Source organism: Eretmochelys imbricata, chromosome 8 (assembly GCF_965152235.1).
Source record: "Eretmochelys imbricata isolate rEreImb1 chromosome 8, rEreImb1.hap1, whole genome shotgun sequence".
NCBI lineage: Eukaryota > Metazoa > Chordata > Testudines > Cheloniidae > Eretmochelys > Eretmochelys imbricata.
The window spans coordinates 38,744,220-39,008,096 of NC_135579.1; the positions used below are offsets into that span (position 1 = coordinate 38,744,220).

General features: G+C 47.2%; 2 protein-coding genes and 1 long non-coding RNA gene across 7 annotated transcripts; all 3 read right to left on the minus strand.

The window, feature by feature from the left end:
• Positions 1-2,761: 2,761 nt before the first annotated feature.
• DIAPH1 (diaphanous related formin 1) lies at positions 2,762-173,591 on the minus strand. 2 transcript variants are annotated; one of them, XM_077825214.1, is made up of 27 exons: positions 173,424-173,591; positions 128,099-128,125; positions 127,080-127,238; positions 125,785-125,886; positions 114,402-114,532; positions 114,117-114,203; positions 112,621-112,684; positions 111,507-111,646; positions 111,213-111,321; positions 110,823-110,933; positions 107,909-108,027; positions 105,383-105,499; positions 102,111-102,226; positions 98,790-98,854; positions 97,949-98,128; positions 72,802-73,455; positions 70,265-70,379; positions 37,671-37,766; positions 37,404-37,498; positions 37,038-37,139; positions 31,658-31,897; positions 31,367-31,496; positions 29,789-29,915; positions 27,429-27,591; positions 27,109-27,244; positions 15,770-15,856; positions 2,762-5,732 (listed from the first exon to the last, which is right to left on the minus strand). In XM_077825214.1, the coding sequence occupies exons 1-27, from the start codon at positions 173,526-173,528 to the stop codon at positions 5,569-5,571; spliced, it is 3,741 nt and encodes a 1,246-aa protein (XP_077681340.1). In that variant the 5' UTR covers positions 173,529-173,591; the 3' UTR covers positions 2,762-5,568. The 2 variants fall into 2 exon arrangements, with proteins under 2 accessions (XP_077681340.1, XP_077681341.1); XM_077825215.1 differs by lacking the exon at positions 128,099-128,125.
• Positions 173,592-186,873: 13,282 nt separating this feature from the next.
• Positions 186,874-192,300, minus strand: LOC144269300 (uncharacterized). Its single transcript, XR_013346902.1, has 2 exons — positions 188,039-192,300; positions 186,874-187,386 (listed from the first exon to the last, which is right to left on the minus strand). It is a non-coding gene; the product is annotated as an uncharacterized LOC144269300 (long non-coding RNA).
• Positions 192,301-193,276: 976 nt separating this feature from the next.
• Positions 193,277-214,496, minus strand: HDAC3 (histone deacetylase 3). Of its 4 annotated transcripts, XM_077825480.1 has the most exons (16): positions 214,110-214,496; positions 213,714-214,078; positions 208,874-208,956; positions 204,958-205,100; positions 203,150-203,231; positions 202,691-202,747; positions 202,540-202,595; positions 200,445-200,578; positions 200,053-200,133; positions 199,896-199,969; positions 199,590-199,654; positions 199,066-199,155; positions 198,812-198,870; positions 196,724-196,803; positions 194,916-195,073; positions 193,277-194,587 (listed from the first exon to the last, which is right to left on the minus strand). In XM_077825480.1, exons 2-16 carry the CDS (start codon positions 213,766-213,768, stop codon positions 194,518-194,520), a joined length of 1,287 nt encoding a protein of 428 aa, XP_077681606.1. In that variant the 5' UTR covers positions 213,769-214,078; positions 214,110-214,496; the 3' UTR covers positions 193,277-194,517. The 4 variants fall into 4 exon arrangements, with proteins under 4 accessions (XP_077681606.1, XP_077681605.1, XP_077681607.1 ...); XM_077825479.1 differs by having other exon boundaries at positions 213,714-214,496; XM_077825481.1 differs by lacking the exons at positions 208,874-208,956; positions 213,714-214,078; positions 214,110-214,496 and adding an exon at positions 207,506-208,094.
• Between the last annotated feature and the right edge of the window lie 49,381 nt (positions 214,497-263,877).

Genomic DNA, 263,877 nt, shown 5'->3' on the forward strand with positions numbered 1-263,877 from the left:
GTGCCAATCTTTAAAAAGGGGAAGAAGGTGGATCCTGGGAACTACAGGCCAGTCAGCCTCACCTCAGTCCCTGGAAAAATCATGGAGCAGGTCCTCAAAGAATCAATCCTGATGCACTTGCATGAGAGGAAAGTGATCAGGAACAGCCAGCATGGATTCACCAAGGGAAGGTCATGCCTGACTAATCTAATCGCCTTTTATGATGAGATTACTGGTTCTGTGGATGAAGGGAAAGCAGTGGATGTATTGTTTCTTGACTTTAGCAAAGCTTTTGACATGGTCTCCCACAGTATTCTTGTCAGCAAGTTAAGGAAGTATGGGCTGGATGAATGCACTATAAGGTGGGTAGAAAGCTGGCTAGATTGTCGGGCTCAACGGGTAGTGATCAATGGCTCCATGTCTAGTTGGCAGCTGGTATCAAGTGGAGTGCCCCAAGGGTCGGTCCTGGGGCCGGTTTTGTTCAATATCTTCATAAATGATCTGGAGGATGGTGTGGATTGCACTCTCAGCAAATTTGCGGACGATACTAAACTGGGAGGAGTGGTAGATACGCTGAAGGGGAGGGATAGGATACAGAAGGACCTAGACAAATTGGAGGATTGGGCCAAAAGAAATCTGATGAGGTTCAATAAGGATAAGTGCAGGGTCCTGCACTTAGGACGGAAGAATCCAATGCACCGCTACAGACTAGGGACCGAATGGCTAGGCAGCAGTTCTGCGGAAAAGGACCTAGGGGTGACAGTGGACGAGAAGCTGGATATGAGTCAGCAGTGTGCCCTTGTTGCCAAGAAGGCCAATGGCATTTTGGGATGTATAAGTAGGGGCATAGTGAGCAGATCGAGGGACGTGATCGTTCCCCTCTATTCGACATTGGTGAGGCCTCATCTGGAGTACTGTGTCCAGTTTTGGGCCCCACACTACAAGAAGGATGTGGATAAATTGGAGAGAGTCCAGCGAAGGGCAACAAAAATGATTAGGGGTCTAGAACACATGACTTATGAGGAGAGGCTGAGGGAGCTGGGATTGTTTAGCCTGCAGAAGAGAAGAATGAGGGGGGATTTGATAGCTGCTTTCAACTACCTGAAAGGGGGTTCCAAAGAGGATGGCTCTAGACTGTTCTCAATGGTAGCAGATGACAGAACGAGGAGTAATGGTCTCAAGTTGCAGTGGGGGAGGTTTAGATTGGATATTAGGAAAAACTTTTTCACTAAGAGGGTGGTGAAACACTGGAATGCATTACCTAGGGAGGTGGTAGAATCTCCTTCCTTAGAGGTTTTTAAGGTCAGGCTTGACAAAGCCCTGGCTGGGATGATTTAACTGGGAATTGGTCCTGCTTCGAGCAGGGGGTTGGACTAGATGACCTTCAGGGGTCCCTTCCAACCCTGATATTCTGTGATTCAAGAGCCAGAGGTCTGTACTTCAGGTATGTCCTATATCCAAATCTACACTACGGACAAAGAAGGCATAGAAGAGAGAACAAATCACAAGATGCAAAAAAAAGTCAAGGTCACAAGCATCTTTTTGTACTCAAAATAACTTTTATTTTTTCCATTTTTCATACAAATAAAGAAGCCCTCATGTGCGGAGAGATCATGGAGCTGCCAGACCAGCATCCACTCACAGATTCAAAACCAAGGAAGACAACTCTCATGATTCTAGTGGAGAATAAAAGCTCTTGGGCAAGTCTCCACTGGTCTGGCCCTGGGGGTTTGTTGAGCCCTTCCCTATTTGTCTATCATCTCTCTGGGTTCAATCATTAGCATTGTATCCAACTGCCAGGCATTTGCCCATGGAAAGGCAACATGGCCCCTCCTGGTGTCATTTTGCATTGCCCATGCTATCTTGGAGCCTGCTGCACCCAACATCTCTGACCATACCAGCTGCAGCAGGTAATACACAGCCCCACAACCATTATTAGCTCTAAGATGAACTCCAGGCCCAGGACAATTGATGGAGTAAAATGCTCAGTTTTCTGCCACTACCGTGAAGCTGCTGCTCCTCTCCCTCTGTCAGGCTTGTGGACGTGGTGGCTGGCAGAGGTAGAGCCGTCAGTCGATGGGGTCGGTCCTTGTCTCCAGCAAACTCTTGGGGAGGTGTGAGGTTAATTTACCTCCCTCACTGTCTCCAGGGTGGGGGTAAATCCCACTGTCTCTGGCGACAGCTAGATTGCTTCAGTCCCACACTTCCTCCTCTCAACCCAGGAACTCCAGAAGCTCCTCTCTCCTCCAGTGAATTTTCAATCACTTCTTTTCTCTCTTACAAGACTGAATTTCCAGAACATAAGGAGGCAGCTGCCTCCTCCCAAGGTCCTGCTCCATGGTACAAGCACCTCACTAACTCAAATTTCCAGCTTCTCTCCAAAGTGCTCACAAATCACATACCTGTGGGGACCAGGCAGGAGCCCTAGCATGTGAGACTAGAATAAAATGAGACAATCAACTGGGAGCATGACAGAGGTGGGTATTAGAGAGCATCCTCTAACAGAGCTCAGGCTTACTGCACACTGTCACAAGTGAGAGCTGCTGAGTCATGTGACAGCAATGGGAGTGGGTGTATCTGGGGATCAGGGTTCCTCACAAACTGACTGGGTATGGGGAGGAGAGAGCTGTCCTGAAAATGTCCCTCTACCTCTGCTCCAATCACATACAATGCAGCTGGAAAGGGCTGTGGAGGACAGCCCACGATACCCTTGGCCATTGCATCACTGACAAAGGGCCCAGCAGTGTCATGCTGTTAATAAAAGGAAGTGGGAGGCTGAAAATCCTGCACAGTTCCAATTTTTTATTAACATTTCAAACCAAAATAATCAGCTATGATCACAAGTCCCAGGAAATACCTCAACACTATGAAAATGGAATGTTGTTGTTATCAAACATAACCAAAGTAGATTTAAAAATAAAAGTTGCGAAGACTCCAGTGTGACACTTTGGTTTGGGGAGGAGGTTGCAGAGGAGCACAGCCCCATACTGCTGCTCGGAGTACCACAGGTAACTCCACAGAAGGGCCTCCACTCCTCTCTTGCAGCAGTCTTCAATTCCTGCTCCTCCAACCTGCACAAAACTTCAGGGGAATACTGGATACCAGAATGAGCTAAAATCAGAGCCTGTTTGGGCTGGTTCTCCTTGTTAACGTCCCTTCTGCTTTCTCTCCCCAGAGCTAAAGGCCCCAACCTGTTTCCTTCCCTGAATGCTGCAGACTCAACTACCTTTCAGGCCCCATGCTGCTACTTCTCTTCCCCAGCACAGCCGAGAGGCTCCAGGCCCAACACCCTTCCTTTGTGAAAGAGGAAGGCGAAGAGTGCCACAGGCAGAGCATGAATGGGGCAGAGGTCCTATAAGCTGAGGACAGTAGATGCCTGTAATTCACTGTCTTTCAAATGCAGAAATGGGAGCCTATCGCTGTGACCCCAGCTTGTGAAGAGCAATCCCTAGGAAGAGAACCTCCTGCAAGGACTTGGGCTGGCTGTGCCTGCAGCTGGGAGGGGCACTCTGCTCTCAGGGTCAGACACAACAGGCAGGGTAGTTACACAGCAGAGAGTGTACAGGGCTTGGGGCACTAATGTTGGACAGGTGCATGCAAAGCCCACCTGCCCACCCAGTCCATGTGTGCAGAGAGCTCACAGGTGCAATAGCTGCAGAGGTGTGCGCCTGGCCCAGTCAGCACTGGGCCTTTACAGATCACTCCGGCCACATCACAAACGTGACTCCTTAAATATATTAAATTACAAGAATAGCAGCACCTCAGTACACAGGGGCCCGAAGCTGGGCCGAGCCATGGGCATTCCCAGCTATTGCGCCCACTGACAACATCGTGAGGCATGGGACAGGATTGCTCCCCGCACCCTCTGCCTTGGGATGTCAGGCACATCTCTGCCCTTCACAATCCCAACACCACTGGGCCAGGTTGGAGCAGGAATGCTGTGAGCTGCCAAAACCATAGGTGCTTAACTACACAGTATCACACATCATCTCACACCAGGGAGAAGGGGAGACACTAAAGCCAGTGTTTTCACTCCCCTAATTTCATGCCCATAACAGACAGGCTCAGCCAGTGCACGAGTGAAGCAGCTCTCTGCCCATGGGGATGGGACCCAGAGGCAGAGCAGCAAGTAGGCAGCCCAATCCCCCGGGGAGGACAGAGAGGGAGAGTGCTGTGCTGCAGGCGGGCAGGCAATTCCTCCATCCTATAGCGGACAATGAGGGGCATACGGTGCAGGGAGGCAATTGCACAAACATGCAAATGTTTCTGATATTTTTATCTTACATTCAAATTTCCTTTTAAAACAAAATCTGATACAAAAATAGATACATTTGCAAAGTGATTTCTTAGCCAAAGGGAGGCTCCACCTGTCTGTTGCCATGGCAAGGAGGGAGGGGAGTTCCTCTGCATGGCACAACACAACAGCTGAAGCAAGCAGCCTCGAGGAAGTTGGGGCCCTTGCTGCAGCAACACGAGGGATTTGCCACAAAAGATTGGAAAATCGTGTACAATGGAGAGAGTCCTGTGCAGATAGAAGTGCAGCCTGGATTCATTCTGAGCAGATGCTGCCGGCGGGCTGCTGTGAATGCTTTCACTCAGGCATGTGACACTGGGTGGGAGGATGTCTCAACCTCAGGCCACTTAGTGATACACAACAATACACTTAACCTTTATTCCTAGGCTCCAAAGCATGCAGAGGCAGCTACTACACCAGAAGCAGCTTCTTGGCCCCAAGCAAACACTCACCTCTTCCTGTTGGGTTATCACTGCTATGACATAATTTCCACAGTGGCAGGAAGGGCTCTCCTAAGGGAATGCTAGCAATAAATAGAGCAAGCACAGGGAGGGCATGTGAAGAGCAGGAAAGCAGCAGGTCCTGAGGAAGGCAAGGGCACAGCTTCCCACCTCAGGTGTCTAGAGAGCCCCTTTCTCTCCTAGCACACAGTAGAGTTAGGGCGCAGGATAAGGTGCTCGGTCCAAGAACACAGCACAGCAGTTGGAGAAGTAGAAGTCCAGCTAAATTTACCTATAAGGTTTCCTCCCACATACACGTGATAAGGGAGTGGGCTGGGAACCTTGAGACCCGCTGGAGGAAAGTCACCCGTGGAACTGGTGCCTTGGCTGTCCTGGCCCAGCAGCGTCCACCAAAGTAACAAACTAAAGAAGTCTGGGTTAAGGCAGCTTGTAATGTTCCTGCTTTGGCAACACCCAATGCAGGGATATGTTTGGGTGGGGCTGTGGCCTCTAACCTCTCCATCAATGCCCCTTTTTTCCCAGTACACTCTACCATCCCCTGCAGGGAAGGGAGAGCTTGACCCAGTGTCTCTCACCTTGCTCCGAGCATGGCTTACATTCAGGTAAAGCTTTTTGCTTTGTAATTTGAGAGGCAGAAAGATTGAAGCCTGGAGACAAGATATGGAACAAAAACCATAAGGCTAAAGCTGGCACAAGCAGCCCTAAGAGCAAGAAGGAAATCAGACTGCCCCTCAGATCCATGCAAAAAAGATTGCAAAGTGACCCAGTGTATTTTGCTTCCTCTGTAAAACTCTTTCAGTCCTGCAGGCTTCAGCCCTAATCTGGGGCCCAGGCCTAGCTTGAACGGCTGATCATCTCCATGCTATCATCATGGGCCCCTCCATCCATTGATGCTTCGCTGCTCTTTAATGCCTTGCTTGATACTGCACTCAACGCATCGTCTTTCATCAGCTCCGAGGCTAGCAGTGAGGTGACAGCACAGCCGGCTTTTCTCTTTGCTGCAAGAGAAGAGACTGTGAGAAGTAGCCCAGAGAAACCCTTATGCAAGCTCACTCTGGCACAGCTCACAACCCTCCAGTGCTGGCTGCTCAGAGAGAACAGGCTCAGAGGCATGGTGGGTGATGCACTGACAACCCCCAAAAATGCTTGTTTAATGCTCCTGAAGCATTCAGTGTTCCTAAGGCATCAGGGGACCCTTCTCAAAGGGCTACGGTCCACACAGCATCCAGAGTTTGAAGGCTGTGAACACCAAGAAGTGAAGGGAACTGATTAAGAGGTGGGAATGGGGAAGTGCAATATGGGATACCCAGGAGTACAGGGATGGAATTAAGCAAAGGGAAATCTAAGCTAAATCTCAGAGAACACTTCCTGACAGTGACATCTATGAGGCTAAAGATGAGCCACAGGAAAGTGGGAGCCCCATCACTTGGGACATTTATAAATAGACTGCAGAATATCCTGTAGAACATGGTGTAGAAAACCATGCTACAGGCAGAGATATCATGGTTATAGGCCCTTTAGAAATTAATAGAAGACTTCTACACTGGCTTGGCAAAGTAGAGGAGAGTAGATGTCACAGATGGGAAAGACATGCTGAGTCCACAAAATCAGCTTAGCACAGTATAGGTCATTGGGCTGCTTAGTGTATGAGCTAGACCATTCAGTGCACATGTTCTTGGACTTCTCTGCTTCTGCGGTGGTAGTCCAAGAAAGCCAGTTCCCAGTTTCTGTCCCAGAAGGCTAAGCTGTGGAAAGGGGCATCTACCCTGAGTTAAAAATCACAGGTTAAGAACTTCAGAGAGTTGAAGGTCCTCTCCACACATTAGCATGGAAACTTCCGAGAACAGAACCAAACTACAGGAATATGATCATCACAGAACAGGCAGCTCCCCATCCCTTGGGCTTGTGAAGAGAACCTAAGGGCTTCCTATGGGGGCACTGTGCTCCCAGCAGAGAAGGGAGGCAGGAAAGGCACAAGGCTGAATGGAGAAGGCTGTCCCCACTAGACTTTGCATCCCTCAAAATAACTCCATGGACATAACAGCCAATAGTGCCTTGCAGCTGCAGATGAGCTGTGGTGTCCAGTTGCACAACACCCAGACAGCTCTTATACTTTAAGATGTTTCTTTACAGCTTAAGGCCTGAGCTCAGTCAGAACATGATGCTCTAGATTTCATTAGGATCACGCTTGAGGTTCAGCCAAACAAACAGCTCTGAATTAGGACAGCAACTATGCCCCGCTGGGGGCTCCAGCACAATGAATGGCTGAGGCTGGGGCACAGTACTAACGCAGGGAGGACAATGCACCAACACCACTGATATGCAAGTTCAGACAGCTCCATACGCTGAATATCCACACAAAGACCGTCTCTCACACTCACTCATTAGAACAGGTGCACACAGGCGAACTCACGCAATCAGACACCCTCATGCACTACATGCTGTTGCACGCAGTCAGACAGACACTCAGACAAATGCACACACAAATTCATCTTATGGCCCACATGCAGGCACTTTCTCAGGCCTCTCTGTCCAGGAGGAAATCTGTTGGGAGGAGAATGCAGAAGGTGATGCACACAGAAATACAGAGCAGCAGCTGAGATGCTGCCCTGAGACACTGCAGTCACAGAGTTAACTCTTTACAAGACAGAAAAAATAAATCCATTTCTAATGTGAAGCTTCCCATGCAGCCTCTAGAACAGGGGTGGGCAAAATTTTTGGCCCAAGGGCCACATCTGAATGGGGAAATTGTATGCAGGACCATGAATGTAGGGCTGGGGCAGGGGGTTGGGGTGTGGGAGGGAGTGCGGGGTGTGGGCTCAGGGCAGGGAGTTGGGGTGCAGGAGGGGTGCGTGGTGCGGCAGGGGGCTTGGGTGGGTGCAGGAGGGGGTGCGGAGTATGGCTCAGGGCAAGGGGCTGGGGTGCAGGAGGGATTTGGGGTGCAGGCTCCGGCCTGGTGCCACTTACCTCGAGCAGCTCTGGGGTGGCAGTGGCGTGCAGCAGGGCTAATGCAGGCTCCTGCCTGCCCTGGTCCCATGCTGCTCCTGGAAATGGCCAGCATGTCTGGCAGTGGCGCCTGGGGGTGGAGTGGGGCGGGGCAGGCGGCTCTGCCACACGCCGCCCTCGTCTGTGGATACCACCCCCGAAGCTCCCATTGGCCGTGGTTCCCTGTCCCCGGCCAATGGGAGCTGCGGGGGGCGGTGCCTGCAGGCGAGGGCAGCGCACGGAGCCCTCTGCCGCCCCCTCCCCGAGGGGCCACAGGGACGTGGTGCTGCCCGCTTTCAGGAGTGGCGCAGGCCAGGGCAGGCAGGGAGCTTGCCTTAGCTCCACTGCACCACTGGGCTGGCAATCCCGTGGGCCAGATTGAAAACTCTGATGGGCTGGATCTGGCCCACAGGCCGTAGTTTGCCCTCCCCTGCTCTAGAAATTGGGCTTCAAACACCAAGAACAAATACGCAACAGTATGCAAAGGAGACATGCAACCAGCAAGCACAATATGTAACTACAATTCCCAAGTGGAGGCTCCCCACATGTGGCTTAATCCTTTTTTAGGGCCTCCTATAGGACCCTGCTAAATACCTATCCTCAATACAACACCCACTCAAGGCTTTTCCCTGTGACAGCCACACCAGGCCCCTGCTTGCACCCTGGTTACAGATCCTTCTCCTCTGCAGCCCCTGCGCTTCCCCTGATACTGCTTCCCTGGAACTCTTCTGGCCCTAGGTGTTTATCCCTGTCCCAGGATCCCACTTCCCTGCCTGCACCCACTCCCTCTCTGTTGGAGATTTCACCCGCCCAAGCCCACACCCTGCAGCCATAAACTACCAAGCCTTTGCCTACACCCCAATCCTAATCACTAAACCGTGTCACAAACCTCCACTCTGCTTCCAGTACCACCTCTTTGAGCTTTTCTCCTGTATGCTCCCTGCACCACCTCCTCCATCCTTACCCCTACTGTAGCCCTCCAAGCCTATGCCTGTATTCCATTCCTAAGGCTTATTTCCATCACATCTCTCTCCACCCAAGTCCACATTCCCATCAGTTTCCCATCAGCTGCCTCTACCAGAACCACCCCCAACCTGTCTCTTGTCTCAACTCAGATCAAATGGGAGGCACAGACCCCCATTCCCTGCCTAAATCCTTTTGCTCAATGGCTTATCCTTGCTACAGACTTCCCAGGTTTCTTCCTGCATTCCCTTCCTAAGGGCACATTTATACTACAGCCTGAGCCCTGGTCTACACTAGGAGTTTACATCTGCATAGCTACATCTCTCGGGGTATCAAAAATCCACACACCTGTTAGACGCTGCTATACCAACCTAACACCTGGTGTAGACAGCACAAGGTCAACAGAAGAATTCTTCCATCAACCTAGGTACCACCTCTCAGGGAGGCAGATTACTTAAACCGATGACAGAATCCCTCCTGGTGTGCTGCTAAGTGTAGATAAGCCCTGAACTATCTGCACTTATGGTCATGGGCTTATCTCCATCAGTCCCTTAGTCCACTGCCTGCATCACCATCTTACAGGCCCAACCCCATCACAATCTGCACACCCAATCCGCTGTCTACACCCAAATTTACAGGAATATACAGGCAAAGCTCCCTAGTCCACTACCCAAACTTCTTGAGAAGCAATGATTATGGCTGTGCTTGGAGAGCTCCTGTGGGGGGTGGAGAAGAGAAGGAGGAGGAAAATGAGAATAACTGAAGCAGTAAAAGGGTAGACAGAGGTGTCAGCTGGCTGCATTCTCGTATGATGGGTCACTGCAGTACTAGAGTCAGGATCACTGGACATGCTGGCAGGAAAGGAGAAGAACGAGGAGAGAGACAGCAAGAAAAAAAGCCTGCTGTGGCCAAATCCGGAGAGCAAGGTGACCTGGCAAGCCCAGCTCTGTGGGCCAGCCCTAGGTCTAAAAAAGGCAACCAGGCTGGGCCATGCTTCACATAGGAAAGTAAAAGGAAGAACCAGTGCAAGATTCAAACACTTCCCTAGTTACCATTAAAGAAGGCCCATTTCAATTCACTACTGGGATACTGCAGGACCCGCAGCCTCAGGCTGCATGCGTGTCTCAGTCTCCTCTTCTAACCCTCCCTGCCTGCGGCACATGAAGGGTTACACACACACAACGAGAGTTGGGGAGGGGAGAACAACATGCCCATGTGTTACCCGCTCAGGTGTATCCTCCTCCACCTCACAGAGTGACAGAAGAGAGTCTGGCAAGAGGAAATAAGAGAGGCACCAGTCAGATCCCACTAAGAACACTCCTTCAGCCCCAAGCCAGAGAACAGACAGCAACTGGGGGCCTCCCCACCACTACCAGGAGCTCCTCTCTGAACCAGGTTTTGTACCTCCAACCATTCCAGATGGCCTACGTTGTATATGGCCAGTTCACACCTCAGAGCAAGAGAGAGAGAGAGAGAGAGAGAGAGAGAGAGGTTCTGCTGGGATGCCAGACACAGGCCTGCTGATGGGGACAGCCATGATACAGAACCCCAAAATGCTCATCGGAGTCTCCTGGCCAGGTGGGAGCCCTCCAGCCGCCTAACTGGGTTCTCACAGCTAACACAATGGCGGAGTCAATCTTTGTTTCAAACCTATCAACATCTCCCTTCTCTCCCCTCCTTCCTGGGTCTGCAGCCCAAACACTAGAAAGACTCTTCCAGAGAACGAGACAAGAAAGCTGAAGCCTGCATCTAGTACACCCACTGCGACCACCAGTAGGTGAGCCCCCTGCCCATCACACATACTCTTCCTCCCAAAGGAGACCTTGACAGGTTACCCCTCTCTCATGCTCCCTCCTATCCCTTGAGCAGGTTCTCTCTATCATGCAGACCCACTCCCTTCCTCTCACACAGACCTATCCCCATCCTCCTCCTTCTGGCAGGTGTTCTCTCTCTCACACGCAGACCCATCCTCACATTCAGCAGGTTCTCGTTCACACACACACACACAGTTCTCTCTCCCCCCTCTCAAGTTTCTCAAGAACTCCAAGGACCCGCCTGACCTACACTCTGGATTTTAACAGTAATTCTCATCAGTCCTGCCACCAGTATAGCTATGGTACCGATGGCAGTGCTTGGAGCTCCAGTGTAGGCAATATTCCAGGAGCTTCCAGTGTTTTCCCTAGTGTCAGTTAACTCTGCTTTGAGCTGCAAAGGCTTGCAGCATGCTACAGGGTCAGCCCAACAGAGCAGACCCTGACTGTAGATGAGAAGCTCTTTGGGTTTCTCCCACAGTTGTACCATAAGTTTCCAGCAGCTCTGCAAAGGATCAGTAAAGCATTCAGAGCCACTTGGCTATTAGTGTCTCCAACCAGAGAAATTAGGTTCTTGCCATGGATTAAGATGCAACCCCCAGAAACAAAATGTATTGTGGAATGGAGTGAGGGATGGCAGAGGAAGGACTCATTGCCCATTACTAGTAAGTTCCCACCTTTATCAAGGAGGGCATTCTTTCTCTCTGCCAGAAGCGGGACAGCATAGACACTGGCTAACAAGGAGATGGGGCCACTTCTCCGTCCCACATGCGGAGGCCTTGTCTTGCCTGAGGAAGGGAAGGCCAAGCCCCAATCCGAGGCCAGCACTGGTGCACCACTGCCCCCTTGTGTTGGGACATGGCCTTGGACACGTGGGCCAGACAGCAAGCCTCACTGGTGGAAGCAGGATTCCTGACCGATTTCTTTATTCTCTTAATTCTATCCCAAGCAGCAGATGGCCTGAGCAACATCATGCGTACAGAAAAGGAGACCAGCTGAGTCACTCAAGTCACAATCCAACCCTGAATCAATGAGTTAAAACCATGACTACAGGACAATTGCACAGTCTCATTGCAGGAGGACACTGGGCTATTATGTGCACACATCCTGCCAACTACAGTGGCCTACACTCCTTTCTTAACAAAGTAGTTGGAAGAAAATCCCCCTTGCTGACCCTCACCCTCCCCACAATGAGCCCTTTAAGCTACTAAGCAGAGTCCCCAGAGGCCTGTCGGCTTTTCCATTCCTTTACATTCTAGCAAGGAGCTGCTAGCGCCTCTGAATAGAGACAGCTGCCTCCAAGGGAAGAGAGTCAAAGATCAGAGCTGACAAGATTTACACACAGTTCCTCTGCTCTTCAGCTGCTGCAGTGAGCTAGGGTGAGGAGCGATATGGGGCCAGGAAATGCCCTAACAGCTCACATAGTGGTGGGGCGGGAAGCACATGTCCCAGTGAGAATGCACTGGTAGTGCTGGTGGAATACACTAAGTTAGGGTAGGAGATTTATGGGAACATATGGAAATGCAGCACCTGGAGAGTTATAAATATGCCCCTGGAAATGAAGACCAGTAAGTTCCCCCACAGATACAAGCTACTAATGAGACTGGCAGAGATGCAAATGAGGTTCCAGCCCTGAGTACCTCTGCATACTACAGCATCATACACCCTGATAAAGAGAGCAGAAGAGGGATCCAGCCACAAGCCAAAGGAATACCCAGGGCAACATGCAGTCTCTAAGCAGATAAAACTGAGCAATACTTCTCATAGCCAAGCCTACATTGCCCATTCCAGATGGCTTACCCCACACTGCTCCCTGGAACACCACTCTCTCCTGGGTACCTCCTGAGCCCCTTATTGCAAGGTTGAAAAACAATCAAAGGAGTTGGATGACAGCACTTACAATGGGCCTACGTTACCCTGATGCAGCTGCAACATCGTCTCTGCAGAGCCCCAGCCTATCCACTAAAGCTGACCCAGGTCTGCTCCTCTTATTCCTCAGTCTTGCTTGGAAATGTGAGGCCAGCTGCATCACTACATTCTGTCTAAGCCCCAAACCCTTCTATGGCATAAGGCGCAATCCCTAACATCCCACAGACATGGAGTAATATTCCCTTCCTGTTCTTACAAGTACTGAAGGGGAAATGCTCCTCCTCCTCAAAAAGAATCCAAAGCCTCCTGTACAGGAAGCAGCTGATGCTCCATAGAAAGCTGACTGCCAGATGGCAATTCCCTGCCTGAATCCAGTGAGCATGCTCAGAAAGACCAAAGTGTGTGGCGTGTGCAGGCACACTGCATCATGGAATGGAACATGGGAAGGTAAGAGTGGGCACTACTGCATTGTGGGACACTATTCCCATTCGCCCTGTCACTAACCCATGCCCATGGTTAAGGATACAATGTGGTCACCGAGGGCACGGATTCCAGGACTAACAGATCTCCGTGACTTCTTCAGCTTCAGTCCCAAGTGGCAGGGCTCCCACTGTCAGCCCCACTGTGACCATAGCCTGATTTTGTATATTTTCCCCATGATTGTTCCATGAATTTTTACTTAATTTTTCCACGACAAAATTGTATCCGTGCCCATAGTTATCCCCTCAGTTTCTTCAGCAGCCACAGCCTTCTCTGCTTTCCTCACTTACCCATGATCACTGAGGACTCCCTTATCACATCTGAACTCTTTTCTCCATTGGCTTGTCCCTCAGAAAGTTACCACAAAGCCCCTTAAATTGATATCTATAACCCTCTCCTGTCCCCTCTGATATTAAGACAGCTGGCTCCATGGGAACTTGCTCTCTCTTCTGCACCTGGAGCGCCCCCAGGTAAAAAGATAAACTGCAGACTCTGAAATTCACAAGTCCCACATATATGCCCTTTCTACCCAGCTCAAGAGCTGGAAATCTCAATATATACTTCTCATTTGCCCTCAGCATGGCAGACTAATTTCTCTTCCTCCCTTATTTTCAAAGCTGCTGGAGATCTGCCAGCTCTCCAATATCTTTAACCGTTTTCTCCACTCACCTGCCCCTTCTTTACCTTCCCATTTTTCAGGGGTGGAAATGGCTTCTTCTTTTCTATCCCCTCCCCTCTTCCTCATACCAGAACCTTAGGGGTTGATCATTCCTCCCTCCTGAGATTAATTCACAGCTATACATGTGTCTCCGGTTCCCTCCAGTCATAATTCTGCTCCTACCTAAGAAACCTCTATCTGTGGAGGCAGCTCCACCTCTGCCTCCAGACCCTCCTCTACGGCAGTGGTTTTCAAAATTTTTTTTCTGGAGACCCAGCTGAAGAATATTATTGATGCCCATGACCCAACAGAGGTGGGTATGAGGGGTTTGGGAGGGGCTCAGGGCTGGGGCAGAGGGTTGGGGTGTGGAGGTGAGGGCTGCAGGGTGGGGCCGGGAATGAGGGGTTCAGGGTATGGGAGGGAGCTCTGGGCTGGGGCAGGGAGTTGGGGTGTGGAAGGGCATCAGGGCTCTGGGGTGGGGCCGGGGATGAAGGGTTTGGGGTGCAGGAGGGGGGCTCAGGGCTGAGGCAGCGGATTGGGGCACAGGCTTTACCTTCGGCAGCTCCCTGTCAGTGGCACAGCAGTGGTGTTAAGGCAGGCTTCCTGCCTGTCCTAGCACCGTGCTGCGCCCCGGAAGTGGCCAGCAGCAGGTCCGGCTCCTAGGTGGAGGCACGCAAGCTCTTGCCTACAGTCACCGTCCGTCCCCCCCGAGCTCCTAGCAAATGGGAGTGTGGAGCCAGTGCTTCGGGCAGGGGCAGTGCGTGGAGCCCCGTGGCCCCCCACCTAGGAGCTGGACCTGCTGTTGGTCACTTCCGTGGTGCAGCACGGCGTCAGAACAGGTAGGGACTAGCCTGCCTTAGCCAGGCAGCATTGCCAGTTGTATTTTTAACGGCCTGGTTGGCAATGCTGACAGGCGCCACCGCGACCCAGTGCCTTACATTCCGCGACCCGGTACTGGGTCACGACCCCCAGTTTTAAAAGCACTGCTCTATGGCATCTCACAGGGTTAAATTCTTGGCCTTCTGCTTTTATCACTAATGAGAAACCTTCACTATCATTTCAGGCTGACAGAACCGAGTTGTAAGTTTCTCTCAACACTTCTAGTGCACCCTCCTTACTGTACAGCTGCTTGTCTGACCCAGTGAAGTTGTGGCTTCATCTCAGCTTCCTTTCCCTTATGTCCACTCAGAAGTGACTCTGCTGGATAATGGAGTTTTCTCAAACCCAACAGCATCTCCTCTCTTCCCAGTCAACTCAGAGGTCCATTCTCAGTAACTATGGTGTCATTCTTAACTCAGCTTTCCTTCACCTCCCATACCTATCTGCCACCATCTTCACAACAATGACCCAGTACACTTGTCCTTGCTCCCACTTCATCCAGGTCTTCAGGTTCTCTGCTTGGATAACTGTAGCTAGCTCTCTTCTTTACAGCTTCCACAGATCCTATGTGCCCAGACTCCAGAACACCCAGAACACACTGCTCCTGGCACACTCTCAGAAAAAGCAGTTCAGCTACAATTCTCAAACAATTCTCTTGTAGCCCAGTTGTTTCTGAATCTGCTTCAGATTGCCTCCATTTTTTAAAACTGCCCAAGATAACCTCATTGTCTCAGTCTCTCCTCCTGCTTCTAGTATTAGATTCCTCTTCTCCACCCTCTGGCCACTCTTGGTACTCTGCAGTGCCTGCCATCTGGATTCATTCTCCTTGTACCTCGCCACTTCATCAACTCTCCAGATCATCTCAAATCGCCACCTGCGAGCATGCCTACAATCCTGTCCTGTCTCTACTAGCCATTTTCATTTAACAGTGCAGTTGCGCTTCACCACTTCTGCAAGAAAGTAGAGCCACCATTGTGCAGTCAGGAGAAGTCCCACAGCTTAACCCATGCCATTCTGGTGAAGTGCTGCAAAAAGCATTTGGGGAACCAAAGACAGAATGAAAGACACTGTGTACAAACAACATTTGTTATCGATTAGTCAGAAAAATAATTTAGGAGAAGCTGAAAAGGCCTTGGCACGCAAAGGAATAGCATCTACAGTGACACTAGTTAGCAGTGCTGAGAAATTTTTGGCTTCAGGGTATTAGTTGATCATTAGCTGGGGTCAGGAAGGAACAACATTGCACAATGACGTGCCTTATGGGAGTTTTTACACTTGCCTCTGGCCACTGTTGGAGGCAGGATACTTAGCCACAAGGATTGCTTGTCATACAGAACAGACCAATTCCCATCACTCTCTGCACCAGGGGACTGTCTCAAGCAATGCTTACCCTGGCGAGGTCCTCTCTTCCTCCGGAACGCTGCTCCTGACTGCAGGGCCTCCATCAGGCTGTCCATCACCCCTGTCTCATCACCCTCTGCAAGGAAAACAGTAAGTCAAATGGGGACATGTACTGTGCTCGATTCATTTCTGCCACCTCCAGTCCTCCCTCACCATGTGTTGGATCATATTAAAGAAGTTCTGTATTAAAATCACAAATGAGTTTGATTCCCCATAGTTTAAATTCCAGGGTATTACTAATTAAGAGGTCTCTGGGTTTTTGGTACTGTTTCACTCCCTCTATGTGTGAAACTTGCAAGCTGCTAATTGTGTTAGTACATTCTAAGGCAGAGTCTGTTCTCAAAGCAATTCTCTGTAACAACAACTACTCACACAGAGAGAGACTCAAAGCAATACCCTGTAACAACAGAAACAGCACCCAGAGACTCCGTGCCCTTTTGTTATATTCATCTCGCTTTGTTAACAATTATGATTAAAATAGAGATAGAGGATGTACGTGGATGGATGCTTGGTGTGGATAATAACTGAATGATTAAGGAGGTGCCAGGCTAAGAATCCAGTGTCCATCGACTGAGGAAGGCGTCAAGTGGAAATAACCAGAGGACCCCCGGAGGGCAGACTGGAATCCACCCAACAGCCTCAAGAATGGGAGAACCAAACAACAAGATAACATCTGGCAGCACGGAGCAGTCAGGAATGTGCCATCTGCTGATTGATTCAGCAACAGCATGATGAACCAATTCCCACAGACTGGCATAGGAAGAAATTCCTATAAAACTGGACTCTAGAAAGTGACAACTTTGGAGTCTGATTCTGCAAACCAACTTCCAGGAGCATCAAATGAGCATCTGACAAGGTCCTGCTCCCTCCTCATGTCCAGGCCACCTGGCCAGTGGCTTGGCATGAGCAACTCTGAGGCTGGTAACTATGATAACAACCTTGCAGAACCTGTGTGTGTGTGTGTATGAATGAATGTGTGAATAAATATGAAATTGAATGGAATGTTATAGCTATAACTAACTGCTTACTATGATTCTTTCTGTATTCACAATAAATGTGGCATTTTGCCTTTTCCCCTTTAATAAGATCCTGCTGGTTTTTATTTTATTGGTATAACACATGTGCTTCTGATCACAGAGAACGACACACATGCGGGAACAGTGGGAGTGTGGGGACAACAATCTCTCCCTTTCCCCTCCCCTGCCAGGAGAGCAAACAAAGAACTTCTCATACCTTTCCCCGCCCCCCTACAGGTGTGGGGAGCAGTGAAAGAACCATTCCTTCTCTGGGGGAGGGGGGGGGAGGAGAAAATAACTGATTTTTCCCCTCCCTCCACATGCACAGGGGAGAGGAAGCTGGAAGAACACCCCTGTGCTTCAATACACACAGAGGAGGAAGAGTACCACACCCCAGCACAGACAAGGAAGGTGCTGGCCTCTCTGGAATTTTGCACAGAAGCTGGGGAGATTGATCAGGGCACAGAACTGAATGGGAATACACTCCTCCCCGCACAGAGAAGCTGACTGCCAAAGCTGCAGGGGAATGGCTTGCAGGGAAAGCCTCTGAAGCCACAGTCAGCAGCAAAATAACCCAGCAACTGGGGCCTTTGAGAGAATGGAAAACTTCAGAGAACGTGCCAGAAAGGCTGTCAAAGAATCAGCCCCCCCTCCTCCCCTGTCTCAGGCATTCTCCTTGTGCCTGCCTGGCTCTCTTGTTTTCTGGTCCTCTCTTTTTAGAGTCTCTGATTATTAGTGCCATCCACGCCCCTCTAAATCCCTTCTCACTCTCTGTACAGTGCTCTGACCCCTCGGGAGATTAATCTGGCCTCAGCTGCTCTCAATCCCTAGCAACAAGCGTGTCACTGCGTTCACAGAGCATGTTCCAGCAGAGCCATATGTGGCACCTGTGTAACAGAGGCCAGGCAACACCATTGCCCCCTCCTGCCCAACAGGTAGCCCTGGCCCAGGATCCAAACAGCAGACGAGCAGCTCAGTCTTCCCTTCTCCAGCTGAGCACAAAGCTCCTGCAAAGGACCCTATTCCAACTGGAGGAAGCCCTGGGAGAGCCCCACATTCTGCTCCCATGAAGAAGCAGTGTTCAGAGAGTGCAGAAAACAGTCCCAGGACTACTATGCAGAGTGCAGACACACCCCTAATCTCCTCCATTGAGATTACACTCCACGGGCAGCATAGCAGTAGCTGTAGTTTTTAAAGGGTTCTAGAAATGGAGTCCTGCGTGAAGTCAAATGCTCCTCCCTGAATCAGCTGGCTGTTCCCCATGCACCCAGCAACTGGGGATTTAGCTGGCACCAGTATTCCCTTTCACTCCAGGACTGAGACCCTGTAGGTATGCATTTAAGAAGGAAAGCCCAGCAGATGCCCTCACATTCCCTGCCTCACACTATGTATAACAAGAGGGGAAAGTGAGCTTGGGAAAGTCCCTTGCATTCTCCCTCTGCCCTCTCTTGAAGTCAGTGTGGCACTGAAGGAGTTAACCATGAATGCATGAGCACTCTGAAAATCTGTTTCCATGACAACAGCTCTGGATGAAACCTAAATCTATAAAATCACATTGGAACATCTGTCAGTGCTTCTGTGTGCTCCAGACATACTGCCCACAGCGCCACCTGCTGGTAGAAACAACCCACTGTGCCTGACCTACATTCTCAGCACCAAAGTAGCTGGTAACAGTACGTTTCCAGAAAAACGGCCAACTCCAAACTAAGCTGCAAATGAAAGGAGAGGCACTGCTATACTGGGGTGCGACCCCTGGGGCTTTTGTGGCTACCAGACCTCTAACACTAGTGTGAGGTGTCCAAGCAGCAGGAGGGTTGGGAGCACAGTGATACTAGAACACTCAGCACTAGTCACTGGGGCTGTCACTAGCATGAGCATGGCACTTATCACTGTGACTCAGCCCCAGGGATGGCTGAGGCTCTTTCTCAACGGATCACTTCATTAGGGCTAGCTGCTGAGCACACTGCTCTCACACAAGAAGCCATCCCCTGACATGAATCTTGCTAAATTTTGCTGCCTTGAACAGCATTTTCTGGGGAGGAGATAGTGATGGCAGTAGGAAGTCATTGCCAATTGCATCTGGATTCTTCTGGTTTCCCAGTTCCTTATCAGCCTGCCTCTAGGCTTGGGTATCACACAGAGACTTCATTGCTTTCAATGCCCACATGAAGGGGAGACTGCATGGCAGTCCAGTAAGTACGCTGACTACACCCAGCACTACTATTCGCTGAGCCTAGATGAGCTGAGATAGGGTCCTGGATAACAGCTGCCTGGTTTAAGTTCACCCCAGACTAGACAACAAGAAAACTGGAAGGTAGGGAAAGCATCCTGAGGAACTGACCGTCCCTCCTCTAGCTTAGTGTTTCACAGTCTTCCTTCCATTCTTGCTCCTAGGCTTCCAGTTGTCCATGGAAACCTAAGTGCCCTTTACCATATTCAGCTGGCCCACAAATTGCACCCTTTCCTTACTGATACAACCCTGCCACATCCAGGCTTTTGTTACCTCCAGGATGGACGTGTGTAACAGGTGGAAGCTTCAGCTGGCATAAAACAGTGCTCTCTGGCCCCAGGGCCAATTCCGTGGGGTGGACTGCAGGGTACTCTTAGCAATGGGCCAATGGCTTTGGAATTTGCTCCCTCTTAAAAGCTAACACCAATCAGGGTTTAGTAGACATGGGGATTCTATACAACTCATTTGTTTAAGTTGACATCCTCTGATCCAGAAGCTGGGAAGGGATCTATTCCTGCAGAGGGTGAAGGCAGTAGTGAAGGCAGTAGTGAGATGTGCAATATACAATTAAATATGTGTCAGGAGGCCAGAGTACTGGAAAAGGCACGGCACTATCAGTTGAGGGGAGGTGGAAAGAACTCCTGGAACAGGCATTGTACTAACTGGTGAGGAGGGGTTTACAGAGATGCACACAGACAGCACTAACAATTTGGGGGCGGGGTGGGGAGAGAAGCTCCTGGGACATACACAGCACTAACTGTCTGGGGACTCCAGACCCCTCAGGGGGTGCACTAATCACTGGGGCCCTCTGTGCCTTGAAATGATGGCAAATGCCACAGATGTTTATAGAATCTTTTACAGCAAAATATTGACAGCATAACCTTCTATTAACATGCTCCTCTCCTAAAATCAGAGGCTCTTGTGTTATGACTATAGCCCTTCTTGTGAGTTTTGCTGAGCCACTTGGACCTTGAGAGAGAGTTGCACATCCAGTCACCAGGAGGGAAGAAAGCAGCAATTTGAGCCCTCAAAAATGTCTTATTCACTTCCCACCACCTCCTCCACTGCTGGGGGGAAGGGGAAGAAGGGGTGGGGTGACACCAGCAGCAGCCCTAGAAACCTCTGGCAACTACAAGAGCCAGGGGAATCCAAAGGGGACATGATTAAAGACAGATGTGAAAGGAACACGCTCTTGTTGAGCAGGGATTGCTTAGTACAGGCCTCTGGCCAGGCCTCCCCCTTCTGCAAACTGAAACATGCCAGGGTAGGAGATGGAACTCATTAACTTGTACATTTGCTTATTTTAACAATTTTCTCCTCCTGCAGCTCTCAGATGAGTTCAAACTTTATACTAGAGTTCAAGCATTCAGCTGCTGCAATGCTACATTCCTGGGCCTCCCCCGGGACAGTGCACAGACAGCGGCCCAACTCCAGAGCAAAGGCATCAGACAAGAGCTAAGGGACTAACCAACAGAAACACTCCATAAACCTAGAGGGAAACACTGGCACACAGCTTCTCTGGGAAGCCCAGGGGACTTCATGAGAAAACAGCCAGGAAAGAAACCTAGCAGCAACCCAGAAAAACAAAGAGCAGCCTGCTGCCCATCACTGTCCTGCCTTGAATGCAGGGGCTCAAACATCCCAGCTTCTTTGGAGGGTGAGAGGGAGAGAAAGGAGGAGGAGAGAGCATGACAGTGTTACAGATGAAACAGTTGGCAAAAAGTAAACAAAAGACTGAGCTGGGAAGATGCTGAGGTGGGGTGGGGATCCCTCTCTGATGAGAGCTGCAGCACAATTAACCCTAGAAGACACTGAACATGCGCTTAGAGGGCTGGAAAATTTGTCTGGGGAAAGCCACCCTGAGATCTCATGGTCCACGAATTCATGTCTTCAGTAGAGCAGCAGTGAGAGTTCACAGTGATCAACACGAGCTCTGCGACAGGTCTTGTTTGCTTGAAGAGCCCAAGAAGCTGGGAAGGAATGCAAGTGAGCCTGTGGGGCATTTTACTGCACGCAAATTCCCACAGGCAGAAGGAGGGGATAAGTTTCAGGAAATCATGTGAGAGGCAGGAAATCAATGGAAAAGAGCAGTAACTGAGTCCATATGCTGTAACAAAGGAATGTGTCTAGTAGAATAGAGCAGACTATGCCTGTTAATGAGGAAGCCCCTGCTGTGGGACAGCTCCTAGAGAGGGCAGTTATTTGTTGGGCTAGAGCACTTAACAGAAAACCTGCATGAGCCTCTTGGTTCACAGACTGGCCACCCTGGTATAGAGTAAAGGTTTGTAGATGGGGTGACAAATGGGTTAAGAATGAGAAGGTCACTGTAAACAGCATATGGCCACTGCATAGAGTGTCACTCGACTGCATCTCAGGGGCTGGTCTTTCCAGGGCTGTGTCTGGCCTAGCAACATATGCCAACAACCGTGTAATCAGACATCTCATTAATATCCTCATGTAAGAGATCATCTAGCAGAGGGTCAAGGAGATAGCTGGTGAAATACCTACTGTATTACACAGTGGGATAAGAAACTGGATGAAGCACCAATGAAACGGACTTGAGGATTCAATTTTAGCATATTAATACAAAGGTGGGGACTCTTTTTTCACTGGTAACAAAGGCAGCTGACAGGTTCGGGTGCAGCAGATGGCTATGGTTCTGGGACAGCAGGTAACTGCAGCGGGCTGTATGAACACTCAGCAGTATGCTGAACCAGTGTTGGTGAGGCCTCACTGAGGCAATGAGAATAACCCACACTCTGTCTTGTTTCACCTTTAGAAGGACTCTGTGGATAAGCGGTACAGGTGGAAAGGTGTACATTAGCACTCCCGACCATGGGATCAGGAAGGTGTCTGACAGGGAACCCTCGTCCCCGCTGCATAGGGAGCAGAACACTTGGCACTCCCTGTTCTGCCTGGATGCAAACAGGTCCAACTGGGGAGTCCCCGACCGTCGGAAGATCAGGTCAATCACCTCTGGATGGAAGGACCACTTGTGGCGAGAGAAGAAGGTCCTGCTAAGGCGATCTGCTAGGACATTCCTGGTTCCAGGTAAGTGAGCGGCCACCAGGTGAATGGCATTCTGCACACAAAGGTCTCAGAGGCTGAGTGCCTCTTGACACAGGACCAAGGACCTGGCGCCGCCCTGCCTGTTGATGTAGTACATAGCGGCTGTATTGCCCATGAGGACCTGCACCACCTTGCCTGTTAGGTGGGGCAAAAAAACCTGGCAGGTCAGGCGCACCGCCTTGAGCTCCCTGATGTTGATATGAAGAGCTAAGTCGTGCTGCATCCAGCGACCTTGGGTGCAGAGCTCACCCAGGTAGGCTCCCCAACATAGATCTGACACCTCCGAGACATGGGTGGGAGATGGTGACAGGGGCACAAAGGAAACTCCCTACAGCACTGCCTTGGGATGGATCCACCAGTTCAAGGACAAGAGGATGCGGTCCGGCACTGTGACCACTCGGTCTAGGGGGTGCCTGCTGGGAACGTAGACCGTTGTCAGTCACGTTTGCAGGGGTCACAGATGAAGCCGGGCGCGCTTGACCACATACATGCACGCTGTCATGTGGCCCATCAGCCGCAGGCAAGTGTGGGCCGTGGTGATCGGATGTCTCCTCACGTGGGCAATGAGATCCACATTGGCCTGAAAGCGTGCTTCCAGAAGGAAGGTACTGGCTCGTGTGGAATCGAGAACCGCTCCGATAAACTCTATGCACTGGACTGGCCTCAACATGCACTTTTCTGTGTTTATTAACAGGCTCAGATCATTGTAGGTGGAGTGTACCAGATCAAGGCTTCTTCAAACCTGTCCCGGAGACCTGCCCTTGATGAGCCAGTGTTGGCGAGGCCTCACTGGCGCAATGAGTGACCCACGCTCTGTCTTGCTTCACCTTTGGCAGGACTCTGTGGATAAGCGGTACAGGTGGAAAGGTGTACATTAACACTCCTGACCATGGGATCAGGAAGGTGTCTGACAGGGAACCCTCATCCCCGCTGTATAGGGAGCAGAACACGTGGCACTTCCTGTTCTGCCTGGACGCAAACAGGTCCAACGGGGGGTCTGGGAAGATCTGGACCCCCTGATGTTTGAGACAAGCCGCTACTGGCCATGCATTTTGTGAACACCCTAGGAGCTAAGGACAGGCCAAAGGATAGCGCTGTGAACTGAAAGTGGTGCCCCACCACTATAAAATGCAGGAACCATCTGTGTCCTGGGAATATGGAGACATGGATGTAAGCATCCTTTAAGTCACGAGCGGCGTACCAGTCCCCCGATTCAGGGAGGGGATAATGGAGGCCAGAGAGACCATGCGGGACTTCAACTTCTTGAGAGACTTGTTGAGGCCATGTGGGTCCATGATGGGTCTGAAGCCCCCTTGGCCTTGGGGATTAGGAAGTAACAGGAGTAGAATCCTCTTCCTTTCATGTCCCGAGAAACCACCTCCACAGCCCCCAACTGCAGGAGCTTTTCAACCTCCTGAACCAGGAGTTGCTCATGAAAGGGGTCCCTGAAGAGGGATGGGGAAGCAGGGGTATCCACAAACTGCAGGGTGTAGTCCCGAGCTACTATGTCCAGGACCCAGCGGTCCGAGGTAATCTGCAATCAGGCTGAGTGGTAGGGAGAAAGGCGACTGAGGAAAGAACGGGCAAGATCCAGCCGGCAGACTGGGGCGTCGCTCTCGAGTGCACCCTCAAAATGATCGCTTTTGGCCCCCCAGGTGCTTAGCGGGTCCGGGTTGGGCCGGCGATAGAGAGGAGGAAGGACCACGGCGGCTAAACCCAGTGTCCCTTCTCCTTGTAAACCCCTGCTGAGCTTCCAAGGCCTCAGTGGTGGCAGAGACCAGAATGGCTTTCTGGCCAACTGTGGGGTGTGCATGCCCAACGAGCGAAGGGTAGCCTTAGCGTCCTTCAACCTGTGAAGCCTGGCGTCTGTTTGATTGGAGAAGAGCCCAACTCCGTTAAAGGGGAGGTCCTAAATCGAGGCCTGCATCTCCTGGGAGAGGTCCACCGTATGGAGCCAGGAGCTGCGTCGCACAACCACCGCCGATGCGACCACCGTTGCTGCTGAGTCCGCCACGTCCCATGCCATTTGCAGGGAGCATCTGGCTGCTGTAGTCCCTTCCTCCACCCGTCGCCCGGAATTGTAGGCTAGCAGTTGAATACATTTTTCTGCCAAATAAATCAAGTTTTTTGGCTTCTTTATTCTTGGGAGTAGAGGTGGTGGGGACCTGCTTGTCCTCTTCATTGGCCGCAGACACAACCAGCGAGTCCAGGGGTGGGTGACTATAAAGGTACTCAAAATCCTTTGCTGGCACAAAATATTTTTTCTTGGCCTATTTTGAGGTGGGTGGGATGGGGGTCTGCCACAGTGATCCGGCAAGGACTCCATCGTGTAAGGGCAAGGTGACCAGGGCGGGCATGGAGGCCGAGAGGACATTGAACAGGGTGTCCTCCTGCTCAGTCATCTCCTGCACTTCCAGCCCCAAGTTCTCAGCCACCCGCCTGAGAAGACCTTGGTGCTCTTTAAAGTCATCCGGGGGGCTGGCCCTGGAAGGCTCCGCGACTGCTCATCCAGGGAAGAGGAGGCAGCCCTGGCCACCGGTGGTGTTGCTGGGGGCTTGGCCGCTGCTGGAGAGGGAGGTTTGGGGGTGGGCACTGAGTCCTCTACCCCAACCTCAGACAGCTTCTGGTACCGGGCCTGGTGCCGTCGATCTCCGCTCTGACATGGCCACTGACGCGTGCTGAGAAGGGGGCATTGTCATCACCAGAACGTCCCATGCTCCCCAGTATGGTCACTGTGGTGCCGGGGATGGCAGGGCAGTTTCTGGTGTCCAATCCCATTGCAAAGACTGTGGTGATGGGCTGAACTGGACCTCTGTGCCAGGGGAACCACTCTCTGGCGACCAGGGAGGAGCTGTCAACGCCTGGGTTTGCTTGCTAGTCATAGCTACCGGTGAGTGCTGACCAGGCGTAAGCAACCGGTAGCTATACTGGGGGGAGCAGTCCTGGAGCTGGGGAGATCACCATTGGGGAGAACCGCGTTGCGGAGACCGGTAACACGAGTGGGAGCAGTCCCACGGCGCTGGTGACTGGGACTGACATATAGACGTGGATCAGTGATAGGGCGAACGATGTCAGTCATAACATGGGAAACATCAACCCTATACTGGGGAATAACGTCCGGGGGAGGGTTTGGGTGACCGACGGTGCGGTTGCAACCTGCCACGGGATTGCTTATCTGGCGATCTGCAGTGCTCCCCCGCCCCCGGAGGGGTCTTAACAGCTGGCTTGCTCTCTCGGGGAGCCTTAGTCTGGAACTGCGACACTGGAGACATCACAAGAGCAGGTGGAGACCTGTGCTCTCTCTGCTCCTGGGTCTGGGATGACGACAGTGCAGGTAGGGTGGTGGGTCCCATACCACTCACCAGAGTCCGTGATGGACCTTTAATGGGACTAAGAGCCCCAGCCACGGAGGCATGCTCACACTGCTCTGGAGAAGGCTGGCGGATAGGCCCAGTGCCTCTACTGGATGACCCTTGGGCCTTCTTGCTCGGTGTTGGTGTTGCTCGCTTCTTCGCCTTCTTCTTTGGCACCGGCGACAGTGAACGGTGCTGAGAGGACCCGGGTGCCGGCGGCGCACTGTGCAGAGAGGCTGAAGTACTCGGTATGGCCTGCACACAGGGCTTGAAAGCCGGACGGAGAGTGGACTCCGTCAGGAGGCCTCTGAGGTGAATGTCCCTCTCCTTCTGGGTGTGAGATGGAAAGTTCTTACCGATTCAGCAACACTCCTTTATGTGATTCCCCCAAGCATCTAAGGCAGCTGTTGTGGGGGTCACTCACAGACACAGGTCTACCACAGACCAAACAGGATTTAAACCCTGGAAGTCCCAGCTGGGACCCTAGCTAACAGCTAACTATGCTACTTAACTACTTAACACTAACTACAATTAAACAAAGGACCGAAGTCCAATGGAAAAACACCGCTAGCTCTTGATAAGCAAGAGAGAGGCGCTCCAACTGACCACCATGGGTGGTAAGAAGGAACTGAGAGGGCGTAGGCTGGCAGTGCCTAATATACCGTGGCACGGGCGCGGCACACTAGAGGGCGCTACAGTTGGCCCTACGGGTACTGCTAAGGCAAAAATCTCCAACAGCCGCACATGTGGGCATGAGCACACCTAGAATGCAATGGACATAAGCAAGCACTCAAAGAAGAAATTAAATGACACTCCCAGGAAGTGGCTCTCAAAGCTGTGGCCCACAGAGCCCTTCCTGCTGCTTTGCAGCTCGAAGCTGCAGATTGAGGTGGGGGTGGCGCCATGGCCTTGGAAGTTATTGCTGTTTTACAAAGTGATCAGCAGAATCATTCCACGTGCCGTTCTGCGTCCAGTCTGAGGTACTTTATTAAATGGGCATGTAACAGTTCTGAAGAAGGCCCAGCAAATAGCTACCAATAGATCAGCGGTCTGGAGGTCCACAGCTAGGAGGACAGACTGGCGATCTTAGTTTTCAATTTAGAGAATAGGTGTCTAGGGGAAGGGGGAGAATCTTACTGCTGCTGTGTAAAGTACAGTGGACGCCAATCTGGAAATGAAAGGGAGGAGATGAGAGAGAGCAGAGCTCTTCTTCCTTTATCTACTAACTGTCCCAAGAGACCGAGGGGAGAGACAGCACAGGATAGGAATACAGGAATTCCCTCCCCTTTTGTTCAGTGCCTCTCCCTGTGCCACGTAATTTGCCGCATTTGACATAGGTGGTAAGCTCCTCAGCTCACTCTTTTTGGTCTGTGAAGAACTCTGCAATGCTATGGGGATGTATAAATCAGCATAAACCCAAACCAAAGTCTAATGCTCTGTGCTGCTGCTGGAAGCCAAGGCGTTCACACAGAAACATTCACTATGCTTAGTCAGAGGACCTCTCCATGTGCTGAGCTGTCTCCATCACTGAAACCCCAACCAGGGGCCCAAAGCCATTTCCCTTTTCTCTTGCACCTTACAACCCACAATATAGCTACAGCTTCACATTCAGACCAGAACCTCTACTGCCCCTCACTTATCACCATACTGCCTCTAGTACCTGCATTCATGTCTATCAGCTGCTCTCTCTTCTGCTGCTTCTCCAGTCTTTCCTTCTCAGCTTTCTCCTTGGCCAGTTTTGCTCGGCGCATCTTCTCCTCTGTCTCACGCCGCTTCTGATTCTCCTTGGCAGATTGCTGCAAATGAGAAAAACAGCTATTTGGGCGACTGATGATGCAAAGGTCTGAGAGGGGCGTAACTGTACAGACAGCGTTACTTTCCCAGTAGGAAAGGATGAGAAAAGATCACACCAGGGCTAGGTGCACAGGATGGAATGATCTGAGATAAGTGGTAGGATGAGGAAAGGGTCCCTTGGCTCACCAGAAACATGTTCCTGAAGTTGTGCAGATCCATGAAGAACTCCTCAATGGATATTTTCTTGGGATCAAACAGGAAGTACTGGCCCATCTCCTTAAAAAGGTTCTCCATATTTGAGTGCATCATTCGCAGCTTTTCATACTGCTCCTGAGCATCCTTCACAAAGATGTGAAATCTGAGAGTCAAGGATTAAAATCAGCTGCTCTGTGGAAACACAGGGGTGAGGGATAGTGTGTGCATGTACCAGAATTATCTGGTTAACCAGTTGGCTCTTCTCTAGCTTGCAAGATTCCTCTGACAGCATAGAGAACTTCCCCTCCAACTGCAGTGATCCCCAGCATACTCATCTGGGTGCACCCCAGTATTCCCTGCTCAAGAGGTCAAGGGTTCAGTGTCTTATGTTAAAGGGGGAGGAGGAAGGGCTTGGTGTGAATATGCATGGCATGCACTGGACTTCCCACAGCACACTCCTGCCAGGGATTCCCTTACAAAGGGAGACCTTACAGTGCACCAGTGCTGCTCCTTCTGTACGGCCCCTACTACCTGTGATGTTCCCCTCTGGTGTTATCTGGACCGGTGATCTGCTAGGTCACTTCAATCCTTGACTCTGGGAGCCAGGCTTACCCTGCTCTGATGTGAGAACCCTCACTCCTGAGCTGTTCACACACAGCCTCTGGCATGTAAGACGCTCCTTCAATTCTGCAACCGAATGACACTAGCCAATATCTCCGGTCCCAGACACAACCCTAGGAACCTCTGTCTTGCAGCGTCCAGTTACGCCCACTGGACGCTGCAAGCTTATATGAGTTAGTTAATTTAACAAAGAAATTGATATGCACCAGGCTTGTTATCCCAAGGGGAGATTCTGACATGCTTCAAACCAAACGCACTGCTTCAGGTAGAATAAACAAACAGATTTATTAACTATGAAAGATAGATTTTAAGTGATTATAAGTCAAAGCATAACAAGTCAGATTTAGTCAAATGAAACAAAAGCAAAATGCATTCTAAGCTGATCTTAACACTTTTAATGCCCTTACAAACGTAGATGCTTCTCTGGCTGACTGGTTGCTCTTCAGCCAGGCTCTCCCCTTTGATCAGCGCTTCAGTCGCTTGGTGTGGTGTCTGTGGAAGAGAGAGGAAGAGCATGGCACGCTGCAAACGTCTCTCCCTTTTATCATGTTCTTTCTTTCCTCTTGGCTTTGCCCTTGCCCCCCTTCAGAGTCAGGTAAGCATTACTTCATTGCAGTCCCAAACTGACGAAAGGAAGTGGGGTGACTCACTCAAGAGTCCAACAGATCCTTTTGTTGCTGCCTAGGCCAGTGTCCTTTGTTCCTGTTTGCCCCATACATGCCCTGATAATGTGTGAACTGCCTCTCTGCTCTTGGAGAGTTTTTGCCTGGGCTTGCTTTAAGCCATGAGGATATATTTTCAGCCTCATAACTATATACATGAAATTATAACCTATAACTTTACTGTAACAACTACTATAACATCACTATAACAACAATGCTCAGTGCAATATGAGCCTTCCGAAGACACCTGACATGACAAACTTTGCATTGGATATCATAAAATCATTTTACAAGGATCAACATGGGGGTGCTGGGTGTTCCCCCGAGGTACAGAGTGTCACACCACCACAGTACAGTGGGAGTCAACACAACTGCATCCCAAATCCATGCAACTCACCAGAATCCCCTCAGCCAGAGCAGACTACCTGTCAGCTTGACCATCACTCTGCAATGTGCCTGCATCTGAGCGCTTTTGTCCCCAAAACACATGCAAATACAGAGTATCTACATCCCAGTTTTGTCCCCCAACAGTAGCACAGGAATACTCTCACTCATGGTAGATGCCAAGTACCAACTCTCATCTCACAGAACATGGAATTCCCTTGCCTGTGGTAGCAACTCCCCAAGACAATGTAGCATACCAAATATTGCCCTCAGTAGAGGTACACCCTGAGTTCCAGCCGTCACCATATGGTGCACAGAGAATCCTCCTGTCTGTGGCACATAGCTGCAGACCAACTTCCAGCAAACTCACAAAGTACCAAGCATTTTTGGCACCCAGACGAGTAACAGAGCCCACAAGGCACTGGGGATCCCCTTGCACACAGCATCCAAGGACCTGGAAGTAAGTGGAGATTCCTCTGCTGATGGCATAGCGCATCTAAACAATGAACCAGGGATCCCTTCAGTCATGCATGAACATGCCTTTTCCCAACACCATGTCAGAGATGTCTTCTTCCACAGGACATACCCATGTGCTAGCTCCCCACAACCTTGCAGTGCACTGGAGATCTCTTCTGCCCTAGCATGTGCCTATGTACAGGCCCCTCTTTCTTAGGGGTAAAGGATATGGTCATTTTTTCCACAAATTTGTCCTTCTCATCTGTGGCAGTGGGGAATTTCTCAACATCATGCTGCAGGTCTGAAATCTGTTTCCTCATCTGATCCAAATTCTTCTGTAAATTCTCAGCAGAGACTGAAAGAGATAGACAAAGATGGAGTACGATATTCCCAACATACACATCAAAATCAAGGCCTTGTCCACAGTGGGATTTTAAATACAACTGTAACTGCACCCATGCAGAGAAAAGGCACTATTTATAGAACCCTGCAAATCTGCGGATATCTGCTTTATATCCATGGATATCCACATCCACGGGGCCATGTTTGTGAATCGGATGTAGATACAAATTTTGCATCAGGGCTCTAACCATTTACACTGGTGTAGCTTAACCCAGTTCAATGCAAGGCTAGTTCCACCAGTACAATGGCGTTGTGCCAGTGCAGACAAGACCAAAGCTCCCTGGGGTCCTTGGCAGCAGTTCATACCATAGACAGGGCCCTATATACTCATGGATGGTATCAGCTCAGGTGGAGGGCAAAGCGGACTTGTTTTCTACACCCAGCAGACGGACGATGTCTCTAGCATTCCACTCATTCCTCTTCCCCTTTCCAAATGGGCACAAGCAAGGGATGATGGGCCAGATTCCTGGCCCCACTATGCTGCCTTTGTGCCATTCTTGTAAGGGGCCATACACAGGCTGCCTGTGACTTCCCCCCAGCCTAGTGGTTCTACACCATCTTCCTTTGCAACCCCCGGCCTAGGAGATCCTCTATGGTTCAGTGATTTCTGGCTGCCAGAACAGTTTCTTTGGATCACAGATCGCTTGGTGGCACTTGTAGCAGCCCTCAGGCTAAACGAGGATTGGTGATCTACAAAGATAGCGTAAAACCACCTTTGCCCCCTTCAGCACGAAGCACAGTGCACTTGAGAAACAGGGTGTTTGTTTATATTAGAATTTCTATTGTGTGTGTGGTCAGAAGAGAGCTTGAGGGCTAAAAAGGAATATGTGATCAGTACTAATGGAAGAGAAACATGAGGCTGGTTAGTGAATGCAGAATTGAAAGGGGAGCCAGGACCCCAGGCACTCTGCTGACAGCTTCCATTCCTGCTCTCTGAAGGAAGGATACATCTGCACTCTGCATCCTGCTGCTCTCCTCTTTCCTTCCTCCTTGGACACAGACTAAACACAGCCAGCTTTCCACACAGGACAAACAACAGATATAACAAATGGAAGGACGGACACCTGGGAGTACAGGGAGCGTCCCTCACAACCCTACACAGCACAGCGCAGCCCTACTACTCAGTCCAGAGAGGCCTTCCTTTTACCATACTCACAAAACCACATACCACTGGGAACTAGCTTCAACAGCAAACTTTTGGCCTAATGTCCATTTACACAGAAACAAAAATGGTCTTTGTTCCACATGCTCAAGATCCACTCTCCCACTCCTACCCATACACAGAGACAAACCTCCACTCTCCCAAAAAAATATCAACACCCCACATGTAACCCTGCACCACCTTTCACCTATTCTGACACCACCTTCTGTAACACTCTCCACCCACACTACAATAACAAATACCTCGACTGGCTTTCTCCACGTGGATGAGCTCATCAGGGAACTTCATTACATCAGGGTACTGCTGCTCACACAGCTCAGTCAGGAAGTGCAGCAATGTTAACTTCTGATCAGTGGATTTTGTGTCTCGGAGCTGGTAATGAGAAAACTGGCTGTGAGAATGGGACAGCACACAGATTACTCGAAACTAGCCAAGAGTGGTTTGCTGCCCCAAGCACAGATGCCTGAAGGTTTCCCTGTGTGAAAAACACAGAGGAAGCAATGCCCTGACCTGCCCATGGAAAAAACACTCACCTTGCAGAGGAAGCTAATGTTGAAGCCAAAGGCACCAGCATTCCTAGAGCCTGCATTCATGAAGTTGCCCACCAGTAGGATTATCTCCAGCAGGTTGGAAAAGCTCTTACTTTTGCGTACTTCCTCACAGGCTGCTGTTACTGAGACAATCTCAGGTTTGATATTCTCTACCTGCTCATTAAATTGCAGCTTGAAGAGGATGGCATTGAGGCGGGGCCGCAGGCAGGAAACCGAGCTAATCTGAGAAGGGAAGGGGACAGGAATAGTGTCACACACAGGGGGAACGGAAAACAAGATGTTCTGAGAAGGGAAGGGGACAGGAAAGGAAGCCTACTTACCAGTGACGGTAGCTCTTTGCAGATCCACTCTCTAGGAGTTGTGTGCTATACCTTGCGAGTCCCAGAATCATTTAAGAGCAACTAACCATAGAAGATACACACACTGACACTCAGTCAAACATAAGGTACATTAGATTTTTTTAATTTAGGCTGTAATGCCCACATGCCTAACCATACTCAGTTCCACTCCATGTATGCAAAATCTAATTCTAGACCACAAAGATGAGGGGAAAATGGGCAAGGAAGCATAGCTCTGCAGAGTAAATACACATGGAGAACTTCAATTACTGGTAGGTAAACTGCCCTTCCCTTGCATACAATCGTCATTGCAGATTCCCACTCTAAGGCCACAATTCCAGAAAGCATGGAAATAGGCTCTGAAGTCCTGTTGGGTTCAAGCACATGAAGGCTGTGCTTTAGTGCTTTCCTGAATAGGGATGCTTTCCCAAATCAGAGTCTAACATCTGATTTGGGATGTAATAGCAATGAACCTGCGGCAGGGTTACTCAGAAGCATATATTTAAACAGAGACAGAAGCACTGGCCTCCCAAGGTGAACATCAAATCCAGATCCAATCTCAAGAGAGTACACCCGAACGTAGCCATGACACAGGATCTTCATGGTAGTCTTAGTCTCAAAGAAGCAGGCCATTGAAGCAGCCATAGCTCCTTGACACTTGAACCCCTATCTAAGATAACATAGCTGAATGTACACTGTTACTGATAGAAGATTGCTTGTTGCTTGGTCTTCTTCCTTTCTTATGACAACCAGGCAATTTATTAAACTGTTTAGTTCTAGCTCAATAGTAGCTTCAAGGCCAGCTTGTGGGCTTAGAAAGAAGTTCAGAAAGGAAATGGCCTGGGATGAAACTTACATTATCTTGGTCAGGAATTGACTCAAGCAGATCATCCATGAGTCTAGGGAGGGTCAAGTTCAAATCCCAAACACTAGGTGATTTACAGATTGGTGGGTATACAGGCAAAAGACCCTTTGGAAATAGTTTCACCAAAGGATGAGCAATGACAATTACCATCCATGTGGAACAACTCATTCTAGGGACTAAATGTACCTTAACTATAGAAAAAGATAATCCAGATTTCATCAAGAACAATAAACGCTCCAAAATGACAAGAACAGGCCATACCTGAGATGCCACATCCTTACTATAAGAACACACAGAAATGCTTCTATTTGAATAAATGACTCAAAGCGTCTAAGATTGTCTAAGGTTCCAACATCCGTGCCACTAGGTGAAGCGACTGGCTCAGAATTTCCTTCTGGAAACTCTGGTTAAGAGCACAGGTAGTTCTTTCATAAGCACAAGAATGCCCAGACACCACAGCTAATGGGTCCCAACCAAGATTATTAGGATTCTGTAATCCAATTCTTGTCTTGCTTTCTACAATAGAAAACAGGGGTGGGGAAGGACTAGAACCACGTGTCTAAGAAATTAGATATCCTACTCCTTGGGTTTGGCTGTGGTCCAGTCAGTGAACTAGACTGGAAGGAAGGAAATAAATTATTATTGGTCTGGGCTTTCCATTGGCATTTCATGACCAGGTTTCACCCTGGGAATAAGATGTGGCTGAAGAAACTGGCTGATGCTGGTAACTGGTAGACACTGTGATGATCCCCTGAGTCTACTTACTGAATTACTGGAATGAAGGTAGTGCCAAGACTGAACACTAGACTGCAGTTGCTGATGCTGGTGGGATATTGAAGAGTGGGACCTTCAGAGGCAGCACAGTGGGACCAGATGCTGCAAGGAAAACCCCTAAATTCCAAGACAACAATAATAATTCTACTGTCATGAAATATCCATATCCTTTGTTCTCGTCCTCCCAGCCCCCACAAAAACCACCCAGCTATGACTAAATTGAAAATTCTTACTGATGTAAAATGTAAATGACTATTTTCCAGGATGAGTTTTGTTACTGTTCTCTGGGCACCCTGACTCTACTCTTTGGGCGTTGGCTCCTGTGATGCTGGCCAAGGCAACCCAGCTCAGAACCTCCTCTTCCCCCTATGTGCCAGGAAAGGGAAGGTTTTGGTAGCTGGCTTCAGCAGCTTTTCTCCCCAGCTTCTCAGGTCTCAGCTGCTGCACTGTTCTCCAGCCTACAATTGCGTCTCCTCCACTCCCTGGACCCTTGTTTCTTGCTTTCCTACCTGCTGCTGGTTGGCTCCATAAAGGAGCATGTACTGTGATCCAATTAACTTCCCTTTGTGGGGAAAGCTGCAGAGCAAGAGGAAGCTGCAGGCTGGTCCAAGCAGGGCAGGGTGACAGTCGGAAAACAAAATGTCAGGTGTAATAGATGAGAGACTTGGGAAGTGTAAGTGTTCAGTGACTATACTGAAACATGCCAGACAGGCTTGGACTTTTGCAACATTAAGTGTTAAGTGGGTTTCCTGGGGAATCCCTGAGGGTGCTTAAAGCAAATTCAACAATAGTACTTATACAAAAACCCAGGCTTTTGAAGCTTTGTCCTTAGAAGAGCACATTGACTGGAGATACAGGAGATCAGAGATCAAAGGCCCAAATGCTAGAAAGAAACAGCTGGACTGTCCCAAGCTTGTTCTAGTTCTTGATCTGAAGCCTGACATGAACTTGCAACCAGAAGAACTAACCCTTTTTACTAAAAAGAAAAGGAGTACTTGTGGCACCTTAGAGACTAACCAATTTATTTGAGCATAAGCTTTCGTGAGCTACAGCTCACTTCATCGGATGCATACTGTGGAAAATACAGAAGATGTTTTTATACACACAGACCATGAAAAAATGGGTGTTTATCACTACAAAAGGTTTTCTCTCCCCCCACCCCAGTCTCCTGCTGGTAATAGCTTATCTAAAGTGATCACTCTCCTTACAATGTGTATGATAATCAAGGTGGGCCATTTCCAGCACAAATCCAGGGTTTAACAAGAACGTCTGAGGAACAGTGGGGGGTGGGGTGGGGGTGGGGGGGGAAAGGAATAAACAAGGGGAAATAGGTTACTTTTTATAATGAATCAACCATTCCCAGTCTCTATTCAAGCCTAAGTTAATTGTATCCAATTTGCAAATTAATTCCAATTCAGCAGTCTCTCGTTGGAGTCTGTTTTCGAAGTTTTTTTTGTTGAAGGATAGTCACTTTGAGATCAGAAATCGAGTGACCAGAGAGATTGAAGTGTTCTCCGACTAGTTTATGAATGTTATAATTCTTGACATCTGATTTGTGTCCATTTATTCTTTTACGTAGAGACTGTCCAGTTTGACCAATGTACATGGCAGAGGGGCATTACTGGCACATGATGGCATATATCACAGTGGTAGATGTGCAGGTGAACGAGCCTCTGATAGTGTGGCTGATGTTATTAGGCCCTGTGATGGTGTCCCCTGAATAGATATGTGGGCACAGTTGGCAACGGGCTTTGTTGCAAGGATAGGTTCCTGGGTTCCTGTTGTGTGATATGTGGTTGCTGGGAGTATTCGCTTCAGGTTGGGGGGTTGTCTGTAGGCAAGGACTGGCCTGTCTCCCAAGATTTGTGAGAGTGTTGGGTCGTCCTTCAGCATAGGTTGTAGATCCTTGATAATGCGTTGGAGGGGTTTTAGTTGGGGGCTGAAGGTGACGGCTAGTGGCGTTCTGTTATTTTCTTTGTTAGGCCTGTCCTGTAGTAGGTGAATTCTGGGTGACTTTCCACAGTATGTATCTGATGAAGTGAGCTGTAGCTCACGAAAGCTTATGCTCAAATAAATTGGTTAGTCTCTAAGGTGCCACAAGTTCTCCTTTTCTTTTTGTGAATACAGACTAACACGGCTGTTACTCTGGAACCCTTTTTACTGTTTTTTATGTTCTCTGTAATGCTAGGATTTGCCCGATGGGACAGTGCCCTAAGAATAAATGTATTTTGTTTTGTGAAAGCTGGCTTGTAACTGGAATTTAAAAAAAAAAACAACACACAGATACCTCTAACCATAGTTGAAGTGCGAAGCTGGGGAAAGGGAAATTATCACCAGAAAAACACTGCCGAGTAGCAGCATCATGAAGTGATCCCACCTGGAGTGCCCTCTTCGACAAGCCACACCACACCAGGTGCAGCTGCCTAAGTTTCCCCTTCACTGCTTCTGAGTACAAACAACCCTTGCAAGGTTAATTTATTACAAAAGAAAGGCCATTGCACATAAACCATAATGCAAGCTCCACAGCCATAGTTCAGATAGTACATCAAGTAGAGCCCAGCATCTCTCTCTATACTGAGGCTCTCCAGTGCAGCTCCAGCATCTCTCACCTTGCGGGGGGAGGGATAGCTCAGTGGTTTGAGCATTGGCCTGCTAAACCCAGGATTGTGAATTCAATCCCTGAGAAGGCCATTTAGGGATCTGGGGCAAAAACTGGGGATTGGTCCTGCTTTGAGATGACCTCCTGAGGTCCCTTCCAACCCTGATATTCTATGATTCCTTGTCCCTAGCTTTCTGGCCCTCTGGCTTCAGCTAGCCAGCACACAGCCTCCAGCCCTCTCTTGGGCTCAGGAAGCTCAGCAGGCTAATCCCTCCGTTGGCTTTCTGACTAGTTCTCCCTCCTCTTCCTCCAGTCTCCTCACTCACAGATAGCTCTCATTTTCCCTTTTCTTAGTGCTCTCAAGCAGCTCTGAGTCTCCCTCCTACCTCCAGGTCCCAGGTGCCCTCGTTTAAGCCTAACTGGGAAGCAGCTGACAATTCCCAGGTGCTCTGGCCCCACTCCCTCTTGAAGGCCAGTGACACAGAAACTATCATTTGTAACCCACTGCGAGGGCAGAGAGGCGTCTGAGGATCAATGTGTGCAACCCTCCAAAGCTGTTTCAGGACTCAAGATAAAATGCACAACTCCCAGATAGTGGACATGCCAAGGCAATGCCACGAACACACTAAGTGGGAGGTAGGGGGGATCAGATCTGGGAAGGGAAGGGGACAACAGCATCACACACACTGCAGGCCTGGTGGGGAGACTCCACATGCTGTGCACATGAGCAGCTGCACAATGGTATCCTATCAAACCTGTCTCTGACTCCAAGGGCAGGGCACTCACCACAACACCAAACTGCTCAGACTCAGCCAGTTCACTGTACTCGTCTCTCAGCTCTGACAGCATTTTCAGCTGTTCTGGCTCTGGCATCTGCTTAATCAGGTTCTGAGGGAGAAACACGTGAGTCAGTGAAGCACAGTCAGATGAATCAGGCCCCCTGGCAAGAGCAAGAGAAGGTGGGTGACTCCTACATGATGTGGAATGAAGGCAGCTCTGGAAGCCATGGAGCCTCCTACCCAAGAAAGGAGGCAATGCTCTTAGGAAAGACTGATATCCCATCAGCTCATTTCTCCAAACAGACCTCAGTCCAGCAAATACAAGGAGTCTCCACTGCAGGGAAAGATATTTGCCTCCCTGATCCTCACTCACCTGCACCATGGACTCAGTCAGCACAGCCTCATTCACCTCCATGATTACATTCTTGATCTCCTCGTAAGGCATACGGAAGGAGCCCAGGAAAATCGCTGCCAGAGTAACAAAAAGAAGCACAAATAAATCTGTGGGGACAGTGTTCAGCCAAGAAATACATAGAGACAAAGTCACTTTATGCCTCAGTCGGCTCTCTATTGAGCCCCATCAGGAAGCTTATGCACACCCCTGGACTCATGGGCAATTCCCTAATTCCAACATACTCACAGAGATTCTGTGCACTCTTTGAATCCAACACTTTCAGCTCTTTGACCTTTTTCTTTTGTGTACTCTTCTCCTGTCCGCCTTCCTGGTCTTGCTTTGCTGCGTGCACAGGAAATTAAGGTCAGTAGAGACAAAAGGAGCTGTCACCCACATCTTGGAAGCACAGTGCTTCTCCACACACCTGCCAAATAAAGCTGCCTGCTGCTCAGAGCTCAGTCCAGTCCATGTTCCACAAACCACTACACAGGCCACAGACATTTACAGAGGAGACGGAGAGAGGAGGGCGGCTACTCTCACTAGCCTTACCTTCCTGCTCAGGGACAGAGAAGCAGCCTTGACTCTCCCAGACAGAAGAGAAATATCCTAGCAATAGGACATTTGCTGCAATATGTACTGGGCAAGCAGACAGACCTCAGAGATGGGTGAAAAAGCCCATATTGACAGGGCCCTAACAGATTCACGGTCCATTTTGGTCAATTTCATGGTCATAGGATTTTAAAAAATTGTAAATTTCATTATTTCAGGTATTTAAATCTGAAATTTCATGGTGTTGTAATTGTAGGGGACTTGACCCAAAAAGGAGTTGGGGGGTGGAGGGGTATTGCAAAGTTATTGTGTGTGGGGAGGGTTGCGGTACTGCTACCCTTACTTCTGCACTGCTGCTGGTGGCCATAGGTGCTGACTTTTGGTTTTGCCGTGGGTGCCCTCCCAAGGCCCCACCCCCGCTCCGCCCCCTCCCAAGGCCCCACTCCCGCTCCGTCCCTTCCCCAGTCTGCCCACCGCTCGCTCCTCTCCGCCCCCTCCTCCGAGCACCTCTGACAGTTTTGGAAGGAGGCTATTCACATTAGAGAAGAAAGGTGGATGAGGTAATATCTTTTATTGGACCAGCTTCTGTTGGTGAGAGAGAGAAGTTTTGGAGCTTTCACAGAACTCTTCTTCAGGAAGAAGAACTCTGTGAAAACTCCAAAGCTTCTCTCTCTCTCACCAACAAAAGTTGCTCCAATAAAAGATATTACCTCATCCACCTTGTCTCTCTAATTTCCTGGGAACAACAGGGCTACAACAACACAGCATACAAAAATGCAGGATTCACATGAACAGCACAGAGTGACCATCACACCAGGGCACTATTTTCAGGATTCATCTTAGCATAATGTCATCATTACACCAAGAAAGTAGCACTACCAGCACAATGAGATAAATATAGCCACGTGTGCATGCCAAAAATTCACTGTACAAGCACACTTGGATCCACACAGCAGGATAGTAGTGTCAGTTTAGCTCTCAGTTTAGTGGGGCTATACACAGGGACTGAATCCCAGGGTTCAGCTAAATACAAGGGCACCTGCAAATAGCTGTACTAACAGCAGGATCAACACTGGCCCAATAGGAGGAGTTGCACGTGAGGGCACTAATTCCCAATTCCAGTGCAAGGCAATATGGGATCCCGGCACTAGGTCTTTAGTACTAGAATTTATACTCCCAGGAGAGTGGGATGGAATAATAGAAGTTCCAGGGGGAAAAGCCCTCTGTGATTGTCATAAATATAAAGGGAAGGGTAAACCCCTTTGAAATCCCTCCTGGCCAGGGGAAAGCTCCTCTCACCTGTAAAGGGTTAAGAAGCTAAAGGTAACCCCACTGACAGACCTAACCAAAAAGAAACAGCCAAATGCTGTTCAGTGGACCGAAAAGTGTCAGAAGGCCTTTAACAAGCTTAAAGCGACACTCATGTCTGACCCTGTACGAAGGGCCCCAGACTTTGACAAACCATTCCTAGTAACCACAGATGCGTCCGAGCGTGGTGTGGGAGCAGTTTTAATGCAGAAAGGACCTGATCAAGAATTCCACCCTGTAGCGTTTCTCAGCAAAAAACTGTCTGAGGGAAAGCAACTGGTCAGTCACTGAAAAAAAATGTTACGCCATTGTCTATGCTCTGGAAAAGCTACACCCATATGTTTGGGGACGGCGTTTCCACCTGCAAACTGACCATGCTGCACTGAAGTGGCTTCACACCGTCAAGGAAACTAACAAAAATCTTCTTCGGTGGAGTTTAGCTCTCCAAGATTTTGATTTCGACATCCAACACATCTCAGGAGCTTCTAACAAAGTGGCTGATGCACTCTCCCGTGAAAGTTTCCCAGAATCAACTGGTTAAAATCGTCCTTGAGATGTGGAAAATATTGTTAGCCTTTATGTACTTGGTAGTATATTTAGAGATGCATGTGTCTTATTAACTCTGTTTTTCCTAGAGCTCCAGGAAGAAATCCCAGCCAGTGTTTCACCCTAGCTGAGATTTGGGGGGCGTGTCATAAATATAAAGGGAAGGTTAAACCCCTTTGAAATCCCTCCTGGCCAGGGGAAAGCTCCTCTCACCTGTAAAGGGTTAAGAAGCTAAAGATAACCTCGCTGGCACCTGACCAAAATGACCAATGAGGAGACAAGATACTTTCAAAAGCTGGGAGAAGGGAGAGAAACAAAGGGTCTGTGTGTCTGTCTATATGCCGGTTTCTGCCGGGGAAAGACCAGGAATGGAGTCTTAGAACTTTTAGTAAGTAATCTAGCTAGGTATGTGTTAGATTATGATTTCTTTAAATGGCTGAGAAAAGAATTGTGCTGAATAGAATAACTATTTCTGTGTATCTTTTTTGTAACTTAAGGTTTTGCCTAGAGGGGTTCTCTATGTTTTTGAATCTAATTACCCTGTAAGATATCTACCATCCTGATTTTTCAGGGGGGATTTCTTTATTTCTATTTACTTCTATTTTTATTGAAAGTCTTCTTGTAAGAAAACTGAATGCTTTTTCATTGTTCTCAGATCCAAGGGTTTGGGTCTGTGGTCACCTACGCAAATTGGTGAGGCTTTTTATCCAACATTTCCCAGGAAAGGGGGGGTGCAAGTGTTGGGAGGATTGTTCATTGTTCTTAAGATCCAAGGGTCTGGGTCTGTAGTCACCTAGGCAAATTGGTGAGGCTTTTTACCAAACCTTGTCCAGGAAGTGGGGTGCAAGGTTTTGGGAAGTATTCTGGGGGGAAAGACGCGTCCAAACAGCTCTTCCCCAGTAACCAGTATTAGTTTGGTGGTAGTAGCGGCCAATCCAAGGACAAAGGGTGGAATATTTTGTACCTTGGGGAAGTTTTGACCTAAGTTGGTAAAGATAAGCTTAGGAAGTTTTTCATGCAGGTCCCCACATCTGTACCCTAGAGTTCAGAGTGGGGGAGGAACCTTGACAGTGATCATCCTGGCTCAGTCCATCTCCCTGCCAATGCAGGGCTGATCCTTACTGCATGTTTTGTCCAGTCTCCTTTTAAAAGTCCCAAGCCTTGGGGTTTCTAGCTGTGACACTCTATACCAGGGGTTCTCAAACTGGGTGTCGGGACTCCTCAGGGGGTCATGAGGTTATTACATGGGGGGTCGCAAGCTGTCAACCTCCACCCCAAACCTCGCTTTGCCTCCAGCATTTATAATGGTGTTAAATATATAAAAAGTGTTTTTAATTTAAAGGGGGGGGTCGCACTCAAGATGCTTGCTACGTGAAAGGGGTCATGTAAAAAAGTTTGAGAGCCACTGCTCTATCCCTTGGGGTAGTGGCATACTGTGCTCTTTAAGCCCCATATTTATCATTTGTATATATTCTTTATATTTCATATAAAGCATGCCATGTAAGGTATCATGGGAAAGGTTATGATGTGCTGAAACCCACTGTTCTGTCGAAATATGTACATCATTAAAGTGTATGAAATTATGAGATTGTGCTGTATGGTATTAATGAAATATGCTGCAAATTTGGGAGTAGCCCAGAAGGCAACTCCCCAGAAACAACAAGGCACTTGCCCAAATGACTGGGTGGATGTTACACAACCATCACCAGCCATTGTGCAGCACGTGAATTACAATTAGCAATTCAATGACCATCACCAGAGAATTACTCAACCCTGGGATTCAGCAATGCCCCCCCTCCCCTCAACATGATGCTTGGACTTGTGTTTGCCAGAGCACATGGACTAAACAGGAGATAGTTCCAGCCCAGGTTGTACCCCAAGGGTCACAAACTAGCCCTTCCCTTGGGAGAAAGAAAAGGAAGACTTGTGGCACACCCCAAGGCAGAGATTGCACTGCTAGGAAGGTTTCCCCTGGTAGCTTGGAGTTTCTCTCTCCCCCACCCCATCCCTTCCCCACTGCCTCTTCCCTTCCACCCCGCCACTCCCATAAGAGGCAGTCACCCAGATGCCAGGGAGGGGGACCAAGCGCACTGCATAGACATGGCCACTGTCCCTGAGAGGCAGGCGTCTCTGACTGGGCAGGGAGGGCAAGCAGGGGGGCACCGCATGCTACAGCAGCCCAGGAGACCCCCCCCCCATGCCCGTCCCGGTCCAGCTGCCCGGTGGGGGCTGGTACTCTCAGTCTCTCTGTGCTGCGGGGGTCCAGGGGATGTTTTTGGAGACGCCTCTGACTGAGCCCCCTGCCAGAGGCAGACAGCTGGGCAGCAGCCGGTGCCCCCCCATGCAAACGGCCACCCGCCAGCAGCCAGGTGCCGGCTCTCAGCACAGCCACCTGGGAAGAGGTTTCAGTCCCCCCCCAGCCACCCTCACCCCAAGACCAGCTTTGAAATACACTTATCAGCTGCTGCCACTGCCTTTAGCTGGCTGAGAGGTTGAAGCGAGGCTGGGAGCTGCTCAGCTGCTGAGCCACAGAAAGCAGCCTGCTGCCCATGAGAAGCAAGTAGGAGGAGGAGGCGGGGCGGTGGGGTCACTCAGCCCCTGCCCCAGGAGCACAATCCATGTCATGGATTGCCTGGTGGCCAAAAAACAGCTAAACAGCCCTGCTGGGAAGAGCTGTTTTGGCTGCACTGATCAGTGAAGCAGCTCAGAGCCAGAAACAGCTGATTGGTGGTGGCTCCCGGCTTTGCAAAAAACTGCTGATTGCCCCCCTCGACAGCCCCGCTGAACAGCTGATGGGGCCCACAGGCCTCATAAACAGTTGACTGGTGCCGGTGGGTGCTGAGCACCCACTAATTTTCCCCCGTGGGTGCTCCAGCCCCAGAGCACCCATGGAGTCGGCGCCTATGCTGGTGGCAGCACTGCCTTCAGAGCTGGGCAGCTGGAGAGTGGCGGCTGCTGCCCGGGAGCCCAGCTCTGAAGGCAGCACCAGCAGCAGTGCAGAAATAAGGATGGCATGATGTGGTACTGTCTCCCTTACTTCTGCGCTGCTGCCTGCAGAGCTGGGGCCTCAGTCAGCAGCCGCCACTCTCGGCTGCCCAGCTCTGAAGGCAGCAGTGCAGAAGTAAGGGTGGCAATACTGCGACCCCCCTGCAACTCCCTTTTGGGTCAGGACCCCCAATTTGTGAAACGCTGGTCTCCCCAGTGAAATCTGTATAGTATAGGGTAAAAGCACGCAAAAGACCAAATTTCATAATCTGTGATGTGTTTTTCTCGTCCGTGAATTTGGTAGGGCCCTACATATTGAATCTTCCCCCTGGTGCACTGGCAAAATGTCTCACACCTTGACAGAGGCTCGTTTCTTATCTTTGACAGGCATTGTGTCACAGGCTCTTTTCTTTCTGGATTGGGGGATCTTCCAGTCATCACTCCAGGAATTTGCATTTTAGGGGTCTAAAAACACCCTAAAAGAGCCTGGCCCTGGCCCCAGGATCCCATCCCCCTCTGCCATCCTCACCTTCTCAGATATGCAGTAGCTTCCCCAAGAAGAGAGAAGACTGAGATGGCATGCTTTCCAGACATCTAAAAGCTCACTCCTTCATTGGCTGCGTGTGACATCATGGGTTGAAGTAATCCCATATTGAAAAGACTGCACCCCCTCATTGATCCCATGATCTCCCAAGGGATGGGAGCAGAGGATATACTAATTCCAGAAGACTAACACGGCTGTTACTCTGAAAGCAGCAATAGAGGCAAGCTGAAGGAACGAAGGAAAGGGTTATTAACGCCCTCAAACTGCAGCATGGCTATGAAGTCCTCTTGCATATATTCACAGATTCCAAAGCCAGAAGGGACCATCATGATCATCTAGTCTGACCTCCAGTATAAAACAGACCAGAGAGCTGCCCCAAAATAATTCCTAGAGTGGAACTTTGAGAAAAACATCCAATCTTGATTTAAAAATGGTTAGTGATGGAGAATCCACTACACCCTTCGGTAAATTGTTAGGTTTCAGAGTAGAGAGCCGTGTTAGTCTGTATTCACAAAAAGAAAAGGAGTACTTGTGGCACCTTAGAGACTAACAAATTTATTTGCGCATAAGCTTTCGTGAGCTACAGCTCACTTCATCGGATGCACTGTTAGTTACTCTCACAGTCAAAGACTTACGCCTTATTTCCAGGCTGAATTTGTCTAGTTTCTATTTACACCCACTGGATTATGTTATCCTTTCTCTGCTAGACTGCAGTGCCTGCTATTAAATATTTGTTCCCCACGCAGATACTTCTAATCAAGTCATCCCTTAACATTTTCTTTGTTAAGCTAAATAGATTGAGCTCTTTGAATCTATCACTACAAGGCAGGTTTTCTAATCCTTTAACCATTCTTGTGGCTCTTTAAACCTTTTCCAATGTATCAAAATCCTTCTTGAATTGTGGGTACTAAAACTAGATACAGTATTTCAGCAGCAGTTGCAGTGCTAAATATAGAGGTAAAATAACTTTTCTATTCCCATTCAAGATTCCAATTTATGCATACCAGGATCACATTAGCTCTTTTGGCCACAGTGTCTAGGGGGAGCATGTGTTCAGTTGATTATCCACCCCACCCCCTCCAAATGTTTTCAGAGTCACTGCTTCCCAGGATACAGCCCCCTGTCCTGTAAGTATGGACAACATGTTTTGTTCCTAAATGTATACATTTAGCCATATTAAAATGCATATTGTTTGCTTGTGTCCAGTTCACTAAGCGATCCAGATCACTCAGTATCAGTGAACTGTCCTCTTCATTATTTACCACGTCCCCCATTTTTGTGTCAACTGCAAACTTCATCAGTTATGATTTTAGGTTAAATAAACTGATAAAAATGTTAAATAGTGTCAGGCTGACAGGCTTTTAATCACTTAGGTCATCCCACCTACCCTTTTAAAAACTGGCACATTAGCTTTCTTTTGCTATTCTAGAACTTCCCCAGCGCTCCAAGACTTATTGAAAATCAACATTAATAGTTCAACCATCTCCTCAGCCGGCTCTTTTACAACACTTGGATGGAAATCATGTGGACCTGCTGATTTTAAAAAGTCTGACTTTAAAAGCTTCCATTTAACATCCCCAAGAGAGTGTAGTGGAATAGAAAGTGTGTTATCACCATATGATGAGACTATATAATCTGTTTTCCCCCCCAATTACAGAACAGAAATATTTATTGAAAACTTCTGCTTTTTCTGCATTACTATTGATAATTCTACCATTTCCATCTAATAATGGACCTATACCACTGTTAGGATTCTTTTTGTTCCTGATATATTTGAAAAACTCCTTATTGTCCTTAATTCTGCTGGCCATAGATTGCTCCTTGTGACCCTTTGCTTCCCTTATTAATTTTCTACAAATTATTAACTTCTGATTTATATTCAATACTATCAACTTCCCCTTTCTTTCATTTGTTTTTTATTTATATATTAAAAAAATATATAAATAGCTGCCTTCACTTCCCCTTTGAACCAGGTCATTTATTTAACCGACACAGCCTTCTTTCTCAATTGTGGCTTTTGGGGTGGCTAGTGCAGTGTTCTTACATGATTCCTAATTATCATTCACATTTTTCTGATTAAATTCTTCCTCCCAGCTGGTTTGGCTCATAGGTGACTACAAAGGGCAGAACCAACCCCTCCACCTACTGAGGAATGCATGGGACAGTATTAAGCTGCAACATTGATCTAAATAACAGATAGATTTCCTGAAAATATATTTGGCAGAAGGAACATTAACTGCCAATCACATTCTCTCAGGACTGCCCCCACTAGCCCCAATGCCCTGCTCTTCTTTCACATTGAGACTATATTGCCCATAGTAACATGGAAGGGAAGAGCAGCATATCTCTCTCCTCAGAAGCTAACCCATGATGGTGCTTCCCCTTGGATTCCCTCCCCCTGTCATGTGCTCATATCCTAGGCTAAAAGCAGACAGAGCAGCAACTGAAAACACAGTCACTGACCTAATTTTCTGTGTGCACACATAAATGAAGGACACTGCAACTCAGAGAAGCTTAAAGGAAAAGCAGCTGCTATAACAATTCCCAGATATCAGAGAGGCTCTTAGGATGAAGGAAGCACCCATACTATGCTCCTGGGGAGCTCTCTCATGAAGGATTTAGGGTGTGGGCAAAGATAACATGATTAAAGAAAGGGGAAAAACATAAAATCTATTAAACTGTGCAATCATGTCCCTAGGAAAGGGATAGAAGTCCCATTGCTTGGGACTTTAGGATTAAACTGTACAAAATACCCTGGAGAATAAATTGAGTCTTGGAATTGAGGAAGCAGACAGGAGAGGTGGAAGAGACCTATTAGGTCATTTTTGACTTACCATTCAACAGCACAGTTCAACAAGGAGGCACAAGTGTGAACTAAAAGTGGGGCTGAGCAGCCTAGACAGACAGACAGATGTGGAGAGTGGGGAACAGTGCTTAGGCCCTCAGACACTACAGAAATGGATGCTGTATAGACAGAGGATCATCAAGCCACTTTCTTGAACATGGCCCGTACAGGAAGCACATGAATCCATTTCTTACCAAATAGCTAAACCTACTATTCAAAAATAGCCTATGTGGCTGAGGACATAGCGACCTCCCTAGAGCCAAACCCATCTGAAACCCTGAGCAAAACCACTGGGGAGATAGAGTAGCTGCACTAAACTTCTCTGCCCTTCACACCTTCCACACGAGTCATTGTGGTTCTCCAATGGGCTATGGCAAGTGAGGTAAAATGGCAGATGACTGGAGCATCTATGGTACAAACCCAGATCAGCTACAACCAATTAATAACTTCAAAGCCACATACAGACACACACAGCACTTAAGCAACCTCTCTCTCTCACACATACACAGTCACATTAACCCAATCACAACCAGCAGAACTGTTCCACATGGGAAGTGGTTAATTGGCCCACAATGCCCGCATACACACAGATCAAAGCCTGACAATCACTAAGAGCTTCCCTCCAACTGTGTAGATAAAAATCACTCAAATCAGAGAGAGAGAGAGAAAAAGACAAGGGAAACCTTCTCTGAACCTGGAATGCTCCCACCTCACCTGCCCTGATCCAGTTCAAACCCATCACCCAGTCAGAAGCCCTGGAAACTCTGACCCCCATCCTCTTCATGACTGACATAGGCTAGTGATGGTTATCAGTGATAAATCAGAAAGAATATCAATGCCCCCTTCAAAGGTGGGTAGGCTTCACCCACTCCTCTTAGAAGATGACCTAGCCAGAGATCAATGCTTTCATCACCTGCAGTTGGGACTAGTGTAACTCACTAGGCTAAGGTGCAACTGCTACAAAGAGGCTGAAGCAACATACCTCATTAGCAACAAAAGTGTATGCAAAATATCATGAATCTCATGGGTCACCATTAACTCCACAGCAGAATTCAAAGTTCTGGTCCCCTAATGTACAAGGCACCTGCCAGATCAAGACTTGGCTACCTCAAAGACTGTCTCATCTTTACAATCCCCAAAACAACTAAATTTCATAGGAACAATGTAGCTGGAGACACCCAGGTCTTGGGAACAGGACCCCCCGCTGTAGGACTACTTGCCTGAAAAAAACTCAAAACAAACAGACCGACCCCAAGGGTGACTGTGCTCAGACATAAATAAAGTCTCCCCTACAAACCAACACTCAAAATAATTCCTCCAGGTACAGCATCACACTTCAGGCCAAAACACTTTTTGAGGCTCCTAGGCAGAGCTCAGCAATCATGCAGAGAGGGGCTATACAGAAAACCAAGGCCTGGGCTGCACTGAGGGGGTGAGGGGGGGTTGGAACTAACATACGCTATTCGCGTAGCTGAAGTCGAAGTATCTTAGTTCGAGTTACCTGGCCGTCCTCACGGTGGCGAGTCAACCGCGGTGGCGCCCCTGTCGACTCCGCTTACTCCTCCTGCCAAGGTGGAGTACAGGCGTCGATTCGGGGATCGATTTATCGCGTCTACACTAGACGCGATAAATCGATCCCCGATAGATCGATCACTACTTGCTGAGCCAGCGGGTAGTTAAGACGTACCCTAAGACAAATGGAGCACATCCCCTTTCGCAGAGACACCCTTTCCCCTGGGTCCTACAGGGACAGAATACAGTCCCCTCCCCAAACACCTCTTCCCCCTGCATTCCTGGGTCCTACAGGGACAGAACACCGCCCCCTCCCCAGAGAGACACCTCTTCCCCACATGCCTGGATCCCACATGGACAGAACACAGCCCCCTCCCCAGAGATCTCTCTTTGCCAGATTAGGACAGAACACATTGCTCTGCTATGAGCCACAGACCCCAGAAGCCCCCACTTCTCTCTGGCATTCGGGTACAGAATTCAGCTGTTGACTTCACTACAAGCACAAGGCTGCTAGCATTACACACAGCACACAACTCCCCTGTGCTGCCCCCTCCCCCTGACTTGTACAGGATCTTGGCGAGAAGGGCGGGGAGGGGGGGGGCAGATATCAGAGAGGAACTCCTGCAGCACAGCAGGCAGAATAAAGCTTCCCAAAGCTTGGTGCGCCACCTGGTGTCTGCTCCTAGGCTGAGCAAGCCCCGCCTCCTCAATCCCACTGTACAGCACTTGGGACACCAAGAGGGAGGAGCAGGACACCTGAGATATACACCACAAATTATAAAGAAAGCTATATCAACAGGAAATCATTGGTCACACATACTGTTACTTCTGCATGGGCTCCCACTGTAGCTGGGGAAGACAACCCCCACCCCCACGCCCGGAGCACCTGGTACAATAATCCAGCTCTTTCCCCCTCCACACACACACAGAAAAGGCAATAAAACCTTGCACTCCAAAACAGCTGGAACAGGGCAACTCTGCTCCCCAGGCAAAGCTGGGATAACACAGCAGCTGGAGGGGTAAGGCTTATCCCGACTGTGACTGCTTTGTACTCTGCACCACTTGTGGGGGGATAACCCCCAATCCCAGTCTCACAGAGAGGAATTCCTCTCCTCTCCAAAGGTGGGAAGACAGCCCCATATTGCAGATGTGTAAGCTCCTTCCCCTGGCACAGCTGTGGCATCCCCCTCCAGTAGCTGTACTGAGCAGGGTGCAGGAGAGGGCAATCTCTGGCTGTCGGGGGAATCTAGGGGATGGGTAATTCAGGCTGTTAACTCCCCAGACTCTAGGTAGCAGGGGGGTTTTCCACTCTGAGCTCCCTTCACATACAGCTCCCACTTTCCTGTCTTCCTCAGCACAGGCAAGGAGGAGCCTCTTGCTCTGGTCCCCACGCTATGCAAGTGAAGCCTTCCTGACTTTGCTTGCAGTCAACTTAGTGTGACTGTTAGGAATGCAGCACAGTGACAGCTCCAGCAGCAGCATTGCCTCAGCTAGACTCCTCCCTTGCTCAGTCTTTTTATTTTCTGCGTCATAAAGACAAAATGGAGACCACGGGGAACGAAAACACCCTGCCTAAAATGGCTGAATGCAGCAGGGAAAGCAAGCAAGCTGCATGACAGTGCAAGAGCACCCTCTGCTGCTGGAAAAGAGGAAATGAAGGAACTGCTTGGCCAGCTTGCCAGCTCTGAAACAATGGGCTCACTTCCCCGGGAAATCCTTTCTGGAGATGCTTCCTGCCTGCACTCTGCAGAAAGGAGACTGGGGAGAGCAAGCTCTGATAATCCCTGGGACAGAGCCCTCTGAAACTAGCCAGATGCTGCAATTATACACACAGGCTGTGCCTAGGAAAAGTTACAACATAGCCTGGCCTACTCTGAATCACTGAACCTGATCAACATAGCCCTAAGGTTGGGAGGAACAAGGGCATCACACACCCATGTTACACAAACTCAGCTACTCCAGGCCTCTATGCCCAAAATACAGCATGCCCTCGACACAGAGCGTGATGACTACTACACTCATGGTACAAGGCCATTACATTAACCTCAAACTCCCTCCTCCCTTTGAGAGCCTCTTAAAGATCACAAAGACTAATCCATGGCAGTCACCCCAACATAACAGAGAGAAGGGAAGAGAAGCTGTTTTAGAAAGGAAAAATATCAGAGGTAAGAAAAGCAGATTCTAAACAATAAGTACACATCTATTTAAAATGCAGATACAGCCACGCTGCACACACCACTAATCTCAGTAACTGCATCACCTCACTAGCACCACCCTCATCTTACCTTTGCTCTGTGGCCTCCCACACTACACCTTTTGACCTCACTCATTGTATCATGTCTAAAATAGAAATAAGATCCTCAGGCCAATGAGTGTGTTCCATTTGTTCTGTAAAGGTCCCAGAACTTTCAGGTACTGCACAAATCGTAGCCATCCTTCACCTGAGTGCACCACCATAACTCCAGAGGTTCCACTTGCAAGGAGTACCACACTTCCATAGAAAGCACAAACTCAGAGTATCAGCACACAAATATTGTACCCTAACGTGAGAGAGGACCACACAGGTTATTTACAGTGTTGAGCCCAGGAAGTGAACTCTGCACCCTGGAAACACACTGTATAGCTCATTTCTTGATAGTAGCCTCTTTCCAATATACAGACCAGCTCAAATGAAGCCAGAGCTCTGCAGTCATGCCCGCATACCCACCCAACTGCACACACAAAATATATGGGCAGGCGGGGGAGGGAGGGTGGTACTCGACTCTACAGCCATTCAACTGACTGCACCAGTTGCAGGAATCATAGCAATATATTAGACACACAAAGAGAATCTAAGGATTAGTGATTCTATGCCTGGAGTAGCAGGGGTGCTGGAGGTCAGAACTGAAGTACCTGGGCAGATCTGGGCAGAGGGAATAGAACAGGAACAGTCAAGGATGTTGTAAATTAGGTGCTTTTACAGAATTACTGCATGGAATAGTGAGGGATGCAACAAAGCAGAATATTGGAGTTTCTGATTATATCAGCAATATAGGACTGTGTCTGAATGACTAAACACATCTTAGGGACTTGTAACTACTGGCCCAGCATATTCCCAGCACACCCTAGGTGACTCAACAAGGGAGTGCTGGGAAAGTGTAAGTAAGAGATTTGGGTGGGTCCAGAGAGTGCTGCAGGGCAGGAGTGAGGCATGCTGACAGAGCCATGTGGGGAGCCCAGGACTGAACAGCTGAGTGTAGTACAAAGCAAGAGGGAGGTGCACTGAGAGTGCTGTGTGGGCATGGAAGACTGGAATATAGAGGGGGGTGCAGGGAGGGTGTCAGAACAAGAATGAGGTACACTGGCAGAGCTGTGGAGATCTTTAGGACTGATACAGCCAGAGAGCTGCAGGGCAGTAGTGAAGTGCAACAGCAAAAGTATCTCGGACTCGGGGTCAAGGACAGGGTGTGCACAGTGCCTTCCTGTACCCACTGTGCCTCTAGACAACTCTGTTTCAGTCACTAGCACAAAACCTACCAATTTCTCCTCTCAAACTGCGTAACAAGAAAGTGTCAAAAAGCCTGGAGGAGCAAAAGCTGCCTGTGTGAGTGCAAGTGATGTCCCCCCCTCACCAAGCCAGCCCCGCAGCAGATTGAAAAACTTCCCTGATTGTCATCTCAGATCACACACAGAAAAGGAAGGAGACAAATCTCCTGTGTCAGGCTCAGAAGACAAAGGGCCTCTAAAATGTGAACCAGGCTGCTCCTTCCCCATCCTGGCCAGGGGCTTAGCATAAAAGAGAGGACCAGACGGGGAAGGTGAGAAGCCTGCCAACACCGCAAAGCCTTTGTCTGCATAAATCCTGCCTTTCCTCTCTTTGTCTCTGAGAAGGAGGCCAGCTGAAGGGGAGAAGAAGGGGGGTGTGGGTGGAGAAGGGGGCTGCACCATTGCCTGGGTTACAGATTATCAGGTGACTTCCTCCTCCAATCCAATTCCTCTGACATCATTGCTAGTAACCAGAGCCAAAGTGGCTCAACTGCGCACATCTGGTGGCTGCGAGGAGCAATGCAGGAGCTCTCAGGAAAGCATTAAAACTAAGGGAAACACATTTTCCAAAGAAAATAACATGGATTTCCCAAGCTAATGGGTCCTAGGAGGTGCCCCCAAAACGCACAGGGCTAAGGAATCTCAGGGCAGAGTAAATTCCAGCAAGAAGTTCACTCAGGGTTCCTCTGAAGCCCCAAACTAATCGTTCTCAGTGCAAATCTTACAAACAATGGCCCTGATACCACAACACTGATGCCAATATTGGGCTCATCATTCTGGGATGATACTAAACTGGGAGGAGTGGTAGATACGCTGGAGGGGAGGGATAGGATACAGAAGGACCTAGACAAATTGGAGGATTGGGCCAAAAGAAATCTGATGAGGTTCAATAAGGATAAGTGCAGGGTCCTGCACTTAGGATGGAAGAATCCCATGCACCGCTACAGACTAGGGACCGAATGGCTAGGCAGCAGTTCTGCGGAAAAGGACCTAGGGGTGACAGTGGACGAGAAGCTGGATATGAGTCAGCAGTGTGCCCTTGTTGCCAAGAAGGCCAATGGCATTTTGGGATGTATAAGTAGGGGCATAGCGAGCAGATCGAGGGACGTGATCGTTCCCCTCTATTCGACATTGGTGAGGCCTCATCTGGAGTACTGTGTCCAGTTTTGGGCCCCACACTACAAGAAGGATGTGGATAAATTGGAGAGAGTCCAGCGAAGGGCAACAAAAATGATTAGGGGTCTAGAACACATGACTTATGAGGAGAGGCTGAGGGAGCTGGGATTGTTTAGCCTGCAGAAGAGAAGAATGAGTGGGGATTTGATAGCTCCTTTCAACTACCTGAAAGGGGGTTCCAAAGAGGATGGCTCTAGACTGTTCTCAATGGTAGCAGATGACAGAACGAGGAGTAATGGTCTCAAGTTGCAGTGCGGGAGGTTTAGATTGGATATTAGGAAAAACTTTTTCACTAAGAGGGTGGTGAAACACTGGAATGCATTACCTAGGGAGGTAGTAGAATCTCCTTCCTTAGAGGTTTTTAAGGTCAGGCTTGACAAAGCCCTGGCTGGGATGATTTAACTGGGAATTGGTCCTGCTTCGAGCAGGGGGTTGGACTAGATGACCTTCAGGGGTCCCTTCCAACCCTGATATTCTGTGATTCTGTGGGTCATAGGTACCAAATTTCTATAGGCTGTCATGTATCTGCAGATGGAATTAGAATAATGCAGGGAGCTTTGCTCATTGCAGTAGGGGACTATTATTGGTGGTGTGAGTGGGACCTATGGATGACATTAAGGATGAATAGGGAGGAGTGCCCATTGAGCTGGATATGTTTACTATCCCTGGTGCCCATAAATCTAGAGTGTGTGCTGGTGACAGCTGCTGCTATTACCAGCTTCTGTAGAGAAGGGAAAGAGGCTGATGCTTCAGTATTTTTTGGGAACCAGGTGGACCTGAGTCATGGACCTATCCCAGTCCCAGCTTCCCCCCTCTATTCTGTGCTCTGTACCCAAGAAGGCCCACCTCCACATGTAGCAAAATATTAGCATAAGGAGTATTGCCGCAACTGGGTTCTGTGTCTGGATTTGTGGCTACGTAAGATGACACAGTGTATTATAAGGAGCGCTCCATGCTGTGCTGACTCTGGGTGCCATGCCTAGATTCGGTGTGAGTGCTGTGTTTTAACAGCACTACAAGGGACTGGGTGCTATCCAGACATGAACATATTACACAATGGCAATGTCAGGGGCATGTAGATAGCATTGTAACTGGGCATGAGATGCAAGTGCTAGGTGTTAGAGTTGTGTGTGACAAGGGTGGCACTATGGGAAGAGATAGCCTCTGAGCTACCTTCTCTCTCATCTATGGTATACCTGGCCAGGGGACTGAGAGGGGTACCATAGGAAGCACTGCCTGCTGGACCCTAAAGGTGCTAGTACTGGTGCTGAATCACTGGATTGTGCGCTTTAATGTGGACTCTCCTACGTCCCCAGCAACAGCAGACTGTAGAGTGTAGGGCTTGAAAAACAGACAGGGAATGTTTCCCTGGAACACTGTCCTAAGCCATCAATTCTGCAGAAATTAAGCCGTCATTTTAAAAACAGTTCCTAGCACCTGTGGTTTAAAAGAAAGCCTTCCAAATAGGACAGCCTGTGCTGGACTGTCTCCCTGTGAAAACACACCTGTAATTCTTTGCTGGCGGTAACAATGGTGAGGTCATATTGTACATAGGGCTCAGGCGTTTTTACCACAGTATTGCTTAACCCCACTCAAAGCAGGACTAGACATCATGATGGTAAAAACCCCCGAGACCACCTGCACTACTCATGCTGTTGCCCTCGCCATCAGAGAATGATGAATCAGTTTTCCCAGCATATGATCCCCATCTTTGCAGACTGACATCTTTGCAAGCAAGCACCAAAGTGAAACTGACAAAATTCTGCCCATTTTACTGCTGCTACTCAGAATCCCCTGTACAGCAGTGAAAGTGACAAGAAATCATATTTGTATCACCATGTAGGTGCTTGGGGAAGCCATAGGCAACAAAGGCAGGAACTAGAGGACTCTCTAAAAAATAACAGCCAGAAGGGTGGTTGAGTACTGGACCGTGTAACTAACAGTTGTGAAGTTCTGGGCTGAGTTTCAGTTTGATCAGACACCTTCCATGCAGAAGCAGATATAAAAGGCAGTTCCCGTCCTAGTAAGGATACAAACATTTATCTCTGCACAGCAGAGATAGGCTTCTCACTGAGTTATTCTCTGAACCTCAGTGGAGGTCTCTGCCCAAATTTTTTTATCAGTCTCCGGTTAGTTAGCAGGTGTCCAGGACAAGTTCAGTTGCTGGCAGGGACTTCTATCCACTGGGTTCACTGGGCCAGTACTATCTTCTAACATTTTCTGAGCCAGAGTTGCCCAAATGAAAAGACTTGTGAGCAGGAGGGACTGGAACTAATGCCACCTATGCACTGTGTATCTGAGGATGGCACTGTTCCGGCATGTGGGAGCAAGTGCTGTGCTCTAGGTTTAACATGTTCACGATCCCTGTACCCAGAGGACCAAGAGCGACCAGCTGAATAGTAAAAGCAGTGCTGCCATCTGGATCCAGATATTGGGCAAAATTTTCAGAAGCAGCTAAGTGACTTAGAAGCCTAAAATCCATTTTCAAAAGTGACTTAGGCACCACTGAGTTTCAGTGAGACTTGGCTCCTTTGGATATTTTCCCTTCTCTGTCGCAAGGTTACATCTGCCTGGGAATGGCAGTGTAAGGCTATGCATGGATTGCTGCCCACCTGGCAGATATTATCTTAGCCCAGCAGGGCAGCATAAGGATGTTGGTGTGATTAGTATGATCTGGGTCAATGTGCTTAGGACCACAGCATCCAGCTTGTGCTGGGTTAGCAGTGTCCCTGTGGCAGGTATTATCTGGGAGTGTAACCAAGCAGGGGGGTGTAACCTATGCCCATGTGATTGAAGCTCCAAGTGTCAGTGGAGGATGTAGTGAGGTGTGAGGATCACTGCCCACTAGACAGGTATGATTTGGGGTATAAAGCAGTGCTGCCCATGCTGCCAGAGCTATGAGTCGATGTAGCCCAGGAGGGCACAGAAAGGGTGTGCAGGGAACATCCATTGTGTGGTTGGCACAATGTGGGTGGCAGTAGCTGCTAGCTGAGGGACAGTGTAACTGCTGTGCCTATGTTGAGACCCACACAAAGATACTGTGATGGCATAAGGATTCAGTTAACAGTGTTTCTAAAGGCTGCCCTGGCAGGCTGAGTGGGTGCATCACAGTGCTGCCACCTCATCGTTTCATCTTCCTCCCTCTCCCCAGGATTCCGTTGTGGGGAGCATAGAAAGGAGTTCAAAACCTGGGGAAAATTAGCTCACTTCTCTGAATTGCAAAAAGAAAAGGAGTACCAGTATGCATCCGATGAAGTGAGCTGTAGCTCACGAAAGCTTATGCTCAAATATATTGGTTAGTCTCTAAGGTGCCACAAGCACTCCTTTTCTTTCTGCGAATACAGACTAGCACAGCTGTTACTCTGAAACTTCTCTGAATTGTTGCATCAACCTCAGTCTCCAACAGTGAAACAAAGGGTCAGGCAAAAAAACAAACGGATCCATGTGCCACCTGGTGTTCAAAGGGAGAACTACACTTTGCTCCTGAAAAGTTCTAAAGAGATTGTAAGATTCAAAAAGTCTCACTCAACTAAGTTTCAGAGTAGCAGCCGTGTTAGTCTGTATTCGCAAAAAGAAAAGGAGGACTTGTGGCACCTTAGAGACTAACAAATTTATTTGAGCATAACCTTTCGTGAGCTACAGCTCACTTCATTGGATGCTGACATGACCTACAGTCAGTAATGAGCTGCCAAAAACTTAACAACCGGTTCCCTATAAAAAGCTCTGATTTAAGGGATGTGCCCCAGTATGTATTTTTTGTACCAACAGGGTTACCATACATCTGTATTTTCCTGGGAGGAATTTTTAACATTTAAAAATTCCTCCTGGACGGCGATTTAAGAACCAAAAAGCCTGACCTGTCCGGGAAAATATGGATGTATGTTAACCCTGCCTAAAGTTCTTTTTTAAAAAGATGGGCCTGAACTAGAAATGAGCTCCGTTTCATATGTGTGGGTCCCTGCCACTCCCTGGGGGTGTGCTAGGGTGACCAGATGTCCCGATTTTATAGGGACAGTCCCGATTTTGGGGTCTTTTTCTTATATAGGCTCCTATTACCCCCCCACCCCCGTCCTGATTTTTCACACTTGCTGTCTGGTCACCCTAGGGTGTGCACATGTGTGGGTCCCAGCTGCTCCATGCCCCCCTCATTGAAGCAGGTGTGCAGGGTTACTGCCCTGGGGACTGCAGGGCACCAGTGGACATGGGGCCAGCTGCAGACAGAGGCGTGGGGCAGGGCTAGCTGGAAGCAGGGGGTGCGGGGCTGGCTGCAGGCAGGGCAGGGGGTGCGGAGCTGGCTGGATGCAGGAGGGTGTGGGGTTGGCTGGAGGCAAGCGGGTATGGGGCTGGCTGGAGACAGGGCAGGAACTGACTGGAGGTAGGGGCTGGATGCAGGCAGAGCAGGGGGTGCGGAGCTGGCTGGATGCAGGAGGGTGCGGGGCTGGCTGGAGGCAAGCGGGTATGGGGCTGGCTGGAGACAGGGCAGGAACTGACTGGAGGTAGGGGCTGGATGCAGGCAGAGCAGGGGGTGCAGAGCTGGCTGGATGCAGGAGGGTGCGGGGTTGGCTGGAGGCAAGGGGGTGTGGGGCTGGCTGGAGACAGGGCAGGAACTGACTGGAGGTAGGGACTGGATGCAGGCAGAGCAGGGGGGTGTAGGGCTGGCTGGAGACAGGGGCTGGCTGCGGACAGGGCAGGGGGTGCGGCAGGGGCTGGTGCGGGCAGGGGGTGCAGGGGTGGCTGGAGACAGGGGCTGGTGCGGGCAGGGGTGGCTGGAGACGGGAGCTGGTGCAGGCAGGGAGAGGTGCGGGGGCGGCTGGAGACGGGCTGGCTGCGGGCAGGGGGTGCGGCTGGAGACGGGCTGGCTGCGGGCAGGGGGTGCGGCTGGAGACGGGCTGGCTGCGGGCACTGGGTGCGGGGGCGGCTGGAGACAGGGGCTGGCTGCGGGCAGGGGGTGTGGAAGTGGCTGGAGACGGGCTGGTGTGGACAGGGCAGGGGGTGCGGCGGGGTTGGCTGCGGGCAGGGGTGGCTGGAGGCAGGGGCTGGCTGCGGGCAGGGAATGCAGGGGTGGCTGGAGACAGGGGCTGGCTGCTGGCAGGGGGTGGCTGGAGACAGGGGGTGCACGGGTGGCTGGTACTCACGGAGAGAGCAGTAGGACGCAGCCCAAGCCCAGCAGAGCAGCCGGGGGACCCACCAGGCAGCAGCGGGAGCCCCAGGGCCAAGGGTCGGGGGAGCAGCAGCAGCAACAGGGCTTGTGCCCAGGGCCAGGCGGCAGCCCACATGGCTCCCGCAGCGCAGCGCCCCCGGAGGCCGGAGGAGGAATTACATCACTTCCCAGCCGGACCCCATCAAAGCCTCAGCGCCCCCTGCAGGGAAGCAGGTTAACAACCGGTTCTAAAACTGCTTCAAAATTTAACAACTGGTTCGCGTGAACTAGCTCCAGCTCACCACTGCCTACAGTACAAGAAAGCAATTCTAGGGGCTGCTTTAAGTACAGCAGCCTGGCATTGCTACTCTACAGCCCAGAATAGCCAGAGTGAAAACTGCTCTGGTCACTGCCCCTTCTGCCCTTAATCTGTCCCAGAATGCCTACTACTGCCTGCACTGGCCTCTCACTGCTTCAGTGTGGGGAAATTTCCATTCTGCTTTGCTTTACAGCTCTTTTATACTGCCAGGCCATAGCAAGGGACAGAATCTGTCCCATAGATTTGACTACAAATATGTGAAAGATGCAAGCTAAAAGGAAGGAGAGGAACTGATTGTGGTGAATCATAGGGGTGTAAACTAGGAGTAACAGCAGACAACAGGAAAGCAAACACAGGCTGAATAATAGAACCTTTTCAAAGTGGGGAGAACTGTTAAGAAGCAGAACTCTCATCCCAATGGAAAAATGGCAGGCCCTGGCAAAAGAACTGTAAGGAATGATCCTGTGCTGGCCACTGAGGAGAGAGGAGAGAGGTAGTGAGATTACACCCAGTGGGTTTGTTAACTGTTACTTGGTTCATACACTCAGCACAAGAATGGAGGAGACAAAAATGGCTTTAAGACACCTTTTCACTCTCCATATTCTCAGCCCTGCCCAGTACTCGAAGTAAAAGAGAATGCAGTAACAGTCTGGCTATGCCGCACATCTGTCCCTTGGCCTGCCTTCAACACACTCCCTATACCAGGGGCTACGATGCAGGGCACACAAAGTAAATATACCACAGGAGTCAATTCTACGCCTGTATTCTGCAAGAGCAATGTAAAGGAGCTGGGTACAATGGAGAATCTCAGAGATCTCCCCTCTACCTGAATTCTGCAAGTAAAGAGACAGCACCAGCATAGGTGACTGAGGAGTTGTACATGGGCTAGTGATTAAAATACAAGCTCAGTCTTTCCTACCTCTGTCACTGTATTGCAAGCTACACTCCCCACTCCTCATGCCAATGGCAAGGGAAGCGTGGGGTCTCCTTAGATGCAGCTTAAATGAGTTCACTCTGCATAACCTGGTTAGAGAGCTACTAAAGGCCCAGGAACATCAGAAGGGTGTTAACTCTGAAAAGGGAGGGGAACTGCTTCGGATGATATGCAGAACGTGGTGGGGGGGCTAACCCAGCGAGGGAGGAGGGATTATTTAGGGTGGCATACAGGGTGTAACTAGCAGAGATGGGATGAAATTAAGGCTGGCCATCAGCCAGCCACTCCTGCAACGGTCTGCGAAACCATCTCCAAAGGAAAGGCTGGAGACCTTGTCCTATGACACATTTCAGCATAGATCAAAGAAAGCCCCAGAAAATGTGCTGTAGCAACCACTCATGGAATATCAGGGTTGGAAGGGACCTCAGGAGGTCATCTATTCCAACCCCCTGCTCAAAGCAGGACCAAGCCCCAATTTTTGCCCCAGATCCCTACATGGCCCCCTCAAGGATTGCACTCACAACCCTGGGTTTAGCAGGCCAATGCTCAAACCACTGAGCTATCCGTCCCTGCCCCGTCCCCGTTCCTCCACTAGTGCCCATGAGACTGAGTAGGTGACCTAATGGGGCCTGTCCAGCTCTGTCACCCTTCAGAGAACATCATTTTGCTGAGCATTTACCAAATTAAGCAACTCATCTGGACAGTTTGCATCAGGAACAGCTAAAACCAAATCAAAGCTGTACAGGGCTGCTTTAGTGTTCCCTGATTATTTCTGAGGTATGATATGCTCTGGGCGCCATCTGCTGGTTGAAATGAGGAAGGTGAGGAGAGCTGAAATAGGTTCCACTAGCCATGCTGGGAATGAATTGTTAGCACTGGTTCCAGGCTCAATTTCTCTGCATGTGAGTGTGCATTCTGGGCAAGGAGAAGGGGTGTCACTTTCCTCTGAAACATTAGGTATCAGCCACTCCCAAAGGCAAAACCCTAGATTAGATGGATAGCTGGTCTGAGCCATACAACTATGTGCTATAGGTCTCTCTCCCACGCCCTGATCAGGGCCCCAATAATAAGAGTGCATTGAAGTCATATCAGTATGGAATTAATAGAATCATAGAATATCAAGGTTGGAAGGGACCTAGTCCAACCCCCTGCTCAAAGCAGGGCCAATCTCCAACTAAATCATCCCAGCCAGGGCTTTGTCAAGCCTGACCTTAAAAATCTCTAAGGAAGGAGATTCCACCACCTCTCTAGGTAACGCATTCCCGTGCTTCACCACCCTCCTAGTGAAAAAGTTTTTCCTAAAATCCAACCTAAACCTCCTGCACTGCAACTTGAGACCACTGCTCCTTGTTCTGTCATCTGCCACCACTGCAAACAGTCTAGATCCATCCTCTTTGGAAACCTCTTTCAGGTAGTTGAAAGCAGCTATCAAATCCCCCCTCATTCTTCTCCTCTGCAGACTAAACAAGCCCAGTTCCCTCAGCCTCTTCTCATAAATCATGTGCTCCAGCCCCTTAATCATTTTTGTTGCCCTCTGTCGCACTCTTTCCAATTTTTCCACATCCTTTTTGTAGTGTGGGGCCCAAAACTGGACACAGTACTGCAGATGAGGCCTCATCAATGCTCAATAGAGGGGAATGATCACGTTCCTCAATCTGCAGGCAATGCTCCTACTTATACCGCCCAAAATGCTGTTAGCCTTCTTGGCAACAAGGGCACACTGTTGACTCATATCCAGCTTCTCGTTCACTGTAACCCCTAGGTTCTTTTCTGCAGAACTGCTGCCTAGCCACTTGGTCCCTAGATTGTAGCAGGACATGGGATTCTTCCGTCCTAAGCGCAGGACTCTGCACTTGCCCTTGATGAACCTCATCAGATTTCTTTTGGCCCAATCCTCCAATTTGTCTAGGTAGATAGCATGAGTGACTCTGGCACTGGCATTTCCTTACACCTGAATGCTTAATAGGGCAACTCGAACATTTTCTCAAGGTAGTTTCTGTGGATTTTCTTTGGCAGCTGAAGAAATGCCTAACCCTGTACAGAACAAGGTCCTTACCCTGAGGAGCTGCCAGTCTTGTCGTTTGGCATCTTCATTTTACAGTTCATTTTTAGCAGAAGGACTTGTTTCTAGAAACAGTTCTGGGGTGGAGGCAATTTTATGTAACACTCCTTCCACTGAGAGAAGGAGTTCCTGGGCTAAGAGAACAGTAGATAACAGGTTACAAAGCTCTTTCCCTTTTAGCCAGTCTAGACTGACTAGAAAATAAGTTTTTTCTATTTTTTAGTTGAAGTTTTCCTAGACTATTTGGACCTATCTCCACATCATCTCCCCCATGGGACCCAGAGGTTCTTCTGGCAACAGCTATGGTTCAGTGCCCACTTTCTGTTAGAAAAACTATATCAGGTACATTGAATAGCTTGTACTTTCAGCCTTACAGAAAAGTGGGATTTGGAGTGAAGAGAGAACCAGAGTACTACTAAAACATCCCTTTTTCGTTGGGGCCCTCTGCCCCCACACATACAGAAATTGGTTAGTGGGGGTCTGGGCTGAGAGACAAACCCCCCGTCTCAACAAGCTCTGATTTTAATATGGGGAGCAGGGATGGGGGGAGTTTAGGGGGACCATGTCTTTCTCCCTTCCAGGCTGGGTAGTGGGTGAGAGGAACATGGGGTGCTAAATACTCTCCCCTGCACACACAGCCCTTGGTGAGAGGGAAATTCAGCAGTGACTTGGGGGTTTATCTCTGGTTTTGGTCAAGCTTAGCAGTCTCCCTTTCAGTGCAGTAACACTGATAATGAGCACAGATGATAAGGAAAATTAGTAAATCTCAATACTCTAAGCATGGTCTAACTTTTTTTCTGGTTGAAGTGTTCCCAGTGAGAGCACTGGGTTGAGGTGGCTTTTGTGGAGCTCTAAAGAGCTGCAGCTCCTCAGAGGGTAATTAGGGCAGAAGAGGAAGAAAGGCTGGGAGTTCTCCTTCCCCTGTGACCTTTGCAGCAGCATGAACCTGTCTGAATCAGAGCTGAGTCTGGTGATGGAATAATGAAGCTCCCAGAAGTAAATGTCTGTTCAGAGACAAGCATTTGACCCTCTTGAAGAAGAGGAAAAGGGTAGAAAAACTAGGGAGACCAAGGCCATAACTGTCTGGCTCGAAGACAGACAAAGCAGCAGGCAATACACAGGCCGCACAAGAGCAGGGCAGGCACAAAGATTCAGGTAGATTTTTATTATCTGAGGTACCATGATGTAGTGCTGTTCAGACAAGCAAGTGTAATGGTGTGTGTGCTGTCTAGCGTGGGGGCAGGAGTTGTGTTTGACAGGCAATGAAGCAAATAATGGAAGCTGAGGAAACCCTGGTGATCCGAAAAACTTCCCCACACACAGAAACACAGTCTTCCACAGTACTGACAATGTCTGTGCATATTCAAGCTGTGCAAAACAAGCATGCTGCTCGTAGTTCCCACGGAGCTCTGCAGCAGCTGTTCACAGCCAGTTGCTCCAGCCCTGCAGAGCCAACAGGATCCACCACAGGGCCCGCAGAATACCGACCCCCTCCCAGTCAATACCTTCAGGGCCCATCTATACACAAAATTTGGGAGAGCAGAGCAAGGGTTCAATGACTGCTTCAGAGACAGAAGTGCTTGAATGAAGGGCAGACAGATACAGAGCTTGTCTTCTCAAGCCCCCATCCTTACGGCATGGAGATGGCCCTGGAAATGGAATCCAGACCACATGTCTCCAGTGTTTGGGGTCTGTTAAACAGTTGGAAATAAACTCCTTTAACTCAAGTCTCACTCCTCCTGGCAGACGAACCCACATCTGCAGGGTGACACCCACAAATTTTCCCTCTAAAACACTTGTCACCCACATGTGGGAAATGACCAAGGCATGCATGATAGCCTCCCAACCCAAGAGGGCAAAGGAAGAGCAGGGAGGAGAAATCATGGTGAGGAGACAGGCAGAAAAGCCACATGAGAAAGAAAGAGCAAGAGGTTTCAGAGTAACAGCCGTGTTAGTCTGTATTCGCAAAAAGAAAAGGAGTACTTGTGGCACCTTAGAGACTAACCAATTTATTTGAGCATGAGCTTTCGTGAGCTACAGCTCACTTCATCGGATGCATATCGTGGAAACTGCAGCAGACTTTATATACACACAGAGAATATGAAACAATACCTCCTCCCACCCCACTGTCCTGCTGGTAATAGCTTATCTAAAGTGATCATCAAGTTGGGCCATTTCCAGCACAAATCCAGGTTTTCTCACCCTCCACCCCCCCACACACAAACTCACTCTCCTGCTGGTAATAGCCCATCCAAAGTGACAACTCTCTACACAATGTGCATGATAATCAAGAGCAAGAGAGCATTGGAGAGAGACATTTACAAAGAATGAAGTACTGGAGAAGCAGAAATGAAGGAAAGGGACACTGATGAAGCCAGTGAAGGCCAGTAGAGTGGAAGGGATGGGCTCACAGGGGCTGCCTCAAACAAATCTTTCTTTACTTATGATTGCATGCTGGTTTCACTATTTAAAAAAATGACCTGAAACTGCCCTGGCTATGGATAGAGAAGGGGCATTCTTCAAGCCTCTCTAGACCAGTTTTGTTTTCCTTTAAAAGAACCAGTAGGATTATTATTGAATCCTCATGCCAGAGCTACAATTGGAGCAGTACAGTGTCATTCACACTCAGCCTGAAGAGGATCACAAAGGGTCCACTCAAAACTACACTTAATCAGAAGTGGTTTGCTCATAGGTGTCTGACCCCACTTGACACCTGCGCTAATGGGTGAGCTACTTCACCCCCCCCATACGTGCACACACAGAGATTAAAGGCCTTCCTCTGCTGGGCTGGTGGGCACGGTATGTCAGATCAGACAAGGTAAACAATGCGATCCAAACAGAAGGACAAGGGCTCTCCCTTTCCCCCACCTGCCAAGAAGAGCTGAGTTGCACGGCAGGTACTGAAGCGTGAGCCACAGCTTTTGCGTTCAGCAACAGCAAGCACCAGCACTCCCCAAACACATTAATTTTTCGGCAGGTTTTCACAAAGGTGGATTGTGCTTACATGTGTTTGCAATTACCAGCTTTGGTGATGGGGCTGGCAGGGCTTTTACCACAGCGGTGTGACCAATGAGATGGGAGTGACCTGAAATATTAATGCTCAGGGATTGAGTTTGTCTCACTTTGGGAAAGTGGCATCAGCATCCCATCCACAACCCCTACTTTACCTTGAGGAGGGGAGAGTACACAGCACCCTACAATCCAAAGGGCCTTCCCTCTCCGCTTCCCCGGTATTCCATTGCTCAGACAGAGAGCAAAACGGACTAATTAGAACACAAAACATCCCAGGAAAATTTGAATCCAAAGTTGAAGAGATTTGTGAGCAGCATGGTTCAGGATACACGGGCAGCAGCCCATAGTTCACATTTTGAACCGCTGCCCATAGTTGTAGTATATAGAAGAGATGAGCAACAGCAAAGTCTCTAGTGGACTTCTTGGAGTCTCTGGCTTCTCTCACCTTTCAGGTAAAAGGAAAGACTCTGCTTAGGGTAGGTTTTTTTTTTATTTAAGGGTGGAGATTGCATGGTTGATATTGCAAGTGTCACTGTTACGGTGAAAAAAAAAACAGTTCAGTTTCTGCATTTAACAACACCCCAAATAGCTTCTGTTTACAGGGGCTTAGAGCTATGAATGCTGTGCCACACTGGAAGCAGATTCCATGGTACCAGGTTCCTGTATGGCGCAGACCATTGTTGGTAATGGACTTCAGGAACAGCTCCAGAGTGGCAGTGAAACCTGCACAGCACATAGACCCTGATCTGTAGGAGAACAGACATTCAGAAGGCTGTATTCTGCAGTTACCTGCAGTAAAGAGAGCTCTCCTACAACTACTGACATGGAAGTATGCCCAGGACTGAGAAGCACAATCCTAATGTAAGCTCCTGAACACCTCTCAGATTCAGTAATTTCACCCCAGCCAGGATACATTAACCTCCTCCTGTCAGAACCTCTCACTGAATTTTGTATCCGTTTTATTTGCAAAGAAAAAACCCATTCTCTTTTTTGGGAGAGGGGCAAAGGAGTACGCTGGGATCAGCGTTAACAGTCCTGCCAAGGCATCTAGCAAGTGCTTCCTGTTTGCATATCGCCTATGTTCACATGCTGTTGCAACAATAACTGTTAGGACGGAGCACAGCTACAAACCCTCTACTCAAAACAGAGGCAAATTCCCTGTAATAGATGGGAATTGGAGCTCCGGGAAGAGGGAGGGCAAGGAAACATCACTCAACACTCTTAGACAGGAGCTGTCTCCCACACACATCGGCTTCCTGGCTCTACACCACCTCTTCTATCACACTGTGCAGCTCCAAGGAATTCTGACGTCCCAACACAAAATTATGAGAGCCCAAAGGGAGGAGTGAGGCTGACCCCAGGACACTGCTGCCCTCAGCATTCCATTTGTGTTTCAGTTCATTCTGGAGTCAGCTGAGAAAGCAACTGATTTATCATGAGCAACCTCACAGTTCAAGCTTGTGAAATTTTCACAGGCTGGGAGTCTCTGAGGAGAAGAACCTGCCTTGGTACAGACAGAGGAGAGTGCTTTGCCTTCCATTTGCTTTTAGCTCCATAAATATTAAACAGTTATCAGAAAGATATTCTGCATTGAGCACTCAGTGAGATGGGGAAGAGAGCTTCAGCATCCACCTGTGAGAGTAGGAGAAAGGAAAGGAGGGATGCCAGCCACTGGGATGAGTGCCAGTTAATGCACACTAAACACTGTACAAACCTCTGCAAACTTTCTGAGGGGGAGCCCCTTCCATTCACCCTATTCTGCGTGCGCCATATTTCAATTAGTATGGGCTGCCAACCAGAGTGGGGAAGTTGCAAAAATGAAGCATGGGATTAGAAAAGTTGATAGAAGGTCCACTGGGGCCCAGATCCCAAGCTCTGATAAGGTAGCCTATGCATGTTCAGCACACTGTCACCTCTCTGATTAACAGTGACAGGCACACCAGGAATGGATGGCAAGTGTCAGTGGGTACAAGCATGCTGGTTGGCCAGCTCAGCCATCACTCTTCCTGCCAAACCACTCACCTCCCTGAGAGAGATATTAAAAACAAGACCCCCAGTATTTAAATAATTGAACTGTCATCAGCTGTCTGACTGACTAACTGAAATACAAATCAGGGAAAGCCGGAGTCACTGAAGCATGGAAAGAAGAGAGAAAAGGGGAAAGAGGAAAGGAAAAGCCATTCTGCTGACATCTCATTCCAAGTCTCATTTCACATACAGAGGAGAAATTCTTCTTTACCCTCTGGGTGAAAATGATTAAACTTTGAAAGAAAAGTGTGGCCGCTCAAAGGAAGAGCAGAGTTAAATATTTCACAGGCAAGTGCGGTGGCAGAGGGAGATTGCCAAGTGCAGTTTGTACCTTTCAGAGGGCAGGGCACAGCCTACTGCCAAACCCATTAAACAGAACTAAGTGCAGCTGTGTAGTTTTAATTGAAAGCCAGTTAAAAATTAAAGAGTGCCCTGCTCATATTAAAGTGGAGTCTACCTGTCGAGTAGTGTGTGAGGTGCCTCTTTGGGGAGCTTTAATGTCTAATAGAGATGTTGCAGCCTTCACAGCATTCATTCAGCACAGTTAGAAAAGTGGGGAGTAGTAACTCTTTCACGCATAGTTTACTCAAGCTACCCACCTCAGCCATTTAGTTTCCGCTCCCCAGAGGACAAATCCCCAACTTCGCAAGTAGGAACTGGAAGATGCAGAGTACAGGCTGTCACTCAGAGTGAGCATTTCCACAAGACAGCAGAAGTCCTTGAGACAGGGACACTAGACCACCAAACCCCTTTTCATCACTACAGTCCCCTGCTAAGTAACCCAATGTTTCAGCTTGAACTATCTTCAGACAGTGCCCACCCTAGTGAGAAAGGCAGCTACCCTTCCCCAGTCACTACCCTGGGGCCTCATTCAGGCTTTCCATCAGCACTGTACAACCTGCCTTTTACTGTTACCACTGCACGATACAGCACCAGCTGTGCTAACACTGCCCAGATTCAACAGTTGATCACCCTTCACTCTTCCCGAAATCACAGATATCTGGGGTTGGCCTGATTCTAGCTGTTCAGCATGAAGAGCATACTGAGGCTCTCATGGGCACCATCCACTGGTACTTAAAAACAGCACTTCAAACCTCTGATTTACAGTGGGTCCCTTGTGCAGAGAGTCACCAAATTTGCCCAAACATGGGAAAACTGAATAGAAGCTAGAGAGCTGCACTGAATTGTCACTAGAAAGCATACTGCACATGGCCTCATCTTTCATAGAGAAGGAGAGTCAGGCACCAATGGCCACACCGCTGAATCAAGAGAGTATGGTGGAATTGTGATCTGAGCAGACTGTGGCTCTGTATGGTGGCAGGAGCTGGGTACAGCAAAGAGCTCCACGAGCTGCACTTTAGCCCTGCACTTGGGTTTCCCTGCATGCTGAACCATCTGATTGCATAGCAGAGCCTAGGTTATGACCTCAGCACAGGTCATAGGTATTTGCTTGTCAAGACTGACCTACGCACTGCTTTTGAGGCAGTGGGCTCCCAACCTTTCCTAAACGTCAGACTCTGACTTAAAAGACTAGAGATACAATTGTTTCCTGACATGACAAGCCCTGAATGCTAGAAACAGAGGAACTGAGAAGTCTCATTACAACAACTACTTAAGGAGGGGAGGGAGTGTCCCTGCTGATTTCAGATCATTTCTAAAAGAGCTCTGAGGCCACTGGTGAAAGAGGGTCAGACCCTTTCAACAGAAGAGTCTAGGAATCCTTCCTAAAAGGCAGGGGGGTTTCTGTACAAGAGAGCGGCTCAGTCAGGGAAAGAGTGCTTAGGAGATAGAAAGGGAAGGAGTGATTGCCACTGGGAGTACAGAATCTGTGAGCCTGCCACCTAAATGCCTGCAATTACCAGACAAAACCCATGTGAAAATGAGGCTGGAACCCACAGGGGTGGCAGTGAGAGTTTGGGAAAATGGGCTAATAGAGATCCACAAGCACAACTGGGGAAGATTCATACAACAACCAAACCCTCCTCCCTCTGCCCAGAATGCACTCCGTGGTAATCATAACGATGAGAGAGCAGTCTGTCGGCCAGCACAAGGCTAACACTAATCCATTCAACTGCAGAGAAAGCATAAAGAGCCAGTATCACCCAGGGCAACGCAAGGCTTTGAGAGACAATCATCTGGGGGAGAGAGAAGATCAAGGAAAGCATGACACAACACCGATGGACTCCAGCAGTCCACTGCCACCCTCCCCCACCAAGTGTTGCTGTTCCTTCCTCTGACAGAAACAATAAGCAATCCTGGGAGGATTATCTGCCCTTTCCCTAGGTGGGACATAATCCTGGCCATGTGGCATTAGAAGAGCATCAATGACAGGAAAGAGTGGCCCTTTCTCTACCCTATCAACTGGTGAGGGTACCTCTTAGGGAAGGGAGGGGAGCTTCCTCATCGCCTCCTTCAAGGCAGTTACTCCAAACCTGTGCAAGGTTTTCACCCATTTGGGACCATGACTGCCCAGATGCTTTCGCAAGAGTAGCTGTGAAAGTTGTGCTCAGCTCAGGCAGCTGCTTAGGGGGGAACGAAGGGAGAACATTTGAGAGTGGCATGCCAGCAGTAGGCAGCATCCTGAGTCTGCCCAAGTCTCCTGTGAGCAGCCAACGAGGTTGGATAGGGTCTGATTGCAGCACTGCGGGAACTTTTCTGTTATGCAAATGTGTGAGTCACTTCCTGAAAGCTGCCAGAGGCGCCTAGCAGCCTGTCAAGCTTCATATTGAAACAAATTAAAAGTGCAGCCTGGCATCATCAGATCAGCTAAAGAGGAAAAATTATACTGTCTATAAATATGCTAATTCTGCTGGGGAAGGGGAGAGGGACAGAGGGTTTTAAGCTGTGCTTATTAGCTTCACTCATCAGGGGTCGAGATGAACATCTAAATAAAACAAAAAAGCAGAGAGGAGATGAGGCAGCCAATTTATCAGCCAAGCTGCAATCTCGATCCGCAACATGACAAACCCTTCCACACACTGCACCCCATCCAGGCAGGGACCCTGCACTACAGACAAAGGTAGGTGAAAAGCTTCATCCCACACTTCAGAAGGGGATCTGGCACCCCAACTACAGACAAGAAGCCCAAAGAGGAGGAGGAAGAAGAGCAAAATTTCACTCTTACAAACAAGGAACCCATGTCACTGGTAGGGGTGTGGGTGGGTGTGGCTTCACCCCTCAATACAGAGAAGGTGTTGCAGGGAGGGGAGAGCAAAGGCCCAGAACAAACAAGGAGACTAAGTTCAGGGTAAAGCTTCAGAGAGGACATAGTCGGAAAACACCTGGAGTTAGGTGAGTGCTGCATCAGTTAGACAAGGAACTCATGGTGGGGGAACCCTCTAACTACATAAAACGGTACCATCACTGTTGTACTAGACAGAAAATGGAGGTGGGGGCAAAATTTATGCATCCTGTTCTCAACTCCTTTAAAAGGATGAGAGCGGAGGGAAAGGGAGCCTGGGGCTCATGGAGGACCCCGACACATACTTGGGGGAGAGTATGAGAATTTCAGCTGTATTCAATAAGTAAATCAAACGCTCAGGAACCATCACTAATACTATTGCAGTAAGAGGGGAAAGGCCTGCTAGTGGGAGGAAACCACTTCCAGCATCCTCTTTTTCAGGTTCCCTCCTCCAGGCTAGTCACCCCATCCTAAGGATCCTTTTCATTGAGCAGGTTTCAGAGTAACAGCCGTGTTAGTCTGTATTCGCAAAAAGAAAAGGAGTACTTGTGGCACCTTAGAGACTAACCAATTTATTTGAGCATAAGCTTTCGTGAGCTAAAGTGAGCTGTAGCTCACGAAAGCTTATGCTCAAATAAATTGGTTAGTCTCTAGGGTGCCACAAGTACTCCTTTTCTTTTTTCATTGAACAGTAATCACTTCCTCCCCTCAGCAAAATTGCTTTTCAGATGGTAAAGTCTCCCAAAGCAGTCTCAGACAGGTTGATGCTACTCACCCTTGGAGGCTGCAGGTAATGGCCCGATGAATCCACAGAACAGGAAGCAGGGCGGGGAGAGGAGAGGGGAAAAGAAAGTTAGACCAAGTGGACAATACCACATACTAGAATGGACTTCTCCTACCTCACATGTTCCCATTCCAGCACAGTACTCAGATGCCAAAGAAAAAGATCACAAAATCACCACGAAAAGACTGGCCTATGAAGGCATTCAAATGTCAACTGAGAAGTCCTCCTTGCCTAACTTCCCTCCCACTACACGGCAGATGGCCTCTTGGCAGCTAGCTCCAGTGTACTCCTTCTGAAGGCAGTTCAGTGTTCCCCTTATGCATTCCCAGATCCCTCTCACTCTTCAGTGCTGATTGAAGAAGCTGGAGTGACACCGCGCTCAGCACTTACACTTAGTCTGGGCAGAGAAGGTGAGTGTTAGCTTGGCAAAGAGCTCATCATTCTCAAATCGATCTTCTTTCACCTTGGTCCAGAAACAGTCCTGGGAGAGCTCCTCAGCCACAATCTGTAGGGGAGGCAAAGCATGATGCACAGTCAAAATTTGTGTGTACACATACACAGCTTACAGGAGATCTCATCCCACCTCTCTGTTTGTTCCTTTAACATCTTTCAGTTGGTCCAGATCCTCCCCTCTTACTCTTTGCAGGTGACCCACAGGCCTCTGTCCTTGGCTCCCTCCTCTTCTCCCTTTACACATTCTCTCAGGGTGATCTTTCTGCTCAGTTTCAACTACCATCTTGGAACAAATGACTCACAAATCAACTTGTCCACCCTACCTGCTTCCCTCCATCCAGCCCCTTAACTCAGTCTGTGTCCATCTCTCCCCGGATGTCTTACCATCAAACTTAAATGAAACATGGCTAAATATGAACCCCTCAGTTTTCCTCCAAAACCCTCACTAGGCTTTCTAGTCTTACTGTTGACAGTACAGTCATCCTGTTACTGAGACCCATATTCTACGGGTCATCTTTGACAGCTCCCCTGCCTTAACTCACACATCCAGGTTATGTCCAGATCTTGCCAGGTCTTTCTCCATAACCCCCATAACCTTTCCTTTCTAGCCACACAGCTAAAATGCTCATCCTGGTCACCACCATCTTCTGCCCTGGCGATTGCAATCTCCTTCTCTCCGGTCCCTCTGAAACCCACATTTCACCTCTCCAGCCCACACCAAATGTAGCTCCTGAGATCATCTTCCTTGCCAGTCATTCTTCCCATGTCTCTCCCCTACACATACTGAATCCTTCTACTAGCCCTCTCTTTTCCACCAAACAAAATTCAGTCTTCTTAATCTCAACCTCAAAGACCTCCCCGTCCCTCTTGCTGGAGGGCTCTTTTCTCTTTATTACACTGCTTCCCACAACAATGCCAGCCTTGTGACCCCTTTTACAACAGCACCACCTTCCATGTCACTCTTCTCCTGAACTGACCCCTCAGAGCCTCTACATTCTCATTCAAATCACTTCTCAAGAGCTACTTCTACCGTGTCCTCTCTACAAGAAGTTAAATAACTAACATTACACTGAGAGGCCCGTGGGGATAGTTTAAAGCACATATTTGGACTGTATGTTTTATCCCTCTCCACCACTCATCTTAAGCTGCTTGACTTCTTACATTGTAAGCTCTTAAGGTCAGAGACTGTGTCCTTATGGAAGTGAGACAGCATCTGAAACTGTAAGGGCACTATCAAAATACAAGCAGTTGATACAATTACTACTACACCACCATCATCACCGGAAAACCTGTTTCTACTAGTAATTCTGCCTGTTTTATCAGCACCAGCACATTAGGCCGTAAAGCTGAAAAAGGACAACCCCAGCAACACTTCCACATTGTGGACGAGGAGCAAACAGGTTCAACATTTTTTACTGTTTTACCTACACACAGCTCTGCTAATGCTCCACCAACCCTGGCCTGTAGCACACCAGGATATCCCAGACCTTGGATTGCACACAGCTCTGCCAATTCACCTATATCCTGATCTGCAGCAGACTTGTTTCTACTCCAGTCCTGGATCCTCATACTGCTTTGCCAATTCCAATCTTGGGCCTCTCCTGAGCAGATAAGGCCAATTGGGCTCAATTGCACATCAATTTTGTGATACATACACATGACCACTGAAACCACCAAACTTGGCTACAGTTCTGGCTGAAAAGGATTTGAATGCAGATCCTCCAAAGTGGAAGGCTAGTATATTAACCCACTGAGCTATTACATGCAACCTCTCCGTGCTAATAAAAGAAATAACCATGCAGCAGGAAAGAGGAGGTCAGCCTCCTTGCTATGCCCACAGGCTCTCTGGTGCCAGCTTGACCGGGCTGTGCACACTTGCTGCCTGCTTGTGGTAGACGTCTGCAGGGCAACAATTCTGCTCACATACACATTCATTGTCTTTGTCCTGGTTAAAAAAAATAAAAACTACAAACAGCTAGGAGAAAAAAATTAATTTAAAATGATAAAGCAGCCTAGTGCTTTCTAGAGCAGGGTAATTATCTACTGCTTGCATATGTTAGAAAGGTTGTGATTATTAAATTGGTTGTTACTATGGTGCTGCCTTCAAAACACTTCCTCCAAGGCAGAGGGCAGAAAACATTCAATAAATAATACAAGTGAAATTAAATGAAATTAAACACCACAGAGTCCATTCATCAGCAGCTGCAGGCTAAAGAGGAAACAGTGTGTTCCTTGGCATCACAACTCCTGTGATGACACTGCTACATTGCAGGGGAGGCCTGACCCACAAAGACGCTCTTGCCCTCCATTAGCCACCAGGCACCACTGTTCCTCAGGTGGTTTCCTCTCCCCTCCCCACATGCACCACAGAGGACCCCTGATAAAGTCACACATTTCTAAAGGATGGAGAGAATATGGAGTGGGCAACAGCACCTGACATAGGAAGGTGCTGGAAGACAGTTAGCAGGTCTTACCTTAGACCAGTTAGGTCTCCGCAGTTGCACTTCTGGCTTATACGGTTTCTTTGGAGCCAATCCAAAGGGGAGAGCTGGAGCTGCAGGGGCTCCCCAGCCCCCAAACCCAGGGGGTGGAGGAGGAGGGGCACCCATTCCTGGAGGAGGAGGTGGGATCCCAGGACCTCCAGGGAGCGGCGGGGGAGGGGGCGGGATCCCAGGACCTCCAGGGAGCGGCGGGGGAGGGGGCGGGATCCCAGGACCTCCAGGGAGCGGCGGGGGAGGGGGCGGGATCCCAGCCGCCCCAGGGAGCGGCGGGGGAGGGGGCGGGATCCCAGCCGCCCCAGGGAGCGGCGGGGGAGGGGGCGGGATCCCAGCCGCCCCAGGGAGCGGCGGGGGAGGGGGCGGGATCGCAGCCGCCCCAGGGAGCGGCGGGGGAGGGGGCGGGATCGCAGCCGCCCCAGGGAGCGGCGGGGGAGGGGGCGGGATCGCAGCCGCCCCAGGGAGCGGCGGGGGAGGGGGCGGGATCGCAGCCGCCCCAGGGAGCGGCGGGGGAGGGGGCGGAATCGCAGCCGCCCCAGGGAGCAGTGGAGGGGGCGAGGCAGATGCAGCTTTAGAAGAGATAGCAGCCATTTCCTTCTTAGTATCTTCAAGCTCCTTCAACAACTTAGCGATCTAAAGAAAGAAGAGCAAAACAAGCAAAATTAGCAGAGTATCCAATTCCTAGCCCTGTAGGGCAGACAGGAGACCATATCTAAAACAATATCATACCTGTAGACTAGTAATTTTTTAAGGTACTACTCACTTCATCACAGGTCATTAGCTTGAGAATTATTGGTACCTTGCTGAATGCTGTTACCTATGTGTTTTCTCCATATACTGGACCTTTGAGAGAGTGGATGTAAGTCCTCCTACAACCAGATGGATGCAGGAAAATGTAAATCTGATGTGATACTACTGTCCTCTAAGCAGGTTGCACTGTAGTAGCAAGCAGAATTGGGTCACCTAACAGTGCAAGTTACAGTAAATAACAAATAAAAACTAATAGTAGAAACAAGCCTCAGAGACACTACTGAGTGCTGTTATAATAATCGGGGTGGAGCAGGCCTACTCCAGTTGTGAGCTCAATTTCTGGAAAGTAGGTGAAAGTTCATAAAACATCACAATAACCTGTAACAATTAACGTTGGTAGAGCAACGTACAAAAAGGAGATAAAGTCTGGATTAGTTTTTAACATAGTGATAGGATGCAAGGACTGTGTTGATGTCATGAATTATAAACAAAAATGGAATCCTAAATTAACAGACCAAAATCGGTGTGTTGGAAATTAAGTCTAACTGGTGCTGAAGAGTCCTGAGAACCTCAATAAAAAAAGCCATATTTTCCCAATCTTTTCTAACCTCCTGTAGCCAGACAGCCAGCCCCCCCCCCCCCCCCAGACCAGCATTGCTGGAAACACAGGAGGAAGCCGGAACAGGGCACTTAACATATATTCCAGCACAGCCTTTGAAGCTGTGAAAGCACAGGTGTGCCTCTGGGGGCAGATACAACGATTAAGCTCACAGCAGGCAGAGGCCCTGTGACAGACATGGCTTTTAGCCCCTACTAAATAGCGTGATGCACACACACCAACATCCTAGTTGGGAAAATATTTACCCTGATAAAAGAAATGTCCAGTAGTCAACACTTATTGTTTCTCTCCCTTGCAAGTGTAAACTACTCTTGCGAAAGCTGGCGTCACCCAGACAGACCAGCCTCAATTTGGCATAAGAAAGGAGAAAGAGAATAAAGGAGTACAGAGGTATAAGTAGGGGACCTACAGCACCATGATTTTTGAGTGCTTTTCACTATCTATCTGCTGGTCAGATAAGTGACAGCCTCCCAAGGCTTCTGCAGCTAAGAGGGTCCCTATGCCTTGTCCCTTATTCGTCTTTCCGCGGAATTGAGTGACCGATCCTGGCTTGGCACCGCTGGAATCGAGAGATGCAAGGAGGGTAAGAAGCACCCACACCTGATCTCCTATCTTTAGTGTACACATATTTTGAAATAGAGCTCTATACTTTGTTTTCTTTCTTTGGGATTGTGGCTTCAGTTTTGTAACTTGTTTGTGTGTGTAACATCTCTACATTTAAATAACTAGGCACTAGCAATTTTGTAACCACATGATTAGAATCTAGCTTAATAAATTTTGGTAACCATTTATGCATAAGCCTGACTTGTTTTCTCTGGTTTACTGTAAAGCAGCCAACACAATTAAAGAACCTCAGCCGTTTTGGCTCTAAAGCCTGGCCATTAGGTGAGAGTACTAAGAGCCTAGCGTTGAGTTGTGCCGCCTCCACGGGGCAAACTCTTGGGGCACCTGTCAGTCAATCCTGGCTGCCCGCTGCGAAGGAGCTGTGAGCTCTAGCAGTTAAAGTCACGGGTGTGGAGAGGCTCTTAGTGCTGCCATTGGGGCACCTGTCAGTCAGTATTGACTGCCCGCTGCGAAGGAGCTCTGAGCTCTAGCAGTTAAAGTCACGGGTGGTTAGGACCTTGGGGCATCCGTCAGTCTAGCCCGGGCTGCCCGCCGCGAAGGGACAGTGCGTCCTAGCGGTTAAAGTCACGGATGGTATAAACGGGCATAGCTGGCACCTCACCAAACATCCTTGGCCGTCGGCTAACAGAAATTGGCGTCACGAACAGGATTGTGATATAGGCTGCACTACAGTAACACAATGAAACCAGTCATGATAAACACCACAGAATTCCCTGAGCTAGAGGAAAGTTTGACCCAAGAGGGATGGGGAAATCCTCTGTGGAGCAAAGAACTGCTGGAGAAATATTGGGGAAAACCAGCAGAGATCTGGCAGCATTTCTGTAACTGGAGAACTGCCTGCAAGATGAAGAAAGGGAAAGGAAAAGGTGCTTGTATATGGCTGCTTACTAACATTTGGCAAGCTGCCTGTAAGGATTATCATAGTCTGGCAATAGAATTTAATAGGCTACAACAGGAAAGGGACACACTGCACAAGGAATGCCAGAATTTAGATACCAGAGTAAGAACACTGAATAGGGATATGGAACATCTTCAGAAAAGATTACTTCCCTTAATTGAGAAAGAAGGGATAGAACGAAGGGAAAAGCTGGAGACTAAAACACGCAGTATCAACCGGGCTAAAGTTGAGACTGCTCTCTGGCTAGACCCTGAGGAATGGGATGGAGACATTTGGGATTCAGCAGATGAGTCCCCCTCCTCTGAGGAGGAAGGTCCCTCTGTAAAATTAAGACCAGCTATCACACATCACAAATCAGAAGAACATGAGGAAAATTTGAGTGGGGCAGAGCTGGATGAAGAAGGGGATGACAATTATCCATCCACCTCTTCAAAAACAAAGAAGGGAGGTAAAAAGGGAAAAGGGAGTAAAGCTCCAACACACTTTACCAAAATTACCACCCGCCAATATACTCCCATGGAGTTAAAAACAATCCAGGGAGATTTTGCTAAAAAGCCTGAGGAAGGTATAATAGAGTGGCTGGTCCGCCTCTGGGACACTGGGGGTGGATATATACGCCTGACAGCCCAAGAAACTGAGCGCCTTAACTTAGGTGCAGGAATATTCCTGGAACATTCAGAGGGGAACACCCCTAAAACACTTTGGTCTCTGGCTTGTCGATGGGCAAGAGGAATTTACCCAGCAGACCGAGATGAACCCACAGTAATGCACTGGACCAACATAGATGAGGTAAAAACAGCTCTATTAACTGTGGCTGTTATTAGCATGCTTGGCCAAAACCCTCAAGAGTTAGCCTATGAAAGCCCATGGGAGGGTCAGGTAGATGTAGATGATCTCAGACCCCTGCTTAAGGGAGTTCCGAGTAACCACAGGGCTATGGCACTGTCCCTTAAATCAGAAGCTGCAGCACATAACAGTACCTTTCGGGCACTGCTAAACCTTCTGGTGTCATACTTTAGAGAATTCGGAGACATCAGAGCACTGACAGGCAAAGCTAAGATACGTTCCCTTCAGGGAAACAAGGGGGCACCATCTAAAGGACATAAAAACAAGCGAGAGCCAACCCAAGAGGAAAAGGAGCTTAGAGCCAAGTTGTGGAGACAATGTCTGGCTTTAGGTTATCCCAGAGATGTGATAAATGGACTGCCCACAGAGCGGCTAAAATTATTCACCACCTTTAGAAGAGCTGACTGGGAGACAACTAATGCTACTCCCAGTGCACCTCTGCAGCTCTCTCCTCTTTCCCCACCTGCAGACACCCGGTATACTCCATTGCTGCGGCAACTGCAAGAGTTACCAGAGCAGGGAAACTAGCTTGCGGGGGTCAGTCTCCTCTCCTAATAAACCAGCTTAAATCCAAAGAGGAGAAAACAACAGCAAAAGACCCCCGGATACATGTAACTGTAAATGACAAACACATTATTCCTTTCTTAATGGACACAGGGGCTCAAATGTCCATGATTAAGCAAGAAAGTTTTCAGGGCTCGCCACCTACTGGCGGAAAGCAGGTACTTGTTACAGGAGTAAATGGCAGTACCATAACTTACCCATTAGTTAAGATAAAACTGGATATCCCATTGCAACCCCACCATCAGCCCCGAAAATATGAGGTGATTTTGGGCAATGCCAACATACTGGGCATGGACGTTTTAAGAGGAAAGAAGGGAAGGATTAATGGGGAAAGATGGGCTTTTGGAGTCAGTTCTTTTCCTCATGCCACCCACCTGGAAGAGGAAAGCCCTCCCCACTGTTCTGTAAACTTACTTAGCAGCGCGCCTGCTCTCCCGCCCTCAACAGTAACAAACATAAAGCAGTATAATGTCCCAGCTGAGGCCATAAGCCCTGTTACTGACCTGATCAAAGATTTGGAAGAGCGAGGAATTTTAATTCGTACCCACTCTCGCTTTAATTCTCCTGTGTGGCCCATTAAGAAACCAAATGGCAAATGGAGACTCACTATAGATTATAGAAAGCTAAACAGTAACACTGGACCATTAACTGAAGCAGTCCCTAGCATAACAGATATTGTAAACACCATACAAACCTGGGATAAACCCTGGCTAGCAGTATTAGATGTAAAGGACATGTTCTTCATGGTCCCTTTGCAACCAGCTGACCAGGAAAGATTTGCTTTTACTTGGAAAGGTGTACAATACACTTTTACCCGAATGCCACAAAGGTTTAAACACTCACCCACTATTTGCCATGGGGCACTGGCAAAGGTCCTAGATGACCTTATATTGCCACCCAATGTACAAACTGTGCAATACATTGATGACATCTTAATAGGTGGGAAAACCTCAGAAGAGGTACAGGAGACTATGAATCAAATCAAAGGAGCACTAGAAGCCCTTAATTTAGAGTTACCAGCTGAGAAATGCCAAGGTCCCTCCCAAAAGATAAAATTCTTAGGTACTGTATGGATGGGAGGTAGGAGGTCTGTGCCTAATGACACTGTACAAGAGCTAAATCAGGCACCCTCCCCTGAAAGTAAAGATCAATTGAGACAGATTTTGGGAACCCTGGGGTTTTGGAGAAAACATGTACCTGGCTTTGCCATTATAGCCAGACCATTGTACAATTTGTTAAAGAAAAGTGCTGCCTGGGAATGGGCTCCTGCCCATGAGGAAGCCCTCAGGCAACTGATAGGGGAGATACACACCTATCAGGCTCTGGGTCCCATACATCCTGAAGCCCCATTCCATTTGTACCTAACTGTGGGAGCCACTGGAATGTCTTATGCTCTCTGGCAAGAAAGTGACACTGCTCCCAGACGACCAATTCAGTTTGGTTCCAAGTCATGGCAAGGGTCACAGGCTAACTACGCGCCTTATGAGAAGGTGCTTCTGGCAGCTTACACAGCCTTGAGAGAAACTGAGGAATTAACTCAGGATAAGGACATCACAATTCACACTCCTCTTCCAATCATTAAACCTATATTGGAAGGGAAAGAGTTACCACCTGGTGTAGCACAAAAGATGACTATCCAAAGATGGGCACTTTACATACACCACAGGGTAGGGAGTGCAGACACTGCACAAAACCCCATTATGATTCAGGAATCCCTATGGAAAGTAGGAATGCCTGATGAATACCGCCTACCTCCACAGCAGTCTCCCATTAAGGATGCTGACCCATTTGATCCTTCTAAGCCTGAGGGAGTATGGTTCACTGATGGCAGTGCCAGGCTGGTAAAAGGAAAATGGAAGGGAAAAGCTGCAGCAGTGCCTGCAGACACCTCTGCAGCACCCCTAACTGCTGAAATTGATGGGTCAGCACAACTTGCAGAATTGGCTGCAATTAAACTGGCCTGTGAAGCAGGAACCACCGCAGTATATACGGACTCCTATGCGGTATGGGCAGGTGCCACTCAGTGGATCACTAACTGGAAAAATAACCACTGGGAAATAGGAGGTAAACCAGTCTGGGGACTGGAATACTGGAAGTGGTTATATCAGCATGCCCTGCAACAACCCCTGTCTATAGGACATGTCTCAGCTCATCAGAGGAATAATACCCCAGCTGCACAGTTAAACAATTTAACCGATGCAGCTGCCCAGCTCTTTACCGCACAAGTAGAATGGGAACGCTTATATTCATGGTTACATGATAATTTAGGACACACAGGAAGTGATGAGTTAGTGCGGCAAGCACATATCAGGGGGTGGCCTATCACCCACAGACAGGCTAGAGACCTGGTGCAAGCCTGCGCTATTTGTGCTGAGACTAGAAAACATATAGCAGAAGGACAAAGGTTTGCCAGGCTAAGAGATGGAAAAACACTATGGGCAACCTGGCAGGTCGACTATGTCGGACCACTGCCCACTACAAGGCAGAGGTGGAAATACATCTTGACTGGGGTAGAAATTGTTTCAGGGATTGGTTTTGCATATCCAACCCGATTGGCAACAGGGTTGTCCACAGTTATGGGACTAAACCGCTTAACAGCAATTGTCCCAATGCCTCAAGAAATCCAATCAGATAATGGTTCGCATTTTAAGAATAAACTTGTAAGGGAATGGACCCTTAAACATGGAGTCCAATGGACCTTCCACCTTCCATATCGACCTCAATCTAATGGCATGGTCGAGCGCTGGAATGGGTTGCTAAAGAATCACTTGAAGCCTACTGATGGCACATGGGGAGACAGACTGGACGAAGTGGTGCAGAGATTAAACAACAGACAGACTCCTACAGGAAGTCCAATCAGCAGGGGATTCTTCCCTACAGGGAAAGCTATCTCCCCTGCCAGAACACCACTGCACAGTTCCAAGTATGCTCCCGGAGACACTGTTGTGATTAAACACCCAGCCCTGGGAACCTTTACCTGCGTTTTGCATGCCTATAAAGAGAAAGGTGTATGGAGTGCTTTAAATGCTGATAAAAGGCTAATAACCATTACAGAGGCTTGGATCGCATCCAAGACCGGCTGACCATGTGATTTATTGCAGGAATGGTCCCACGGTTCCGAGCAACCTGCCAGCTAACCTGTCAGCAAAATGGACCATGCAGCAGACCTGTTTGATTACTAGAGACTACTATGGACTGTTGATATATTTGCCATTACTTATAATAGCGGGTGTAATTTTTGCTTTTAGTGTTAAAATAAGTTTTTTTAGTTAGAACACGACCCACCAGAGATATGTTCCTGCAAGCCCTCATGATCCTTCTGTTGGCTCCAGTCACCTTGGCAATACCAGAACATCCTCTTCGGGGAGCAATCCAAACCATCGCCTCAGCTGCTGGTGCTACAAATTGCTGGATGTGCACCTTGCTAGATTCAACCAATGGACTGGGAATTGAATTTGTACCACTACATGCAGTGGCTGAGAATGGACAAACCTCATGGATGCAATGGTTAGCTCAACACTTGGGATTTTCCCTCTCCCCGTTTTTACATTCGGTTGTGAATACTGTTTTAACCTTTTTAATTATTGTAATTGTTTTTTGTGTAACTTTATGTATTATAAAGCGTTTGATTCAAACTGCTCTTTCCTCCACGCAAATCAGATACCTAGAGCTAAAAAGGGATCCTAACCAATTCCGCGAACCCTCATCCTCTAATTTGGTTGTTGGGTATTTCTAGATTTCCCCAAGGAGGGCAAGAGGTGCTGGCATCACCGCCACCTTGCAATCTGGGATGTAGTGTGGTGCATCGGGGGTGGAATGTAGCCAGACAGCCAGCCCCCCGCCCTCAGACCAGCATTGCTGGAAACACAGGAGGAAGCCGGAACAGGGCACTTAACATATATTCCAGCACAGCCTTTGAAGCTGTGAAAGCACAGGTGTGCCTCTGGGGGCAGATACAACGATTAAGCTCACAGCAGGCAGAGGCCCTGTGACAGACATGGCTTTTAGCCCCTACTAAATAGCGTGATGCACACACACCAACATCCTAGTTGGGAAAATATTTACCCTGATAAAAGAAATGTCCAGTAGTCAACACTTATTGTTTCTCTCCCTTGCAAGTGTAAACTACTCTTGCGAAAGCTGGCGTCACCCAGACAGACCAGCCTCAATTTGGCATAAGAAAGGAGAAAGAGAATAAAGGAGTACAGAGGTATAAGTAGGGGACCTACAGCACCATGATTTTTGAGTGCTTTTCACTATCTATCTGCTGGTCAGATAAGTGACAGCCTCCCAAGGCTTCTGCAGCTAAGAGGGTCCCTATGCCTTGTCCCTTATTCGTCTTTCCGCGGAATTGAGTGACCGATCCTGGCTTGGCACCGCTGGAATCGAGAGATGCAAGGAGGGTAAGAAGCACCCACACCTGATCTCCTATCTTTAGTGTACACATATTTTGAAATAGAGCTCTATACTTTGTTTTCTTTCTTTGGGATTGTGGCTTCAGTTTTGTAACTTGTTTGTGTGTGTAACATCTCTACATTTAAATAAGTAGGCACTAGCAATTTTGTAACCACATGATTAGAATCTAGCTTAATAAATTTTGGTAACCATTTATGCATAAGCCTGACTTGTTTTCTCTGGTTTACTGTAAAGCAGCCAACACAATTAAAGAACCTCAGCCGTTTTGGCTCTAAAGCCTGGCCATTAGGTGAGAGTACTAAGAGCCTAGCGTTGAGTTGTGCCGCCTCCACGGGGCAAACTCTTGGGGCACCTGTCAGTCAATCCTGGCTGCCCGCTGCGAAGGAGCTGTGAGCTCTAGCAGTTAAAGTCACGGGTGTGGAGAGGCTCTTAGTGCTGCCATTGGGGCACCTGTCAGTCAGTATTGACTGCCCGCTGCGAAGGAGCTCTGAGCTCTAGCAGTTAAAGTCACGGGTGGTTAGGACCTTGGGGCATCCGTCAGTCTAGCCCGGGCTGCCCGCCGCGAAGGGACAGTGCGTCCTAGCGGTTAAAGTCAAGGATGGTATAAACGGGCATAGCTGGCACCTCACCAAACATCCTTGGCCGTCGGCTAACACCTCCTCTCTCCTTTTTATGTCTGTCTGCTGAGAAACACTGTTGACGACAACAACGAACTCAAAATTCAGTGACAGAACTAACCCCTTCTTCTCCACTAAGGAGGATTATTAGCCTCTCTCTGAAAAAGGGACTTTTGCTAAGTTTGGATTAAGTTTGGGTTGTAGAACTACTCTAGTTAAGTTTAAATGCTTTACGTTTTGTTTCTGATTCTTTTTCCCTTGTGTATCCCAATCAAAAAAATATTCCAAACCTTGGCATGAAGTTTCGAACATGTTTGTGATGGGACTAGGCAAGCTGAGGTCTCTGCACTCAAAACCCCAAACCAAACCATGTATAACTGTTCAGTATTTTACAGTGACAGAGTTCTGTTAAAACCTTTGACTCTTTGGGCCTCCTTATTCCATTGAAATTAACACAGCAGTTAATTTCCAACCCAAGGGGAAAGAGGGCATGAGCTCCAGGTTAGTGGAAGGAGATCTAGCATGGCAGAGAGGGATCTGAAGAAAACTAATTAACACATAAAAATAACCTTTGCTAATGCTCAAGTGTGTCAGGCCAGAGGGGAAGACAAGAATGCTCTGGGGTCTCAGGATTAGGACACTGGATTGGAACTCAGGAAATGAATGCTCTAGTCTAAGTTCTGTCACCAAAAATGGGCAATTTAATGGTATGATACTAAGCATCCCTATATTCACACCCTACACAATATTGTAATAATCTTTGTACAAAATAGGTCTTGGAAGATATCCTCTGAAAACTAATAGCTCATTTATCATTAATATTGTTGCGTGATGTATGTATGCAATGGGCATTAAGAGTTCTGAATATGTGCTGGAATTTTCAATAATGTGTGTGTAAATCAGGTGTATTTGGAGAGTTGTTAATCAGTTCTATTCTAAATGAAGAAATGTGTGTTTACCTCAATTTACATATAAGCAATAAACAGACCCAGCAAGCTAACAGGGGATGGAGGCAAACCTCACACTAACAAGAAGATAGCATGGAGTCTACATACACCAGGAGAGAAGCAACTTGGTCTACGTTTTACTTTTCAGAAGGATTCATTTCAAAGGTTTACTTGTATATAAAGATGGGGGGCTGAACAACAAGTGATAAGCAACTGAATCAACTAATTGTACACAATATTACTGTATTATAAAATTGTATAGAGTGAGGTTTTTTTCTCAAAGCTAATGACACACTGATTAATACTGTGAAATGTATGTATTAACACCATATAAAGAATTATGGATACTCCTTAATATTAGGCGGTACAGTCTGCCCAGACACGAGGGAATGTCACAGCTATCTCTCTCTCTCCTATGTAAATTCAGCATAGTGGAATCAGAAACAATGAAAGCCCCACTTCACAGAATCATAGGACTGGAAAGGGCTTTAAGAGACCACCTAGCCCAGTCCCCTGTACTCATGGCAGGACTAAAGTACTATCTAGACCATCCCTGACAAGTGTTTGTTTAACCTCCTCTTAAAAATCTCCAATGATGGAGATTCCACAACCTCCCTAAACAATTTATTCCAGGGGTGCTGAACCACCTGACAGTTAAGAAGTTTTTCCTAATGTCCAAACTAAACCTCCCTTTCTGCAATTTAAGCCCATTGCTTCTTGTCCTATCTTCAGCAGTTAAGAACAATAATTTTTCCCCTCCTCCTTGTAACCACCTTTTATGTATTTGAAAATTGTGACCATGTCCCCTCTCAGTCTTCTCTTTTCCAGACTAAACAAACCCAATTTTTTCAATCTTCCCTTATAAGTCATGCTTTCTAGATCTTTAATCATTTTTGTTGTTGTTCTCTGGATTTTCTCCAATTTGTCCACATCCTTCCTGAAATGTGGTGCCCAGAACTGGACACAATACTCCAGTTGAGGCCTAATCAGCACGGAGTAGAGCGGAAGAATTACTTCTCGTGTCTTGCTTACAACACTCCTACTAATGCATCCCAGAATAATGTTCGCTTTTTTTGCAACAGTGTTACACTGTTGACTTATATTTAGTTTGTGGTCCACTATGATACCAGATCCCTTTCCTCAGTACTCCTTCCTAGGCAGTCATTTTCCATTTACATAGCAATCATGCAGTGAGATGGGAAGCGCACAGGAAGGGAAGAACAGCATGAGGTCATCCTGCCTGTGATGCTGTATGGAATATGTGGAACACTTTATGATATTGTTGATACCAATATTACAAAATTGCAAGGAATCTGACCAGATAGGCCATGTAAGGCCTTTGTGAGAATGTTAAGATTTGCCAAGTATGATAATCTTGTTTATATGTTTGTGTCACTTTTGTATTGTGAGTTATAGATATGTAGGGTATAGCTATATTTCAAAACTTGTGCTGTGTGTCTGGGTAACACCCCCAGACGTACTCGCATCAGCACTGCCTAGCCTGTTTGATGGCCCAACAAGGGTCATCAACTGTACAATGAACCTATTGAAAAGCCAGGGACTACACCTTATGATTCCGCAAGGCAGGTAGGGGCATACCTATGGACAAAACTCTAAGGCTTTTCCATGCCCATGTGCTGTGAAGCTTGTATTTGGGACAAAGAAAGTACCAGCCATGTGGAAAAGGAAAATAAAAGGCAGTTGCATCATCTCCATTTTGTCTTCATTCCTGCTTCGTACCTCTGGAGTAACTTTTCTACAAACAAAGCTCTGAACAAAGGACTGAATGATCTATCCAAGCTGTGGATGTGTTCCCGAGGGACTTTCAAGCCCGCAAACTCACTAATACTCCTAGGGTTGCCAATCCTCGAGGATTGTCCTGGAGGCTACAGAAATTTAAAGATTATGTCATGTGATAAACCCCCAGGAATATGTCCATCCACAACTGGCAACCCTACATACTTCTAAGAACCTGATATATGGACTTTGAAGTCTCTATATGTATGTGAGTGCTTTATCATTTAACAACTCTCTTCTTGTCCTTTTTTCCTTATAATAAACCTTTAGTTGTAGACACTAAAGGATTGCTGGCAGTGTGGTATTTTGGGTAAGATCCAAACTAATATTGACCTGGTAACGTGACTGCCCCTTTGGGGTCAGAAGAACATTTTGTATATGTGAGCAGAGTTTTTTAAATAACTTCTCACTATACTGGACCTAGGTGCTGATTGGGAGCCAGAGAACTGGAATGCAATAAATGGGGCTACGTGATTTCTTTTTTAGTTTCTTGATAACCGGTGTGGGGGAAATCAGAAGCACAGTTTGTGACTGGTTGGTGAATTTAACTTCAGTGGTAAACATCAGTTTGGGGAGGATCTGTTCTCCCTTTTGCAGCCTGCGCTGACCTTGGCATTTTCAGTGAGGCCTGCCTCAGGCACCCTCTGGGCCACACTGCCTCTTGAAACAAGTTAACTGGACTTTAAGCAAGGACAGAAGCCATCTCTGGCATTCACCACTAGACATACACAAGAGGCCAGAGCTCTTGCAAGCTGATAAAGATGGGTCCTTCAACTAAAGCATGGAGGGGTGGGGGGTTAAGTCAAGTCTCTGGAGCTGAATATAGGTGATAAACATGCTTAGGTAAAGATCTTTCACCTAAGACAGGGGAAGCCAGCACTTTGTACTTTTGTAAAAAGTCCTGACTGAAGAAAAATCAGCCTTGGCTGGGAAGAAGAATGACTGGTGAGAAACCATCTTGAACCAAGCCTGTATCTTGCTAGATTAAGTTTTAGGCTTTTAGATGCATGTTTTCACTTTTATTTGTCTTTAACGCAGGTGGTGTTGGAGAGAAGGCTTTGGATTCTTTGACCATGGGATGGTGTTCTAAGAAGGAGGAGTGCTAGGCAGAGACGGGCTCCACCTAACGAAGAGAGGGAAGAGCATCTTCACAAGCAGGCTGGCTAACTTAGTGAGGAGGGCTTTAAACTAGGTTCACCTGGGGAAGGACACCAAAACCCTGAGAAAGAGGGACGATCAGCGAGTTATCTCAAGTGCCTATACACAAATGCAAGAAGCCTGGGAAACAAGCAGGGAGAACTGGAAGGCCTGGCACAATCAAGGAATTATGATGTGATTGGAACAACAGATACTTGGTGGTATAGCTCACATGACTGGAGTACTGTCACGGATGGATATAAACTGTTCAGGTAGGACAGGTAGGGCAGAAAAGGTGGGGGAATTGCATTGTATGTAAGAGAGTAGTATGACTGCTCAGAGCTCTGGTATGAAACTGCAGAAAAACCTGAGAGTCTCTGGATTAAGTTTAGAAGTGTGAGCAACAAGGGTGATGTTGTGGTGGGAGTCTGTGGTAGACCACCTGACCAGGGGGATGAGGTGGACGAGGCTTTCTTCCGGCAACTAACGGAAATTACTAGATCGCAGGCCCTGGTTCTTATGGAAGACTTCAATCATCCTGATATCTACTGGGAGAACAATACAGCAGTGCACAGACAATCCAGGAAGTTTTTGGAAAGCATAGGGGACAATTTCCTGGTGCAAGTGCTGGAGGAACCCCCTAGCGGCAGTGCTCTTCTTGACCTGCCGCTCACAAACAGGGAAGAATTAGTAGGGGAAGCAAAAGTGGATGGGAACCTGGGAGGCAGTGACCATGAGATGGTCGAGTTCAGGATCCTGACAAAAGCAAGAAAGGAGAGCAGCAGAATATGGACCCTGGACTTCAGAAAAGCAGACTGACTCCCCCAGGGAACTGATGGGCAGGATCCCCTGGGAGAACAACATGAGGGGGAAAGGAGTCCAGGAAAGCTAGCTGTATTTTAAAGAATCCTTATTGAGGTTACAGGAACAAACAATCCCGATGTGTAGAAAGAATAGTAAATATGGCAGGCGACCAGCTTGGCTTAACAGTGAAATCCTTGCTGACCTTAAACACAAAAAAAGAAGCTTACAAGAAGTGGAAGATTGGACAAATGACAAGGGAGGAGTATACAAATATTGCTCTGCCATGCAGGAGTGAAATCAGGAAGGCTAAATCACACTTGGAGTTGCAGCTAGCAACAGATGTTAAGAGTAACAAGAAGGGTTTCTTCAGGTATGTTAGTAACAAGAAGAAAGTCAAGGAAAGCGTGGGCCCCTTACTGAATGGGGGAGGCAACCTAGTGACAGAGGACGTGGAAAAAGCTAATGTACTCAGTGCTTTTTTTGCCTCTGTCTTCACGAACAAGGTAGGCTCCCAGACTACTGCACTGGGCAGCACAGCATGGGGAGGAGGTGACAACCCTCTGTGGAGAAAGAAGTGGTTCGGGACTATTTAGAAAAGCTGGACGAGCACAAGTCCATGGAACCGGATGCGCTGCATCCGAGAGTGCTAAAGGAGTTGGTGGATGTGATTGCAGAGCCATTGGCCATTCTCTTTGAAAAGTCATAGCGATCGGGGGAGGTTCCGGATGACTGGAAAAACGGCTAATGTAGTGCCCATCTTTAAAAAAGGGAAGGAGGAGGATCTGGGGAACTACAAGCCAGTCAGCCTCACCTCAGTCCCTGGAAAAATCATGGAGCAGGTCCTCAAGGAATCAATTCTGAAGCACTTAGAGGAGAGGAAAGTGATCAGGAACACTCAGCATGGATTCACCAAGGACAAGTCATGCCTGACTAATCTAATTGCCTTCTATGACGAGATAACTGGCTCTGTGGATGAGGGGAAAGCAGTGGACGTGTTATTTCTTGACTTTAATAAAGCTTTTGACATGGTCTCCCACAGTATTCTTGCCAGCAAGTTAAAGTAGTATGGGCTGGATGAATGGACTATACGGTGGATAGAAAGCTGGCTAGATTGTCGGGCTCAACGGGTAGTGATCAATGGCTCCGTGTCTAGTCGGCAGCCGGTATCAAGTGGAGTGCCCCAAGGGTCGGTCCTGGGGCCGGTTTTGTTCAAAGTCTTCATAAATGATCTGGAGGACGGCATGGATTGCACCCTCAGCAAGTTTGCAGAGGACACTAAACTGGGAGGAGTGGTAGATAAGCTGGAGGGTAGGGATAGGATACAGAGGGCCCGAGACAAATTAGAGGATTGGGCCAAAAGAAATCTGATGAGGTTCAACAAGGACAAGTGCAGAGTCCTGCACTTAGGATGGAAGAATGCCGTGCACCGCTACAGACTAGGGACCGTATGGCTAGGCAGCAGTTCTGCAGAAAAGGACCTAGGGGTTACAATGGACAAGAAGCTGGATATGAGTCAACAGTGTGCCCTTGTTGCCAAGAAGACCAATGGCATTTTGGGCAGTATAAGTAGGGGCATTGCCAGCAGATCGAGGGACTTGATCGTTCCCCTCTATTCGACATTGGTGAGGCCTCATCTGGAGTACTGTGTCCAGTTTTGGGCCCCACACTACAAGAAGGATGTGAAAAAATTGGAAAACGTCCAGCAGAGGGCAACAAAAATTATTAGGGGACTGGAACACATGAATTATGAGGAGAGGCTGAGGGAACTGGGATTGTTTAGTCTGCGGAAGAGAAGAATGAGGGGGGAATTGATAGCTGCTTTTAACTACCTGAAAGGTGGATCCAAAAAGGATGGATTTAGACTGTTGTCAGTGGTAGCAGATGACAGAACGAGGAGTAATGGTCTCAAGTTGCAGTGGGGGAGGTTTAGGTTGGATATTAGGAAAAACTTTTTCATGAGGAGGGTGGTGAAGCACTGGAATGCGTTACCTAGGGAGGTGGTGGAATCTCCTTCCTTAGAGATTTTTAAGGTCAGGCTTGACAAAGCCCTGGCTGGCATGATTTAGTTGGGGATTGGTCCTGCTTTGAGCAGGGGATTGGACTAGATGACCTCCTGAGGTCCCTTCCAACCCTGATATTCTATGATTCTATGATTAACCCTTTCTAACTTTATTCCTTTTACTTAGCATCTCTTAACCTATGTCCTATTCTTAATAAAGTTGTTTTATTTTACTATAAAACAGCTCACTGCAGTGCTTAAAGAGAAGGGTGCTGTGGCCCCAGTTAAGCTAATAAGATGTGATGTGTTTTTGTATCTTTAAGAGGAATTAACAAATCATATTGTTTCTCTGAACTTTCCAGGAGAGGGCTGGACATTGTAAGGTACACGCTTTTGGGGGAAATCACCACTGTCATATGATTATGATACATTCTGTACAATGCATGCATCGTGAGGTATCATTTTAAAAGTCTTGATCTGTTGAAGCATAGTATCCTGTTGAATTGTATGTACTATTATTGTATGTGAAATTACGAAGTATTGTTATATCTGTCACTGAAATATGTTGTGAGGTTGGGAGACAACCACAGCTGGCCTTTCAGTAATGACAAAGGGGTTACCATCACGGACCAGACAGGCATTAATCGCCCATCAAGAAGAATCCACTCTACCAGAAGCTCTTTTGAGGGCACATACACAAGGAGGATTGCCTGACCCCACAGTCACAGCAAAGATCTTTCTAGCAGCTGAAAGAAAGTATAGAAGTGACATAATCACTTGGCCTCTCCCCTCCCACATCTCAACACCTGGAAGACAAAGACTTTGAACTGGGAAAATTGATCCCAGGCTGGGAAAGGAATCCAGCCTGTGCATTGAGAATGCTGAGCTGCCTGCAACATCTAGTAGGGTGAGAGACTGCGTGATTCAAATCTTGCTTAGTCTGTAGAATTTAGACTGCAAGTTCATTCTTATTTCTCATGTAATCAACTCTGATCACTATGCCTACTACTTATAATCACTTAAAATCTGTCTGTACTTAACAAATCTGTTTTTATATTTTACTTAAAACAGTGTATTTTTGGTCGATGTGCTTGGGGAATCTTAGCTGAGATTACAAAGGCTGGTGCATGTCCACTTTTCTTTGTTGAAGTGATTAATTAATGAGCTTGCACTGACCAAGGGAGTCTTGAGCAGTGTAAAATGGTATATTTCTGAGGTGCAAGGCTGGGAACTGGGGTGACTGGCTGGTGCCTCTATCAGTATGATTCATGAGTGGCTCAGGGAGCATTCATGTAATTTAGCTGGGTGTGGGGCTCCACATGCTGATGGCTGAGTGATCACAGCACCTGGAGGGGTTTGCTCATTGTCACTGGCATAGCTTTGTGAAAGACAGCCCAGGCTGGAGAGTTAAGGGGGCACAGCGGTCCCACAGTCCCAGGTTGTACCCCGGGGATCTCATTACAGAGGATAATACTTTCCTCCTTCCCAGGTAGCATATGTGGGATGCTCAGGTACTCTGGTGACAGAGAAATATAAAAAAGCCTTCAAAAATAGACAATGGAAACTTCAGCTCCAGAGCAGACATATGAGAGGTAAAGAATAATACACTAACGCCTGGCAGGGTGGAGCTGGTGCTCACAGAATGAACCTTAACAGAAGGTGGCTGCTGCCTCCATACACCATAATTATCTTAGGCACAAACCGTAGGAGATTGTTTATCTTTTTGCAGCCTTTTGAAGAAAAGGATTGAACTGTTGAGGGACTTCTGGAGCTATATGGAAAGAGGAAGCCACCTTGGGGAAGAAATAGGAAACTGCTCGATGGGCTGATGTTAACACAAGAAAAGACTCCAGAAAACCAGCTAACGAAGCTTCCCCACTATTTATGAAGGAGATGGTGAGTAGCAAGACAGTTTTCAAAGTAAAACACCTCTCTAGAGACCTACTTTGTTGATTCAAAAGAAGCCCTTCAGCTAAGTGTGCGTTTAGCATCTGTTCCAAGTCCCACACCTATACTGGAAAGAAGGGGGAACAGTGATGGTGCAGTGGAGAAAGGGGGAAGATGAATGGCTCCATTCACACAAAGACTAGGCTGTAACTCTATGTTTGTTAGAGCATATGAAAGCTCCAGAGCATACTGCAAGCAAAGAAAAATAAACTCCTCCCTAGGAGACACCTGGCCAAGAACAAAAGATTTTTTGGAGGTGGGGAGAATCACCAGAGAAACAAAGGTGAAAACCCGAAGTCTAGTTCAGCCAGCCACTGTCTGGAAGAGTGTAACCAGTGACCAGCTGTTCTATTTTTCACAATTTAGTGTTTTTCCTGCCTACAAGTAGTGATGTGAGGGGTTATACCCACTGTGGGCCAATCCAGAGGGATGTTTTGGAAAGACCAGATGCTATTTGCTCTCCAAGTAATCTCTATTTGTTGAGACCTGCTATGCTCTAGTCTATATTCCTGTCAGATAAGAAAATATGAATGGATACACTGGGTCAGACCAATGGTCCATCTAGCCCAGTATCCAGTCTTCTGACAGTGGGCCGGGCCAAGTGCATCAGAGGAAATGAACAGAATAGGGCAATTATCAGGTGATTCATCCCATTGTCCACTCCCAGCATCTGGCTCTCAAAGGTTATGGGACACCCAGAGCATGTGGTTGCATTCCTGACCATCTTGGCTAATAGCCATTGATAGACCTCTCCTCCATGAATTCACCTAATTCTTCGTTGAACGCAGTTATAGTTTTGGCCTTCACAACATCCCCTGGCAATGAGTTCTGCAGGTTGACTGCATTGTGTGAAGAAATACTTCCTTATGTTTGTTTTAAACCTGCTGCCTATTAATTTCAGTGGATGATCCCGGGTTCTCATGTTATGTGAAGGTGACAGTAACACTTCCTTATTCACTTTCCCCACACCATTCATAATTTTATAGACCTCTATCATATCCCCCCCCTTAGTCATCTCTTTTCCAAGCTGAACAGTCCAGTCTTTTTAATCTTTTTTCACATTGAAGCTGCTCTAACACCCCTAATAATTTTTGTGGCCCTTCTTTGTACCTTTTCCATTTCTAATATATCTTTTCTGAGATGAGGACACCAGAATTGCATGCAGTATTCAAGGTGTGGGCATGCCATAGATTTATATACTGGCATTATGATTTTACTGTCTTCTTATCTATCCATTTCCTAATGGCACCCGGCATTCTGTTAGCTTTTTTGACACTGCACATTGAGCAGATGTTTTCAGAGAACTATCGACAAAGACTCTAAGATTTCTTTCTTGACTGGTAACTGCTAATTTAGACATCATCATTTTGTATGCATGATTGGGATTATGTTTTCCAATGCACATTAGTTTGCATTTATCAACACTGAATTTCATTTTTGTGAGCTCTCTCTGTAATGTTTCCTAGTCTGCTTTGGACTTGACTATCTTGAATAATTTTGTATCATCTGAAACTTTGCCACCTCACTGTTTACCCCTTTTTCCAAACCATTTCTGAATATGTTGAACAGCACTTGTCCCATTACAGATCCCTGGGGGACACTGCTATTTACTTCTCTCCATTCTGAAAACTGACCATTTATTCCTACCCTTTGTTTCCTGTCTTTTAACCAATTACTGATCAATGAAACGACATTCCCTCTTATCTCATGACTGCTTACTTTGCTTAAGAGCCTTTGGTGAGGGATCTTGTCAAAGGCTTTCTGACAGTCCAAGTACACTATATCCAGTGAATGACCCTGGTCTATATATTTGTTGACCTCCCCCCCGGCCCAGAATTCTAATAGATTCGTGAGGTATGATTACCCCTTACAGAAGTCATGTTGATTCTGCCCCAAAAAATCATATTCATCTATGTGTCTGATCATTCTGTTCTTTACTATAGTTTCAACCAACTTGTCTGGTACTGAAGTTTACTGGCCTGTAATTGCCAGGATCGCCTCTGGAGCTTTTTTAAAAAATTGATTTCACATTAGCTATCCTCCAGTCATCTGGTACAGAGGCTTTTTTAAGTGACAAGTTATATACTACACTTAGTAGTTCTGCAATTTCATATTTGGGTTCCTTCAGAACTCTTGGGTGAATACATAGAATCACAGAATCATAGAATATCAGAGTTGGAAGGGACCTCAGGAGGTCATCTAGTCCAACCCCCTGCTCAAAAGCAGGACCAATCCCCAATTAAATCATCCCAGCCAGGGCTTTGTCAAGCCTGACCTTAAAAACTTCTAAGGAAGGAGATTCTACCACCTCCCTAGGTAACGCATTCCAGTGTTTCACCACCCTCCTAGTGGAAAAGTTTTTCCTAATATCCAACCTAAACCTCCCCCACTGCAACTTGAGACCATTACTCCTTGTCCTGTCCTCATCTACCACTGAATAGTCTAGAACCATCCTCTCTGGAACCACCTCTCAGGTAGTTGAAAGCAGCTATCAAATCCCCCCTCATTCTTCTCTTCTGCACACTAAACAATCCCAGTTCCCTCAGCCTCTCCTCATAACTCATGTGTTCCAGACCCCTAATCATTTTTGTTGCCCTTCGCTGGACTCTTTCCAATTTATCCACATCCTTCTTGTAGTGTGGGGCCCAAAACTGGACACAGTACTCCAGATGAGGCCTCACCAATGTCGAATAGAGGGGGACGATCACGTCCCTCGATCTGCTCGCTATGCCCCTACTTATACATCCCAAAATGCCATTGGCCTTCTTGGCAACAAGGGCACACTGCTGACTCATATCCAGCTTCTCGTCCACTGTCACCCCTAGGTCCATTTCCGCGGAACTGCTGCCTAGCCAATCGGTCCCTAGTCTGTAGCTGTGTATTGGGTTCTTCCATCCTAACTGCAGGACCCTGCACTTATCCTTATTGAACCTCATCAGATTTCTTTTGGCCCAATCCTCCAATTTGTCTAGGTCCCTCTGTATCCTATCCCTGCCCTCCAGCGTATCTACCACTCCTCCCAGTTTAGTATCATCCGCAAATTTGCTGAGAGTGCAATCCACACCATCCTCCAGATCATTTATGAAGATATTGAACAAAACCGGCCTCAGGACCGACCCCTGGGGCACTCCACTTGACACCGGTTGCCAACTAGACATGGAGCCATTGATCACTACCCGTTGAGCTCGACAATCTAGCCAACTTTCTACCCACCTTATAGTGCATTCATCCAGCCCATACTTCTTTAACTTGCTGACAAGAATATTGTGGGAGACCGTGTCAAAAGCTTTGCTAAAGTCAAGAAACAATACATCCACTGCTTTCCCTTCATCCACAGAACCAGTAATCTCATCATAGAAGGCGATTAGATTAGTCAGGCATGACCTTCCCTTGGTGAAACCATGCTGACTGTTCCTGATCACTTTCCTCTCATGTAAGTGCTTCAGGATTGATTCTTTGAGGACCTGCTCCATGAATACCATCTAGTCCTGGTGACTTATTACGGTTTAATTTATCAATGCATTTCAAAACCTCTTTTATTGACACCACCACCTGGGACAGTTCCCCAGATTTGTCACCTAAAAAGAATCCTCATGTATGGGAATACCCTCACATCCTCTGCAGTGAAGAATGATGCAAAGAATTAGTTTAGCTTCTCCACAATGGCCTTATATTCCTTAAGTGTTCTTTTTGCATCTTGATCATCCAGGGGTCCAAATGATGGTTTGGCAGGCTTCCTGCTTCTGATGTACTTAAAACGTTTTTTTGCTGTAACTTTTTGAGTCTTGCTAATTACTCTTCAAATTCTTTTTTGGCCTGCCTAATTATACTTTTACACTTGACTTGCCAGAGTTTATAGTCCTTTCTATTTTCCTCAGTAGGATTTGACTTCCAGTTTTTCAAGGATGCCTTTTTGCCTCTAATAGCCTCTTTTGCTCTGTCATTTAGCCATAGTGGCTTTTTTTTTTTTTTTGTTCTCTATGTTTTTTAATTTGGGGTATACATTTAATTTGAGCTTCTATCACACTGTTTTTAGAAAGTTTCCATGCAGCTTGCAGGCATTTCACTCGTGACTGTTCATTTTAATTTCTGTTTAGCTAGCTTCCTCGTTTTTGTGTAGTTCCCCCCTTTTTGACGTTAAATGCTAGTGCAATGGGCTTCTTTGGTATCCCACCCAAAGGATGTTATATTTAATTACATTATGGTTGTTATTGCCAAGTGGTTCAGCTACATTCATCTCTTGGACCAGATCCTGTGCTCCACTTAGGACTAAATCAAGAATTGCCTCTCCCTTTTTGGGTTCCAGGACTATTCCAAAAAGCAGTCACTAAGTGTGTCTAGAAATTTTATCTCTGTATCCCATCCTGAGGTGACACATACACAGTTAATATGGGGATAGCAGAAATCTCCCATTATTACTGAGTTTTCTATTTTTGGAGCCTCTCTAATCTCCCAGAGTATTCCACAATCACCATCAGGGACAGGTGGCTGGTAGTATATTCCTACTGCTATACTCTTATTATTCAAGCATGGCATTTCTGTCCATAGAGATTCTATAGTACCATTTGTTTCATTTAAATTTTTACTATATTTGATTTAGCTTTTTTTCCCCACTTATAGTGTTACTCCCCTCAAGCGTGACCTGCTCTGTCATTCCTCTATTTTGTACCCTGGTATTACTGTGTCCCATTGATTATCATCATTCCACCAAGTTTCTGTAATGCCTATTATACCAATATCCTCATTTAATAGCAATTCACCCATCTTAGTATTTAAACTTTAGCCTTTGTACACAAGCACTTACAAAATTTGTTACTATTTAGTTGTCTGCCTTAGAATCATAGAATATCAGGGTTGGAAGGGACCTCAGGAAGTCATCTAGTCCAATCCCCTGCTCAAAGCAGGACCAATCCCCAACTAAATCATCCCAACCAGGGCTTTGTCAAGCCTGACCTTAAAAACCTCTAAGGAAGGAGATTCCACCACCTCCCTAGGTAACACATTCCAGTGCTTCACCACCCTCTTCATGACAAAGTTTTTCCTAATATCCAACCTAAACCTCCCCCACTGCAACTTGAGACCATTACTCCTTGTTCTGTCATCTACCACCACTGCGAACAGTCCAGATTCATCCTCTTTGGAACCCCCTTTCAGATAGCTGAAAGCAGCTTCAAATCCCCCCTCATGCTTCTCTTCTGCGGACTAAACAATCCCAGTGCCCTCAGCCTCTCCTCATAAGTCACGTGTTCCAGTCCCCTAATTATTTTTGATGCCCTCCGCTGGAGGCTTTCCAGTTTTTCCACATCCTTCTTGTAGTGTGGGGCCCAAAACTGGACACAGTACTCCAGATGAGGCCTCACCAATGTCGAATAGAGGGGAACGATCACATCCCTCGATCTGCTGGCAATGCCCCTACTTATACAGCCCAAAATGCCATTAGACTTCTTGGCATCAAGGGCAGAGAATGCAACCATGGAGGTCCTGGACTTTAATCTCTTACTTAGCAGCCTAAATTGGGTCACCAGGACCTCTCTCCTACTTTTCCCTATGTCACTGTCACCTGACCACCAGCTCCTCCCCAGCACTGGCATATAAACTGTCTAGATGTCTCAAGAAATCCGCAACCTTCGCACCAGGCAGGCAATTCACCATGTGGTTCTCCCAGTCATTACAAACCCAACTATCTATATTTGTAATGATTGAATCACCCATTGCTATGAGCTGTCTCTTCCTAATAGTTGGGGTTCCCTCTCCCAGAGGGGTATCCTCAATGCGAGAGGCTACCACATCATCATCTGAAAGGAGGGTCCCAACTATGGGATTGTTTCCCTCTGCTCCAGTTTGCTGTTCTCCTTCCCCATCATCCTCAACAGCGCAGAGGTTGTCAGACTGGGGGTGCAACCACTCTACTGTGTCCTGGAAAGTCTCATCTGCGTACACCTCTGTCTCCCTTAGCTCCTTCAGTTCACACACTCTGGTCTCAAGAGCTGGTACTTGGTCTCTGAGGACGATGGGCTGCTTGCATCAAGTGCACACATATGCCACCTGCCCAGAAGGCAGGTAATCATACATCCTGCATTCGGTGCAATAAGCTGGATAGCCCCACCCTGCTGCTAAACTTCTGCTGCATTATTTTTACTCCTGCCGCTTCTTTTTTTTTTTTTTTTTTTTTAACAAGGAGTGGAATTTTCTGTAATATTTTAGGAAGACTATATGTGCCTCACTTTCCCTCTGTACTTTGCATTGTTATGCTGTGGGGCAAAAGGGTAAATTAAGTTTGCTCTTGGAGCAGTGCAAGACACATGAGGTGTGTATGCCACCTAGCTGTCTGGGTGGAATGAATGGGTCATTAAAGAACGAGTTAAAACCAAACCAAATCAGAGAGACAATGGAAGAATGGAAGTGCCAAATCTGAACACTTAACAGATACAAGCTTTGTCAGGAGGGGAATATGAACACAGCTTGGCTCTGCCTGAACAAAGGACTGAGAGCTGACAGGAAGGGGAGAAGAGTCGGCTTTTTGGAGCAGCTCAGCTGCTCTCACCTGGGATGGACAGAAAAAAAGAGATTGACTGGAATGGAGTCCATAGCAGCTTGGCTAGCTGATTGCTCTGGGTTGGCCCGATGGACTACGTCTTAACATTTATTTCTCTATGCTAACCTAAGAACTTCCAGTGCTGTGTCCCAGTTGACTAATAAAACCTATTCTGTTTTGAAAAGGCTGCCAAGTGTCCCTGCAAATACTTGCTGAGGTGAATTGGTCCCTGAAAAGTGTACAAGTCTCTGACTAGGAGACTCTCTCAGCTGGACTCGCTGAGCAGAGCTCACTATGTAAAGCAGGAGTGCTAGAGCCCAGAGGTTGAATCTTGGGGATGTTAGGGCCATGTGGCCTACTCTGAAGGAAGAATGAAACCCCTTGGGGGTATGCTACACAGAAGAGATTTGTCCTAGGGACTGTTCAAAAGCTGGGAAGAAGCTCACATCCTGTGGATCCATGATAATTCCCCACTTTCCCGCCCCGCACATGACAGCCTGAATGTTTCCTCTGCCCAGTTGAAAGACAGAAATCTCCAGAGTGCTGTAGGCTGTTTAGCGAGATGGCAATGCTCTCCAAGGTACTATAGTCCATACCCCCAGTCCAGATCCCAGCTTGACCATTACCTCATTGTTCTTCTTGGAGACTTCGCTTTCCAGACTCTGATTTTCTAGGGTAATTTGTTGTTTCTCCTTGTCCAGGAACTGCTTCTCTGCATCTAAATCCAGGAGTTTCTGTTCAAAGTCACTTTCCATCTTCTTCATTTCAACCTGAAGCTCATGCCGTGCAGTGAGTTCTGAGTCCAGCTGAGGGACAACGTGCATTATGGGTTAGGAGATGATGTGCATAAGACAATTACTTCCCCTTGCTTTCCCTTCAGTCTTCTCAAAGTCCAGAACCACCCCCAACACACAGACATTCCTCACATTACAAGAGGATAGGATTTATTCTATTGCACAATCCAAAAGGCCAAGGAGAACAGGGAAGAAGTCACTGGCCCTGAGTCTCCAAGTGAAGGAGTCCATATTTACACTGAAATGCACACAAATAACTCTTCACATAGAGAAAATGCATTACAAATTCTTGGCACTGTCTGAAGGCAGCTGTTTTCATGGCCGTGACAAGAGGTGAACCTTTTAATTACATCCAGTCACAGCTTCAGTTGACAGTCATCTGCAGGTCCTGATTGAGAGTGAGAAGTGTGTGGGCGCACACACCCAGCAGCACAGCCCTGAACACTGTCTCCCCTCAATGTGAAAACTACATCCTTTTTTAAAATTAAGAAGTAAACATGTGGCTCTTCCCCAGAGATAAAGGTCAAATGCAGAGCTGAGTGGCTATTAACCACAGTTCTGCTGCATGAACTAATGGAAGGCACTATCTGATGGCACCTGCAGCCCAGTCTCTAATCACAGTGCTCAGAGGCCTATACCACACACCATTCACCTCCCATCCCCAGCCAAACACCTTTTTCTCCAGCTCCACTGCTTTGGCCTCACTTTTCTCCACCTTCGTTTGATCAATCAAGTTATCTAAAAAAGGGGGAAAGGGAAAACAAAATTAGGCACACAATAGTGTCCAAAATTATTCCTTCTCCCCTTCCCCCACAAGGCACATAACCCTTACATGCCCTGCTAGAGACAGTCCTCCAACCCCCAATACCACTTTCCCCAGTGCAATACTTAGTCCTGGATGGAGCTTACCACTCACACCCTTGCAACACGATCTGTACAGTACCCTTTGCTGAAAACAGACCTTTCTTTTTACTCAGTCAGGCACATAAAACAAAAACCAGTTATTTACCTGTCCTGTAACTGTTGTTCTTCAAGATATGGGTGCAGACATGTATTCCACTCAAGTGTGTGTGCACCCAAATAGTTTTCTTTAACAGTACCTAACAGGGTGGCACTTGCATCCTCTGGCCCTCGGAGCCTCTCCCATGGCTATTTAAAGGTGGTCCCAGCATGACCTCCCTCAATTCCTTTGCACCAGACTCTCAGATGGAGAGACTGACACAGAAGGGTCGGAGGGTGGGAATACATGTCTGTACCGATACCTCAAACAACAGTTACAGTTCAGGCAGTAACTATTTTTTCCCCCTCTTCGAGTGGTTGCAGACATGTATTCCATTCAGGTGATTCTTAAGCAGTAAACAATGGAGATGGGGCTCAGTGTCACTTAAATAACAACTGCAGAACAGCCCTTCCAAAGTCTAAGTCAATCTAGACCAGGGTTCTCAAACTCGCGGCACATGAACCTCCCCAATGTGGCCCGCAGGGCTCCAGCAGTTTTGGGGCTGGATGAAGCCCTAAGCTTCTAAGAGGATGAAGAATCTCCCTGAATCTTAGAGTGACTACAGTCAGTTTTATGAGACTTCTCTCTTGGGAGAGGAGAGGAAGAACAACAGTCTGTTCTTCTCCTTGGAGAAAAGTTAAAGCCTCATGGTGGCACCGAAGGCCTCTGAGGGGCCAGACGATCAGATCCTCCCAGGCACAACAAGAACTGAGTATTGGAATCACTACTGAGGATAGCTATCCCACATGAGGGACAGTATTTGAAACCTGGTGAAGGCATTGCACCAGGCAACAACAAACTACTAAAATACTCAATTAACTAATCTAACACTAAGGTGGTACTACTACTACTCCTCAGAGTTTCTCTTGGCTTTTTTGTATATAGTTAGTACTGCTAACTATAAACTAACTACTGTGACAAAGTTCCTCCTCTGCCTTAGTGGGTCCTGCGCTTATTGGCAGATTTGCTCACCTCAGAGGTTCAAGGCAGCCCTCAGTTTGGCCACTTTCGTGGCTCAAATCTGCCGTTCACTCAGTTAGCCTCATCACTGGCCAGCATGGGGAAAAGGAAGAACAACAATCCCCACAGTCTCTGCTGATCCACCTAGTGGATCGGGAAATAGGCCAGAGACCTTCCCCTCTGGTAGAACCCACAGTCTAGGTCAATTCCTCTGGTATCAAGTCGGGAGTTGGGGGGATGGGGGAAACCCGGGCCCACCCTCTACTCCGGGTTCCAGCCCAGGGCCCTGTGGATTGCAGCTGTCTACAGTGGCTCCTGTAACAGCTGTGTGACAGCTACAACTCCCTGGGCTACTTCCCCATGGCCTCTTCCCAACACCTTCTTTATTCTCACCACAGGACCTTCCTCCTGATGTCTGATAACGCTTGTACTTCTCCGTCTTCCAGCAGTACGCCTTCTCACTCTCAGCTTCTTGCGCCTCTTGCTCCCAGCTCCTCGAACGCACACCACAAACTGAAGTGAGCTCCTTTTTAAACCCAGCTGCCCTGATTAGCCTGCCTGTCTTAATTGATTCTAGTGCTTCTTGATTGGCTGCAGGTGTTCTAGTCAGCCTGTATGCCTTAATTGTTTCCAGAAAGTTCCTGATTGTTCTGGAACTGCCCCTGTTACCTTATCCAGGGAAAAGGGACCTACTTAACCTGGGGCTAATATATCTGTCTTCTCATTGAAACCCACTACCTGGATGAGCAGGTGAAGTCCATCAAAGAACTGGGTGAGCATATGACCAACCTGCGCAAGATGGGAGCACCCAAATATGGGATGGCAGAGTACCTCTTTTACAAGCACACCCTGGGGGACAGTGACAGTGAGAACTAAAGCCTCAGCATAGGCCACCCATGGGTTTCAGTAGGTCTCCTAGCTTTCTGCCCAGCAGTGCATGTATCTACTGTTAGATAATGTCATTCTGTACCAAAAAAATCACACCTTTGTTTTTTTGTGTTTGTAACACCTTACATCCAATAAAGTGACTTGTTTCAAAAAAAAAAAAAAATCACTCTCCTGTAGCCATCTGGCCTGATCCTGTCATACTACATATATACAAAAAAAACAGACAGAAACTCTGAATAGTAGTAGTAGTACCACCACCTTAGTGTCAGATTAGTTTAGTTGGGTATTTTAATAGTTTGTTGTTGCCTGGTGCAATGTCTTCACGAGGTTTCAAACACTGTCCTTCGTGTGGCAAAAGAGTGAGGTAAATACCACCCAGAATACTCCAATTCAAGCCGTGGGCAGTGAGAAAGAACTGAGTGGGGTCAAGGCAGCACAATAGTTAAATATCCATGAGAGAGTCTATGGGGGCCAGATGATGCGAGCGCCACCCTGATGTGAACTGCTAAGCAATGTTATCTTGCTTTGATGCACTGGGCACCCACTCCTGAGTGGAATACATGTCTGCAACCACTCAAAGAACAGTTTTTTCTGGAAGTTCTCCTTCCTCACAGAAAGCATAATGTACCCCTTACAGTCTTCCCTCACTGAGTGAGGCAACAAGTGACAGCACTATGGACTCAGTACTAGTTTCCAGGAGACATACCATTGGCTCTACTTCCACTTACAATGCCCTCTGCTGGCCACAGCATGAAGTGCTCATGGTGGCCTAGGGGGAAAGCTGTAAGTGATCTGTCTTCTAATCTAGTCTGATGGCAAGATACCCAGCCGAGCACAGTACAGGGCAGGGGGTGTGTGGTGAAAGGCAAGCCCCAAATGAAGATGTATGGAATGGCCCACATACAGACTCCCAGTGCAGAAAGCAACAGAAAAGGCACCTCAGAAAAAGGGCTCCAGCTGAGCATATTAGTTGTGATTGCAGAGCCCATTCTCAAGGAGGAAGAACCAGAGAAACAAACAGAGAGGCAGGAAGTTCTCTTGGTCAAAAGCTCAAAGTGCAGTTGAGGGACTAAATAATGAGGTTGTTCTGGAACCACATCAGACTGGGTTCGTTTTGATTGTGATATGAACAGCTTCAGGACTTACCTATTAGCCCCTCAATGTCAATGTTGAGGCGCTTGCATTTGAAGTCTGGATCAGCACCATTCTTATGCAGAACTATCTGGGAAATGCATTCATCAATTAGCTTATAGTACTGAGCTCTATGGAAAGAGAAGAAAAGGAAACAGTGTTAACATGGCTCTATAAAGTCATACACCTGAAAACCATGGGTCCCACGCACTCAGGGGCCCCACAGAGAAGTTTACAAAGGCTCTGTAACAAATGTAATGTCTGAAGATCAAAACTTGGTCTCTTCAGCAAGTTATGTCTCCAGGTAAAACATCTTGGTATGCCACGTGGCCTCTGTTACAAGCTGCTGCCAAAAAAGAATCAAGAGCTACATACCCACCACACCATCACATTATATACCAAGAACATTGTGGGCTATGCTCCAAACTGTCTATTTCTTTACTCCTGTCTGCCTTGTCATTCTCACAAACCTTGGCAATTAGCCTCTCCATCACTCCATAGAAACTCTGTGAACTAGTCTCATGTCCTTCTACTCTCTACCCTCCATTATGAGCCTATCTTCTTCGATCAGAGCTCCATCCTTCTTATGGCAAGCTACCACCACCTGCTGGCAGCAGACTACTTTAATTCCAAACCAACAGGAGCTGTTCCCCAACAGTGAGTTTGGGAAACAAATTCTAGACAGATTATTAATGTATACAATGCTGGTTAGTGAGACAATTAGTTTGGTTGTTTCGATTTGCTCCTAACAAACTTCCTTCCAACCTAAACTTTTTTTTTTTAATTGTGTATCTATAATGAATTACCTTCAAGTTAGGCGTGATAGCCGCATTAATATCACATCACATTCAGAAAGGGGATCCGATGTCTCTTTACTTGCAACACACTACATAGATATCCCAAAACATAGGCACACTCAAGGTTAAAAATAATTAATGAAAACAGATTATTTAAGGAGGTGGACTCCACAGTTCTGTTGGCTGGGAAGGTGGAGTCATTTATTGGAAAATATGAATATCTACAGCTAGAGAAGTTTACTCAATATCAAATCCTTCAGTATAAATACACATAGCAAAGGCTATGTTGTAGAGCAGTGGTTTTCAAACTTTTTTTTCTGGAGACCCAGTTGAAGAAAAGTGTTGATGCCTGTGACCCAACGGAGCTGGGGATGAGGGGTTTGGGGTGTGGGAGGGGCTCAAAGCTAGGGTGGAGGGTTGGGGTGTGGGGATGAGGGTTGCGGGTTTGGGGGGGCTCAGGGCTGGAGCAGAGGTGTGGGAGGGGGTCCGGGCTCTGGGCTGGGGGTGCAGGTGGGGCCAAGAATGAGGGGTTTGGGGTGCAAGAGGGGGCTCTGGGTTGGGGGGGCTCAGGGCTGGACCAGGGGATTGAGGCGTGGGGTTGGGGCACAGGCTTACCTCGGGTGGCTCCCGATCAGCAGTGCAGTGGGGTCCTAAGGCAGGCTTCCTGCCTGTCCTGGCACCTCGGACTGCGCTGTGCCCCGGAAATGGCCAGCAGCAGGTCTGGCTCCTAGGTGGAGGTGTGCAAGCAGCTCCGTGCGGTTCTCGCCTACAGGCTCCCCCCCAGCTCCCACTGGCGAGTGCGGAGCTGGTGCTTGGGGTGGGGGCAGCACGCGGAGCCCCGTGGCCCCCCCTGCCTAGGAGCCGGACCTGCTGCTGGTCACTTTCAGGGCGCAGCGCAGTGTCAGAACAGATAGGAATTAGCCTGCCTTAGCCGGGCAGCATGGCCAACAGGACTTTTAAGGGCTCCTGACCAGAGCTGCTGTGACCCAGTACCTGGATTGCGACCCGCAGTTTGAAAACCACAGTGGTAGAGGATATACACAGATACAGCGCAACACTGCTGGGGCCTCATTTAAATGTATTTGGTGGTATTATACCAGAATAGAAGTCTTCTGGTAAGGGATTTTCTAACAGATACCAAAAGCCATAGAACACAGTCAACTTTAACTTGTCTGTCACCCTCCAGTCATTTTCTCCTAACAACAAATCAGAACCTTCGGACAGGTTAATTTAGAGTATGCTTGCGTCTTTATGGCATAATCTTTTCATTCCCACCTCTAAGTACCAGACTGAATACAACCTAGAGCATTTTCGAAACAGCAAAAAAAAAAAAAAAAAAAAAAAGAAATCAAGCTGTTCTTGAAGCTGCATTAGCTGATATCAAATTGTCACAGGGCACAAGATTAGCTCTAAGGGTTAAAGTTGCTGCTTATTAATTTCATCAGGTGACCTCTGGTTTTTGCATTGTGGGAAAGGGTACATAACACTTCTCCACTCACTTTTTCTATACCATTCATGATTTTTTTCTATCATATCCCTCCTTAATCATCTCTATTCTAAGATGAACAGCTCTAATCTTTTTAGTCTTTCTCCATATGGACAATGTTCCATACCCTTGATCATCCCTGTTGCCCTCCTCCGAACCTTTTCCAGTTCCACTATATTCTTTTTTTGAAATGGAGTGACCAGAACTAGACACAGCATTCAAGGTGTGGGTATACCGTGAATTTATATAGTGGCATTATCATATTTTCTGTCTTATTTGCTATCCCATTCCTAACAGTCCCTAACTTTGTTAGCCTTTTTGAATTCTGCTGTGCATTGAGCTGAAGTTTTCAGAGAACTATCCATGATGATTCCAAGATCTTTTTCTTGAGTGGCAACAGCTAATTTAGAAAAAATTAGGAGTCCTTGTGGCACCTTAGAGACTAACAAATTTATCTGGGCATAAGCTTTCATGGGTTAGAACCCACTTCATCAGATGCATGGAGTGAAAATACAGAAGCAGGTATAAATACATGAAAGGATGGGGATTGCTTTACCAAGTGTGAGGTCAGTCTAACAAGATAAATCAATTAATAACAGGATACCAATTCAGCAGGATACCAAGGGAGGAGTTTTTCCTGCTGAATTGGTGATCCTGTTGTTAATTGATTATTCTCATTAGACTGACCTCACACTTGGTAAAGCAACCCCTATGCTTTCATGTATTTATACCTGCTCTTGTATTTTCTCTCCATGCATCTGATGAAGTGGGTTCTAACCCACGAAAGCTTATGCCCAAATAAATGTGTTAGTCTCTAAGGTGCCACAACGACTCCTCGTTATGTTTGCTGATACAGACTAACACGGCTACCATTCTGAAAGCTAATTTAGAACTCATCATTATATATGTGTAGCTGGGATTATTTTTTCCAATAAAGTGCCTGTTTCTCCCACACACTGCCAGCATCTCTTCCAGCAGGCCTAGCACAAAGCTCCCCTCCTTACCTGGCTTCATAATCATTGCGGATCAGCAGAAGGTGCTGCAGGATAGAGAGGAAGAATGACTCTGCTTTGGAATCCTTTACTGTGTTGAGGAGAATCTGGAAGACTTCACTGAAATCAGTGAAGAAAGGGTTAAGGAAACAGAAGGGTCTCTGGGGAGACATCCAGGTGCTCTACTTACTCTTTTGCTCTGTAGAGGAAGGCATTAGCCCTTCAAAGTACTATCCTCAAAACTTTATCAATGCATATTCCTCTCATACAGAAGGGGGAAGAGGACACACTGCAGGAGACTAGCCAAAAATGGGACTCTAATTCCTTCTCCCTGAGCCTTTCTAAAGCCCAACCAGTATTTGCTAGGTGACATTCTCGTCCCTGATTGGAGTGGTGGTAGAAAAGGGGAAGCTGTTGGTAGCTCATTCATTCCACAATCACAAGACGGCAAATGTCTAGTTTCTCTGTACCCCTCCCTTATGCACCCCCAAACAGTATCCCCAGTCTCCACTTTGGGGATGAGGGCAAAGTCACATGTCTCCCCCACTCCAAGTAACACCTTTACCATTATGCAATGACCCTTTGGCTCCTTCTGCTTCAAGAGTCCCTTTTTCTCCCTCAGATCAGCCAACCTAACTTCCCTGGAAACTAAACAAATCTAAGTTTTTAAAAAAAAAGAGGGGATTGATGGGAAGAACAAAAATTAGAAATCCATTTCTTTTTCCCATCATTCATGGGGTGAGACATATGAACAGGACAACTTATTCAGTGTGGGGGTTTTCTGTTTGTTTGGTTTGTATAACATTTTCTAGGAGAAAAACAACACAAAGGTGTATGCAACATCACAGGCACAGAGAACTGTACAAAATTATGCAGCCCACTCATACCCCCATGTGCAAGGAGGGAGCCCTTAGTCTCTGGGCCACAAGGCATGCTCACTAGAGGGGAAAGTGAGAGCCCACATACATAACAAATAAATTTGTTAATCTCTAAGGTGCCACAAGTACTCCTTTTCTTTTTGCAGATACAGACTAACACGGCTGTCACACGTATATAGAGACACACAAACTCCTATTTCGGGCAGCCCCCAAGGTGGAGGAGCACAACTATCCTATTGCATGTGGCCAGGAATCTGCTGATTAAAAATTTTAGTGCCTCTGTGTGTTAACACCATAGCCAGTCCTAATGAAGAAAAGCGGCATGTGCCACTTTCCAAGTGACAAAGGTTTCAGTCTCCTGTTAGCAAGGAGGGATCAGTAATCAGCCCTCACCCCTCCAAACAAGGCCTGGACAACCAGCATTTGGCATGACTTCTCCAGCCTAAGTTCTCACGAATAGAGAGATCAACTCTGGTGGGGGATTTTCCATGACATCTGACCTCCAGTTCCTGAGCTCACATCTTTCTCTCTAGGATGTGGAAAAGTTGTTCAGGCTCCTGACAAAATACCCGTCATATCTGTTCCTAAAAACTGCAAGCAATACAATGGTAGAGGTGCAGCTACACATGGCAGATGCTATACCTAAGGGATATATATGCCTTTGTATAAAAAGGGGACATTCCCTAGTACAAGGCTTGATATGGCTCTGTCTAGGTTTTCATTCCATGCTGGATTGATGAAGGAAAATATTCTACTTCGTTTTTGCAAAGCAGCGGTTATTCCAGGTGCCCTCTGGTGGCAAAATCCAAAACAGCCAAACCTTTTGGAAGGATTATATACCTGTTTTGGTAAATGTCAGTAAACATCAATTTCACTAGATAAGCAAAAACTGACAAAAATATTTCCATTGATAACAGAAATTTACAGTTAGGCAAAATAAGAAAAATGCTGCTTGAAAACTTAGAGTTTGATATTTACTTTGTACATTTTGACATTTGATGTTGACATTTTGTGTTTTAATGGTTATGAAGCTTTATCTTTTTGAATCTCAAAACCTATCACCTGACCTTCACATAATTTCCCATAACCGTGAAAATTTAAATAGATAAAAATTTTAAAATGCTGAAAAATAAACCAATATTATCCATCAAAACTATAAAAAAATAAAAATCAAGTTCTGCCACGCCTGCCTATTTATTGCACACAAAACAGGGACAGACAAACTACAGTGTCCATAAAAAGTCAAGTCTGAACAGAAATCCAAAACTAAAGTTTCTGGAACCGTCAGACAAGCTGCATCCTCCCAAATGACCAGGGTCTGGTCTTCTTCTTTTTGCTAATAAACTGCCAAATCTCTAATAGAGGATCGGCATACCTGCCTGTACTTCGCTCACTCATGTCTTCAGACTTTGTCTGATGGATCAGAGGCATCCTACAATGTATTGGGCAGCTCTGACCCAAACAAGCCCTGGAACCCATGTGACCTAATGACAGCAAGCTGTGCTCGGCCCAGACATTACTTGACCAGAGGAAAGACCATCAACCTCAGTCCCTCTCCCTACATGGAGGTAGGGATGGTACAAAGACTGGCGGTAAGAAACTTCCTGGGGATACTCCTGCCCCAAACACAACCCCTGCCGAATAAGCAACAGAAGGATATTCCATTTCAATGCGAATGTCCTCAAGGCGGCTCCTGAGGTCTTCAGAATCCTCCTCACCATGTTCTTCAAATACACTCAGCTGTACCTTCAGTTCCTCATTCTCCAGTTTCCGCAGCTCCTGCCAAGAGCATGAGTACATCATAGAGAGGCCATCAGAAGCTATACAGACTCTGGTGGGATCACTTGAGAGCATACAGTTTTTCAGATGGGAGCTAAACAAGGGCTATGTTAGAGCACAAAGGAATGTAATGAGGGGCCAACATACATTAATGTGCAAACAAGTCTGCTGGAAGCCCCAAGAGAGCCCAGGCCAGCATGGAGCCACAGGTAAGAGGCCCACCAGTGATGATATCAATTCACAGTCACAAGAAGATAGGATCATCATACGCTCCAGGAGAGTGCACAGTCACATGGACAGGGCCAGTATACATAAACGGCAAAGGGAGTGTGATCACCATCCAACTGACCCTGGGAGGCTTGGTAACTAAGAGAGAGGAAGCACTGAGCAAGAACAGGGCTGCAATACAGCCCACGTCATTCCTGCAGCAAGGGTTTGAACATAGAACAGCCATACTGGGTCAGACCAATGGTCGATTTAGCCCAGTACCTTGTCTTCTGACCGTGGCCAATACCAGGTGCTTCAGAGGAATGAACAGAACAGGCAATCAATTGTCCCTATTGTCCATTCCCAGCTTCTGACAGTCAGAGGCTAGGGACACCCAGAGCATGGGGGTGCATCCCTAACGATCTTGGCTAATAGCCATTGATGGACCTCTCCTCCAGGAACTTATCTAATTCTTTTTTGAATCTCATTATAATTTTGGCCTTCACATCCCCTGGCAATGAATTCCAGAGGTTGACTGTGCACTGTGTGAAATACTTCTTTTTGTTTGCTTTAAACCTGCTGCCTATTAATTTCAGTGCGTGACCCCGGGTTCTTGTTTTATGTGAGGGAGTAAATAACATTTTCTTATTCACTTTCCCCACTCCATTCATAATTTTATAGACCTCTGTCATATCCCCCCTTAGTCATCTATTTTCCAAGCTGAACAGTCCGTGTCTTTTTAATCTTTCTTCATGTGGAAGCTGTTCTAATACCCCTAATAATTTTTGTGGCCCTTCTTTGTACTTTTTCCAATTCCAATATATCTTTTCTGAGATGGGAACACCAGAACTGCATGCAATATTCAAGGCGTGGGCATACCATGAATTTACATCCTGGCATTATGATTTTACTGTCTTCTTATCTATCCTTTTCATAATGGCTCCTAACATTCTGTTAGCTTTTTTGACTGCCGCTGCACAATGAGCAGATGTTTTCAGAGAACTATCCACAGTGACTCCAATATCTCTTTCTTGACCGGTAACCAGTAATTTAGATCCCATCATTTTGTATGTATGATTGGGATTACGTTTTCCAATGTGTACTAATTTGCATGAATTTCACATGCCCAGTCATCTAGTTTTGTGAGATTCCTTTGTAACTCTCTGCAGTCTGCTGTGGACTTAACTATCTTGAGTAATTTTGTATCATCTACAAACTTTGCCACCTCACTGTTTAACCCTTTTCCCAGATCATTTCTGAATATGTTGAACAGCACTAGCCCCAGTACAGATATCTCTGGTAGACACTGCTTTTGTTGTTTCTTGTCTTTTAACGAGTTACTGATCCATGAAGGGACATTCCCCCTTATCCAGGGGTTCTCAGACTTTTGTACTGGTGACACCTTTCACACAGCAAGCCTCTGAGTGCAAACCCCCTTATACATTAAAAACCACTTTTTTATATATTTAACATCATTACAAATGCTGGAGATGAAGCGGGGTTTGGGGTGGAGGCTGACAGCTCTTGACCCCCCCATGTAATAACCTCGCAACCCCCTGAGGGGTCCCAACCCCCAGTTTGAGAACTCCTGCTCTTATCCCATTACTGCTTACTTTGCATAGTAGCCTTTAGTGAGGGACCTTGCAAAAGGCTTCCTGAAAATCCAAGTACACTATATCTACTTGGTCACCCTTGTCCACAATTGTTGACCCCCTCAAAGAATTCTAATAGATTGGTAAGGCATTATTTCATTTTACAAAAGCTGTGTTGACCTTTCCCCAACAAATAGTGTTTATCTAGGTGTCTGATAATTCTGTTTTTTACTCCAGTTCAACCAATTTGCCTGGTAATTAAGTTAGGCTTGTAATTGCCAGGATCGCCTCTGGAGCCTTTTTAAAAATTGGCATCACATTAGCTTTCCTCCAGTCATCTAGTACAGAGGCTGATTTAAGTGACAAATTACATAGCACACTTAGGAGTTCTGCAATTTCATATTTGAGCTCCTTCAGAACTCTTGGGTCAATACCATCTAGTACTGGTGACTTATTACTGTTTAATTTATCAATTTGTTCCAAAACATCCTCTACTGATAACTCAATATGGAACAGTTCCTCACCTAAAAAGAATGGCTCAGGTATGGAAATCTCCCTCACATCCTCTGCGGTGAAGAATCATAAAAAGAATTCATTTAGCTTCTCCGCAATGGCCTTATCTTCCTTGAGTGCTCCTTTAGCACCTTGATTGCCCAGTGATTGTTTGGCAGTTCGTTTTGCTATTAGTTTTTGAATTTTGCTAGTAGCTCTTCAAATTCTTTTTTAGTCTGCCTAATTATACTTTTTATACTTGACTTGCCAGAGCGTATGCTTCTTTCTACTTTCCTCAGTAGTATTTAACTTGCAATTTTTAAAGGATGCCTTTTTGCCTCTAGCCACTTTCTTTTATTGGGAAGAGCAATATTACTTTGTCACTACCAGAGCCTTTTAACAGTATTAGGTACTTTCAATATGAATACAACTGCTGAGATGGTGGCTGTTGCTTCTCTCATCGAGCATGATGGTGCCCCACAGGAGGAGATGATTGCTTCTTACCGTAAGGATGTGCTGCAACCCAGAACGCATCAGCTCACTTCGAATGTGAACTCGGAAGTCGAGCTCATCAGCAGGGATGATAAGGGCATTGATCAGCTGCATACAGGCTACCTAAAATAGGGAGACAGACAGTTTCTGTATCAGAGTGAGCCAGGTCTCTATCCCCTCATCCAAGACTTCTAGTCAGGTGCTCAGAATGCCCAGAACACTGTACCCATCAACCAGGGAAGTGCTACAAATAGGGAGATATCAAAAAGATGGTATCTTACACCCTCCCTCCTGTATCCTCCTCACTACAGAGAGCAGTCAAACTGCTAGAGTAGACCAATCCTCTCTTGCTCCTCCCCTAGAACAGACAACAGTGCCCACATATACTGAGGGTTGAGGTACCTTCAGTACCACAGAGGTTCCGCCCTTCAGGCCATCCAACAAGGGACCGAATCGCTCCACCTCGTCCACTTCTGCTCGCTCTGTCAGTGCCTCCAAAACCCGCTCATGCCTGAAACAGTAGGAAGAGGGAATCAGCAGCAGTCTCAATTGGGGGTGGGGCGGAAAGGGAAGAGGTATGCATGCGTGTCATCATTGTAAAACAAAGAGACAAGGAGAGAAGTGGGGACTCCAGAGAGGCAAATGAGAGCCACCTCAAGAGAGATGAGTGGTTGAATGAGTCCCATAGACACGTACATGTCCTCGGGCTGAGGCAGGATACAGAGAGCTGACAGCAGTTTCACAGCATCTATCATCATGGAAGGGACTTTGGGGTCAACAGCTCTCACCAACAGCAAGATCCCCTCCTCTGTTTCCAGCATTGTCTTGATTCCAAACTGAAGGGGAAAGAAAGGATGAGTTAGTATATTTGACTCAGCTAGCCCACTAAGGAGCATACTGCAAACTGTTTATGCCTCAAACCTGAGACTGCTTTAAGGCTAAAGGGAAGCAACTTCACCACAAACAGTGCAGATGGCAAGACGCTTGTCCAATGTCTGTCCACACATCCCTTCTATTATTTCAGAGGGGAGACCAAGGAAGGACAAGGGGGTAGGAGTTGGGGTGTCCTAAAGGGTCAAAGCCAGCAAGAAGAAAGGTACTTAGTGGGATCCTGACAGGTGTGCATGGATGTGCACAATGAAAGGAGAGTCCCTGTGAGAACAGTATCAGAAAGAAAGGAGTCAAAGAAGCTAGAAAGGAGAGATAGAGATCTCACAGCATATGTGAGTGAGAAAGGAAGGGTGAAGAGAACCAAAGGGACAGGGGAGTTTAACAGAATTAGTACTAGGTGTCCCAGAATGCCTGCAAATGAGAAGGGAAAGTAGGACAGCCTGGGGCATGAGTGAGAAAGACAGAGAAGGGGAGGCTGGACAGAGGGCAGAGATGTAGAGTACAAACAAACAGCAAAGGAGACAGGGATATTGGTGTCCTCAGAGTGCCCACAGATGTGCAGAGGTATAGCTGAGAGAGGAGGACACAGATTGAAGATAGCACAGTACCAAAGTGTCCCCAAATGTCTGAAAGAGAGTATGGCAGGATTGAGAGAAAGTATACAGTGGGCCCAGAAGAAGTAGGAGTAGTACAGGACGGAGGTGGGGGGGAGGGGAGGGAGGCAGAAGTGCACAGGCTGAGGAAGGGGGTGAGAAGCGTGAGTGAAATGTAAGCAAGGGTTTACTGAAGAGTCAGGAGCCTTCATCCCCACCTCCCCTACCACTTTTGGGGATGGCCCCATGCCACCAGAGCAGAGAGCACATGAGGAAGAGGAGGTGGCAATATACGGATGTATCTAGGGAAAGGACAGGGATCTCACCTTGTTGTTCATGAAAGCCTTCAGGCATCGGATGATCTCATGTTTGCTCCGAGTGTCATAGGAGCTGTGAGGAAGGAAAGCCAGCTGATGAATAGTCACATGGAGCATGATAAATGGCATCATGCTTCCCCCAATTAAAGGACAGTAGGCCCACAACTCTCAGGTGGGGCCAGGAGAGGTCTTAGGTGTCCAGTGCTGCACTAAGAATCCAACCCCACACACACACCTGAATTCAAAAGAAACACAGGGAAAAGGCTGCTACATCTCCTGCAGGAAAACCTCCATGCTCATCCCACTATAACCCACCAACACACACACTCCCTACCCAACTTTAGCCTCTGCCCTTTAGCCCCCCCATGAGTCACCCCCACGTACTCATCCCTGTTCATCTCACCCCACTAAAGACCTCTTCTGGCAAACCCTAGCCACAAACCACTGCCCCATAACTGAACTGTACTGGAGCAATGCCCCCTCCTCCCCACACCCACACACTTCTGACCATACAGTGAAACCTCCCTGCCCCAAGACTTTCTTCTTGTTGCCCCCCACCACCACCTTCAATTAGCCAAACAACATGTATATGCAGTAATAATCCTGTAGCCTCCTCACAAGCCCTTTAGGATTATGAAAGCTTGTAAACGTAACAGGACAGGATCTTACTTGACTCTAGCTATAGAGAGCTATGCATAATAAGTTACCACTTATATAGCTCTTCAGCCACAGACCCCAAAGCACTTCATAAAGATGGGTAAAAGTACCACCATCCCCATTTAATAAATGGGAAAACAGACAGAAGGGGGGTGTTACAGAGCCAGGAAAAGAATCCAGGTTTCCTGGTTCCCAGACTCCTGCCCTAACCATGAAACTTTGATGGATTTGGAGGTGCCCTGTGATAATTTATGAATATTGTATGTTAGCTTGGTGATTGGGGTATTTTCTGTATGACTTTACAGATTTAATTCAACAGGAGTGTGTCTGTAAAAACAGGCAGAAAGGAGAAAGAATAGCTGAAGATAGCCACCACTCAGCACACACACTTGACAGTTGTTAGTGGACAATGCCAGAAACGTTAGCTTTGATGATTGGCTGGCAATGGAGGAATAACTGACAAAACTGGTTGTGACCAGGATGGGAAAAGACCTATGAACACAGAAGAACAAAAGCACTTCTCTCTGTAATGCTTTGTTCCTACTACTAAAATGAACACTCCCCTTGGCTTTAAGAAGGCTGCCTGCTCACTGGACACCACTGGCCATAGACTTGCAGAGGGAAGAACAGCAAGTGCTCAGACTCGGTCTGACCTCAGGATACACAGGATGCTGCTCCCCAGGGCCTGGTCTAAGAGCGGGAAGATTGTGGAAAAAGCTCAAAGTTTGATGGCTGAGGGGGCACACTCAGAGAGACCAGCTAGGGGACAGATGTGCAGCTAACCCTGGAACCATAACAGACACACTTAGTACACTTTATAAATAGCTTCCATTCAGTTTGTCCCTCACCTGGGTGCCTCGTCCTTCTCATCATGGAGCCTTTTTAATATGTCCAGCAGGCAGTTGAGGCCCTCAGCCCCAAAATTCTGTACCCAGCTGTAAGAAACACAACAGAGTCATATTAGCAGCACATAGAAGGACGGAAAGTCACAAAACCCTCAACCACCCCCTGCCCTCTCTCTTCTCTATTCAATCACAATGCACCATCCGCAGCCACGATAAGCAAGCACCTAACCCCCTTGCTTATAGCTTCAGCTCCCTGCCTGATCTCCTTTGCTCCAGCCAGCCCTTTACCTGACAGGATTGTTGTTGAGCGACACTCGCAGAGACTCCAAACAACCGAGCAATTGGGCATCCCTGAGATTTGATTTCAGCTCCTGGATATAAATCATGGCCGACTTAGAGCTCTCCTTCTGACTCATGCCCTACACAGGGAAGAAAGAACAGGCTATTAGGTAAACTAACTGTGGTTGCAGCACCAGGGCATAGAAATGGGTTTTCAAAATGGTATTTTTATGTTGTGTGAGTGGGCACACACATACATGCGCCCTCCATTTCAAAGAGCTTCAGAGTGAAGCTAGCCTAGCTGAAGCATTAACCGCTAAATTAGCTGTAAAGTTTAGTCATCCTCAAAACTTGAAACTACCTAATTTAGTTTAGTGTTCAAAGTAAATATAAGTTATATTTAATTGGCTTTCTCAATATACACTCACGAACACAGACACACAACTGAATTAGAATGCTGGAGTTATTTTAAAAAAAAAAGTTTGAAGGTCAGAGGTATTTCATAGTTACATTTCTGATCCCTTACCCTGACCCTCCATCCATCAAGCTTACAGGCAATCAGTACAAGTCATATCAGTAGGCTGTAACTATAGTGGGGGAGGTGGCAATCAGTAGTTGGTGAAAGTGAGAGTAGTGAGGCAGATTTGGCTCTCCAGCTCCTATAGGAATGGTGCCCAAGTCAGTTCTGTTTGTGGACTATATACAGATGGATAGAAGGGGAGATGTTGGTGTTTGGCACAGTTGTTGGAGACACTGGGCATGGCCACTAGGTAACTCAAGGGGATGGAAGACCACGAGTGTTGATGAAGCTCCCTTGCACTAGGCCCAAGTGTCCTTGGCCCCCCTGCCTGGAGGCACTTGCAGCAGTTATGCTGAGGATCTGCAACAATATGTTGCAGAGTCAGACTGCCTGAAACTAAACAAGGCCAAACAGGGCAGATATGGAAGAACAATATTGAATAAAGCAGCTTTATGTATGGTTTAACAGATGGTACAAAGATCAAGGGAACTAGCTGGTAACCGGATTGGCTGGCTATATGGATACTTAGGGCAGCTTGCTATTGGATAAGTATGCTGAAGAAAGGACGTATAAAAGCCTGTGTAATTTCCAGCTCTGTGTGCAGGATTTGAGATTCTATTCTCCCTGTACCTTGTTTGCAGCTGCAAATAAACTTTTCTGCTTCTCCACCCCATTGTGATTATTGGGTGATGCGTACCGGGCAACGAACCTTGCTGTTGTTCGCCTCTGGCACTGGGTGCCGGCAACACTGCTGATGGATAGGTGAAGCGGAAGAGGACCTGTGTTTGGGCCAGTGGCCCTTTGTACATCAGTGCATTCACATGCTTTTCACTGGAGTATTTCAGAACACAAGTAGGGCCTACCAAATTCATGCTCCATTTTGGTCAATTACACTCATAGGACTTTAAAAATTGTAAATGTTATGATTTCAGGTATTTAAATTAAAATTTTACTCTGTTGTAATTGTAGGGCTCCTGACCAGTGTTCCCTCTAATTTTTCCCACGAATGTGCGGAATGATTTTTATTATGCATACCAATATGGAGGTGATGTGTGACACATCATCTCCATATTTGTGGACATAACAAAATTCATATGGCAGGGGTGGGGCTGCGGGCTCTGGGGTGGGGCTGGGGATAAGGGGCTTGAGCAGAAGGTTGGGGTATGGACTCCAGCTGTGGGTGCAGGCTCTGGAGTGGGGCTGGGGATGAGGCAGAAGGTTGGAGTGCAGGGGGGTTAGGGCTCTGCCTGGGGGTGAGGGCTCTGGGGTGGGGCCAGGGATGAGGTATTTGGGGTGCAGGCTGCCCTGGGGCTAGAGCGGGAGAGGCGCCTCTCCCCACCACAGCAGCTCCAGGGCGGGGCTGGGAGAGGGGAGTCTTGGGGGCCCAGCACTAAGGTCTTTGAGATTAGGATTCAATTCCTTGGATCACAAAGGCAGTCATACACTGGTATGAGATGCCCTCTGTCTGCCTTGTGGAAAAGGTGGGCTGCTGCAGTTTGAATGAATGGGAACTTGTATACGCCCTTTAGTGCCATCGTTAAGTAAAAAGTGTTGCTGTAATTAAGCCTGGAGGCCATTCATACATTCTAAGGCCAAAAGTTGCCATCATTCACCCTTGTGAATAAACCGATTACTGTGCCAGGGATCACATCTGACCAAAAGAGTACAAGCTTCTGAATCAGCGAAAAAGGTACAGGCATTTCTACTACTAATACTGTCTTTGTGTCCAGGAGCAGTGGTGATTTCAGCAGGATTTGGAGACCGTTACTCACCTGAGATCAGGGTCAAGACAAGCCCTAATTTCAGCTAGTAACTTGAATTTCTTCCTTCTTCCTTCTTCCTGCAACTACAACCTCAATCTTTAGCCAGCTGCATTTTATTCACGTCCTTCATAGTTAGGTGAAGACACTATTAGCGTGTGATGAGAAGGTGATAGAGCTGAGCATCAATAGCATGGTACTGGCAATGAAGTGCACAGTGTTTCATGAGCTCCCCTACAATATAGTAGTTGACATCTCCAACTGGAACTGGCATCAAAAGTACGTAATGTCAATAGCTCCACATTGGCACATCTTTGCAGTATGGCAGGGGAGGGTTATATTAGAAATGTGAATGAGTAGGTTGGGTGCAAGAGGATATCTGAAGACAGGTGAAAGGAGGATTCACATAAGGAATGAGAGTTAAGGTCAAGGTCTTTTCCTCAAAGATTAGTATTTACAAGAAGAAAGTAAACAGAATCGCTCTCAGCTTGTGATTCTAGCCAATCCTTGAAGCACGGTGTGTGAATTTCTTTAGTTGCCCCAGGCCCAGGATAGGATGCATTCCATAGCAGGACTAGAAAAGCTTTCCCTTGAACTCCTGAGGTACTTCTTCTGTTGCTCCTAGATGAAGGAATCCACCTTCTTCCCTCAGTTGTTTCATGAGATGGGTCACTGAAGCGGGAGCGGGGTGGGAGATTAGCAAGGACTTGAATTATATAAAGTGACCTTTGATACTAATTTCACAATACCCATTGGTCTGAAGTTACCCAGCCCATGGTTGAGAAAAACGGGAAAGACAACAACCCAAAATAGGGGTGAGAAGAGGAAGCTCTGGTGGCATCAATGCATGGTTCTTGACATGAACGTCAAACCTGCAGTTTGGAAGATAATGTCAGGCAGGCGGTAGGAGAAGAGGGAGCAGCTCTCTTGCAGGAGATGAGACTACCTCGTATAGTAGTTAGTAGCTCTGCGTTGTTGAAAAAAGGAAGTTCCCTGTCAGAACTGGCTCTACTATCTAGAGGATTTTCTCCTGGTAGTAAGTGTATAGATACCCTAGGACCTCAGAATAGCTTTAGAGTCCTTAGGAATATGTAAGCTAAACGAGTCTGGCCCTTCAAAGCCAGTTTGGATCTCTTGAGGAATCCCAGAGGACTATAACCAAGATGTGCCCCCCAACCCTCCCAGTAATGCCTGTGACCTCTGCCACCTCCTCATGTTCTCTCTTTCTCATTCCAGTGGGCTAGTCAGGCACCTAACTGGTGAAGGAACGTCACACATGAAGCTGCACAAAACTTCATTTCCCCCCCAAAAATCAATTGCTATTGCCTCCCCTTCCCCAAAAATGGGGCGAGGAATTACTATTCATTACTTCCCCATTCCCAGAGGGGAAAGGGATTCCACACAAATGACCTCTACCTGCAGGGAAGGGGGGCTGAAGACTGTCCCTGGCTTTGATACACAGGGCTGGAGAAAAGCCCTCTCTCAGTGTCAGGAGTTTCCCCCCGCCCATACATGGGAGGGAAACCACAACCTGCTGGGGGAGGGCTTTCCAAGCTTTGCCTTTCGAAAGCTGGGGTCTAGAACTCAGCCGATTAAGCGTGGAGCTAGCTGTTCCGGCCCAGCAGGAAGAGGGGAGGTGCAATTCCCATGATAAAAGTGGTACTCTAAGTTTCCTGTAAGCTGTGCAGCAGCCTATTAAGCGCCGACCTGTCATGGCTAGGGGAGAGGCGCCCCTCCCCCAGCCCTAACCTAGCCCGGCCCCCGACCTGCCGTGGCCTACAACCTAGCAAAAGATTCCAATCTTGCACATGAGGTGCATGTACAACACAAGTGGGATCCACTTAGACAAAGACTTGAACTACTACATTCTAATTGTGATGTAACTGATTTCTATTTACAATTTAAAGTACCTGAAATGGTTGCGTGAAAGCATTCCCTTAGGTTTTAAAAAGGAAAGTATTTTAAAACACTTATATTTGGAAACCCTCTTTAAATTATATACTTCCTTCCTACATATTCTGTTTTGCCATCATTATGTTCTATGTGAGGTATAAAGATAATGCATGCTATTCAATGAAAAAAATACAACATAGTATTTGAATGAAAATCTCTCAGCAAAACTCAATGTCCTTAAATTGAGGCAGTACAGCAGATAGAGCTGGAGACTGTAACTTCCTTGAACCCAAACGTCTCTGCTGATGGAGTTACCAACTCCACTGCACTGGAACACTCAACTGGCCAACAAATCATCTACATTCCGACAGACCTTCTAGACTCATTGACTGGTCAAGTCAAGGTAGGATGTGGCTTAGTACCTTGGACTCAGAGGCACAGATGCAGAGAAATACCCCTTCTACCACTCCAGCCCCTTCAAGCAGCATGAGTAAGAGGCATGTTTTCTGGTGTCTAAAGTCAACAGTTTAAAACTCTGGTGTCTAAACCTAGGCACCTAAGCCCATCTTTAGGCAGTTAAATAATAGTGGCCTGATTTTCAGAGGTACTGAGCACCAGCAGCTCCCACTGTAGTCACTGTGTAGCTAAGTGGACTGTGCACGTGGTGAAGAATCTAACTATTACTGCCTGCCTCCTAGTGGGGGAGGGAAAGAAAAGGAGATGATGCCCAGAAATAAAGATGGAGCTCTGGAAGCTGGTCTTGGTAGGGGTAGTCAAAAGCGCAGCTGGAGCAGGACACTAGAGACTGGGCTTTTGTTTTGTTTTTGGTTGAGAAAATCACTTTGGTAAGACTACCCACATGATGAGTTTACATTTTGAAGCCTTTAAGCAAGGAAAAGGAAAATGCAAGTGGAGATCTCCAGCAGACACTAGGGGAAGTTTAAAACTCCATGAGGACCTTATGGTGTGTCCAAAGATTCAGAAATTTTTTTGAATAATTTCCCATATGTGCACCCAACTTTGTCCAATATTGTTCTATGCACTAGATCTCATTAGGACTCAAATGTGGAGTTTGTGGTGCAAACCATTCAAAGAGAGGGCTTGAAAGAAGAGCAGGAGTAGGATTTTCAAGAAGTATAATACCAGCTACGTATTTTCTAAGCCCTATGTCTCAGAAATGACTTGGCAGATTCACCACACATTTTGATTTTTTTAAAGAATAGAAGAGTCTCCTGTAGCCAAACATTACACTTTTAAAGTGGAAAAGATCTTTTCTGGAAGTGGAGACCAAAAATCGAGCTTATAATGGAAGTTTATTTACAGCTTTGGTTAAAGAGAGGCTCTCCCCCCCTACAGAGGCAATGTCAGCTTGAAACATCGTTGTAGAACTTTAGTACTTAATATAGTTACTTATAACATGCACATATACTAAAACAAAACATTTTGTTTCAAAAAGGCCATTTTCATAGAAAAAAATTTCAAATGAAAAATTACTTTTTTTAGAAACAAACTTCACAGAAAATTTGTTTTTTCAGTTTTGAGTTTTCAACAAAAAAGGAAAATTGAGAAACTGAATGTTTGTCCCCCTGCCCCTCATCCCTTTTTGCCATTTTTAAAAAGAGACCCTTCCCCCAAAAAATGGATTTTAGGTTTCAAAAAATGAAAAGGGTTGGGGGTTTTTTTGGAGAATTTTTTGAAGATTTTCATAAAACACACTTAGCATTTTCAACCAGTTATAAAATGTACTATAAATGAAAGAAGTTACCAAAAAACAAAACAAAAAACATTTCCCCCCATTTTATTTACGTTGTCAACTGACAACACTCTCAGCTAGTTTCTCCCTTGCTGAGGAGCCCTTTATAAACACCAACAGGGGAGCAGAATAAAACCTTAAACACACTTTTAAAAAGAATGTTTTTAAACAGTCAATACTATGTCCTGAAATAATGGAGCACTATCAGAAACTGGGTATTTTATTTTAAACTAATCATTTAAAAAATGATGGTTACTGTAATCTTTTAATACTTAGCCATACAAAATCTTTGTTCATTCTGCTATATTAAAATATAGTTATGAAAATAAATAATACAATATGATGAATTTATGAGAAGAAGGTTTATGAAAACTCAGCATTGGGCTAATTTCAGCCTCTTCAAACACTTCATTGAGCCCTGGTCTACATTAAGAGTTTCGGTTGAATTTAGCAGCGTTAGATCAATTTAACCCTGCACCCATCCACACGACGAAGCCATTTACTTCGACTTAAAGGGGGGGTTATCAGCGCTGAAATCAACCTTGCTGGGTCAAATCTGGGGTAGTGTGGTAGCAATTCGACGGCATTGGCCTCCGGAAGCTAACCCAGAGTGCTCCACTGTGACTGCTCTAGACAGCACTCTTAACTCAGATGCGCTGGCCAGGTAGACAGGAAAAGGCCTGTGAACTTTTGAATCTCATTTCCTCTTTGGCCAGCGTGGCAAGCTGCAGGTGAGTGCAGATCTCACCAGCAGACGTGACCATGATGGAGTCTCAGAATCGCAAAAGAGCTCCAGTATAGACCGAACGGGAGGTACAGGATCTGATCGCCGTATGGGGAGACGAATCCATGCTATCAGAACTCTGTTCCATAAGACGAAATGCCCGAACATTTGAAAAAAATCTCCAAGGGCATGAAGGACAGAGGCTATCACAGGGACCCACAGCAGTGCCGCGTGAAACTTAGGAGCTCAGGCAAGCCTACCAAAACACCAGAGAGGCAAACGGCTGCTCGGGGTCAGAGCCCCAGACATGCCGCTTCTATGATGAGCTGCATGCCATTCTAGGGGGTGCAGCCACCACTATCCCACCCCGTGCTTTGACTCCATCAATGGATCATCACACAACAGGGATGCGCATTTTGGGGACGAGGAAGATGATGATGAGGAGGAGGTTGAAGATAGCGCACAGCAAACAAGCGGAGAAACAGGAACTGTTTCTCACCCTGGACCTGGAGCCAGTACCCCCTGAACCCACCCAAGGCGGGCTCCCGGACCCGCCAGGAGGAGGAGGAGGGACCTCTGGTGAGTGTACCTTTGTAAATATAACACATGGTTTAAAAGCAAGCGGGTTTAATGATTAATTTTCAGCCAATACAGCTACTGGAAAAGTCTGTTAACGTGTCTGGGGATAGAGCGGAAATCCTCCAGGGACATCTCCATAAAGCTCTCTTGGACGTACTCCCAAAGCCTTTGCAAAAGATTTCTGGGGAAGGCAGCCTTATTCCGTCCTCCACGGTAGGACACTACCACACCAGGCCAGTAGCACGTAGTTTGGAGTCACTGCATAACAAAGCATGGCAGCATATGGTCCCGGTGTTTGCTGACATTCAAGCAACATCCGTTCTTTATCTCTCTGTGTTATCCTCAGGAGTGTGATATCATTCATGGTCACCTGGTTGAAATAGGGGAATTTTATTAAAGGGACATTCAGAGGTGGTCGTTCCTGCTGGGTTCTTTGCCTGTGACTGAAGAGAAATCTTCCCTGCTGTTAGCCACGTGGTGGGGGGAAGTGTGAAGTGATCATCCCAGAGAATTGGGCGTGGGTGTGTGAGTATGTGGGGGGGGTTAGTTGACTTTGTGCTACACGTTAACCCAAAACCGCAGCCCCTCCTTTTAAACTGCCAGTCCATTTTAAATAGCCAACCCAACAGCTGTTCGGTATGGGAAATGAGGGCACAGCTGTTTGAAACCATTCCCACATGTTATGAAGGTTAAAGAAGCCAAAAGACTGTGGCTTACCATGGCTTCCTGCAAGCCGAATTCTGTTGCCCGCCGGCTCTGCGTGTGTGACCTCACACACCAAACTGGCAGACCCTCAATATAAAAGGCAAAATGTGACCTCGTAACGAATGTACATGTGCTATGTAATGTTAACAGCAAGGTTCAGCCTGAAAGAGTCTACCCATTGTTCTCTAAAATGTGTCTCTTTAACGACCACTCTCCCTTTTTTTTCTCTCCCACAGCTACAAATGTTTCAACACTCCCCCTATCATCTCCGTCCCAGAGGCAGCGAAGATTAGAAGGCGAAAAAAATGCACTCGCGATGAAATGTTCTCTGAGCTCATGCAGTCCTCCCACACTGAAAGAGCCCAGCAGAATGCATGGAGGCAGACAGTGTTAGAGTCCAGAAAAGCACAATATGAACATGAGACCAGGTGGCGGGTTGAAGATAAGAAGTGGCGGGTTGAAGATGATAGGTGACATCAGCTTGCTGACAGAAGGCAGGAGTCAATGCTGGGGCTACTGGAGGATCAAACTGATATGCTCCGGTGTATGGTTGAGCTGCAGGAAAGGCAGCATGAGCACAGACAGCCACTACAGCCCCCATGTGACCAGCCGCCCTCCTCCTCAAGTTCCATAGCCTCCTCACCCAGATGCCCAAGAACGTGGGGGGCACAGCCTCCAGGCACCCAACCATTCCACCCCAGATGACTGCCCAAGCAACAGAAAGCTGACATTCAATAAGTTTTAAAGTGCAGTGTGGCCTTGTCCTTCCCTCCTCTCCCACCCCCCCTGAGCTACCTTGCAGTTATCCCCCTGTTTGTGTGATGAATTAACAAAGAATGCATGAATTTGAAGCAACAATGACTTTATTGCCTCTGCAAGTAGTGATCGAAGCGGGGAGGGGAGTGTGGTTAGCTTACAGGGAAGCAGAGTGAACCAAGGGGCGGAGGTTTTCATCAAGGAGAAACAAACAGAACTTTCACACTGGCCAGTCATGAAACTGGTTTTCAAAGCTTCTCTGATGCACACCGCATCCTCCTGTACTCTTCTAACAGCCCTGGTGTCTGGCTGCGCATAATCAGCAGCCAGGCAATTTGCCTCAACCTCCCACCCTGCCATAAACGTCTCCCCCTTACTCTCACAGATATTGTGGAGCACACAGCAAGCAGTAATAACAGTGGGAATATTGGTTTCGCTGAGGTCTAACCGAGTCAGTAAACTGCACCAGCACGCTTTTAAACGTCCAAATGCACATTCTACCACCATTCTGCACTTGCTCAGCCTATAGTTGAACAGCTCCTGACTACTATCCAGGCTGCCTGTGTATGGCTTCATGAGCCATGGCATTAAGGGGTAGGCTGGGTCCCCAAGGATAACTATAGGCATTTCAACATCAGCAAAGGTTATTTTCTGGTCTGGGAAGAAAGTCCCTAGCTGTAGCTGTTGAAACAGACCAGAGTTCCTGAAGATGCGAGCATCATGTATCTTTCCCGGCCATCCCACGCTGATGTTGGTGAAACGTACCTTGTGATCCACCAGTGCTTGCAGCACCATTGAAAAGTACCCCTTTCGGTTTATGTACTCGCTGCCTTGGTGCTTTGGTGCCAAGATAGGGATATGGGTTCTGTCTATCCCCCCACCACAGTTAGGGAATCCCATTGCAGCAAAGCCATCCACTATGACCTGCACATTTCCCAGAGTCGCTACCCTTGTAGCAGCAGCTCAGTGATTGCATTGGCTACTTGGATCACAGCAGCCCCCACAGTAGATCTGCCTACTCCAAATTGATTCCCAACTGATCGGTAGCTGTCTAGAGTTGCAAGCTTCCACAGGGCTATCGCCACTTGCTTGTGAACTGTGAGGGCTGCTCTCATCTTGGTATTCTGGCGGTTCAGGGCAGGGGAAAGCAAGTCACAAAGTTCCATGAAAGTGCCCTTATGCATGCGAAAGTTTTGCAGCCATTGGGAATCATCCCAGACCTGCAACACTATGCGGTCCCACCAGTCTGTGCTTGTTTCCTGGGCCCAGAATAGGCGTTCCACGGCATAAACCTGCCGCATTACCACCATGATGTCCACATTGCCGGGGCTCGTACTTTGAGAGAAGTCTGTGTCCATGTCCACATCACTCTCCTCACCTACTCACCTGCTTTTGCAGGATCTGGTTCTGCATATACTGCTGGATAATGTGTGTGGTGTTTAGAACGGTCATAACTGCCGCGGTGATCTAAGCGGGCTCCATGCTTGTCGTGGTATGGCGTCTGCAGGAAAGCAGGAGAGCAGAGTGGCAGCGGAAGCGGCGGGTGGATGACGATGCTGACAGCAATATGAAGCCCGCACAGAAAAAGGCGTGAAATGATTGTCGGCCGTTGCTTTCACAGAGGGAGGGGGAGCAAGGGGTAGCTGGCAGCACATGATGCAGTACGACTGCTAGCTGTCATCGTCTCCTGGGTGCTCATGGTGCTACTGGCTGCGAGAGCAGCCTGAGGCAGAATATCCCCCCTTAAGGAGTGAACTCACAACCCTAGGTTTAGCAGGCCAATGCTCAAACCACTGAGCTATCCCTCTGCCAATATTCCAGGCAGGACTGACTCTCCATTAGACAAAACTTAAAGAAGAGAATGACCTGAGTCACTCCCATTGATGTCCAGGCGCCCATGACAGACCTCACCAAGGTCTGCCAGGAGAACCCAAGAGATGACGAGGAGGGCTACCAGTTGTAATGCACCATCTGCTGCCACAAGGCAATGAGCTGCTGCTGTGTAGCAATGCAGTCCCACGTCTGCCAGCACCCAGGAGACGTATGGTGACAGTGAGCTGAGCGGGCTCCATGTTTGCCATGGTATGGCATCTGCATGGGTAACCCAGGAAAAAAGACACAAAACGATTGTCTGCCGTTGCTTTCACGGAGGGAGGGCCTGACGACATGTACCCAGAACCACCCGCGACAATGTTTTTTGCCCCATCAGGCATTGGGATCTCAACCCAGAATTCCAATGGGTTGCAGAGACTGCGGGAACTGTGGGATAGCTACCCACAGTTCAACGCTCCAGAAGTCAGTGCCAGCCCCGGTACTGTGGATGCACTCCGCCAACTTAATGGTCTTAAGTGGGGGCACACACAATCGACTGTATAAAATCAATTTCTAAAAATAGACTTCTATAAATTCAACCTAATTTCGTAGTGTAGACATAGCCTGAGAGTTCATTGGAAAACTTAAATTAGCAAGTAAAAATGAACTAGGAAGTCATTGGGATGGTGGCTGTGCATCATTTGTGCACAGTCTTTAGGGCTTTTATTGTTAATGTATATTTCTTTCAAATTGTTCATGAGATTTGTGTTTCATGTCAGATTTTCACTTAAGAACCTATGATGTGAGGAGTTCTTTGCAGTGTTGCTATACAACACCATATCCCTACCTCCCTCAAAGCAGCTTTCTGTACTCAGAGCAAGAGTACTCACAGCTTTAGAAGTATGTAGATACTGGGACACCATCTCCCTCTTGATTATTATGTCCTTCTCCCTCAGAGGCTGCTGCTTCTCCTCATTCAGATTCATATCAACCTGTGGAAGAAAAGCAAGAAAATGTTCAGTTTAGCACAGATTCCCTGATGCTCGGAACATCCCTCACACAGAAACATCATTTGCTACATGGAACACAATCTGCTCAAGGCAACAGGAAGCTTGCAGCCCAGCCACAGCAAGCCCTGAAACGTGGTTCAGTGAGCACATATCAGAATCTCAGAGGGAATAGCCTGCACTTGTGTTTAAATCCTGTCAAAGGAGACCCCTGAGATAAGAAGCAGACAGGAGCAGTCTCCCCCATCCCCTGGCACACACTTCCCAAAGGAGATTATGGTGCTCTGAGGAGAGCTAAGAGAAAGTTACCTCCATCACAGGGGGATGCTAGCATTCCAGTGGGACAGAGAGGAGCCCCCAACTCCTAAAGGGGTTTGTGGAGCCCAGTGGAATCTCTCAGCATACAATTTACGAAACCAAGAGCCAACCGACTAACCACAGAAGTTCTCTGATCTGCAGAGCTGCTTCTGTCACAATGATTAAGTAGCTGTCAACTGTCAAGCAGTGATACCTTCTGCTACTTATTATCCAGTCTGGGCTCTTAGGGTTTCCAGTGATGTTTTATTCAATGGAACGAGTTAGCCTCCTTCTCAAGATGTGCCTGTCTGTTTCATGTTTGCTGGGTTTTAATTTGTTGTAAATTTAATTGCTGTAAAGTTTGCCAATAACACAAACATCTGTGTAGCAGCAAACAAGGAGGCGAGAACTCAAGAGAAGAGGGCCCAGAGATGAAGATGTAACCAAACAGCAAATCCCAAAATATTAAAGCAAGTTTATTTTCATCTTCTCTCCTTAATCCTGTCTTACTATCACTCCTAAAGTACTAAAACTGTTATGGGGAAGGATTGGGACTGAGAGGCAAGAAGGAAGAGGTCTACACAGGAAAACCCTGAGAACCATTGTCTTATACTATCTGTGAAAAATGACAGGCTAAGGAATCAAAGCAGACCACCCTTCATTGGAGAGTTGTGAGGAAACAGAGCAGGCTCTACAATGGTGATGGAGGTAGGAGGTGTAGGTTGACATAAGGCATCGTGGTTATGAGGTGTAACACCAGTCATCTAGGATACTAAGAGGCACTACAGTCTCCACCTCTTGTCCTGGAAAATGGAAGATAAACACCCAGAGAGCACACAGTGAAGGAAGGAAGGGCATTTGCATTGGGGTCATTAACTTACCAGCATCTGTTCAAAGAGGCCCAGCACATCCTGATCTGTGATTTCCTGTAGCATCTGGCCCGCACTAGGAACATCCATATAGGAAGCAGAGGAATTCCTATGAGCAACATTGGATTTTTCCTTCTCCTTTTTTATCCGCATGCTAGTGAATCGCTCCAGCTAAGTGAGAGAAACAGAAATCAAACTCAGCACAACCTCATTTCGCACCTCTCAACTCCGGTGATCACCCTCAACCACACATGCTGTCCCAAAACCAATGCCAGGCATACTACCCTAATTGCATTCCTATATTTGGCATTCCCACGCTTGCACTGCTGGCAATGGATAGAGAAAGCACAACCGGTCTGGGGGTACTTCTGACACCAAGAGGCCGTAACTTGTGATCTGTGGACCTACCAGGTGCACATTAGTAGGGAAACTTTTGAAACTTCACAGACCAGAGACAAAATTCTCTGTAGACCCTCGAAGTGGTAGATAAGGGTTTTTGTACCCCTGGAGCACCTTTACTCAATGTGTCTGACAAGTCACACACTGCAAGGTTAGTCAGTGTTCTCCAGATGTCCATGCACCATCACCGGCAGAGGATAAGTAGAAATCTGCTGGTACTGCTAATGCCAACTCCCATGTGAATTCAATGCCTCTCCAGGGAAATCTAAAAATCTAAAACACCAAAAACCTGGGTGCCAACAAACAGGGTCTATCCCTGCAGTCAGCAGTCTTGCAAAGCCAACCCTCTGGAAAATGCCAGTGTTCAGATTGCCTACTAAACCAGTGCTTATGAGGAAAGAGTCAGCAGAGCATGCAAGGTCATAGTTTGAGAAGCAGAGTTAGAGAATCCTAGAGAAGCAAATGCCTTATGAGAGAGACAACACACACAGAGCAGCCATGTGACAGCAAGGGCTGAAGCCTTCAAACAGTAAGACTAGAATAGAACAGGCAGAGGAACCAGAAACAGCCAGGCACAGGAAAGTTACAGCAAGAAGGAGACATCACATGCAGAAGAAAACCACCATCCTTACCTCATCCGCCATGAGCCGCTTCAAAGTCTGTGGGACAGAAAGAGGAGGGAGAAGAGGAGAAACAAATCAGTGATACAAGTCACACCTCCAAACACAGAGTGTGTGAGGGTGAGAAGAAAAAATGGGTAGTGACAACCCAGCTTGTTCCACTCCTGTTGAGAGTGAACAGAACACAACAATGCCAAACTCCCATATCCTGCACACTACCACTGGGGAAAGATTTAACTCACCAATGCAGACATACAGCAGTTCTACAGATTTGAAAGATGAGAGCATGAGCAGTGGGAAGCAATTACTGCACGAAGCACAAGCTTCCTTCTCTTTCCTCTTTGACTTAGTTTTGTCTCATACTCAAACCTTTTCTAGTAATGCACATTGACTCAAGACTTCAAGAATTCCTTTTGGGGAAAGCAAAACCAAATCCACCATATGGATCTATTCCCCAGCCAGAAGGGGACAATCTATTCCAATATATGATTCCCTCTTTCCTTACAACAGAAGACAGAGGTATGGCCTTATCTCCCATCCGGGACAAGGGACAGGATTAATTATGCTCTCACCAGATGGAGGGACATCGTTGCATGGTGGGACCATTACTAATCCTGTTATATTGCAGCCCTTGCTCCCGATCTCAACAGCCAAGACAGTTTGTTTTAGACTTGGCATTGTACATAAGAGGAATGGCCCAGGCAAAGGAAAATCGGGCCCTTTCAGTTCAATCACGTCACTGACAACCACAGGTCTTGCCATCCCCTCAGCTTTGTCAGAAGGGGATCTGCCCTCTTAAAGGGCACGTTGGACCTCAGTATTCCATTTCAGGTGGAATCCTGGTTTTGGGTATGTGCGTCCCAGAATATACAGGTGATGACTTCAGAAGCTGGGACAGTTTGCTTTCAAATTATTAGGAATGTTAAAGAGACACCAAGTTCCCTCTCTCCCTCTCTGCCACTCTACACAGACACACAAAAGGTTGAAACTAACTACCTGAATTACCTATGACCCTTCCTCTGTGGATCATCAGGGGTGTTTAGCAGATATAAAGAATGGATCACAATGTATTCCATAGGGGCAGGCCACCTTAATGCAAATCCCCTTTCAGGACACTCCATGACAGGTTCTCATCTTTTCCCATCTTTAACTGAGGGAGTAATTCTGTCTGAAATGCGAAGTTCATTACTCTTGCTCCCTATTTTTTTTATTATCTGCATCCAGAATCCACATGACTGTAATTTCCACTACTGCAGCTTTTTGATTTGTCATAAACCAGAGACTCCAGCAGAGGGCAGAAAGAATCAACATATGGGAATAACAAGGAGCAGATCTGCTGCTGCTCTAATGACAGAGAGTGTAACAACACAGTCAATGAAGATCAGGCCCCCTGGAAACAGATGTTAAGAGCATCACAGAGAACGTGGATTATAGCTCCTTTCCATACCCATCCCTTGTACTACAGCATCAAACGCAGAATTGGGGTAAAAAGAAAAGGAGTACTTGTGGCACCTTAGAGACTAACCGATTTATTTGAGCATAAGCTTTCGTGAGCTACAGCTCACTTCAGTGCACCACAATTTAAGATAATGCCATAAAGATGAACCACCTCCAACATATCACATAGTTTAAACCCTTAATAGGGCTTTGGGATGGCCCACACTACACACAAGAGTTCCCTTCCTTCCCATCTCCAAAAGTTATCCAAAGATCACATGATTCTGAGAGAACCAAGACAAAAGCTCCTTTGACACCACTAAAGGTCCCTAAAGGGCTCAACGTATTTCAAAACTCTGCAGCTGTGAAATTCATCCTTTGCTGTTCAACTGTACTCCAGAACCTCAGCTTTCATTTAAAAATTTTTCTACTAGCCCTTATGGCTGTAAAAATAACCTTGAAAACATTATCTGAATTTAACCAACTCAAATGTCTGCAGAGAGCCTGAAGAAAGTAACTTTAAGAGGTGTGAACTACAATCCTTCATCTCAGTCAGGGCACCATGGACTTTGATTCTGTGGTTGTGCTATTTGGCATTTTCTCAAGATAATTGTGTTTGCCAAGGAATTTCCTCCTTGTGCTGCAGCTAGGCAGCTGATATTTTGCATTCTCTCTCTCTCTGCCCTCCCAGGACCTGCCTGGAGCCACCTCTTGCTCTCCAGCTGTTTCCCCACAAGAGTGAGTTAACTAGATTACAGGGCACACTCCCTGCTTTTCTGTTCCATGGAGCCAGAGCTGGAATCCAGCTTGGTCAAGGAACAGAGGGAGCCACGTGTGTAAACTGGTATGCTGGGCCAACTGCAGAACAGCAGAAGCGACCCAGGGAAGTGAGCTGCTAAAGCGGATTACAAATTCCCCACTTCTTCATCACACATTGGGATGGGAGAAGGAAGCTCTGAGTCAGGCCACCTGGACAACATTAAGGCAGCTGAGGCCCAGGAAATGGATCTGGATACTTAAAGAGTATAGCAAAAAGCTCAACCTCAAAAAAAATCTCTGTTGAAAATAATCAGATAGTTTTACATCAGCTGCTATTTTCAACTCTGAGCCATAGCTGTGTGTGTTTGAGTGGGGGTGATGATGAAGGATGTTTCATGGTGACAGGATAGATATTGCTGTGAAACGTAGACGGTGCTGTGTGGAAGTTGCTCCCATTGTGCAACAGAGTACACACCACACCAGTACCAGTTACATGTTACCAATATTCCTAACTCCCTCACCTTGGGGGAGTTCCAATGGCAGAGCAAGGAGGCATTTTGTAGGGGCCTTTGCAAGGTAAAGGGAGGCTACTCATCTGTAACTGGAGTTCTTCAATAGATTTTTGCACATTCTTACCCTTAGGGCATAGCAACAGTACAGCTTGTATGGTGGAACCCTTCAGTAGTAGTTAGTACCTCTTGCAGCACTCTCACATCCCCTACCCCTCCAAACATTTGAAGGCAGGGCTATAAAAGTGGGATGTGGCATGTCAACCATTTTAGTTGGAGATGACAGAGGTCTATAAAATCATGACTGATGTGGAGAAAGTAAATAAGGAAGTGTTATTTACTCCTCAGAACACAAGAACTAGGGGTCACCAAATGAAATTAATAGGTAGCAGGTTTAAAACAAACAAAAGGAAGTATTTTTTCATACAACACACAGTCAACCTGTGGAAATCTTTGCCAGAGGATATTGTGAAGGCCAAAACTATAACAGGGTTCAAAAAAGAACTAAATATGTTCATGGAGGATAGGTCCATCAATGGCTATTAGCCAGGATGGGCAGGGATGGTGTCCCTAGCCTCTACCAGAAGCTGGGAATGGGCGAGGGTGATGGATCACTTGATGATTACCTGTTCCGTTCATTCCCTCGGGGGCATCTGGCATTGGCCACTGTCAGAAGATAGGATACTGGGTTAGAAGGACCTTTGGTCTGACCCACTATGACTGTTCTTATGTTATGTGCCTTCCACCACCTCGTCAGATCCAAAGCTGAAATCAGGACTTTTAGAAAAAGGGGAAGGTGGATGGGGAAGAGTGAACGTGCAGAGGTCATCTTGAAGAACTCTGGTTATAGATGAGGAACATTCGTTTATTCCTGAATGGCTTCCACACATTCCCACTTTTGAGAGTTTGGCAAGCAGTTCTCCCCCCTCTGGATGGTGGGATGAAGAGACCTGGTTATACAGAGTGCAATACCGCTTTACCAAATTATGCATCAGATCTACCTGCCAGATCTAAGGAATGTCATATGAATATATGATTTGAGCTCCTAATTGCAGCTCTACGGTTTCTCCAATATGGGGATATGTCTAAAACAGGCCATGTAAGTGACCTTCACTCCTGCTGAGTGCACTCTAAGCCATCCTTGAAGAAGAAAACAGGTGTGTTTATAAAAAACAGAGTCTAACCCACTTGGAAAGTTGTTCGGTTAGACTGCCTGACTTTTACTCTTTTCCTCAGAAGAGAGGAAACAGTCTAGGTAATCTCCTGTATTCTTTAGACCTATTCTAAAAGGGAAACACATCAAGGTGTGTAGTGATGCTTTTCATCTCCTGAGCGAGACCTAAAGAAAAATGCAAGTTTATGGACTGATTGAGATGAAATTCTGTTATCACCTTAAAGAAATTTTGGGTGTGGACAAAGAACTACTTTATCTTTGTGAAAGACCATAGAAGTGGGGGCGGAGGGGGGGGGGATCAGCCATGAAAACGTGCAGTGTGCTCACTCTTCTAGCAGAAATAATAGTTACCATAAAGGCTGTAGAAATTGAGAGGTGAAGCAGGGAACATTGTTCCGCGGGTTCAAAGGGAGGTTTAATGAGCTAAGTACTAGAGGTCCCATGTCAGTGTGTGTTTCCTAACCAAAGAGTAGACGTTCATTAATCCCTTCAAGAATCTTTTTACTATATTGTGGCTAAATACAGTATTTTGCTCAATTAAGCTGTGATGAGCTGAGATGTACTTTTACCAACAATAAGAAATGCCCAAGGATTTTAAATGAAGTAAGTACTACAGTATAGATTGAATAGGCACTGAAGCTAGGTTTGTATCACTGTTGGTTGTTCACAAAAAGAATAATTTTCCACTTATGATCACAGCACAGACAAGCTGTCTGCTTCTTGTAGTTTAACAGAATCACCTGTACTTTTCCCAAGCAGGACAGCTCCAGATCTGTCAAAGTCCTATGGTACATGCTGTAAAGTGGAGAGTCTGGGTTTGGATGACAAATCCAACCTCTCTGCTGGGTCAACAGGTCTGCAATTGTGTGGAGAGACAAATAAACCTACAAGTGGGAACCACCTCTCCCCACTATGCCCAGAAGTGTGTAGGGGAAACTCCAAACACTCTAGGGGCATTGGGACCCATGTGGCCTTGGGACAAAACTACAGAGCGGAGCCAGCCACAGCTCCATGTAGTAGGGGCAGAAGCAACCAAAACATATCTTTGGTCCTTTAGACACAGAGGACTTTCTACAGTTTTAACTGGACTGTCTCTGCCCTGCACTGATTGGATGTTTGCTCCAACCTTCCTCTTCCTGTGTCTTCCCTTCACACCTGCCCCCTTACCCTTTTCTTCTCTGCCCTGCCCCCTTCACTTCCCTTTCCGTTCAGCTCACTCCCCCTCCTAACTAAACCCAACTAAAATTTTTTTTGCTGAAATAAGAATGACCTCTGCTGTCATTACATAATTCACTCTGCCTGTGTGTTACACTCCCTCCCCGTGTCAGTATTGTCCAGATAGACCGGGGTGACCGACCTGCGGCTCTTCATAAGTTAATATGCAGGTCCTTGTATAGGTACAGACTCCGGGGCTGGAGCTACAGGCGCCAACTTTCCAGTGTGCCTGGGATTGCTCATTTCTCAACCCCTGGCTCTGCCACAGGCCCAGCTCCCACTCCACCCCTTCCCGCGCCCTCCTTTGAGCCTGCCATACCCTCGCTCCTCCCCCTCGTCCCATCCCATCCCCAGAGCCTCCTGAACTCCATGAAACAGCTGATTGGGAGGTGCAGGCGCTGATGGGGGGGCTGCTGATGTATTAGTGTGGCTCTTTGGCAATGTACATTGGTAAATTCTGGCTCCTTTTAAGCTCAGGTTGGCCACCCCTGAGACAGACTGTAAGCTCTTTGGGGCAGGGGCCATCTGCTACTCTGTTTGCACAGCACCTAGCCCCATTCTTGGTTGGCTCTAAGGCACTACCATAATAAACATGATTAATAATAGCAATAGGTGATAGTTACGTTCTTGCACAGACCAAGGCACTCAGAATAACTTTGTCTTCTTTGACTGTCCACAAGAACTCTCTGTATTACAAGAATTGGGGGTGAACACACAGAGAACTACTCTCCCAGACTAGAAGAAACACATCCAACAGGGTCTGGTTATCTGCTCCTGCACTGGAGCACTGATATTTGGAGTTGTGTCTTGTCGCAAATGAGTCTCTCTCTGTATATCTCTCTAGTAGATGTTATTTGCTACTGAGTTCTTAAGTGACTCTTGTAACAATCATGCAAGACAAGGCTCAGCTGATCTGACAGTGCATTACCCTTTCCTAGAAGCCATATCAGAAGAATTGAAGGATGCTCTCAAGGTATGCTTAGCAACTGACCTATCTTTGGTAATAAGGGCTTTGGAAAGTTTTATCTAGTCTTCTGGCCATGACAGGAAAAAAGAGCTTTTTTCCTTCCACAGATCTTATTGGTTTCTGGACATTACTAGCTGATACTTTGCCACTTTAATGCCCAGTGTGACAGAAGAGAACATCTTTCTATCCAGAGCACCTAGCTTCTTACCCTCTCTATTGGAAGAGTAAGAGTGGACTCCAGTCCCTTTAGCTCTTTGAAGGGCAGCTGCCACTGCCAATGAAGCACTCAGGAGGCAGCTAGTATAACTTGCTCTTTTTTTTTTTATTAAAGAAATTCCTTATCCAGATGCTGGATTTAGCTAGGTATTTGTTTGCCATCTGTAATAACCTGCCTAAAACTGGCAGTGTAATCTTATTCCTAGAGAGTGAACCCAGCATATAAAAAAACCTAGGTGCGCAGTGTCCTCTAAGGTTTCCTAAGGGATGTTTAAGATAGTAGCTATCCTTCCTGAGTTTGTGAAATTAGAGCATATTTTCTGCAGGGGCTGAAGTAGTAGATGTACCTACATTGTTATCCAACGAAGTTTGAACATCCGGATCTATTGCTATATCCAGAGGTTCAAAAGGCTCTTCTAGTCCTTCTTCAGACAGTATGCCTGGGACAAAAAAAGAAGACTGTCCCCTCAGGACCAGTGAGTGAGATTGCTGGGTTAAGTGAAAAGCCAAAAGGTGTATAAGACATTTACCTGGGGAACCAGTAGGGAGTCCTAGAGGGAGGGTCACATATCTCAAGAGAGGTTTACATAGCTTAAGAAACAGGTTTTGCCTTGTATTTTTTTTTTCCTTTCCCAGAGAAAGAGGAGAAACTGCTTCACCACCTTATCCTTTTTTCCTTTATCTGTAAGCAATGAGGATAACATATTCTATGCTACACAGAGGGTCCCATTGTGAAGACGGATCCGAATTATGGGTGTTCCAGGTATTTTACACAATGAACCTAACTCACTACAGTAAACAATGTCTTTAAGGAAGCATTGGGGACCTTATTGGGCTTACAATGAGGTTCTGAACATGGAAATGATGGCCTTGGATTCAGGACATGGTGTTGATCCATACTACAGGTTTGGCTTCAAATACCACCCTTTGCTGTGACTCTGACTTCAAATGCTAGAGCCCTATGGGTACTCTTTTGCATTTCTTCAGCAAGAAGCAGCTCAAGGACTGGATTGTTAGCTCTCAAAGACTGGCTCTTTCAGCAGAGGCGGACACCTGTGAGGTCAAATGTTTCTGTTTGGTTGGATCTGATCTTTGCAGATTCATAGTAACCCGCACTGGTGTCTGTCTTCTTCACTGGAACTTTGCAGGGCTTTTTGAACCCTTCAAGGGTCGGAGCAAGGCTGATCTCCCAGCACCTATGGGTCCCTGTTTCGGGCTCAGAAGATTTAGCTGCTAAAGTTTCCTGCAATTATAACGCTCACAGACCCCAGTCGTCGGCGGATCAAACTGGGGACCTCTGTAGCTTCGTGCATGAGCCTCTACAGCATGAGTTAAAAGCCAACTGGCTCTTAGCTAAAGCTGTAGAGCAGACTTATTTAACTCTCTCTAAATGGTCTCAGTGCCACTAGATGGGACAGAACCCCATACCCAGAAGGTGTGTGGGTTACACAATATCATAGCTTGGAGGAGATTCTGATACTCCTTTCTGGCCTTAGGGATGAAGGTGCTGTATATGAAGCAACAAGGAGGTAAATAACCTTCCCACATCTAGACCTAATACTACATGTGCATTCAAAGCAAGAAAAAAGGCAGGGCTACAGGCACATCTCTTGAACCCTGATTTCTTTTTTTATTGTTATTATTCTGACATATCAGAATCAAGGACCTGTGCCAGGATTCAGATCCTTAGTCGAAGAGAAGAGAAGAGAATAAAAATTGAAGCTGTGGCACAGGGAACAATCCGTTCCAATAAATCCAGGTCCAAAGACATAAGAACATAAGAACGGCCACGCTGGGTCAGACCAAAGGTCCATCTAGCCCAGTAACCTGTCTTCTAACACTGGCCAATGCCAAGTGCCTCAAAGGAAATGAATAGAACAGGTAATCATCAAGTGATCCATCCCCTGTCGACCCAGCAAGGTTCCTAGTCCAACTGCAGTTGGAAGGAATGGAGGAGGTTGGCAAATAAAATTATTTTTTAGTTCCACCCTCTAAACATTTGTAGCTGTGACAACACCTCAAAGGTCCAAGCTGCATCTTTGTCACATCCCAAGAGTAAGTATATACACAGGCCACTCGAAGAAGAATATGCATGGCCCCTTCCTGCTTCCCTCCTGGCTCCAATCTCTCCTGCTTCCCAAAACCAACCCCTTTTGGCTGGCTCTTGCAACCCTCTGCAAGAATTCAATGTACCCATTATTCATCCTAAAACAGTTGTTTTGGAGATGGGGAGGAGAGTTAGGATAGGCTTGCAGAGGCATTTTCTGCAGTGAGTACATCCTGATAAACAAGAGGCAGTCTCTCCTGTTATACCTGCCAAGAGTAAGTCTGATGGGATGCCACTAAGGATGTGGCAAGGGGGTTCCTATGGCAGAGAAAGAAGGCTGTAGACGATGAGATAACTGGCACCGTGGATATGGGGAAAGTGGTGGATGTGATATATCTTGACTTTAGCAAAGCTTTTGATACGGTCTCCCACAGTATTCTTGCCAGCAAGTTAAGGAAATATGGATTGGATGAATGGACTATAAGATGGACAGAAAACTGGATAGATCGTCAGGCTCAATGGGTAGTGATCAACGTCTCGATGTCTAGCTGGCAGCCATTATCAAGTGGAGTGCCCCAGGGGTCGGTCCTGAGGCCAATTTTGTTCAACATCTTCATTAATGATCTGGATGATGGGATGAATTGCACCCTCAGCAAGTTCGTGGCTGTGGAGAGAGGTAGATACGCTGGAGAGTAGGGATAGCGTCCAGAGTGACCTAGACAAATTGGAGGATTGGGCCAAAAGAAATCTGATGAGGTTCAACAAGGGCAAGTGCAGAGTTCTGCACTTAGGATGGAAGAATCCCATGTACTGCTACAGGCTGGGGACTGACTGGCTAAGCGGCAGTTCTGCAGAAAAGGACCTGGGGATTACAGTGGATGAGAAGCTGGATATGAGTCAACAGTGTGCCCTTGTTGCCAAGAAGGCCAAGGCATATTGGGCTGCATTAGTAGGAGCACTGCCAGCAGACTGAGGGAAGTGATTATTCCCCTCTATTCGGCACTGGTGAGGCCACACCTAGAGTATTGCGTCCAGTTTTGCCCGCCCCCGCCAACTACAGAAGGGATGTGCACAAAATGGAGAGAGTCCAGTGGAGGGCAACGAAAATGATTAGGGGGCTGGGGCACATGACTTACGAGGAGAGGCTGAGGGAACTGGGGTTATTTAGTCCACAGAAGAGAAGAGCGAGGGGGGGATTTGATAGCAGCCTTCAACTACCTGAAGGGGAGTTCCAAAGAGGATGGAGCTCGGCTGTTCTCAGTGGTAGCAGATGACCGAACAAGGAGCAATGGTCTCAAGTTGTAGTGGGGGACGTCTAGGTTGGATATTAGGAAACACTATTTCACTGGCGGGGGAGGTGTGTGAAGCACTGGAATGGGTTACCTAGGGAGGTGGTGGAATCTCCATCCTTAGAGGTTTTTAAGGCACAGCTTGACAAAGCCCTGGCTGGGATGATTTAGTGGGTGTTGGTCCTGCTTTGAGCAGGGCACTGGACTAGATGACCTCCTGAGGTCTCTTCCAACCCTAATATTCTATGATTCTCAAGGAACTGAGCAATGCGTGTCTGCCACTAAGCACCATAAGGATGGTCAATAATGGACTAATTATGAGCATTATCTGTTAATCATCACCTCTCTACTGTTTCCCTGTACATACAGATTGCTATGTCTCCAAGGGGTCTTCTAACCCTGGAGGCACACATTGATGTTGCACAACACTCCAGTCTGACTGGGGCCTGTAGTTGTCTGGTGCACTTTTCTGTTCTACCCAGAGTCCACTGTTGAAGTCCTAATTCCTATTCTTCAGATAATTGCCTGAAGTCCATGCTGGTGTATTGAGAGAACCAAAGGGTAGCTTCCTTGGGCCACTTTTAGTCATTTTGAACTATGCTTTATTGTGCAACATCTGAACATTTATTTCTCCAGTTCTCACTCACAGCATGCCACTGGCTCTCCACTTGGTCTCCTCTCCCTCACTGGAGATCTTTTCCTTGTAATTCAACACAGAGGAAAATTCTCATGGGATGGATCTGGTGGAGAACCAGCAGCTCCAGAACAATTATGAAATGAACTTATGACAGAGGTAATACTCAAATCTTTCCTGTTTATTCAACAGAAACACTACTCAGATCTCACAAACAGCTCACAATTTACAGGGGAATGTCTGGGTATCTGTCAAAAGGAAACACTTTATTCTCAGCCAGGGTTTAAAAATCATTGTAAACAAATTGGAGAGAGTTCAAAGGAGCAACAAAAGTGACCTGGTGAGCTAGTAGAAATGGCTGATGGAAAGAAAGCTAAATATATAAAGGGTGGCTACTGAAGGGTTGATTTAGGGGCACAGAACAGGCTAATACTCTAGGAAGCATTTTAAGGAGAGGCACCAAGGTACTACTAAGCAGGGAACTAGGAAGTATAGTTAGGAATCAAGAGATGATGAGCATAAGAACTGCCAGACTAAATCAGAGCTGAGGTCCATCTAGTCCAGTACCTTCTCTGACACTGGCCAGCACCAGCTGGATCAGAGAAAGGTATAAGTATTCCATATCTGCCTATGGCAAAGTTATTTGTCACCCACATTTGGTCTCATCTTGATTTCAAATAATTAGAGATTGCTTTAAATCTTGAAGCATTAGGTTTAATATCCCTTCCAGCCTTTTTTGTTATTAAATATGATATGAAGAATATCCAGAGTTGTTACTAAGAATAAAAATGTTGGAGAGGATATTAAAACTCATTCTTCAAGGCTTAACCCCTTAATCAAGAAAAAGACCATAGAGGCAGAATATCAGGAAGTTTCCAGATGGTGAATTTACTAGGTTGTTATATAAGTGCATGGAACAAAGCCCTGGAGACTGCACAGACAATCAGGTACTGACTTGCAGAGCTCTTTCTAGGTCTACTTTCTATGTCCCCGTCTATAACTAGGAATTGTAATTTTAACGCTTGTTAGCTGGCTGAGGTGAACAGTACCCCATACCCCCAGTTGTGACTCCCCGGTTCTTCATATCCAAGAAAAAAGTAAGTAGCAGATCCCTGCCTCACCCCCTCCTCTTGCAGGTTCCTCCTATGAATGCTCTTTCATGAGTATGTCTACACTGCAATTAAAAACCCACGGTTGGCCCATGCCAACTGATTCAGTCTCATGTGGCTCAGATTAAGGAGCTGTTTAATTGCAGTGTAGACTTTTGGGCTTGAGCTCAGGCTTTAGGATCCTGTGAGCTGGGAGAGTCCTAGAGCCCAAATATCTACACCACAATTAAACAGCCCCTTAGCCCAACCCCTGCAAGCCTGAATCAGCTACCACAGGCCAAATGCAGGTATCTAATGACAGTATAGGCATACCCTATGAGGCTTGTAAAGCCTAGTACTTCCAACCATAACAAAACAGATTAGAAATGAGACTATCATCACAGAATATGACATATGGCTGATCACCAGCTTCTCTTGCTTCTTTTCCCTCATTTACTTGTCTACCTTGAATGTAAGCTCTGCAGGGAAGGACTGTGTCCCTGTTTATGTCTGTAAAGGGTAGGGTGGATTTGATTTAAATCAAATTGATTTAAATCATTATTTAAATCACTAGTCAGGAAGACTCGATTTAATAATGGTTTTCTATATAAAAGTGCATTCTTGTTGGTTGTTATAACCTTAATTCATATTCTTCACAACTCAGAGATAGATGTAGGTTTCATTTTAAGAAGGTACACACTTATACATTTTTAAACAGTGATTTATTTTGAAAATTTTCAGATTAGTTTTACAGCTAAATCAGAAAATGAATGATTGTTTGGTTATTTCATTTACTAAAGGTAATTGAAGCAGATATTTATGAAGTCATTGGGAGGTGAACTATCTCCAATTCAACAGGTTAATCCTTAATATTTGGAGGATTTTCTTGCCATTCTGTATGAGAAGGAGAACATCACCAGACAGACATTTAAATTGTTTTATTTAACTAAAACAACAATGTTAAGTATTCTGGATTTTTTTCTTCTACAGCAAACATATGATATTTTAACAAAACAAGAATATGTCCCTCACTTCTCACATTTATCTCCAGACTTCTTCTCCTTGTCCAGATCTATTCCACCCCCAACAATCTTCTATTCATTGAACTTTTTGAAACTTTGCACTTTTAGAGAGAGGTAAGGGATTGACTCTGTGTACACAAATTTGCAGAGGGACAATAGAGTTGAGGTCTGTTATTTCTCACCTCTATATTATTTATTTAAAAACATTTTTGCTGTTAACAAGCATGTTACCTCTGGAGACACAAATCCACAGTTTGAGAACTGCAAAACTAAACATCTCTGATTGTATCTTCTAGACTGAGCACATAGTCCCATTGGGTAGATAGAAAGATCAACCAAAATCTATACAGAAGCCTGTGGAACCCCATAAGATTGGGTCCCTAATCCATGAACTATTGGAACTCATTTACAAAACTTTTCTTAAAAATTACATGAATATATTGTCTCATACTATAGAATTAGAATTTATAATCCCTATTCCTTGATGAGATATCTTTGAGCTATAATGTATGTTAGTTTTTTTTCCTCAAAGCATTTTATCAAAAAGTCTGATTTAAATTAAAAAAATCCAATTTTTTTGATTTTTTAAAAAAAATCATTGATTTTTATCCACCCTGGTAAAGGGCTCAAGATACTTCAGGTGCCCTATAAATTAAGAACTTATTGCTAGGGCTTGTATTGAAGCCCAAAAGTATAACTGGGTTCAAAAGAGTATTAGATAAGTTCACGGAGGATAGGTCCATCAATGGCTAATAGCCAAGATGGTCAGGGATGCAACCCCATGCTCTGGGTGTCCCTAAATTTCTGGCTGCTAGAAGCTGGGACTGGATGACAGGTTGGATCACTCAGTGAATTGCCCTGTTCTGTTCACTCCTTCTGAATCATTCGGCACCGCCCACTGTCAGAATACAGCACGCTTGGCTAGATGGACCATTGGTATGACCCAATATGGCCATTCTTGTGTTCTTAAATCTAAACCAATAGCTATGTAGCTATATCACTGGCCATTCCTCCTCTTATGGAATCTCCTATCCACACTACAGATTAGTGACATGCCATCCATAAACATTCCCAGAGCACGCCGTGACCAAAGAATAGGTGGGATCTCCTACTGGAACAATTCACATCGCACAAATCCATCCAAATCCTTAGCTCACTCTAGCTGGACTTTTTCACTCAACATTAGACCACACCATAGAATATCAGGGTTGGAAGGGACCTCAGGAGGTCATCTAGTCCAACCCCCTGCTCAAAGCAGGACCAATCCCCAACTAAACCATCCCAGCCATCATTTAGAAGTCAGCCTGAAGGCTGGTATGGGGATCTCTCTAATAGTTGCACAAGAGGGCAGATCACAGGTAGAACCTGTTCTAGGTGACACGGCCCTTTCCATCCCTCTTCTCTCCACTCATACTAATCTATTCCCTGCCCCTTCTAGTTCCTTCCCCCTACTCCAATCCATAAAAACCTCCCATACATGTGGGGACCTAGTAAAAATGTTCTCCTTACCAAAAAAAAAAAAAGGCAGAAAAGGAAACAATAAAGTCAGCCCCAAAAGCTATTGCAGCTCATCAGTCCCATATGAGAAACTGTGCTGGTCAGAGCTATACCCCTGGTTTCTCAAAGTTATTGACATAGGCCTGGTCTCCACTTAAAAATTAGATAGACCTAGCTACATTACTATGGGTTGTGAAAAATTCATACCCCTGAGTGCCACAGTTAAGCCACCTAAACCTGGTGTAGATATGGCTAGGTCAATGGAAGAATTCGTCCATCAATCCAGCTACTGCCACTTGGAGAAGTGGATTAACGACATCAAAGGAAAACCCCCTTCTGTCACTGTAGGAAACATCTACCCTACAGCATTACAGCAGCACAGCTATAGCCCTCATAGTGTAGATATGGCCATAGCCAAAGATGCATTCCCACACCAAGGGCCAGACATCCACTTCAACTGTGCCATAACCCCTGAAAACAGCTCAGTTAGTTTCAACCCCAAAACTCCAGGGGCCTACAGACCTACCTTGAAGTGAACCATGAAGAGGCTGCCAAGGGCATACAGCAGCAGAGCAGCTGCTCCAGCTCCCAGCCCTCAGGGCATTATCCAATTAGAGAACAGAGTGCCATTCAGGGGAGGTTTCCACCTCATCAGGGAAAGAGTAAGCCCATAACACACACATGGCCCACACTAAATCAACAAGTGGCACATCCAGTAAACATATATCCCTCTTCTTCTGTAGGGACAGACTGAGCTCCCATACTAGGAACATATGCAGAACCCAAGAGACCCCCACATATAGGGCATGGTAAGCAACCCCTAGAGTTCTGCCACAGTCCCCCTGCACATGGCACCACAATTAAACAAACAACACCCCCTCTTGGAAGGCTTCAAATTTTCAACTGGTGGAGCATATGGAGCAAACAAAGACCAGATACGAGAGAAGCAAAGGGAAGTGGAAATGCAAATGCAAAACAAACATGGTCCAGCTCTGAACAGAATACAAGAACAGACAGTAAAACATTTTCTGCTCCTCCTTCTAAACCAGGCAAGCAGGCAATAAGCATCTCTCTTCCACGTAGTGGCCATATACTGTAGAATAGCCCACATCTACTGCTGAGGGCATCCTGTGCCAAAAGATTAAAAATTATGCACCAAAAAAATGAAAATTATGTGCACAATATTTTAAAATTCTGCAACATTCTGCAAATTTTATTTGTCAAATAAATGTGGAGGCTCCAGCATGGCAGTGGGGAGCACAGGCCACCGGCTACACAGAGGTAGGAGATCACTGTGCAGCTCCCCCCAGGGACACGGACTCAACGGTGAGGCTGCACCCAACCCTGACATAGCGCAAGGACCGGGCCTGCCCCAGAAACATCCCAGGGCTCCACCCTTCCGTGCCAGATCTGTGCAGGCAGGCTCAGCAAGGCAGGATCCAAGCATGGAGGGGCTTAGTGTGGGGGGATCCAGGTGTGGGTTGAGAGGGTTCTGTGTGGGGCAATCTGGGTGTGGGCAGCTCAGTGGGGGATCCAGGTGTGGGGGGATCTGGATGCACAGGGACTTATTGGGGGGGGTTCTGGGTGCAATAGTAATGGGACTCTCCAAGGGAGGTCCAAGTGAATGCGGCTGAGGCTCACTCGGGGGTCATCTGGGTGTGAGGGGAATAGAGCTCGGCAGAGGGGTTTGGGTGTAGGGGGCTTGGTGAGGGGTCCAGATGCTGGGGGAGTGGGGTCCAGATGCAGCTGGTTGGGACTCAGTGGGGTGGGGATCCGGGTGCAGGTGGCTCATTGTGGTGGTTCAGGTGCAGAGAAAGTGGGGCTCATCGGGGGGGGGGAGTTCTGAGTGTGTGGGGGTGAAGCTTGGTGGGAGGGTCTGTGTCTGACGGAGTCTGGATGCACAAGGGTTGGGCAGGGATCCCTCCCCATGCAGCTGAGGAGCAATGGGTGCAGGAAGCAGGGGGGAGGGCGAGTTTGCAGAGCTTCCAGCAGCCGGAGAAATCTGGGTGTGGGTCTCACCCAACCCCGGATGCTGTGCGTGGGAAGAGGAAGTCCTGTCCTCCCCAGGCCAGCAGGGACTAGCAGCTAAGCCCAACACAGAGCGGGAGGCACCAGCCGGGTCTTCCCCAGTCCCATCTCCTGCCCCACAGTGATTTACCTCTCTGCTGGCTGCCCTGGGCACCCAAAACATACTGCTGGGGAAGGTTGCATGACTGCTCTTTTGGATTCCCTTGCTTCCCCATCAGAAAGTCATTTGTCTGAGGGGAAGCAAAGAAATCTGTGGGGGACATAAATTCTGCGCATGTGCAGTGGCGCAGAATTCCCCCAGGAGTAAACACCTTAACTCTGCTAGTCTTGAACCTTTCCACAGGTGCCACTAGAAAACCATGCTAAACAGGGATCTTCTATGATACTCTGCTTAGCTTGTGAGGTCAGAACCCAGCATTGAACCAAGTCGATACTTGGACAGGAGAACTTCATGAACACCCTGGGCTGTGCAGGAAGCAGTTCTGGCAATCCAGCACTGCATTCTCCCTTAGCTAGTACTGTACTCATTACCTCAGAGTGGTGCTAGGAGGTACTCTGCAGCTAGAACTTTTGACCTTACAAATAAGATACTAAGGCAGAGGCAAAGGGGACTAATATCCTTGCAGACTGAGGAAATTAAAAAAAAAGATTAAATGTAATTTCCAAATGATACTCAACATCTCTTACTCTTTCCCCCCTTCCTATCTCCTGCTCATATTTCACCACCATCCATTCCAATTTGGGCATGAGGCAGCTCTTGGACCTTGCAAGACAAATACTCCCCCACAAGGCTCATCTGTCTGTCCTTCCATTCAGCTATAAACCACCAGACATAGCCCTCCTCCTATAGCTCTGCTGCTGTTAGGGCATGGCTACACTTGCAGATGTAGAGTGCTTTGAGTTAAACCAGCCTTCGTAGAGCACAGTTGGGAAAGCGCTGCCGTCTGTCAACACTGACAGCTGCAAGCGCACTGGCGTGGCCACATTTGCAGCACTTGCAGCGGCATTGGGAGCGGTACATTATGAGCAGCTATCCCAGCATGCAAGTGGCTGCAACATGCTTTTCAAATGGGGAGGTGGGGGTGGAGTGTGACAGGGAGTGTGTTGTATGTGGGGGGAGAGAGTGGGTTTTTGGGGGGCTGAGAGCATGTCAGCATGCTGTCTTGTAAGTTCAGACAGCAGCAGACTTCCCTTCCCCCCCACCCCCCCATACACACAGCATTCCACAGTAATGGTTGCTTTGTCTTGGAGAAGATAAGCAGCCGGCTGTCAGAAACGGAGCTTTCAACGGGCATTTCCCCATTCCTATATCCAATTCCAAACAACGACAAGAGTGGCCACTTGACTTAAGGGGATTATGGGACGTTTCCACAGGCGGATCAGAGCCTCGTTCACACTGGCGCAGCGGCGCTCCAGCGGGGGTGCAGCAAAAGTTATTCCACTCGCTGAAGTGGAGTACCAGCAGCACTGTAGCCACAGAGTCAGAGCGCTCTACGTGCCTTGCCAGTGTGGACAGGTAGTGAGCTAGTGCGCCCGGGGCTCCTTTATTGCGCTATAACTCGCAAGTGTAGCTAAGTCCTAAGAGACACAAGTAGCACAGAGAAGTAGCCACATTTAGTAGGATTTAATGAAGGGGGCATGTAGGGTGCATAGTAGACCTTGGGGGGAAAGGGAGCACGAGGCTGCTGCCAAAGAAAGAAAATTGTCCCATGCCACCCCGGAGAGATGAGTGAGGGCAGAGGTAAAACCCAGGTAAGAGAATCTTAACAGCAGTGAAGACATACCCAGTTCTCTCACATGGAGCCATTAGAGCAGCTGTGGCTGAGCTTAAGGAAATGAGGTCTTGAGCCACATCCACCATTCCTCCTGCTCCCAATCTCCAGACAGCCAGTTGTCTAAAGAGCTAAGTTGGAGCACCACAAAACACCATGGACTCAGCCAGCCCTGCAGGTTAGTAGGATCCTTTTAGTCAGGAGATTAGTAAAACTGTACGGTGTCCTAAAAGTGCAGGATCACCACTATCGTTCACTGAAATCAAAGCCCTGAAAGATCCTATGGTATAATTTATAAGAGAATAGTATTAATCTTCTGGGATGTTCCCGCCAAAATTTAATCCAGGTAATTACACTCTTCCTAAATTCCCTCTGCAGTTTCAGTTGCTTTAAACTGTCATGCAGTGTTTAACAGCTACACGTGTACTTCAGTGGCAAGAATCATTCATACCGGGCTTGAAAAGTGTACCTCACACACATTAACCAGAGGCTGATGCAAAGGTGGCTCCCAACCCTCAACAGTAAGAGAAACCCAGTCCAATATCCACTTAACCTCAGCTACTGGAATGCAGGAGATTGCTGTGATTTCTAGGATGCTTTCTCTGGCCCCTTGCATAGAGACTTAATTTATGTACTTTCCTCTAGCTAGTAGCTATCTAATATAATCCTCCACCAACTGCTGGAAGGAAAGAGTTCTTTCCCCCAAGCCTCTAATGCTTTCCTGGTTGTTGGAGAGGATTCTCTGATATATTCAGGGCTTTGGAGTAGAGCCCGGAGCTGGAGTGCGGAGCAATGGAGCTGCAGGTTTTTGCCCAGAGCTGGAGCTGAGCCGGAGCACAGAAAATCTTGACTGCTCCAAAATTGAGCAAACAAACCTTGACTCATATTTGAAGTCCTCAAAGGTTACAGTCACCATGGATGCCAATACTTCCCGTGAAGGGCTGATGGAAATGAGTTCAACAGCGTTCACTACCTTCAGGCTAAAGAACAAAGGATTCCAAAAAATTGCAGGTGAAATGGGTCGGCAGCTTGGCGTTTCGATGGGGCACAATGCAGTTAGTCATTTAGTGGTCGCAAAGAGCTCAAGCAAGCTTTGGAGCAAAAATTGTGCTACCTGAAAATGGATGCGGCAACCCGTGGAAACAGCAATTTCCTTGCAATCAATGCTCAGTACTATGAAGAAGGAAAAGATAAAGCTGTGGTAAAAACATTGGACATAATCGACACTGAAGGGCATCACAATTGTTTGTACGTGAAAAGTCAAGTAAAAGCTATTTTAGAAAAATTTGGGATCAGGGAAATGCAAGTGCTGAGCATCTGCATTGACAATGCAGCAAACATGGCATATGCCGTCAAAAATTTCAGTGACGACAGTGAAACCATTTCTACCTCTGAGAACAGGGATGTGGACAGAACTGAAGCTATTTTGCTTGATGAAGGAACTAAAGGAATGGATGAAATCGAACTCAACATGGATGCTGCTGCACAATGAGTTAAATTCCAACATGGCTTCATGAGGACGACTCAAAAGTCCAACTGATGAGGTATGGTATTCACACTCTTCAGTTGGCAATCTGGGATGGACCGAACAAAGAACATGAGAAGAAATTTCTGGCAAAAATTCAACAACTCATTGTCAAACTATGAACCCCAAGTATTCAAAGTGTTCTGCTTGATCTACATGGGGTGACTCAATCATTGGATACTGTGACTCACTGGGGTTCAACATTTGCGATGACTGATTGGCTTCTCGTTTTTCAATCTTACTGTGAACAAGCGGCTGCTGCTGGAACAAGAGAACTCAAGTTAACAAAAGCTGAATGGGATTAAATGAAGAACCTGCGAGACCTCTTGCCAAAGCCAAACCAAACAACCATGAATCTTCAAGCTGTCGATCTAACCCCAGGAGTTTTAATGAAGGAATGATAAAAACTGTCAAAATTCTTGCAAGAAAATGGTGGACCAATTGCAGAAGGAATTCTATCCTCCATGCAGAAACGTGAAGTGAAGCCTTTTTGACAATATTCATTTCCTTGCTGAAGTTTACGTTCACCCACAGTATCGGATACTTCTTACCTCAAAGGAAATACCAAAGGCAAAGGAAAGGCTCCTTGATATTGCTCAACGACTCGAAAAACAAAATCTATTGCTATATTTGAACTCGGCGAAAGAGACTGAAGAAAACGAAACACAACAAAAGGAGTCATCAACAATCGAATTTTCAGTTTTGGAAAGTTCACATCCTTCAGAAACAGCAGGCTGTTCTCAAACTTCCGTCTCCACTCTGAACTTGTTTGAGTGTCCATCATAGAATATCAGGGTTGGAAGGGACCTCAGGAGGTCATCTAGTCCAACCCCCTGCTCAAAGCAGGACCAATCCCCATTTTTTACCCAGATCCCTAAATGGTCCCCTCAAGGATTGAACTCACAACCCTGGGTTTAGCAAGCCAACGCTCAAACCACTGAGCTATCCCTCCCCTCATTCCTGAGACGTCTTCAACCATCACAGGGAAATGGAGATAATTCAAGCACTAATTCTTCAGAAGATGACACCCTCGAAAAGGAATTGGATAAACAAGAAAGAAGCCAGCGAGTTTCTGCAATTCATAATTGAATAATGAAGCATTATTCGAGAAAAACTCTCGGGAAGATTGTGAGGCGATGGAGTCTATCGGTAGGCTAAAAGTTAAGTCTGTTTTTGATGCCATTCACAGCTACCCACACTGCATTCAGGCTGCCTGTAGAATTGCTTCGAGCATACCAACAACTCAAGCTAGCGTAGAGCAACTGTTTTCAGTTTTAAAGTTAATTTTAAATTATTTGCAGCAGGCTATGAAAGACGACTTGATTGTTGCAATAATTTTTTACAGAATGAATTATGAATTATTCTAGTTTGTATCACTGTTGATGACATTTAAATTGTTTTAAAAGTCTGATTAAAATAATGTTTTTTCAAAATTACAGTATGCTCTTTTTTATTTAGTTAAAAATTAATTTCAGTTGGAGAGCGGAGTGGAGTCGGAGTGGAGCTGGAGCAGTCACAATTGGTGCCAGAGCGGAGCAATTCAAAAATATGATTGCTCCAAATCCCTGGATATATCACCTATTGTATGCATCCTCTAGTCCAGGGGTGGGCAAACTATGGCCAGGAAGCAGCATCCGACCCCCAAACTCCCGCCGGGGAGCGGGGTCGGGGGCTTGCTCCACTCCACATGTGCTGTGGCTCCCAGAAGCAGTGGCTTGTCTCCTGTCCCTCCGGCTCCTATGTGTAGGGGCAGCCAAGGGGGCTCCGCACACTGCCCCCACCCAAACCACCACCCCCGCAGCTCCCATTGGCTGGGAAACATGGCCAATGGGAGCTGCAGGGGCAGCACCTGCGGACAAGGCAGTGCACAGAGCCGCCTGGCCAGAGCCTGCACCTCTGACTCCCTCCCACCCTCTGAACACCTCAGTCTCAGCCCAGAGCACTCTCCTGCACCCCCAACCCCTCACCCACAGCCCCATCCCAGAGCCTTCGTCCCCAGCCAGAAAGCTCACCTCCACACCCCTGCCCCAGCCCGGAGCCCCCTCCCACATCCTGAACTCCTCATTTCTGGCTCCCCCCAGAGTCCACATCCCCAGCCGGAGCCCTCACCCCCTCCCGCACCCCAACCCGCAATTTTGTGAGCATTCATGGCCCACCGTACAATTTCCATACCCAGATGTGGCCCTCAGGCCAACAAGTTTGCCCACCCCTGCTCTAGTCCCACAACACTAGTGCATGCTCCTCCTGATGCTGCTATTCAAAGTTTTCGCAAGCAGCAACAAATTGATACGATTCCTGTTGGTTTCACTGCTGGCCCAGGATTCTAAAGAACAGCAATGAAACTGACCAGAAATGAAACTGCTCTGTTTGTGCTAGGCAAGCACCAGAAGAGGCACTGGAGCAATCTGTCTGCAGATTCAGCAAAAGCATCAATAATGGCTAGAAACGTACTCTGTTTTTAACTAAAGCTTATATTCCACAGCAGTGGTTTTCACCTTTTGTTCATTTGTGGACCCTAAACAATTTCGAATGGAGGTACGGGACCCTTTAGAAATCTCAGACAGTCTGTGGACCCCGGACCATAAATTTAAAACCTATAGTTTTATAGTATACTGTTCTATAGTAACAGCAGCCTTTTGCAGATCCCATAGACAGTCTGTGCCCAGACCACAGGTTGAAAACCACTTTTCTAAACACTGATGTCTCGCTACTCACCATGGAAAGTTCCCTACAGTCAAATGGATATTTCAAGATCTGTCTGTATACATATATATGTTTGTATTTGTTTGTAAAATATTTTAGAATAGATATATAAAACTTTAACACCCACAATTTCTGACCTTTCCCACATTTCTCTCCTCTCAAACTGTGTGAATTTTACAAATATTCGCCTCCCACTCACTGTGAAACAAAAAATCATGAGTTGCCTGAAACCAGCTTTGACGTCACATAGCAACTGGCCTAAGGCTGGGGGCACAAGACGAATCATCCCATCTTCTGACAACAGAGATGAGCCACAAGTCACTAGCTTCCAAATCCTAGCTCTTGTTCTGCTGCCTGCAACCAGCCCTTTGGTGACCCTGAATGGCCTATAAACAAGCAGTTTTGGTTAATGGCTGAACACTGCTGCTGCATTGAGATATGGTTCCCAGACACTGCTGTCCCTTCGAATCCTCCAATGGTCATTCACAAATACAGCAAGAACCTTGCAGCTTTGAGCAACAAATACACCAGAGGTGGGCAAACTGTAGCTCGTGGGCCACGTCCAGCCCATGGGACCGTCCTGCCTGGCTAGTCCCCAGCCCCTCCCCTCTGTCCCCTCTCCTCCGCAGCCTGAGCATGCTGCCAGCCCTCTGGCATGGCTGCAAGCTCCTGCCGCTCTGAGTGGTGTGGTAAGGGAGCGAGGGGTTGGATAAGGGCCAAGGGATTCCAGGAGGCAGTCAGGGGATGGGGAGCAGGGGGGTTGGATGGGGGTTGGGTCCCGGGGGGTGGTTAGGGGCAAGGGTCCCGGGAGGGGACAGTCAGGGGACAAGGAGCAGGGGGGGTTGGATGGGTCAGGGTTTCTGAGGGGGGCAGTCAGGGGGTGGAAAGTGGGAGGGGGCAGATAGGGGGCGGGGTCCAGGCTGTCTAGGGAGGCACAGCCTTCCCTACCCGGCCCTCCATAAAGTTTCGCAACCCCAATGTGGCCCTCAGATCAAAAAGTTTGCCCACCCCTGCGATACACATTTCCTAAAAGCTACTCAGAAAAGATTCAGAAGGCTTAGTCGTTGAAAAATATCGCTCTTCCTGCCAAAGCACAAGGTGCAAAGAGAGACACTTTTAAAAGCTACTTTTGAAATCTTTCTGTAAGTGGATTCTCTGAAAATACACTGCCATTTAGTGTCAAGTCTCTAGTGAGTGGTTTCAGAGTAGCAGCCATGTTAGTCTGTATCCGCAAAAAGAAAAGGAGGACTTGTGGCACCTTAGAGACTAACAAATTTATTTGAGCATAAGCTTTCGTGAGCTACAGCTCACTTCATCGGACTTGTGAGCTGTAGCTCACAAAAGCTTATGCTCAAATAAATTTGTTAGTCTCTAAGGTGCCACAAGTCCTCCTTTTCTTTTTTCTCTAGTGAGTGTAACCCTTTGCCTTGTGTACTAAACCAATGGGGATGCTGGAATCTGTATCACAGGCCAGACACCAGAAAGGCAGCATGCTTGTTTTTCAGTCCACATAAGGCACAAGCAGAAGGCAGAAAGCAGTGTCAGAAACATCTGATTCCTCCCACAGGCCTTTTCACAAACCATCAGCAGACCCATGAAGTGCAAGGAGATCACACTGCAGACAACACATTATCAGGGAAAACCAACTATGAATACAAACCTCACTCCAGTTAGACAAGTGATTTTAGCATGAATGACAAACTACTCCACATGGAGGGAAGCACTGAGACTGAGGCTTGGTGCCTGATGTCATACCCAATGAGACACGGATATAAGGGATTTCACAGCAAAGGATGTAGTATCTAGTTGCAACATTTGGTCAAATACATAATAAACTAAAGTGTTTTTGTTAAAGCCAAATAACATTTATTTCTTCAGATACTGCAGAAGGATGTGAATATCAAAAAACTAATAAATATTACCTTTTGTGAGGGTAAGGCTGCCTGTTTTTAGTAAACTTATTGGATGTACCCATCATCTCTCTTTGGCCTAAGTTAGCCCAGACTTCTTGATATACAGGATATGTTGCAAAGCGTATCTATTGCCAAGTTTTCCAGGACAGACTAGATTTAAGATGAAGTTATTTTTCCTGGCTTATAGTATTCCTTTTAAGACATGGATGATGTACCAAGAACTGCGAATGGATGTGTTCATTAAAAAAAAGTTATGTTTTGTTACTTTGCTTTTGTCATAAGAACATTACTGAAATCATTGAAGACAGAACATTACTTTGGAGTACACAGGCACTGAGGAAGTTTAGTTTGGAACCCCTTGTCAGAATTAAATGCTTCTTATGCCCAGTCTCTACAAAGAGGTTAAACATTTTGAAAACAATAATTTGGACATTCAATAATAGACTTAAAAGTGGCAATTCTTCAAAAAACAAACAACCTTCAAAAACAGACTTCAATGAGAAACTGCAGAACTGGAATTAATTTGCAAAGTTGACACCATCAAATTAGGTCTGAATAAAGACTGGGAGTGGCTGGGTCACGAAAAAAAGTAATTTTCCCTCTGTTGATACTCACACCTTTTTGTCAACTGTTGGGAATGGGCCACATCCATCCTGACTGAATTGGCCTTGTTAGCACTGACCCACACTTGGTAAGGCAACTCCCATCTTTTCATGTGCTGTATATTTATACCTACCTACTGTATTTTTCACTCCATGCATCTGATGAAGTGGGTTATAGCCCACGAAAGCTTATGCCCAAATAAATTTGTTAGTCTCTAAGTGCCACAAGGACTCCTCGTTGTAATAACTTTTAAAAGTGACCCTACTGTTTTGTTTCTAAAAATTACTCCAAACATACTTTAGCTTAATCCTCTATGTTACTAGTATAAGTTAATCAGTCCGTTTCCACAAGAAGATTTGAATCTGTCTTGGAAGCAAAGTTTGAGGATAGTGACTGAATAGATTTAAAATACAAAATTTGTGAAAATGAAGAATGACAAGTAGCCTCCCTAGGCACTACAGGAAACTCTCATAAGAGATCCAGAGTTTACTTCCATGCAGGAGTGAGGTCCAATACTGAGGAGACATGTGGGAGAGGAAAAGCAAGTAAGGCATCAAACATGAAGATTTGAAGAGCACTGCTTTCTACATCTCCCATGACGGGTCACTGTTTCAGTCCTGGCCACAGTGGAGGGAGAAAGAAGCAACCGTTAACCTGTTCCTGCCACAGATCTCGTGGGGAAGAAGCAACTTTCTAACTGCTTTGCTTTATATGGGTATTTTATAAATTACTCAGCAAAAGCCAGATCTCAACACTTTGGCTGAATACAAATTTGAAGAGGAATTTTGGTGCAGCCCTATGTCCAACACCCCACATCTCCTCCACTAGATGGGCAAAACTTTGGCTATTTTAAGTACTGTTTTAGCGAGAGTCACATTTATCCAGAAACACAGGGCCAGCCCTGGAAAGAATGGTTATTTTCCTTGCACTAAATATGGTTCTTCAGGATGTGTTGTCCAAACAGATTTCACTCTTGATAGTGCACATGTGCCCCGTATGCTCAAGGTCAGAATCTTTTGGCGAGCAGTGTTCATTGGGGCTGGGGCTGTGCCCCAAATGATCTTTTGCTCCCCACCTGAGGGTATAAAGGGAAGAGGAGGGCCAACCAACCCTGAATTCTGTATTCATCAATACAGAATCCAGGTTTTATAGGACTCGGTAGTAGTGCGAAAGAGGGCAGGAACGTATATTGAAAAAAAAACGAATCTCAAAGAACCATGGTTAAGTAACTGTTCTTTATTCTTTGTGTGCTTGTCCACATATATTCTCTTCTTAGTGACTTGCAAGCAGTAACCTGATGTATCAAAGATGGGTGATCAGAGTTTATCTGAATAAAAACTTTAAAGCAGCTTTGCCAAAAGAGACATCTACCAAGGATTAGCATTCAGTAAACGCATAAACTGATCCCAAGTAGCTACTCTATATATTTCTGAGATAGGAACACTTTGGAAAGAAGCTTCCTAGCCGCAGAATGAACTGAAGGACCTAAACTAGCTAGCTGATCTCATGCTGTACTAAGGTATGCTACCCATTTAGATAGGCTTTGAGATTATATGGCCTGGTCTTGGGGTGAAAGTAACTTGAAGGACTTACCGGTATGCCAGAGTCCTGAGAAGGGGGGGACAGGGCCTCAACTGGAAGAGGCGGGGCCTTTAAATACCCGGGGCCTTTAAAAAGGGCCCAGGGCTCCGGCTGCGGGAGCTAGGAGCCCGGGCCCTTTAAATCACCGTTGGAGCTACCAACTGCGGAGGCAGCCTGGAGCCTTGGGGCTCAGGTGGCGATTTAAAGGGCCTGGGGCTCCAGCTTTGGTAGCTAGGAGCCCCAGGCCCTTTAAATCACCATTGGAGCTACCAGCTGTGGAGGCGGACAGAAGCCACGGGGCTCGGGGCTCCTGGCCACCACTGCTACCCCTTTAAATTGTCACCAGAGCCCCAAGCCACTGCTACCCCAGGGCTCCGGCAGCGGGGCTTGGGCGGTGATTTAAAGGGCCTGGTCTCCAGCCGCCGCTACCGCAGCGGAGTCCCGGGCCCTTTAAATTGCCGACGGAGCCCCAGGGGCTCCCAGCTGCTGCCACTACCCCGGAGCTCTGGCAGTGGGGCTCTGGCATCAATTTAAAGGATCCAGGGTTCCGGCTGCTGCTGGGAGCCCCAGGCCCTTTAAATTGCCAGCCTGGGGAAGCCGGTATGGTCGGCAGTGTAGCGGCTCTTGCCAGTACGCTGTACCAGACCGGACCGGCTTATTTTCACCTCTGCCTGGTCTCAACATTCTCTCTGCAAAGGTGACAAAAAATGTAGGTGTAGCCATGGAAAAATTAGAGGGTTCTACATCTACCCCAATGGTGGAATCTTATCTCCCCTGGGTTTGAGTGGGGCTCCGGGAAGAATACTGGTAAGTATTTCATCTGGTTTAGGTAGAAATCAACAATCATACTGCTGAGTGGAAATCGAGTGATGACACACCCTGGAGCTATGACACAGGAAACTCCTGCAATTTATCTCCCTGGAGATTTTTGCTCAGCCATAAGGGCTGAAGCCTGCTACCAGCTAAACGATCTGGAACAGAAGCCTATAAAACTCAACTATCCTAACTAACTAGTTAAAAAAACAATTGATTGTATATAGTTAAGATTGCAAGTGCGCAAAAGGAGCGACACTGGTCACAGTTCTGTCTCATAGCCATGGATGGTAAGAAGGAACTGAGGTTAGGGTTGGCCCTGCTCTGCCCTTTATGACCTTGGGTGAGGGCATGAGGATATAAATGGCACAGGCACAGCCCCAACAGACAGGGCTGGCCAAAAGATTCTCATCTTCTGCACATGGGACACACATGTACTACCAAGAGTGAAATATATCTATGGACAAGCACCTGACGAAAAATGACCACTTTCTGCAACAAGAGGCAGCAGGATTCCAGAGACTCACTCACTTGATTATTTGTGTTGTGGTAATGCCTAGATACCAGAGGTCTACTGTGTTAGACACTGATGATAACTGTATGTCCCAAGTGTCAGGAAGGGCAGTACCTGTTGCTCACAAGCACAATATGAAGGAGAACTTTACCATGTTCCTATAGAAACAAGTAAACAGCATTCCTTGGTCACTGGGACAGTGTTGTTTTTTTCCAGAAAACCAAACACCCGTTAAGAACCATTAGGAAAGGGATAGATAATAAGATAGAAAATATCATAATGCCACTATATAAATCCATGGTGCACCCACATCTTAAATATTGCATGCAGTTATGGTCACCCCATCTCAAAAGAGATACGTTAAAATTGGAAAAGGTATAGAGAAGGGCAACAAAAATGATTAAGGGCATGGAACAGCTTCTGTATGAGGAGAGATTAAAAAGACTGGGACTTTCCATTTTGGAAAAGGGACAACTAAGAGAAGATATGATAGAGATCTATAAAATCATGAATGGTGTGGAGAAAGTGAATAAGGAAGTGTTATTTTCCCCTTCACATAACACAACACTCATGGAAATTAATAGGCAGCACATTTAAAACAAACAAAAGGAAGTACTTCTTCACACAATGCAGTTAACCTGTGGAACTCATTGCCAGGGGACACTGCGGAGGCCAAAACTATAAGGGGGTTCAAAAAAGAATTAGGTAAGTTCATGGAGTATCGGTCCAAATGGCTAGAAGCCAAGATAGTGAGGGATGCAACCCCTTGCTCTGGATGGCCCTAGCCTCTGTTTGCAGAAGCTCGGAGTGGACGACAGGGGATGGATAACTTGATGATTGCCTGTTCTGTTCATTTCCTCTGAAGCACCTGGCATTGACCACCGTTGGAAAGCAGGACAGTGGGCTAGACCATCAGTCTGACCCAGAATAGTGGTTCTTATGTTCTAACAAAGGAAGTCTGAGTCAGCACAGGTACACATTCACAAGTCCAAGATACTGGAGTTACCTCCCATTCCACTAATGGGGGGGGGAGGCAGAGGGGGAGGGCGCGACACAGAGGAGAGAGGACTCTCTCCACGGCCTGAGCTAAGGGGCTGCTCTAATTTCTACCTTCATCCCTGAAGGACTTTTCAGACAGAGGTGTTGGTCTGGTTTTCTGGAAAAAAAACAAAACAAAAAACTGTCCTAGTGACCAAGGAATGCTATTTACTTGTTTCTATAGCAACATGGTAAAACTCCCCTCCCATATTGAGCCGTGTGCAGCTGGTTCTGCCCTTCCTGACAAATGGAAATCAGGTGGTGACACACCCTGAATCTGTGACACAGGAAATTCCTGCAGCTGGGGACCTGCCCCTGTTTCTGTACACAAGCGTCAACCCCAGAGCAGGAAGGAAGTGCACCCAACTCCCATGACTATACGTTAAGGGGCGGGAGGAGAAAGAGAAGTACACAGGGGAGTGGAAATAAGTCAGCAAGTAACAATTAATGCAAGCACACTGAAAGCCTGCTGTAGAACAGGACTATTTCAGAGGAGCTCCTTCCTTCCCTGACCCCTTCTCCTCATCAGTCTCCAAGCTCTTCCACACCCTGCTAACTCTTCCAACCCAATCACCAACAGCCAAGCTACAGGCAGCCAGATGATTACTGCCATTGCCAACAGACCTAGATACAGGCTGTCTACTTCCACAAACCTTGACTAGTCAAAAAATTATGGTGCTGATTTGCTTAATGCGAAAGTTCTGATGAATAGCTACATTTGAAAACAAGCCGCAAAACTACTAAACTGAGAGGCCGTTTTCCTTTGGGTAGCTCAGAAGAGGAATTTTTCCCTACTTTTCTCTCCTGTCATCTTTATTAAAGCATGTCTGGCCCCAGGATTTTTTCTTCCACTTTACCCCTTCCCTACTCAAACTTGGCACACAAAGAAAGAAGCACTAAACCTCACCGAGCTCTATGCCAAGGGAACCTGCATATGTCATTGACAAAGCAGCCACTATGTGTTTAAGAGAAGTTCCAATAAAGGAGCAGTGCACACAAACTGAGGTGCAGTTACTCTACAGCACTGGGTGGGACAGGGGTTGAAGGAAAACATAGGTTACAGAGGGGATGAGGGGAAGCAGGAAGAAACAGCTTTTGGAAGAAGAATAAATGATAACTCAAAGCTACTGTGTAAGCTTCTAAAATCTACTAACTCACCAGTAAATGGAGAACAGGATTTTTTCCTCGGTGACTGCAAACATCTAAGACATCAATTACGGCAGAATTTAAGCTTCTTTTTTAATTAAGTTTCTAATCCTGATGGTTAAGAAAACCTTGAAATATGAAATGAATCATAGAATATCAGGGTTGGAAGGGACCTCAGGAGGTCATCTAGTGCAACCCCCTGCTCAAAGCAGGACCAATCCCCAATTAAATCATCCCAGCCAGGGCTTTGTCAAGCCTGACCTTAAAAACTTCTAAGGAAGGAGATTCTACCACCTCCCTAGGTAACGCATTCCAATGTTTCACCACCCTCCTAGTGAAAAAGTTTTTCCTAATATCCAACCTAAACCTCCCCCACTGCAGCTTGAGACCATTACTCCTTGTCCTGTCCTCTTCTACCACTGAGAATAGTCTAGAACCATCCTCTCTGGAACCACCTCTCAGGTAGTTGAAAGCAGCTATCAAATCCCCCTCATTCTTCTCTTCTGCACACTAAACAATCCCAGTTCCCTCAGCCTCTCCTCATAAGTCAATGAATGTAAATGGATGCTGTACTGTCTGCCTGAGCCTTAAGATAGACCGGTCCAATGCCTCCGCTGCTACTCAGAGTTTGGGCAAGAAAAAGAGCAAAATTAACAAGACTCTTGTCAATTTCACCACTACTATTCAAAAACCCATAGGCAGTTGTGAATCCTGTCAATTTTATGCTGCTACTCTAGAAAAGTCTGAGCAGCAGCAAAGATGGTTAGAGACAAAGGGTAACAAAAAAACATTCTACAGATATATTAGAAGCAAGAGGAAGACCAAGGACAGGGTAGGCCCATTACTCAATGGTGGGCGGGGGGCGGGGGGGAAGATAACAGCTAATGTGGAAATGGCAGAGGTGCTTAATGACTTCTTTGTTTCAGTTTTCACCAAGAAGGTTGGTGGTGACTGGACGTCTAACATGTGAATACTAGTGGAAATGAGGTAGGATCAGAAGAGGCTAAAACAGAGAAAGAACAAGTTAAAAATTACTTAGACAAATTAGATGTCTTCAAGTCACCAGGGCCTGATGAAATGCATCCTAGAATACTCAAGGAGCTGACTGAGGAGATATCTGAGCCATTAGCGATTATCTTTGAAAAGTCATGGAAGACTGGAGAGATTCCAGAAGTCTGGAAAAGGGCAAATATAGTGCCCATATATAAAAAGGGAAATAAGGAGCACCCAGGGAATTACAGACCAGTCAGCTTAACTTCTGTATACAGAAAGATAATGGACCAAATAATTAAGCAATCAATTTGCAAACATCTAAAAGATAATAAGGTGATAAGTAACAGCATGGATTTGTCAAGAACAAATCAGGTCAAACCAACCTGATAGCTTTCTCTGACAGGGTAACAAGCCTTGTTGATATGGGGGGATACGGTAGAGGTGGTATAACTTGACTTGAGCAAAGCTTTTGATACTGTGTCACATGACAGTCTCATAAACAAACTAGGGAAATGCAACCTAGATGGAACTACTATAAGGTGGTTGCAAAACTCGTTGGAAAACTGTTCCCAGAGAGTAGTTATCAGTGGTTCACAGTCATGCTGGAAGGACAGAACAAATGGGGTCCCGCAGGGATCAGTTCCAGGTCCGGTTCTGTTCAATATATTCAATCAATGATTTAGACAATAGCACAGAGTACACTTACAAAGTTTGCGGACTATACCAAGCTGGAAGGGATTACAATTATTTTGGACGATAGGATTATAATTCAAAATGATCTGGACAAACTGGAGAAATGGTCTGAAGTAAACAGGATGAAATTCAATAAGGACAAATCCAAAGTACTCTATTTAGGAACGAACAATTAGCTGCACACATACAAAATGGGAAATGACTGCCTAGGAAGGAGTACTGTGGAAAGGGATCTGGGGGTCATAGTGGACCACAAGCTAAATATGAGTCAACAGTCTAAGGCTGTTGCAAAAAAAGCAAACCTCATTCCGGGATGCATTAGCAGGAGTGTTGTAAGTAAGACACGAGAAGTAATTCTGCCACTCTACTCTGCACTGATTAGGCCTCAACTGGAGTATTGTGTCCAGTTCTGGGTGCCACATTTCTGGAAAAATGTGGACAAACTGGAGAGAGCCCAGAGAATAGTGACAAAAATGATTAAAGGTCTAGAGAACATGACCTATGAGGGAAGACTGAAAAAACTGGGTGTGTTCAGTCTGGAAAAGAGAAGACAGAGGGGACATGATAACTGTTTTCAAGGATGTAAAAGATTGTTACAAGGAGGAAGGAGAAAAATTGTTTTTCTTAACCTCTGAGGATAGGACAAGAAGCAATGGGCTTAAATTACAGCAAGGGAGGTTTAGGTTGGACATTAGGAAAAACTTCTTAATTGTCAAGGTGGTTAAGCACTGGAATAAATTGCCTAGGGAACTTGTGGAATCTCCATCATTGGAGATTTTTAAGAGCAGGCTAGACAAACACCTCTCAGAAATGGTCTAGATCAGGGGTCAGCAACCTGTGGCACACAAGATGATTTTGAGTGGCACTCACACTGCCCAGGTCACGGCCACCAGTCCCGGGGGCTCTGCTGCCGGCCTGGGGTCCTACCACCACCCCCTGCCACCCGGGTCCCGTCCACCGGCCCCCGCTCAGCCTGCTACCATCCCCGGGTCCTGATCACTGGTCCCAGGTGCTCTGCTGCCATCCTGGGGTCCCAGCCACCGACCCAGGGCTCTGCAGCCACCCCCCAGCTGTGACCCACTGGCTCCAGGCTGGGGCAGTGATGGGTGCAGACAGGGGCAAGAGAGGGCGCAGCTCAGCGCCCCCACCTTAAAAAATTGTTCCAGCCCCACTGTACTGAGACATTTTTAAATCCTGATTTGCTGCTTACATCACTATCACGTCACGTGGAACAGCATATTGCGTTTGACGTTGTGTGTGCCATCTGTCGCGATTTTTCCCCCCACTGTAAGTTGAGGGGTACATTTGACAAAATGTCAGCTCCTAAGAAATCAAAGTTAGATGTCTGTTCATTTCACTTCACAGCAACGTTAGGTGGCTAAGTCGTTGCAAGGTTTTGGTGTGCTTTGTAAACTGTTTTGACGCAATCAAGGCCATTTTGTTGGAAAAAAGACAAAACTACCTCGAACTGGATGGTGACAAATGGCTGTGTAAGCTCATGTTTCTAACTGACATCATTTGTTGAACCGTTTGAACTTCAACTTTCTGCTACTTCCAACACATAGAAGAGCTATCGACACTTTGCACTGTCAGTGTCGATGAGATTGGAATGTACATGAAAGAACTGGAATCAATTCTCTGACAGATTTCAAGATTTCCAGTGATTTGGCCCAATGCTTTCTTTTCCAATTAAACCTGAAAAGTTCAACAAAAGCGACTTGGATTTGTCTGTATTTCAGTGGATGGGTGTTGAAGATTTCGAAATGTAACTCATTCAGTTAAAAAGCTCAGAATTGAGGGCATCAAAGTTTGGAGATCTGCGGAGGGCACTTGAAGCTACTGAGAGAGATCACGGGGCCTCTAGTCTGATCTGCTCAATGTCCCTGCCAGTGAAATTTAACTGTTTGAAGAAATTTGCGTTTGCAATGCTTTCAGCATTTGGATCCACATAACTGTGTGAACAGGTATTTCACACATGAAAACTGTCCTCTGTCCCTCTCGGAGCCAGTTTACAACTGATCATTCAGAAGCCTGTGTGCAGCTTAAACTATCCAAATACGTGCCAGACACTGGAAAACTCAGCAAGGAAAAGCAAGGGCAAGGATCACACTAAACTGATAAGATCTGCATTTTAATTTAATTTTAAATGAAGTTTCTTAAACATTTTAAAAACCTTATTTACTTTACATACAACAATAGTTTAGTTATATATTACAGACCTTCTAAAAACGTTAAAAATGTATTACTGGCATGCGGAACCTTAAATTACAGTGAAAAAATGAAGACTTGGCACAGAACTTCTGAAAGGTTGCCAACCCCTGGTCTAGAGAATATTGAGTTCTTCCATGAGTGCAGGGTACTGGACTAGATGATCTCTCAAGGTCCCTTCCAGTCCTATGGATACTAAAGCTATTCACAGGAAAGAACCACCCAGAATGGAGGTTGGGGAGGTATACAGTAGTGTAGGCTTCTTCCCCTCCCTATAATACAGCAGTCAGGAAGCTTGAAAAAAGCAGTAGAGAAAGACCCTTCCACTTCCTTTAAAGCAGTCAAGAAGCTCTGGAGCAGGAAAGACAGAAGGCTCTGCCCTGTAGCTAGAATGGGGAGAAGCTTCAGAAAAATATATATCAGACACATTAGCCAGATGCTAATAAATATAAAAAAGTAGAGCCCTGTTACCTGGTCCCATGGTCAGCACCTTGGTAGAAATCACACACACAGGGCTTGCCAACATGAGGAAATTTAAGATTATATCTCTACAGACACAGCAGTATAACCACACCCACACCCATTCTGGAATAAGGGTGTCCCCATGTATAACTATAGTGGTAGTTTAACCGGTATAACCATAGTGGTACAATTATGCCAGTAAATTTCCCCATAAAGAAAACCCCAGGTCACAGCAATTGGGAACAGGGAGGAATTTGGGCTTCTCACCTAGACCTCAGTGGCCCCCAAACACCCCAACACACACACACCCTTGCTTTTCCTATCTACATCTGGTTCATAGGTGTCTGGTAAAGTTTTCACAATGTAACTAATAAAGGCACCCAGCCTAGGAGGAGTAAAACAGCTGCTGCTCACTTCAAATATAGCATATCTGACTAAGACAGGCACCACTTCTTGTGGTTTCAAGCACAGGAAACAAACGTCACTCACAGGCCTACAACTAACGGAAGAAACCATAGCGATGCAGCAAGTCTCCAACAAAGTTAAACGCCAACATCCACCTCATGCAGCTTAGCAAACAGAAAGCAGCAGCTTCTATCATATTAGTGGAGTCTACATGGAACAGCATTCTCACAGCCTGATGGCAACCCACTTAGAAAGGCCAGCAGTTATTACATTAATCCAGATTCTCCAGACACTGAAGCCAACTAGGCATCTTCAAGAATGCTACAGAGGAACAGGATGGTTCACTGCCACTGGTAAAAGAAAAAAGCTTTTCACCTCTAAATCACTAGGTCACTACTGACTTTGGTTTGGATTTGAACGAAAGCCTATGTTTCCTGATGCATGTTGAGTGGCCTGTGTGAAATGTGTCTCAATCTTATTCCTGATGGAACTACCCCCAGATATCTACAACACTATACCACCACCACAGTTGGTATTATCTGGCTACCAGATTGGTAGTCTGCAAAAAATACACCAAGGTGAATGGTCCAGGGAGATTTACATGCTTGCCAGACCTCCATGAGTGGTCCCTTCACTTAAAGCGTATTGGGAAAGCAATATGGGGAAGTCTGCACTACCAGCATTCCAGCTGGGGATAAATATAGGACTTTAAGCATATGTCTACAGAGGAACTAGACACCCACGGCTGGCCCATGCTAGCCAACTCAGGCTCACGGACTCAGGCTGCAGGGCTGTTTCATTGATGTGTAGACTTCTGGGCTCAGGGTGCAGCCCGGGATCTAGGGCTCTGCAGGGTGGGGGCCTAGAGCCCGGGCTTCAACCTGAACCCAGAAATCTACACAGCAATGAAACAGTCCCACAGCTTGAGCCCCATGAGCCTGAGTTGGTTGGCACAGAACATAACAGCCATACTGGGTCAGACCAAAGGTCCATCTAGTCCAGTATCCTGTCTTCTGACAGTGGCCACAGCCAGGTGCTTCAGAGGAAATGAACAGAACAGGCAATCATCATCAAGTGATCCATCCTCTGTCACCGATTCACAGCTTCTGGCAAACAGAGGCTAGGGACACCATCCCTGCCCATCCTGACTACTAGCCATCGATGGACTTATCCTCCAGGAACTTATCAGTTCTTTCTTGAACCCTGTTATAGTCTTGGCCTTCACAACATCCTCTGACAAAGAGTTCCACAAGTTGACTGTGCGTTTTATGAAGAAATACTTCCTTTTGTTTGTTTTAAACCTGCTGCCTATTAATTTAATTTGGTGACCATTAGTTCTTGTGTTACGTGAAGAAGTAAATAACACTTCCTTATTTACTTTCTCCACACCGTCATGATTTTATAGATCTCTATCAAATCCTCCTTTAGTCGTCTCTTTTCCAAGATGAAAAGTCCCAGTCTTACTAATCTTTCCTCATATGGAAGCTGTTCCATACCTCTAATCATTTTGTTGTTCCATACCCCTAATCAAGTTAGCTAAAAACTAGGGAAGTCAAGACAGTTTGTAGTTTTCACCTAAATTAGCAGGCCAAGTTAAAGACGATGGGAAAGCCTAGTCATTAACTCGACCTGCTAACTGCCTTTTCTTGACTAGGGTTTTAACTTGAGTTGAGAACACACCTTTCCCCCCCAGTGAAGACCAGACCTAAGACTTTAGTCCTGCTTAGAAGATCAGCACTTGCAAAACAGACTCTCTTCCCCCACTACGACTTCCAAGACGTTAGATGCCTAAAGGATGAAAGTGTTTAGCTAGGTGTAAGCTAACCACAGCCCTATAATCAAGACTTTGTTTACTCCAGGATGGACAAACATTACAGCAAGGTCCCTGGATTCTGCACTCTGGCGCAATGGAGTGAAAATTCCAAAACAACTTCATTTACAAGAGAATTTGAAGTTGTAATTAAACTAAGTATGAAAATGAATAATACACAATTAATTCAGTAGAGTCCATGTTATTTATTTTGACAATTAATTATATTTATTGTACTGTCCCCACATTTTCAGTTTTCAATGTGCTGCAGATTTTACAACAATGTATAATTGTCAAGTTTTGGCATTAGGTACAGATGCGGCTTTGGGAATACGGAATAGCCACATTAGCTGGATGTTTCTGCTAAAATAGCCAGCAGTGAGAACTAGATACTTTTAAAATAAATAAATAAATAAATAAAAGCTTAAGGCCCTGCCTAAGGTGGTTTTACTATATAGAGAAGGTAATCATCCCTGTCCATGGAGAAACTCTCTATAGGCTCCCTCTACACTAGTGTATTTTGGTGCGCTAACTACCATTTGCAACTTCTGCTATATGCTTCAACACAACCAAGCAGCAACACAAGATTTTCCCTATAGCACAAAGAAGACAATCATACTAACATTTGAAGTAGACTTACTTCAAGCAGGGCTGGCTACGCCAATCTCCATCAGTGTAATACCATAGTAGGTGGCTAGTATTGGCATTATAGCCTGTGTGTGCAAATTATCCTCCCCTGACTGTCTCACAGTACGTCCACTGCGTAGGCAATCTGTCTGGTCTACATTCTGTACTCTAGTGGCCTGTTTCAAACTGAAGTGTTTCTATAACTGAACAATTTGTATTTCTGCATAGCCACACTAGCCAGCCTTCCTTCACTGTGTAAACTATTTTCTGGGCCACACCCTTTCTCCAGTCCTTATGATGTCATTGCACTCTGAGGTATGTATCCCACTGTTCTCAGCACAGCTCCCTGAAACATGAATTTTTGGGAGTTGAAGTCCAGCGATGGAAAGGTGCTATTGCAAATTTAAAATATAAATATTTTGACGTGCAGTACTGCCTATTTTTAAGGTTGCATAACACCTTCATTATAAGATCCTGTTTTCAGCTGCTCATAACTTTGCCAAACTTTAACAGTTTGGCCTGAAGATTTCCATGCCAAGTGTCTGCCTTAGGCTGAATTTTTCTGAACGCTTCAGCCAGGATGGTTCAGCCGTTTCTGAAAACGAGTCTAGAGAAAAATACCTGGTTTTGCAATGTTAAAAAAAAATTCTTGCAACCTCTTCTTTGAGAAGTTCTAACAACCCTATATGTCAGTGGTTCTCAAACTTTTTTTTACTGGTGACCCCTTTCACATAGCAAGCCTTTGAATGCAACCCCCACCCCCCGCCCTTATAAATTAAAAACACTTTTTAATATATTTAACAACATTATAAATGCTGGAGGCAAAGCAGGGTTGGGGTGAAGGTTGGCAGCTCGTGACCCCCCCTGTAATAACCTCACGACCCCCGAGGGGTCCCGACTCCAAGTTTGAAAACCCCAACTATATGTGATTCCTTGAACTATGAGGAGGGGAGGCTGACATTAGCTAGTTAAGGAGACTAGAAATGGAAGCTGGAGGCAAGAAGGAGAATGATTGGAGGCTAGGAAAGCAGGGAGAGACAGATCACACAAGGAGTCAGAAGTGGGAAACTGGGATTGGCTGGGCAAAAAGACTGGCATGTGAAACCAGAGCAGCGAACACTAGAACTGACTGGGTAAGGAAGGAGAATGGGACTCAGAGGAGGAGCCAAGGGTGGGGACGAATCAGGGACTGGAACAGGAGCAGATTTGAGGAGACAGGGCAGAAGTGGTCAAGCTTGGGAAAATGGGTAGAAGAGTCTGTGCCCATTAGAGCTCATGCCCTTCCAGAGCCTGGAATGCAACTCAAGATTCCTGAGTCTCACCACTCCTCTGCTGTCAGCAATTATCTCTGAAACCTACTAGGAAAGGATGTCTCTCATGCCTCTTTGGTCCACACAGAGGAGAACAATGTACCAATGCCATCAGTTACTCCATTAGAGCAAGTGGCAGAGGCATGTGTAGTGGATCTAAAGGTTCCAACCCTGTTGATGACCCATGTGGGTGTCAGTATGATGCCACATGATGGAATCTGTTTTTTCAGTTTGCCATTTTTAAAAGGAAATTACACACAAAAACTATGTCTAATGAACATTAAGGTTGTCTGTGCAATCTTAATTCAGCTCCCTTGTGCGTATACAATATAGTCTTTAATTTCATGCTATTTTCTACCCTGCTTTATTCAGTGCACAAGATGAACCTGCTCTGAATAATCGGATTCTGCCTCTGCCATAGAATTCCTATTAGAGACAGAAGGTAAGTAATATATTTTATTGGACCAACTTCTGATGGTGAGAGAGAACTTCTGTTGGTGGGACCAACATGACTACAGCACTGTATACATAGAGTTCCTATGTGATGCTGGGCAAGTCACACCAAACTTTTCACAAGTGATCATTAAGTATGTGTTCCTCATTTTCTGAGTACCCAACAAGAGACTGTGGTTCTGATTTGCAAAAGAGCTGAGCACTTACACGACTGAAGTCAATGGGAACTATCAGGTTCTAGGTGTCTCAAACTGCATACCAAAATCAGCAGACACTTTTGACCTTAATCTCTCTGTGACTTATGTCCCCATCCATAAAATGGGAATAATATCACATGTGCTGCGGAGATTAATTAATGTTTATGAATCACTCAGATACTACAGTGATACATGTCATAGAAAAGCCAGTGAGGAATTAATAATTTTGTATTCAGAACACAGTTTGAACAGCGTACAGTAAATAAGACCTCGAGCCACACATTGTTCAATGAGGAGAAAATAAAATGCTGAATAGCTTCTCATTCACTAAACCCCATCCATCCTATGCACTGAATGTTATTAATTTGGCTCATAATTGTTTTAGCTTGTGAAACTGACCGTATTGAAGCATCAAGTATATATATTACTGGTCTGGACTTTAGTTTGCTTGCACATTATAAACGTGATCAAGTCATGATCATTTGTATCTACGATATCACAGAATTAAAAATTAATGGTCAGTTCCTCTTTATCTGTTAGGAGAAAGTCTAATATAGAATTCCCTGTGCTGGCTGCAACACTTTTTGAATTAGGAAATTGTCCTCTATTATGTTTAGAAATTCTAAGGATGTTTTAGTACTGGTAGCATGAGACCTCCAGCATGCCACTCAAAATGAAGCCCCCCATGATCATGCAGCTTTTTTCCCCTACATATTGTAGATAGGTGCATAAGGAAGCAGTCATCCCATTTCCTAGTACAATTTGGTGGTCTATAGCAGACACCAATTAGGACCCCATTATGGAAGAAGGAATGATGAAAGAAATGGGAGAAAGAAATAAAGGGGAGAGTGAAACAGGTATCATTGGCCAAGTGAAGTGGGTAACAACAAGAAACAAGAACTGAGATGTAGGCCAAGGCAAAAATGACAAGACCTTGAAAGTGAGCAAAAGTAATAGGATAGGCAAGGGGGGAAACCAGTGAAGGGACTTCATGAGGAGAATTTATCATCTGCTCTACGCTAGCAGTTAAGCCTTTTTCAGGAACAGTCAACTTCCAACTATGATTCAGTTTCTTAGTGTAAACTGAACTTCTCATGTCTGACCCCCTACATTTCTTTTGATCAATGGACAAAGAAGATAATTATAGCAGCTGCACTTTGGATAGAATGGAGCAACAGAGGAACCCATGAAGCCAACAAGGAGAAGGCTGCAGTAAAGAATTTTGGAGATGACCAGGGAATAGATAAGTATTTTAGTCACTGAGACAGGAAAGAAAGGTTAGAATTTGGATGTTGTGGAGGAAGACTTGGTAACAGCCTCGATGGGTGGGAAACAGAAGAGGGAGAAGTCACAGGGGAGGCCAAGGAGCAAGAAGTTTGATGGTGGCAGAAGCAGAGAAGGTTTGCAAAGAAAAATATGGGCAGTCAGTTTGGGCCATATTTACGCTGAGCTGGCATCCATACAGCCACGATTGTCTCTCTGAAATACTATCAAATACACATGCAAAACTAAGCCGTGGGAGACGGGTAAGTTTTGAAGAGAGAGATTTGTGAGTTATCAGTATACAAAGATACTTCCATGTAGATGTGGTTACTCCAGGACAAGTTGTCGAGAAAGACTAGGAAGGGCCCAAAGACAGAGCCCCATTGAACATCAAGTGAGAAGAAGGGAAGTTGAGAAACTACCAAAGTTGACGCTGAAAGAGCAGTCAGAAAACATGTCAATGGGGTCACAACTCAAAAGTAGTGACAATGTAAGTGGATAATTTAACTATGTTACTGCTGAGTCACAATAGCAGAAGTGTCCAGATAATATGAGTTCAGTGTTAGCAGGAGGGAGGGAGTTGAGGCAGCAGCCGGTTCCTGACTAGAACTGATGGAGCTGGAAAGTAGGAGCTCAAGCCCTTGACAAAAATGTTAAGTTACCACTACCGCTGCGGAGAAGAGGGAGGGAAACAGGAGATGCACCCTCTTCCAAGCAGCAAAACTTTTCAGCTACCTCTTGAGTATCAAAAGCAAATGGTCTCCTGCCCTTTGTGTGTCAACAGTCCCAATTGCCTGCACCTCCAACTCTTCCTCTTCCCTGCTGTTAAAGACAGTCAGTGAAAAATTATGCAACACACTGTAAATCTGAAGGCATCATTAAATTCAAACACGTTCCAAATTCGAGATTTTTAGCAATTGTAATACCAAAATGAACAAAAGGAATATTGTAGTGGCTGTTTCATTCTTTTTCATTTGAAAAATTCAACAAAAATGTGTTTCTTTTTGTTTGCTTGCTTTTTTACTTGGAAGTTTCAGCAAAAATGATTACATGCCACAGATCTGAGCATTACTATGGCACAGAAGTTGAGTTTTGCTGATTCCAAAGCACTCTAAAAATCCTGCTTTTATGGCTAATAAAATTACTTTAGGACGATAATAATGTAGGACGAAACTAACAGTGGCCTAGCAATCTGCTTTATAGACTAGCTAGTATTTCTATCTGCTCACTCCACTCTGAGCTGCGGCATCATCAACTCCCAGAGACAGGGGATCTTGCTGGCCGCAACATAGAGGTTGAAAGAAGTAATCCAGTTCTCGTGACACACAATTATCCTAGATCTGTAGGTAAGGTGAGGAGATCCCCTAATCATAAAAAGCAAAAAAGCTATTAGAGCATTTAAGTCTATTTGTGCTTCCAACCAACACCCATCTTTCTTCAAAGGCCAGTTCAGAACTGTTCCCTACTCTATTTTCTCCTGGGCAACAGTCCCAGTGTAAACAATGAGGAGTCCGGTGGCACCATGAAGATTAACAGATTTATTTGGGCATGAACTTTCGTGGGTAAAAAACCCACTTCTTCAGATGCATGGAGTCAAACCTCTGAAGAAGTGGGTTTTTTACCCATGAAAGCTTATGCCCAAATAAATCTGTTAATCTTTAAGGTGCCACCAGACTCCTCATTGTTTTTGTGGATACAGACTAACACGGCTACCACTCTGATACTTCGTCCCAATGTACCTGGCCCCCAGCAATGGGGGTTTCACAATATTCCCCTTAAGAGACTATTTCACAGACTAGAAGATCTTATCATTCACAAATGTTTCCTGATATTCAGCCTTCTTTTGTCTTTTCTTAAAAAGGGAGAGAGCTGGGTTTTTGTTTTAATTCCTAAAAAGGAGATTTTACATATTTCAATATACATAAATGAAAAATTAATTAGATTTTAAAAGGTTTTCCAGTTTAAATATCTCAAGTTGTGTTAGCAAGGGGAGGGAGTTTGGTTTTGTTTGCATTTTTGAGCTGTGTTCTTTGTATTCTCTCCATACCAAACCACAGTTCATACTTTCTTCTTACACCCTTCATAATCTTGTAGACCGTTCCCCCACCTTGTTGTCACTTGGCCAAGCTGAACTACAGGCTCCTAATTTTTCCTCAAGTCAGCCCCTCTAGCCCCTTATTCATTCTGGTTGCTCTTCTCTGAATCACCCCCAACTTGGCTTCATCCTTCTACAGACAGAATCTGCTATGCCAGAACAAACCTCTAACCCATCTAATACGACTTCATTGCATCCAGCAGCAGCCAATACCTACTACAGACGGGGGTCTGTGATATCATCTTTTCTCTGATATCACAATCCTAGCTCATACCCACACCACAAACTCACTTGACACCTAACCACAAAGAATTAAACCCACTGACAAAACTGTGGGCCACCCAACAGGGTAAAAGGACAGCATTTGCTTAGTGGCAAGCAAACAGCAAAGGACCCAGAAGCACTCCAGAGGTGAGGTGAGGTGAGGGTATTGCCCTACACCAGTGGTTTTCAAACTTTTTTTCTGGTAACCCACTTTAAGAAAATTGTTCGTGCCCACTACCCAACGGAACTGGGAATGAGGGGTTTGGGGTGTTGGAGGGGCTCAGGGCTGCGACAGAGGGTTGGGGTGCGGGGGTGAGGGCTGCAGGGTGGGGCCGGGGATGAGGGGTTTGGGGTGCAGGAAGGGGCTCCAGGTTTGGGGGAGCTCAGGGCTGTGACAGGGACTTGGGGCACGGGCTCACCTTGGGCGGCTCCCGGTCAGTGGTTGTGCTAAGGCAGGCTTCCAGCCTGTCCTGGCACCGCGGACCGTGCTGTGCCCCGGAAGCAGCCAGCAGCAGGTCCAGCTCCTAGATGGAGGCACACAAGCAGTTCCACACGGCTCTCACCCACAGGCACCACCTGCCGCCCCGGCTCCCATTGGCCGGTTCCTGGCCTATGTGAGTGTGGAGCCAGTGCTCGGGACAGTGCATGCAGCCCCATGCCCCTCCCTCTCCACCCCCCCCACGCGGCCTAGGAGCCAGACCTGCTGCTGGTCACTTCCGGGGTGCAGCACAGTGTCAGAACAGGTAGGGACTAGCCTGCCTTAGCCAGGCAGCACCACCGACAGGACTTTTAACGGCCCAGTCAGCAGTGCTGATGAGAGCCGCTGCGACCTAGTGCCTTACATTCCACAACTCACAGTTTGAAAACCACTGCCCTACACTCCTTTCCACAGTCAGCCTGAAGGCATACTGGCACTTTGCTTCCCCCTTTTTCATAGCAAAGAGCACTTCTGTGATCGGTGTTTCCCTCTCATTTCGTTTATGCGGTTAGAGAGCAAAATGTGGACTGCCAAGCAGGAGTGCATTCATCACAATTCCACTGTCTATTGCAGTTTGGCAAGTGCACCATGAAGCCCTACTCATATCTAAATTTACCTGCAGATGATAATACAGAATGTTTCAGCAATAATGGCAACTCCTCTGGACACTCCCACCATGGTTCTTTAAATGGAAATTAGTTTCATTCCAAATATAAGAAATACAGCATGCTAGGGAAGGAAGAAGCCTGCATCCAACACGCTGGCATTTTCCAAAACCCCTAAACATTAGATATCCACCTCTCAATAAAGACCCCAGTACATGCAATGCCTTAAGCATGGTATGAAATCTATAGGCACTGCACATCAAACATCACCCTGTCCTCCCTTCTCTCCAACTCTCACCCTTTGGGGATACTCTGCTTCTTGCAAGCACACAGGATTTCAGGAGCCATGGGATTAACAGCAGCCCCAATGATCTCTTTTCCCAAGAGCTCCTTCTGCTAATCCACATCTCTCTTGGGATTTGCCATCAGAACCTGCCTACAGCAGAGAAAGGTATGTACTACTGAACGGATTAGCAGCACCTCATAACTGGACAAAAACAATCACCAGTAAGAGACCTTAGTCTGCAGCACACAGGGCTCCAAAGGGCCTGTAATAAAAACCTAATTTAAACTGAGATTCCTTGTGGAGTTACTTACATGCCATGAACAGGAAAGGGACCCAGGAAGATCCAAGCAACCTGATATAGCACGCTGCTAATAGAGCAGTTACCTAATGCCTTCCACTAAGTTCTTGTCTTCACTACCACTACCAAAAAAATGTGCATTCTTAACTCTAGTTCACTAACTCAAGAGCACACTCTTTTTTTTTTTTTTTGGTAGTAAAGACAAGGTCTAAAAAAACAGTTGGAATTTTCTCCCCAGCCCAAATTTGGAGGGGTTCAGACAACATTTTGATTTTACACACAGACACCCCTTCCCTAATAGAAATGAACTTCAATTAAAATTTTGCTGGATCTACATAGCTTGCCTACTGTAAGAGAAGCTTTTCCATGTGGTCACACAGGATGCTGCTGTCCCACTAGTCAAGCCTGGGCAGATGACATTTCACAATAAAGCAAAAAGGTCAAACAGATTGCATGCTTTACTATACAAAATCCAGATCAGTTCGGCCCACTGTCAGAGTTTCCCCACCAATGACAGATTTTCCTCAGACCTAAGAAATTGGAAACTGAGTTTTCAGCAGGGAAATAGTAAAGCACAATATCCCTGGAAGAAACACAGTGCTCAACTCCACTCCTCCAAAATCAAAACAAATTCAAACCAATTTATTTCAGCATACAGTAACATGTGGTTATCCAAAATGTGTCAAGTAGGCCAGGATGGGAAGAAACTATTACAGTCCCACAGGCAGCTCTGCCTCCAATTCTACAGAATAACATACTCTCGCAAATCAGAGGAACACAGAGCTAGATAAACTACAAGAGTGGAGTGAAATGAACTGGAAAGCGAGAGAGCTGACTGAGGTCACTGGAAACTCAACACTGGCTGCAATTCATGGGAAGGAGACTGAAGGCAGTAGGACGAGATGTTAGGAAATTTCTGTCCAGGGAGGGGAGCAAGGTTGAATAAGCCACCCCATCCCAGGAAAAGAGGGCACCTCTTGTTAACCCCCCCGTTGCGCCCGCCACCTGCCGTGCCCCAAGGCTAACTCTCTACCCGGAAGGAGGGCAGCCATGGGTTTGCCAGCTCCCCACGGTAGCGGGCACATGATGGTTTGGTAAGGGCGGGCAGATCCTGCCCCGGGCCCGCGATCCACAGGCTGCAGGGCTCCGGCTAAGCGCCAGCCACGGACAGGAAGACGCTGCCTGCTCTGGCTAAGCTCGCACGAGGCGGCTGCTAACAGGCTGCGGGACCTTTACTCCGCTATGGCAATCCCAGCTTTGGGGCTAGCCGCCCGCGCCGCGAGCAGGTGCGCCAGGTACACGCGCAGCGCAGGTGAGGGCCGGGGAGCCGGCGCAGCCTGGCGGGGCCGCGCGCGGGGGCGGCGCGTGCCCGCACGGGGTGTGTGTGCCCCCCTACTCACGAATTTCTTGGACTTGCCGGGGTCCCCGGACCCCGCAGCCTCCTCCGGGCCCTTCCCCTTCTTCTTGTCCCGGCCACTGCGCCCCGAACCTCCACCGCCCTCCATGGCGCCGCCGGCTCCTCAGGCCCCGGAGCCCGCGCTGCCCAACCGCCCCGCACCGCTGCCGCGTCCGGCCCCGCCCGCCTCATTCCGCATGCAACATCTAATTAGCATACACAATACGGAGCGGAATATTCATGAGGCGAAACTTCCGCTTCCGGCCTCCTGGGGCAGCGGCTACAAGCTCCGAGAAACGCCACTTCCCTTCCCTCTGCCCGCGACAACACCCGAAACAGCGTCACCTGCCGGCTAGAGCGGGCGGCGCAGCTCTCGGCTCCGAGACCGGCCTCTCTGGAGGAACCTGCCCCGCCCATCTGTTCCCGAGGGAGGGAGCAGTCAGCGGCGCTCCTCTGGCGTGTTGCTGCAGCGCTGGTGGCAGATGTCGTGTCTGCTGAAGGCACTGCCCCGCCACTCTTGCTGTTGGGGCACAGCTGGCTGCTGGAGCAAGAGGGTACAGAGCTCTGCGGTGCCCCATCGCTGCCTTCAGTTAGATTGGACCAGACTGGAGAAGCAGTGCCTGTGTAAGAACTACCAAACCCAGGAGGGGCCCAAGTGTACCTGCTCCGCATGCCCAGGAAAGTTCCCATGCAATTTTTTGATTTGAAGGCTTTTTAGAGACTAAGTTTTATGGGGGGAAAACCCAAACCAACCTGATAATGAATCAGTGACTAGCCCATAGTAAGTGAATCAAAATATCCATGGCTGTGTGCTCCAAAACCAGGAAGCCCAACCAGATATGAAACCAAAAAGGTTATCTCCTATTGGGTTATCTCCTTCATTGCTGGCCAGCAGATCTGCTTCTCATCTGTTATTTTCAGGGGCCCACTCCCCACAGTGCAAGGTCTGCCACCTGTATCCTAAGGGGAAGGGCTAACCGCCCAGTGTACAGACTAACTTGACCGAGTTATAACTTCATCTTTCAGAGCCAGGGCCTGGGCAAGCTGCCCAGATTTCTGGGCTGATGAATCCATATAACTGTTAGGGGGACAAAGAGTCCCACTGCTGAAGATTTCCCAGAACTTGGGCAGCGATTCCCCCACTCAGCACCACCCACCCAACCACTTTTGAGATTTTCTTTTTAAAAAATGTCAAGGAAGTTCTCAAGGAATTTAATTTAAACAGCATTAAGGTTGCTGAAATGCATTTCTTGCCACTACAATTATGAAAAATCAAGGAAGACACCAGACTGAGGGCTCAGCTCCCCTGCCCTTTTTTCCCTAAGGAAACCACCCTGACAATTTTCAGAGTAACAGCCGTGTTAGTCTGTATTCGCAAAAAGAAAAGGAGTACTTGTGGCACCTTAGAGACTAACCAATTTATTTGAGCATGAGCTTTCGTGAGCTACAGCTCACTTCATCAGATACATACCGTGGAAACTGCAGCAGACTTTATATATACACAGAGAATATGAAACAATACCTCCTCCCACCCCACTGTCCTGCTGGTAATAGCTTATCTAAAGTAATCGTCAGGTTAGGCCATTTCCAGCACAAATCCTGAAAAACAGCTTATCTTCAACATTAGAAAACAACACTGTGTAAGTGTATATTAACTAACTTCCCCCGTAAACCCATTCATAGAACATAAAAACAAGTTATCACTGAAATGAAGGTATAAATCATTCTTGCAAGTCTCCAATTACTCAGAGAAGAAAAACAACCAAGTATCAAATTCATCTCTCTCTCATCCAGTCACTGTTCTTACTACTGGCATTTTAACAGCAGCGAAACAAAAGAAAGGGCCCTTACAAAGTTTAAACTTTTATGGATTACTAGGGTACCATAGTACACAGCACCCTCCTTTCAAGGGCAGCGTTCAGTGATGTCTGCACATATAGCTTTTAGTATCTTACAAATTAGTACAAACTTGGTGTTTCTTTACCAACAAACAACATTCAAGGTACTGGAATGAAGGTGCAGAGCCTGGGTGCACAGTCCAGAAGTTGCCAATAGGCTCTGTGCATTTCCATCCTTCCCTCTTTCTACTTAGGATGGTCAGAAAAATTCAGCAGGAGAGGGCTGCTAGCTGCTGAGCCTTTTCTTTTCTACGAAGAGGCTCAGCAGGAGAGGGCTGCTAGCTGCTGAGCCTTTTCTTTTCTACGAAGAGGCTGAACAGGTTCTGCTGCAATCCAGGAAACCTTCCACCAGGCATTCTTATGCTTTGAAGTGGAAACATTCCTAGAATTTGTCCACTCCTTTACAATGTTAATCATGTTATCTAACCTATTCTGATTATTTATTATTGTATGAAGGAAAACAATGAAATAAGAATACAAAAGATAAACACAATAGAGCCATATTCATAATCTCATACACTGATATTTTACATTTGTTCACTGCTTTATGATGTAAGAAATCTCAAAGAAAAAGGGCCAAAGCAGAGAGAAAATAGAAATGAGCTATAGGAAGTGAGGGAAAGATGACACTCAGAACAGCGTACCAATGAGAAGAAATGCCATGCAGAGCCAGGAAATTGTCATTATACAACACTAACCTCAGTCTATAAGTATTTCATCAGACCCATCCAGAGATCTGCCCATACACATCACCTTCCTGGAAAGACTTGTCAGATCACTCTAAAAATAAAGACCAAATGTCATCACATTTGTGGAACTCTTCCCTTCTTTTATATGCTACTGTTATGAGCCCTGCTGTGTATTTTAGTCTACAGGGATCATTTTTCTGCCTATCTTGGGAAGCGTAAGGCATTTCCAGTGTTGTAATATCAGACATTTTGCTTTTAATGGGTCTCTAAGGAAGCAGTGTCCTTGTGAATTAATATGTGCCCGTTTTGGTAGGCCCCAATATAAACAAGTCTGTGTGGAACAAAAAGAAAAGTCCCTACTATTAAGTTAATTCTGAAGTGTACATCTTCCCAGGAGCGCTTGATTTTTAAACAGGGGAGCCAGAGATCACTGGACTGTAACTTCAACATTGACACTGAATGTATGATTGGAGTTTAATATATATGAAAAAAAGTGTTTGAGATGATCAAAAGTAAAGTGCTTCCATTATTTTTTTGCTACAACTTGTTGACAACAGTGCTACTACCCCTGAAATGGATCTTTACTGGCTCCCGGTGGAGCAGATTACTGTCATACCAGTGAAAAAGGTCCACAGTAATTATCTGCAATACACAGCAGTTTATTGAGAAGGAATTACACAAGCGGTAAAGGGTTATATTAAGTACATAACTCCTATGTTAGATATTAAGAGCTACACATTCCTCTTAGCAAGTCTCTCTTTCACAAACATACACAAACAGGCCCTGCGCTAGCCTCACGCAGTTCCTGCTTGGCAAAGAGAGAAGGTGGTTACCAATTTTACAGACAGCGTCTTCTCTCCTGGTCTGTTCTTCTCAGCCCTCTGGTCTGTCTCGGATTCCCTTGAAGCAAGGCCTTAGTTGCCTTGAGACCCCTCTGGTTCACAGTCCTACTCAAGGCCACGGGGCAGAGTTTTGGCTACTCTGTCTGGCAGCATTGCTTCTTCAAGCGTCAATTAAGGAATCCCAACCACAGTAATTTACTTTGCTTGTGTGAAAGTAGAATGAATTATATTGAAATTATAATTCATTAAAGAAATGCTACTTGAAGGGTTTGTTGAAATATAGTTGTCAGGAAGAGAAACATTAAGGAGTGTGAGACAATGGGTCCTCAAATTAATTAACTCCAAGCTCCTACTGAGCTAGGAGATTGGTAAACGTTAGTATGCAAATAAGATATGTATGTATATTTGTCAGTTTCTGCTTCCTTTTGTCTCTTATGTTAAATTGGCTTTGGCTTAGCTGTATAAATAAGTTAGCTTGAGCCTCAGAGAGGGGCTCACATATCTGGGTGCATTGGCAAAGCGCTTTGCTAATAAACAGAGTGGTCTGACAAATTATGTGAGTGCTGAATCTGACTTCAACAATTTGGAGGTTCCACTGAGATGGCAACCTCCTTCACTGGGGCTGTGTGACTCCTGACTGTTCTTAGGACAGCCGTGGCAAGCTGGCACTTGGGCATTTGGCCCGAGCAGTCCTCCGCCAGAATGGAAGGGTGCATGACCACAGTAAAGTCTACACCATCGAACATGTTGGTTCCCACTCTGTTCTGGTAGGGATCCCGGGATCTGACATCAGGAATCTGGTCAGGTAATTATTTCTGTGTTTTGTCGGGACTGAGGACCGTCTTGTCTCTGTGTCTATCCGTTCTCCCTGTGGTGTGTTTGAGTCTGGGCGCCGTCTCCATCCGGGGATTGACTGACCAAAGGGTTCCTGTCCCCATGGTCTGAATGAGTGAAATCTGCACCATCGGAGCCACGCCACGCCTTGGGTAAAACGCTTGGTGTGAAAGCAAGGGCAATTGAGGCAGTAGCCTGTGGGCTCCTTTTGTGTGTTGCACCGGGCATCGCTCTGACGAACCCGACTTTCCTTCTTGTGTGATTGGTGTGTAAAGTCCTCCTGTATGGGTAACCAGATGTTTAAGTCGGGACAGTTCCCTAAAGGAACGCCGACTCATTTTATGTATTTTAGGAAGAGTCCGGACTTCTGTAAATTTCTGGAAAAATGGTCTAGGCTAACTCAGGAGAATCCCAAAATTCAGTGGCCACTGTTAGGATCTTGGGACAAAGACCAAGTAGACGTCTTAAAAGACAAACTCAGCCAACCTAAAACTAAATTGGCAAAAGAATCATAGAATCATAGAATATCAGGGTTGGAAGGAACCTCAGGAGGTCATCTAGTCCAACCCCCTGCTCAAAGCAGGACCAATCCCCAACTAAATTATCCCAGGCAGGGCTTTGGCAAGCCTGACCTTAAAAATGTCTAAGGAAGGAGATTCCACCACCTTCCTAAGTAACGCATTCCAGTGTTTCACCACCCTCCTAGTGAAAAAGTTTTTCCTAATATCCAACCTAAACCTCCCCCACTGCAAGAAGAGGTTGATTGTTTCATGCAGTGGTGGGAAGAGGCAAATCATAGGTGGACAGAATCACAACTTGCCCCTCTCAAAGATTTCTGGTTTCTATCCCACCAGATGCAACTCATTTTACTGTTGTTGATTTGTGCTCTGCTTTCTTTTCTGTCCCGGTTCACCCTGACTCCCAGTTCCTGTTTGCCTTTTCTTACAAGGGACAACAGTACACATGGACCACACTGCCCCAGGGGTATACTGAAAGCCTGTCATATTTTTCCCAAGCATTAGCCCAAGACCTTGCTGACCTTGTTTTCCCGTCCAGGTCCACACTAGTCCAATATGTAGATGATCTACTCCTCTGTTCCCCTTCATTGTCTGCCTCTGAAACTGACTCTTTAGTGCTCCTTACTGCCCTAGCAAATAAGGATCACAAAGCTTCTTGCTCTAAACTACAACTCTGTCAAGCTTCTGTCACATACCTTGGCTTTCTCCTCTCCCAGGGTTCCCGTGCACTTTCTCCCACCCGCGCCCAAGCTATCCTTAGCTTTCTCCGACCCCGCTCCCCACGCCAGGTCCGGAAGTTTTTAGGCATGGCTGGATTTTGCAGACAATGGATTCCCCAATATGCCTCCCTTGCAAAACCTCTCCAGGAACTCACTTGATTCTCTGTGCCTGACCCCATGCCATGGCCCCCTGAGGCCAATTCTGCCTTTGTTTCCCTCAAGCAGGGTTTGGCTTCTGCCCCTGCCTTAGGGCTGCCTGACTATTCTAAGCCTTTTACCCTTTTCTGCCACGAACAATCTAGGTGTGCACTTGAAGTTCTCACTCAGATGCACGGAGAAAAGAACTGCCCAGTGGCTTATTTCTCTGCCACTTTAGACCCTGTTGCCCAAGGCTTACCCCCCTGCCTGCGTGCTGTGGCTGCTGCAGCGCGCCTAGTCGAAATGTCTGATTCCCTTGTTCTCCGCTCTCCTCTTACCCTCCTGGTCCCTCACTGACCTCACCCCGCTCCAAGACTCTGCCCCAGAAACCAAGAAAGAATCCTGGGTTGCCCAAGGTTGCTCTCTACATCCCGATTCTTTTTGGCGCTCGCCTACTGGCGCCTTTGTAGCTCCCTTTTCACTCTACCCGTCTCTGGCCGCCCTGCTACATGGTGTTTCGCATGTTGGAAAGGAGGGGATGGTCTCTGCTGTAACTAAGACAGGATGGTGGCCCCCCCATTTTAGCTCTTTTGCAGCCCACTACTGTGCAGCCTGTACCATTTGCCAAAGCCATAATATTGGTAAACCTGTAAAAGTGGCCCAGGGGTTCCGGGGCCTGCCTCAAGCACCGTTCTTGCATTGGCAACTTGATTTTGTACAAATGCCTAAGTGTCAACAATATGAATTTATATTGGTTATGGTATGTTTATTCTCTGGTTGGATTGAAGCCTTTCCTTGTCGCAAGGCTGACTCACTGTCTGTTGCCAAATGTTCATTAAATCATATTATACCTGCCAAGGGAATTCCTGCTACTCTGTCCAGTGATCAGGGTACACATTTTACTGGACAACTTGTTCAACACCTGGACCGTATATTGCATATCAAACACCTGTTGCACTGTCCCTACCACTCACAGAGTGCAGGTGCAGTTGAAAGACAAAATGGTGTACTTAAGAATAAGCTTGCTAAAATTTGTGACTCTACAGGATTAAGCTGGCCAGTAGCCTTACCATTAGCCCTTATGGACTTGAAATCCACTCCATCCCAAAGGCATAAATTAAGTCCCTTTGAAATTGTTATGGGACGCCCTATGAGAGCTATGACTACCATTACTCCCATTCCAGATTTGAACTTGACTCACAGTGCGCTCCTTCAGTATTGCAAGGGACTAATGCAAGCTGTAAGTCACTTCCATTCACAGGTTCGAGCCGCCTGGCCCACGGAACCCACCTCCGACGCTTGCCACAACCTCGAGTCAGGTGATTGGGTCTACGTACGGCGCCATCATCGAAAGCGTGCCTTGGAGCCCCGGTGGAAGGGTCCTCATCAGGTACTGCTAACTACACAGACGGCTGTTAAACTATCTGGCATCACAGCGTGGATACGTGCTTCACAGTATAAGAAGGCACCATCCCCAGAGAACCAATCATCACCTCAGGATGACGCAGAGTCAATTTTGACTCCATAAGAAGACATAGAGGAACAGTCTGCAATATCTTACAATCTATGCTCTTGTAAGGGTTGGCAGAAGCAGACGCCGTTCCTCGACTGCTGGTATCTTACGGTCTGGGGAGACCACAATGACAATTCTTTTATCCAGCAGCAGGTGCGGATAGCTCAGACCCTTAATATTTCTAATTGCTGGGTCTGCAGCCACATCCCAGCCCACTCTCAAACTGGTGTTCCTGTCCTGGCTATCCCACTCAAGTCCCCAGACCTCACTGGAGGGCCTCGTCCGTTTAACAAAATATGGAACAGCAATGACACTTGGGAAGCAGTGGGAATAAATGCATCTAAATGGATAAGTGTGGTGGAGGGAAAAGGTCATTGGTGTTGGGTGTGTAATGGGACAGGGCTGGATCTGGGGAAAAGCTGTTGCTGTCAGCATATTGTGGCCAAGGGTGTACAGGATTATTCAAACAAAACTAAAAAGTGGCAGGCTGGAGATATGAATTCAAACAGAGAAATCAATCTCATGTTCCCCCTACAGTCATGCAAATAACACCACTCCTCATAAGGACAATTACCCTGTACCCTTTGGGGGATACTCCTCCTCCTTTGCAAACACCTATACGACAAATGGGTGCAACCAACCCTTCCCGGCCTTAATAGGCCATCACTGGGTGTGTGGGACCAGAGTTTATACCGCACTACCAGGTAATTGGTCAGGAATCTGTTATCCCACCTGACTCTTCCCACAATTCTGAGTGCTAGGAACCTTCCCTCGAGAACGCCTCCGCAATTTCAGGTGAAAAAGAAGGGACTTAACAGATGCCCAATGGTATGTAAATAACATAAGCCCCTTAACCTGGGAAGAGGCCATTGGTGGTTCCTTCATATCATTAGGGGGAGTAATACACCATGCAAAAAGTCTCCTAAGGTTACAAGCAGTAGTTGAAATAATGGCAAATGAAACCGGAGAAAGTTTAAGAGCCCTGGCCAAAGAAACAGGGGCAATCCGACAGATGGCCCTCCAAAACCATCAGGCATTGGACATAGTGCTGGCGGCAAAAGGAGGGACTTGTGCTCTCATTGGAAAAGACTGCTGTGTGTATATACCAGACAACACCAATGAGGTAATAGATCGTGCTAGCCACTTAGAACAAATCGCATATCTTCCCCACAAAGAGCCAAGTTCTTTATGGAAGTGGCTAAGTAACCTTTTCTATTTATCTGGCATAGGAAACTGGTTGTTTCAGGGAACCCTAACTCTCCTGTTCGGAATCCTAGTAATTTTTGTATGTTTTCAGTTACTTTCCTGTTGTATCCAAAATTGTGTCAGGCATGCTACACAGATAGCTGCCCCAAACCAGAGTGCTAATTTGATGATTTTAAATATCACTGATGAACAAAGAGATGAAGAACGATTGCTATGTGGAACCCAGTCATTGTTGGTCATTGCGTAGCTTGACCAAAAGGAGGGATTGTGAAAGTAGAATGAATTATATTGAAATTATAATTCATTAAAGAAATGCTACTTGAAGGGTTTGTTGAAATATAGTTGTCAGGAAGAGAAACATTAAGGAGTGTGAGACAATGGGTCCTCAAATTAATTAACTTCAAGCTCCTACTGAGCTAGGAGATTGGTAAACGTTAGTATGCAAATAAGATATGTATGTATATTTGTCAGTTTCTGCTTCCTTTTGTCTCTCATGTTAAATAAAAAGCCAATAGGCTTTGGCTTAGCTGTATAAATAAGTTAGCGTGAGCCTCAGAGGGGGGCTCACATATCTGGGTGCATTGGCAAAGCGCTTTGCTAACAAACAGAGTGGTCTGACAAATTATGTGAGTCCTGAATCTGACTTTGACACTTGATTCTTATGCTCTTTTTCCTCAAAGGAGTCACTTGTCTTAAAAGCATGCCCCGTGGGTGTGTGGTTACTAATTTTCACCTAATTAGTGTTTTAAAAGGGGCATGGGGGGGTGGTACTGAATGAAGATCACCCCACGTTTACTCACTTATCAATCATTCACTCTGGCTCCCTGTGTGATGTCCTTGCTGTAAGATCCACCTGTGCTCAATTCTGGAACTTACATGTGATATTTACTTTTGCATGGGCCCATATTTACTGACCAATAGGTTCAATATCGATCGTACATGCAGACTTTGACAGTTCTTTATAAAATTTGCTTTTGCTTAAAGGGAACCTGCTCCCTAGATCCTCTGCAGCCATGCAGCCATGTTTAAGTCATGTCACGTTATGCTTTCACCATTCATTCAGTATGGCCACACCAATCTGACACAATCCCAATACAACTCTCTGTCCAGGAGCATAGTTCATCTCACAGCCATTGTAGTTTAACTTGCTCTCTCTCTCATACCTTGATAAACTGATTCTTTAAAGGGCTATTAAATTTGTATGCAACAACTAATAGATCTAGAATGTTGTGAGATGTGCATTTAATCCTGATCAAGTTTTTGGAAGCTCTTTTGAGTTTAAGCTAATGTTCTCTCCATGATCTTTCCCTGAAGGTTACATTTCTAGTGGCCATTACTTCTAGAATACGTGAAGTCCTTGTATCATTTTTCAAATAAGAAAAGGTAGTTTTGCAGCCTTTTTCCAGTATCCATACCCAAGATTGTTATAGAATTCCATCTCTCAAGTCTATGCAGTTCCCAGTCTTTTCTAACTAGGTGGAGTGCTTGATCTTCCCAAAGATGCTAGGTTGGATAGGCAAGCTGTTAAAAATGTACTTTAAATTGGGGCATCTAAATCCCTTAGGCACCTCTAAAAATCCTAGGCTATGTCTATACTGGCAATTGAATGACAAAACTTTTGTCTTTCAGCGATGTTAAAAAAATAACCCTGAAATAACCCAGCAAGTGCCAGTATGAATAGCGCGTTGTTGGCAGGAGCGCTCTCCTGACAACAATGCCAACACCGCTCGTTGGGGATAGAAGTTTTTTGTTGGCAAGAGAGCCAACAAACAGCGGCTACACTGCACAGTTTTTAGCGGTGAAGCTGTGGCAACATAGACATGTCACTAAAAGCTGTGTAGTGTAGACGTAGCCCTAGTTTCAGTTGTTGTAGAGAAGCCATAACATTTGCAAGTCACACTGTTTGTGACATGATAAGGAGCATAAAGATCAGGTGACTTCTGTCTGAGGTCAAGTTGTGTATTCAGCTGTTATGATCTAACTGCCATATCAGTGCCAGGAGGACTGAGCTTATTCCATCAGAGGAAAGGCAGCCACTATTGCTTGTTTAAGTAAGGTCAGTTCCTAAAGCCTGCTAATAGGCTACTTAGAGTTTGCCTTAGTCTTTTCTGAAATGTTAGTCTCTCAGTTTGGAAGCTGAATCAGATGCTCTCAGTGGGAGTGCAGAGCTTCCATCTCTAATTAGCACTTCTCAGGCCTCCCCCTGAAGTTTGTGACTGCTCACTAATTTCCTAAAGTGGGATCTGCAGAGGCAGTTTTGTGAGAGAAAAGAGGTGACAGGTGTTTCTCTGAATATATTGCCTCCTCAGTTCCAAACTGAATCCTGCTATCCTTCCCTTTTCAGAACGAGGTCCTAAGAGGAACCAAGGAACAATTAAGGGGCAAGGTTTTTCATACATGTTCTTTGTTCCAGAATGATTGGAGGATGCATGATGTAAATCCTCTAATACCACTTTCCACCATCATAGGTTCTCCCTGGCACAGAACAGGTGAGTCCTAAAGCATAGTTAGATCTGCAGAGGCAATAGATTCTGAGAATTCCATACTGGTAAGTAAACCTTCCTTTTTGTTTCACATTTTATGCATTATATGCAAATTTTAAACAATCATTCACACCCCGAAACTCATTTAAACCTTTTTTGTTATATTTCATTGCTGAACTGAAAGTAAAACATTCAAACAGCCCCATGAAATGCATTCAGCAAACATGGCTGAGTCACCTTCTCTTTAATAACCGAGACACTGCCTCTTTGCTTATTCTGTATTTCATTGATGTTATCCATTATCTCACAGGACATGCTCATCCAAACAAGGATCCCCTTTAAAAAGGAAGCCAAACTCTCAGTGATTGCAGTCACCGTTTCTGCTGGCTGGAGAGTGAGACAGCATGTTTATGTACATGGAACACTGGTGAAGCATTGACAATGTTTCTACAACTACTTCTACTGTTTAGATTTTTGAGTATACAGAACTTGAAATGTTCAATGGGATGAATCTGTCCCCATTTTCAATATCTACAGAAATCACTTGGAGAAATATTGTACTAAGACTCCACAGGCGGAGCATATGCCAATGACACTCAACTACTATCTTTCTCCTTCTCCACTACTGCAACCACCAGCACTGCTGAGATCTCAGAATTCATACAAGAGATTGGCTCCTGGTTAAAGGGCCGCTGGCTCAAACTCAACCCTGGCAAGACCAAAGTGATGCTGGTTGAAAGGGGAAAAAACACTTGGAAGAACTAGCCAGGACAGAGTCTCCTCTGCTACTGAAAGCACTGGCTCCATTCATCAAAGTGGTTTGATGCCTCAGGCTACTGTTTGATTAATCTCTAAGGCCATGTATACACTACCAATTTTTGTCGACAAAAGTGATGTCAACACCCAAAAGTCAACACAATAAAATTCGGAATTTCATGTTCACACTTGCTCCTTCTGTCGGCAGATTGCATCCACAGTTGGGGCACCGTTATCAACAGTGTGAGCAATGCACTGTGGGTACCTATCTCACAGTCCAGCTCAACGCCTTCTGTCACTAGGTGTTGTGGCAAGACGGAGCAGATCGCCGCACATCTTGGGACCAGGTTAAATGTCCCGTGATGCATTGCTTTCTGTCCCAGCACTCCATGGGCTTCCAGCTTTCTTTCCCAGCATTTTTGCAACAGCCCTTCTTTGGTGTGCACCCCGGTTTCTTTGTGAGAGGGGATGGATACCACACTGCTCTCCTATGCTCTGTTAACTGTCATAAAGACATCGCGGATGGCAGTGCAGTTAATCGTGAAGTTCCTAACTGAAGAAGACTCGCAGGTGCCTGATATTCTGCATGCTATGGATAGGAGCAACTTGAGATTGCTTTTGGCATTCACAGAGCAGCTGCATAGGGTAGACCTTCGCTTTTGGGTTCGGGAAATAAGCACTGAATGGTGGGATCGTATTGTCATGCAAGCGTGGGATGACTAGCAGTGGCTACAGAACTTTTGGATGCAGAAAGCCACCTTCCTGTAACTGTGTGCAGAGCTTGCCCCAGACCTGCAGCACAAGGACACCAGAAGGAGAGTTGCCCTCTCAGTAGAGAAGCATGTGGCAATCACTGTGTGGAACCTGGTGACTCCAGACTGCTACCAGTCAGTCGTGAATCAATTTGGAGTGGGGAAGTTGACCACTGGGGCAAGTGTGCAGGACAATAAATCACATCCTGCTACGAAGGACCGTGACTCTGGGAAATGTGTGTGAAATAGTGGAAGGCTTTGCAGAAATGGATTTCCCTAACTGTGGAGGGGTGAACAATAAATTGCACATATTCCAGTTTTGGCACCAGACCACCTTGTGACAGAGTACATCAATAGGAAGGGTGTTGCAGGGGCTTGTGGATTACCATGGGCGTTTCACTGACATCAACGCGGGGTGGTCCAGGAAGGTGCATGACACATGTGTCTTCAGGAACACTGGCCTGTACAGAAAGCTGCAAGCAGGGACTTTCTTTCCAAACCAGAAGATTACAGTGGGGGATGTTGAAATGCCCATAGTGATCCTGGGAGACCCAGCGTACCCCTTACAGCCGTGGCTCATGAAACCTTACAAAGGACACCAGGACAGCAGTAAGGAGCAGTTCAACAACAGGCTGAGTAGGTGCCAGATGACAGTTGAATGTGCCTTGGGCAGATTAAAGGCACGCTGGTGATGCCCTTATGGCAGGTTAGATCTTAATGAGGATAATATTCCCATGATCATAGCCACATGCTGTACATTGCATAATCTCTGTGAAGCTAAGGGTGAAAGGTTTGTTCAGGGGTGGAGTGCTGAGGCAGACTGCTTGGCCGCTGATTTTGAGTAGCTAGATACCAGGGCTGTCAGAGGAGCCCAGAGGGGGGCAATTTGAATCAGGGAGGCTTTGAGGCAGCACTTTGACAATGAGCACAAGTAATGTGTATCTCTGTCAGAGATGCTTCAATGTTACATTACATGTAGTTTTCCTAGGGGGTAATGGTGACATTTGGGGCCTTATCTGCCAATAAGAAAATGGTTAAAATGCCTGTGCATGTATTCGTAGTGCCTGCAATCTCAATCTGTAGAAAAAAAGAAAGATGATTTACCATTATAAAACTTTGCTTTTATTGCACAAGAAACAGCACACACAGATGCTTCGTGGAAAAGGAGGAACCTGTGAAGAGCAAATTTTCACAACTGTATGTAGATCCAGCTATCGTGAAAATTATCCAAGAGGGTGGAGTGAAGGAGAAACTAAGTAGTCCTGGGAAGTGGAAAGGAACGTGCGGGCGGAGTTTGGGGGAGGCATGGAAAAGAGTTCTGAATGTGCTGCAATGGAGGTTGAGCACAGATGCGCTCAGACTGCTGCATTATTAAGGACTTCAGCAGCTGCATTTGCTCCTCCATTATTTTAATCATCTGCTCAGTTGCGTCCTTAACAAATGCCTGATTCTCTTTTTTGTCCTGTCGTTCACCTTCCCAGCACTCCTTGCGTTCCCTTTTTCTGTATTGGAGCACTGCAGTACCTCCCAGAACATGTCTTCTTTGCTGTGTCTTGGGCGCTTTCTTATCTGGCTGTGATGTTCGGCTGGGATGCGTGGGGTGTTCCTGGAAGCCACATCTGGTGAAGCACAAGGGACAATGCACAGAAGCGGGATTGTTAAATTCACACACAGCCTTGTAACATTTCAGTTAAATACACCTTTTGCAACATTGCCATCACTTTCTCACTGACCCTAGCCAGGCACACATCTCTGCGAACACCCAAAGCATGTTGTTGGCGGGGTGGGGGAGCCACATGGGGAAAAGAGCACATACTCTTTGCAAGGGTTGTGATACAGCATTCTAGGGAAAAAATTCTAAAATTCTCCCACACTTTTCCACAGGCAGGGGTCATTCTAGCAGACATCTCACTGCTAAAGGTAAGCAGGGAAACAGGGTACATCTACTCCATGCTTGTGGCTTCTGCCCTGCTCCCTATGCTGCTCACCTATGTGCCGCTTTGGTCCCCGCACAAGTGATTACCAAATGGTGCGGGAAAGTTTCCTACAATGGGGGAAGGAACAAAGCTGCTCTGGCATGGAACCTTCAGTAGAGGATTACCAAGTAAGTCCAGGAAACTTTTTCCTGAAGATCTCAGTGTGAATCAAAACTCTGTTCCGCCGTACCGATTAGCTACACAGGGAATTGTCCAGCTCACAGAAACACAGCCAGCCTCCCACATTTCTATACCCTGAACCCACCTCCACACTACACAAGCCACAGCCACTTACCAGGCATCTCATATCCTGCTTCTTGCTCCCCAGAGAGCAACTGCTGAGACTGGCTAGACACCTCTGGAGTGGAGAGCAGTTCCTGGCTGCCTGCCCCACTGGGAGACCATGCTGGGAGCTGCACATCCTCGTCTAACTCCACCTCTTCATCAATAACTTAATCCTCCAGGTTAGGTCCTCTTTCTGCCACCTCTGTGCCCTCCGAAATATCCACGGGGCTCTTGGTGGTGGAGGTTGGGTCGCCACCAAGGATAGTGTCCAGCTCCTTATAAAATGGTCAGCTTTTAGGGAACGCAGCGGAGCGACAGTTTGCCTCCCTTGCCTTATGGTTCGCCTGCCTCAGCTCCTTTAGAATCAATCATAGAATATCAGGGTTGGAAGGGACCTCAGGAGGTCATCTAGTCCAAACCCCTGCTCAAAGCAGGACCAATCCCCAATTTTTGCCCCAGATCCCTAAATGGCCCCCTCAAGGATTGAACTCACAACCCTGGGTTTAGCAGGCCAGTGCTCAAACCACTGAGCTATCCCTCCCCCCACTTTATCTTTGCTCTGCACTGCAGCCTGTCCTGATCATAGCCCTTTTTGCACAAACTTCGAGAAATGTGCCTGTAGGTATCCCAATTTCTTTGGCTCAAGCGCAGCTGGGACTGCACAGACTGCTCTCCCCATATACTGATCAGATCCAACAGCTCTGCAGTAGTCCAAGCGGGAGAGCATTTGGTGCAATAACCCTCCATGGTCACTTGGGAAGATGCAATGAGACCTCTCCACTCCGAGCCAGCAGGAAATGGAATTTCAAAAATTCCCGGACTTCTAAGGGGGAGGGGCAGATGGTTGTTTACCTGGCTGCAGGGCATTGGAGTTCAAACTGCTGACCAGAGCAGTCAGGATGGGCATTGTGGGACACCTCCTGGAGGCCAATTAAAGTGATGAAATCAAGCATGGTGTCTACACTGGCACTTTATTGAGAAAAATGTAGAGGAAAAAGACATAAGTCTCTCACCGGGGTGGATGTATTTAGTCGCCAAAACTGGGCATTTTTCCTGACAAAAGTTGTATTGCAGTGTGTACGCATTCACTGGTCGACAAAAGGCAGTTTTTGGTGACAAAACTTGGTAGTGTAGACAAGGCCTAAGCTTTCAGTGACTAAATACCCCCCTTCTTTCACCTCCAGCTTGCTAGGAAACATCACCCCTTCCCTCCTCCTGGGCGAGGACCTGGCCACAATGATCCATGCATTTGTCACCTCCGCACCAGATTACTGTAATTCACTGCATCTGAAGCTGATTTTAAAAACAATGTAAAGGTTCCAGCTGCTATAGAATGTGGTTGTCTGCCTTCTCCATGGTTCAGGCTGCTATGAACGCATCAAGTCCATGCTCTAGTCCCTCCACTGTCTCCCAGTCCAGGTCCAATGTCAGTTTAAGACAGTGGTTCTTAACCTGCAGTGCGAGATGCCCCTTTTGGGGGTGCAAGACATGCCAGATTTTTTTAGAAGGTAAACCATCGAAGACACAAATTAAGCACAGGCACGTAAGTACAACTTGTTTCATCAAACCTATGTATTTATTAACATTATACATTTAACGATTACTGTAATATACAAACAAAAATACATCTAGGTTTGAGAACTGACCTACTTCAGCGATTTTTGATAGGGGTGCGAGAACATAGTTTGAGAACCAAAGGAGTGCAGGCTGCAGTAAAGGTTAAGAACCACTGGTTTAAGGCTTTGGTCCTAATCCTCAAAGCAATAATGGATCAGGTCCAAGGTACATTGTAGACCACATTTTAATCTACGAACCATCAAGACAGCGTGCTCCTCTAGGGCAATGCAGATCATAAAGCCCAGAATAAAGTGAGAGATATCTTGGGACAAAGCATTTTCAAGTCAAAGGGATATGGTTCTGGAATAAACTTCCAGAGGAGATTAGATGAATTCAGGGTTTTATCATCTTTAGGAGGCATTGCAAAAATTGATAGTTTTCCCAGCATGATGAGAATGACATTTGCATCATCAGCCACCACACCCAAAAGTATCCCATCTACCTTAAACAGAGCTTTCTATAACTAAAAGGGAGACGAGCCAGAGATGACAAGAATTCCCTTAGGGACTTCAATATTAATTTATTCTATGTGGAAGGAGCTCACATGTGAAGGAGTAGCATTGCAAAACCCTAAGATAGATAAAACAGGGATTCAATGCATTTATTCAGTCTCTCTATATATCAGAAAGCTAAGTACATTATAAATTGTAATTGTTTTACCAATTGTTTGTCCTAAAGCGTTTCCCAAAATAATTGCGTCAGTCTTCGTTTACTTTTAGTTGTTACCAGACCTTGGCCCCATCCTGTATTTCAGACCAAAGCCCTATAATCACACTGCATTACTTATTTAACCCAGTAACCTATTAGGGCCTCAATGTTTGGGATGGCCCTTTATTAAATACATACATTTGCCTCATTAGCAAATTGGGTTTAGTGCAGTGTTGCTGATATGACAGGCAAGATCAACCCAAGAACACACACCAATGGGAAGATAGTCTTGCCTTTCAAATGAGAGACTTTAGATGTGTAGAACCTGGCACTGTCGTCCAAATTCATTGCATCAATTCAAAACCTAGCAGTGGAGATACACAGTTTGCATTCTGGAAAAGCAAGAATGCCTAAAGTAGCCCAGTCTGTGCCTGTGATCTGCACCATGTGGTGGTCAGCAAAAAGTAGGTTATGTTTGTGTATGGAGTTTGAGGAAAGGGGCTGAAAATACAGTGAATCAACCCCACACCTCACTTTATTCCATAATGAAAAGACAGTAAGGTACTCAATGAAACAGGAGCATACAAACTGCAGAATTCACTTCTGCACAAGAGCAAATAATCAAATTCTATGAGGGAAATAATTTTGACTGTAAGAAATGGCTGTTAGATTTCCAAGGTAAGTTAATTATAAGAATAATCAGCGTGTCCTGTTGCAGTGAATAGGCAGATTGGCTGTAAGGGTCAGGAATGAATTTCACCATCATCTACAATACAGAATAACCACCAGTATCTTATAAAGGGAGGTATTACAGTCCTCTGAAGCAGCAAGTACCGACCAGTGCCAAAGTTGGGACACTGAATTCTCTTGCCAAATGGTCTGATACAGCCAGAGATAAGTTACTCTGGAGTAACTCTTTGATGCTGTGAGGTGTACTAGAAGAGCAGAATGGGATCAGCAGTCAAAAATTCTGGGTTCTGTTCAGGCTCTGACATTGACTCAATGTGTGATTTCAGGTAATGCACTTCACCTTTTGGTTCCTCTATTAACCCAGCTATGAAAAGGGGCTAGTACCTACATTTGTAAAGCACTGGGTTTCTCAGCTGAAAAATGCTACATTAAATGCACCAAATGGTCTGATCAGGTATGTGCCTATTCAGTTGGAGGTGGAAAGGTTCAAAATAAATAAAACTTAAGTGTCAGAGGCAGAGATTTCTCTGGGTGTGCTGCTCCCTGACATATTTTGTATTAATGCCCACTGTGCATAGCTGTGACTCAGTGGTAAACATCAACCTTTATATCCCTCCCCATTATTCTGCATCTTTAGGCTATGAGTTGCATTAATGACACCTACTACAGGACAGGCTCAACAAAGAAAATAACAGAACACCACTAGCCATCACCTTCAGCCCCCAACTAAAACCTCTCCAACGCATCATCAAGGATCTACAACCTATCCTGAAGGACGCCCCATCACTCTCACAAATCTTGGGAGACAGGCCAGTCCTTGCCTACAGACAACCCCCCCAACCTGAAGCAAATACTCACCAGCAACCACACACCACACAACAGAACCACTAACTCAGGAACCTATCCTTGCAACAAAGCCCGTTGCCAACTGTGTCCACATATCTAATCAGAGGACACCATCATAGGGCCTAATCACAGCCACAATATTAGAGGCTCGTTCACCTGCACATCTACCAATGTGATATATACCATCATGTGCCAGCAATGCCCCTCTGCCATGTACATTGGTCAAATCGGACAGTCTCTATGTAAAAGAATAAATGGACACAAATCAGATGTCAAGAATTATAACATTCAAAAACCAGTCGGAGAACACTTCAATCTCTCTGGTCACTCGATTACAGACCTAAAGGTCGCAATATTACAACAAAAAGACTTCAAAAACAGACTCCAACGAGAGACTGCTGAATTGGAATTAATTTGCAAACTGGATACAATTAACTTAGGCTTGAATAGAGAGTGGGAGTGGATGTGTCATTACACAAAGTAAAACTATTTCCCCATGTTCCCCCCCCCCACCGCTCCTCAGACGTTCTAGTCAACTGCTGGAAATGGCCCACCTTGATTATCACTACAAAAGGTTCCCCTCCCCCCCCCGGCTCTCCTGCTGGTAATAGCTCACCTTAAGTGATCACTCTGGTTACAGTGTGTATGGTAACACCCATTGTTTCATGTTCTCTATGTATATAAATCTCCCCACTGTATTTTCCACTGAATGCATCCGATGAAGTGAGCTGTAGCTCACGAAAGCTTATGCTCAAATAAATGTTAGTCTCTAAGGTGCCACAAGTACTCCTTTTCTTTTTGCGAATACAGACTAACATGGCTGCTACTCTGAAACCTGTCATTAATGACACACATGTTCCTTTTAGCATGTTCACTCCTCTAACAGATCAGATCAAGTTGCCAGTTGTCTCAGGCCCTCACATCCCAAGCTCTGTGCCTCTTCTCAACATTCCTGTGTCTGCAGTGGCAAAGGGCAGAAAGGAAAACATGATCCAGGAAGTTTTATTAGTGGACTGCTCCACAGACATCAAGAGAAACAACTAATGACTCTGGCTAGTGAGAGCTTATCTGGTGAATAAAAGCTGATAACATTTTAGCTAACAAAGATGACTCTCAACAATTGAGAGGGGCCCAATCACCATGCGGGGCAGTCGTGGAGGACAGTTAGAGACCCAGTAATGGGGAACTCAGCCTTGGGTGCTAGGGTTAGGGAAATAAGGGTGGGACACATAGCAAGGTGCAGAGACTCAAGGAGGTTTGTGGCTGGAAAGGACCATTGATTGTAAATGCCTTCTCCAAACATGCCCTTAAGAGCAAAGGCTTGTTGCTCCCTGCAAGGCGGTCAGTTCATCTGCACAGAGGGCACTAGCTAGAAGCCTTTGGTGCTTTCACTCAGAGGCATGGACAGAAGCAAACCATACATAAGCTTTTCAGACAAAACAGCAAATAACATACAAAAAATACCATCTTGGTTTATTGTTTAAAAACATTGGTAAAACAAACAGAAAACAGAGAGCAGGAGGCTGATGCCCATTCCACTCCCCAGCTAAGACAAAATTCTCCAAACAGAGACAGCACGAGCCCCCAGGCTCAGACCGAGCATTCGGGATTGAGGGTACCCCCTAGGAGAAAGGTCCCTACACTGTGGTAGGGGTAGAAAAGCTCATCTTTTCAGCTTCAGGCGCCACTTCCCTCACCACAGAACAGAATGAATTCTTCCAGGTTGTTAGTGAGGGGAAAGGCCTTCTACTTAGGGTATGTGATTCACCCCAAATTCTCTATCCATGTATAAAAGGACCTGGGCTAGGGGAGGGAAAGGTGTCTGAAGGTTACAACAGAAGTGGGAATGCACCACACCAAGTACGGTACAGCCCCCTGCAACCAACCCCTGCACCCTCTGCTCCAAAGTAATTTGAGCCTGAGGGAAAAATCTAGATAGGGAGCTTGGGACAAAACCAAATATGGCAAATAGCCGTGGTTCTTGTCAGCAGACACAGAACAAAGCTACTCCAGAGTAAGACAAAGGCTAGACTCTGAATACGTTCTCCCCTCCCTGTTCCACCAGGTTGGACCCAGAACTGCCCAGTCTCACCCCTTCCCCAAGTCTCAAACCCAGAACTGATCTTGCCTCTTTACTGGGTTTCCCCAAATACAGTAACTTAGGATGGCTGGAAAAGCTGGCAGAAAGTGAACCTCACTGCAGGTTTCAGTGGACTTCAGATCTTTTGCCTGAGCAGAGGGACAAGGACACATTGAGTGGTGCTGATGAAGGGGACAGGGAGATTCTAGGCACCACAGCACTGACTCCCATCTCTCTGGCTGGAGCCTGAGCTGTATTGAGAGGAGCTGGTGAAGCCACTGCAGACTGGCCTCTGAAACTGGTTGTATGGCAGCAGCACAGAGACCATGGTGTGGATCCAAGTGTCACATGAATTTCCATTTGCCCTAGTGGTGAGAGTCAGATCCCTGAGGGACTGGAGAAGGTAAGGAACAGGTTTCACTGCTCTATGACTCCGTAGATAGCCAGCCTGCCCCAGCAGTGCTGCTCCTGCTGCCACATGCATCAAATATAAAGGGGAGGTCCAAGAAGAGACCTTTTACTGGCTCATGTGTATCCCAGTCATCTCCACCAAGCACCAACGTCTTAATAGGGACCGCCCCACAGTTCAGAGTCCAACAACTCAGCCCTCAGATCTCGACATCACTTTCTTTATCATTATCGTGGTCACCATCATAGAACTCATTAGAAGCCTCAGGCCTAAAAGACAGACAAGAACATAAGGACAGGCAGCCTTTTCCAGCATTTTCAGAAGAGCAGAGTTTGTCTAGACAAAGGGATAAGAACACGTTGCTAGAAAGAGGGACACATCTCCTGGCCTAGCAGACATAGGATATGTCCTCTGAGGCATGTAACCACATGCTAGTAGAGAAGTTTCTCTGGATAGGAACCAGAGAATAAAAAGGGATGCAATATCTACTCTGGGATGTGGACAGTCCCCACCATATCTCCCCTCACTGGGATGGGATGAACATAAGAGAGGAGCCCCTTTCCCAGCTCATCAGAACAAGAACCAGAGGTGCAGTACCTGTTGTAGTTCTCCTCAGAGCCTCTCTCCTCTGGATCAGGCTCGTCCGCACGGTCATAACTGAGCAGGTCAGAAGGAACATCATGGATCTGGACGCTGGGGGCATGGTTCAGCATTTTCAGATTCTCAAATATTGTCTGTCTGATTTGATCCAAGTACTGGTTAGGAACAGAAGGAGCAGATCAGCTTAGATTGAAGAGACAGTACCACAATTGCTGGCATTAACACCTGCCTGTACCATGCATGCCCTAAGGCCAAGCAAATGGGGGACGGATAGCTCAGTGGTTTCAGCATTGGCCTGCTAAACCCAGGGTTGTGAGTTCAATCCTTGAGGGGGCTGATCTGGGGCAAAAATTGGGGATTGGTCCTGCTTTGAGCAGGGGGTTGGACTAGATGACCTCCTGAGGTCCCTTCCAACCCTGATATTCTATGATTCTATGAAATGCCATCAGTGCAAATGGCTTTAAACTGTAGCATAGAACATAATATACTCAACCCAGGCACTGAGGGCTTGGTCTGCACTTAAAAGGATGCAGCTGTGCTGCTGTAGCACTTCAGCAAAGACACTATCTACGCTGACAGGAGGGCTTCTCCCATTGCCGTAGGTCAGTGGTTATCAACCAGGGGTATGTGTACCCCTAGGGGTTTCCAGAGGTCTTCCAAGGGGTACGCATCAACTCATCTAGAGATTTGCCTAGTTTTACAACAGGCTACATAAAATGAACTACTGAAGTCAGTAAAAACTAAAATTCCATACAATGACTTGCTTATACTGCTCTAAATACTATACACTGAAATGTAAGTACAATATTTATATTCCAAATGATTTAGTTTATAATTATAGGATAAAATGAGAAACTAAAAAAATTTTCAGTAAGAATGTACTGCGACACTTCTGTATTTTTGTGTCTGATTTTGAGTTCTGTTTTAAGCAAGTAGTTTAAGTGAGGTGAAACTTGGGGTACGCAAGACAAATCAGACTCCTGAAAGGGGTACCGTAGTCTGGAAAGGTTGAGAGCCACTGCCATAAGGGTTATCCACCTCCCTGAGAGGCAGTAGCTATGTCAATGGGAGACTTCTCCTGTCAATTAGCACTAGCCTACACTGGGAGTTAGGTTGGTGTAACTGCATTGCTGAGCGACCTAGTTATATAGACATAAGTCTGACGTAGGACCAAGCCTAAGATTAAGGGCAGGGGCTTCAGAAGTGGAAAGGAAATTGTAAAAGGACCTTCAAGTTTCTCAAATATGAAGTGTCTTTGGAGAGCTCCCTACATCTCAAAGATGCTGTGGGGCTGCAAACATAGGTGCCAGCTCCCAGAGAAAAATTAGCAGGTGCTTAGCACCCACTGGCAGCCAAGCTTCCCTCCCTCCCGCTGCCAGCCCCCGCCAATCAACTCCTCCCCCTCCTTCCCACTGCCTCCTGCATGCTGGAAGGGAGGGAGGAGCGGGAATGGGGCGCGCTCAGGGGAGGGGCAGAGACAGGGAAGAGGTGGGGCAAGGGTGGAGTAGGGGTGGGAAGAGGCAGGGTGAGGGCTTAGAGGAAGGGATGTAGTGGGGGATGGGGAAAATTAGAAGCTGGCGCCTGTGGCTGCAAAGAAGAAAGCATGTTGTCCAACACTGTGATGAGCAGGAAAGCCTCTTGTTGCCCTGCCCTGACAAGTTTTTCCTGGGTGAGCTACTGGCTGAACTCCACCTGGTTTCACAGGATCTAGCATCAAGCAGAGACCTTTTCTTTTCAGACTACATCACATAGCTATGTTGGGTGATGCAGAGTAGCATGTCCAGGACAAGGCCAGAGCCACTCACCTGTCTAGAGTTCTGGTTCTCAATTCTTGTACTGACATCTGGGTGGAGGGTGAAGTCTGGAGCAAAGTACTCAAAGTATTCTGTGAGGGAACCAGTAAAGAGTTAAAGATCGGGGCGAGGGGAGTTTGAAACTAGTTTTTCTGAAACACTGTTCTGCAGAGATGGGAACAGCCTACCCTACACCATGCTAGCTGTCACCATACCATCAAGAGCACAGTGAGAGCCAACTCCGTCATCATGAGGGGTACGCTGCCAGAAAGAAAAGAGAAAGCCCACAGGAACATTGTGTGAGGAATTTAGAACACGATACTGTAATGCAGATATGTCTGCCCAGTGAGGCCCATCACAGATGGGGGATGTGTATAGTAGGAAGCAAGAAAGATCTAGAACACATGGGTTAGGATCAGAAGATACTACTGCTTCGGCCCCACTCTAGTTAACATTCATTAACATAGAGTGTGGAATCCAGCTAACATTCCTGAAGCATCAGAACATCGAGGCACATTAGCTAAATTTATGAAGAGAGTGGGGAAACTCAGATTAATTTATTCCAAGGCTAAAAAGGAACCATTGTGATCAGCTAGTCTGACCTGCTCTATAACAACATAGGTCAGAGACTTTCCTAAAATAATTCCTAAAACAGATCTTTTAGAAAAGCATTCAATCTTGATATAAAAATTGCCAGTGATGGAGAATCAACCACAACTCTGGCAACTTGTTCTAATGGTTAATTACTGTCACTGTTAAAAAATTATACCTTATTTCCAATCTGAATTTGTCTCATTTCAACTTCCAGCCACTGGATCGTGTTATACCTTTCACTGCTAGACGAAAGAGCCCATTATCAAATATCTGAAGGTACCCTGACTGTAATCTGTAGACTGTAATCAAGTCATCCCTTAACCTTCTCTTTGTTAAAATAAATATATTGAGCTCTTTGAGTCTAGCACTATAAGGTGGGTTTTCTAATCCTTTTAGTCATTCTTGCGGCTCCGAACATTCTCCAATTTATCAACCTTCTTCTTGAATTGTGAACACCAGAACTGGATACAGGATTCCAGCAGCCATTACACCAGTGCCAAATACAGAGATAAAATAACCTCTCTATAGTTATTCAAGATTCCCCTGTTTAGGCATCCAAGAATCACTTTAATCCTTTTGGCCACAGCATCGCACTGGGAGCTCGTGTTCAGTTGATTATCCACCACCACTCCTGAATCTTTTCCAGAGTCACTGCTTCCCAGGATAGAGTCCCACATCCTGAAAGTATGGCCTACATTCTTTGTTCCTAGATGTATACATTTACATTTAGTCATATTAAAATGCATAGTGCTTGCTTGCACCCAGCTTTCCACGTGATCCAGAGAGCTCTGTAACAGTGACCTCATCCTTTTCATTATTTACCACTCCCCCAATTCGTGTGTGTCATTTCCAAAATTTCTCATTGATGATTTTATGTTTTTTTCCCAAGTCATTGATAAAAATATTAAATAGCATAGAGCGAAGAACAGATTCCTGTGGGACCTCAGTGGAAACACATTCATTCAATGATGATTCCCCATTTGTCATTGAGACCTGTCAGTTAGCCAGTTTTTATTCCATTTAATGTATCTTATGTTGATTTTATATCTTTCTAATCCAATGATACTCAGACTGCAGCTCACAAGCTGCAAGTGGGCTCTTTAAAATGCTGTGTAATATAATTATTAACCAATCTAAGTTATTAACCAATCAAGATGCTCTTACTATGTTATCAATCAATTTTAGTTGATACAGTAAATACTTGGTCAGTCATTTTGACGTGAGAAATAATATATATATGATTAGAACAGTGATATTCAGGCCTCTGGTTCAGGAGCCAAATTAGCAATCAGTATTACCCAAAAAAGCCACAGTCATGGAATTAATTGTTTCATTTACTATAGTATTATCTATTCATATTTAAACATGGAAATATTTGGGGGGGGGGCGTGTGCATGCGCACGCACATGTCTGACTGACAGGCCTATACTTACCCAGGTCGTCCCACTTACCCTATTTAAATATTGGCACAACATGGTAATCTGTAACAAGATGATGCTGACTCACCACTGTATGGGAGTTCCTCACTAATTGCTTCATCCACAAGCAGCGACGTTTCATAGGTCCTAAAAACACAGAACATTATACTCAGTGCAGAAAAGATCAACTTTTCCCCCCATTACATAGTACTTACTGGCAGTCTGCCTGAAACTCAGAGCCAGTTACAGCTGAATAAAGGTCCTAAGAAGCACAAGCATTGATAACCCTCACGCCATCTGCAACAAATAGGACATTCTTCAACAAGCATATGAAAGACTCACCAGCATCGTGCCACATTACGAACGGTATAGCCACCTCCTCCCAGCACCAGAAGGGGGATGTTGAAACTCTTTACATACTCCACACACTCCCTAAAAACCCAAAGCAGAAGGGGAACCTGTGACTGTTAGCAGCTGATCTAAGCTCATCAATGCAGCACCATGCTCAACCCAGTAACATACCTAACCGTATGATACACAGAGTTCAGGGCTCCCATCAGTGAAACCCAAACCTTGCCCTGATGGGAGCTGTTCTCATGGCTTGAGAGAAATCTGAGCTTTGTTATTCATGCATTCTGGCAGAGCATTGCCGGAAGAAATGTTGTGAGATCCCAAATCTAGTCTGGGGAATCTGCTTCTGCAGAATCTTACCCCTTATTCGCTCTTCTGAGGAGAGCCTCCTATCACACAGGGAACTAGATTGCTCTCGTTGAGCTCAAGTCTCGCAGTGAAGGATCCAATGCATTCTTTCACAGACTGCAATGATGGTCCTTTAAATGCTCCATCCACACCCCTGCTGAACTTACCCATGTCCTCTTATACTGAGGTTAAAGCAACCCAGACGGTCACAACCCAAGGAGTCAGCACCGCACTAGGGAAGAGAAAGAACAGCTGAGTCCTGGCTAAGAAGCATTACTCTCCAAATGCACATCCTAACAAGCCATCAGCACCCCACAGATATACCCACCTACCACAGAGCCACAAGCAGCATTCCAGCCAGCCTGCACCCATCTGTCCATATTTCCCCAGGGAGCCACAGATGCAAATACTGGAGAGTGCATAGCTCCTATCCATACCCTCTGCAACATATGCACACAGACCCGCTCTCCTACCTGCAGCACTATGCATGTGGGCTGGTAATAGTCCACCACCTGGTTAATGACTGGCTGGAAGAGGTGTTTATAACCTTTAGAGAGAAAGGCAGATTGTCATCATGGCTCAAGAGGGCAAGCAGGGACATCAGGGGGGCAGGGAAAGCATTCCACTTACTTTGGTCATCAATGCCATCCCGCAGTGGCACATTGAGGCAGTAATAGCGGCCACTCTCTGCCCCAACCTCGTACATGTCACCTGGCAGAGGAAAGGAGGCACAGTCACAGCACACAAGGATCAGCTCTGAAACTTCACAGGTGTGGGCAGTACAGACAACAGCAAATCAAGACTTCTGCCAATGGACCCAATCACGGCATGAAGATCCTTTCCACCTACTCTGTAAACTACCACGGGACCATATCCTTCACCCAGCCTCTCCCCACTCTCCAGAACTCCTTTCTTCAATCATCTCTCTCTGAAACCAGAGCCCCAGAACCTCACACTACTACGTAACAGCAGTGATTGGGGCCTGAAATCTGCATTTCACTGGGGCAGTGAAGATTCTGTACCTGTACCAGGGAAGAAGTAGTTCCCATATTTGTGAAAAGATACTGTCATGACACGGTCTGTCAAGTAAAAGGCCTCCTGAACACCATCTCCGTGATGAATATCAATGTCAATGTAGAGAACACGTGGGTGATACCTGCCAGAAACAGGAGACAAAGGCGCATTACAGTCCACTGGTGCCATCCCAACTACAGCAACCACTTTGCTATGGCTTCCTAAAATCCACCCCCCATAACACAAGTCTGTAATGTGTCAGAGGCCTTCCAGCTCAGGAACCCCATCTGGTCCCCACTAAGGTCTCTGGAGAATATCTCTGTCATTAGACCATAAAGTAATATTTGCGTAGAGCATCTACCATACAAACAGTACCTTAAAATACTCTTGTCTGTTATATCTGGAGAGAGAGAGAGAAATTAAGAGGCACAAACAAGGAACAACAGGTTTGAAGAGTAGACTAGAGACACGATGGAAAGCACATGAAAGAGAGAGATGCAGAGGGCTCGTTCAGATGGCAAAGGTTGCAGAGAAGGTTCTTGCACTGGCAGAAGCAAGATTATGCAAAGGGTCAGGGAGGAGGCCACTGCTGAACACACAAAGCGAGAGGAACCTGCGATGAGGCTGGGTAGTGCAAGTCCATGAATTGACTGACTTATATAGTCAGAGAAGTTTAGAAAGCACTTTATGTACAAAAGTCTTTGCCCTGAAGAATTTATTATCTAGTTAATCTTTAAAAATTAGAGCAATTTTTAAATGCTCCTGAAATGAATGGGGAGTAAAGTAATTTGAAGATGGAAGCAGTTGTTCTTCCCTGTATGTGCCACAGCGCTGGCATCATCACTCTGGAGTCTGGAGAGCCAGGACTTGAGGTCAGGGGAACGAAGTGCAGTCATCCAGATGGACGCCTGAATGTGGATCCCAGCCACGGTGGGCAGAAGGACACAGTGCCCAGGGGCACTATTGCATAGATAGCAACAGGCAGCATTGCAGAGACAGGGAATGTGGAAAAAGGCAAGCTGAGTGAAGGCTGAAGCCAAAGTTACTGAGAATGGAGGTCTGAATGCAGGGGAGAGAAAGGAGATGCAGTTGGGCTTGAGAAGTGTCCTCTTGTCAAGTGGACATTCAGGGGAATGCAGGAGAGATTAAACTTACTGGGCAATAAATTTACTGGGTCCATGAGGCAGAGGTCAGATAAAGCATCAAAACGTGTAAGTCCCCACTGTAAATGTTAACTAATGTTAAAGAGAGAGGGGACATAACCCTCAACAGAGCCAACACCCTGTTTGAGATGAGGTGACTAGTAATGCAGTAACATTTAGAGGTGGCAAATCTTGATTAATCCACAAAATATTGGAATGCCTTTCTAGAATTCTCCATCCCATTCCTTATGAGTTTAGACCTTTTTTTTGGACCACAATTACACTTTGTTGACCAAAGCGGAGGTCCCCATTATGCTGTCTCCAGTGATGTCCAGCTCCCTTTCCTGAGCCAATACAGTTAAATTCAGAATCCAGAAAGATTCTCGTGTAGTTCAAACTTTTTCTTCCAAAGAGCAACATTTTGCATTTATCACAAAGTGCTTAACAATGGCAAGAACTATACACACATTAAGCCACACAAGTGCCCTGTGAAATAGAAAAATATTTCACAGATGGTAAACTGAGAAAACAATCAACAAAGCTAGCACCAGCTACCCTTATTCTCAGTCCTCTGCCTTAACTGAGAACTATTCCTGCTCCTGAGGATGAGGACAGGATAGTAAGTCAAGAACTGAGCGTTTGAGACTCTGCAATGGCAGGGTCTTGGCAGAGAAGCAAAGCTACCAGTAGAGACAGAGTCTGGAGATGTAAGAGCAGAATCATGCCAGGGACACATCTGAACAGCTGTTAGGCTATAGAAGATGCCTGAAATAGAGACTGTCCAGGGCATCCAATGATGAGCTATGTCTAAGGCATAACTGAAATTAAGAACAACAAGAAGGGAAGAACCCTCCATCAGCAGAGGGGATCCTATTACGACCACATCACACAGCATTACCCTCCCAGAGCATCACTTCTAATCCAGAACAGTATCACAGCTGCACTCACACCGAGTCCTTACTTGAGCAGCTCCAGAATGCCGATAACTATGTCATTGACGTAACAAAACCCAGAAGCCTGCAGTACAAAGAAAATAAAATGGAGTCAAAAGAAGAGCAGCAATGAGCCCAACTTTGAGTGAGAGACAGAAATACTTAGACTTGTGTCATTACCTCAAACTTCTTGGCATGATGCAGGCCTCCAGCCCAGTTTATTGCAATATCACAGATCTAAGAAAAGAAGAGCTGATTAGCTCAAAGATAAGAGCAAGATAGCAACAAACCCAAGCCCAACCCTGCATGTCAGTATGGACGTCAGCCCTGCCCCCATGTTGTGGCTCACAACAATTATTTTTTCCCCTTTCTCCCCACCCATCCAGTCCCTTCAGATGCCCCGCTATCTGTCATCCAGTCAAGCTACTTACGCTGTACTAAATCAGTGTTTGCAATCAGTCAGTGTGGGGGCAGGAGGAATCCAAGAGATTTCCCCACAAATTAACAGCCAGGTGACACCGAGTTGGTGTTTGTACAATAAGCATATGTGGTATAGGTTAGTTTAGAGACTCCATCCCCCACAGCAGCCAGTTGGCACGTCAGTGTTCAAAGAGGACAAGAATATCAGCTCAGAGTTACCTTGTTGTTCAGTTGCGTTGCTCCCTGCAGTGAGGCCCCTGTATAGCGAGAGCAAAATTCGAAAAGACCTGGGAACACTGGACTGCAAAAAGAGAACACAAAATTCAAACAGAATAGAACCTCCCAACCTCAGATACATGTCTCCAGGATTAAGATCAGAACAAAACTCTCAGTGACCACTGGACAAATAATATCAAAATGCAGTCTCTGCTAGAGAAATGTTAATTTGGGGTCATTCTGACCCTGTTCACTACAGACTACACGACAATAGGCAACCATTACACCATCCTTTGCAAACACTATGGAAAACTTGGTGGATTTGATAATAATTACAAGAAACTTTCAAGTTAGTCTGGAACAATCATGTTCATCATATACTCCAGACCTGGAGAATGGGAAACATACAGACTAAATCCTGCCCTCTACCATGCTGATGCGTATATGGGGATAGGTCCTGGAGAGAGAAAACACAAAGCATCCTGTGCAAGGGAGACAGCAGGACTTCACAGCAAAACAATGATAACATGGAACATGGCTGTCCAAGAGATCTTCCCATGGGGTTGTAGTCTGTTAGTTTGTAGATGCTCCCCAGTTATTCACCTACCTAGTGCATAGACTGCTGTGAGCAATAAATTGTATCTATGGACGCACAATGCTCTTGCTCAGAGTAGCAAAGTATGTCTCATCTCCACCATGCAATCCCACTCTCGCCAGCAGGATCGCTACGGCAGAAGAACTCCTTTACTCACTCTCAGTGACTCACAGCATGCACACATTAACAAGTGCAAGTCATAACATATCAATGTGTACACACAATCTACCAGAAATAAAATATAGACCTCAAATCTGTTGTTCCCATGTGTTTTGCTTGTTAACAGGCCCCAGAGCTTGTATCTGACCACACTGTTTTCACAAAAGTAGAACTATAGTTAAATTAACCCAATGAGAAGATTGGCTGAGGGAGAAAGCAAATACCACTGCCATAGGAGTGCAGGCCTGCGAGGTGTGTGAAAACATGTAATATGGCCACCAATGGAGATCAAGAATGACAAATCAGCTCACCCTAAAGCAGGTGGCAGCCTGACCGGCATCTATAGCACTTTATAGTCCTGCAAATAGCTGAAACTCCAAGCAGACTGTATAAGAACACTGGGCTTATTCAGTTTGGAGAGAAGGAAACTATGGAAAAGCAAGGATAGCAGCCTCTGCCTCCCACAACTAAATCTCATCACTTCTCATCCTGTCCTCACTGATTAGTGGGAATACTAGTATACAGAGACTGTACTGTTATCCTATTATTTATTGCTTGAGGTCAAGATTTTCAAAATTGACTAGTGATTTGGGATGCAAAGTTTGAGACATTGATTTTCAGAGTTTATGTGCACTTTCTGAAAGTCAGAATCTTTTAAGTTTTCTCAAGTTTGGCACCCAAAAAACTGAGGCAACCAAAATTATTAGCCACCTTTGAAAATCTCTGTCCAAGTTTTCAAGAGCTAGGAGCCTCACGAACCCAAGTAAAGTTACAATCCCTAACTTAGGTCTGAATCTAGACCATAAACTCTAACAACTGAAACTCAAAGAGATTAAAAAGAGGAGGGAGAGGAAGATTTACAGCAGCAACAGTTACTCAATAAGGTGTGTGCAACATCTTGATGGCTCCATTAAACTGCAGGGCTTTTTTAGTTAAAAATGTAAAATTCATACATTTAATGGAACCATTATGATGCATACATACCACACCAAGTAATCACATGAGATTACTGTAACCCTTGTGCTTCCCATTCACCTGCCAGGTGCTATATACTCACCAGTCATCACCCACATTGAAGGCATTGAGGCTCTTGGTGAATCCTTGCATGTTGTTGGGACTCACTCTCTGCAAGAAGTCTATATAATCCTCCGAGTGGAAGCGACACATATCATGCTGGGATGCCTGGTATGGTTTAAAAACCTTCAAGAGAAGGACACACAACAGTTATTTCCTACTCAGAGTTGGGTTTACCTTGGCTACCACAAATCTCACCACCAAATAAACTCCAAATAGACAAATACCCCAAATCACTGTGTCAGTCTAAAAATGCTCAGCTATGTGCTCAGCTTAACAAGTGTCATGCAAATTTTAAACAAAAAGTGGTCAGGAAAGTAGGGATTGATTCAAGAGATGGTGTTCACAACATTATGAATATGCCAACATTGCATTTTTTCATATTAAAGTACACTTTTAACTAAGTTAACAATCAAGAATACTACATATGTACAATGAGATGAAATTAAGCTGCTCTGAGATTAATCAGAACCTTAAGTTTTGCCTTTCTTTTTCTGTCTCTAATTAAAATGTATACTTTTAACAAAATTAAGAAATTTTTGCTTTTTAAAAAAATTGGAGAAAGTATGGGCTTGTGTACCTGGGGAAATGTATTCACATAAGTACACAGGTATAACTCTCCATGTGGACAGGGTTATTCCGGAATAATAGTGACCTCACAGGGAGTTATACCAGTATAGCTATATCGGTATAATTATATTGTTATTGTTATTCTGGTAAATTTTCCTGCATAGCCAAACCCAGAGAGCTGCAAAACAGAACTACTTATCTATTTGACGCACAAAAACAAACCTCCACAATTACAGATATGCACAAATGTGTCTATCCTCTATTTCACAGATTTTAAACTAAAACACTCAGTAGCTTCAGGAAAAAAAATAGCTGAAGCACGACGTGAGCCTATGGAAACATGCAACTACAGAGCACTACGGACAAATACCCACACAGAGTTTTTTAAACTGGCCTTAACTTTAAGAAAGTATCAAACTTTTAACCTGAAAGAACGTTATCATTTTAAAAAGAAAAGATTAGAGATCCAGGAAGTTAAATAATTTATATTTAAAAAACCCAAACATTGGAAGTTTGAGAATTCACAGTTAAGGCCCATCAAATAAGCTATTCTTCCCAATCAGTAGCTCTTCTGTGAAAGGTACAAATGGAGACCAACAAGTATCTTTCTAGCATGGCTGGTTGCTATTTATAAAAATAATTACCTCACAATTTCAAACAGGTATCTTGAAATCCACATCTGAAATCATGTATTTTTGGCGTTTCCCCTCAACACTTAAATGGTACACCACCTTTGGCTGTGGACATATTATTTAATCCATATGACCCACTCGTGTTGCAGAGTATATATTTCTGACACCAGATGGTACATTGTGACAAATATGATGTGCCCTGTAATAATTTGCAAGAACTGTATGTTGGCCTGGATAAGGAATGGTATTTTCTGTATGAATATTCTGGTTTAAGTGCTTCTCACTAAGAGACTTCCTGGGATGGATCAGGCAAGAAAGAGGCAATGGCTCAAGATGGTTCCTATCAGTTTTCACTTACGAGTTGTTCCAGAAGAACACCAGAACTATTAGCTCCAATGATTCAGGGCCTGTGGGACTTATTTAACCATGAGCCAACTAATGCAGAAATAATCCTCTTAGATGGGATTAAAAAAAAAAAAAAAGACTCTTGGAGGTGCAAAGAAAAATCCAAACCGAGACATGCAAAAACCCAGGAACAAGTAGGAGCATCTGAAGAAGGTAGGCTTGTCTAGGTCACCATTATAAGATGATAGTACTATAGGCACAGGACAGAGGCACATCTACCCTTGCAGATGAAATTCATATTACAGCTGGAGCTAGGACTGCCATTCAGAGAAAGCTTTCTGACTTCCAGATTTGTCAGCTTAAAATGAAAAACTTCAACTATTTCTACAAACACACTCAAAGTTTCATATGCTGCCTCCTTTCTTGTAGCAAAATCAAAGATCTTATTCTGCCTGTCACTGTGGTGCTTGCAGAAAACATGCTTGATTAAAAAAGCAGGTGATACTCGCAAAGAAGTGCCCTTATCAGATGACACTGTATCAGAGAATTGAAGAAATTGCTGAGGATATTGTTTCTCAACTTGTACAGAAACTTAAAATGGCAAAAACATTTGCCCTTCAGCTTGATGAGTCCACGGATATTAGTGGAGAAGCTCAGCTGAGTGCTTATGTTTGCTACCCTGAAACCACTGATATCAACAAGCACATACTGTTTTGATAAAGTATGGAGAGTACATTTTTAAACTGACTTTTTTTAAAAAACACAATAGGAGTTGGAATTTATGCAAATTTCTCTGCACTGATGGGGCCACTGCAATGACCAAGAGAGTGAACAGGCTTGTAGCTAAGATCAGGAAAGAAAGTCCTTCCTTGCAATCAGGGCACTAAGAATTTGCTTCAAAAAAGATGAGTTTTGAGCTGCATAAAGTTTTTAATGAGTCTGTCAAAACTCAACTTTATCAAGTCCAGGCCACTCAGTGCTCACCTGTTTCGCATTCTTGTAAAGAGATGGGGTCAGAACATCAGCAACTGTTGCTTCACACAGAGGTTCACTGGCTTTCAAGAGGGAAAGCACTTGACAGATAGTTGGAATTATGCACAGAAGTTAACTTGTTTTTTTCTGATAATTAATCCCCTCTTACTTCTGTTTTTGACAACACTCTGTGGTTAGCTTAACTTGCCTATCTCACAGATATATTTAGCAAACTGAATGATCTAAATTGTCCATGAAAGGCCATGACACTAACAGTCTGAATCTCTATGATAATGCGAAAGCTTATATCCAAGGAAACTAAATTCTGGAAGTCCAAATGTCGATACAAAAACTTTATCTGTTTTCCAATGCTTCATGAGGTCTGAACAGGGGAAACTGAGCACACCAAATTACTTCCCCAACATTCAACTCATTCCCCAACTCAGCTCAACTCAACTGGGTAAGAAACCCATTCATTTTATCAGATGTTAGCAGCAGAAACAAGTCTGCCAGGCAGCAAGAAAATCTTCTTGAGTTCTCCTCAGACCACAGTCTGCAAATGAAGTTTAATGACTCTACACAAACCTAGTTCTGGTGTTTAGTACAGAAAGAGTATATTAACCTTGGGAACCATGCTTTGGATGTTCTGTTTTCTTTTGGGTCAACATATATTTGTGCAGTCTCATTTTTGGCTATGTCTGCCACCAAGACAAAGAATAGGAATACACTTAATGTGAAGAAAAACCTAAATCTTGCTAAAAGAAAAGGAGTACTTGTGGCACCTTAGAGACTAACCAATTTATTTGAGCATAAGCTTTCGTGAGCTACAGCTCCCTTCATCGGATGCATACTGTGGAAACTGTATGCATGGAAATCTTGCTGTCACTTCACTGCCTACCAGAATTACAAGGCTCACAAGTGAAAAATACGCTCAAGTATCACACTGAAATAGTTATATTCCAATCGATATAGTTTATAATTATTTGGTAAAAATGAGAACGTAAGCAATTTTTCAGTAATAGTGTGCTGTGACACTTGTATTCTTATGTCTCATTTTATAAGCAAGTAGTTTTAAGTGAAGTGAAACTTGAGTACGCATGTCAAATCAGACTCCTGATAGGAGTACAGTAGTCTGGAAAGGTTGAAAACCATTGGCTTAAAGCATCCCTGACAGATAGAGAACCATGTTCTATCCTAATACAGTTCCTTACTTTTGTGTATATAGGCAAGAATAAGCCATAATATAAAATGGTTCAGACAAGCATACTTCATAACTGTATTTTAACGTGGTTATGTCTGCAGCATATGTAGGGCTTTACAGGTACGGACAATGCTACCCCGAGACGGGAGTCTCAGCATCATCAGATACATGAGGCTTACTATCATCTTCTTGTAGAGCCCATAGTGAAGCACCAGACTGTGGGTCAGTGCCAAGCGATGAGGCTTCATGGGATGTCCTGCACCTGCAAAGAAAAAAAGAAGACAGTCAGCACCCACAGATCACACACAGTGGATTCATAGCTAGAAACACGACGCTCTGCAACCCTCCCCACCCCACTCCACTCCACACACAGAACCACCTCCCTCTGCCTTCTCCCACCCCCACCCTCCCACACACATGGCCAGCTCCCCTTGCCCTCTCCCACCTCATCCCCCCATACACAGGGCTAGCTCCCCCTTCCCTCTCCCCTCCCCACCTCACACACAGGGCCAGCTCCCCCTGCCCTCTCCCCTCCCCACCCCACACACAGGAACACTGTGATGCTGTATGGAATCTGGGGAACACTTCAGAATATTATGAATATCAATATTGTAAAATTGCAATGATTTATGCCAGACATGCCATGTAAGATATCTGCAAAAGTTATAATTTGCCAGATATGATAATCTCATTTATGTGTTTCTATCACCTTTGTATTATGGTTTATAGCTATGCATGTATGTCTGTATTTCAAACTTGTGCTATGCTTGTGGGTGACACCCCCAGACAGTTTAGCATCAGCACTGCCTAGCCTGCTTGATGGCCCATTAAGGACTATCAGCTATACAACTGACCCATTGAGAGAAGCCAGAGGACTCAGCAAGGATGCATGCCTATGGACAGAAAAGGCTTCCAAGCCATGGGCTGGTCAGTTTGTGTTTGAAACAAAGGAAGCATAAGCCACATGACAAAAGACTATAAAAACACAGCTGCATCTTTTCCATTTGGTCTTCAATCCTGCTTCTTACCTCTGGCAGAACTTTGCTACAAACTGAAGCTCTGAACAAAGGACTGAATGACCCATCCAATCTGCGGACGTATTCCAGAGGGCCTTTCAAGCCAACGAACTCACGAATACTGCTAGGAACCTGATATATGGACTTTGAAGTCTTTGTATGTATGTGACTGTTTTACTATTTAACAGCTCTCTTCTTGTTCTTTTTTCTTTATAATAAACCTTTAGTTTTAGACCAGGGGTGGGTAAACTATGGTCCGCGGGACACATCCGGTCCACCAGATGATTTAATCCGGCCCTCGAGCTCCTGCTGGGGAACAGGGTCTGGGGCATGCCCTGCTCCCACGTTCCAGCCAGGGAGTGGAGTCAGCTCCACACAACTCCTGGAAGCAGCGGTATGTCCGGCCTCCGGCTCCTATGTGCTCCGCATACTCCCCCCACCCCAAGCACCGCCCCCACAGCTCCCATTGGCTGGGAACTGCAGAAAATGGGAGCTACAGGGGCGGCGCCTGTGGACAGGGCTGCGCGCAGAGCTGTCTGGCCGTACTTCCATGTAGGAGCCAGAGAGGGTCATGCCCCTGCTTCCGGGAGCTCCTTGAGGTAAGTGCCGCCTGGAGCCTGCACCCCTGAGCCCCTCCCATACCCCAACCCTGATCCCCCTCCCACCCTCCAAACCCCTCGATCCCAGCCCGGAGCACCCTCCCGCCCTCCAAACCCCTCAATCCCAGCCTGGAGCCCCCTCCCACACCCTGAACTCCTCATTTCTGGCCCCCTCAGAGCCCGCACACCCTCCTGCACCCCAAAACAAATTTCATGAGCATTCATAGTACACCATACAATTTCCATACCCAGATGTGGCCCTCAGGCCAAAAAGTTTGCTCTCCCCTGTTTGACTCTAAAGGATTGGCTGGCAGCATGGTATTTTGGGTAAGATCCGAACCTATACTGACCTGGTAACACGGCTGACCCTTTGGGGTCAGAAGAACATTTTGTATATGTGAGCAGAGTTTTAAAATTACTTCTCACTGTACTGGATCTAGGTGCTGATTGGGAGCCAGAGAACTGGAATGCAATAAACGGGGCAGTGTGGTTTATTTATTTGCTTCTTGATAGCCAGTGTGGGGGATCAGAAGCACAGTCTGTGACTGGTTGGAGAGTTTAACTTCAGTGTGACCCACCAATCTTGGGAGTACCTGCTCTCCCTTTTGCAGCCTGCCCTGACCTTGGCATTTCCAATGAGGGCTCCCCCAGGCACCACAGGTCACATTGGCATAGTCTTGGCAGGATCCACAGAACCAGACCGTTTGGGTTTTGGATCAGAATCTCATGTTATTCCAAACTTTAAAATTTTGATACTGAAAGTGTTAAAGGTTAAAGTTAGTCACAATGAGTGACCGACAATCAAAACTGCAAGGCATGAGAGATAGCCAGTGTCTTCAGCATGAGAAAGAAATGGCAGAACTTCAGATGCAAGAGAACCAATCCTTGGCCCAGCTGCAAAAAGAAGCTGAGGAGAGAGCCAGAGAATCTCACAGGAGGCGAATGGAGCTGCTGCAAGCTGAGACCCAAGTTGCCAGACTTAAATTCCAAATCAAAATAATGAAAGAACAGCAGGAATTGTGTTATCCTGGAAGTCCAGCTCCTCTCTACGGCAATGATGGAGACAGAATCTGCTCAGTTTATAAGAATGTTGGTTTGTTATTTAATAATGATGTGGTAACTATGTTTAATCAGGGTAACATCATAACCCAGTTCCAGAAAAAGTATGAATGTAAATCCTCTGTATTATCTGTAGCTAACAGGGAGATTTTTTGAAGAGGGGGTGTTTAACCAGGTGTGCTATAACAAGGAAGAGTGTGTGTCTCCAGCCTTGGGATTGCGGAAAATAGCTGTTTGTCCAGTGAGAAAAGCAGTTTATATAGTGAAGAAATTTCTGACGGTGTGTCATATCTCAGAAGTGAATCTGGAATTAGAGGAAGTGCAGAAAGCAGCTCAGGAAAACATTTCTTCAGAGCAATGTAAACTTGGTCAGTTTGAAGCCCTAACTGAGGAAGGTAAGGGTAGATTTCTGGTGGGTGCTGGATTGCTGGCAAGTGAAGTTTGTAGAAGTGAGCCTGAAATAGGTAAAAGTGATGTGCTTAAAGTAGCTCAGTGTGATGAGCCACTGTTTGTGGAAGGCAACAGTTTATCTGTTGAAGAAAAAACGGTTTCCAATTTTTTATCTGTTGCAAATAGCAGTGTGCCAAATGAAGGAGAATGTACCTCCAGTCCTTTGTGGAGCAGATAGAAGGTTCCTCTCAGCCTATGATGGTTGAGGATATTTCAGTTGTTCCAGAGGTTGTTCTGGACTTAACTGAAACTCAAGAAGGAAGTGTTCCTAAGCTTGTGTGTGGTAACCTACACATGGCCAGTGAGAAAAGCTGCAGAGAGAAAGAGCATGCCTCTTCCAACCCTTTAACCATGGAGTGTAGCAGCTTGCCTGAAAGGGGGTTGGTTATGTGAAAGTCCTCTTAATGTTCTAGAGATGATTCTGGATGTAAGTGAAACTCAGAGAGAGTTTGTTGTGGCTCCACAGAGCAATGCTCCCTACCCCCCCGGTCCCCTACCCACCCTGAGCCCACTCCCTGCCCCCCCGGTGCCCTATCCACCCAGGGCCCGCTCCCTACCCTCCACCACCCACCCACCCAGGGCCCGCTCCCTACCCTCCACCACCCAGGGCCCGCTCCCTGCCCCCCCCCCGGTGCCCTATCCGCCCACGGCCCGCTCCCTACCCTCCACCACCCACCCAGGGCCCGCTCCCTGCCCCCCCCGGTGCCCTATCCGCCCAGGGCCCGCTCCCTACCCTCCACCACCCACCCACCCACCCTGAGCCCACTCCCTGCCCCCGCGGTGCCCTATCCACCCAGGGCCCGCTCCCTACACCCTCCACCACCCACCCACCCAGGGCCCGCTCCCTACCCTCCACCACCCAGGGCCCGCTCCCTGCCCCCCCCCGGTGCCCTATCCACCCAGGGCCCGCTCCCTACCCTCCACCACCCACCCACCCACCCTGAGCCCACTCCCTGCCCCCGCGGTGCCCTATCCACCCAGGGCCCGCTCCCTACCCTCCACCACCCACCCACCCAGGGCCCGTTCCCTACCCTCCACCACCCAGGGCCCGCTCCCTGCCCCCCCCCAGGTGCCCTATCCGCCCACGGCCCGCTCCCTACCCTCCACCACCCACCCAGGGCCCGCTCCCTGCCCCCCCGGTGCCCTATCCGCCCAGGGCCCGCTCCCTACCCTCCACCACCCACCCACCCACCCAGGGCCCGCTCCCTGCCCCCCCCGGTGCCCTATCCGCCCAGGGCCCGCTCCCTGCCCCCCCCGGTGCCCTATCCGCCCAGGGCCCGCTCCCTGCCCCCCCCGGTGCCCTATCCGCCCAGGGCCCGCTCCCTGCCCCCCCCGGTGCCCTATCCGCCCAGGGCCCGCTCCCTACCCTCCACCACCCACCCACCCACCCTGAGCCCACTCCCTGCCCCCGCGGTGCCCTATCCACCCAGGGCCCGCTCCCTACCCTCCACCACCCACCCACCCAGGGCCCGCTCCCTACCCTCCACCACCCAGGGCCCGCTCCCTGCCCCCCCCCAGGTGCCCTATCCGCCCACGGCCCGCTCCCTACCCTCCACCACCCACCCAGGGCCCGCTCCCTGCCCCCCCCGGTGCCCTATCCGCCCAGGGTCCGCTCCCTGCCCCCCCGGTGCCCTATCCACCCAGGGCCCGCTCCCTACCCTCCACCACCCACCCACCCAGGGCCCGCTCCCTGCCCCCCCGGTGCCCTATCCGCCCAGGGCCCGCTCCCTACCCTCCACCACGCACCCACCCAGGGCCCGCTCCCTGCCCCCCCGGTGCCCTATCCGCCCACGGCCAGCTCCCTACCCTCCACCACCCACGCAGGGCCCGCTCCCTGCCCGCCGCCCAGGGCTTAGGACGGGGCCGCTGACCGCCGCCGGCCACGCACCCCTTACCGTAATGGAAGTTACCCACGTCCGGGTCATAGAAATAGGCCACGGTCTTAGCCATGGCGCGCCGCCGCTAGGACCTGCCGCCTCCGTGCCACCCCCACAACCGGTGACATCAGCGCGCCGCGCTCCGAGCCCCGCCCCCAACGCCGATTGCTCGCACGAGCCCGCCCCGCTGGGCCCTCAGCGGAATTACAGGGGGCGGGGCCTTGCAGAGCGGACGAGCCTTGGTTCGCTGCCGGTCCCATCCCCCGCGGCGCTGCAATCAGGGTTTCTGCGCACGCAGCTAGAGGGGGTGTGACCCCGCTGTCCTCACGGAGCAGCCTGGGGGAGCTCGTGTCCTCGCGGCTCCCTGCAGCCCCTGGCAGCGCCTGGCGCGGCCGGCCTCGCCCCGGGCACAGCCTGGCGCGGCCCCCTGGGGCGCGGGAGCCGGAACCCGCCCGTTTGCGCGGCTGCGCTGACACCGGGCCGGGCTGCCGGGAGCGCTGTACCCAACAAGGCGGCGGCGAGCGGGGCCCGGGACTGAGCTCTTCCTTCCCCGGCCAGCGGCGGCCCGCTCGAGGCGCGCAGCGGCGCTTGGAGGAGAGGCCGCGGGGTGCCCCAGGCCGCCTTAGCGCCTCGGTGAACAGCACGGAGAAGCCTTAGGGCGATCGCCCTGTCTCCGGAAAGCGCAGCAGCAGCCTCCGGGTGAGCGAGTCCGAGCTGTCTCCCAGGGCTCAGAGGCGGGCAGTGGCAAGGCCACCCCAAGAGCGGAAAGGACGCAGCGTAAAAACTAACATCGCCAGTGCAGCCCTCGGTCCTTATGCCACGGACAGGAAATGCCAGTGGATGCCTATGACCCGGGACTTGTCTGTCAATGTCACTCAAAACCGACTCCTCCTACCGGCCTCTAGCCAAACTGCTAAAACCCTGCGCGGATACAAAATTTGTATCCACATGCCATCCGCAAACATGGTCCCTGGATATAAAGTGGATATCCACATATTTGCAGGGCTCTGCAAACTGGCAAGGGTTAGGATAGTAAGAAGTCTCTCTGATAATTAAAGGGAGGGCCACAGCAATTGTTAAAAATAAAAAATGAAGCATAAAAGACTTGGAAATCAGTCCCTCCCTGTGTCTGAGGGCAGGAAAAAAAACACATAGGCACTAAAATAGGGACAGATTCCTTCTCCCACACAGAAAGGCAGCAATATCAGCACAAGAAAAGGCCAGACCCAGAGCCTCAAAGAGAGATTATCCACTCCAGAACTACTTGAATCAAAGAGAGAAAGGGTGGTAAAAATCTGAGACTCACCAGTTGATATAGCAATTAAAAATCCACTAAAAATATTTTCCTCTAATATGGTAACACCCTGTTAAATAGAGAGAACACCAGTAATGTTATCATATAATGTTTCACTGTACATAAGGTCACTCCTGTAATGTTTATTGTATTGTCTCTGATATTTACATAGATAGTATGTGCAAGCTTGCTAAGAATTCCTAAATAAAGATATACCTTAAAAAAGTAGTATTTCCCTAAAGCTTCAGGTAATAAAAGTTAGCAATATCATTAACTCCAGCCTTTGAGGGCATCTTTGAAAGCAAATGGGAAAATCTTTACATCTCATACATCAAACCTGCTGATAATGAGGTTCTGTAGACTGCACATGTTCCAAATGGCTATGTTAGTATTCAAAGGGCTGATTTTGCAGTGGCTGCAGAAGCCAAGGGAATTCTTGTCTCAACAGAAGGAACTGTCCCAAAGAGGAAATCAGATAGCCCTATAACAAACTTAATGAGGCAGCTGCTGTCTCATGAATTTAAGAGTCAGTTTCAGGTACCTGCCTTTCTGAAGAGGAGCTAACCAAGATTTAGCAATTCACTGACAAAATCTGCCCACCACATCCTTTTCTTCTTATGTATGTCAGGATATACTAATCATAGAATCATATCATAGACTGATAGAATATCAGGGTTGGAAGGGACCTCAGGAGGTCATCTAGTCCAATCTCCTGCTCAAAGCAGGACCAATCTCCAACTAAATCATCCCAGCCAGGGCTTGGTCAAGCCTGACCTTAAAAACATCTAAGGAAGGAGATTCCACCACCTGCCTAGGTAACGCATTCCAGTGCTTCACCACCCTCCTAGTGAAAAAGTTTTGCATAATATCCAACCTAAATTTCCCCTACTGCAACTTTAGACCATTACTCCTTGTTCTGCCATCTGCTACCACTGAGAACAGTCTAGATCCATCCTCTTTGGAACCTCCCGTGCAGTTAGTTGAAGGCTGTTATCATCTCCCCTCATTCTTCTCTTCTGCAGACTAAATAAGCCCAGTTCCCGCAGCCTCTCTTCATAAGTCATGTGCCTCAGCCCCCTAATCGTTGTTGCCCTCTGCTGGACTCTTTCCAATTTGTCCACATCCTTTCTGTAGTGTGGGGCCCAAAACTGGACGCAGTACTGCACATGAGGCCTCACCAATACCAAATAGAGAAGAACGATCATGTCCCTCAATCTGCTGCCAATGCTCCTACTTACACAGCCCAAAATGCTGTTAGCCTTCTTGGCAACAAGGACACACTGTTGACTCATATCCAGCTTCTCGTTCACTGTAACCCCTAGGTCCTTTTCTGCAGAACTGCTGCCTAGCCATCCGGTCCCTAGTCTGTAGCGGTGCACGGCATTCTTCCATCCTAAGCGCAGGACTCTGCACTTGTCCTTGTTGAACCTCATCAGATTTCTTTTGGCCCAATCCTCTAATTTGTCTAGGGCCCTCTGTATCCTATCCCTACCCTCCAGCATATCTACCACTCCTCCCAGTTTAGTGTCATCTGCAAACTTGCTGAGGGTGCAATCCATGCCATCCTCCAGATCATTAATGAAGATATTGAACAAAACCGGACCCAGGACCGACCCTTGGGGCACTCCGCTTGATACCGGCTGCCAACTAGACATGGAGCCATTGATCGCTACCCGCTGAGCCCGACGATCTAGCCAGCTTTTATCCACTTTATAGTCCATTCATCCAGCCCATACTTCTTTAACTTGCTGGCAAGAATACTGTGGAAGATAATATCAAAAGCTTTGCTAAAGTCAAGAAATAACACGTCCACTGCTTTCCCCTCATCCACAGAGCCAGTTATCTCGTCATAGAAGGCAATTAGATTAGTCAGGCATGACTTGTCCTTGGTGAATCCATGCTGAGTGTTCCTGATCACTTTCCTCTCCTCTAAGTGCTTCAGAATCGATTCCTTGAGCACCTGCTCCATGATTTTTCCAGGGACTGAGATGAGGCTGACTGACCAGTGGTTCCCCAGATCCTCCTTCTTCCCTTTTTTAAAAATGGGCACTACATTAGCCTTTTTCCGGTCATCTGGGGCCTCCCCCGATCACCATGAGTTTTCAAAGATAATGGCCAATGGCTCTGCAATCACATCTGCCAAGTCCTTTAGCACCCTTGGATGCAGCACATCCGGCCTCATGGACTTGTGCTCATCTAGCTTTTCTAAATAGTCCTGAACCACTTCTTTCTCCACAGAGGGCTGGTCACCTCCTCCCCGTGCTGTGCTGCCCAGTGCAGTAGTCTGGGAGCTGACCTTTTTCGTGAAGATGGAGGCTAAAAAAGCATTGAATACATTAGCTTTTTCCACATCCTCTGTCATTAGGTTGCCTCCCCCATTCAGTAAGGGTCCCACACTTTCCCTGACCACCTTCTTGTTGCTAACATACCTGTAGAAACCCTTCTTGTTACCCTTAACAAGCTGCAACTCCAAGTGTGATTTGGCCTTTTTGATTTCACTCCTGCATGCCTGAGCAATGTATTTATACTCCTCCCTGGTCATTTGTCCAATCTTCCACTTCTTGTAAGCTTCTTTTTTGCGTTTAAGATCAGCAAGGATTTCACTGTTAAGCCAAGCTGGTTACCTGCCATATTTACTATTCTTTCTATACATCGTGATGGTTTGTTCCTGCAACCTCAATAAGGATTCTTTAAAATACAGCCAGGTCTCCTGGACTCCTTTCCCCCTCATGTTATTCTCCCAGGGGATCCTGCTTATCAGTTCCCTGAGGGAGTCAAAGTCTGCTTTTCTGAAGTCCTTCTGCTTTTCTGCTGCTCTCCTTTCTTCCTTGTGTCAGGATCCTGAACTCGACCATCTTATGGTCACTGCCTCCCAGGTTCCCATCCATTTTGCTTCCCCTGCTAATTCTTCCCTGTTTGTGAGCAGCAGGTCAAGAAGGGCTCTGCCCCTAGTTGGATCCTCCAGCACTTGCACCAGGAAGTTGTCCCCTACACTTTCCAAAAACTCAGCTCCTTTGATGGTATGCAGTATGGAAACAGGTGAGACCACGAAGGGTGGAGATGCATAGGTTTGTGAAAGTAGAATGAATTATATTGAAATTCATACAGTGGTGGAAAGAGGCAAATCATAGGTGGACAGAATCAAAACTTGCCCCTCTCAAAGATTCTGGTTTCTATCCCACCAGATGCAACTCATTTTACTGTTGTTGATTTGTGCTCTGCTTTCTTTTCTGTCCCGGTTCACCCTGACTCCCAGTTCCTGTTTGCCTTTTCTTACAAGGGACAACAGTACACATGGACCACACTGCCCCAGGGGTATACTGAAAGCCTGTCATATTTTTCCCAAGCATTAGCCCAAGACCTTGCTGACCTTGTTTTCCCGTCCAGGTCCACACTAGTCCAATATGTAGATGATCTACTCCTCTGTTCCCCTTCATTGTCTGCCTCTGAAACTGACTCTTTAGTGCTCCTTACTGCCCTAGCAAATAAGGGTCACAAAGCTTCTCGCTCTAAACTACAACTCTGTCAAGCTTCTGTCACATACCTTGGCTTTCTCCTCTCCCAGGGTTCCCGTGCACTTTCTCCCACCCGCGACCAAGCTATCATTAGCTTTCCCCGACCCTGTTCCCCACGCCAGGTCCGGAAGTTTTTAGGCATGGCTGGATTTTGCAGACAATGGATTCCCCAATATGCCTCCCTTGCAAAACTTCTCCAGGAACTCACTTGATTCTCTGTGCCTGACCCTATGCCGTGGCCCCCTGAGGCCAATTCTGCCTTTGTTTCCCTCAAACAGGGTTTGGCTTCTGCCCCTGCCTTAGGGCTGCCTGACTATTCTAAGCCTTTTACCCTTTTCTGCCATGAACAATCTAGGTGTGCACTTGGAGTTCTCACTCAGATGCACGGAGAAAAGAACCGCCCAGTGGCTTATTTCTCTGCCACTTTAGACCCTGTTGCCCAAGGCTTACCCCTCTGCCTGTGTGCTGTGGCTGCTGCAGCACGCCTAGTCGAAATGTCTGATTTCCTTGCTCTCCGCTCTCCTCTTACCCTCCTTGTCCCTCACTGACCTCACCCCGCTCCAAGACTCTGCCCCAGAAACCGAGAAAGAATCCTGGGTTGCCCAAGGTTGCTCTCTACATCCCGATTCTTTTTGGCGCTCGCCTACTGGCGCCTTTGTAGGCCCCTTTTCACTCTACCCGTCTCTGGCCGCCCTGCTACATGGTGTTTCGCATGTCAGAAAGGAGGGGATGGTCTCTGCTGTAACTAAGACAGGATGGTGGGCCCCCCCATTTTAGCTCTTTTGCAGCCCGCCACTGTGCAGCCTGTACCATTTGCCAAAGCCATAATATTGGTAAACCTGTAAAAGTGGCCCAGAGGTTCCGGGGCCTGCCTCAAGCACCGTTATTGAATTGGCAACTTGATTTTGTACAAATGCCTAAGTGTCAACAATATGAATTTATATTGGTTATGGTATGTTTATTCTCTGGTTGGATTGAAGCCTTTCCTTGTCGCAAGGCTGACTCACTGTCTGTTGCCAAATGTTTGTTAAATGATATTATGCCTGACAAGGGAATTCCTGCTACTCTGTCCAGTGATCAGGGTACACATTTTACTGGACAACTTGTTCAACACTTGGACTGTATATTGCATATCAAACACCTGTTGCACTGTCCCTACCACCCACAGAGTGCAGGTGCAGTTGAAAGAGGAAATGGTGTACTTAAGAATAAGTTTGCTAAAATTTGTGACTCTACAGGATTAAGCTGGCCAGTAGCTTGACCAAAAGGAGGGATTGTGAAAGTAGAATGAATTATATTGAAATTATAATTCATTAAAGAAATGCTACTTGAAGGGTTTGTTGAAATATAGTTGTCAGGAAGAGAAACGTTAAGGAGTGTGAGACAATGGGTCCTCAAACTAATTAACTTAGAGCTCCTACTGAGCTAGGAGATTGATAAACGTTAGTATGCAAATAAGACATGTATGTATATTTGTCAGTTTCTGCTTCCTTTTGTCTCTTATGTTAAATTGGCTTTGGCTTATTTGTATAAATAAGTTAGCTTGAGCCTCAGAGAGGGGCTCATGTATCTGGGTGCATTGGCAAAACGCTTTGCTAATAAACAGAGTGGTCTGACGAATTATGTGAGTCCTGAATCTGACTTTGACAGGTTCTTACATAAGAATGGCCATACTGGGTCAGACCAAAGGTCCATCTAGCCCAGTATCCTGTCTTCTGACAGTGGCTGGTGCTAGGGGCTTCTGAAGAGGAAAATTGAGTGATCCATCCCATGTTGTTCAGTTACAGCTTCTGGCAGTCATAGGTTTAGGGACACCCGGAGAAGAGGGTTGTATCCCTGACCATTTTGGCTAATAACCATTGATGGACCTTGTGACAGGTGCAGTCTGGGAGCTGTGGGAACCGCTGTGCCCCCTAACCAGCCAACTAGGTTGGCCCTTGTCACACTGCTCTGCCGGTGATTCAGCCAGCCTCTCCACGCCCTGTTATGACCCAACATGACAGCAGGTGGTGCCACACACCCACTTGAGCTAGGTGAGTGCTTTACCTAAGTCATTCAAGGACAATCAGGAGACAACAGCCAATTTCCCAGCTCTCCAGCCTTGCCTCCTTGCTGTAGTATATACCCAGACTTATACTGTCTTGCACTGCACTGGGATCTGTACATTGCAAGCTCATTAATATATTTCACTTTTCCCTCAATGTGTGAAAGATATGCACCAAGCCTCTGTTAAGCAAGCTGAGATTTTTCTCAGACACTTCACTTAAAGACACACTAGTTAAGATAAAACAAGTTTATTAACTACAAAAAGATAGATTTTAAGTGATAGCAAACAGATCAAAGCAGATTACCTAGCAAATATATAAAAATGCAAACTAAGCCTAACGTACTAGATAAATAGGATTCAGATTAGCAATTTCTAACCCTGACTGATGATATAAGCAGTCTACTAAGTTTCCATAGAAATGTCTTTAGCCTAGGACCAGCACTTCTCCCAGTTGAGTCTTTGTTCCTCAAGTGTTTCCAGGAGTTCTCTTTTGTGGGGGATGAGTCCACAAGATGATGTCACTCCCCACTTTATATAGTTTTTATCCATATGGCGGGAACCCTTTGTTCCAAGCTAAGTTCCCAGCCCAGTTTGTGGAAAAATACAGGTACCAAAATGGAGTTCAGTGTCATGTGGTCTGGTCACATGCCCTTGCATGCCTTGTTGAGTAATAGCAGCCATTACTCATAGTCTGGCTGAAATGTTCACAGGAAGGCTAAGCTCTTCCATGATCCATTGTCTTTGCTGATGTGCCACTGTTAGAGGGCTTTCCCTTCACCCCCTCCCTTGGTTCTTGTCACGCAAACAGAAAGCAGAAGATCAGAACTCTGAAGTGCAGGCAATGCAATGTTTATTGGGGTTAGTTCCAAGCAAGCACATCCATAGCGCTACATGCTGGCAGAATTTGTTTTCCAGTGTAAGCAGAGTCAGGATGAGCTCCACCCTGACATCTGGTGGTGAGGTGTAGCAAGTTGTGGAAAAGAACTTCAGGGACTGATCTCATTTGCATAGGAACATCCACCCCACCTAGAATGAGGCCATAGCTGCCCAAATGGTCACTTTGGCTGCTGTGGGATCCCCAGTGTCTCTGTTATTGGGGCAGGAAGAATAAATTGTTATTACCCTGATTATGTGAATCAAGGACAGTGGAACTGCACCTGGCCTTTTGTTATGATGGAGGGACTCGCCATCAACTAAATAGCACTTGCTAGGCAAGGGACACGGGTTCCAATTTTCTGTGAATTGAGAGAGGTTGGGAGTAAGTATTAATAGTTGGTGGAATGGGGTCCTGGTGAGGGCCTTATAGGGTAATTGCACTTCCTCTTTTCTCCACTGTGGAATATCAGAGCTAATTTTGATTCTATTAGGAGTCTAGTTACAGGCTGCTGAGCTGAATTCACTTTGGGCTAATGGTACACCAGCACTGAGGTTCCCCTACTGCAAGCTGAAATCACAAAAGAGCTAAACTTACTAAGAGCTGGAATCAGAAGTGTTGTGTTAAGTAGTGGGGGAGCCTGAAGATATATGGTAGAGCAGTTTGCGGGTCGGCTGGCAGGGCAGAGCAGAGCATTGCAGTTTGTGGGATGGCAAGCAGAGCGGCTGGTGGAGTAGAGCAGTTTGTCGGATGCCTAGAGCAGCTCATGGGGCAGCTGGCAGAGTGGAGCCCCATGGAGAGGTGACCCCTCCCCACCCCAATCTCCACCCAGGTTGGGAGGTAAAACTCTGCAGATAAACTTTCAAACTCTAGGGCTGCCCTGACCAGGGACAGAGGCTTTTGGGTTGTTGGACTGTTGGGACTTTGGGTGATTTTGGGTTGCTGGACTCAAGAACCAAAGGGAAAGGACACGCCGCAATTTGCTTGGGGTGGGTTTTTTGCTCATGGGTTGTGATATGAATCCTGTTGGTGGTAGTTCCCCAACATAATGCCACATTGTTTCTCTCTGTTATTAAAAGGCTTTTTGCTACACTCAGACTTTGTGCTTGCGAGAGGGGAAGTATTGCCTCTTGGAGGCGCCCAGCGGGGGTGGTATATATTTGTCCCAGGGCTCGAGCCAGTTTTGCATTGTGTTATTGGAATGAAAACCCTAGATACTGAACGCGGCCCTTGTTGCTGCCAACTCTGACAGGCAGAAGGGTTACACCAGTGTTCCGTTCCTAGCTCTGACTCCCCACAGAGCATTTACCCCATGTCCCCTTTCCCAGCTCTGATGCTGCAGAGCCTTGCTTGTGTCCCCATTCCCACCTCCTTCTTCTTACCAGGCCCAAATATACCTGCAGTGCACATACCTAGTCACACCTTTTACAACTTATGGTTATGTTCCGTTTTGAAGGGTGGTGAGCCTGGGGTCTTTGTCCCACCTTTTTTATATTCCATGAGAGGGGTAATGAACAAGGTTGTATTTTGGCCAATACAGGCTTTTTTTTGGCTTTTAGTGTTTTTTATGCCTCTTCCCCCCTCTCCCACCATCTCCCTTGCTCCTCCTAACTGGTTGCTCGACCTTGATGTAACAGAGTGTGGGGGAGTCAGGGCCCTGCACCCCCCAACTTCTTGCAGTTCACTGTGACTCTCAGCCAGCCAGTAAAACAGAAGGTTTATTGGATGACAGGAACGCAGTCCAAAACAGAGCTTGTAGGTACAGAAAACAGGACCCCTCAGTCAGGTCCATCTTGGCGGGTAGGGAGCCCAGACCCTGCTTCTGGGTCTCCCTCTGTTTCCCCAGCCAGTTCTAAACTGAAACCCCCTCAAGCAATCTCCCCCCAGCCACACCCCCTGGCTCCTCCGCCAGCCTTTGTTCAGTGTCATGGGCAGAAGGTGTCACCTGGCCCCAACCCCATCCTGGGCTCAGATTACATGCTCAAGTGTCATCCCACAAATGAATTCACACCCTGATATCCCACCACCATCCAGCACCAAAACCAGTAAAACTCCCAAGCAATATTACCAGGTCAATACTCCCCCCTTCGAGACTGAACTGAGTGGGGTCACTCTAACCAGTGATCTGGTGAAGTTCAGGCCCCCCTCTCTGGGACAACGCATCAGCTATCACATTGGCACTCCCCTTCACATAGACCACCTCCATATAGTAATCCTGCAGGAGCAGGCTCCACCTCAGGAGCTTGGCATTGGCTCCTTTCATCTGGTGTAGCCAGCTTAGGGGGAGTGGTCAGTGTACACAGTGAAATGTTGCCCAAATAGATATGGCTCTAGTTTCTTAAGGGCCCATACCATAGCCAGGCATTCCCTCTCTATGGCCGCATAGTTTTGATCCCGAGGTAACAACTTCTTGCTCAAGTACACGATGGGATGTCTCTCCTCCTTTTCATCAGCCTGCATTAACACTGCATCCAGCCCCATGTCTGAGGCGTCGGTGAACACCATAAAGGGCTTGTCAAAGTCTGGGGTTACCAGAAGTGGGCCACTGACCAGAGCCTCCTTCAGCGCACAGAGAGCCCTCTGGCACTGCTCGGTCCAGACCACCTGGTCTGGCTTCCCCTTCTTGCATAGCTCAGTGATGGGGCTGGCTATGGAGCTAAAGTGTGGCACAAATCTTCAATAATACCCCGCCATCCCAATAAAGGCTTGGACCTGCTTTTTGGTTTGGGGAGAGGACCAGTCTCTGATCCCCTCCACCTTGGCTGGTTCTGACTTTAGGCAGCCACTCCCCACCCGGTGGCCCAGGTAAGATACTTCAGCCATTCCCACCTTGCACTTCTCAGCTTTGATGGTCAGCCCAACCTTCTGGAGTCAGTCCAGCACTTGTTTAACCTGGGACACATGGTCCTCCCAGGTCTGGCTAAAGACACAGATGTCATCGATATATGCCATGACAAAACTCTCCAGCCCCCTCAGTAGCTGATCCACCAGGCACTGGAAGGTAGCGGGCACCCCCTTGAGGCCGAAAGGCAGGGTCAGGAACTCAGAGCCCCAGATGGGTGATAAAGGCAGATTTCAGCCTGGCATCAGCATCCAGTGGCACTTGCCAGTAGCTCTTTGTAAGATCCATGATGATGAAGTAGTGAGCTCCTCCCAGTGTGTCTAGGAGCTCATCAGGCCTGGGTATTGGGTAGGCATCAGATACGGTGATGGCATTAAGCTTCTGATAGTTCACACAGAACCGGATCAACCCATCCTTTTTGGGGACCAGCACCACAGGCGAGGCCCAAGGGCTGAAAGATGGCTGGATCACCCCCAAAGCCAGCATGCCACTGTCCTCTCTTTCCAGGTCCTGAGCAGTTTTCCCTGTGACTCGGAAGAGGGAGCATCTTATAGGTGGGTGCGATCCTGTCTCCACCCAGTGGACAATCAGATTGAGTCCAGGCTGGTTGGAAAACAGCTGTTGGTACAAATGCAACACCCCTCTGATCTCAGCTTGCTGGGCAGGGGTTAGCTCATCAGAGAGGGGAATTGTTTCCAGGGAGGAGTCAACTCCCGTCTCAGGGAATAGATCTACTAAAGGGTCATCTCCCTGCTCCTCCCAATGTCCACACACAGCTAGCACCACATTCCTCCTTTCATAATATGGCTTCATCATATTAACATGGTACACCCGGTGGCAGGGCGCTCAGTTAGATAGTTGCGCCACATAGTTTGACAACCTTGAAAGGGCCTTCCCAGGTGGCTTGTAGTTTGTTTCTTCTCACGAGGATGAGAACCATCACCTGGTCTCTAGTGGCATAGGCCCCACACCGTGCAGTCATACCAGACCTTCTGTTTCCTCTGGGCTCTGGCCAGATTCTCCTTGGCCAAGCCCATGAGCTCAGCAAGTCTTTCTCGGAAGGTCAAGACATACTCCACCACTGATTCTCCACCGGAAGTGGCCTTCCCCTCCCATTCGTTTCTCATCAGGTCCAGGGGCCCCCTTATCCTTCTTCCATATAACAGTTCAAAAGGCGAAAACCCGGTAGACTACCAGGGCACTTCCCTGTACACAAACAGCAGGTGAGGTAAGTACTTGTCCCAATCCTGTGGGTGCTGGTTCATTACGGTTTTCAGCTTCATCTTTAGAGTTCCGTTGAACCTCTCCACCAGCCCACTGGACTGGGGGTGATATGCTGAGGCCCAGATGTGCCAGACACCACATTTCTCTCACAAGCACCGGAGCAGGGCTGACATGAAGTTGGATCCTTGGTCTGTCAAGACTTCTTTGGGGAACTCCATTCAGCTGAAAATGGTCAGCAGTGCATCTGCCATGGTGTCTGTTTCAATAGAGGACAAGGCCACTGCCTCGGGATAATGGGTAGTGAAATCTACCACCACCAGAATGTATTTCTTCCCCGACCAGGTCGTCTTGCTGAGAGGACCCACTATATCGAAAGCCACCTTCTGAAAAGTCTCCTCTATAATGGGCAGAGGTCTCAAAGCCACTTTCCCCTTGTCCCAGGCCTTCCCCACCCTCTGACAGGGGTCACGGGATCAGCAATACTGTTGGACAATAGTAAAGACTCTAGGCCAGTAAAAGTTCCAGGCAGAGGCTGCTACAGTACGCTGAATTCCTTGGTGTTCTGAAAGAGGGATGTCATGGGCCAGGTACAGTAGATTGCAGTGATACTTCTGGGGGACTACCAGCTGCCTCCAGATCTCCCACGACTCCACTTCCCCTGGGGGAGCCCATTCTTGGTACAGGAATCCCTTCTCCCACAGGAACCTCTCCTGGCAACCTCTCCCCATGGTCTGTGCCACACTGAGGCCAGCCAGGTTCCTTAGCTTCTGCAAGGGGGAATTTTTCTGCAACTTGGCCTGGAACTCAGCAGCTGGGGAAGGGATGGGGACCTGCTCCCTCTTGGCCTGCTGGGTCTGAAGCCGCTGCCCCTCTAAGTCTTGCCCCTGGGCACTCCCTCCCACCAGGGTAGGGTCCTGCGCCTCTGGTGAGGTACCCTCTCCGATGTCAGGGCATAGCACCCCTCACCAGCTCTGGCTACAGGTCACGACTAGGGTGTTCTGGGGGTTGCTTGGCCAATCCTCTAGGTCACGCCCCATCAACACCTCAGTGTGCAAATGATGGTGCACCCCCCACGTCCTTGGGGTCCTCCTTGGCTACCCATTTCAGAAGTACCCTCGCCACGGGCACCTTGAATGGGGTCCTGCCCATACCTGTTGGGCACCACCTGATCTGGGGCCACCACCTCAGGCCATGCCAGCATCACCTCAGGGCCCATGTCACAGTATCCATTGACCTTCCTCCCATCCACCTCTAGGGGAACAAGGCACTCGCTCTGCAGGGACAGCCCCACACCCACCCTGTAAACTGAGAACCTTGAGTCCGGAGCATCCAGCCCCCCAGTGGAGCTGGTCTGGGTAACTCCTCCCTCCTGAGCAGTTGGTAAGCTGCCAGCGCCCCTGCCTAGGAAGCTTGCCCCTCTTCCGGCTGTGTCTCTACCCAGTTAACCCTGTGTGGGTTTGGTCTGCTCAGTCTGTCCTTGAGCTTGGGGCACTGGGTCCATATGTGACCTCTCTGCCACAGTAATAGCAGTTCATGTTCCATTGGTCCCCTTGAGCTGGGCGGTTGGTCCAGATGCCAGTTGTTTCCACTGGGAGAGGTTCTCCACATTTCCCCTTTGTGGGGTCCCAGGGTGACTCTCTGCATCATGGTGGGCTTAATCTTTTGGGACTCCTCCTTTCCACCCCCTGACCAGCTGTCCACAAACTCGTCGGCCAGATGCTCTGCAAGTCCTCTGGCTTTTTGTCCACCAACCATATCCTCAGGTCAGATGGGCAATGTTCATACAGTTGCTCCAGAACAATCAGTTTAACCATGTCCTCCTTAGTCTGGGCCTCATCTGCCCACTTGTGGACATATCCCTCCATTTGGAGGATCAGTTCCAAGTATGTGTCCTCAGGGGTTTTACGCTGACTCCGGAACTTTTTCTGGTATGCCTCAGGAGTCATCCCAAACTTGCATAGCGGGGCCTTTTTGAACAGTTCATAGTCCCCTGCCTCCACCCCTTCCATTCGGCTGTACATCCCCACGACTTTGGGGTCCAGTAAGGGGGTGAGAAACCGGAGCCTGTCTGCAGCGTCAACCCTGTGCAGCTTGCAGGCCTTCTCAAAGGCAATCAAGAGTTCATCTATGTCCTCCCCTTCCTTAAACTGGGACAAGATGCACTTATCAAAGCTCCATGCAGTCCTGGGTCCCCCCTCACTCACCAAAGCAGGGGGCACTCTGCTCCTCAGCCTTTCCAACTCCAGTTCATGCTGTCGCTGTTTCTCCCGCTCCTCCAGTTCATGCTGCCTCAGCTCCAGCTCTTTCAGTTTTATCTCCCTCTCCCATTCCAGCCGCCTCAGCTCTAGCGATGGGGAGCTCCGCCGTGAGGATCCCCTGCTGGCCACTGGAGTCACGGTGCCCCCGGTGCTCACCGGGCTCCTTCCAGCCCCTCCCCTAGCCATAGGTAGGAGAGGCCTCGGAATGCCCTCAGCAGCAGTTTGACCCCTCCCAGCTGGGACAGACACCAGTGTCCGTCCTGCATCTGCTGGGCTGCTTCCCTCAGAGACAGGGATCAGCTCCTCTGACTGATCCTCCTCCTCCAGCTGGGCAATCAGCTGTTCTTTGGTGAGCTTTCCAACACGCAGCCCCCTCTTCTTGCACAGCTCTACCAGGTCCCTCTTAAGGAGATGGTTATACATCTTTCCACTGTTCCCAAGTTGCTGTGGACTCACAGACCTGTGTGCTCTTAGCTTCCCACGGTTTCCCGGAAGAACCCCTACTGTGCCAGCCCTTCTCCAGGTCACCACCTCTCTCCCAGGGTCAAGCCACAGACTCCTCCGCCCCTGGAACCACTCACCAGGGGGACCCTGTTCCTGCAATAGTCCTTCTCTCCACCAGGGTCAAGCCGCAGACTCCTCCACCCCTGGAATCCCATTACTGCAACAGTCCTTCTTGCTGGTCAGACACTCCCAGGAGTTAAGCACAGATCCTACACCCCCGAAACTGCTCCTCTCTGGGCCTTCAGCACACCTGGTCCTTGTTAATCCCCCTTCATTTTACTGCTCCCCAGTCACTTTCTGCAGGAAGCGCCATCCACAGGGTACAGTACATCTCCCCGCTACCACCAATTGTCACGGAGTGTGGGGGATTCAGGGTCTTGCACCCCCCACTTCCTGCAATTCACTGTGACTCTCAGCCAGCCAGTAAAACAGAAGGTTTATTAGATGACAAGAACACAGTCCAAAACAGACCTTGTAGGTACAGAAAACAGGACCTCACTTCTGGGCCTCCCTCCGTTTCCCCAGCCAGCTCTAAACTGAAACCCTCTCCAGCAGTCTCCACCTAGCCACACACCCCCGGCTCCTCCTCTAACCTTTGTTCAGTTTCGCGGGCAGAAGGTGTCACCTGGCCCCAACCCCCTCCTGGGCTCAGGTTACATGCTCAAGTATCATCCCTCAAGTGAAGTCACACCCTGATATCCCACCACTATCCAGCACCAATGCAGACAGTAAACCGGAAAAACTTCCACACAACCTTACCAGATCAATACTCCCCACTCCCTACACCATCACACTTGGCTTGAGAAAGGAGCCAGGCAGCATTCCAGTGTATGCTTATATATTACACTTCCACCATACCCTGCAACACTTTAGCTGTTCTTATTTGTTTCCATTATACTAAGAACCCCATGTGGCTTGGCAAAAGCAACATACACAATGATTTTGTCCTTTGTTTACACATATTAGTAAAAATATAAATATATTAAAAATCAAATGGGCAAACAAAACCCAAAATTCTATCTCAGGCAAAAATACAGGCCTGAATCCTACATTGTCACTAGCAATCCTAACAGTCATTAGCACTGTCTAGCTTCTTCATTGTTGTACCTGAAAGGCTAGTTGTGGGTGTTACCCAGAGGAAGCATATTTGAAGTACAGCTACATAGTCAATATTCATAACTTCAGATACAAAAATGATATATGCACACAAATAGGATAATCATATTCAGCAAATCACAACTTTGCCAATGACACTTGGACACAACTTGTACAAAGTGCATCATAATTATGTCATAACCATATCATAATCATACCACTATGATGAGTATGGGGTGCAGTGTCACAGACCTACCCTCTAAAAATGTATCTAATTCTGTTTTGAACCCAATTATACTTTTGGACTTCACAACATCTCCTGGCAATAAGTTCCACAGGTTGACTGTGTATTGTTAGAAGAAGTACTTCCTGTTGCCTATTAATTTCATTGGGTGACCTCTGGTTCTTGTGAATAACACTTCCTTATTCACCTTCTCCACACAGTTCATGATTTTATAGACCTGTATCATACCCTGCTTAGTCGTCTCTTTCCTAAGATGAACAATCCCAGCCTTTTTAATCTCTCCTCATAGGGCAGCCGTTCCATGCCCTCAGTCATTTGTTGTCCTTCTCTGTCCTTTTTCCATTTCTAACATATCTTTTTTGAGATAGGGTGACCAGTACTGCATGCAGTGTTCAAGATGTGGGTGTAACATGGATTTATATAGTGGCATTATGATATTTACTGTCTTATTATCTATTCCTTTCCTAACGGTTTCCAACATTATTCAGTTTTTTTTATTGCCACTGAATGCTGAGCAGATGTTTTCAAAGAAATATCCATGATGACTTTAAGATCTCAACCCTATCATTATGAATGTACAGTTGTGAGGATGTTTTCTGATTTACAGTACTTTTCACATATGAACCTTACATTTCATGTGCCATTTTGTTGCCCAGTTTTTGTGAGATCCCTTTTCAACTCTTCGCAGTCAGCTTTGGATTTAACTCGCTTGAGTAATTTTGTATCATCAGCAAACTTTCCCACATCAATATTTACCCCCTTTTCCAGCTCGTTTACAAATACGTTAAACATTATAATTCCCAGTACAGATTGTTGGGGGACTCCACTATTTACCTCTCTCAATTGTGAAAAGTGACCATTTATTCCCACCCTTTGTTTCCTGTGTTTTAACCAGTTACTGATCCATGAGGGGACCTTCCCTCTTATCCCATGACTTCCTATCTTGCTTAAGAGCCTTTGGTGTGGGATCTTGTCAATGGCTTTCTGAAAGTCCAAGTACTCTATATCAGCTGGATCACCCCTGTCCACGTGCTTGCTTACACCCTTAAAGGATTCTAATAGAGCAATGAGACATGATTTTCTTTTACAAAAGCTGTGTTGACACTTCCCCAACAAATCATGTTCATCTATGTGTCTGATAATTCTGTTCTTTAATATAGGTTTAACCAATTGGCCTGGTCCTGAAGTTAGGCTTACCAACCTGTTTGATACTGGCTGGCCAAGTCATGCTAGAGTGTATTCAGGTCAATTCACTTGTGTAGATCAAAGTGATTGTTAAATATATAAGTGTATTGGGTGTTTAAACTTCATGAAAGCTAGTGGAAAGTTCCTTGCATTGTTTTCACTTAGCTGTGTCCTAGTGCAATAGCAAACATTTACATTGTGTTAACCCCTGTAACTAAATAACCCGTAAAAGAAGCCTTTTGGACAGCAAATTAAGAACTTTAATAGAAAAAAAGGCCAATTTCAAAGGAAGTGGTCATTGTGTGTGATGACTGAGTTCAAAGACTAAGTGCATTCTTCACTCACCATCATCCAAGGAAAAACCCATGTGGGTAGTGACACTATCACCTTGTCCTCTGGCAGAAGAAGATATAAAAATAGATTCAAATGTAAGCAGAGTCAGGATGAGCTCCACCCTGACATCTGGTGGTGAGGTGTGGCAAGTTGTGGAAAAGAACTTCAGGGGCTGATCTCATTTGCATAGGCACACCCACCCTGCCTAGAATGAGGCCATAACTGCCCAAATGGTCACTTTGGCTGTTGTGGGATCCCCAGTGTCTCTGTTATTGGGGTGGGAAGAATAAATTGTTATTACTCTGATTATGGGAACTGTGCTTGGAACTGTACTTGGCCTTTTGTTATGATGGAGGGACTCACCATCCACTAAGTAGCACTCTCTAGGCAAGGGACATGGGTTCCAAAACTCTGTGAATTGAGAGAGGCTTGAGACAGGTATTAGTACCTGGTGGTGTGGGCCCCTTTGTGAGGGCCTGAAACACTAATTACACCTCTGTCTCTCTCCACTGTAGAATGTCAGGGCTAATTTTGGGTCTATTAGGAGTCTTGATACAGGTGCTGTGCTGAATTCACTTTGGCTTTATGGTGCACCAGCACTAAGGTTCCAACTACTATGAGCTGGAATCACTGAGCACTGTGTCAAGTAGTGGGGAGCCAGAAGATCTAGAGTGCAGTGGTGCTGTTTGTGGATAGGCTGGCGGAGTGTTTGTGAGACGGCGAGGTGAGCTGTGCAGAGCTGTTTGTGAGATGGCGAGCTGTGCGGACTGGAGCTGGTCGTGAGACAGCAGAGCAGAGCCCTGTGGGCAGTCAGCTTCAGGACATGTAAGGTGCCCCTTATCTCTTTCCCCCACACACAGGCACATTTTAGCCAGACTGGGGAGTAACACTATGCAGATGAACTTTTGAACTTTGGGGCTGGACTTTTTGGGCTTTGGGTGATTTGTGGATTGCTGGACTCAAGAGACGTTTGGGTTCTGGGACTCAAGAACCCGAGGGAAAGGATGTGGCCCAATTTGCTGGGGTGGGTCTTTGCTCATGGTTTGGTTAATGAACACTAGTTGTGGTGTTTCCCCAATTTAATGCTGATGTCCTTTACCTCATGTTATTAAAGATTCTCTGCTACACCGAGACTCTGTGCTTGCCAGAGGGGAAGTATTGCCTCTTTGAGGCGCCCAGGGGGTGTGTAAGATTTTCCCAGGTCACTGGGTGGGGCCTCAAGCCAGCTTTGCATTTGCTTTGAAGAGAGGGAACCCCTGTGTACTGAACCTGGCCCTTGCTGCTATCAACTTGGCCTGGCAGAAGGGTTACATTTTTGGGGGCTCGTCCGGGATAAGACTGGGTCAGTACCCCTCGCAAGCACATCTTAGGTGAGTCATTAAATTGGGAAAACCCAAAATCTGGTTGTTGTTGTTTTGATCTGTTATATTTGGGAAAGAAATTACAGTTTGTATAATGGCCCTACACTTGCTAGAGGATTGGTGCGGGGGATGAATATTAAGCCTAGGAACTGTGTCCTGGTGACCGGGGTGCCGGAGGCGTTCGATGAAGGCTCAATAGAGCCTGCCTTAAGGGCATCCACTGAGTACCTGAGTAAGTGTAAAATGCGTGGGCGCATGTTTGTGAGGGAGGACGGAAATGTTGCTGTACTGTGTGAGCTGTCGACGGCTGTGGACCCTCTACAGGTTCCAGGCACGATAGCAGTGGAAGATGGTGAGTGGAAGGTAATAACTACTGGGAGCCAGCCCTCACCAGCCTCTGAAGTGGAGTTTTTAAAGAAAATGTCGGCCTTTTTGGGGAAAGAGGGGAAGACCTTGGCTGATATGCCGGGTCTGTTTGTCCTTGACCCAGGAGTCCCACCTTGGGAGGCTGCTCCATCACCTGATGAGTGGGTGAAGGCTTTGGGGCAAGCATTAGAGAAGGTTGTGCCACCCCACCCTGAGACTAGCCCCCAAAAATGTAACGCTTCTGCCAGGCCAAGTTGATAGCAGCAAGGGCCGGGTTCAGTACCCAGGGGTTCCCTCTCTTCAAAGCAAATGCAAAGCTGGCTCGAGCCCCCACCCAGTGACCTGGGAAAATCTTATACACCCCCTGGGTGCCTCAAAGAGGCAATACTTCCCCTCTGGCAAGCACAGAGTCTCGGTGTAGCAGAGAATCTTTAATAACATGAGGTAAAGGACATCAGCATTAAATTGGGGAAACACCACAACTAGTGTTCATTAACCAAACCATGAGCAAAGACCCACCCCAGCAAATTGGGCCACATCCTTTCCCTCGGGTTCTTGAGTCCCAGAACCCAAACGTCTCTTGAGTCCAGCAATCCACAAATCACCCAAAGCCCAAAAAAGTCCAGCCCCAGAGTTCAAAAGTTCATCTGCATAGTGTTACTCCCTAGTCTGGCTAAAATGTGCCTGTGTGTGTGGGGGAAAGGAGCACCTTACGTGTCCTGAAGCTGACTGCCTCACAGGGCTCCGCTCCACCATGACTGGCTCCGCTCTGCACAGCTTGCTGTTTCACAAACACTCCACTCCACCATCTCATGAACAGCTCTGCTCAGCGTCTCACAAACACTTCACCAGCCTATCCACAAACAGCACCATTGCACTCTAGATCTTCCGGCTCCCCACTGCTTGACACGGTGCTCAGTGATTCCGGTGCTCAATGATTTCAGCTCATAGTAGTAGGAGCCTTAGTGCTGGTACACCATAAGGCCAAAGTGAATTCAACACAATACCTGTAGCAAGGCTCTTAATAGACCCAAAATTAGCCCTGACATTCCACTGTGGAGAGAGATGGAGGTGTAATTGGTGTTTCAGGCCCACACCACCAAGTACTAATACCTGTCTCAAGCCTCTCTCAATTCACAGAGTTTTGGAACCCATGTCCCTTGCCTAGAGAGTGCTACTTAGTGGATGGTGAGTCCCTCCATCATAACAAAAGGCCAAGTACAGTTCCAAGCACAGTTCCCATAATCAGGGTAATAACAATTTATTCTTCCCACCCCAATAACAGAGACACTGGGGATCCCACAACAGCCAAAGTGACCATTTGGGCAGTTATGGCCTCATTCTAGGCGGGGTGGGTGTGCCTATGCAAATGAGATCAGCCCCTGAAGTTCTTTTCCACAACTTGCCACACCTCACCACCAGATGTCAGGGTGGAGCTCATCCTGACTCTGCTTACACAAAGACAGATCATCTCTGAACTGTTTGGACTCTTACAAAGAAGTGTACCAGATGCAAAGGAGAGAGCCCCAGAGACTATTTGGATACCCTGAAAGATTTTTTGTAAACTGGCAGTTCATTACATCACTGTCACCATTTGCAGTTACAAACTGAGATTCACCTGTACATATATTTTACCTGCTTTAACCTCTCCATAACTCCCATTCTTTTTCTTAGCTAATAAATCTTTAGTTAGTTTACTATAGAATTGGCTGTCGATTGGCTTTGGCGTAAGATCAGGAGTATCAATTGATCTGGGGTAAGTGACTGGTCTCTTAGGACTGTAAGTAATCTGCTATGGTGTGATTTTTGGTTTGTGACCTTTTATCACAAAGTCCAGTTTGTTAGGGTGGCAAGATAGACTGGAGAGTCTGAGAGGACTATCTGTGACTCCATGGTGAGACTGGTTCAGTGATCCAGGAGTTCACATTTGTTACTTGTGTAGTAGGAAGAGAGCCTAAAACATAAGCCCTTGTATCAGAGGCCTGGTATGAGGCAGGATCTGCTCACAGAATCTGGCAAGAATAGGGCTGATATTGCAGAAATATACATTCCTAACAAGTGCTAGTCACAGAGTGCTCATGCAAACAGAGCCCAATATTCAAGGATGGTACAAAAACATTCCCCAAGGAGAACAGGAACACACCCACCCCTCCTAAAAGATAAGGTCAGGATGACAGGACGTAATAAAGATTTTTTGATTGAACCAACGTGCACAAGGTGATGGGTGATAACTAGCCACGTCGGGGGCAGTAACTAACTATGTCAGAGGGGCAGTACTAACTTTTTTATATTGGGGTATAAAGACGTATCTCAGAGGGAGTATCTTTGTCTGACCTAGGGAGGAACGGAAAGTCCTGCCGTTCACTGAGATGGTCCATTGTTATGAGAATACATGTATTAGTGGTCCAGTAGAGTCTGCAATAAACCTTGCGGGGTGCCTTTGTCCTTTAATTGATCTTGTGGTCACTGGGCGGTTCACTCGAGGTCTGCCATGCCAGCTGTCTGCGCAGGGCTGGGGTGGCACACAGAGGGAACACACATACGCAGCCGAACATCTATCAACATCTAACTACAACTGGCTTGGTGAAATTTAATTATAGAACACACTGCCAGCTTGGGGTATCTGCCCTGTCTCTGACAGTCTGCCCTGAGGAAGGCGCTCACAGTTGTGAGTCATTCCAGACAGAGGGACAGCCTGTAATTGCCAGAATTGCCTCTGGAGCCTTTTTAAAAAGGGGGACATTACATTCACTATCCTCCAGTCATCTGGTAGAGAGACTGTTTTAAGCAGTTGATTACACACCACAGTTAGTAGTTTGCAATTTAGTATTTGAGTTCCTTCAGAACTCTTGGGTGATACCATCTGGTTCTGGTGACTTATTATTGTTTAATTTATCAAGTTTGCTCCAAAACCTCCTCTACTGACACCTCAGTCTGGGATAGTTCCTTAGGGTATGTCTACACTACGGAATAAGGTTGAATTTATAGAAGTCGTTTTTTTAGAAATCGGTTTTATATATTCGAGTGTGTGTGTCCCCACAGAAAATGCTCTAAGTGCATTAAGTGCATTAACTTGGCGGATTGCTTCCACAGTACCGAGGCTAGAGTTGACTTCCGGAGCATTGCACTGTGGATAGCTATCCCACAGTTCCCGCAGTCTCCACTGCCCATTGGAATTCTGGGTTGAGATCCCAATGCCTGATGGGGCTAAAACATTGTCGCGGGTGGTTCTGGGTACATATCGTCAGGCCCCCGTTCCCTCCCTCCCTCCGTGAAAGCAAGGGCAGACAATCGTTTCGTGCCTTTTTTCCTGAGTTACCTGTGCAGACGCCATACCACAGCAAGCATGGAGCCCGCTCAGGTAACCGTCACCCTATGTCTCCTGGGTGCTGGCAGATGTGGTACAGCATTGCTACACAGTAGCAGCAACCCCTTGCCTTGGGGCAGTAGATGGTACAGTACGACTGGTAGCCGTCGTCGTCATGTCCGAGGTGCTCCTGGCCACACATGGGCGCAGGGACTAAATTTGGAGTGACTTGACCACGTCATTCTCTTTAGTCCTGCAGTCAGTCCTATTGAACCGTCTTATGGGGAGCAGGCAGGCAATACGGATTGCTAGCAGTCGTATTGTACCATCTTCTGCCAGGCAGGCAAGAGATGAGGATGGCTAGCAGTTGTACTGTACCATCTTCTGCCGTGCAGCCATGAGATGTGGATGGCATGCAGTCCTTCTGCACCGTCTGCTGCCAGCCAAAGATGTAAAAGATAGATGGAGTGGATCAAAACAAGAAATAGACCAGATTTGTTTTGTACTCATTTGCCTCCTCCCCTGTCTAGGGGACTCATTCCTCTAGGTCACACTGCAGTCACTCACAGAGAAGGTGCAGCGAGGTAAATCTAGCCATGTATCAATCAGAGGCCAGGCTAACCTTCTTGTTCCAATAAGAACAATAACTTAGGTGCACCATTTCTTATTGGAACCCTCCGTGAAGTCCTGCCTGAAATACTCCTTGATGTAAAGCCACCCCCTTTGTTGATTTTAGCTCCCTGAAGCCAACCTTGTAAGCCGTGTCGTCAGTCACCCCTCCCTCCGTCAGAGCAACGGCAGACAATCATTCCGCGCCTTTTTTCTGTGCGGACGCCATACCAAGGCAAGCATGGAGGCCGCTCAGCTCACTTTGGCAATTAGGAGCACATTAAACACCACACGCATTATCCAGCAGTATATGCAGCACCAGAACCTGGCAAAGCGATACCGGGCGAGGAGGCGACGTCAGTGCGGTCACGTGAGTGATCAGGACATGGACACAGATTTCTCTGAAAGCATGAGCCCTGCCAATGCATGCATCATGGTGCTAATGGGGCAGGTTCATGCTGTGGAACACCGATTCTGGGCTCGGGAAACAAGCACAGACTGGTGGGACCGCATAGTGTTGCAGGTCTGGGACGATTCCCAGTGGCTGCGAAACTTTCGCATGCGTAAGGGCACTTTCATGGAACTTTGTGACTTGCTTTCCCCTGCCCTGAGGCGCATGAATACCAAGATGAGAGCAGCCCTCACAGTTGAGAAGCGAGTGGCGATAGCCCTGTGGAAGCTTGCAACGCCAGATAGCTACCGGTCAGTTGGGAATCAATTTGGAGTGGGCAAATCTACTGTGGGGGCTGCTGTGATGCAAGTAGCCCACGCAATCAAAGATCTGCTGATATCAAGGGTAGTGACCCTGGGAAATGTGCAGGTCATAGTGGATGGCTTTGCTGCAATGGGATTCCCTAACTGTGGTGGGGCCATAGACGGAACCCATATCCCTATCTTGGCACCGGAGCACCAAGCCGGCGAGTACATAAACCACAAGGGGTACTTTTCGATAGTGCTGCAAGCTCTGGTGGATCACAAGGGACGTTTCACCAACATCAACGTGGGATGGCCGGGAAAGGTACATGACGCTCCCATCTTCAGGAACTCTGGTCTGTTTCAAAAGCTGCAGGAAGGGCCTTTATTCCCAGACCAGAAAATAACTGTTGGGGATGTTGAAATGCCTATATGTATCCTTGGGGACCCAGCCTACCCCTTAATGCCATGGCTCATGAAGCCGTACACAGGCAGCCTGGACAGTAGTCAGGAGCTGTTCAACTACAGGCTGAGCAAGTGCAGAATGGTGGTAGAATGTGCATTTGGACGTTTAAAGGCGCGCTGGCGCAGTTTACTGACTCGCTTAGACCTCAGCGAAACCAATATTCCCACTGTTATTACTGCTTGCTGTGTGCTCCACAATATCTGTGAGAGTAAGGGGGAGATGTTTATGGCGGGGTGGGAGGTTGAGGCAGAACGCCTGGCTGCTGGTTACGCGCAGCCAGACACCAGGGCGGTTAGAAGAGCAAAGGAGGGCACGGTACGCATCAGAGAAGCTTTGAAAACCAGTTTCATGACTGGCCAGGCTACGGTGTGAAAGTTCTGTTTGTTTCTCCTTGATTAAACCCCCCGCCCCTTGGTTCACTCTACTTCCCTGTAAGCTAACCATCCGCCCCTCCTCCCTTCAATCACCGCTTGCAGAGGCAATAAAGTCATTGTTGCTTCACATTCATGCATTCTTTATTCATTCATCACACAAACAGGGGGATGACTACCAAGGTAGCCCAGGAGGGGTGGTGGAGGAGGGAAGGAAAATGCCACACAGCACTTTAAGCACAGCACTTTAAAAGTTTACAACTTTAAAATTTATTGAATGACAGCCTTCTTTTTTGGGGGGCAATCCTCTGTGGTGGAGTGGCTGGTTGGCCAGAGGCCCCCCCACCGCGTTCTTGGGCGTCTGGGTGTGGAGGCTATGGAACTTGGGGAGGAGGGCGGTTGGTTACACAGGGGCTGTAGTGGCAGTCTGTGCTCCAGCTGCCTTTGCTGCAGCTCAACCATACACTGGAGCATACTGGTTTGGTCCTCCAGCAGCCTCAGCATTGAATCCTGCCTCCTCTCATCACGCCGCCGCCACATTTGAGCTTCAGCCCTGTCTTCAGCCCACCACTTACTCTCTTCAGCCCGCCACCTCTCCTCCCGGTCATTTTGTGCTTTCCTGCACTCTGACATTATTTGCCTCCACGCATTCGTCTGTGCTCTGTCAGTGTGGGAGGACATCATGAGCTCAGAGAACATGTCATCGCGGGTGCATTTTTTTTTCTTTCTAAGCTTCACTAGCCTCTGGGAAGGAGAAGATCCTGTGATCATTGAAACACATGCAGCTGGTGGAGAAAAAAAAAAAGGGACAGCGGTATTTAAAAAGACACGTTTTATAAAACAGTGGCTACACTCTTTCAGGGTAAACCTTGCTGTTAACATTACATACATAGCACATGTGCTTTCGTTACAAGGTCACATTTTGCCTCCCCCCACCGCGTGGCTACCCCCTCAACCTTCCCCCCTCCCTGTGGCTAACAGCGGGGAACATTTCTGTTTAGCCACAGGCAAACAGCCCAGCAGGAATGGGCTCCTCTGAGTGTCCCCTGAAGAAAAGCACTCTATTTCAACCAGGTGACCATGAATTATATCTCACTCTCCTGAGGATAACACAGAGAGATAAAGAACGGATGTTGTTTGAATGCCAGCAAACATACACTGCAATGCTTTGTTCTACAATGATTCCCGAGTACGTGTTACTGGCCTGGAGTGGTAAAGTGTCCTACCATGAAAGACGCAATAAGGTTCCCCTCCCCAGAAACCTTTTGCAAAGGCTTTGGGAGTACATCTAGGAGAACCACGAATGCCACGGCAAAGTAATCCTTTCGCATGCTTGCTTTTAAACCATGTATAGTATTTTAAAAGGTACACTCACCAGAGGTCCCTTCTCCGCCTGCTGGGTCCAGGAGGCAGCCTTGGGTGGGTTTGGGGGGTACTGGCTCCAGGTCCAGGGTGAGAAACAGTTCCTGGCTGTTGGGAAAACCGGTTTCTCCGCTTGCTTGCTGTGAGCTATCTACAACCTCATCATCATCATCTTCTTCGTCCCCAAAACGTGCTTCCGTATTGCCTCCATCTCCATTGAAGGAGTCAAACAACATGGCTGGGGTAGTGGTGGCTGAACCCACTAAAATGGCATGCAGCTCATCATAGAAGCGGCATGTTTGGGGCTCTGACCCGGAGCGGCCGTTCACCTCTCTGGTTTTCTGGTAGGCTTGCCTCAGCTCCTTCAGTTTCACACGGCACTGCTTCGGGTCCCTGTTATGGCCTCTGTCCTTCATGCCCTGGGAGATTTTGACAAGGTTTTGGCATTTCAAAAACTGGAACGGAGTTCTGATAGCACGGATTCCTCTCCCCATACAGCGATCAGATCCCGTACCTCCCGTTTGGTCCATGCTGGAGCTCTTTTGCGATTCTGGGACTCCATCATGGTCACCTCTGCTGATGAGCTCTGCATGGTCACCTGCAGCTTGCCACGCTGGCCAAACAGGAAATGAGATTCAAAAGTTCGCAGTTCTTTTCCTGTCTACCTGGCCAGTGCATCTGAGTTGAGAGTGCTGTCCAGAGCGGTCACAATGGAGCACTCTGGGATAGCTCCCGGAGGCCAATACCATCGAATTGTGTCCACAGTACCCCAAATTCGAGCCGGCAAGGCCAATTTAAGCGCTAATCCACTTGTCAGGGTGGAGTAAGGAAATCGATTTTAAGAGCCCTTTAAGTCGAAATAAAGGGCTTCATCGTGTGGACGGGTGCAGGTTTACATCGATTTAATGCTGCTAAATTCGACCTAAAGTCCTAGTGTAGACCAGGGCTTAGATTTGTCACCTAAAAAGGAGGGCTCAGGTGTGGGAATCTCTAACATCCTCTGCAGTGAAGACCGATTCAAATAATGCATTTAGTTTTTCCGCAACATCTTCCTTGAGTGCTCCTTAATCACCTTGATTGTCCAGTGGCCCTACTGATTATTTGGCAGGATTCCTGCTTCTGATATAGTTAAAAAAAATGGTTAGTTTGTGTGTCACACCACACACAAGAAAAATCTTGATAGCTAAGTACGCTATTTAGAGTATCCCTGTAGATGGAGTGCCAGACTCAGCAGGCAAGGAAAAGAAATCTGTTCCTGCTATATAAAGCACAATGTTTAAAACAAGATTCTTACACCATCAGGAGGTGCTCCTTTCTACTGGCAGAGCCAAAGAATAATCAAAATATTATTACTTATGGAAGCAGGGTCTGAATGAACTCTCCCCTGACAGCTAGTTAGGGAGGGGGAGAGACTTCAGGAGCAAACTGTATTTACATGAACACACCTACACTGTGAATCCAGGAGACAGGAACTGTGTTGCTCAAAGTGATCAACTTTGGCTTGTGTTAGGTTACAAATCACTTTAGTACTGAACGAAGGGGTAGTGAAATGTTATCAATGTTGCTGTCTTTATTGTATGAGTAAAAGGGAGCAGAACTGTGCTGAGCCTGTCCCAATCGGCATGCATCCGATGAAGTGGGTTTTAGCCCACGAAAGCTTATGCCCAAATAAATTTGTTAGGCTCTCAGGTACCACAAGTACTCCTCGGTTTTTTGCTGATACAGACTGACACTGCTACCACTCTGAAACCTGTCACCAATTGAGGGGATCACCCTCAGTTGAATGGGACTTGCGAAGCCAAAGGCTCGAATGCCAGGCCCCTATGAAAGTAAGAGGGGTAGGGACAGGTGTCCCAGCCAAGAAGTGTGGACTTTCCCTTAGGGTCTTTGGTCTGGTTTAACTGGTTCCTTCCCCACTGTTCAAAGATAGAGCTAAATAGACTCCATTAGGAGTCTTTTGTTATGTTAAGCCATTGCTAGAGCTGAAAGCACTTGTAGTGGGACAGCATTTCTGCCCAGCCTGCATCACTAAGAACTGAAAGTCACTAAGAGCTGACAATCACTAAGTGTTGGGTGAACCCTCAAAAGACTGACCTGGAGAGGTTACAGCAGAGAGGCAGGTGGCAGAAGGTGACCAATGAGCAGAACTAGCTGCGGGCAGAGTGGAACTAGTGGTGGGTGGAGTGGAGCTGGCAGGGCAGCCAGTGGAGTAGACCTGCGGCTGGCAGGGCAGCCAGCTAGGGCAAATGCTCAGATGGTGGAGCAAGCAAGGGGCCTTCTTCTCTGGGTGGGAGGTGAACTCACGCAGTTGCACCTCTGAACCCTGGGTCCTCACTGACCAAGGACAACCACTGTGAGTGGGGTATGGTGAGGGAGCAGAGAGGGGCACAATAAAGGAACTTTTGGTTGTAGAACTCAAGAACACGAGGCAGAAGACACTGCCCCAATGCATGCTGGGGTGGGGGTCCTGCTCTCAGTTTTAGGATTATGAATCCTGCTTGTGGCATTTCTCAAATTAATGTCAGGTGACTTCCTTCCTTTCGTTAGAAGTTTCTTTTCTACATTCAGACTCTGTGCTTGTGAGTGGAGAAGTATTGCCTCTCAGAGGTGTCCAGGGTGGTGTGTAATTTTCCCAGGTTACTGGAGTGGGGCTCAAGCCAGTCTGTGTTTTATTGTTGAAAAGGAACCCCTAGATATTGAACCCAGCCTGATTGCTGCCGGCTCCACCTGGCAAAAGGATTACACTTATTTATATAGCACTGTATTCACATAGCAGGGTGCAGAAAGTGAGCCGTGTCACCCAAGAAGCAAAGTCCCTGGTTTGGTGAGCTAAGTAAGACTCTGGTAAGACATTACAAAGCAGAAGTCACAGAATGTGCTGTGCGAGTTAGAGGAGAAGAAAAATCTAGTCAAGGATTTTGGAAACCACTTCACCTTTGTAACAAGAGCTGACAATGTAACAGGAAGAGCATTTGAGACCCTGTGACAGGAGGGAGACTCTTGGCCAATCTCTTTGCTAGCAAAACGTCACTGAAGTTATGCTAGCAGAGAATCTGATCCTCCAGCTTCTTAGAGAAGTGACGAAAATCTACCCATGGGTTTTAGAGATTGCTTACTCAGTCTGACATTGCAAAGCCAAGATTCCTAATATTCTTTGTTTCTTTAATGGCAACTATTCTGTATGTGCCTGTGATAGGATGCTGTCCTGAAACATGCTCCCTTGTGGCTCTGTAGCTTTGAGTCCCTCTACTTCCTCTTGGTGCCTGCAGCCATTTACTCAAACCCAGGAACTGAGAACAATACCCAGTTATGGTGTCTGATTTATTAACTCCTTTTACAGAGCATAAAGTAACCTCCTTAACCCCTCAAGTCCAACCTTTTTCCTGACCCTTGGACTAATACCCACAAGGATCCTCCCCCACATTCAGGGTATGTCTACACTATGAAATTAGGTCAATTTTATAGAAGTCAATTTTTAGAAACCGATTTTATACAGTCAATTGTGTATGTCCACACTAAGCGCATTAAGTCGGTGGATTGCATCCTCACTACCATGGCTAGCATCAACTTACAGAGCAGTGCACTGTGGGTAGCTATCCCACAGTTCCCGCAGTCTCTGCTGCCCATTGGAATTCTGATGGGGCAAAAACATTGTCACGAGTGGTTTTGGGTACATGTCGTCAGGCCCCCCTCCCTCCCTTCCTCTGTGAAAGTAATGGCAGACAATCGTTTCACACCTTTTTTCCTGTGTTCCCCCTACAGACACCATACCACAGCAAGCATGGAGCCCACTCAGCTCACCATCACTGTACATCTCCTGGGTGCTGCTGGCAGATGCAGTACTGCGTTGCTACACAGCAGCAGCTCCTTGCCTTTGTGGCAGATTGTGCAGTAGGACTGATAGCCATCGTATAACTCCTTGGTGCTCCTGGCAGACCTCGGTGAGGTTGATAGGGGTGCCTGGACAGACATGGCTATTCTCCTCTGAGAGCACCGAATGGGAGCCAGAGACTCCAGATCATTTTCTTTAAGTTTTGTCTCATGGAGATTCAGTCCTGCCTGGAATATCATGCAAGCTGGAGGCTTCTGCCTCAGGCTGCTCTCCCACCCGGCAGCACCGCACAGTCACACCTATCCCAGCCTACCCCTTGCTCCCGTGGCTCATGAAGCCTGGACAGTAGTAAGGAGCAATTCAACTATAGGCTGAGCAAGTGCAGAATGGTGGTAGAATGTGCCTTTGGGCATTTAAAAGCGCTCTGGCACTGTTTGCTGACTAGGTCAGACCTCAGCGCAACCAACATTCCCATTGTTATTGCTGCTTGCTGTGTGCTGCATAATATCTGTGAGAGTATGGGGGAGATATTTATGGTGGGGTGGGAGGTTGAGGCAAATTGTCTGGCGTCCGATTTTGAGCAGCAAGACACCAGGGTGATTAGAAGAGCACAGGAAGGCACGCTACTCATCAGGGACACTTTGAAAACCAGTTTTGTGACTGGCCAGGCTACGGTGTGATAGTTGTGTGTGTTCCTCCTTGACGCAAACCCACCTCCTTTGTTGATTTTAATGCCCTGTAAGCCAACCACCCTCCCCCCTTCAAAATAAAGTAACTATTGTTTTGAAACCTTGTATTCTTTCTTTATTAATTAAAAAAAATGAGATCACGGACAAGGTAGCCCGGGTGGGGTGGGGGAGGACAGAAGGACAAGGCCACATTGTTTATTGTAGCCACACTAAAAATCAAACTGTTTGAATGACAGCCTTCTGTTGCTTGGGCCATCCTCTGGAGTGGTGTGGCTGGATGCCCGAAGCCTCCCCCTCCACACCCCACCCGCGTTCTTGGGCATCTGGGTGAGGAGGCTATGGAACATGGGGAGGAGGGCAGGTGGTTATACAGTGGATGCAGCAGGGGTCTGTGCTCTTGTTGGCTTTCCTTCAGCTCCACCAGATGCTTCATCATGTCCGTTTGCTCCCCCAATACCCTCAACATCGCGTTCTGCCTCCGCTCTTCACTCTCACTTAATTCGTTCTTGGCCTCTGCCACTGAATGCCTCCATGCATTAAGCTGTGCCCTATCAGGACTGCATGAGCTCGGAAAACATGTCATCGCGAGTGCATTTTTTTCGCCTTCTAATCTGCAATAACCTCAGGGACAGAGATGATAGGGGCAGCGTAGAAACATTCTATGCTCTGCAATTCTGGGGGGACTGCATGGTCACCTGTGCTGCTGAGTTCGCCATGCTGACCAAAGAGGGAATGAAATTCAAAAGTTCCCGGGGCTTTTCCTGTGTACCTGGCTAGTGCATCAGAGTTCAAAGTGCTGTCATGAGCGGTCACAATGGAGCACTCTGGGATAGCTCCTGGAGGCCAATACCGTCGATTTGCGTCCTCACTACCCCAAATTCGACCCAGCAAGGTCGATTTTAACACTACTCCCCTCATCGGGGTGGAGTACAGAAGTCGATTTTAAGAGCCCTTTAGGTCGATGGAATGGGGTTGGTTGTGTGGACGCAGTCATTTTTAAATCGACCTAACACGGCTAAATTTGACCTAACCCCGTAGTGTAGACCAGGCCTCAGGAATCTCCAGCCCTCTTCCTGGAGCTCAGTTACACTTCAAAACAAACTCATGCTCCTCTGATAAAGATCCACTGCTCTCCTGGAGCTGGTTTCTGCTTCAGGCCAGTTGTAGCCCCTTGCTGGCCCATTTTTACTCAGTCCTTTCACCTGTCAGCTTGGAGTGTTTAACAGGCAAGCTCAGTCCTGTTGTTACTGCTGCTAGAGTCTCTGGGAGCCTTTTCTCAGGCCTGCTGCTCATTGGTCAATTAGTTGCCAACCAGCCACCTAAGCAGTAAATTGCTTAGGGCTAGTCTATACTACCGTGCTACATCAGCACAGCTGCGTCACTGTAGTGCATTTGGTGAAGACACTACACGCTGACAGGAGAGCGCTCTCCCATCAGCATGAGTACTCCACCTCAATGAGAGGTGGAAGCTATGTCAGCGAGAGAGCATCCCCCGCCGACTTAGCACTGGTGTGGACAGCACTTTGGTCAATGTCACTTGCATCACTCGGGGCTGGCTTTTTCACACCCATGAGCAATGTAAGTCACATTGGCTGCTACTCTGAAATCTGTCATTATGCAAGGCACTGAATTTAGCCATATGGAGTGGAAATCTATCAACTTCATGAAAAAACTCATACAGATACAGACAGACATCATCTTCTTTTCCAAATGCAAACAGATGGACAACATACCAAAAGGACTGAAGGTAAAAAAATCCATTACAATCTACATACCACACAGACTATGCTGACAGCTTGTGCCACACTCTCAAAGGCATGCATCCGATGAAGTGAGCTGTAGCTCACGAAAGCTTATGCTGAAATAAATTTGTTAGTCTCTAAGGTGCCACAAGGTGCCTTTTCTTTTTAAGTTGTAGCGTAGACAAGCCCTTACAGGTGGGCCACTCTCCTTAAAGAAGCCCATCATAAAGAAGCCTCTTAAAGGGGCCAGTCAGCCCACGAAGAGTGAAATCCCCTAAGTGCACCAAGTAAATCTGATTCAGGACAGAGGAAATTGGCTTCAGTTTTATCCTTTATAAGGCGATTTCCTTACATCCAGCCACAGGTATATTAACACTTTCCAATAAACCCCAGAGAAAAATTATTCTTCTACTATGCTTATCAAGAAAAATATTACAAGTAGAGTCCTACATTCAGCTTAAAATCTATGGGGTGGGGTGGAAAGGCTGGAAGGGGAACAGTAACAGAGAGAGTTCAGAGCTTTGGGCACAAGGGCACTCAGGGTGAGGGAAGGGAGAAGATGGGATTTTTAAAATATAATATTGTGGAAGTAGTAAGCATGTGCCTAATATAGCTGGCAATATCTTACTTCCTGAATCCTTCAGATTGCTGCCCCGTTGGCCCAAAGGGTTAGTAAATATTCAAGGCCCTGCAGAATTCAGTCAGGTATAGTCTTTGGTGCAGTTCTGTTTATTTACAAAGAATGTACCAAGTCCTGTTTCTCTGAACACAGAAGAAACAAACAGCATCAGGCAGTTTCCTTACTCACAGTTTCCAAGCTTGTCTTTCCAGCTGGTCCTGTACTTAATGGAGATCTGTCCCCGTTTCCTCTCAGGGCCACACTCACAACTACCTGTCTGCTCACTTTACACACACACACACACACACACACACACACACCCCCTACCAGCAATCACCTAGCCCCTGCGTTTGTAATCACAAGGAATCACTCTGCCCACCTCTATAGACATAGCTGTACCAAAGTAAAATCCAGGCTTGAGATGGAGTTCCTGGCTGTAGACAGATACCACAGAATATGCTCTGAGGAGAAATTCTGAGATACACACCTTAACACACTTCAAACTGCATTCACCAAACAAGGACACTCCACCAGAGAAACAGATCACATCATGGAACAGGCCACCCAAATACCCTGAGGAAACCTGCTTCAATACAGGAAAAAAAAATGCTAATTGCACACCTGCCACCCCATACTGGAACCAAAACAGGGTATCATTAAGCAATTACAACCCATACTGAATGGGGACCACAACCTGAAAAATCTTTCCAGAACCCCTCTTCTGGCCTTCAAACAACCTCGCAACCTCACCGAGCTCCCCACTGACCAGGACACACCAATTCAAAGCAGCACCAAACCCTGCTAGAACAACAGATACAAAACCTCTAGACATATCTCCTCTGCTACAATGCTCAATACCCCCAACATCATGTTTCAAGATCCATGAGTACTACACAGGCTTATCACAACATGTGATGTACCTGATCCAGTGCACTAAATGCCTCAAGAACAACTATGTTTGTGTGGGTGAAACCAGACAAGTCACTACACTCTCAAATGAACTTACACCAGTGGTGAAAGTAAGCCGGTGCGCCGTACAGGCAAGAGCCGGTGCACCATACCAGGACCAGCTTTCCCAGATGGCAATTTAAAGCCCTGGAGTAGTGGTGGTGGGGCTCCAGTGGGGACTTAAAGGGCCCCGGAGCTCCAGCTGCTGCTACCGCCTCAGCCCTTTAAATCCCCGCCAGAGCACTGCTGCCGAAGCCCTGGGGTAGCGGTGGCGGGGCTCCACAGGGGATTTAAAGGACGGGGCAGTAGCGGCTGCCAGAGCCTCAAGCCCTTTAAATCTCTGCCTGAGCCCTGGGGTAGCAGCGGCAGGGCTCTGGCAGGGATTTAAAGGGCCCCGGAGCTCCAGCCCCCGCTACCGCCCCGGAGCCCTTTAAATCCCTGCCTGAGCCCTGCTGCCCGAGCCCTGGGGTAGCGGCAGCGGGCTCTGGAGGGGATTTAAAGGGCCCTGGAGCTCCAGCCACCGCTACCGCCCCGAGCTCTTTAAATCCCCTCTGGAGCCCTGCTGCTGAAGCCCTGAAGGGATTTAAAGGGCCGGGGCAGTAGCGGCGGCTGGAGCCCCAGGGCCCTTTAAATCCCTGAAGGAGCCCGGCTGCCGCTACCCCAGGGCTCGGGCAGCAGGGCTCAGGCAGGGATTTAAAGGGCTCAGGGCTCCGGCAGCCGCTACCACAGCAGAGCCCCAGGCCCTTTAAAGCTCTGCCAGAGCCCAAAGCCCGGGGGTAGCAGTGGCGGCTGGGAGCCCCTAGGGCTCCTCAGTGATATAAAGGGCCCGGAGCTCCGCTGTGGTAGTGGCAGCTGGAGCCCTGGGCCCTTTAAATCACCCCCGAGCCCTGGGGCTCCCAGCCGCCTCTGCAGCTGGTAGCTCGGGGGGGTGATTTAAAGGGCCCCGGGCTCCCAGCCGCCACTACCGCAGCTGGAGCCCCGGGCCCTTTAAATCTTGATTTAAAGGGCCCGGAGATTTAAGGCCCTGCCTCTTCCAGTTGAGGCCACGCCTCCTGCTAAGGACTCGGGCATACCGGTAAGTCCTCTAACTTATTTTCACCCCTGACTCACACAGAAAAATGATAAAAGACAAAGACACCATATCACTCAGGGCACTCACAAAGCGATCACCCTATATCTGACTTGTGCCTCCTTGTTCTCAAAGGAAACCTGCACAAGAACTTCAAAAGATGAGCCTGGGAGCTTAAATTCAATTCATACAACTTTGCTAGACACTAAGAATCATGGTCTTAGCAGAAACACTGGATTTATGGCTTATTACAACAACCTGTAACCCACTAGCCCCCTTTTTGTCCTATGACTACAGAGGTGTTAGCAGGTCACTTCACCTTGAATGGTCCCTTGAAATGTGTGTTAGCTACTTATGCTAAACAATCTGTTCCACCTTGTATTTAGCTGTGACACTCCAGCCTGGTCTATACTAGGAAATTAGAGTGGTGTGAAAAATCCAACCCTCTGAGCAACACAGTTAACCTAACTCCCAGTGTAGACAGCACTATAGTCAATGGGAGAATTCTCCTATCTACTGCTCAGGGAGGTGGATTACCTATGCTGATGAGAGAACTGCTCCCATTGGCACAGGCAGTGTCTTCACTGAAGTGTAACTGTAGCATTTTAAGTGTAGACAAGTGTTCAGAGTACCTTCCTGAGACCCGAAGAAAGCTCTGTGTAGCTCAAAAATGTGTTTCTTCCACAAAAAGAAGTCGTTCCAGTAAAGGATATTATCTCGCCCACTTGTCTCTCTAATATCCTGGAACCAACATGACTACAACACTGCAAATAGATCTTCTTTCGGTATTTAAGTGCCTAACTCCCATTGATTTCAATGGGAGTTATGTGCTAAATACATTGAGGCCTGCATCCTCAAGATACTATATTATATTGATGAGAACCATGTATATATATAGACTGCTGATGGGGGAGCAAGAAACCTCATTTAAGAGGTTTCACTAGGAAGAGCTGGATATTATGCTCAGGTGTTTGAAATGACTCAAGTTGTAGTTTGTTTTATTCAGCTTTGAAGGTTTCAAGCTAGGGAATAGACAAGTGTGTGTTCCTACCTGACAGTCCTCTGAGCTACCCTAGGCTGTCTCTGCATCCACACCTACTGAGTACTGGGAGGGGTGCGGAAAAGAGAAGAAGTTAGTTGAGATGGACTGGAGCTGTCGTTGTTGTTGTTAAAGCCAGATCCCATTTCCTGAAAGACAAAACAAGACAAACACACACACAAGGGGAGAGAAAAGAGCAAAGACAGAAAATGCAGCTCGTCTCTGGTATTGACTCACCTGCAGCTTCATTGCTGGAAAAACACAGGCCCAGCACATGGTCTGATCAGCCCCTCTGAGGCCTGGCAAACTTAGACCAGCATCAGGCTGTTTAGGGCATTGCTTTTAGTTGTCTCTCTGATCAGAGGCTCACAGCAGTGTTGCAAAATATGTAGTCTTAGTCGGCTAAGCCTGGCTCTTATTAGACAGAAGGAAATGGGGGGTGAGGAGGGAGAAGAAGTAAGATAGGAAAGGAAAAAGACATTGAGGGGGGCTGGGGGAGAGAGACAAAGTCTCACGTCCCAGGTGTTCAGGTTTCAGCTGGTGCAGGTGACAATGTCATCTGGCTCCCTTTCTTGTTGGCCTGGTCTTGACAGGACTTATCTCAGAATTAGAGTGAAGATGACCCAGGCTCCCAGAAGATGATGGGTGCGGCAGCCAGGATGGTAGAACTCCCTCCAGTAGCCAATTTTTCTCCAGACGTTTCTCCTCATCTCCTCATTCTTTTGTTAACTAATTAGGCCTAATGTCCTACATAGCAATTTTGGTTCACTGATTTTCAGTCTCACCCTGTTCTCGTTCACCAGGCATGATCCAAGCACAGTCCTTGAGTTATATCAAAAGGCCTTTTTGGTTGCACTAATTCAGTCTTTGCATCTCCCCTTTGTACCTTTTCCCACCACCTTATAGGTTATTGTGCCATCCTACGACCTTACACTCACATCTCACAGTTGAGCTCACAGTCAGGGTAAACTTGTAGGCCCAAATATCACAACAGACCCTACAGGCAGGAGGTGGCAGCATGGATTCAGGTTTGGTGGGAAGAGTCAGTTCTGGTAGGCTTGGGTCAGGTTAGGCTAGAGCAAACTTCTACCTTGGGCCAGATTCACAAAGGGATTTAGGTATTCCCATGCTTAGCATCTAAACTTTTAGGTGCCTAGAAAAATCACTGGAACAACTCTGATCCCCAAAGCCTCAGTTAACCATGAGGGCTCCCTATAAAGTGAATGGGGGAAGATTAGTGCCTTATGTATACTAACCCCTAGACAGTGGGATATTCTCACCTGGGGCTCCCTTGGTGCCTCCTGTTGAAGTTATTCCACTTCAGTTAAACAACTGAATAATTAAAGATTAGTTGGGTCAGAGAAAAAGTGAGACTGACTCTATAGGCCAATGCTTAGAGCGCTCAGCTGAGAGATGGCAAATCCCTGTTCAAATCCCTTCTCATCAGGCACAGAGTGGACTTGAACTGGGGTCTTCCACATCTTGGGTGAGTACCTATAACACTTCCTAGGGATACCCAGGGTTGTGAGGTACCTTGCTACCACCTGCCCCTAGTGTAAGGAAGCCTTGTCTGTGACTTCTGTGGGTCAATTCCCTGACTTCACCAGCCATGGGCAGCACAAGCACTGCCTCCCAAGTCTCTGCAGGCCTCTCTCTCTCTTTACAAGTTAACAGGGGGTGCACACCAATACCTGAGCACATAGAGGTCCCTGTGGAGTGTCCAGCCCCGTTCCACTGACAGTCATAGAATTCAGACCTGCTACTCTCAAAGGAGTAGTACACAGTAGCTTAACAATTATACCTCAGGATCACTGTGCCGCTCAACACACAGCACTTAGATACATTTGTGGTAAAAACAAAAAGTTTAACAAAGAACAGAGGTTCAAGAAGAAGCAGGTAGAATTAATGGAAACAAATGGTTACATATACAAAAAAAAATCACACCACCTCTAGAGCCTGAACTTAATGAACAAGTCAGTCCCCAGACCTAGAAATGTTAGCTCACCCAGAGTTTGTCTCCCAGCATTTAACAGCCAGACCAACTGTGATCCTCCACTCATAAGACTAGCCTTGTCTGGTAGCTTATCCCCTAGATGAAGATCATAGAATCATAGAATATCAGGGTTGGAAGGGACCTCAGGAGGTCATCTAGTCCAACCCCCTGCTCAAAGCAGGACCAATCCCCAACTAAATCATCCCAGCCAGGACTTTCTCAAGCCTGATCTTAAAAACTTTAAAAGCCTTAAAGATAACTGGGTGTACCTCTGCACCCCCAGATATAGTTCCAAGATTCATTGTCTTCACTTGTAAAAAGGGTAACCCCCATGCTTGCTTTTTCCTGTTTAGAATCTCACCTGGAGACCTTACAATCACTTGATTAGCATTTTGTGCAAACTGTAAGCAGGCAGTCTTTGTGATCTACACACTACCCAATCTACATATAGCCAGACAGGTGGATCAGTGTGTCCTGCCAGAAAGCAGCCTATTTATTTCCTTCTGGTGACCAGCCCCAACTCAGATACCTATATTTTCAGCATAGATACATACTCGTTACATGTTATCCATCCATCCCTTATGCAATGATTGACACAGGCCTTCAGAGAGCTGAAATGGCACCTTCTGGCCCCAACTGTATGTAGTTACCAGACCTAGGGGTCCCTGTAACCTTATGCACCCCTGTGAACTCTGCCAGTTGGCACCAACAGGTCCCTGGGTCACAATGCCATTACCACTGGGCCGCAGGTATGTAACCCTTCTGCCCATCGGAGTTGGCAGCAACAAGGGCCGGGTTCAATATCTAGGGGATCCATTCCAATGACACAATGCAAAACCGGCTCGAGCCCCCACCCACTGACCTGGGACAACCACCCCCGCTGGGCGCTTCCAAGAGACAATACTTCCCCTCTCGCAAGCACAGAGTCTGAGTGTAGCAAAAAGTCTTTTAATAACAAAGATAAACAATGTGGCATTATGTTGGGGAAACACCAGGAACAGGATTCATAACACAACCCATGAGCAAAACCCACCCCAAGCAGATTGGGGCGTGTCCTTTCGCTTGGGTTCTTGAGTCCAGCAACCCGAAATCACCCAAAGTCTCGAAAGTCCAATGGCCCAGAAGTCTCTGGTCAGGGCAGCCCCAGAGTTCAAAAGTTTATCTGCATAGTTTTACCTCCCAACCTGGGTGGAGATGGGGGGGGGGGGCAAGAGAAGAGGTAAGGGGGCACCTTACATGATCTGAAGCTGACTGCCCCACAGCTCCACTTCGCTCCTCCAACCAGTCCACAAGCCGCTCCTGCTGTCCCATGAACTGCTCCACCAGCCAGTCCACAAGCCGCTCCAGCCTTCCCGCAAACTGCTCCACAATATATCCATCAGGCTCCCTCACTACTTAACACAACACCCAGTGATTTCAGCTCTTAGTCAGTTTTTAGCTCTTTTGTGATTTCAGCTTGTAGTAGGGGAGCCTTAGGGCTGGCACACCATTAGCCCAAAGTGAATTCAGCTCAGCAGCCTGTAACTAGACTCCTAATAGAATCGACATTAGCTCTAATATTCTACAATGGAGAGAGGAGAAAGTGTAATTGGCACATAAGGCCCTCACTAGGGGGCCAATACCACCAAGTATAAATACCTATCCTCAGCCTCTCTCAAGTCACAGAGTTTTGGAACCCATGTCCCTTGCCTAGTGAGTGCTACTTAGTGGATGGCGAGTCCCTCCATCATAACAAAAGGCCAAGTACAGTTCCAAGCACAGTTCCCATAATCAGGGTAATAACAATTTATTCTTCCTGCCCCAATAACAGAGACACTGGGGATCCCACAGCAGCCAAAGTGACCATTTGGGCAGCTATGGCCTTATTCTAGGTGGGGTGGATGTACCTATGCAAATGAGATCAGCCCCTGAAGTTCTTTTCCACAACTTGCCACACCTCACCACCAGATGTCAGGGTGGAGCTCATCCTGACTCTGCTTACAGGTACAAGGAGGCCTCCTCCCCACCCCACCCCACCCAGCTGTTCTTTGTAGAGCTAGGTGGCCTATGAGCACACCTATTGGATTAGGCCCAGCACATAAATAAGACAGAGGAGCACCTATCTTCCCCCGGTTCATGGAGCACTGTGGGGCCTAGGCAGGAGATAGATATGTGGATGCTGTATGCAGGCCAGAGGAAGAAACTTAAGTGCTGAGTGAGTTTAGGCACCTAAAGGCTTAGATGGTTGTTGAGCAGGTGCTTTGTGGATCACAGTACTGCCTAAACATAGGACTTAAGTGCCTAATTCTGGGGTTTAGGCACTTAAGTTCTTTTGTGAATTCAGGCCCTTGACCTGAAGGGAAGGGGCATTATTTTAGGGAAGTTCTACAGCCACTTTGGGGGAAGTTCTCTGGTCTGTGTTATCCAGGAGTTCAGACCAAATAATAACAATGGTCCCATCTGGCCTTCGAATCTATGAATGGGATATGAAGCGATTCACAGTTAGATGCTTTGTATATTAGGCCAAGCGGTCACCATACTTTACTGAACAATAAGGGGTATGAACTTAGTCAAAATGAGCAGCTGTTTGAAACTGGAACAAGTTATTACAAGCCCCACTTTTGTAGAATCTAGAATAATTAGGAATACAGGTTTGCTATAGTGTAGGTAGACTAGTCTATCTCAATCTCACAGCTGCCAATTAAGCCATAGGGGGAAAAGTAGTTCCATGACACCAGATAAAAACACCTATGAAACCCACATTATTTTATAAAACTATCAGAGAGTGATGTGATGATAAAGCTATGGCAAGTATGCATCATAATGCGGTAATCAGTCAACATAAACAGGAAGTACAAAGGAGGCATTGTTTTAGTGTTTGTTGATGAAAGTACAGAGCATATGCTGAGATCTGAAAGAAAGAGGAGCTGAATTTCATTTAAAGAGTGTGCTGCAGTCTTTGTTAGAACAGCTAATGATCAGCCTGTACTCTGAAGAAGCAGGACTGACAGCCCTTATAGTTAATTGTTTTTTGCATATTGTGTATAATTTTCAGAATCTTACCAAACTATTTTCCTGCAGTATTTCTTGTAATATCCTGTGCCAGTGAGTTGCACAAGTTGATAATGTTATGTAAAAGGAATACAGTATTAGAGATGAGGTAGGTGAGGTAACTTCTTTGTTCAACCAATGTATTGGTCTTGTCTACACTTGACATGCTACAGCAGCAACCCTGAGGCAGTTTCTACACTGAAGTGCTACAGCAGCATAGGTAATCCCATCTCCCCCAGAGGCAGTATTTAGGTCAAAGGAAGAATTCTTCCATCTACTTAGCACTACCTACACTGGGGCCTAGGTCAGCTTAACTATGCTGCTCAGGGTGGGCATCACACTTTAAGAAAAATGTGGCTAAATTGGAGACAGTCCAGAGGAGAACAACAAAAATGATAAAAAGTTTAGAAAACTTGACCTACAAGGAAAGGCTAAAAAAACAAAGGCCTATGAACTGGTGATATTTAGTCTTGAGAAAAAAAGACTGAGGGTGGACCTGATAGGGGCTGTGATAAAGAGGACATTGATCAATGTCCGCTGAAGGTAGGACAAAGAAGCAATGGGCTTAATCTGTAGCAAGGGAGATTTAGGTTAGTTGTTAGGAAAAACTTTCTAACTCTCAGGGTAGTGAAGCTCTGGACCAGGCTCCAAGGGACGTTGTGGAATCCCTGCCACTGGAAGTTTTTACGAACAGGTCAGACAAACACCAGTCAGGGATGGTCTGGGTTTCCTTGGTCCTGCCTCAGTGCTGGACTTGACGACTGCTTGAGGTTCCTGCCAACCCTACATTTCTGCGATGACAGCCACCAGCACCTTCCAGCATAACATCTCCACCCACCCCACCCCCAACTTGTGTCCTTGACCCCAGCGCTCATCCCCAATACCTGCTCCTTCCCAGTATGTTATCCTGCCTGCACAGCTAAACTTGTCCCAGGGAATCAGCCTCACCCTTGCCATCTGCTCCTACTTCCGCTGTGTTCTCAGCGGCTCCAGTCCCAGCTGTGACCCCATCCTGCTCCTTCTTCCTGCAGCTTTCTCCTGCCAGACCTCCCTACCCCTAAAGATCCCACTCCCTGCCTGGCCAGGCTCCTGCAGTTCCTGTGAGTATCTCTTGGCTGTTGGTACACATGACCCCAGATTCACCACATACCCACTGTATAAACAGAGATCATTTAATGGCTGCTGTGACAGGCTTGGGATATAATGGGATATGACGTGAGTGCTGGCTGAGGCCTTTTGTCTGCCTGACAGAACTGTCTAATGCAGCCATCACTCCCAGTCCTGTCTGGTAAGAGACCCAAACAAGGCATAGGGTTTAGAAAGCTATGATTGTGTGACTCCAGTGTTGCTGTGGTTGTGTTATTTTCACATCCAGCAGACCCAGCTCTGTGTATAACAGACTGCACACTCTGACATCCTCTCAAACAACACCATCAGCCTGGGTGTAGATATGGGTGCTTCCTACTCATGCATTGCATGCCTCACATATGCACACATGCACACACACACTGGGGTTCTGCGCCTAAAACCAGGAAACAATGCTGATTGTGCCCGTTTCATATACACAACCTGGCACTGTCACAAACCAACTATACATCAGTCTTGCAAAACTCTGCTCACCCTGAGTGGGGCTGGAAATTTTCATGCTAGTTTTGCAGAGCTGACACATACACATACAGAGACAGTGTGTGTGTTTGGTGTCTGAGTGCTTCTAGGGACCCTGTCACCATAGTATCTGAGTGCTTCCCAAGTATTTAAAAAACAGACATGATTTTCTCTGTCTTCCAGGTCTGTATGAGAAATAGCTTAATTAGGAAGTGTTCATGCTTGCTGCTGGGAGTGGGTGGGTGTGTTTGCCGCATGTGAACAACTTATTCATGAGAAGCTAAGTAGAAGAAGTGAGTTTTGCATTGATTTTGAGTGTGATGTGGCCTGTGGTCATTCTTCTCACTTGTGGGAGTGAATTTCAGGTCCAACTCCTGTGAAGGTTCTGTCCCTGGCACCACAAGTCTCTCTTAGGCTCCCCAGTACTCAGATCTGCTGGCTGACACTTGCATTGTTTGGCTGGAATGCAGCTGTTGTGGGAGGTTGCAGCTGTGAGGGTGGGGAGGTTTCTCAAGTAGTGAGGGCATGTGCATGGAGGGCTTTGACCATCACAGCAGAAATCCTGATCTGGATTCTGTATTCCACAGGGAGCCAGTGCAGAGAGTGGAGTACTGGGGAGATATACCCTTGGCAGCCTGTGCTGCTGTGTTCTGTACCAGTTGGAGTCATTTCAGGGGGTGAGGCTTCATTCCTAGGTAGAATGAGCTGCAGTAATCAAGTCTGGAGATCATGAATTCATGGGTTATCGTGGCCAGGTCTGTATCTGATAGGATGAGGCACAATCTTCTGGTCCGCTGCAGATGGGAATGGGCACTTTTGTCATTGTCATATTTGGGTACTAATAGCATTAAGTCCCAAAGGACCCCAAGGGGGTAAAATGATACAACAATGAACAGGCAGATGCCTTTGATCATGGGGAATGTTTGAAAGGAGGCCAGGTGTGATGCTGGTGGACCAGGTGCCAAAGCCCCAGGTCTCACTGAACACTTACAAATGCATGGCTGGAATCCATGCCAATTCCCTTCTGTATTAGTATAGCTCAGAGTGATTGTTAAATGTATGAGAATGTATTTGGTGTTTAAACTTCATGAAAATTAATGGATGCTGCATGCATTGTTTTCCCTTATCTGTATCCTGTTATAATGTAATAGCAAACATTTACATTGCATATATCCCTGTAACTAAATAACCCATCAACGAGAAAGAAGCCTTGGATAATGCAAATGAAGAACTTTAACAGAAAAGTGCACATTTCTTGGGCATTTCAAAGATCCCCAGAGTTATTCAGAGAAGCCCTAAGAGACTTTTGGGAAACTGGTAGATAACTACATCTCTGCTACCATTTGGGAATTAGAGACTGTGACTCACCTGCACATATATTTTACCTGTTGTAACCTCTCAATAACTCCCATTTATTCTTCCTAACTAATAAACCTTTAGTTAGTTTACTACAGAATTGCTGACCATCATTGTCTTTGATGGGAGATCTAGGATACAAATCGATCTGGGTCAGTGACTGGTCTCTTGGGACTGGGGGTAACCTGAATATTTGTGATTTTTGGTGTAAGTGACCATTTGTCATATAGTCCATCTTGCCTGGGTAGCAAGATAGACTGAAGTGTCTAAGGGGACTGCCTGTGAGTCCATTATAATATTACTGCAGTACTTTAGGAGTTCACATTTGTTACTGGCTTGGTGAAATCTAATTATAGAACCAGGTTGGGGTGTCTGCCCTGGTTCTGATAGTCTGCCCTGAGGTGTGTACACACAGTCATGAGCCCTCCAGACAGCGGGACACCGGGTCTTCCAAAAAGCAAAGGAGTACTTGTGGCACCTTAGAGACTAACCAATTTATTTGAGCATAAGCTTTCATGCGCTACAGCTCACTTCATCGGATGCATACTGTGGAAAATACAGAAGGTGTTTTTATACACACAAACCATGAAAAAATGGGTGTTTATCACTACAAAAGGTTTTCTCTCGCCCACCCCACTCTCCTGCTGGTAATAGCTTATGTAAGGAGAGTGATCACTTTACACTTTCGTGAGCTGTAGCTCACAAAAGCTTATGCTCAAATAAATTGGTTAGTCTCTAAGGTGCCACAAGTACTCCTTTTCTTTTTGCGAATACAGACTAACACGGCTGTTACTCTGAAACGGGTCTTCCAAGCGCTTCTCTCTTTTGTCCCCTCTTGGCCAGGCTCAGCCCTAGACAGCTGCTGTTGACCCAGATACTGGATATGTAGGAGATGTGGAGCTTGGAGTCCATTGTGAGCTGCTGGCATTAGTCCGGGTTGTCTCACCAGCTCTCTTGATGGCTTCTTATATCATGTTAAATACCGTGGTGCAGACGGCTGAGCCCTGTGGGACTCTGGGGACAAGAGCAGTTCCCAAGACAACCTTCTGGGTTTGGTCTGAGAGGAAGGACCTAGAACTGCTTCAGGATGTTCCCAATCCTGACTGCAGCCTTGGCAGATGGGATAAGAGTGTTTAGTGACCAATAGTATCACATGCTGCTGAGGGTTCAGCTGGGTGAGTCTGTGGCTGGAGTTCCCTTGTCTAGGGGCAGCAACAGTCCTCTCTGTACTGGTCTTTGGCTTAAGGCCTGGCTGAGAGGGAACCAGGATTCTCACAGCTAAGAAGTTGTTTTTATTAGGCTAGACACCGGGCAGTAGTTTGTGAAATCTCTGCCATCAAAAGAGCCCATTAGTGCTGTCATAATGCTGCACCCCCACCCCCCATGAACATGCAGGCGTGCACACACGTGCACTGGCACAGTCGGGTGCTATTTGCTGTCATAACTATACTGGCTAGTGCAGATAAATTCATGTGTCTCCTCAACCCCCGCCCTACTGCAGGTACTGCCACCCTCTTGCTAAGTAGTATTTTCAGCATTGTCCTTTCAAAATGTCTCCTTGCTCTCTAGATGGAGAAGTGCTGCTGTGGAAGGACAGGGCTGTAGAAATGGAGACGATCGCTATTGTTTCCATGATGTTACAACGCGCACCTGCCTCCCCCACCCCACAGATGTGTGCAGCCTGCAAATGCTGTCTCCATTCCAGGCTCCCTGTTGTATGTTCCTGCCAGCTGCTGCTGGCTTTGTTCTGGGGGAGTGCCCTGAGCTTCAGTGGTTTTCTGGGTGTCCGAGAACAGGCAGGTGCCTGGAACAGACAGCAGAAGGCTGCTCAGAGGGACAGAAGCAGCCCGGAGCCTGCCTGGTTTGGTCCTTCCCGAGAAGGAGAAGGATGCTCCCGGCCGTAGCCAGCGGCAGGGATGCTGGGTTGCTAGGAGACAGGTGAAGAGAGAGGACCGATGTGCAGAGGCGGGACGCTCAGGTACCTGCTGCCCTCTGGCAAACGCTGCCCAGGAATGGCAGGAGGGACAGTGGCGGCTGCGCCCGGGCTGCTGAGGCGGCCTGGAGCCCGAGAGCAGCCGGCTGCAGGACGGGGACTCCGGGACAGGCCCGGAGCGGGGAGCTGCGGCGGATGCTGAAGCCCAGGCAGAGCCCCGCCAGGCTCCGGATCGGGCAGACGATGCTGGAGCTGCCGGCTCCCTTTGCTGCTCCCGAGCCCTGCCGGTGCTAACCCCGCTCCCCGGGGCTGACCGTCCCCTCTGAGCCCCGCCGCTGTAAGTGCCTGCCGCGGCCAGCGCCGGGAGCGCCCGGGCGGCTGCTGCAGGACTGCGGGGCGGGCGAAGGGGCCGAGGGGAGAGCGAGGCACAGCGAGCGCGGCTCTCCCAGCTGCAGAGCCTGAGCGCGGAACCAGTGCCCTTGGGAACCCGCCGGGAAACGAACCCGCCGGGAAAGCCGCAGCAGGGCCCCGAGGGAGACACACACCTGGGAGGGCTGAGAGCGGGGCTGCTGGAGCCCGAGGGACGGAGCCCGCGGCTGCTCGGAGGGGGGGATGGAGCGAGGCGTGCAAGGCTCGCGGCGTCCTTGGGAAACCCGCAGCAGCGCAGGGAGCGAGGAAATGCAGAGAGACGCGGGCAGGTAAACAAAAGAAGAGGCCGGGGCTCCCCGGGGTTCCTCCGACTCCCGCCCTTGTGTCTGACCCTTCCCAGAGCAGCCGGGCGGGGGCGCTCGGTGTTCAGGAGCCCCGGGGAAGACGGGACGGGGGACAGCGGGCCGGTAGTGGTACAGCGCGGCGTTTTGGCATGGCAGAGGGCAGTGTGCCGGTAGCGGTATGGTAAGGCGGCAGGGAGTGGCAGAGGGCAGCGTGCACTAGGGGTACGGCAAGGTGGTATGGCATGGCAGAGGGCAGTGTGGCGACAGCGGTATGGCATGTCGGTATGGAACGGCAGAGGGCACTGTGCCGACAGCGGTATGGCACGTCGGTATGGAACGGCAGAGGGCAGTGTGCCGACAGCGGTATGGCATGTCGGTATGGAACGGCAGAGGGCACTGTGCCGACAGCGGTATGGCATGTCGGTATAGAACGGCAGAGGGCAGTGTGCTGACAGCGGTATGGCATGTCGGTATAGAACGGCAGAGGGCAGTGTGCTGACAGCGGTATGGCATGTCGGTATGGAAGGGCAGAGGGCAGTGTGCCGACAGCGGTATGGCATGTCAGTATAGAACGGCAGAGGGCAGTGTGCCGACAGCGGTATGGCATGTCAGTATAGAACGGCAGAGGGCAGTGTGCTGACAGCGGTATGGCATGTCGGTATAGAACGGCAGAGGGCAGTGTGCCGACAGTGGTATGGCATGTCGGTATGGAAGGGCAGAGGGCAGTGTGCCGACAGCGGTATGGCATGTCGGTATAGAACGGCAGAGGGCAGTGTGCCGACAGTGGTATGGCATGTCGGTATGGAAGGGCAGAGGGCAGTGTGCCGACAGCGGTATGGCATGTCGGTATGGAAGGGCAGAGGGCAGTGTGCCGACAGTGGTATGGCATGTCGGTATGGAAGGGCAGAGGGCAGTGTGCCGACAGCGGTATGGCATGTCGGTATAGAACGGCAGAGGGCAGTGTGCCGACAGCGGTATGGCATGTCAGTATAGAACGGCAGAGGGCAGTGTGCCGACAGCGGTATGGCATGTCAGTATAAAACGGCAGAGGGCAGTGTGCCGACAGCGGTATGGCATGTCGGTATAGAACGGCAGAGGGCAGTGTGCCGACAGTGGTATGGCATGTCAGTATAGAACGGCAGAGGGCAGTGTGCCGACAGCGGTATGGCATGTCAGTATAGAAGGGCAGAGGGCAGTGTGCCGACATCGGTATGGCATGTCAGTATAGAAGGGCAGAGGGCAGTGTGCCGACAGCGGTATGGCATGTCGGTATGGAAGGGCAGAGGGCAGTGTGCCGACAGTGGTATGGCATGTCGGTATAGAACGGCAGAGGGCAGTGTGCCGACAGCGGTATGGCATGTCGGTATGGAAGGGCAGAGGGCAGTGTGCTGACAGCGGTATGGCATGTCAGTATAAAACGGCAGAGGGCAGTGTGCCGACAGCGGTATGGCATGTCGGTATAGAACGGCAGAGGGCATTGTGCCGACAGCGGTATGGCATGTCGGTATAGAAGGGCAGAGGGCAGTGTGCCGACAGCGGTATGGCATGTCAATATAGAACGGCAGAGGGCAGTGTGCCGACAGTGGTATGGCATGTCGGTATAGAACGGCAGAGGGCAGTGTGCCGACAGCGGTATGGCATGTCGGTATGGAAGGGCAGAGGGCAGTGTGCTGACAGCGGTATGGCATGTCAGTATAAAACGGCAGAGGGCAGTGTGCCGACAGCGGTATGGCATGTCGGTATAGAACGGCAGAGGGCATTGTGCCGACAGCGGTATGGCATGTCGGTATAGAACGGCAGAGGGCAGTGTGCTGACAGCGGTATGGCATGTCAGTATAGAACGGCAGAGGGCAGTGTGCCGACAGCGGTATGGCATGTCGGTATGGAAGGGCAGAGGGCAGTGTGCCGGTCGTGGTATGGTGAGGCTGTATGGAATGGCAGAGGGCAGTGCCGGTGGCTGTACGGTGCGGTGGTATGGAATGGCAGAGGGCAGTGCCGGTGGCTGTACGGTGAGGCTGTATGGAATGGCAGAGGGCAGTGTACCGGTCGTGGTATGGTGAAGCTGTATTGAATGGCAGAGGGCAGTGTCCTGGTCATGGTATGGTGAGGCCGTATGGAATGGCAGAGGGCAGTGTGCCGGTCGTGGTATGGTGAGGCCTTATGGAATGGCAGAGGGCAGCGTGCCGGTCGTGGTATGGTGAGGCCGTATGGCATGGCAGAGGGCAGCGTGCCGGTCGTGGTATGGTGAGGCCGTATGGAATGGCAGAGGGCAGCGTGCCGGTCGTGGTATGGTGAGGCCGTATGGCATGGCAGAGGGCAGCGTGCCGGTCGTGGTATGGTGAGGCCGTATGGAATGGCAGAGGGCAGTGTGCCGGTCGTGGTATGGTAATGCCGTATGGCATGGCAGAGTGGGTCGGTCGTGGTATGGTGAGGCCGTATGGCATGGCAGAGGGCAGTGTGCCGGTCGTGGTATGGTGAGGCCGTATGGCATGGCAGAGTGGGTCGGTCGTGGTATGGTGAGGCCGTATGGCATGGCAGAGGGCAGTGTGCCGGTCGTGGTATGGTGAGGCCGTATGGCATGGCAGAGGGCAGTGTGCCGGTCGTGGTATGGTGAGGCCTTATGGAATGGCAGAGGGCAGCGTGCCGGTCGTGGTATGGTGAGGCCGTATGGCATGGCAGAGGGCAGCGTGCCGGTTGTGGTATGGTGAGGCCGTATGGAATGGCAGAGGGCAGCGTGCCGGTCGTGGTATGGTGAGGCCGTATGGCATGGCAGAGGGCAGCGTGCCGGTCGTGGTATGGTGAGGCCGTATGGAATGGCAGAGGGCAGTGTGCCGGTCGTGGTATGGTAATGCCGTATGGCATGGCAGAGTGGGTCGGTCGTGGTATGGTGAGGCCGTATGGCATGGCAGAGGGCAGTGTGCCGGTCGTGGTATGGTGAGGCCGTATGGCATGGCAGAGGGCAGTGTGCCGGTCGTGGTATGGTGAGGCCGTATGGAATGGCAGAGGGCAGTGTGCCGGTCGTGGTATGGTGAGGCTGTATGGAATGGCAGAGGGCAGTGTGCCGGTCGTGGTATGGTGAGGCCTTATGGAATGGCAGAGGGCAGCGTGCCGGTCGTGGTATGGTGAGGCCGTATGGCATGGCAGAGGGCAGCGTGCCGGTCGTGGTATGGTGAGGCCGTATGGAATGGCAGAGGGCAGCGTGCCGGTCGTGGTATGGTGAGGCCGTATGGCATGGCAGAGGGCAGCGTGCCGGTCGTGGTATGGTGAGGCCGTATGGAATGGCAGAGGGAAGTGTGCCGGTCGTGGTATGGTAATGCCGTATGGCATGGCAGAGTGGGTCGGTCGTGGTATGGTGAGGCCGTATGGCATGGCAGAGGGCAGTGTGCCGGTCGTGGTATGGTGAGGCCGTATGGCATGGCAGAGTGGGTCGGTCGTGGTATGGTGAGGCCGTATGGCATGGCAGAGGGCAGTGTGCCGGTCGTGGTATGGTGAGGCCGTATGGCATGGCAGAGGGCAGTGTGCCGGTCGTGGTATGGTGAGGCCTTATGGAATGGCAGAGGGCAGCGTGCCGGTCGTGGTATGGTGAGGCCGTATGGCATGGCAGAGGGCAGCGTGCCGGTCGTGGTATGGTGAGGCCGTATGGAATGGCAGAGGGCAGCGTGCC

Bases quoted from the DNA above. Each gene is read 5' to 3' on its own strand.
- DIAPH1 (XM_077825214.1), bottom strand. From the start codon at position 173,528: ATGGAGGGCGGTGGAGGTTCGGGGCGCAGTGGCCGGGACAAGAAGAAG. The intron at 37,499-37,670 runs GTGAGTATGTTG...TTACTCTGGCAG, and splicing joins AAAGAGTGCACAGAATCTCT to CGATTTTCCTGGGCTCCTTC. The intron at 29,916-31,366 runs GTATTTGTTATT...TATCTCTTTCAG, and splicing joins CGTGGAGAAAGCCAGTCGAG to TCTCTGCTGAGAATTTACAG.
- HDAC3 (XM_077825480.1), bottom strand. From the start codon at position 213,768: ATGGCTAAGACCGTGGCCTATTTCTATGACCCGGACGTGGGTAACTTC. The intron at 208,957-213,713 runs GTAAGGGGTGCG...TTTTCTTTGCAG, and splicing joins CGTGGGTAACTTCCATTACG to GTGCAGGACATCCCATGAAG. The intron at 195,074-196,723 runs GTGAGTGGCTCT...GTTCCTAACCAG, and splicing joins AGAACCAGAACTCTAGACAG to TACTTGGATCAAATCAGACA.